The 281,022-nt window shown below is 52.1% G+C and overlaps 7 protein-coding genes, 1 non-coding gene and 1 pseudogene across 23 annotated transcripts; 3 read left to right on the forward strand and 6 right to left on the reverse strand.

Moving 5' to 3' along the window:
- The first annotated feature begins 9,535 nt into the window (after positions 1–9,535).
- Positions 9,536–16,538, forward strand: TARDBP (TAR DNA binding protein). 7 transcript variants are annotated; one of them, XR_009246865.1, is made up of 8 exons: positions 9,539–9,715; positions 10,366–10,621; positions 12,349–12,512; positions 13,381–13,521; positions 14,066–14,236; positions 14,508–14,634; positions 15,561–15,693; positions 16,421–16,538. XR_009246865.1 is itself a non-coding variant. In XM_004596057.4 (7 exons), exons 2-7 carry the CDS (start codon positions 10,384–10,386, stop codon positions 15,614–15,616), a joined length of 897 nt encoding a protein of 298 aa, XP_004596114.1. In that variant the 5' UTR covers positions 9,539–9,715; positions 10,366–10,383; the 3' UTR covers positions 15,617–16,400. The 7 variants fall into 7 exon arrangements, 4 of the variants coding, with proteins under 4 accessions (XP_058531077.1, XP_058531069.1, XP_004596114.1 ...); XR_009246863.1 differs by lacking the exon at positions 16,421–16,538 and adding an exon at positions 16,223–16,400; XR_009246861.1 differs by having other exon boundaries at positions 9,537–9,715; positions 14,508–15,693.
- A 2,442-nt stretch (positions 16,539–18,980) lies between these two features.
- MASP2 (MBL associated serine protease 2) lies at positions 18,981–31,029 on the reverse strand. 8 transcript variants are annotated; one of them, XM_004596118.2, is made up of 10 exons: positions 30,670–31,029; positions 30,387–30,564; positions 29,902–30,033; positions 28,376–28,572; positions 28,048–28,198; positions 26,388–26,506; positions 24,042–24,120; positions 21,892–22,026; positions 21,097–21,171; positions 18,981–19,774 (listed from the first exon to the last, which is right to left on the reverse strand). In XM_004596118.2, the coding sequence occupies exons 1-10, from the start codon at positions 30,979–30,981 to the stop codon at positions 19,011–19,013; spliced, it is 2,142 nt and encodes a 713-aa protein (XP_004596175.2). In that variant the 5' UTR covers positions 30,982–31,029; the 3' UTR covers positions 18,981–19,010. The 8 variants fall into 8 exon arrangements, 5 of the variants coding, with proteins under 5 accessions (XP_004596175.2, XP_058531118.1, XP_058531114.1 ...); XR_009246870.1 differs by lacking the exons at positions 21,097–21,171; positions 24,042–24,120 and having other exon boundaries at positions 19,655–19,774; positions 30,670–31,016; XR_009246871.1 differs by lacking the exons at positions 18,981–19,774; positions 24,042–24,120 and having other exon boundaries at positions 30,670–31,016.
- A 14,339-nt stretch (positions 31,030–45,368) lies between these two features.
- Positions 45,369–48,306, reverse strand: SRM (spermidine synthase). The gene is made up of 8 exons (XM_012930012.2): positions 48,036–48,306; positions 47,473–47,593; positions 47,294–47,386; positions 46,544–46,697; positions 46,193–46,276; positions 45,958–46,103; positions 45,750–45,872; positions 45,369–45,630 (listed from the first exon to the last, which is right to left on the reverse strand). The coding sequence occupies exons 1-8, from the start codon at positions 48,200–48,202 to the stop codon at positions 45,610–45,612; spliced, it is 909 nt and encodes a 302-aa protein (XP_012785466.2). The 5' UTR covers positions 48,203–48,306; the 3' UTR covers positions 45,369–45,609.
- A 2,662-nt stretch (positions 48,307–50,968) lies between these two features.
- Positions 50,969–78,306, reverse strand: EXOSC10 (exosome component 10). The gene is made up of 25 exons (XM_004596052.3): positions 78,154–78,306; positions 76,021–76,157; positions 73,521–73,644; positions 72,680–72,784; positions 69,103–69,268; positions 68,833–68,947; positions 66,612–66,687; positions 66,328–66,438; positions 66,028–66,171; positions 63,729–63,919; positions 62,708–62,864; positions 62,404–62,552; positions 62,191–62,241; positions 61,470–61,581; positions 60,308–60,358; positions 60,097–60,175; positions 59,894–60,000; positions 56,652–56,747; positions 55,910–55,984; positions 54,908–54,992; positions 53,879–53,952; positions 52,971–53,151; positions 52,486–52,547; positions 51,986–52,062; positions 50,969–51,106 (listed from the first exon to the last, which is right to left on the reverse strand). The coding sequence occupies exons 1-25, from the start codon at positions 78,253–78,255 to the stop codon at positions 51,076–51,078; spliced, it is 2,658 nt and encodes an 885-aa protein (XP_004596109.2). The 5' UTR covers positions 78,256–78,306; the 3' UTR covers positions 50,969–51,075.
- Positions 78,307–81,614: 3,308 nt separating this feature from the next.
- On the reverse strand, positions 81,615–218,439 carry MTOR (mechanistic target of rapamycin kinase). 3 transcript variants are annotated; one of them, XM_058675171.1, is made up of 58 exons: positions 218,214–218,439; positions 213,643–213,818; positions 212,656–212,764; positions 211,752–211,984; positions 210,846–211,046; positions 209,997–210,131; positions 202,765–203,040; positions 202,573–202,681; positions 199,072–199,258; positions 198,006–198,134; positions 195,816–196,060; positions 194,667–194,882; positions 194,134–194,339; positions 191,126–191,248; positions 190,139–190,228; positions 189,924–190,016; positions 189,241–189,375; positions 188,915–189,044; positions 187,332–187,582; positions 175,342–175,428; positions 173,438–173,605; positions 172,856–172,968; positions 172,424–172,586; positions 169,654–169,746; positions 168,877–169,023; positions 164,469–164,611; positions 159,918–160,080; positions 159,638–159,783; positions 131,428–131,503; positions 126,844–126,983; positions 122,098–122,198; positions 119,978–120,093; positions 118,966–119,043; positions 118,657–118,764; positions 114,948–115,073; positions 114,734–114,865; positions 109,763–109,878; positions 108,905–109,022; positions 104,565–104,813; positions 103,947–104,047; positions 102,348–102,444; positions 101,973–102,071; positions 101,569–101,691; positions 101,226–101,408; positions 100,720–100,854; positions 100,365–100,539; positions 98,662–98,797; positions 95,502–95,649; positions 94,869–94,991; positions 92,416–92,498; positions 90,569–90,641; positions 89,351–89,425; positions 88,929–89,064; positions 87,336–87,401; positions 86,350–86,430; positions 86,051–86,131; positions 82,434–82,539; positions 81,615–81,843 (listed from the first exon to the last, which is right to left on the reverse strand). In XM_058675171.1, the coding sequence occupies exons 2-58, from the start codon at positions 213,802–213,804 to the stop codon at positions 81,828–81,830; spliced, it is 7,650 nt and encodes a 2,549-aa protein (XP_058531154.1). In that variant the 5' UTR covers positions 213,805–213,818; positions 218,214–218,439; the 3' UTR covers positions 81,615–81,827. The 3 variants fall into 3 exon arrangements, with proteins under 3 accessions (XP_058531154.1, XP_058531143.1, XP_058531148.1); XM_058675160.1 differs by having other exon boundaries at positions 213,643–213,843; positions 218,214–218,318; XM_058675165.1 differs by having other exon boundaries at positions 213,643–213,810; positions 218,214–218,305.
- LOC118758772 (small nucleolar RNA ACA64) lies at positions 92,022–92,157 on the reverse strand (annotated as a pseudogene).
- ANGPTL7 (angiopoietin like 7) lies at positions 147,929–152,792 on the forward strand. Its single transcript, XM_004596051.2, has 5 exons — positions 147,929–148,380; positions 150,640–150,740; positions 151,298–151,492; positions 152,071–152,269; positions 152,494–152,792. The coding sequence occupies exons 1-5, from the start codon at positions 148,011–148,013 to the stop codon at positions 152,661–152,663; spliced, it is 1,035 nt and encodes a 344-aa protein (XP_004596108.1). The 5' UTR covers positions 147,929–148,010; the 3' UTR covers positions 152,664–152,792.
- On the reverse strand, positions 160,978–161,071 carry LOC118758730 (small nucleolar RNA SNORD116). Its single transcript, XR_004995813.1, has one exon. It is a non-coding gene; the product is annotated as a small nucleolar RNA SNORD116 (small nucleolar RNA).
- Positions 218,440–220,801: 2,362 nt separating the features above from the next.
- On the forward strand, positions 220,802–227,834 carry UBIAD1 (UbiA prenyltransferase domain containing 1). The gene is made up of 2 exons (XM_004596050.2): positions 220,802–221,533; positions 227,168–227,834. Exons 1-2 carry the CDS (start codon positions 221,017–221,019, stop codon positions 227,653–227,655), a joined length of 1,005 nt encoding a protein of 334 aa, XP_004596107.2. The 5' UTR covers positions 220,802–221,016; the 3' UTR covers positions 227,656–227,834.
- Positions 227,835–281,022: the final 53,188 nt, after the last annotated feature.

Consider the following 281,022-nt stretch of genomic DNA (forward strand, 5'->3'; position numbering starts at 1 on the left):
ATTCCATAACTAAGTATCAGGGTTCAAGTCTTGGATCTGCTTCCAATGCTAGCTTCCTGCTAATGCACACCCCGGGAGCCAGCAGAGGTTGGGTTCTTGCCATACACACAAGAACCTAGATTGAGTTCCCAGCCGGTAGCCCAGCTTAAATGTTGCAAGCATTTAGGGAATGAATAGAAGAGTTCTAGCTCTGCCTTTGAAATGAGCACTTTCATATTTTATTTTAATGTTTATTACAAAGGTGAGGGAGGGTTCACACCCATAAGAGCCTCTGATTAGGATGGAGGGAGGTGGGAACCACACTGTTCCTTGTTGTCACATTGTATCGTCATAGATGGTGTTTGAGGCTTCCAGTTGGGAGAGAATGCTACAAGAGTGATCTTCATTGTTTTGACAGATTGTTCTTTCTAGGGACTGTTGGCCGTCCTTATCTACCTCAGTGTGCCCACAGACCTAGGAATTTGTTCTATAGCCTGGCCTGGAGTGTTGTTCAACCTGTCCTTCTGTCCATCCTTTGATGAGGTACTTGAAGTCTTCTGTTGGCTTGGATGAGCTGGCTGCCTTGTCTTTCTTTTTTTAATTATATAAATTTTATTTTTTATAATTTTTAGATATTTGATTAGGGTGCGAAGGGTCAAGGGCTAGAGGAAAGAGTGGGTAAGATCATTATTTCCACATTCTTTTTGTTCCTCCCTTCCTATATCTGGGGGAAGGTGAGAGATAAGGGGAGAAGCAACACCCAGCCTCCCAACCATCCGAGGGTCCCCGATATGGGGCATGCTCTGAGGGTCTTGCTTAAGTGGTATTGACAGTTCAACAGTTCTGTATTGCTGCCAATCTTGCCACTCCAAGCACGGTGAAACCTCTCCAGAATCCACTGGCTGACATAGTCCACCTTAGAGACTCTGCCTGACCAGTTATTCACTGCCAAATATGGCTGGGCTAGTTGATCAATTTGTTCTGTCCTCCATCCTCTGTTATGGTATCAGGTGTCCTCCGCAGGCTCCAGTGTACTGTCATATCCTCCATGTGCACCTGGATATTCTGTCTGTGTAAGCCACAGAGGAGGCTCAGCTCTGACACATGCATTCCATAGTCAGACCATGGAACCTGCAATTTTCTCCATGGTTGGAGTTCTAAGTTGAGTGGTTCAGTTGGGAGGATTCCCAAAGAAACTTCATCTGAGACTATCCCAGACCTGATTCTTGTATGTGCCTACCAATACAGGGTCCGGCACAGTCCATCGCCCTTAGTGCACACAGTTAGTTGCAATTGCTGGGTTAGTTGTCTCGAGCCCTGCCTTCTTCACAAACTAATGGGCGTTACAGTCCAGTACAACCCTGCCCATTGCACATTCAGCCCCCATGCAAACCAGTGGGAGCTGCAGCCAAGTCAGAGCGATCTGCAATACCCCCTACCAGAACCTCCCCCTGCCCGAATTCCTGCGCTTGCCAGTATGTACAGCAGACTGGTCCAATCCGTCCCACATCCCATTCAGCTCTCACACATGTCAATGGGAATTGAAGCCTAGTTCAACCCAACCAGCTCCACGATCCAGCCCATGCATGTGCCAGCAGGTGCTACTCTCTGTCTAGCCATGCCTGTCCCAGCCCTGGTTCTCATGTTTATCAGTCAGAGTGGCATCCCAAAAGGGAGGTGCCCATTGTTTCCCTAATGGGCTCACTCCCACTCCTAGATCATGCACTCTCTAGGTGGTACTGCAGTTTAGTTCTACAGAGTTTGCCCCCCATCCCAGTATCTGCTAGCTGATGCTGCAGCAAAGCCCAACGAACCCTCACCCACTCTGACTTATGCATGTACCAGTAGGTACAGTCTGCCCAGCCTGTCTTGTCCCAGATCCAGCTTACATACAGGCCAACAGGTGTTATAACCCTGCCTGGCCTAGTTTGCTCCTAATCCCAGCTCTCACGCTCACCAGTGAGAATAGTGGCCCAGCAGGGGAGCTCCCTGCAGCCCCCATTATCAAGTTTGCCTGCTCTCCCGTGGGTCTTACAGACTGTGGCTCAGTCTGGCCTGGCCCATCTTACCTCGGCATTTGCCAGTGGGTGCTGTAGCCTGGCCTGGCCCGGCCCAACCCCAGTTCCAGCTCACACTGATGGAGACTACAGCCTAGCCAGCCCAGCCAGCCCCCAGTCCTGGCCTTAATGTGAACTAGCTGGTATTACAGCCCGACCTGGCCCGACCCACACTCCATTCTGGTGCTTGGATTTGTCAGAAGGTGATATAAACTGGCCCAGCGTGGCTTGCCACAGACCTGAGCCAAAGGTAAGTCTGTGGGTACCTTTCCCTGGCCTGGTCTGGGCTGCTCCCTATTGTGGTTCTTGTGCTCACCTGCAGGGACTGTGTTCTGACAGAAGAGTTACACAAGCTCCTCCATCAGAACCTCTCCCAATGCCAGATCTTGCACACACTGGGGGGGTCCATGGGGCAGCCCTATTCAGTTCACCTCCTGTCCTAGCAGGTACAGTGGCCTTTCCTGACTGGCCCTCACTCATTCCAGTTCTTATTGTTGGGTGCTACAACCCAATCACAGCTCACACTCAGACACAGCTCACACATGGCTCAGTAGGGTCAGAGACCTAGCCTAGACCATCCTATACCTGCTCTGGTTCTCACGATCACCAGTAGGTGCTGGAATCTAGCCCAGTCTGGCACATCCCAGACCCAGTTCACACTTGTGCTGAGGGACACTGCAGCCATGTCCAGACCAGACCGCAGCCCTCACTCCGGCCCTCACGCTTACCAGTGGGACCCACAACCCAGCCAGGGCATCCCCTTAGCTCCCCAATCAGGCCTGATCCCAACCACAGATCTCATGTGCCAGTGGTTGCTCTGACCCAGCTTGGCATAGCTCCTCCTCTGACTCGGCCTTTGCCTTTGGATGCTGCAACCTGGCCTGGCCCAGTCCTAACTCTTGCTGGCAGGTGCTGCAACCTGATCCTGCTCAGTCTGCTCCCATCCTGGTTCTTGCAAAGCAGCAGGTGTGACAGCATGACCTGCACTCCCTCCCTGTTTCTGCACTTGCCAGTGGACTATGGTTTGCCTGGCCCTGCCCAATCCACCTGTTTCCAAAACCAACCCGCATACTTGTTGACAGATACAGCTCTCCTGCCCAGCCTGCCCAACAACCAGGTCTGGACCACATGCTCATCAGAGGGAGCTCTGACCCACTAGGGGAGTTTTCCAGGTTCCACCATTTGGCCCACCCCCTGAACCAGATCTCACATGCACCAGCAGGTGCTAGGCCCTTACCTGGCATGGCCTGCCCCATCCATCCCAGCCTTTCATTGAGCTGGTGCAGCCCGGTCTGCCCCACACTTGTTTTAGGGTGCTTATATGGGTGCTGCAGCCTGGACCTGCCCCGCTTGTTCCCAGCCCCAGAACCAGTGAGCATTGGTGAATTCCATGGCCATGCCTAGCTCAGCCCATCACCACCCCAACTCTTGAGCTAACTAGTGAGACTTGTGGTTCCATAGGGTTGGGGCCCATTTATCCCCCACAGAATCTACTCCCCGAACCTGGTTCTCTTGTATGCTGGTTGGTGTCATGGCCTAGATTAATGTAACCCGTTTCCTGTTCCAACACTCAGTCAGGTACTTGGATCTAGCCCTGCTAGACAGGCCCCCAATCCTGGCTTTCACATGGGCTGGCGTGTGGTGGTCAGCCATGTTCCATGCTAACAAGCCCTACTCAGGACTCCCATGTAGGCTGGTGTATCAGTCTGATCCATACAGATCTTCCGGTCTCACCCCTCCAAACCACCAGGTCTCAGTCCCCTTGCTTACCTGCAAGTACAGTGGCCCTGTTGTTGGGTGTCCCTCAGGATTCATTCCTCACACATATGTACAGTGGCCTAGAAATTCCATACCCCTAAGATTCCATAGCTTGCTTCCAGGGGGCCAACAGGCAGAGCCCAGGACCAGTTGGCACTCTAGCCTAGCAGCGATGGATGAGGTGCTAGGATCCCTGGCAGGAAGCCTGGCCTGGCACGGATTCTCTCAGCCACAGCCACATGGTCAGGATGGTAAAGTATCCGTGCCGCTGCTGAGACTTACCTGGACTCCCCTGTCTTGTCTTTCATGTTCATCTGGGTATGCACTTTCATGAGCATCAGCAACTGAGGTGGCCCAGTCCTACAACAAATGCTCCAGGATCAGACAACATGTCTATGTGATCTTCCCTGAGGTAAGGGATCGAATGCAGTGGTCTAGCTGGGAAGTCCCCTAAGAAACTTCACCTTGGAAGTCCATGTGTGCCAGGTGGTACAGGGTCAGGCTCAGTCTACCCACCAATGGGAGCAACTGCCTGGTAGGTCCTACCCTGAGACCTGGCTCTTGTGCACACCAGTGGGCTCTGAGGCTTGGTCGGGACAATCCAAAAAAATCCCTGCTATGTCTGCCTGGAAACACAGCTTTGATAACCACCAGCAGGTGCACCCCCGAGCCTGGTCTGGTCTACCCGCAGCCCTGGCTCTTGAGTGTGGCCTGTGCTTTGGCCTGACCCAGGGTGGCCCTTTGGGTTTCCCTTCTTCTGATATACCCCATCACAGCTCCCTCAGTTACCTGTGCATACAGTAGCCTGGTCCATGGACAACCCCAAAAATCATTTTATACATGTCAAGCAAGCTCTCAGTGGCCCTCATTCTGCCCTGTCCTGAGTCCTCCAGCTCCTAGCAATGCACACCTTCCCCCCAACACACACACACATACATGGTGACATAGCAAGGGCAGTGGGGTGTCTCTGGCTGGCACAGTGGGCGATTTGTCCCCTTTCATCCACATCTTTAAAAACAAAAAGTAGGGCCCGGCGGCGTGGCCTAGCGGCTAAAGTCCTCGCCTTGAAAGCCCCGGGATCCCATATGGGCGCCGGTTCTAATCCCAGAAGCTCCACTTCCCATCCAGCTCCCTGCTTGTGGCCTGGGAAAGCAGTCGAGGACGGCCCAATGCATTGGGACCCTGCACCCGCGTGGGAGACCCGGAAGAGGTTCCTGGTTCCCGGCTTCGGATCGGCACGCACCGGACCGTTGTGGCTCACCTGGGGAGTGAAACATTGGATGGAAGATCTTCCTCTCTGTCTCTCCTCCTCTCTGTATATCTGGCTGTAATAAAAATGAATAAATCTTTAAAAAAAAAAAAAAAAGTAAAACAGTAACTATGCCAGCACATACTGGTCTAACAGAGTTGGCACTAAGTGGGCCAGAACGCACACCAGCTACTGACCGCTTTTCTCCCAGCAGTGTAACGCTTCCCTAGGTACAAGGCAACCCAGGCAATTGCCTACAGCTGGGATCAAATAAACTTCTGTAAAAGACTTATTTATTGGTTTGGCCGTGGGGTTGGGGCAAGTGGAGCCCTCTGCAGTATGGTAGCTGTGGTGGTCGGGGGATGCCCCAGCCAGGCCAGACCCAATGCTGGGGACTCAGGCCAAAGTCACTGCCGCCAGGTGGTGACCAAGTCCTTAGCTTTGAGTGGCCAGTGTGCCTATTGAGAGCCAGACTATGCTTGCTGGCCGCCCAGTGGTAAGCTCTGGGGTTTTTAGGGTATGTAATTGCTGCCTAGGGACATCCATGGATAAGGCCAATGTGAGTGTAGGTGAGGGATGAATTCTGCATGATTCTCAGCAACAGGGTCACAGAACTTTCTGGCAAAGGTGGGGTCTGAGGCCTGGTGGTTTGGAGGGGAGAGTCCATAAGATCTGTATGAGTCAGACTGATTTGCCAGCCCGCATGGGAGTCCTGAGCTGGGATGTTAATGTAGAGCATCACTGACGGCTACACACCAGTCCACACAAAAGCTATGGATGGGGGCCTGTCTGGCAGGCCTAGGTCCCAGTACCTGACTGAGTGGTGGAACAGGGGACAGGTCACACTTGGCAGGGTCAAGACACAAACCAGCAGGCGAGAGAACCAGGTCCGGGGGTAGATTCTATGGGGGATGTGTGGGCCCAACCCTATGAAAATACAAGTCCCGTTGGTTAGCTTGCGAGCTGGGGTGGTTGGTAATGAGCTGAGCTAGGTGTGGCCATGGAACCTGCTATTACTTATGGGTAAAGGAACCAACAACAGTCTGGGCAAGTCAAGGCAGCAGCACCCAAATGTGCATCCTAAAGCAGGATGTGGGGTGGGCCAAGATGCAACTGGAAAGGGGTGTGCCGGGCAGGGCCGAGCAAACCTCAACTCACAAGCAAGAACAGAAATCAGGATGGAGCACAGGTCATGCCGAAATAGGCTTGTCCACTGACTGGTCTGCATGAGTCAGGGATGCTAGGCCACAGTATCGAAGGCAAAGGCTGAGACAGGTGAGAGACTAAGCTAACTGGGTCAGAGCAACCATTGGCTCACGCAAAATCTAGGGCTGGGAATAGGCTCAGTTGGGGAGCTGTGAGAGTATACCCTTGCTGGGTTGCAGTTCCCACGGGAGAGTGTGGGGGCCAGAGTGGGGTCTGCATTCTGGTCTGGATATGGCTGCAGAGTACCTTGGCACAAATGTGAACTGGGGCTGGGTATACCTAACCAGGCTAGATGCCAGCACCATCTGGTGCTCTGGAGAACCTGGGTAGATGTAGGATGGACTAGGCTGGTTGTCTGCTCCTCCTGAGCCATGTGTGAGCTGTGTCTGGGTATGGACGAGCACTGGCTGGGCTGAAACATCCTACAGTAAGAACTGGAATGGATTGAAGGCCAGCAAGGAAAGGCCACTGTTTCTGCCAGGACAGGAGGTGGACTAAGTAGGGCTGCCCCAAGGACTCACCAGTACGCGCAAGATCTGGCATTAGGAGAGGTTCTGATGGAGGAGCCTGGGCAACTCTTCTGTCAGGACACAGTCCCTGTAGGTGAGTTCAAGAACCACGATAGGGAGCAACCCAGACCAGGCCAGAGAAAGATACACACTGGCATGCATTTGGTATAGGTCAGGGGCAGACCAGGCTGAATCAGTTCACATCACCTGCTGGAGAATCCAAGCACCAGAACAGAGTGTGGGTCGGTCCAGGTTCGGTCACAACAAAAACCAGTGCACATTACAGAATGCCAAGGTGAGGTGAGCTCTATCAGATGTGGCCATAGCACACAGTACATGTGAGAACCAGGGAGGGACCGGACAAAGCCAGCAGGGGGACTGTGGGCTCCCCTGCTGGACAACCACTCCCACTGGAGAGTGTGAGTTGGGATGGAGCCGACCAGACCAGGCAGGGCTACAATACCTGTGGGCCTTATGTGAGCTAGATAAGGGAAAAGCCAGGCTTGGCTGACTGTTCTGACTGATGCAAGCAAAAATTAGAGTGAGAGTTGGCTGGGCTTTGCTTCAGCATCAGCTGGCAGAGGCTGGCACTGGGGGCTAAATCTGTCAAGTTAAACTCCAGAACCTTCTGGAGAGTGCATAATCAGGGAGTGAGAGTGGCCTAGTAGAGAAATAGTGGGCACCTCCCTCTTGGGTTACCACTCCCACTGGAGAGCATGAAAACCAGGATTGGGGCAGGGGTGGCTAGACAGAAAAGCACCTGCCAGTGTGTGTGTGGGCTGGATAGTACGGCTGGTTGGGTTCAAGGCTTCAAGGTCCATTGACATGCCGAAGAGCTAAACAGGATGTGGGACAGACTGAACAAGTCTGAGAAACATACTGGCATGCATGGGAACCAGGGTAGGGGGCATGTCTGGTGGGGGTTATGGGGAGTCACCCCAACTAGGCTGCAGCTCCCACTGGTTTGCGTGAGGGCTGAGTATGAAGTGGGCAGGATCAGGCTGGACTGCACCCATTGGTTCAAGTGGAAGACAGGGCTGGAAACAGAACTGATCCAGCAATTGCAACCACCAGCATGTGCATAAGCTGATTGGGGCGATGGACTGTGCCGGACCCTGCACTGGCAAACTCACACAACAATCAGGTTTGGGATCACCTCAGATGAAGTTTCTTTGGAGATCCCTCCAACTGAACTGCTGATCTCAGAACCCCAACCATCGATAGACTGTCAGCCAGTGGATTCTGAAGAGATCTCATCGTGCTTGGAAAAGTGAGATTGGCAGCAATTCAGAACTGTTGAACTATCAAAACTGCTTGAGCAGGACCCTTGGAGCGTGCCCCACATTGAAGACCTGGGATGGGTGGGAGGCTGGGTGGGGCTTTTCCTTTTGTTTCTCCCCTGACCCCAGATGCAGGGAGAAAAATGATGATATTAGTGTGGAAACAATGGTATTACCCACTTTCCTGTAGCCCTTGACCCTTTGTATCCTAATCAATTATGTAAGATTATCAAAAGAAAGAAAGAGAATTTAGAAAATATTTTTAAAAAGACTTATTTATTGGAAAGTCAGATACAAAGAGAGGAGGAGAGAGAGGAAGATTTTCTGTCTGCTGAGTCACTCCTCATGTGGCTGCAATGCCCCAAACTGAGCCAATCTGGAGCCAGGAGCCGGGAAGTTCTTCCAGGTCTCACACACAGGTGCAAGGACCCAAAGCCTTGGGCCGTCCCCCACTGCTTTTCCAGACCATAAGCAGAGAGCAGGGTGAGAAGTGGGGTGGCCAGGATACAAACCGTCACCCACGTGGGATCCCAGGGTATGCAAGGCAAGGACTTTAGCCACTAGGCTACCGACTGGACCTCAAATAAACTTTTTAAAAGAAAAGGCCTTAGAAAGATTTATTTTTACTTGAAAGGCAGATTTACAAAGAAAAGGAGACCAGTATTTCATCTGTTGGTTCAATCCCCAAATGGTGGCAATGGCCAGTGTTAGGCTGATGCAACGAAAGGAGCCCCTTCCAGGTCTCCCATGTGGCTGCAAGGTCCCAAGGCCCTGGGTCGGCCTCTGCTGCTTTCCCAGGCCACAAGCAGGGAGCTGAAGGGCAGGTGGACCAGCCGGGACTTGAACCCAGCGCCCATATGGGGATGCTGGGGTGAGCAGCAGGTTTACCCGCTAGGCCACAGGGTCGGTCTGTGCTCTTGGTTTTGCACCCCGCTTTGGCCCCCAGCAAGGTCGAGATGTCACCCCAACACCCCATTAGCGGGTAGGGGTCCTGAAATCACAAACGAAAGAGGTGCCTGAATACAGAAGTTATCAGGAGGCCGGTCCTACTGGAACCTCAGAGCTGGGGTTTGCATCTGCTCCCCTGTAGGACCTCTAGGAACCTGTTCTGTCACTTGTAGAACGGAGCTGTGCTTTTATTTAGAACAAAACCATGGTTTCCGGTTTTAGGGCGCGGGCAGCGGGCCTCCCAGCCCCCTGACCCCACGCACACTCGGGGAATCCGCGGACGCCCGACTCTCCGCCTCACCCTTCCGGGATCGCGCTAAGTCTCGCGAGCTTTCGACGTGCGCGAGCTCCGGCCGAGACCCGCCGCCGACGGTTGGTCGGACGGAACCAACGACGACGTTGCGTGGGGGGGAGTCGGGGGCGTACACTCCCACATTTTTGTCCTCCAGTCTTAAATTTTTCGGGCCCAAGTCGCGGCTGCACTGCGGGCCGGGCGTCGTCTCCAAGCCCTCGGGCTCGTCGCAGGGAGCCGGGGTCCTGGCGGGGGCTGGCCGCGCGTCTGTGTGGCGCCCTCCCCCTCTGGACGCGGAGCCGCTGGGACAGCGCGGCGGCCGGCGCGGGGAGGAGGAGGAGGCGGCCCTGGCGCCATTTTGTGGGGACGAAGCGGCGGGCTCTGCTGGGCTGCTGCTGTCCGTTTCCCCGGCGGGTGTCCTAGCTGCGGCCTAGCCGGTGAGTGGCGCACGCTTCTCCCGGAGGATGGCCCGGGGCGCCTCGGCCCGGCCGGGAGCCGCGGCGGAAGCCCTGCCTGCCCGAGCGGGCTCGTGCGGGAACCTGCTTAGGGCCCGGCCCCCGCTTAGGGCCGCGCGCCTGGGGCGCCTGGGGGGCCTGGGGGGCGTCGCGGCCGGGGACCCCGGGGCCGCGCTGGGTGCTGCTCCTCCCTGGGGAGGCATCGCGGGGGGCAGGGGGTCGCCCCGTGTGCGGCGCTGAGGCCTCGGGGGGTTTGGGGGGCCGTTGTGTCCGCTTTTCGGGGAGATCCCGCAGTGGTCACCCCTACACATACACACACGCCCGCCGCCTCCTGGTCGTCATGAAGTGACCCCTTCACGGGGTTGTGTCTTGTCCCTGCCCCGCGCGCAACTCCCAAGTTAGTTTTCAGCGCCCGGCGTTTAGCACATTGCGAGTGGGCGAACTGACCACGCGTCCCATGTTCTAGAATATAACCCGTTTCCCAGGGTGAGCCAATAACAGGCGAGTCCCGAATAAAAGGAATGTCTTCCTTGGTGGGCGGTCAGGACTAGGCCGTGATTTTGGTGTTCCAGGGGGTGTGGCTGTGAACCCCGCTCACAGGGAGCCATCATCTCTCTCTCTCCCTTTTTAAGACAGACACAGCAGACAAGATGTCCGAGTACATCCGAGTAACTGAAGATGAAAACGAGGAACCCATCGAGATCCCGTCGGAGGACGACGGGACGGTGCTGCTGTCCACGGTCACGGCCCAGTTCCCCGGCGCGTGCGGCCTGCGCTACCGCAACCCCGTGTCTCAGTGCATGCGTGGGGTGCGGCTGGTGGAGGGCATCCTGCACGCCCCCGACAATGGCTGGGGAAACCTGGTATATGTGGTGAACTACCCCAAAGGTGGGTGCAGGGCAGACCGGCCCCCTTTTTCAGTGTTACTTAGAATGAGTGTTTGCCAGCGTCGGGAGCTGGGTCTCCACCCTCAGTGCTCAGCCTCTGGTCCAGCTTCCTGCTAATGCGCCTGGGAAACCAGTGCCAGCTGGCCAAGTGCCCGCGCCCTGCGCCCAGCCGGGGCATGCTCGCGGCTTGGAGCTGTCACAGCCCTTGGAGGGGGTGAACAAGCAGTCTGTGATCTCCCATTTCTGGGTGCACGACTGCCTTTCAAATAAATAGATGGGTAAAAAGCCTAAGATGCCACCTGGCTGTCTGCTCTGACACTGGAGTGCTTGGATCTGAGTCCCGCCCAGCTGTACCAGTACTCCATGGTTTCTGCTCTTGCCCAGCCTGAGAGGCAGCAGGTGGTGGTTCAGAGTTGGCTTCCAAGTTGACACTAGGTGCATCTGATTCAGCTGAGGCCTTGAGGTGGGGCTGTGCCCTCACTGTTCCGGCTCTTCTCCAGCTGCTTGCTGGTGCACTTGGTCCTAGTGCTTGGACTCTGCCAGCCACGTGGGAGGGAGAACCCCGTGGGGTGTCTGGCTTTGACCCTTGCAGGGTGTGGGGGGGGTGAAAGGAGCTGGTAAGATTTGTGTTTGGGGAAGTTAGAGAGCTTCATCCCCTGGTTTACTCACCAAATGTCTGCAAGGGCCAGGGTTAGACCGGTCAAATAGAGGAGTTAGGAGCCCCGTGGGTCTCCCATGTGGGTGGCAGGGATCCAAGCACTTGGGCCATCTTCTGCTGCGTTTTCCAGGCACGATAGTAGGAAGACTGGGGATGGAATGGGCAGGTCCCCTGAGGGATGCGGGTGTCCCAGGCGTGTTACCCCACTGTGCTGCACCTGCTGACCCTGAGCCCTCTCCTCTGTCTTTCCCTGTTTCTCTCTAACTGTACCTTTTAAATAAACCTTTCAAATCAGCCACTCAAGTTGTCTCTGCCACCCGTAGGGAAGGCCCAGATTGAGTTTCCTGTCCTGGCCTTGGCCTGAGCCCACTGCAGCTGTTGTAGGCATTTGGAAATGACCCAGCAGATGTCTGTCCCTCGCTGCCTTCAAGGAGGCCCTTTAGTTCTTGTCACCGTCCAGATAATCTAAGATTAGGAAAAGCTGTCGTGTTTTCTTCTCTGTTTATCGTTAATAGAGAAAACCCCAGCACTGGAAGTGGACGACTGGGATGTGACCTTGATGTAACTGCCAGTCAAGTGCTTCAGCAAATACGTGTACTCTGAAGTTTCTCAGCATGAGCTCCCCTCTGCTGCTTGACTGCCCAGGCGCTCTCAGGGGCCCAGGCCAGAAACAGGAGCTGGGCGCTGCAGGAACCCAGTTCCTTGAGCTGCAGGTCCCACCCAGGCACTCCCCGGGGGCCTGTCCCGAGCACGTGGGCCTCATAGCTGCGAAGGGAGACTCGCCTTGTCTTTACTCTGCTTAAAGTCACAGCCAAGGGGAAGGATTTTTATTTTGATAACCCTTGGGAGAAGAGAATATAGACTTGATATGATCTTGATGTTAGAATCCCTAGGATGAACCCTGAAAGCCCTTCGGTCCCTGGCCAGGCCTCCCTTCCATCTCCTTGCTTGGTTTCCAGGCTCTCTGCTGAATCTTCTTTTTGTGTCTGATTTCTTGGTATGGGGAACAAGATGTTTTAAGGGAAGTGCCATCCGAAGGTTTCTAAAAGGGCTGTGCTTCTTTTGCTTAGATAACAAGAGGAAAATGGATGAGACTGACGCGTCGTCGGCCGTGAAGGTGAAGAGGGCGGTCCAGAAGACGTCTGACCTGATCGTGCTGGGCCTGCCCTGGAAGACGACCGAGCAAGATCTCAAGGACTACTTCAGCACCTTCGGAGAAGTCCTTATGGTGCAGGTAAACTTGAAGTCCTTAAGGTGCATTGGGCGTGGGCACCCACGCACCTCTTGTTTGAATGGCACCTGCGTTGTGAGTGGAGGAGCTTGGTCAGTGTCTTACAGTGTTTATGCTGTAGGCAGAGGACATTTGGCTCGCGCTGCTTCTTCGTGTGCCGTGTGTGTCCTCTGAGACTGAAGATGCTGTGCCATGAAGGCTGTGGAGCCAGTGACGCTGGCTTTTTACTTTGAATTTTACACTGATAAGATACTTTCTGCTTTCCTGAGGGCTGGCTGGTGGCACAGCACTGCAGGGGCTCAGCTGCTGCCGGCATGTTGCGTCCATGTGGAAGAGTCAGAGCTATTCCATTTCTGACCAGGTTTCTTGTTAGCAGGCCTGGAAGGCAGCAGGTGGTGGCCCAGGGACTTGGGTCCTTGTCCGTGTGGGAGATCCAGTCCCCTTTGGGCTGTGAGCCCGTGGAGGGGGTCTCTCTCTCCTTTCTGTTGCTCAGATAAATAAATCTAAAGAAAAAAGAAATGTTAAACCTAAATTATCTTTGCCATCATTGTGCTAAAATTATGTTTTCAATAAGCCAGTGCATTTAGCTAAAGCTTTTCAAATTGTCATCTTGGCTGGGGAGTTGGGGGTTTTTGTTTTGTTTTTAATCCAAAGATTTGTTTATTTTTATTTGAAAGTCCAATTTACAGAGAGAGACGTTTCCTCCACTGGGTCACTCCTCAAAGGGCTGCCACGGCCGGAGCTGAGCCGACCCCAGGCTGAGCAGCCGGAACACAGGTCGGCACCATGTGGGATGCAGGCAGAGCATCAGCCTGTTGAGCCACTCTGCCGACCTCACATGGATATTCTAACAGTAAACTGTCTTTTCTAGGTCAAAAAAGATATTAAAACGGGTCATTCCAAAGGGTTTGGCTTTGTTCGTTTTACGGAGTATGAGACCCAGGTGAAAGTGATGTCACAGCGGCATATGATAGATGGGCGATGGTGTGACTGTAAGCTCCCCAACTCGAAGGTACTGGGCTCCCCTGTGCTGCCTGTCCTAGAAAGTGCTGTGAGACAGAACACTACTACATAGGCCTTTAGAAAGTTTGTGAAAGATGCAGGGTCGTGACAAGATGGATTTTAAAATCTGTTCCCAGGAAAATCTTAATTGAATTTTGCAGGAATTTTTACAAGTGTGTTTAAGTGCTTGGGAAAATTAGCGGCAGGGTGCTGTTTTAGTCCTGGCTGGCCTTTTAGTCTCGGCAGGCCAGTGTGCACTGTTTAAGTCACGTAGGTTATGACTTCGCCTCTGTTGGGCTTCCACTTCTCCTGTTTCCCTGTTGAGTTAATGTTTGTTAGTGGCTCTCTGTTAACAGATTGCTAATCTCCAGGCAAGCGAGCCAGGCCTGCTCCTCTGGAACGTCACTTGGGTGGTTCTCGGCAGGCTTAGTAATTGGGAGTGTTTCTCAAGGGGCTGAGGTGAAAGGCCACTTTGTGCTGCTGATGCGCTGTGGGGCAGGCAGGCTGTGTCAGCCCCCAGAGGCTCTGCTCACTGTTGCTCTCGGCCTGACCAGCAAAGCCCGGATGAGCCGCTGCGGAGCCGGAAGGTGTTTGTCGGGCGCTGCACGGAGGACATGACGGCCGACGAGTTACGGCAGTTCTTCTGCCAGTACGGGGAGGTGGTGGACGTCTTCATTCCCAAGCCTTTCCGAGCTTTTGCCTTTGTCACGTTTGCGGATGATCAGGTATCGTTGTCCTTGGCTAAGCTTTCTGGGCTGGGGCGGGCCGAGGTGTACGGGCTTAACCATTTGTGTGGGGTTTGGGTGTGCTTCAGCCAAGGAAGTGTCACCGCTGCCGTGACCGGAGCCGCGGGCCGTGCTGGGCTGACCCGGCTCAGTGGGCCTGGCGGGGTCCAGGGAGCCGGCTTCTGCGTGCGGCTCAGCACCTGAGGCGTGCTGCTGCAGTGTCGGAGCCAGCACGTTGGTGTTCTTCATCCTGGTATCTTCCCTCCTGCAGGTTGCCCAGTCTCTGTGTGGAGAAGACTTGATCATTAAGGGGATCAGCGTCCACATATCCAACGCCGAGCCTAAGCACAATAGCAATAGACAGTTAGAGAGAAGTGGAAGATTTGGTGGTAATCCAGGTGGCTTTGGGAATCAGGGTGGCTTTGGGAACAGTCGAGGGGGTGGAGCTGGCTTGGGGAACAATCAAGGCAGTAACATGGGCGGGGGGATGAACTTTGGGGCGTTCAGCATCAACCCAGCCATGATGGCCGCGGCGCAGGCCGCCCTGCAGAGCAGCTGGGGAATGATGGGCATGTTGGCCAGTCAGCAGAACCAGTCCGGCCCATCGGGCAATAACCAAAGTCAAGGCAACATGCAAAGGGAACCCAACCAGGCCTTCGGCTCTGGAAACAACTCCTACAGTGGCTCCAACTCGGGGGCAGCAATTGGCTGGGGCTCAGCGTCCAACGCAGGCTCAGGCAGTGGTTTCAATGGCGGCTTTGGTTCCAGCATGGATTCCAAGTCTTCTGGCTGGGGAATGTAGACAGTGGGCTGTGGTATGGAATGGTGGGAATTCAGATTTTTCTAAGCTCATGGTAAGTATATTGTAAAATACATATGTACTAAGAATTTTCAAAATCGGTTTGTTTGGTGTGAAGTATATTCCGCAGTATTTTTGACATTTTTCTTTAGGGGAAAAAAAGGAAGAGCTAAAGGAATTTTATAAGTTTTGTTACAAAAAGGGTTGAAATATTGAGTGGTTGAAAGTGAGCTGCTGTTTGCCTGCTTGGTAAACCAACACACTACAATTCATACCGAAAGGTTCCTCCTGTAATGTTTATCCCTGGACTTGCCGAGTGAATCCTTTGCATGTTCCAAGTGGAAGCCATTGATTTGGAGCTACATTCTTTTCTCTTTGGTTTAATTTGAACCCCACCAGATGGATTTTTTTCCCTTAGGAGATTGATGGTGTCACAGTGTTTGGTCCGTTGGGTTTTGCGTTTTTAACACTTGTCTACCCTCACATACAAAAGTACGATATGAAGCCTTCGTTTAATCTCTGCAGTTCATCTCAGTTCAAATGTTTCTGGAAGAAGCACTTCATTGAAAGTAGTGCTGTAAATAGTCTGCCATAGGAATGCTCTGCACGCTCTCCGCCCAGGAGCACGCCCTCGGCTGCGCAGGCCGTGTCCTTGACGGTGGGTGTCCCATTTCTATCCGCTACTCTTTATTTCATGGAGTCGTATCAACGCTGTGAACGCAAGGCTGTGATATGGAACCAGAAGGCTGTTTGAACTTTTGAAACCTTGTGTGGGATTGATGGTGGTGCCGAGGCATGAGAGGCTAGTATGATCGGGGAAGGAGAGCGCGTGCAGAGACCTGGTGGTGCATAATGGATATTTTTTAACTTGGCGAGATGTGTCTCTCCATCCTGTGGCTTTGGTGCGAGAGTGTGCGGAGAGCAATGATAGGAAATAACGTACGAATGTTCTTGCATTCAAAGGACATCCACCTCTGTTGGAAGACTCGAAGTGAGTTTTGTTCCTAGATAAGCCACCTTAGCTGAATGTGTTAAGTGAAACGACACTTGTATCTCCCTGCCCCTCTGTCAATTGCTGTGAATGCTGTATGGTGTGTGTTCCCGCTGTTCCTGACCTGTACGTGTGGGCATGTGGACTGGAGCTGCTGGGGTGAGCACATGGACTGAGCTTGGGCTGTGCTTTGCAGGAGTCCTTGGAAGCGGAGTTCAGCAGTGAGCTCAGGTGGCTCCGAGAAGGGTGGAAGTTCCAATGTCTGTTAGCTACCCATACGAATGCTGTTTGCTGCAGTTCTGTGTCCTGTGCTTGGATGCTTTTTATAAGAGTTGTCAATGTTGGAAATTCTTAAATAAAACTGATTTAAATAATATGTGTCTTTGTTTTGCAGCCCTGAATGCAAAGAATCCATAGCAGTTAATTCCCCTTTTTGACCCTTTTGATTTGGAACTTTCATAAAGTTTCTTGACGATAGTTTATTTTGCTTCAAATAAACTTAATGAAAAGTTGTCTCAAGTCAGATGGATTCATCACCTGTCAGGCCTGACACCTGACACCCAGACTTAATTGCTATTCGTTCTTGCATTGTCCAAAGTGAAAAGCTTTTTGATTTTTTTCTTTTCCCTCTTTTTGACTCTAGTCTGGGTGCCCACCCCTAACATGGTAAGCAGTGCCTCTGCGTTTGGGTGGTGCTCTCCCAACATGGCCTGTGTCGGTCTCCATTGGGAAAACATGACTTCTAAACATTCTTACTTGGGGGAGTGGGCAGTGCAGTAGTATTATTTCCAGTGCTTTGTAGCCAAACATGTCAGCTGGAAAAGAACTGTATGAATACCTTTCTAGTTGGGGATTTAAAAAGTGGAATTAATTGCAACAGGGATAAAGTGGAAGAAACCACAGATTTTCTTGTGCCTAAAATCCATTAAGAAGCCTGATAGCTTTAAGAACTAGCAGGGTGGGTGGTCTGTCTGGAAGGGTTAAGTGGACCGGGCCCACCAGTTGTGGGGGCGTGCAGTGAGGGGGACAGAACTCAGACCAGACGCAACGTGCGTTGTGAAGTATGTGAAAGCAATAATACATTGGTTCTCAGTTGTACTTTGATGTAATTATTAATTCTGTGAGAGGAGAGCTCCTTTTCTAATTGGAAGAATGACAGTTTTGTGTTGTAGCTTACCTGCTAATGCCCTTACCAAATCAGATTATGGTAAATAGGTTTGTCATTTTGTAAGTTTGATGTTTAAAAACAAAGTCACCCTCAGCTTTGTGATTGCCACCTTGTTCTGTTAGTCAGTTTCCTCTGTAAAAGGATCTTGATTTTGAATTTTTCTGCATCTGAGTCTCATGATTTCCAAACCCTGTACCATCTGAATTTTGCATTTTAGCATTTGCGCTGTTACTCAGCAGCGGTAACATGGTAACACTCCACAGACTAAACTGACAGCCTGCAAGGAGCCCGGGGTAAGTTAACTTGTCAATGGCATGGTTTTACTCCCTTGTTTACACTTGTGTAAATCTAGTCACTGGTCATAGAAGGCTTTCACTGTTGAGTAGCCTTTTATTAACATGTTTCCGCTTCTGCAATAGTGTGGGTGTATATTCTGCCCTAGCAAAAAAATTGAAACTTAGAAGTACTTGAACTATTTGGCAAAGATTTGTTTTTGAAAGTCTATTTGGTCATCTAAATGCGTTTATTCTAAAAAGGATTTTTCTGAACCACATGTTGAATAAAAATTTTTGTTGCCACCAGTTTAGTGTCCAGAGTCTTACTGGAAAAAACATGACTTTTTTATGATACATGACAAGGATGCTGGAATGTGACCTTTTTAAGAGGCAGTCTCCAGAAGCCACACGTGACACGCGCAGGGGTGAAGCCGGAGCTCACCGTGGGTGTTTACCTGGAGTACCTCCTATTCAGCTAAACGGCAGGACTTCTAAGTTAAATCGGTGCTTATTTTGTAAAAAAGGAGTTTACTACATAATTCAGGTCCGTGTGAGGAGAATTGTTGAGCTCCCCCTCCCTGGGCTGGTGTGTGATGCGGTGGGTGGCCCTGTGCGCAAGCAGTGCTGGCTGGTCACTGTGCGAAAAATGCAGATGTCTGCTACGGCCCCACTTCTGCTGAAAGTCCCCACTTCTTCTGAGGAGGTGCCGCCTGGATTCTGGCCTCGGGCGATGGTGCCCGCGCGGTGGCCTTGTTGGAGTGTTTGCCGGGCTGGCCCAGGAGGTCTGTGGACTTGGTGCGGACTGGGTCTGCACTCCACGTTCCCGGTGTCTGGCAACTTACTGAATGAAAAGTCGCAGCTATTTGGTGTTGGGTTTTTTTACGTTTAACCTAAAAGTGGGTGAACTAGGACTAAAGAATGCATGTATGCAGTTATCAAAAGATTGAAGGTGATCTCTGAACCAGCTGTGTACTTGGAGAGGAGAAGGAAGTTGGAAACCAGCTGAGCAATAGAAGATAACATGTAGTTTATAGAAATGCGGACAACCAGTGTGAAAACACTGTGCTTTGTACCTAATTTAGTGCGCCTGACAGCGGTGCGCTTAGCCAGTGTGGGTGGGCGCCTCAGAGGGGCCAGGTCAGGGGTGGTAGGCGCGGATGGTTCATGGCTTGCTTTTTTTTTTTTTTTAAAGATTTATTCATTTCACTACAGCCAGATATACACAGAGGAGGAGAGACAGAGAGGAAGATCTTCCGTCCGATGATTCACTCCCCAAGTGACCGCAATGGCCGGTGCTGTGCTGATCCGAAGCCGGGAACCTGGAACCTCTTCCGGGTCTCCCACGCGGGTGCAGGGTCCCAATGCATTGGGCCGTCCTCGACTGCTTTCCCAGGCCACAAGCAGGGAGCTGGATGGGAAGTGGAGCTGCCGGGATTAGAACCGGCGCCCATATGGGATCCCGGGCCATTCAAGGCGAGGACCTCAGCCGCTAGGCCACGGTGCCCTGGTTCATGGCTTTCTGAACTTGAGGCATTTACTGGTTAGAACTCGTTCATTATCTTCTTGATCCAGGGGATGTAGTTGATAACTTTGGTGTATACTCCATACTGATCAGCTTTCCCACAATGAGAGGCGCCCCAGGACACTATTCCTCCCACAAACCACCTCTGTGTGTGGCCATCAAGGAACACGAGGGCCCCCCCGCTGTCCCCTCTGCAGCTGTCCTTGCCCCCACTCTGCAGGCCGGCACAAAACATGTTGTCGGTTACCCTGACCCCCGGGTAGAGGGTTCTGTCATTGGCCGCGATACATTTTTTCTGGTCAGCAACCGGAATGTCAACAAACATTAGATTTCTAGCAAGGAAACCCCTTTGGGTTAATCCCCACCCGGACACTGTTCCCATGTCATCCGTTCGCATGAAGGATTCGGCCTCTTGGCTGGGCAGACAGATGGGTGTGATGTTGCTGTTGATTCTAACTTTGTCCTTCAGCTTGATCAGTGCTATGTCGTTGTCGAATCCCGCCTCGTGCACATACCCTTCGTGAACAAAGACGGCCTCGGCCCAGGCTTGGGTGTAATCTTTTGAGAGTCTCCTCAGGGCACCCATCCGGATGTCCAGGGCCGACGCCTCCTCTCTCTGCCCGTAGACAGCGTGAGCGGCCGTCAGGATCCAGTTGTCCTGCAGAAGAGCCCCCGCTGCTGTGGTCTGGCCCAGCAGCAGGACTTGCCAAGGGAAGTCACCAGGCCTGGCCGCCTGCCCTCCATAGATCCGGCCTCCTGTGGTGCGGCCCGAGAGCCCACAGACTGGGGGAGGAAGGCAGCACGTGAGAGGTGGCACGGGGCGGGGAGGGTCCCTGGGCTTGGGCCGTTTGAATGTGCCCACCCTCCCTGAAGAGTGGGGCCTGTTCTTAAATAGTGTCAGACCTGATAAAAGCCCCCGTGTCTCTGGGCCCAGGCGTGGTGACTTAACTGTTAAAATCCTCACCTGGAACGCACTGGGATCCCATATGGGCACCAGTTCTAATCCTAACCGCCCGCTTCCCATCCAGCTCCCTGCTTTGTGGCCTGGGAAAGCAGTGGAGGACGGCCCAAAGCCTTGGAACCCTGCATCCGCGTGGGAGACCCAGAACAAGCTCCTGGCTCCTGGCTCCTGGCTTTGGATTGGCTCAGCTCCAGCCATTGAGGCCGCTTGGGGAGTGAACCATCAGATGGAAGATCTTCCTCTGTCTCTCTTCCTCTCTGTATATCTGCCTTTGCAATAAAAATCTTAAAAAAAAAAAAAAAATGTTTCTTACCCCCTCAGAAAATGCTGTGAGTTAAAAATCAAATCGTTTAAAAATTTGGATCTGTGAAGCGGAGGGAGCCACTGAGTAGGGCCAGTAGCCATTGAGGGGACAGGCCTGGCCACTGCTGTTCTCATGGGCGGGATGACAGCTGCCTGATGTGGGAAGGCAGGAGCTGGGGTGCTGTTGGGACACCTGGAGTTTTCACCTTCAGGCTCACAGGCTAGGGGTTGGAATTATGGCCCGGAGCCCTAGGGCTAGCACATTCCTTGCAAACTAAAATTTTCTTTGTGTATTTCCAATGAACTGTGCTCGCTGCAGTACAGGCCTGTGCCTCTTCATTAGTGCTCAAGTGTGTGGCCACCACACACTTGAAACACTCGTTCAAGCCACATAACACAGGGCCATGAGGGTATTATTACCTTTCTTTTTAAGCACTAAAGTGTTCATCTTTAGAGCCAATCCTGGTAAAAATGTTAAGTACTATTAAAGGCAAATTGCATTAATGTTTAAAAACTAGATGTCATTAAAAAACAGTTGCTTAGGGAAATAATGAAGTTAATTAGCTTTGGGTTTTAATAGCATTTTTACAGAGAAGAAAAGTAACAGAAGAACTCATGTTTATAAATGTATAAATTGATAGTTTAAGAAATCACTTAATTTTTATGTTTGCCTAGTTATAAGGTCAAAAATAACCAAATGACTGATGGAGTCAGCATACAGCAGGCCTCCGCACGGGAGGGCCGCTGAGACAGGCTGTGATAATAACTTAGCCAAGTTGCATTCCTGCCTGGCGCAGCTCACGCTGGCACGCTCCTCCCCACCTCTCCCCCCATCAGTTACCAGGCTCGCACGCCGGGGGGGATCTTCCTCCTCTGGAACTGGTCCAGAATCCGTCAGCCTCGCATACATATTTACCTGCAAATCATGGGGAATTCAGAACCGTGTGGCTGCATGCAGAAGGTGGCTGTCACTTGCTTGAATGCCCCGTTGAAAAATGTTAGTTCTTGAGCCTGGGTGGGCGGCAGAGGTGTCTGGGTGCCGTTTCCATGACTTCCTAAACAGGCGGCTTGCAAAGTGGAAACCTTTGAGATGTGTAATGTGAATATGTATCAAGATCTCAAGTGCTTAATGATAAGGTTTTGACTTGTTAAATTAAACCATTTGGAATATATTGTGTGTTGGTAGTAGTCATTTACTAGATAAGATCTGTTTTCAGTCTTGCAAATTGACATCAAAGTCACTTTCCCTGTAATATTTCACTTAGCGGGTAGAAGAAAGCGCCTTTTCCTTTTTTGCTGTGTAGCCTCTGCCAGAAGTGTGTGTTTACTTCAGACCAAGAAGGCTCAAGTTCCAAATGTTGGAGCTGGCATCATGGCATAGCTGGCTAAGTCACTGCCTGGAAGCTGGCATCCCTGGAGACACCACTTCCAGTCGGGCTCCCGGCTGATGATCTGGGTTAACCCTGGAAGAGGCTTCTGGCTCTGGCTTGGCCTGGCCCAGCCCTGGCCCCTGGGGCCATCTGGGGAATGAGGTGGTGGATGGAAAAAACTCATTCCCATCGTCTTCCCTCTCATTCCAGAAAGAATTTTTGGGCTCCAAATATGCCCTCCCGCGTGCCCCCTTGAACTCGCTTACCGTCCCCCACACTCATGGTGTAGAAGGGCCCTTGGCAGCTGTACTGAATCACAGCCTTGAACGTGGTCACATCAGCCTCTGTGAGGTAGCGCACCTGGCCGTTGGCTATGTCCTCCGGAGGGCCGCAGTCAACGACTGAGAAAGAGCACACCCAGAGGGCTTTGGGGCGCGCCTCGCTGTTGCTGACTAAGCAGCGGGGCTGTCCCTGGAGGGAGCCGCAGTGTGAGGCCCTCCCTGAAGGGAATGCTGAGTCACTTGACACTCCTCTACTGTCCCTCCAAGGCTTGGGCTGCAGCAAAGCAACATGGGAGAAAAAGGGCAGCATCTAGGTTCAGGCCAAGTGGCCGCGAAGGCAGAAGAGGGCAAGAGAAGCTGGAAGACAGGCTGCGCTAAGCAGGAGGGTGGGGACACTGCTGGTGTGAACTTGACAGTTCCTAGGGGCTCTCACAGCGGACAGCCGGAAGTGGTTGGGAAGGTGATGCTGGGGTAGGCATGGGCTGCAGGGCTGAGATGCTGCTGGAAATGGCTATGTCCCACCTGAGAGCACCAGCTCCCTGCCACTTGCACACCTTGGGGGCATCAGATGGTGGTCCGTGCGCCCTCACGGGAGACCTCCTGGAGTCCCAGGCTACCGGCACTGACCCAGCTTTAGTAGGTGGAATATCTGTTCCAACCATTTTCAGTGATGTCACAGCTGCGCAGCTGATTCCAAGCCACGTGCGTGACGTGCACTGCTGGCGCTGTGGTGTGGTGCTGCCTTCCGTCTGCAGGGCAGCCATCAGAGCGGGTGGCTTGCCCACAGTGTAGTGGAAAAGGGCAAGCCCAGGAACTGGCATGGTAACCTAGTGGCAAAGTCCTTGCCTTGCATGCGCCGGGATCCATATAGGTGCCAGTTCTAATCCCGGCAGCCCTACTTCCCATCCAGCTCCCTGCTTGTGGCCTGGAAAAGCAGTCCAGGACAGCCCAAAGCCTTGGGACCCTGCACCCATGTGGGAGACATGGAAGAGGCTCCTGTCTCCTGGCTTTGGATCAGCACAGCTCCAGTCATTGCGGCCATTTGGGGAGTGAATCAACGGAGAAAGAGATCTTCCTCTCTGTCTCTCCTGTCTGTATATCTGGTTTTCCAATAAAAATAATTTTAAAAAAAAGGGCAAGCCCAATGTTCCTATGAAGACTTGACCCCCCCCCACCCCACCCCAGCACTGCCAGAACCTGCTTTGGGGCCGTATCTCATGCTTGGAAAAATCTATGGTAAAAAAGAAACACCCCCTGCCAAGCACTTACTTGCTAGGGACTCAACAAAAAATGTGAGAATGTCTGTGTGGAGGTGTGAACCCTGCAGGTGTACGTTTGAATGTCACCTGAAACTTGGTGCCAGGCCTCCCCCTGGAAGGTGGGACTCGTTCATGAAACAGCGCCACTCAGAGGCCTTACCTCGGGAAATGATGCAAGAGCAAAGTTAGTTCCACAAATTCCTTTGCCTAAAAAATTAGATTGTGAAAGGAAGGGACGCGACTAAGCAGGGCTAACAGCCATTGTCCCAAAGGGGGCAGTGTGGAGGAAGTGCAGGGGCCAACCCTGCCACGAGGGACCGCAGCCGCGGGGGACAGACCAGCAGTGTGGGTGCCAAGGCGCGTCCCTCACAGCCAGCAGCTACAATGCTGTATGTACATGACCCCCGGGAATGGAAGGAAGCTGGGAGGAGGACACACTGAGCGGCTAGTGCCGTCTGTTTTGCGAAGTTTCTGTGCAAGTAGCGGGCACTTTGAAAATGGAATAACACAAAGCTGCAGGGTTATTTTCACACCAGCAGTGTACACACCATTGCTGTGTGCGTATGCACACACTGGACGGCCCATGTGTGAACGCTTCCTGCATGCAGCAGCAGGCCGTGTCCACAGGCGGGAGGTCGCACACCCGAGCCTGCCGCGGTGAAGGCTCGCAGCAAGGGCTTCCGCAGGCGATGTCCCGTAGCTCCCACTGCCTGAGCAGACCCTTCTCCCTCCCGCACCTGGTCCTGTCTGAACATGCAGGTGGGCTGCGGCTGGGAGTGGAGCAGATTTGGGGTTCCAGCCCTGATAGACACAGTCAGGAAAAATCAAGGCAGAGAAGCAATGGGAGCAGGTGGTGTCCCCACGCGTGGACCGTACTGCTGCACTGCGGCACGGCGGGCATCCAGGACCCATCTTTCTGGCAGATGGCAGTGAAGGACGTCAGGGGCAGGTGGCCCTGCAGAGGAGGGCAGAGAAGGTCACCTCCTTGGCCCCAGGGTGTGCTTCCCCTCACGCCCCAGGGGGTGGCAGGTGTGCAATGCCATGCCTCATAGACTGATTCCCACTGTAGCAAGCATAAGCAGGGTCTCAGGACTGCTGAGCCACAGACAGAGAGAAGGAGACAGAAAAGCCTTCATCTGCTGGTTCACTCCTCAAATGGCTGCAATGAAACTGAGTCGACCCGAACCAGGAGCCAGGAGCTTCTTCCAGTTCTCCCATGTGGGGCAGGGTCCCAAGGCTTTGGACCATCTTCCTTGGCTTTCCCAGGCCATGAGCAGGAAGCTGGATCAAAAATGAAGCAATTGGGATATGAACTCGCACCAATATGGGGTGCCAGTGCTTGTAAGAAAACACCCCAAGGAAATACCCCAGTTGAGCTTCTGTGCCAGCCCCCAACAGAAGTTTTATGCAATAATGATATCAGGATTTTAAAAAATAAAATTGATGGTAGCCCAGCGCGGTAGCCTAGTGGCAAAAGTCCTTGCCTTGCATGCTGGAAGAAGCTCCTGGCTCCTGACTTCTAATCGGTTCAGCTCCAGCAGTTGCAGCCACTTGGGGAGTGAAATCAGTGGATGGAAGAGCTTCCTCTGTGTTTCCTCTTCTCTGTATATCTGACTTTCCAATAAAAATAAACACATCTTCTTTAAAATAAAAAAGAAAATTCATGGGCCCAGTGCAATGGCTCAGTAGCTAAATCCTCGCCTTTCTTGCACCGGGTCCCATCTGGACACTAGTCATGTCGCGGCTGCTCTGTTTCTATCCAGCTCCCTGCCTGTGGCCTGGGAAAGCAGTGGAGGACGGCCCAAAGCCTTGGGACCCTGCACCCACATGGGCGACCTGGAAAGAAGCTCCTGGCTCCTGGCTTTGGCTTGCCTCTGGCCATTGTGGCCACTTGGGGAGTGAACCAGTGGACAGAAGATCTTTCTCCTTCTCCCTGAATTTGCCTTCCCAATAAAGATGGATAAATCTTTAAAAAATAAAAATAGATAAACTGACTGGTGTTAGGTTAGCTGGTAGAGTTCCTGTGTGCTCTGCTTCCCATCCAGCTCCCTGTTCATGGGCTGGGAAAGCAGCAAAGACTGGCTCAAACACTTGGGCCTCTCCACCCACGTGGGAGACCCAGGGGAGGCTCCCGGCTCCCAGTCCTGGCTATTGCCAGCATTAGGAGAATGGACCATTAGGAGATCTCAGGCTAACCCTCGGCTGGCAGCACCAGAATCCCATATGAGTTCAGGCCACATCCCTGCTGCTCCACTTCTGATCCAAGTCCTTGGGCCCCTCACCCACGTGGGAGACCCAGAAGAAGCTCCTGGCTCTGGCTGGCGCAGCCATGTGGGGAGTGGACTGCAGATGGAAGATCTCTGTCTCTTTAACTCATCCTTCCAAACAAGTCTTTTTAAAAAATCAGACTGAACGTTTGCAGGCCCGGAAGCTATGGAGAGCGCTGGCCCACGGAGTTTGCAAGGTGGGAGAAGTGTGGCATGTCTCTGTGGCCGTGACCATGTGAAGCCAGCCAGCGTTCCAATGTCATCGCTTCTCACCACTGGGATTCCCTGACAATTTTGAAGACCATAAAGAGGGTGCGTTCATCTCTTACCTGTGCCCGTAAAGCGACGTGCTAAGCAGTTTCTAAAGTTCTGCTGCTCTCCCTCAACGGCGATCACTATTTATAACTCTGCAGAGCACGCCTTTTTTCGCGCCCTCTCATTTTGCTGTGGACTCGAACTGGGGAGAGGTCATTGCTGCGTGCCCACCCTCAGGAGGGGAACCTGCGTCTGATACGAAGGCCAGGAGGCGTGAGCACACCGCTGTGCTCACCACCAGCTCTTCCGCATAGTTGTAAATGGGTGGGCGCTTACAAGCACCAGCGTCCCATTTGAGCACCAGTTTGTATCCTGGCTGCTGCACTTCACATCCAGTTCTGCCTGTAACCTGGGAAAGCAGTGGAGGGTGGCCCAAGGCCTTGGGACCTGCACCCACGTGGGAGAACCAGAGGAGCCTGGTTTCAGAAAGGCTCAGTTTCAGCCATTGCAGCCATCTGGGGAGTGAATCAGCAGATGGAAGATCTTTCCTTCTCTGCCTTTCCAATTAAAAAAAAAATCTAAAATTTTATATATATGTATAAGGGGGTACAGAGAAGGAGGATAGCCTAGATTGTCCACCCCCCAGTATCCCCTCCGGGGAGCGCGGCTGCGCGGGGTCCCCAGGTCCCCGTTGACTCACTTGTAGGAGTTCGTGCCCCGGCTCGCAGTGGACGGAGAAACTGTCCGTGAAGACGTACTTGGCTTGCACCGGCGAAATGTGGCCGTTAGGTGGCGCCACTGGATCAGGGCAGGGCTGCGCTGCACAGGGGAGAGGGCGCTGGCCAAGCGGGTCAGGGACAGCAGGCCACGGTGGGAGCAGCCGCCAGGTCTGAGCTCAGGCACCCGGAGCCCTAAGCACGCAGACAGAGCGTGCACCAAGCAAGTAGGGGTCTTACGGTGAACCCCTCAGTGGCTGCTGCAAATGGACACTGGCCCAGGTGGGAAAGAAAGGCGGTGGGGAGGAGGACGGGGGCCCTGCCCCTCACCCCCACAGTGTGCCCCTGGCACCGGGCGGCAAAGCCCAGCTGTGTGGGCTGACGGCATGGCTGTACGCCCTCCGCCCTGAGGGGGCGGCCCTCTGGAGTCTCCGTCCACTCATCCGAGATGGGCGTGGGGTCCGGGCTGCTGTGGTGTCCAAGGAGAGTGCTTGGCTGAAAACTCGGACAAAGCGAGTGGACTTGAGCTCATCATGGCCCCTAGCAGTACCGGGGGGCACAGGGAGAGACCAGGACCCCAGGCCACAGCCGCCAGACCCAGGTCAACCCGGGGAGACCAACCCTGGAGCTCAGGCCACTGGGACGACCCCCTCCCTTCCGGCCCCCAAGTGCTGACCGGCTGCTACCCCGAGGCTGCAGGTCAACCCCAGACCGTCCCCTCTCACGGGTCCCATAAGCCCAGCCTGCGTCCTGGGGTGACAATCCCGTGTAGGTCCCAAAGTTTCCTTTGGGGAGGACAGGGCCCCAGATGGGTCGACCCCGGTGGCCCTGAGGGAGCCCAGGGTTTGCAGGGGGAGGATGTGTGCAGAAGAATTTAGGGGGGCAAAGCTCTGGCACAGCCTCCACTCTGCCCCCTGAGTTGTGGTGGTTCCAGATGTGGACTGGCTCATCCCCAGGGGCACTGCCTGTGCTAGAGACCCCAACACCCTCAGAGTGCAATTGAGGGCGTTACCTGTCCCGGGCACCAGACCCGCCCATGCCAGCTCCCTCCCCTGCCCCACCAACCATACCAGGCCCTTCCCCTGTCCCCATCAACCATGCCAGCCCCTCCCCTGCCCCAGCCATGCCAGGCCCCTCCCCTGCTTCAACCATGCCAGTCCCCTCCTTTACCCCTCCAATGCCCCTGCCCATTCTAGGTTCCTCGTCTGCCCCCACCACCCATGCCAGTCTCTTCCTCTGCCTCCATTTAAGGCTTGGCTTGCCACACGGCTCTGGCCGTGTTGGTCCCACTGGCCTGGGGGCTTCCATCATGGGGACCATGAGGTCTGTATTCTGTATCCATCCTGGCATGGAAGACAGCATGAGTGAACAGGTGGATGGAGCCAGGAGGTGTAGACCCTGTGGTCTTGGGGCAGCCTGCAGGAGAGGGCAGGGCAGCTCCCTCCTTCCCCGGCTCCGCCCCACACATCTCCGTCTGCATCCTTGTGACCTCCGGTACATGAAGGCAGGCAGGAGGGAATGATGGCAGAGTACAGGGAGACTTGGGGTGGGTCCCACTCGCACCTGCCCCAGGACGTCCACACGCAGCTCCTGCATTCTGGGGAGGAACAGCCGCAGCTCTAAGCCGCAGCTCAGGCTGCTCACCTGTGCTTGAGTAGCGGATCTTCCAGCCCGTGTGGTCCCCTGACCCATCAGTGACAAAGGTGACGGTCACAGCACTGCTGTTTGTCACTATTTGGTGGGGCAACGTGTTCCCGCAGAATGGGCCAAATGCCTCCCCATGGTCTGTCTGAATCTGGAAGAGAAGCCCAGGAATCCACCAGGGATCCTGGCTGGGCCAACCCTGTCCCTCACTGTGATGTTACAGCCTGGTATGAACCTGAGTGGAGTTGGGACAGGTGCAGAAGGAGGGTGGCTGAGCTGGACTGACCAGAACTGGCTCGAACAATGCCAGGGTCCCCAAGGACTTTACCTGGAGGGAGTCGTAGGGGCACTGGGTCTCGGGGTGTGCCTCCACCTCGAAGGACTCCACAAAGTCCAGGGTGATTCGGAACCCCTCCTGCAGGTGGACGCGGTAGGTGCAACGGGAGAGCTTGGGGTACGGCTGTGGGAAGGCAGGGCTGCTGAACTCTCCGGAGCGGTTGCTGAACACCAGACCTTGGCATAGAGCTGGCAAGAGGGAAGAGGACGGTGGCATGACCAGCGCTGACAGCTGGGTGTGCTGATCTGGGGAGCACCTGGGACTCCTGCCAGGGCGCAGGACAAGTACAGGAGGCACCACCAGAAGCCTCCGGAGCCGTTTAGAGAGGATCTTCCTCAGTCTTGGGGACTCATGCTCCTGGAAGTTGGAGGCATCCAGCCAGGCTATCAATCCCAGCGCTGAGCAAAGGAAGCTCTGCCAGAGGGAGGAGGATGAGGGACGCCCCTCCTTGTCCCCCACCAGTCAGGCGCTTGCCTGGTCTCTCCGGCATTACCAGCCCACCCTAGCAATTCCCACGGCCGTCCACCAGGGGGCGCCTGTATTGATCAGCAGTTCCCCCGTTGGTCCACCAGGGGGCTCCTCCCGGATCCGGCGGGGAGCAGCCTGGCCTTCCGGGGGTTCTGGTGGGGCAGCCTGGACCGGCCAGCTGGCGCTCTGCCCCTGGGAGCCCGATGACGACTACAGCCAGGTCAGCTGTCCTTCCTGCCCTCGCCCCTGGGCGGGGGCACCACATAAGGGAGTGGGGAAGGTGCATGGATTCAGGATCTGAGAGGTCTGGGGTCCCCCCACCATTCCCTTGCTCGCTCTCGCGCAGGTGGAATAGACCCCAGGTTTAGGGAGACCAGACGAAGCCCTCAGTTATTGCCCCGGCAGCTCCGCCTTGGATGGCTTCCCCCAGACCAAGGAGCTTGATCTCCAGGGATACCGATGGGGCATTGGGGGTGCCCCCTTGAGACTTCGGGGCGCCTTCCGTGTATCAAACGGTTACAGGATCCACGATGTTCCCCAACTCTGAGAGGGGAAGAGGAGAAGACAGGGCCGGCCCTGCCACCCTGCACACTTGGGCCCCAGAGACACGCAGGCGCAGGTCGAGTGGAGCCAGTTTATTGTGGGGTCCACGCATGCATGGGGTGGCAGCGACCGGAGCCTGGGTGGGGCTCCCCGCAGCTTCCAACCCCCTGGGCCGCCCGGAGCCTGAGGGGGGCTAGCGGTCAAGCTCTGGAAGAAACGAGAGACAGGAGGGAGGGCAGCGTGGCAGGGGTCAGGGCCCGTGCGCAGGCGCCTGGTGCAGGTGCGGGGCAGGAGAGGCCTGTGATTCCGTGGTGGGAAGGGGCTGGGGGGTGGGGGAGGCAGGCCCAGGGGTCCCTGCTCTCCCACCCATGAGGCAGCAGCAGAAGCGGCTGCCGTGGGGTCCACCAGCCCAGGTGAACAGTGGGGCCCTGGGCCAAGCGAGCGAGGCGGCGAGGAGATGCGCCCGGCCCAGAAATGGCCGAGCAGCGCCTCCTCGGCAGGCTCACCTGCGCAGGTGCGCCGGTCCTGGTGGAGGACGTAGCCCGCGCGGCAGGAGCAGTAAAAGCCGCCCAGGTGGTTGTGGCAGTGGTGGTCGCAGGCCGGTGCCTCTCCCGGGGGCACCTGGCATTCATCGATGTCTGGGGCGGGGAGGGGCACAGCACGGGGCTCAGAGGGCAGGGCATGGCACCCAACTGGCCGCCCCTCCCCGGCAGGTCGCAGTGACCCCTGTGTGGCCCTGAGTCGGTGCCTGTGAGGGGGAGGGCGATGGTCCAACCCCGGCCAGCAGCCATGCCCGCGGGATTGGGGCTGCCGGGAGGGGCGTGTGAGCAGCACAGAGGTCAGGCCGCTGCCCCCAGGGACTGTTGTCTAAATCAGGGTCCCCCGGCCCATCGGAGGTGGTGGACGACAGCCAGGGCTCCACCCCTCGGTGTGCGCTGTTTGGTGTCAGTTCCCAACCGCCCTGCCCTGCTGTGTAGCCCCTCGCTCTCACCCTCCGCCGTGAAGAAGGCCTCGAAGCCGCCGAAGGGCTTCTCGTTGGAGTAGTCGGAACGGAAGGTGACCTCGAGGCGGGCGCCCGGGGAATAGAAGCTGTCGTTGCCAGGGGCGCGTTCCGTGTCCGTGTTCTCGTGCCCGCACAGCGTGGCCAGCACCTTGTTCCCGGAGCTCAGCTGCGGCATCAGAGTCACGGGAAGGAAAGGTGGTCCCCAAGTCTGCCCATCTTCCTAGCATCACCCCCACCCCTTGCCCTGGCCACCCCTGCCCCTCGCTGGCACCTTCACGTAGTCATACTCGCAGAGGTAGGAGAGCTCGAGGTCGAAGTGGGTGAAGTAGAGGCGCAGGCGGTAGCCGGGGGGTGCGGTGAGGGTCCAGCGCCGCTCCTGGTCGTTGGGGTACTGCCCGGGGAAGCCGGGGGAAGCCAGGCGCCCGAACAGGGGCTCGGGCCACTGCGGCCCCGCGGGGGCGGACCTGGCCGTACACAGGAGGCTCAGGACCACCAGCAGCCTGCAGGCGGGGCAGGGGTGCTGAAGGAGGGCTCTGGCCTGCCCCACCGTACGTGGGGACCCGGGAGCGCCCACGCACCTCATGGTGTCTGTGCGCCTGGACTGGTCCCTGCCGTTCTCACCTTTGATCTGTTTGCCCAGCGCTGTGCCCTGCCCCCACAGAGGGGGAGAGCTGGGCCTGGGATTCCAGTAATGCACTCTGTACTGGGAGGCTTGCTAGGGGCTGGCCCCAGGGGCTGGGAGCTGCAGCACAGCAGGCTGAGCCTTTGGCAGCTGCTTCTGGCCGCAGGGTTTGGTCACCTGCACTGGCAGCACAGCTCCTTGCTAACGTGCACCCTGGGAGCCCACAGGGGCCGCCGGGTGCTGTGGCCCCTGCCCCCCACCTGGTAGACCACGGGGGCTTACAGGCTCCTGCCTTCAGCCTGGGCCAGCCCTTGGCTGTCATGACCTTTTGGGGAGTGAGTCAGTGAGTGAGAAAAGAGCTTTTTTTGGTTTCACCCTGTCTCTGCCATTCTGCCTTTCAAATAAATCTTTTGTTTAAAAGACTTATTTATTTATTTTTTAAGATGTATTTATTTTTATTGAAAAGTCAGATATAGAGAGGAAGGTCTTCCGTCCGATGATTCACTCCCCAAGTGACCGCAACGGCCAGTGTTGCACCGATCCGAAGCCAGGAGCCAGGAACTTCCTCCAGGTCTCCCACACAGGTGCAGGGTCCCAAGGCCCTGGGTGTCCCCGACTGCCTTCCTAAGCCACAAGTGGAGCTGCTGGGATTAGAACTGGCACCCATATGGGATCCCGGCATGTTCAAGGTGAGGACTTTAGCCACAAGGCCCAAAACTTATTTATTTTTATTGGAAAAGAAGATCAGTTTTAGAGAGAGAAGACAGAGAGAAGTTGGGCCTCAGGGCTTGGGTACTGGGAGCTTCCAGCAGCATGGCATCTGCTGGGGTACCTGAGCCAGGTCGGACTCAATGCTTGGGGCTCTAGTCACACCCACTGCTGCCACAAGGTGAGTCCCGGGAGTACCTAGGTGGCCAGCGTGCCAACTGTGTTGGGCTCCACCCATTGGCCACTCAGCAACAAGCTATGGGGTCTCGGGGGTCTGGAATTACTGCCTAGGGACATCCAAGGATAAGGCCACTGTGCGTGTAGGTGAGGGATGAATCCTGAGGGACACCCAACAACAGGGCCACTGTACTTGCAGGTAAGCAAGGGGACTGAGACCTGGTGGTTTGGAGGGGTGAGACCGGAAGATCTGTATGGATCAGACTGATACACCAGCCTACATGGGAGTCCTGAGTAGGGCTTGTTAGCATGGAACATGGCTGACCACCACACACCAGCCCATGTGAAAGCCAGGATTGGGGGCCTGTCTAGCAGGGCTAGATCCAAGTACCTGACTGAGTGTTGGAACAGGAAACGGGTTACATTAATCTAGGCCATGACACCAACCAACACGTGAGAGAATCAGGTCTGAGGGGTAGATTCTGTGGGGGATAAATGGGCCCAACCCTATGGAACCACAAGTCTCGCTGGTTAGCTCAAGAGTTGGGGTGGTGATGGGCTGAGCTAGGCATGATCATGGAATTCACCAATGCTCACTGGTACTGGGGCTGGGAACAAGTGGGGCAGGTCCAGGCTGCAGCACCCATATAAGCACCCTAAAACAAGGTGTGGGGCAGGCCGGGCTGCACCAACTCATACAAAGGCTGGGATGGATGGGGCAGGCCATGCCAGTTAAGGGCCTAGCACCTGCTGGTGCATGTGAGATCTGGTTCAGGGGGTGGGCCAAATGGTGGAACCTGGAAAACTCCCCTAGTGGGTCAGAGCTCCCTCTGCTGAGCATGTGGTCCAGAACTAGGGGTTGGGCAAGCTGGGCAAGGTAGCCTCATCCATTGGCAGTTGTGTGGGCTGGTTTTGGAAGGGAGTGAACCAGGCAGGGCCGAGCAAACCTTAGCCAACTTGGGAGTGCAGAAACCAGGATGAAGTGCCGGTCATGCGAGGCTAGGGTATCACACCTACTGGTTTACATGAGCCAGGGATGGGAGCAGACTGAGCAGGGCCAGGTTGCAGCACCTGCCAGTGAGAACGAGGGCTGGGTCAGGCCAGGTTGCAGCATCTGAAGACAAAGACTAAGACAGATGAGGGGCTATGCCAGGCTGGGTCAGAGCAAACCATGGCATGCATGAAACCTGTGCATGGGAACAGGCCTGGTGGGGAAGCAAAGGGGACGCCCTGGCTGGGGTGTAATTCCCATTGGTGAGTGCGAGGGCCAGGGTGGGGGCTACAGTCTGGTCTGGATATGGCTGCAGGGTCCCTCAGCATGGGTGTGGGCTTGGTCTGGGATGTGCCAGACTGGGCTAGTCTCCAGCACCCACTGTGAGCATGAGAACCAGGGTGGGTGTAGGCTAGGCTAGGCTAGGTCTCTGCCCTTGCTGAGCCATACATGAGCCGTGTCTGGGTGTGGACCAGGCTTGGCTGGGCTGTAGCGCCCAACAATAAGAACTGGAATGAGTGAGGACCAGTCAGGAAAGGCCATTGTACCTGCTAGGACAGGAGGTGGACTAAGTAGGGCTGGCCCATGGACCCACCGGTGTGCGCAAGATCTGGCATTGGGAGAGGTTCTGATGGGGAAGCTTGGGTAACTCCTCTGTCAGGACACACTCCCTGCAGGTGAGTGCAAGAACCAAGACGGGGAGCAGCCCAGACCAGGTCAAAATATGGTACCCACTGGCATACAACTGGCGCAGGTGAACATGAGAGCTGGGATGGGGGAAGACCAGGCTGGGCAGGGCCACAACATCTGATGGCCTACATGTGAGCTGGATCAGGGAAAAGCAAGGCTGGGCTGATTGTACTTCCTGGTACAAGCATAAGCCAGGGTGAGTGTGGGTGGGTTGGGCTTTGTCATAGCATCAGGTGGCAGATGCTGGCATGGGGGGCAAATCCGTTAGGCACTGGCATGGCTAGACAGATGATGGCATTCACTGGTACCAGTGTGGACTGGATAGTGGGACTGGTTGGGATGAACTGGGTTTCAATGTCCATTTATCGACATGTACGAGAGCAGAATGGGATGTGGGACAGACTGGACCAATCAGTTGTTCCTATTGGTAAACATGGGAACCAGGGAAGGGGGCAGGTCTGGTGGGAGTTATTGCAGGTTGCTCTGACCAGGCTGCAGCTCCCACCGGTTTGCATGGATGCCGAGTATGTGGTGGGCAGGATCAGGCTGGACTGCAACACCCATTGGTTTGCATAAAACATGGGGCTGGAGACAGAACTGACCCGCAATTGCAACTACCAGTGTGTGCGTAGACTGATTTGGATAATGGACCGTGCCAGACCCTGTATTGGCAAACACACATAAGAATCATGTCTGGGATGACCTCAGACGAAGTTTCTTACCAACTGAAATGCTGGACTCAGAACGCCGACCATGGAGAGAATTGCAGGTTCCATGGTCTGACTGTGGAGTGCGTGTGTCTGAGCTGGGCCTCCTCAGAGGCTCAGATGGAACACTGGACAGCATATCCAAATGCACACGGAGGACATGGCAGTACATTGCAGCCTCCAGAGGATACCTGGTACCGGGGCAGAGGACAGAGGACAGAGGACAGAGGACAGAACAAATTGATCACCTATCCCAGCCAAGCGTTGGCAGTGAATGTCTGGGCAGATGGAGACTCTAAGGTGGACTACGTCAGCCAGGGGATTCTGGGGGGATTTCATCATGATTGGAGTGGAAGGATCGACAGTAATTCAGGACTATTTAACTATCAAAACCTATTGAGAACTTCATGGCCTTGTAAATTTCTATTTTTCTTCCTGTTATTGATTTTGTATTGTGGCTTTTCATTTCAGGGGATGTATGGTAACTGTGTAATGGAGACGATCATGTCCAGATGTGAGAATACAGTGCAGTGTGCACCTGTACTTCCAGATCAAAGATGGACTCTCAATGAAACAGTTAACTACATTTTGACAATGGGCTGGACTCTCTCCCATTGTCCATGCCCGCAATGATGGACATGACTGTTTATGAAGAACAATACTATAGTAATAATATAGGGGAACTCAGTGGGGGGGAACTTGGGTTCAGGTAGGGGAAATTCGAAGGCCTATGGAACTGTATCATAAAATAATAATAATAATAATAATAATAATAAAAAGATTACAGGAAGAAAGATCTTCCATCTGTTGGTTCACTCCCCAAATGGTCACAATGGCCAGAGCTGAGCCGATCCGAAGCTAGGAGCCAGGAGCTTGTTCTGGGTCTCCCACGTGGGTGCAGGGTCCCAAGGCTTTGGGCCGTCCTCCACTGCTTTCCTAGGCCACAAGCAGGGAGCTGGAAGGGAAGTGGAGCAGCCGGGATATGAACCAGAACCCAGGAAGGTGCCTAAAGCATACAGCTGGGATGATGAGAGTCCCATCCTCCTCCAACTTGACTCTGAGGCCTTGCAGCCTGTGTGTCCACTCTCCTCTCTGCGGGGGGCGTGGGGGACACAGTGCTTGTTTGCTCCAGGCTGCCTGCGTTTCACAGTGAAAGCCAAGTTGCCCAGCTGTACCTGCTGTGGCTTGGTTGCTAGGAGTCCCTAAGGCCTGGTCCCCCTTTCAGTCACTGGGGTGCTGTCCTGAGATGGGATGTTTGTCGTGCTTTCTAGAACACCCCAGAATGCGTACAGGAATTACTTCCTTGTCCCCAGGAACAGGCTGGCTTACGTGATGCCCGTGGCAAGCCAGTGGGTGCCTGCGTGCAGCGTACACAGTGCAGAGACAGTCAGCTGTAGGTGCAGTCCTACACTCCCGGACATCAGGAGGACAGCGTCCTTGCTTGTGGAAATGAAGCAGGGTGTGGGCTACGCCTATGTGGGCCTCTGGCTCATCCCCAGCACTTGGGACCATCTTCTGATGGGTCACATGCTGCAGTCAGCTTGCTGCTGTGTGCTGGGCAGGTGTCTAGAGCAACGGCCACGTGGGACTCTCACATCCCGTGGGAGAGCCTGGTGCTGGGCCTGGCTACTCTGCTTCCAGTCCCACTTCCTGCTCAGGCACACCCAGGGAGGCAAAGGAGAATGGCTCAGGGACTTGAATTCCTGCCACCCACCTGGGAGACCCACTTGGAGTTCTGGGCTCTTGGCCTTGGCTTGGCCCTGGCTATTGTGCGCATCTGTGTAGTGAGCCAGTGGAGGGAGGTCGCTCTCTCTGAGTTTGCCTAGAAAGCAGAGGCAGCTTTGGGGTACACGGTCTGTGTGGGGCTGACTGGGGTGTCCTTGTGCCATCAGAGCCCTAGGAGGTTCTCGGAACTGAGTCTAACACTGAGGAATCGCCCACAGAGGCGACATGGATTCTGCAAATCAGGATTTATTGATTTATTTTAAAATGTATCTATTTGAAAGGCAGCATTACAGAGAGAGAGAGATCTTTCATCTGCTGGTTCACTCCCCAAATGGCCCCAATAACCAGGGCTGGTCCAAGGCAAAATCAGGGCCCTGGATCCCATCCAGGTCTCCCACACAGGTACAAGGACCCAAGCCCTTAGGCCATCCTCTGCTGCTTTCCTGGGTGCAAGGACCTGGATTGGGAGTGGAACTGCCGGGACTTGAACTGGTGCCCAATCACTCCATTCGTTAAGCGAGTTCATTAAGAGGAGCTGACGGGGACACCCTGAGCCAGGTAAAGTCTGCATCAAAGGTGTCAGCGGGGAGCCTCGGTCCTTGTGTGCCCCAAGTGGCCACTGCGAGAGCAAGCTGCGGGGAGATCAAGTCTGTGCCCCGAGCTGCGCCTCCTGCTGGCTCCCATGATCATCTCCTCTCAGGCTTTCCGTGGATGCCACATTTTGCTCTGGAACCTCCCAGTGTTTGTGCTGCATAATCCCCCTTTCTTTGTTAGTTTTCCTTGGATGTTACGGGACAGGAAAGAAAACTGGACTGAGACATCACTGGAGTGCTGGGTGCTTCCAATGTGTTTTCTGGTGCTGTGTGAGAGGCAGACAACCAGGGATCCCTGAGGGACACGAATGCCAAGAGAAATAGTGGTCAGTGTTCATGAACTCGGCAGGTCCCCAGCTGTGGGCAGCTGCCTGGGTTGCCTTGTATCTAGGCGAGTGTTCCACTGCTGGGAGAAAAGCAGCCAGGAGCTGGTGTGCGTTCTAGGCCTGGTTAATGCCAACTCTATTAGCTATACCAATGTGCCAGCATAGTTGCCCATTCTGGTTTTTTTTTTTTTTTTTTTTTTTAGATATGTGGGGAACGCTGCGTGCTGCCATGTGGAGCAGCTGGGACTCCAGGCCAGGACACACCACGCTGGCCCCCAGACATGCCACATGCAGCATGGTGGGCTGCAGATTACCTGAGGAAGGAGGTCTGGGGACGTGTTGGAGTGGGGGCCGCCATGGGCATGTTTGGCAGGTAAGGAATGTCTTCTGGGGGCTTCCACAGACAGGGCCACTACACTAGCAGGCAGGCGAGGGAGCTGAGACAGGGTGGCTTAGAGGGGGTAAAGCTGGGTCAGGCCAAGGCATCTGCCCGTGTGGGAGAGCTGGGCTGGGCAAGTAGCCTTGCCTCTCGTTTTCCGGCACACACAAAAGCTGGGGCTGTGAGGCATGCCTGACTGGGCTAGGACACAGTATCTGCCCACGGGTGTGGGTGTTAGGATGAGGGCCATGTGAGGCTGAGCTGCAGTACGTATCAGAATGTGAGATAACTGGATCTGGGGGAGGATTTTTTTTTTCTGTCCCATTAGTCAGAATTTTTTTTTTTTAATGGTTGAATTCTTTAGCGGGCAGATTTTTTTTTTTAAGATTTATTTATTTTATTGGAAAGGCGGATATACACAGAGGAGGAGAGACAGCGAGGGAGATCTTCCATCTGATGATTCACTCCCCAAGTGGTCACAATGGCCAGTGCTGTGCCGATCCGAAACCAGGAGCCAGGAGCTTCTTCCATGTCTCCCACATGGGGTGCAGGGTCCCAAGGCTTTGGGCCGTCCTCCACTGCTTTCCCAGGTCACAAGTAGGGAGCTGGATGGGAAGTGGAGCTGCTGGGATTAGAACCGGCACCCATATGGGATCCTGGCGTGCTCAAAGAGAGGACCTTAACCAGTACGCTATCGCATCGGGTCCTGGGGGCAGATTCTATAGGGGATTTGAGCATACCTCTGTGGGACTGCCACACTTGCCAACTTACACTACAGCTGGAGGTGGTGATGGGCAGAGCCAGGCTGGACTGTAGAACTCACTGACATTTGTGGAAGCCAGGGCTGGACTCAAACCCCAGCCACATGGAAAATCTTAAGATTTTCCTTGGAGTGCATATGTCAGGACTGGGCCTCCTCAGTTGCTGATGCCTGTGCAGTGGACAGCATGTCCAGGTGCACACGGGGGACATGGCAGCCAGCTCATCTAAGCCAGCAGGGGGGTGTTGACTTCTTCTTCAGAGGATGGAAAGCAGAACAGGTTGGACAATTCCCCTGGCTGAGCTTTGCAGCAGGTGTCTGGGTCTGTGGATGCACTAAGAGGGGCTTGGTCGGCCGGTAGACATTGGAAAGATGTTCCCATTCCTGGAGCAATAAAACCACTCAAGTAACACCCTTGTAATACTTTCCCACGTGGGGGTCTCTAAGGTGTCATCAAATGACTGTCCCCTATCCCTGGTTGCTGATGAAGTGACAAGGCGTGGGCTCCTCTTATCCTCAAGCAGAAACCAGAAAACAAACAAACAAATAAACCTGAAACATGTCCCACCCACCTTCTACCTTGACCTGACCTTCTCCACCCTAACTACAGGCCCACATGGGCATACATCCCTCTCAACTATGTAAATAATATTAAAAATAAGTTACACAGCAGGAAAGGAAAGCAGGGACACGAGGGGCCAGTGTTGCAGCACAGCTGGGGCAGCCACTGCCTGGAATGCCTGCATCCCACAGGAGAGCACTAGTTTGTGGCCTGGCTGCTCCACTCCATTCCAGCCCCCTGCTGATGGTCTTGGAAAGCAGTCGAGGTTGGCCCAAAGCCTTGGGACCCTGCACCCATGAGGGAGAACCGGAAGAAGCTCCTGGCTTCAGATTGCTCAACTCTGGCCACTGTGGCAATTTGTGGAGTGAACCAGCGGATGGGAAGTCTCTTTCTCTGTCTCCTTTTATCTGTAAATCTGCTTTTCAAATAATAAATAAACAAATAAAAAGAAAGAGGGTCTGGCACAATGTCTCAATTTGCTAATCTTCCCCTTGCAGGTGCCAGCATTTCATACGGGCACCAGTTCCTGTCCTGGCTGCTTTACTTTCAGTCCAGCTCCCTGTTCATGGCCTGGGAAAGCAGAGGACGATGGCTCAAGTCCTTGTGCCGCTGCACCCCCGTGGAGACCTGGAAGAAGTTTCTGGCTCCTGGCTTTGGATCAACACTGATCTTTGAGGCCATCTGGGGAGTGATCCGGCAGATGGAGGATCTCTCTGCCTCTTCGTCTGTATAACTGCCTTTTTTTTTTTTTTAACTCTGCTATTTTCCTTTTATTTTTAATATTGTTTACAAAGCTGAGAGGGATGCCCATCCATGTGGCACTTTGCATGTACCAGCTGGTGTTCCGGCTGGTCCTGCTCAGCCTCCACTCAGCCCCAGTTCCCGGGAGTGTTAGGCTCTGCCCGTCACCACCCCTGGTTCGTGCTAACCAGGGGGTGCTGCTGTCCCACAGAGCTGAGCCCCAAGTTCCCTAGAGAATCTGTCCCCACATCCAGTTCTCTCACATTTGGTTGGGTGCTGTGGCCCAGCCTGACGTGGCCCACCCCCTGATCTGACACCTGTGGGTCGGTACTGTGGCCTAGCTAGTCAGGCTTGCCTCCCAACCCCAGCAATTGTGAGTGCCAGCAGGCAGCGGGCGATGGGTGATGCCCAGGCAGGGTGCCTGGCATGCCCGCCAGTTCTCCCCTCCCAACCACTCCATCTCAGCTCCCTTGCCAACCTGCGAGTGTAGTGGCCGGGTCCATGAAAGCTCCATGACGTCATTTCTCCCTGTCAAACATGCCCTGGCTGCTCTCACTCTAGCACATCCCCAGACCCCAGGCAATCTGCAGTGGCCCTGCCTGGCACTGGGCTGGCATGTCCTGACCCAGCATTCTTGCCTTCCCCACTTATCTTTAAAAAAAAAAAAAGATAGGCAACTATGCTGGCACACTGGTATCGTTCTATAAGCAACAGACTTGGCATTAACCAGGCCCAGAATGCCTGCCCAGCAGTGGAACACTTGCCTAGGTACAATGCAACCTAGGCAGCTGCCTATGGCTATGGAATTCTGCTTTTCAAATAAACAAACAACATCTTAAATATAAAACAAGGGCCTGGCACAATGGCTCAACTGGCTAATCCTCCCCCTTCAAGTGCCACGATCCCATATGGAACCAGTTCGTTTCTTGGCTGCTCCACTTCCCATCCAGCTCCCTGTTTGTGGCCTGGGAAAACAATGGAGGATGGCCCAAGGCCTTGGGACCCTGCACCCATGTGGGAGACATGGAAGAAGCTTCTGGCTCCTGGCTTCGAATAGGCTCAGCTCTGGCCTATGTGGCCATTTGGGAAGTGGGCCAGCAGACAGAGGACCTTTCTATGCCTTTCCTTCACTCCATAAATCTGATCTGCTTTTTCAATAAAAATAAGTAAATCTTTTAAAAAAATAATCACGGGTCCAGCGCAATAGCGTAGTGGTTAAGGTCCTCGCCTTTCACACCTAGGATCCCATATGGGCGCCGGTTCTAATCCCAGCAGCCTTGTTTCCCATCCAGCTCCCTCCTTGTGGCCTGGGAAGGCAGTCAAGGACAGCCCAAAGCTTTGGGACCCTGCACACGCGTGGGAGACCTGGAGGAAGCTCCTGGCTCCTGGCTTCGGATTGGCTCAGCTCCAGCCATTGCGGCTGCTTGGGGAGTGAATCTTCGGATGGAAGATCTTCCTCTCTGTCTCTCCTCCTCTCTGTATATCTGACATTGCATAAAAATAATCTTTAAAAAAAAAAAGAAAAAATACTCACTTGGGATGCTGACATCGCACGTGGGAGTGCTGGTTCTAACCCTTGGCTGCTCTGCTTCCAGTCCAGCTTCCTGCTGACGTGCCTGGGAAGCAGGGGCTGATGGTCCATGTGCTCAGGCCCCTGCCACCGTCACGGGAATTCTTGGCATGGCCCAGCCCTAGCTCTTGTGACATTTTGGGAAATGAACCGGTAGATGAAAGATCTCTCCCTCTGTGAGTCACTATTCTTTTTTTAAATTTTATTTATTTTTATTGGAAAGGCAGATCAGATTTATGGAGAGTAGATAAAAATCTTCCATCTGCTGGTCTGCTCCCCAAATAACACGATGGCTGCAGCTGAGCCAATCTGAAGCCAAGAGCAAGAGGCTTCTTCTGGGTCTCGCATGCAGCTTTGAGCTGTTGTCTACAGCTTTCCCAGGCCAAAGCAGGGAGCTGGAAGGGAAGTGGAGCAGCCGGAACATGAACCAGTGTCCATATGGGATCAGCCACTAGGCTACTGCGCCAGGCCTTGTTCCTTTCAAGTAAATTAATAACAATAAAAACAACTGTAGCAGGGATCAGCCTGGCTTGACCGTGGCTGCAAGTGCCATGTGGTCCGCAGAATCATGAAGACGACTAGCTCCTATTGCATGCCTACAAGGCGGCCTCTTAACTGAGGGCTCTTTTCTAGAAGAATCCAGATGCATTCCAACCAGTCCCAGCCTCTGGACATGGAGCCCCCAGGGAGTTCTGGTCCATGTAGCCCTGGATTTCTCCTGTCATCAGTGCTGGTCCTTGTACTGCCAGTTCTTCAGTGTAGCATTTAGGGACAGGCACGAGGGTGAGCAGGTCACAGTCGGCACATGCTCTCCCTCTGGACCTGTGGGCCCCATGCAACACTCTGACGGCGCATGTCATGTTTGCACCCACATCACAAGATGCTCTTCCCCGCTTGATTATGGGAGTTCCTGGGGGGAGCCCAGCTGGCCTGAATGGAATACAGGGGCCCAGTGGGGTTTAATCAGCTGCTGGTAGGGCAGCAGCAGATTAGGGCTAGCCCCTGGGCACCGCCTCACCAAGTGCACAGGCAGGTGCCCCTGAGGACCAAGCGCAGGAAGCGCCAGTGGGCTGGCTCAATTGGCCATAAGGTGGCCACAGAAGCTGAGGCCCCTGCAGTCAGGAGGGAGCTGGCTGTTGGCTCAGAGCCCAAGATGCGTCCATCCCACACTGGAGTCTGATCCCTGGTTCTGGACTCCACTTCCTGCCAACGCAGTCCCTGGGAAGTAGTGGTGACAGCTCCAGGGGCTGGGCTCCTGTCAGCCGTGACACCTAGACTGGGCTGGACTCCTGGTTCCCGGCTTCTCTGCCCATTGTGGGCATGCGGAGTGACACCAGATGGAGCTCTTTCTGTCCTTGCTGGTGAGCATACAGAATCCCTGGGCTTCGTGCAATGGCTCAGTGGCTAAATCCTCGTCCTGCACGCGCCAGGATTCCGTATGGATGCTGCTTCTCCACTTCCCATCCAACTCCTTTAGTCTGAGTAAGCAGCAGAGAATGGCTCAAAGCCTTGGGACCCAGGAATTGTTCCTGGCTTGATTGGCTCAGCTCCGGCCGTAGCGGCCATTTTGGGAGTGAACCAGCCCACAGAGGATGTTCTGTCTCTCTCTTTCCGTAAATTTGCCTTTCCAATACAGTGAATCCCAAGATCTGGTGAACATGAACAGCCAAGGCAGACGAGACCTAGATGCCAGCCAGGGAGGGGTGGTGTATAGCTAGGTGGTTGCATTCCTGCCGGGACACCTGCATCCCACCTTGGAATGCCTGGCCCAGTTGTGGCTCTGCCTGACTCCTGCCAATGTGCGCTCTCGGAGGTAGCAGGTGATGGCTGGGTGGGGGCTGCCATCCACCTGGGGCATCTGCATTGAGTTCCAGATCCCCAGCTTTAGCCTGACCCAGCTCCAGCTCTTCAGTACGGGGCTCCAAGGACTCGGGACATCCTCCACTATTTTCCAGGCCTTAAGTAGGGAGTGGCGTGCAAGTAGAGCAGCAGCGATACAAACTGGCACTCAAATGGGATGCTGGTGTCTAGGTGCAGACTTGGGCTGCTAGGGCCCTCTAAGCATTTTTAGATATTGCAGAAGGTGGCAGGGTGGCACGGTACCCTAGTGGCTAATGTCCTCGCCTTGCACACGCTGGGATCCCATATGGGCACCGGTTCTAATCCCCACAGCCCCACTTCCCAGCTTGTGGTCTGGGAAAGCAGTCAAGGACGGCCCAAAGCCCAAAGCCTTGGGACCCTACAACCCCCATGGGAGACCTAGGAGCTCCTGATTGGCTTAGCCCCAGCACCTGTGGCCACTTGGGGAGTGAATCAACGGACAGATCTTCCTCTGACTTCCCAGTAAAAATAATCTTAAAAAATTGCATGGGAAATAACCACACACGAGCAGGAACAGCACAAAGCAAGGTGTGGGGGTCCCCATGTCCTCCATTTGGGGTACTTCAGTTGGACCCCTCACAAAACTCCTTCCCAGGGGTGCGTGTGTGGGGCAGGGAGAACCAGCTTTGAGAACCCATCCTGCAACCACCTGGGGTGGCACCCCAAGCCCTGTCTTCACATTAACCCAGGTGTCCTCAGGAGGATCTCATGGCAACAAGGCACCTGGGTCAAGAAACCCATTTCCAGCAACTGTGGCAGGCAGATCCTGGGGAGAGCCAAGCTGTGCATTTTGGCACAGGAGGTAAATGACCTGTTAGAGGCAGGCAGCTGCGAGCTTCCTTCTGATAAGTGCATGGAGCTAGCAGTCGTTAAGCTGGGGCCACCGTGGTTAGTTTGGACAAGCCTTTGTAGCGAGGATCAGGCCAGTGTGGTTCTCATGGGCGACTGCCTGGGCCTGCGGTTCTCAGATTTGTGGCACCCGGGCCATGTCCTCACAAGCTGCTACAGCCAAGTGGCTGGGGCTGTGCCCTGCCCGTGTCCCACCCCAATGTGAGGCTCAGGGTTGCCACAGTGCACACACTCAAGGGGGCAGGCAGGTGCAGTGGGCGGCAATGAGAGCTGGGAAATAGTTTACACTGTGCCATGCAGACTTCTGGCGGATGAGTCAGGGCTATGGAGATACAAGCTGATTGGCTCCATGTCTTAACTAGAACTCTGAGGTGGGGCTCTGGGCTCTCAAGCTTCCTTGTAGCTCTCCCTGCCTGGGGCTTGGCTGGTAGAGTGGACATCCCCATTGGGACCTCAGGGATGCAGCTGCTCCAGGTAGGGTGGGGCTGAGTACACAGCTATAGGCAGCCCTGGGTATGCCACCTCCTTTTTGTGTGGGCTGATAGGTGTGGTCCAGCCCCCTCCTGCTTGGGCTTGCATTCCGTCCAGCTCTGGTCAACCTGCCCTTGACTGCCAGAGGTGGGAGCCTGCAGTGGCATGGCTCCCAGCCCCACAGGATCGTTGGAGGTAAGAGTGTGGACTGGAGGGTCCGGCGGCATGGCCTAGCGGCTAAAGTCCTCGCCTTGAAAGCGAGGATCCCATATGGGCGCTGGTTCTAATCCCGGCAGCTCCACTTCCCATCCAGCTCCCTGCTTGTGGCCTGGGAAAGCAGCTGAGGACAGCCCAAAGCTTTGGGACCCTGCACCCGCGTGGGAAACCCAGAGGAGGTTCCAGGTTCCCGGCTTCGGATCGGCGCGCATCGGCCCGTTGCGGCTCACTTGGGGAGTGAATCATCGGATGGAAGATCTTCCTCTCTGTATATCTGACTGTAATAAAATGAATAAATCTTCAAAAAAAAAAAAAAAAGAAAAAAAAAAGTGTGGACTGGAAATTGGTTTAAGGTTAGACCATTCTGGAGCCAGAGAGGTGCGGGCATAGGCTTGAGGGGTGGCAAAGCTGGACTCTGGCTCCCTGTCCAGTCCTTGTTTTCTCAGACGTCCCAGCCAGGGATCTAAGGGTAAGAAGGGGCAGGGGAACAGTGGCAACACCCCTAAGCCGCCAAGGCTGGTCCCTCCTCTGCTCAGGCCAGGGAAGGGACAGGTAGCAGGCACTTCACCCCTGGCCCCTCAAGGCCTCTCCCCTCGGTTCCTGGGCAGGCAGGCTGGCACCAGCGGCCCTGCAGGGAAGTTCAGCACCTTGGAGAGGGGACAGGCCTGGGTGCCCAAAACTCCCTGCTGGGGCCACAGGCAGCGGTAGGATGCACTTCTCAGCACATGGTGGTGGGGCTCCCAGCACTCTGCCTGCAGTGCGTACAGGCAGGATCTGAAGTCCAGGGGTCAGTTGTGTGGCCTGCACCATGCTGAGCTCCTGACGCACTGCACTAAATGCCTGACCAGGCCCTGCCGCCTTGTGCAGGGGTCACGTCTAGTCCCGAGCGGTCCCCATCCCCCTGCAAGCCCTCAGAGCAGCCCCCCAAGAAACGAGGCGCCACCAGATCCCGTCCACCCCTCAGTCTGGATCTCAGGCCATGGGCGTTGGAAGACACAGGACTCGTGGTTTTGCTATAAATACTCGTGCTTGGTGGGGGTACCAGAAGGCAGAGGTGGTGCTGTACACAGCTGGCGAGGCTTGCATGGACACACACCCAGAGCCCACCCACCCAACAGAGCTGGCTGGGCAGCACTTGGTGAGTGGGTGAGACCGGGAAGGGCGAGGCCCAGGGCTGGCGGGCTCAGGCACCCTGAAGGCTCTGGGTCCGAGGTCCTGGGGGTCTGGAGAGAAGCACCTGGGATCAGCTGATGTCATTCAGGGCCTGGTTGGGGAGGGGACATGAGGTCAGGCAGGAGGATGCCACGGGGGGTTGTGTGTGCTGCAGGATACATGGTGGGCAGGGGAACTTGGTATCCCACAGCTGCCCCGTGAGTCACTGACCTTGCGGGCAAACTCGGGCAGCACGAAGGCGGCGCGATGTACGTCCGAGTTGTAGTACTTAAGCTGCATCTGCTCCACCTGCTTCTGCGTTAGCTGCTGCACGGGCTCCGCGAAGTTGGTGCTCTGGGGGTCAGGAAATGGAGCGGGGCATCAGGGGCAGGCTCCTGGGCCCACCTGTGACCGCTTCCCCGCCCACTCTGCTGCTCACCGGGTTCTTGCTGCACAGCATGAAGCCGATCTGCCCGCCAGGGTAGGTGGGGATGGTACAATAGGCGTAACCCACCACAGGGAAGAGTGCCTTGCAGAACTGCCGCATCTGCTTGATTAGGTCCAAGTGCAGCCACTGGCACTCCCCTAGGGGACGACCAGGGTAGAGTAAGTGGCAGGCCAGCCGGCAGGCAGGGGGCCCTACCTCCTTCTGCCCATCCTGTCCCCAGACTCACCCTGGCAACAGAGTACACCATCCTCCTTGAGTGCTGTCTTCATGAGCTGGTAGTAGGACTCTTTGAAGAGGCTCTCAGCAGGGCCTGCAGGGTCACAGAGGGATGAGTTACCCCTGCCCCACCTCGCAGACCCCCACAGCTGTTTCAGTCCCATTCCTGGGACACTCCCATCAGAACAGCAGCACACACAGGCCTCGATCCCACCCCAGTGCTGGTCAGTTAGGGCACAAGAGGGGCTCCAGGGCAGGGGCCAAGGCCACTGTCCCCAGGCACCTTAGCTCAGCTGGGCCAACACCACAGACTGCTCCTGGGCCCCAGTGTGGCACCCCTCCTTCCTCCGCCTCGGCTCACCCATCGGATCCGAAGAGTCGGTGATGATGACATCGAAGGCATCCTGGTTTTGCTTCATGAACTCGAAGCCGTCACCCACGTGGAGGGTCAGCTTTGGGCTGGAGTAGCCAACGGCCATCCCTGGCAGGAATTTCTTAGAGACGTGAATGACATCCTGGATAGGGGGATGGGAGGGACCAGGTTGGGCTGTTGGGTCAGGTGCGGCTCCTTGGCTCAACCTCTCACAGCTGGTCACTGTGAGTCGCCCTGCCCTCGCTCTACATCTGAGAAATGGGGAAAACCTTGGCCCCACACGGGGGTGGGAGGGCTCCTACCTGCTGTTCTGTCTCCCACCATCCCTGTCTCATCTACTCAGACCCACTGGTTTCCCCTGAGCAGGGTCTCCCACATCAGAGGGGACCCCCCTCCTGCACACAGCCAGCTGCTTTTCAGGCCTCAGCTCAGACTTCTGCCTGGCCAGAACTGCCCTCCTGCACTCTCCTTTACGCCCAAACCCTACCTTGCATGATCCCCCATAACCAGAACAGAAGTTCCGGAGGGGCAGGGGCCTCGGCCAGCAGCAGATGCTACCGCACTGGCAGACATGATGGCGGCTAACCGGGCTTGGGCGCTGGCCCAGGGCTGACCCGAAAGCCAGCTCTTACCGGACAGGCACAGCTGCTCACTTCCCGCCCAGCTATCCTAAGGAATTCTGCCCACATCTGCTCTCCAGATGAGGAAACCGGCTTGGGGCAGCCCGCACCCACGCACCTCGTCAATCTCGCACTGGACCACCGACTCCACGGAGGGGTGCTTTACTACCTCGCGCAGGACGCCTCCGTCTCCTCCCCCAATGATCAGCACCTGCAGGAAGGGGGTGGGCGAATCAGGGAGCAGCGTTCCAGGGCCACCTGGCTTGGAGCATCCCCCCTGGGCGAGGCGACCCGTACCTTCCGCGGCCTGGGATGGCTGCAGAGGGGCAGGTTGGCGATCATCTCCTGGTAGGAGAACTCGTCCCTCTCCGTGCACTGGATGACGCCATCCAACACCAGCACATTGCCGTAGGTCTTACTGCAGGCGGTGGAGTGACAGTCTGGGGCTTGGGTTCGGGCCCAAGGCAGAGCACCCTCCAAAGTCCCGCCCGCCCCGCTGGGGACCCCAGAGACGGGCGGTGGAGCGACACGTGGCGAGGACAGATGGGCGGGCGAGCCGGGGGCCGCGGAACCCCTGGGTCGGCCGGGTTCTGACGCGTCCTGGGACTGACACGTGGAGCGCGCGCTCCTGCAGCCCCCGCCCTGCCAGAGACGCCGGGATGAGGGCTGGGGAGGGCGCCGCGGCAGGGGCCGGCCTAGTTGGCGACAACTTCTCTGACAGTTTGGCGGAGCGGGAGGCGGCAGGGCGAGTGGGGCCTGGGGTCCGGCCTGCCGAAGCGGCGGTCTGGGTCGCGCCCCGGCAGCAGCAGGCCTGGAGGGCCGAGGGTTGGAGGGGGTTCCCGGGGCGGCCGGCGAGGTACCTGCGGAAGACAAGGATGTCCTGGTAGCGCGAGCGCTGGTGGTGGAGCAGCTGTTCCACCTGCAGTGACAAGGCCTGGCCCGGCCACAGGCTGCACGTCTCGCGGAACCAGCCCTCGCGGATGGCGTCGGGGCCTGGGGCTGCGGGGCGGTCGGGGCCGGGCTCCATAGCTGGCGGGCGGGCGGCGCGGGGCGGCGGACCCGGGACTACAGGCCGCGCCGAGCCGCTGCACAACGGGACCAGCTCCGCCCGCCGCCCGGCCGCAACCTAACTCGGAGGCGGGACCCGGTCTGCCGGCGGGGTGGAGGCGGACCGGGTCCCGCCAATGGCGAGGCGGGAGCGGCGCGCGGCACGCCGGCGGCGCGCCCTGGCCGGGTGCTCATTGGTCGCTGGTGCGCCGCGCGGCGCCGAGTGGCCAGGGCGCGCTGTCCGTCAGTTGCAGCAGGGTAGTGAGGCCCGCTCCCGGGGCCACGTGGGGCCGGCCCGGTTCCGGGGTCGATTGGGCCGGCGGCTTTGGTTCGGGGTTCCCTCACTTTTCTCCAGCGCCTGACAGTGCGCTCCTGTTTGCTTTTGGGGGGCGGGAGAGGCCGAGCGGGGGAACCGGGCGACCCGGGAGAGGGGAGGAGCTGACGTCTCGGGCTTGGGGCGATGTGGGGCGCCGGGACGTGGGTTCAGCCTCTGGCCACGTTGGAGTGCGCGGCCGTGTCACTGGGGGGTAGAATGTATCCCCCGCCACATCCCCACGTTGCTCCCGGCTGGACCTGAGTGGATTTCCCTATGGATTCTGAGCCACGAGCGTCTGGGTGCTCCTTTTTTTTTTTTTTTTTTCTTGAACGAGTTTCTAAATTTACCAGCGGTGTCCAGGAAGAGGACCAACACATGAATATTCAGTATCAGAAAAGACTGGCATGCCGTTTTTTATTTTTTGACAACCTGGGTCCTGCTCTTTGAAGGGTGGGCGGGAAGGTGCTTTCTGTTTTTAAGAAAATGTCAAGGAACTTCTCAGAATCACATTAAGCATGCTAATTGCCAAATATTAAATGCTAATTGCTATGTACGCAGACTGAATGCCAAGGAAGGCAGATGAACCTGGGCGAAGCTCCTGTGACATGTCAAGGATGTTCTTTTGACGTCTTCCAGTCTCCACCTGGAAGTGGGGGCAAGACCCTGTTTGGCAGCACTCCCTCCCTCCTCCAGAAGTCGCTCCAGGCTGGCCAGCCATGTTGATGGAGAGCTTCGTACAGGTGTTGATAAAAACCCAGCACGCTGCTATGCAGCAGCAGGTCACGGATATCAGGTGGACGGCATGGAGTCAGCCAGGGTCTCAGGTGGACGGCATGCAGTCAGCCAGGCTCCTGCCTGGGTCCTGCCCTACAGTTTGCTCCTGCCTGGGTCCAGGTACAGGCTCCTGCCTGGGTCCTGCCCTGCAGTTTGCTCCTGCCTGGGTCCAGGTACAGGCTCCTGCCTGGGTCCAGCCCTGCAGTTTGCTCCTGCCTGGGTCCAGGTACAGGCTCCTGCCTGGGTCCAGCCCTGCAGTTTGCTCCTGCCTGGGTCCAGGTACAGGCTCCTACCTGGGTCCAGCCCTGCAGTCCGCTCCTGCCCCCCTGCCCTCTCTGCAGGGTGTGTGCCTGGCTCTGGACAGGCACACCTCAGGGTACGTAGGGGCTGGGGTGGAGGATCAAGTTCACTCCATCCCTCCTACGGCTTCTGCTGTTGTCCACACCAAGTGACAAAGAGTGACATCGCTGCCTGCTTCCGGTGGTCCTGTAGGCGAAAATGTGCCCTGGTCTCTAGCAAAGACAGCAGACCTTGAGGCTGGAGTTCACAGGAGGCGCTCAAACAAGGTCCTGAACTAGTTACAGGCCAAGTGCTCCATGCACTGTAGCAGGAGCCCAGGTGCCGTGTGACTGCAAGGATGGTGAATCTGGGTTCAGACTGAACTGTGGAGTCGGCTGTCGGCTGAGCTGACCACCCCATCCTCCTCGAACGGCCGGGAGCTCAGCGGGGGGGGGGCGGGCAGGGGGCCCGACGGGGGCTGCAGTCCTAGATGAGGGGCTGCTACGTGGTGTCTCTGTCACAACCCTGAGCCTTTCTGCTCCCACGTTCTTGGGGTTCTGGCCTCTGGCCATCATCTCCCAGAGCTGGAGTCAGTGGGCAACTGCTGACAGGCACAGATACCCAGAAGTGTCTAGGGGTGTCCAGGGCCCTGTCCTCCGTGGCCCTTTTGCAGCAATGCTGTCGGTGGTCAGAGCTCTGGCTGTACCAAGCTTCCAAAGGTGGCTAAACTTTTGACTTCTGCCAACTTTTTCTTGTGAAAAGTGGAATATCGACAAAGCCCTCAAAATCCTATTGTTTGGTTTCCTCCTAAAATAAAACCTACCACAAGGAAAGAATTATTTTGAGAAACTTGCAGCTAAGGACAGGGGAGAATCGGGGTGCGGAGGAAGTTGGCAGAGCACCACCTGTGCTCAGCAAAAGGCCGGGAAGGAAATCCAATGGCTACGGTCACCTGCACATGAACTACACAGGACCCAGTGTTCCTCCCTTTTTCTGTTTTCTATATTTCTTACAGTGAACATGTCAGTACTTTTACCAACAGGGAAAAACAGACTTTTCTGTAACAGTGGGAGAGATAGGGACACAGGAGGACAGTTTTCCGGAGGCTGCAGGTGGCTCTGCGACGCCACACAGTTCCCTTCCCGACTGGCCTTGCTGTCACCTTATGGCACTGACAGGTATATGATGCTCTGCAGGGACCCAAGGCAGAGTCACACAACCACCTTGCCCTCTTCTAAGTCACAGCAACTTCTCCATTTCCCCAGGACAGTGTTGCTGGGATTCTGCAGAAAGCAGTCACCTCCAAGGGCACACTTACCCCCCATCAACCTGTGTAGGACAGCTGTAAGGGCAGCCAGAGAGCAGTCAGGGACCAGCTTTTCTCACTAAGAACCAGTTTTAATATTTAAAAAATGTATCTGTACAAAATCAGCAGCACCACCTGGTGCTTGGCCGCCGCAGGTGCCCGGGGGTCTCTTCCGGCATTATCTCTTTGGCCAGTTGTGCCTGAAGCCTCTGCAGAGACAGAGGGACACAAGAATCACTCCTGCTGCTGCCCACTGCGCGGAACCTGTGCAGCAGGTGTGCCCAGCGTGGCGCAGCCCAGCACCCCACAGTGAGGGACTCCATGGGTGTGCCCAGCCTAGCACCCCACAGTGAGGGACTCCATGGGTGTGCCCAGCCTAGCACCCCACAGTGAGGGACTCCATGGGTGTGCCCAGCCTAGCACCCCACAGTGAGGGACTCCATGGGTGTGCCCAGCCTAGCACCCCACAGTGAGGGACTCCATGGATGTGCCCAGCCTAGCACCCCACAGTGAGGGACTCCATGGGTGTGCCCAGTGTGGCACAGTGAGGGACTCGATGGGCGTGCCCAGCATGGTAAAGCTAACACCCCGCAGCTAAGGGATAATGTGTCTGACACAGCGTTAGCTGCGCACAGCTGAGGGAAAGGGTTCGCTCAAGAGCCACAGAGCCCGGCAGCGCAGACATTAGCGAAATGGACCCGGCCTGCAGCATGCAGAGCCCCTTTGTAGGGCCTCAGAGTCGGCCCCAAATCTTAGGATTTCGTGCTTTTCACTAAACATTCCTGAATTACAACCCACATTCACTTATTTTTTTCCTCATTCCTGAGAAACAGGCTGGCCTAGGAGACTGTTCTTCAGTGCTTCTGGGGAATGGAAAACAGGAAACAGAGTGATGGAGGTGTGGGGGCCCCGGGGGCAGTGACAGGCCATGGGACAGGTGGCCTGGAGCAAACCACTTCCCCTTCTCTCTCCCCTCGTGCTGAGTGACAGGCAGGGCTGCAGCCAGGAGAGGTGCTCTGAGCTTGGGGATGGCGGGGCTGGGGAGTACTTTCCCACCAGGCTCCCTGGGCCCCGCTGCTGCCACGTACCTGTCAGACTTCCCGGTTGCAAAGGACATGCTTTTGTTTCCCACGGCCTGCTTGAGCTTTTTGGCTGCGATGCTTTTCTGTAGAGGTAAGGAGCACTTGGCTAGCTGGGAAGGCATGGCTGTGGCAGCCAGCCAGGCATGGGCCTCGGCTCCACAGGCGGCTCTGGCTTCCTGGGCTGTATGTGCCTGTCCCTCTAAAGGGCAGAACTGTCCGGATGAGCTCTGCCAGGACCAGGAGAGCCACCCCACCTTCCCCTACACACCTGCAGCCTGGTGCCACACCAAGGGAACACCTCTGGCCTGTGGCTGGAGTTCCAAAGCAGCAAGTATGGCCCGTGAAAGCCATACACCAGCTTTTACAGACTTTTTAAAAAGCTACTAGGACAATCGGTGGGTCCCATCTATCCCCAGGAAGAGGGCGGCGGTTTCTGGGGTGGTAAGCAGGGGGAGTGGTGGAAGCCATGCCCTGGGTGCCCGCAGCTCTGCAGCAGGCATTCTTACCTTGCCTGATGAGCTCTGCTTATTTGGATCAAACTGCGAGGAAGGCTTGGGTTTGCTGTTTCCTGAAGGGTAAGAGAGGAGAGACCAGTGGTCAGAATGACTATCAGTGGGCAAGGCGGACAGCCCCCCACAGATGTGTTCTCGGGATGCTGGCAGTGGGCGATCCAGGTGCTGGTCCTTTCTCCCCATGTAGCTCCACCTGGGGCCACATGTGGCCACCGGAGGGCCTGGGCTCCCAGGCAGCGTCCAGCCTTGAGGACCTTTAGGGAGATGATGCTGTTCTGCCTCCTCCACTGGAGCTGGGGGCTATTGGCTGCCCCTTCAAAGTAGATGGACTTGCTCAGGCTGAAGGGCCAGAATGTGCAGCTTGTGTCTGGTCTCAGCCCGTGTCCCCATGGCAGCCCGGGCTGCTCTGACTCCCAGGTTGGCCCGGGGCTTTCCTCACCCATGCTCCCCCTCCCACAGGGCCCCGGTTCTGTTCTCACCGGCAAAAGCCTTGAAGTCAGACTGGCTGTAGTCATAAGGGGTGAACTCTTTCTCTGAGGGTACCGAGGGTTCTGTGGCCTTCAGCTTCTGGGAAGTTTTGAGTCTCTTCTTTTCTTGCTTTTGTTCTGTGGTCTTGGTGTCACTTGCTGATCGTTCTCTCTTCCTGGCGGCGTTTTCTAGCTGCACATGGAACATACCCAGGGGAAGAAGCATGAAGTACAGGGGCTGCGCGGACACGCTGAGCACCCCTTGGGACCAGATGTCCGTATTCTGCACTGTGGCACACCTGTATATGCAGGTGTGTATAATCCATCTTGGGGAAGGTACCCAAGCATTAACACAAGTTCATTTATAGTTGCATCGCAAACATTTTGAGTGTTTGTGCATGACACAGTTTCATGGTGTGGAATTTTCCACTTGGAGTACCACCATCAGTACTCCAAAAAGTTTTGGATTTTCTAGAATGTTCCTTTGTTCCAATATGGGTGCTCAACTTGCGTTAGCTAGGAACATGGCTACCTGTGTGCCAGCGGTGGGAAGGGACATGGGGCTGGAGTCTGAGCAGGCTGGGGAAGAGGACAAGCACTGACAGGTGGTGCCAGCTGGGACCATGACACAAGGACATTTTGGACAGGCGAGGATGAAGAGAGGTCTCCCAGTGCCCCAGGCTGGGTGGGGATGTACAGCAGGGCTCAGGTCCAGGTGGCTGGCACATGCACCTCAATGTGGGGGAAAACTGTCTCAGGGGACTCTCAACATTCGTGATCTGAGGGACCCATGGCAGCCCCAGCGGTGACCAGCCCAGGAGAGCTGGGAAGGCGGTGGCACGGGGTGGGGCACACAGGTCAGACCTCTTAGTGCACCCGAGGGGAATTCTGCCCGGGACCAGGGCAACATCAGCACCTACCGCTGCCTGCTGCCGCACGGGCATCGCCTGCACTGCCGGGCCTCTGCTCTCCTCTGGGGCCACTTCCCGGGCAGCTGCAAGAGAGGTGTGTCAGTGGAACTGCAGGGCTGCCCCGCCCCCAGCAGTCAGCACAGCTGCTCCCCCTCCCAAAGCTCAGCCTGGGCATGGCTCACTTGACAGCCCCATCCAGTATAATGCTATGCTCGCCCCAGAACCAGTATGGCACATCTATGCCCATCGGACCTTGGAGGAAGCTTAATAGGGTCGGCAACCAACAATGTCAAGGATCAAAGGTTCCTTCCTTCCATTACCAGCCCTTTCTGCCTCCTCCTGCCTTGGTGGCAACTTCACCCTGACCAGCTTCTCCCCTCTCCCCATGACATCTGACTCATCACCACACACTGTCGGCTGTCCTGTGGGTCAGCTCAGGGCTCTGACAAGCCCACCAGCTCCTGTGTTGTCACACAGCCACCTGCAGCACTGGCCCATCTCCTCTCTGGGCTCCCACCCTTTGCCTGCAATCTGCTCTCCACGCACAGAGGCAGGAGTGATTCCTGCCCTTCCCCCACTCAGGGCCCCCAAGGATTCCCAGCACACGTGGACTAAAAGGTATTGCATTTAAACCCAGCCCACTGCTCTCCTCCATCTCCGTTTCCCATCTCTCCCCTGCTGGTAGCCCCACGGGCCCCCTGGCTCCCCCTAGAGCAGGTCCAGCAAGGTCTCCACTCCAGGTCTGAGGGCTTACTCTGTCACTAGTCTCAACACTGCCTTGACTGCTGCGGTTTCCGGTGAGCACCCTGGTGTGAGGCCATCTTCCCAGACCTTTGCCAGCAAGGACCTGCCCCCTCAGCAGCCCAGGCACTATGCTGGTCCCTCTGTGGTTGACCTAGTCATGTGTACTGGTAGAGGTGAGCTCCCAGGGCAGGGCTGGCTCTGTCGTGCTCCCTGCTGGGGAATGACTGAATGAACAGACCAACGTGCCCAGCTGTTCTTTCACAAACAACGACGGAACGAGGAAGGCAGTGCTACCTGTTTGCTCAGCTGCCTTCTTCTTGGCAGTTTGAGAGTCTTTCTGTACCTGTACCTGGCTCACCAGCTTCCAACGATTGCTAATCTGTAATGAAAACAAATATAATAACAAAAGCTCCATAATGCAGACACCTAAGACTGTCTTTTAAAAAATGAGGTGATGCAGGGATGCTGTGAATGACACGGAAATCAAACCTTCATAGTGGCTTCATTCATAAAAACTTTATAAGTAGGACATAGTATAACTGGCTTTTGCAGCCATCATCTCCCTCTCTCCCCTTGGGGACAACACCTCTCATGCCACCGGGGAAGTGGGCATGGGGAGGCCAAGCCGCTTGCTGTCCAGGGGGTCCGGTAAGTAAGGCGGAGCTGGGGCTTGAGGCAGGACTTCTGCAGGGCTGCTGTGTATCTGCAGATACAGCACATCCAGCTGACTTGAGATAAGCACGATCAAGTATGTCCGGTGGCACAGCCAGTGGGGGAAGGACTAAACCTCTACCTGACTTCCCACTTGTAAAAGCAACAGGTGAACCCTTGTCAGGCTGCGGGCATAGAGCCACAGCTGCGGGCACCCTGAGTGTGGGTCCTTCCCTGCAGGGGAGCGGGCATTCACTGACAATCACAGGGTCGGGGCAGGCTGCTCTTACGGTAATGTATAATGCTGGTGACACTAAACAGGTAGACCTGAGAAACTGTAAGCCATCGCCTTCTGGGGCCTTTAACACAACAGCTATGAAACGTATCACTGTGTGTTCTACCACATGCAAGCTAAACCCCAACTAGAAAGCAAGAACACTGAATTGCTTCTTGGGTTTTGCCAATGCAGTAGAGAATTACTGATGACCTGGTCTCCCTGGAAAGTAGAGAGCGTCCCTGTTCACCGTCCAGGGCTCTAGAGAAGCAGGCTTCCATCTACGGGCATGTCTAAAACAGAAACCTGAACCTGTCACCAAGTCTCCTTTTCTTAGCACACATTTCAGAAAACGTGCCCAATTGACTTACTTCATAGATCTTCGATGATGGATCCAGCTTGGCTGCCTGAGAGACGTGAGCCCGGTGCTCCCGCACAGGAAGGAACTGGAGAAGTGAAGAACCACGGAAACCTCTGAGCAGAGTCTAGACCCACAGCCAGAGGCACTGGGATGTTCACTCGGAAGGACTCGGCTCAGGGACTGGTGTTGTAGGGCAACAGGTTCCAGCACCACCTGTTTAGCTGGCATTGTATCCTGGGGTGCCAGTTTACATCCTGGCTATTCTGCTCCTGCTCCCTGCTAATGCATCTGGGAAGGTGACAGATTAAGGTCCCTGCCTCCTGGCTTCAGCCTAGCATTGGCCTGGCTGTTGCAGTCGTTTGGAGAGTGAACTGGTACATGGAAAATCTTTCTCTGTCACTCTGCCTTTCAAGTGAATAAACAAATATTTGTTGTCAGGGGCTGAAGTACTTAGGGCATGTTTCTTTGTTTTTTTTCCAGGTGCATCAGCAGGGAGTTGAAGAAGTGGAAGAGCTGGGACAGGGGACCCTAGTGCTGCAGGCAGCAGCTTGACTCATTGCATCACAACACCTGTGCCAATAAACGGATCTTTAGAAGCCCCAGCCCAGGGCCCTGACCTGGACTGCGGACACACACGCAGTCCCCACAGGCTTCCTCTCTCTGCAGGCAACTGGTTCCCCAGGTTGAAAGGCACCTACTGGTGCAGAGATCTCTGCTTCTACCATCATCCCTGAGCACAAACCTTGGCTTACCATCCTAAACGGGTTTTCAAAGGACTCCATGATGTTCTGGGCTTTTTTCTGAGCGATGGTTAATGGACCCTTCCCATTTTCTTCAGCACTAGGTTCCTGTAGGGACAGACCAAAAACGACCTCTTGAAACCATGCTAATTTTGTGACATTAGGAGGCAAGTAGGAGAGTAAGACTAACATTAATGACCAATGGCTAGGGTTTGGAGTTGTGTTCAGACACCAGCATCCCACATAGGAGTGCTGGTTCAAATCCCTGCTGCTCCACCCTTGCCCCCAGAGGCTTGCTAATATGCCTGGGCAAGAAGATGGCTCAAATAAGTGGGCCTCTGCCATCCATGTGGGAGACCCAGACGGGGAGGTCCAGGCGTCTAGTCTGGCCTGTTCCAGCCATCTGGAGAGTGAACAGTTGATAGTAGATCCGTGTTTCTCTGTCACTCTTTCAAATAAATAAAATAGGTTAATTTTTCTTAAGCTCATCTTGTTGTAAGGCACTGGGCCTGCAACAGCACACAGTATTTGCTGAATCAGTGAACTCTTATGTCCCTATGACCTACTACGTACAAGCACATCATCACCTGAGGACAGGGAAATATTTGGGGGTGGGGGGCAGGTAAACCTGTCCCTGTATGAACATCTGGAGTGCACTTGCACGAATTCTGACAACTGTGCCACCCCTGGATGACAATCTGACAGGACCACACTGTACATGAAGTCTGAGGCACCATCACGGAGTGCTTGGCCTTATGTTAATGTGCAGCTAATCTCAAAATTATTTTGCACCAAAATAAACATCTTTTAATTCAACCTTTCCACAGATATCTTGAGGCACTCTTGTACATGACATCTCTCTCACTGCCTCAGAGAGGACACTGTGGCTTGGCAAGGAGAACCTCCTAGAGTCTTCCAGCAGTACAGACAGAACGAGTTCTGGGTGTAGGTCCGGCTGGCCCTAGAGCTTGAGGGCTTAACCAACATCTGACAGTCTTACCTGACTATAAATCTTAATGAGGGGCAATAAATTGTGCAACAGTCTGCTGCTCCCACCTGGAGGCATATAAACAGTGGAGTCATGTTGTTTAATTCGTAGTACATGCCCCTGCTACACAGTACGGGAAAAGCACAGCTGAAGGCAGCCTCAAGCTTATGCTGACATGTTCAGACAAATCACCCTGCACCTCATGACGCCTCGACTTCTTTCTCATGATTTCTTGAAATAAGAGTCGATCCAAACTCAAGCTAAAGAAAAAAGGGGCAGGGCCTGGCGCCATGGCCTAGCGGCTAAAGTTCTTGCCTTGAACGTGTCGGGATCTCATATGCGTGCCGGTTCTAATCCCGGCAGCTCCACTTCCCATCCAGCTCCTTGCTGGTGGCCTGGGAAAGCAGTCGAGGACGGCCCAAAGCCTTTGGACCCTGCACCTGCGTGGGAGACCCGGAGAGAGGTTCCTGGCTCCTGGCTTCGGATCAGCACAGCACCGGCCATTGCAGTCACTTGGGGAGTGAATCATCGGACGGAAGATTTTCCTCTCTGTCTCTCCTCCTCTCTGTATATCTGACTTTGTAATAAAAAAAAAAAATAATAAATCTTAAAAAAAAAAAAAAGAAAGAGAAAAAAAGAAAAAAGGGGCAGACATTTGGTACAGCAGCTAAGAGCGCTACCTGAGATCCTCAGACTGTCCTGGAGTGCCTGCCCAGGTACTGTGAGGGCCAGGTACTGTGCACAGCTAAGCTAGTTTCCTGCTAATTCACAATGTGGTAGCTGGGGAAGGTTCCAGTCCTTAAATCCTTGCCACCCACGCGGGAGACTGGAATGGAATTCTTGGCTGGCTTCAGTCAGGCTTGCCTGTGGTGGGCATGCTAGGAGTGAACTGGCACATGGAAGATCTCTCTCTCTGCCTTTCAAGTTGAGTGAAAAGAAAGTTTTTATAAAAGACAAAAGCTGGAGCTAGTGTTGCAGAGGGTTGAGCCGCTGTCTGCAACGTTGGCGTCCTGTATGAGTGACCAAGTCCTTGCTGCTTCACTTCAGATCCAGCGTCCTGCTCACGCACCTGGGAGTGCAGTGCAGTGAGCCCGTCACTCACGAGGGAGACTCAAATGGAGTGCCAGGCTCTTTCTGGCTTTGGCCTGGCCCAGACTCAATCACCGTGGCCATCTGCTGACTGAAACAGTGGACAGAGCTTTCTTTCTCTCTCTTAACTCTGCCCTTCAGATAAATAAAGAAATCTTTTTTAAAAAACAATAGCTAATTTTTAAAAATAAAGAAGAGAGTCAAGTCCCAGGAAAGGTTTCCTGCAGGTGCCTCTTGGGCTTCCTGGGCTCGGGCCTGCCTCTGGCGCAGGGAATGGCCGGAGCCTGAGTCCGTGACGTGTCCCACCTGCTTCTCCGGGCTCTGTCTGAGCACCGGCTGTGCTTGCCACCTTTTCTATGCAAGGCCCAGAGGACTCCTGCCTCTCTCAGTTCTGAAAACTACGCATTTTTTTCTCTCTGATTGGCTGCTTGCAGTGTTCAGCTTTCTCTGTGTATTCCTTCATCTGTTTATTTCAGTGTTCAACCATTCTAGCCTACAAAGGCACTCTGGTCTTCTGTGAAGAACCTCAAGTTCCAACTGCTGGTAGACCCCAAAGCCCAGGCAAGCAGGCTGTCACAGTCACACACGTGTTCCAGAAGCATGGTCCAGCCCAGGCCAATCCCGGGGATCTGCAGAATGGCAGTTGCGACCACAGCCTCTCCCTTGTCCCATGTCTGTCAGGGACAGGAAACACGAATCTGCCCACCCGAGGGTGCTCGGTGTCTTCGCTGTCTGCGAGCCACAGCACCGAAGCTTCCAGAGTGTCTTCCTTGTCACCAGGCCATGGAGAGAGGGGGCAGAGATCAGCAGGAAGGCGCCCGCAGCACCCGCTCGCCAACTCGTCAGCAAGCGCTCACTCTGCCCTGCTGTGGCTGTGTCCTGACAGGCTGCTGCCACTGGCTCAGTCCGTGCCCTTCCCCTGCCAGGCACTGGTCAGTCCCAAGGCCTCCAGTTTTCTTTGCTTCACACATGGAGCTCCTGAGGGTCCTCCAGTCGCCTCCCACAGCCCACTCCCCCAGAGCGTGGGTGCAGGTCTCCACCCCTTCCTCCCTCAGGCTGGGTTTTACTTTTTTATTAGTTTCAAAAGTGCACGCAACCCTCCGGCCAGACACCCTGCTGGAAAATCCCGTCAGGCCCCAAGTCCACATCACCTCAGTGACGCTGCCACACTACTCACACTGAATAATGTGATGACAGCAGCGGCGATGAGGCATTTGGTATCCAAGGAAGTCTCTTCAGTTTGGTCGGGGAAGAGGCTTGCCTCTTTCTCAACTGGCACAGATCCTAGAGGCATGGAAGTCATCAAGGTCAAGGCCTGGGGGGGCTTCCCACCAGGCAGCTGGCCCAGTCCCTCGGGAGAGTCCGGGGCCTCGCTGTTACCATTGGTTGGGATGATCGGCTGGCCATCTGGAGGGGCATGGGAGCAGTCATGAGGTCCAAACAGAACATTCTCCAATGTCTGCATCAAAGAGAAACCAGCAGGTGGGGTGTGAAAGCTGCAGGTGCACCAGGAGCTTCTGGTCAGCCTCCCTCAGAGTTTGTGTGACCTGGCGCGGACACCTTCCTCACGGGGGAGGACGGGCAACTCTACCTCGGCAGCAGGCAGCGGTCCGCTCTTCCTTACTCCGGCCGTGGTTTCAGACTAGGGAGTAGAAACAGGCATGAGCAGGGCTGACATGCACACCCCCAGCACAGGGCCCGGAGAGGTCCTTTCACCTCCTCACCCTGCCCTGTGCCTGGCACCCTAAGGCTGCTAGTGGAACGATGAGGCAGAGCTCTCTATTGTGACATGGCTCAACATGAGGGACCCGAAAGAGCTTGACAAAGACCCTTCTCTAGCAGCTGGGGCTCCTTTCTCTACTGGAACAAAGTGCTTGCTCAGCTACGAAGGAAATGTTAACACCAGCACTATAAAGGCATTTATTCTCAGATTCTTTTCTTTTTCAACTTAAGCCAATTTTGAATGTTTCTAGGTCAACAATCTCTCAAAATATCACAAATATGATTTACCATGTATTGCTGAGTTGCATATGTTAAACTGCCCCAGTAAAATGCAAATCAAAAGATGCAAATCTATTTTAACACACGACATGAGCTACATGCAGACACACGCACCCCTGAACACACACGCATGCCACACCTGTGCTTTGAGCTGCACAGCCGGCTTCCAGCTAAGCTTGTCTGAACTGAAAACCCTCTCCTTCAGCTTTCTCAATCCCCATTTCCGTCCATGGTTCTGCCTCCTTCCACCCAGGTTTTAAATTCAGAGGTCCTTCACACCATCTCTATCACCCCAAATCCAGCTGCCACTCGAATGACTTCCTCTGGCACTTAAGCTCATTACAAAGGCCCATCAAACGTCTCCTCGGGCACCCTGTCCCCTCACCCTGGAAAGGGCACACCTCATTAGGTGCTCACTCTCCCCATGGGCACTGCCCACCAGCCTCTCAGAACAAGTGTCACAAGCAGGGCCCCTCCAGCTCATTCTGTCACATTAAGCACTTCTGAACCACAGTTACTTGGTGCAGCCATTGCAGGTTACTCATTATTGGGCCAGCAGAGACAAGACTGAAGAATAAGTGGTTGAGTTTTAACACTAGACTATTGCAAAGAGAAAACAGCTAAATTCAAAGAGATACCCCACTAGATTTCTGAGACCCATTCCTTCTTAGGATCGTTCAGAAGCGAGCTCCCATGCACAGACGGGGGGAAGCTGCCAGCAGGAGCAGCCAGGCAGCGGGCTGGCATCTCACCTTCAGCAGGGGCATCTCGCGAGCCTGCTGGATCAGAAGGTGCATCTCGTTGATCTGCTGCCGGACAAGAGGCGGCACTGGGTTACAGCAGGCTGTGATGCCCTGGGGCTCCCTGAGGACAAACAAACACACAGGGTCAGAGCCGGGACACAGTCCCAGCGGGCGTTCGGGACGAGCCAGGGAGTTCTGCACAGCTAACCACAGACTGAAGAGCACACCCATGGCCTGGGTCAGCCCTGTTTCAGGGGGCTCTGCCACACCACCAGGCTCTCACAGGCCAACTTTTGCATTCCAGGAAAAAACAAGAGGCAAGTCTCACAGCTCCGCTAGTTCTCAAATATGTGAATTTTGACTCTTGTTAATTCTTCACAACCACCACCAAATGTTTAAAATCAGAAAAGAGATGCTCTGATCGGCAAGAAAGAAAAGAGCAGACAACGTGAGACTTCTCCCCTGGTAGGTGGATGCCACAGGCTCACAGACTTGCCCTGAGCTCAGGTAGGCCTAGTGACTGAAGCTGTTCCAGTTCAGAAGTTTCAGTTCTTACACGGCAGCCCTGGGCAGCAGCTTTGGGTTCCTCGCACTCCCTACCCGCCAGGCTTACAACAGTCAATCTCCCTGAGCAAAGCAGCCGTGGGTCACAGCAATCAAGCAAGCCTGCTTTGAAGGACCCAGGGTCTACTGAGAAAGCCACGGTGCACTGGCTGGTGTTCAGACTCACTTCGGCAATTCTTCAGCTATCTTGAGCATCATATGGTTTGGCAGTACATATCTGCAATAAAACACACCACGGGGTCCTGTTAAACTCCGCCAGATGTTCTCGTCAATGCTGCAGCACAGGAAAGCAAGCGGCTTTCAAAGGCAAAAAAGTCCGTCATTTCCTTGTTATGGGACTTGCTCAGTTGAGGCAGTAAAAGAATCTCTGATCCCTTACCCGTAGCTTTCATCTTCCCGGCGAGCTGTTTTGTCCCTCCAGGCAAACAGCAGCTGAAAGGCAGTCAGCTGCTGCGTGTTGAGATGTTTCTTTTGCTTCCTGTACAGCTCAAGGTAGGACTCATCGGTGAAAATAGGCTTGATGAATTTCTGCAAAGTGGTATAGAACAGATCAATGGATCAATAGAGATGAAGACGAGGCCCAGGCACTTCAAACACTTGCTTGTCATCTACTCGCAGGGTGCAGCTCAGAGCCCCAACCCAGTCAGAAACATCAGGTGGCAGCATGCTCAGCTGAGCCATACCTTGAGGCAGATGTCCCTGCTCCGCTGCCACACCACCTGCAGCTGCACGGGCTGCTCGTTGCCGCGCTCCCACAGCTCCAGCCTCATTCGGTCATAGATGTAGAGCAGGTAGTGGGTATCATTCCGGGCGTAGGCGAGCATTTCCTCAGGCAAGGGACTGTGTTGGTAATAGAGAACATGGGTTCACGGTCTGCCAGGACTTTATTAGCTCAAAGACTCCTGCGTAGCCAATACTCAAGTTGGTAATATTACCACATCTGGCACTTGTTGTTAAGACGAGCCAGTACTTTCACTGTGGTTAGAGACGAGGGCATTGCTGGGTTTGAAGCTCAGCTCTGCGTGCCTGTTCCTGGACGAGTTTCCTAACTTTTCTGAGCCTTTTTGTGTCACCAGGGAAATGGGCCCAAGGACCCACAGGTGCTGTGAAGGCATGGGATGACAACTCTGGGGCACCCAGTGCTTGGCAGGAGTAAAGTGCTTAATAACAGGAAGTGGTTTCAACACTGTTCAATTTTCATCACACTTGACTTTGCTAGTTCAAATACACGTCTGTCTCGGAATTCACAAACGATGGGAGGTGGAACTGCGGAGCACAAAGGAGGCAGTGAGCCATCCAAACATGCCTGCCAAGAACAAGTCTGCCACGACATGCAGCAAAATCCAGTTGCAACCGGATACGACAGCCAACAAAGCACCTTGGCCTCGTCTTGTCCCAAGGGGATGCCCTCACACGTGTGTACAACCAGCCCGCGTGGGAGACCTCCAGGTAGCCAGATCCTGGCAGTGCACCTTCCTCCGTGTTCCCTGAAAGCACCGTATGCCACAATGGCTCAACCTGAGGCCACATGAGCACCCCGAAATGTCCTGCTGCCTTCACACTGCTGAAAATACCTGAAGACAAGCCTGAAGTGTTCATCTCAGGATGAGAGAGGTGCAACCTGAACACAGGTCTCCACGGCTGAGGTTACCCAACAACGACAGCCTCCTCCGTACCCACACATGTCAGCAAGCCTGCACTGACCGTATCCTCCAGTCGGCCAGCTGGTACTGCTTGTCCGATTCCACGCTGCAGTACAGTTTCAACAGGTGGTCCAGGGAGTGCCTGCCCAGGTTCAGAAGGCGCGCTGCTTGGTGAGTGTCAAACATATTCACCACGTACAACCCGAAGTCTTTCTGGAGCCATTCTATGTCTGAGTCAGCACCATGGAAGACCTGAAAACAAAACCAGAGTCCTGGGATCAGCACACTTTGGACTTGAAATTCACTGCTCCTTCAGGTTACCAGAACATTGAAATCAGACACCAACATGAAGAATAAAATGTGTAGTTTTAAAAATATATGTATATTTTTAAAGAAAGGTAGAGTTACAGAGAGAGAAGGGAGGAGAGAAGCAGAGATTTCCCATCTGCTGACACAGTCTCCAAATGGTCCCGACAGCCAGGGCTGGGCCAGGCTGATGTCAGCTGTGGGTGTGGGGCTCAAGCAGTTAGGGCATCTTTCCCTGCCCATGTTTCTGGGCACTTGGGCAGGGACCTGGATCAGAAGTGCAGCAGCTAGGACTCACATCAGTGCCTGCATGAGACACCAGTGTTGCAGGTAGGTTAAGCTGCTGGTTATCATGCTGGCATCCCACACTGCTGCTGTTTCCATTCTAGCTCCTTGCTAATTCTCCTGAGACCACGAAGTCCTGCCACCCATGTGGGTGGGAGACCAGGACGGAGTTCATGGCTCCTGGGTTTGGCCTGGCCCAAACCTGGCTGTAGCAGCCGTTTGAGGAGTAAAACAGAGAGGGAAGATCTATTTTTCTGTCTTTCCCTAATTCTCTAAAAACTCCATTGCTCAATAATTCTTGCTTTCAAATAAATGAACTAAATAATTTTTAAAATTCACTTTAAAAGGAGAGAGAGAATGAGAGAAAAGGAGACAGGACAGAGATCTGCCACGCACTAGTTCTCTCCCTGTGTGCCCTCAAAGCTTGGGCTGGGCTAGACCAAAGCCAGAAGCTGTAGGTTCAGTCAAGGTGTCCTGTGTGGGTGGCAGCGACCCAAGCACTCTTGCTGCCTCCCAGGGTATAGGCTGCCACACGGCTGCGACTCAGGTGGAGCTGGGACTCGGAAACAGGAACTCTGATATGGGACGTGACATCCTAAGCAGCATTTTAGCAACTGCCAAATGCCCATCTTAAATGCTTCTTTTAATTTGGGCATGGGGCCAAGGGCAGGCTTAACCTCTGCCTACAGCGCCAGCATTCTGTGTGGGTGCCAGTGTGAGTCCTGGAGGTATCACTTTCTATCCAGCTCCCTGCTAAGGGCCTGGGAAGGCAGTGGAGGATGGCCCCAAGCCTTGACGCCTGACTCCCACACTACGGACCTGAAGGAAGCTCTTGGCTTCAGCCCAGCCCAGCTCAGGCTGTTGTGTTTATTGGGGAATGAACCAGCAGATAAAAGATACATGTCTCTGTACTCCTCTGTCTCTAATTCTTTCAAATAAAAATAAAATATATCTTTAAAAAAACATTTAAAAATAATCTGGGTCCTAGTCTTCTACATTCCTAACAGTATGAAAGTGCTATCAGCCAATGACACAGACGGCAGTCCTATTAGTTTCAAGCAAATTAAGTCCAAACAGCCTTGGTGGCTTCAGCTTGTTGCAGAAATCATCACAATAACTTCCTATTTATTTTGTATGGTAACAAGCTGTTCAAACAGAAACAAAAACATTTTGGTATGTGCTACACTGGGAAATAAGTAAAATGACAGAATTTATCTCAGCTTTACTAATTTCTGGTTGAAAGAACCAAGGAGGTCACTGAGGTGTTGGTGTGGTGGTACACTTGGCAAAGCCCTCCTTGCCTGTGACAACCACACCTCCTAGGAGCACCGATGTAAGTCTGGTTGCTCCAATTCTGATCCAGCTTCCTGCTCATGCACCTGGGAAAGCAGCAGAGGATGGCGCACGTGCTTGGAAAGTCACATATACAGAGAGGAGAGACAGAGAGGAAGATCTTCTGTCTGATGATTCGCTCCCCAAGTGACTGCAATGACCAGAGCTAAGCCAATCCGAAGCCAGGAGCCCGGATCTTCTTCCAGGCCTCCCATGCCGGTGCAGGGTCCAAGGCTTTGGGCCGTCCTCGACTACTTTCCCAGGCCACAAGTAGGGAGCTGGATGGGCAGTGGGGCTGCCAGGATTAGAACCGGCGCCCATATGGGATCCCAGGGCGTTCAAGGTGAAGACTTTAGCCACTAGGCCACCACATTGAGTCCCAAAAAAGTCCTCTTGAAGTCTGCATCCCAGGCATGGGTTGGGCAAGGCTGGCTGACCTTCACAATGGCAGGGTCAGTGAGGCTCTCATTGAGAATGTACATTTCGCTCCGAAGCTCGAGGGTGTCGATGATGAAGTCTTCCGTCCGTGTGGAGATTTGCATCAGGCATGTGAGTCCCAGGAAGCTCCTGTAAGAGTGGTGCTGGGACACACAAAGGGACAGTTGGCAAAGACAATCATTTCACGCTGAACAGCAAACTTACAGGATTAGTCATCACTTAGCAAACCATGGGTGGAAATGATTACTGAACTCAGAAAACTAAAAAGAAAAATTCCTCTCAAGGTCATTGCAAGATACCTCTAAGTCCACAGCAAACTCTTGACAGTTCGCGAGCTTTTCATTGAGCTCCACAAGCTTCTCCAGTGAGGTTATGAACTGGCAAGGGGTCTCGTCCAGCGGCCTGGACATCTAGGTCAGGAAAGCACAGCAGACACAGGGAAGAGTACTGAGGAACTTTCCCACCCAAGCACAAAGCCAATCACACGGTCAAGATGTCTGCGACCCACGGTCTATACTAAGGAAAGTCACACCTGATTCTGTCGGGGCTACCAAGACAGTCCCTAAGTAAGGCTGGCACCAACCTGGGGTTGTGGCTTTTGAAGCACTGACTCTGGTGGAGTAAAGTGATCCAATTCATACTGGTAAGGATGTGCAAACCTGGACAAATAAACCAAAATGAAAAACCTTACTGATAAATGGCATGATCGAAAAGAAAAATGGCTTTGGGCCCATCATGGTAGCCTAGTGGCTAAAGTCCTTGCCTTGTATCTGCCAGGATCCCACATGGGCTCTAGTTCATATCCCAGCTGCCCCACTTTCCATCCAGCTCCCTGCTTGTGGCCTGGGAAAGTAGTAGAGGATGGCCCAAAGCCTTGGGACCCTGCACCCACGTGGGAGATCCAGAAGAAGCTTCTGATCCAGGCTCTGGATTGGCTCAGCTCGGGTCATTGTGGCCACCTGAGGAGTGAATCAGCAAATGGAAGATCTCTCCTCTCTGTCTCTCCTTCTCCCTGTAAATCTGCCTTTCCAAAAACAAAACAAAACAAAACAAAACTGGTTTTGATGCAATTTATAAAAGCAAGAGAATAAGACCATAATGCAAATACCTTCCCTTTATAAAGTGTACCAAATAAACCAGATGATACCTGTTCACATTAAAGAAAAAAAAAAAAGATTTTCCTTCTGCTTTACTTTCCGAATGGCTGCCAAGGCCACAGCTGAATCAGGATGAAGCCAGGAGACCATCTGGGTGTGCCATGTGGGTAGCAGGGGCCTAAGCGTGTGGGTCATCTTGCACTGCTTTCCCAGGCAGAGGACCAGTCAGGACAAGAACAGGCCCCATGGGCCCGGCACCGTGGCCTAGCGGCTAAAGTCCTCACCTTGAATGCCCCGGGATCCCATATGGGCACCGGTTCTAACCCTGGCAGCTCCACTTCCTATCCAGCTCCCTGCTTGTGGCCTGGGAAAGCAGTTGAGGACGGCCCAATGCATTGGGACCCTGCACCCTCATGGGAGACCCGGAAGAGGTTCCAGGTTCCCAGCTTCGGATCGGCGCGCATTGGCCCGTTGCGGCTCACTTGGGGAGTGAATCATCGGACAGAATATCTTCCTCTCTGTCTCTCCTCCTCTGTGTATATCTGGCTGTAATAAAATGAATAAATCTTTAAAAAAAAAAAAAAAAGAACAGGCCGCATACGGGACACTGGTGCTACAGTTGAGGATTTAGCCCACTATACCACAATATGGGCCCTTTGCTCACACTGAAGTTCAGTCAACTACATTATTTCTTCAGAAGAGCTGGATACTCAGGCAGTTTTTTAATTTTTATTGAAAAAAATTATTTCAGGGCCCAGCGCTGTGGCCTATCGGTGGCTAAAGTCCTCGCCTTGAACGTGTTGGGATCTCATATGCATGCCGGTTTTAATCCTGGCTGCTCCACTTCCCATCCAGCTCCCTGCTTGTGGCCTGGGAAAGCAGTCGAAGACGGCCCCAAAATTTGGGACCCTGCACCTGCGTGGGAGACCTGGAGGAGGTTTCTGTCTCCTGGCTTCGGATAGGCACAGCACCGGCCGTTGTGGTCCCTTGGAGAGTTAATCATCGGACGGAAGATCTTTCTTTCTTTCTGTCTCTCCTCCTCTCTGTATATCTGACTTTGAAATAAAAATAATAAATAAATCTTGAAAAAAAGTTATTTGAAAGCCCTGCACCATGGCAAACAGCTAAAGTCTTCACCTTGCAAACACCGGGACCCATGTGAGCGCCGGTTCTAATCCTGGCAGCCCCACTAACTCCCTAACTGTCGGAGCTGAGCCCAGGTCTTTCCCATGGGCAGCAGGGATCCAGGCACTCAAGCCTTCCCAAGGCTGTGCGAGCAGGCACCTGGAGTCCAGAATGCACCTGCCACTTGACCCAGGCACTTGCATCTTAACTGTGCGAGCACCTGCACCTCTATTGTGCTCCTTCTGTAAAATGGGACTGAGAGCAGCTGTCCCCTTGGCCTGCGGGCCCAGGAGCACATGGGAGCTGCTAGCACTCAGACTTATGAGCAGCTGTCCCCTTGGCCTGCGGGCCCAGGAGCACTTGGGAGCTGCTAGCACTCAGACTTATGAGCAGCTGTTCCCTTGGCCTGCGGGCCCAGGAGCACAAAGGAGTGGCTAGCATTCAAACTCATAAGCAGGTCAGGTGAAAGCCACCTACTCCTCAGATTCCTTTCCATCTTGTACACAGTCTACAAAGGGGAAACAAGGAAGATGCAGCAAAAAAGCAAGCACTCACGAGACAAAGCTCAGGAGAAACACTTACATGTCCTGCTCAACCTGCTGGGTTCTCTGTTGATGGATGAAGTCGGCCAGGGCAGGAGGGACGTCCAAGTCCTCAGGACGATCCTGCGGGCGCTCTCGCCTCTCCTTAGAGAGGGCTGGAGACCCAAGCAGTGACAGACACAGCATCACCGCAGGGAAACACCCTCACTCCCTTCTGGCTAGGAAGTCCCTGTCCGGCTCCATCACCACCCTCCTCACAGGGGAAGGCCCCCCCCTTCCCCACACCCCAGCAAAGCTTGGAGCTACCTACCCTGTGGAAGAGGTTTCTGGGCGTTGGGCTTGATGAAAATTTTAGGGAGAAACGGGGTGTTGGAATTGTCGATCTTCTCTCGAAACTTGAGCTGAGGTCGGATAATATTTTTTGCGTGAAGCAGCCTGAAAGTCTCTGATTTTGCTTTTTTGCCATACTCTGCTGCCTAGGATCAACACATGCAGACACTCTGTAGCCCACAACGTCATGGACCGGACAATTTCATTCCAATTGGTTTGTTCCAAGGAGGTAAAACATTGCAAAAACCATTCACAGAAGCATGTTTGGGGACCCCTTTAGTTGTAACGAGCTGCCTAGGTTGCCTTATACCTCTTATACCTAGACAAGTGCTACACAGCTGGGAGAAAAGCAGCCAACAGCTGGCAGGCACTCTGGGTCTGGCTAATGTCTAATCTGTGTTAACTATAGCATGTGCCAGCACAGTAGCCCATTTTTTTTTTTAAAGATATGTGGGAAAGGTTGGGAGTGCAAGGCTGGGACATGTTACCCTAGCCACTCAGGCAGGGATGGAGGGGAGAGGGTGCATCTGTTTGCACTGGAGCAGCTGGGAGCATATCTGACGGGGAGGAATGACTTCTGGGGGTTCCACAGACCCAGCGATTGCATTCACAGGTAAGCAAGAGAGCTGAAATGAGTTAGCAAAGAGGAGGAGCTGAAGGGCATGTCTGGGTCAGATCAAAGCACCCATTCATGTGGGAGACCTGGGCTGCGTTACATATCACTGCCCGTTGCCTGCCGGTGCATGCAAAAACAGGGGCTGGAGAACATGCCTGGCTGGGCTAGGCTGTAGTACTTGTCCATGAGTGCTGGAGTAGGGGATGGGTCATGTCAGGCTGGGATGTAGGACCCACTAGAACACAAGAACTGGATCAAGGAGCATATTCTGTGCAGGACTTGCTTGTTTGCCTTTGTAGGACTACAGCTCCCAGATGTTTGCGTGACAGCTGGGAGTAGTGACCAACTGAGCCATGCTGGACTGTGGAATTTGCCTGACAATCGCCGGAGATGCAAAGGCTAGGGCTGAGGGCAGAACATGCAAGGCTGGGCCAGGCTGTAGTACTCACTGGCATACACAAAGGCTAGGACTGAGGGCAGACTGTGCCAGGCAGGGCTGTGACATCTACTGGCATATGTGAGATCCGGGGCTGGGAGTGGGACTGTTAGGGGAACTCCCCTGCTAGGCTAGGCTGTATCTCCCACTGAAGAGTGCAACAGCTGGGGCTGTGGGCAGTTGGTGCAGGGCAGGGTCAGTCCATGGCACACACTGGCACAAATAAGAGTTATGACAAGGTATAGGACAGGTCTGGTTGCACCACAACACCAGCCAGTTCACGTGAGGGCTGGGGGTAAGCCAGACTGGGCTAGGCTGTTTCATCCACCAGCGACAACTGGCCATTTGACCCCTTGCCACCCCAACTAGTCTTGCCAGAGTGTGCAAGACCTGGAACTGTAAGCAGGCCTGGAAGGGAGTTTTGGGAAACTCCTTTGCTGGCTCATTGCTTCCCCACTGAATGTGAGAGCTGGAACTGGGTGCGCACACATCTTGGCAAGGCTGCAGCACCTGTCAGCTGGCTTGTGGGTCGGGACTGAGGGCAGGCCAGGCTGGGCTAGGTTACAACACCTGCTGGCAAGTGCTGGGACTGGGTGTGAGCCATGTCAGGCTGGACTGCCATACCTCCCTGGCAGGTGCAAGATAAGGGGCTGGGGAACAGGCCTGGTAAGGAAAGTGTGGACACACTCCTGCTGGTAAGCATGAGAACCAGGGCTGGGGGTGGGCTACACTGGCCATGGTGGTAGCACCCATCCACACATAATTGGGACAGGTCATGGGTTGAGCTAAGTTGCAGCACCCATGGATGTAGTACCCATGAGAACCAGATGGGATGCGGGTCTTGCCATACTACGGTGCAGCACATGCCAGTCCTGGGGCAGGCTTGTTGGGGGTTATTTAAAGTTACCCCGACTAAGCCTTGGCACCTGCTGGTATGCAAGAAGACCAGGAGGCTGTGGCAGGCTGGGCTGGGCTGGGCTAGGTTGTAGCACTCAATTCACATCAGTGATGGGGCTGGAGACAGAAATGATGAGGCAGCTGCGCCCACTGTTATGTGCACTGGCTGGTACAGGTGATAGACCAAACCTGTCCTGCAGTGGCTGAGGCACACAAGAGTCAAGTCGGAGGTTACCCCAGGAGTGGTTTCTTGGGGGACTCCCCAGTTAGACTGCTGAACTTAAACCACTGGAAAAATCACAGGATACGTGCAGTGCATGTGTTAGGACTGGGCCTCCTCAGTTGCTGACACCTGTGTAGTGGACAGCATGCTCACTTGCCCACAGAAGACATGACAGTCAGCTCAGCTAGGCAGACAGGGAATGTCGACTCTCTTGTTAGAGGATAGAAAGCAGAACAGGTTGGACCACTCTCATGGCCAAGCTTTGCAGTAAGTGTCTGGGTCTGTGGATGTACTAACGTGGACCTGGTCAGCTAATCGGAAAGATTTTCTCAACCCTGGTGCAATGAAGCCGACAATGTCTCAGAACTATTAAAACCACTCAAAGAAACACATTTGGAACACTCTTTCCACACTGGACCTTCTAAGGCCTCATCAAATGACTGTCCCCCATTCCTGGGTGCAGATATAGTTTGACAGCAAGCAGCAGTGCCCTCCCTTTCCCCTACTGCAGATATAGAAAAAACAAAAACAAAAAAAAGCTGAAACATTTGTCTCAGCCACTTTACTCCATGCCTTGACCTCCCCCACCCGAATCAGAGACCAACATGGGTATGAATCTCTTTCAACTATGTATATAATACTAAAAATTAAAAAAATAATAATAAAATAAATAAAATAAATCTTAAAAAGGGACTGATCAATGTTGGCATACATTTGGGTGCCAGTTCAAGTCCTGGCTGTTCCATTTAGAATCCTGTTCCCTATAAATACACTTGGGAAAGTAGTGGAAGATGGCCCAAGAGCTTGGGCCCCTGAACCCATGCAAAACCCAAATGAAGTCCCTCGTTTGGCCTGGCCCAGCCCTGGCTGCTGTGACCATTTGGGAAGAAAACCAGCAGATGGAAGATTCTCTTTCTCCTGTTCTCTATAATTTCACCTCACAATAAAATAAATCTTGGAAAGAAAGAGGGTACAACTGGGTTGTGTGTGTTTATGAGACCTTGAGTGGCAGGGGCAGTCCAATGGCCAGTAACTGGAACAGAAATACAAATACAGCTGCCCCCTCAGTATCTGGCTTGAAAACATGCAGTGTGCTGGTGCCCATCATCTGCTGTCTTGCCGCCAGTGCTGCGGACACCCAGGCCCACTCATGCCCACCACGGTCTCGACCACCGAGGAACCGGCCTCTAGTTGCCCTGCTCATCCACCCTCAAGTGCTGTGTTTGATGATGAATTGCAGTTGTCATTTCTCTCTACTGGATATTATTTATAAAGATTTGGCCTGTTCAAAAACAAAACAAAATGAAATACAAACATGAATGGGCAAAAGCCCAACTGCAGAGCTGACATGAAGAGCCTCAGGTAATCCTGAAATGGGGCCTTACCTTCCGGTTCCAGCTGGACACGATGGTTTTGGGGACCTGCAGGCCAGCAGGAAGGACAGGCTGCTGATTCTTATTCACACCTGACGCTTCATCCAGTAAAATTCCCTAAGAGTAGACAAGGCATGAATTCAACAAGGTATGAATTATTCCCAAGGATAATACAGTTTACTCCCTAACCATTTAAAGAAACAGAATTATCCATCAGAATGGATTATTCAATAAGCTTATCAAACTATCATGTGTTGTCTCTTTTCTCCACTGTCTTTTAAAGTAGATGAAAATAAGTAAATAAACACGAACTTTCAAAGGGAGGGACATTTGAAAGAAAATAGTTGTGGGGCCGGTGTGATGGCCTAGCGGTGGCTAGAGCCCTCGCCTTGAACACGCCGGGATCCCATATTGGTGCCGGTTCTAATCCCAGCTGCCCCGCTTCCCATCCAGCTCCCTGCTTGTGGCCCGGGAAAGCAGCCGAGGACGGCCCAAAGCCTTGGACCCTGCACCCGCATGGGAGACCTGGAAGAGCTCCTGGCTCCCAGTTTCAGATTGGCCATTGCAGTCACTTGGGGAGTGAATCATCGGACGGATAATCTTCCTCTCTGTCTCTCCTCCTCTCTGTATATCTGACTTTGCAATAAAAATAAATAAATCTTAAAAAAAAAAAAAATAAAAAAGAAAATAGCTGTTCCTTCAGAGACCACACCCAGGATCAGCAGGGAATGGCACCTGGTGACTGTCACACTCTGTTTGCATTTTCCATGGTGCTAGAGCTGCTGCTTCTATTTTAACAATACAGAAGTCTCTTCATTTGTCAGTTACCTTGAAATCAAGAGGAGCAACTCACCACTCTCTCCAGAATGACATCATTGGTATCGACTAGTAAGTCAAACTTATCTTCCAGCTCAGTCACTTTGCTCCGATCCTTGATGTTGCTGCGACACCCATGGTACTGCATTATTCTACTCATGCTGCGGGAAAGGACACAAAGTTAGCCCGCTTACTTCTATTTATTTACAATCTAGGAGAATGCTCAAGTGGCTTGGTCTAGTATTTTTTTAAAAATTTGATTTATTTTTATTGGAAAGGCAGATTTTAGAGAAAGAAGGAGAGACAGACAGATCTTCCATCCACTGGCTCACTCCCCAAGTGGCCGCAACAGCCAGAGCTGGAATTATCCAAATCCAGAAGGCCGAAGCCTCTTCCAGGTCTCCTACGCGGGTGCAGGGTCCCAAAGCATTGGGCCGTCCTCGGCTGCTTTCCTAGGCCATAAGCAGGGAGCTGGATGGGAAGTGGAGCATCTGGGAAATGAACTGGAACATGAAAGGTGAGGATTTTAGCCACTAGGTGCCAGGTACACATCAGATTATTCTTAACTTTTTGATCAAACTAGCAGAATATGTATACTTTAGAACGGGCTTTAAAAAAATACTGTGACATGTGTAGCTGTGGGCAATTCACTAATTCTTGTTAAGACTCACTTCTCTCAGCTATTAACTGAAAGGTAGGTGAAATTGCTTGAAAGCTTCTTTAAATTCTAAAAACATGACACTATGTAAATAATGTATACTGCATTAATTATTTTACTTGATAAATTTAATAGTTCTCTAACTCTGTCGGGAAAAATCAACCTTTACTTCTTATGTTGCCCAATATGTTCATTAGAAAGTATTTGGGGCCAGTGTGGCGGTACAGCCACCAATCCTCTCTCGATAGCACCAGCACCTCTTATGAGCACAGGTTCTAGTCCCGGCTGCTCCATTCCTGATCCAGCTCCCTGCTTGTGGCCTGGGAAAGCAGTTGAGGACGGCCCAATGCATTAGGACACTGCACCTGCGTGGGAGACCCGGAAGAGGTTCCGGGTTCCCGGCTTCAGATTGGCGTGCATCGGCCCGCTGCGGCTCACTTGGGGAGTGAATCATCGGACAGAAGATCTTCCTCTCTGTCTCTCCTCCTCTGTGTATATCTGGCTGTAATAAAATGAATAAATAAAAAATAATAATAATAAAAAAAAATTTAGTGTTGGGCCCGGCATGGTAGCCTAGTGGCTAAAGTCCTCACCTTGCAGGTGCCAGGATTCCCATATGGGCGTCGGTTCATGTCCCAGAAGCCACACTTCCCATCTAGCTCCCTGCTTATGGCCTGGGAAAGCAATCGATGATGGCCCAAAACCTTGGGACCCTGCACCCTCGTGGGGGACCGCGTAGAGGCTCCTGGCTCCTGGTTTTGGATTGGCTCAGTTGCAACCATTACAGCCACCTGGGCAGTGAATCAGCAGATGGAAGATCTTTCTGTCTCTCCTCCTTCTCTGTGTATATCTGACTTTCCAATAAAAATAAATAAATCTTTAAAAAAAAATTTAGTGTTTATGGGATCAGCCCAGCTCTGGCCATTGTTACCATTTGGGGTATGAACCAGTGGATGGAAGTTTTCTATCTCTCTCACTGATAACTCTTTCAAGTAAAGTAATAAATATTTAAACTGAAAAAAAGAATATGTATAGTCTTATATATACATTCTGCATATATCTTTTTTTCCAAAAAAATATTTATTTGAAAGGCAGAGTGACAGAGAGAGAGAGATACAGATCTTACATTCATTGTTCACTTATCAAATGGCTTCAATGGCCAGGGAAGCGTCAAGATGAAATCAAGAGCCTGGAACTCCATCTTGGTCTCCCACAGGCGTGGCAGGGGCCCCAGCACTTGGTCTGGCTTCTCTAGCCTTTCCAGACATGTCAGCAGGGAGCCAGATTAGAAGCATAGCAGCTGGGCCTGGTACAGTAGCCTAGTGGCTGAATCCTTGCCTTCATCCGCCAGGATCCCATATGGGTGCTGGTTCGTGTCCTGGCTGCTCCACTTTCCATCCAGCTCCCTGCTGATGGCCTGGGAAAACAGTCGAGGATGATCAAAGCCTTGGGAACCTGCACCCGCATGGGAAACCCAGCAGAAGCTCCTGGCTCCTGGCTGTGGATCAGCTCAGCTCTCGTCATTGTGGCTGCTTAGATAGTAAGTCAGCAGACGGCAGATCTTTCTTTCTGTTTCTCCTTCTCTCTATAAATCTGCTTTAAAAAAAAAAAAAATGCAGAGCAGCTGGGAGTTGAACCAGCACTCCATACGGGATGCTAGAATAGAAAACGGCACCTTAATCCATTCTGCCATAATGCCAGCCCTACTCAATAATTTAAAATAAATAAATAAAGTAGAAATTTACCAAGTAATATCTCCCAAAGCAAAATCCATTGCCTTATTATATCTCTTTATAGCAAAACAACTATAGTTAAAGAAAATTTTCTGAACAATATCTCCCTCTTTCATTTCTTATGTTAACATGCACACAGTACGTACCACTGAAGTAAGCGGTCTCCCTGCATCTCACAGAAGGCCTGGAAGCCAGGAAAACTTCGGTAAAAGTCGTACTCATCGCCGGACTGTGGGAGGCCCCCAGATGCCTTGGTGACGGCCACCACCGATGCGAGCGCAAACTGTCCAACCCAGAAGAGACCACCGTTAAGCACGGATGTCCATTCACTCAGCAAATCGTTTTCAAAGCATCTTCTCTAACCACGCACCCAGCTGACATTCAGCGTAACTTTACCCAAGCTGTATTTGAGACCCCAAAAATAAAATGAACACAGAACCAAGTTCACTCTTACTTGTTTGACAGGCAGTTAGAGGGAGGGAGTGACAAACCTTTACCTGCTGGTTCTCTCTTCAGATGGCTGTAGTGGCTGGGACCAGGCCAGGCCAAAGCCAGGGACCAGGCACAGAGGCCCAAGCACAGGAGCCATTTTCACTGCTTTCCCAGGTGCATTAGCAGGGAGCTGGACAGCAAGTGGAGCAGCAGGGATGTGAACTGGTGCTCCTAAGGGATGGCTGTGTCACAGGTGGCAGCTTAACGTGCTATGCCACAACGCCAACCCCAAAGCTTACATTCTTGGGAGACAGGCCAAAAGGAACAAATGTGTCACTATAACTAGGATCAAGAGTCTGGGTTTGAATCTTGGTTCTGCTACTGACTGTGATCTTGAGCAAGGTACTTATGCTGACCTTGTCCTGCTGGTAAACTGACATAATAAAACACGACTATGCCACAGAGTTGTGAGCACTGACCCAGTACCTGGCACTAACGTACTACTGCTATTACCACTCAGGTGCAGCATGGCGAGCTTTCTACAGGAGTTTATCATTTTGTTGTTGTTGTTTAAATCTCGATACGCACCTGAAAACAATATATAGGTTGAGTAGTACCACAACCGAATGGTGTTTATGGTTGTTGGTGCCAAGTAGGTTATTACCATAATTCGAGAAGGGGGTGGAGCATATGGCATTCCCACTTGTGGGTTCATTCCCCAAACGCTCTTCAACGGTAAGAAACCCGGTCCAGGACTCCCATGCCGACGGGAGGAGCCCAGCTACCTGAGCCGTCACCACTGCGGCCAGCCCTGCACTGGCTGGAGGCTGGACTCAGGAGCTCGGACTTGTGGGGGACCCAGTTACCTAATGTGCCCACCTAACAAGTATCTCAACTGCTAGGCTTGGCACCTGCCCCTGGTTCTCTATTTCACTATCTTTTTCAATGTTTGCATGTTCATTTACTTGTTTTCATTCCCTTGGAAGGTAGAGCAACAGAGGGAGAGAGAGGTATTCCCCCAAATGCCTGCAACAGTCAGAGCTGGGTGAGGTCACAGCCAGGCTCCATCGGGGCTCCAACGGGGTCCACCCATGTCTCACACATGGGTGACAGGGACCCAAGCACTCGAGCCACCAGCTGCCGCGCCCCAGGAGGCAGGAGCAGAGAACTGGATGGGCAGTGGTGGTGCCAGGACTCCTAGTAGCCTGTAACATAGGACCCGGGCCATCCAGGCAGCCCATCTAACTGCTGCAGTGACAAACACCTGTCCTAAATAGATGACGCTCCCCCACGACAGCCAAAACAACACTATCGTGAACTGTGTGAATAAACAGTTCGCAAGAGAAAAAACAAGAAGAAAGAGATTGAAAATCCAGTCCTGGCAGGGGACAGGCAGCTTGAAAGCACGCAGGCCACCTGTCAGGACTGCAGCTCACGGGGCAGGAAGTAGCGAGGACCAAAACAAACAGCATGAGGACTACAGGGAGCGGGACCTGAGGTTAGGGAACGCGTTACTGCAACGTAAGGTCTTGGTGAGAGCTGGGCCGAGCTGGAACCCGGTTTCCCGTTCGTGCTCCAGTGAGATCCTTCCAACGCTCTGCCGCCTCGAGGGGAACAGGGCCATCTACCCCAGATCCTGGGGAGAAGCGGACTCGGGCACGGGAGCCTTCCCGGGCTCGGGGATCGGCGGCTCTGCCCGAGACGAGGGCGCGAGCCCGGGACCGTCTGCCAGGACCGAATCCAGGAAGCCGGGCGTCTCCTCAGAGAGTTGGCGTCGGGCCCCCTCGGAGCACCCATGCCCGGGCTGTGCGGCGCCGAGCGGCGGTCCTAAGCTCTCGCGCACTCACCTTCACGAAGCTGTCTGCATCCGGGAAGCCGGGCAGCACCATCTCCTCAATCGCGCTGGTAGCCGACGGCACCTTGGGCTCCCGGGGACTGGGAGGCGCCATGTTGCTACCCGCGAGGCTCTTCTCGCGAGAGTGTCTCTGACGACGTGACGCGCGCGCACGACGCATGTGCGGAGGCCGTGTTCCCGACGGAGGCGGTAGTGCTGGCGGGAGCTCCCTCGTGTCGCATCGGGGCGCCTGGGAAAGGCCTCTTACTAATTACCGTGAGCTGGGGTCGGACCCAGAACCCCTTGCAGTGCTACTCTGCCCAAATTTGGGTTCCACGTGCCTTCGCCTGCTTCGTCTCTTTTGGGGTTCGTTCCTAGCAGCTTACTCGTTCACGGACATCATTCCCAAAACTGAAGTGCGGGGAGACCCCACTCACCCTCAGGCTCGCCTTGCGCTCCGCAGGGGAACTGGACACGGCCTCCATGCTTTCTGCACTCCTTCCATCTGGTGGGCAGGCTGCCCCACCCCACATCCAGAATGCCTGCTACAGCGGGAAGCCGGGTGGACTTAGGGGAGGATTGCTAGGTGCAGCCTGTCCCCAGAATCTGACGTGGTACAACTCGCTAAACTTAAGTGTTATGTTGGGATCTGAATGTTGGCTATTACCCTGTGCATAACAGGATACTTGGCTGGTTTATTTAGATTTGTTTATTTATTTGACAGGCAGAATTAGAGGTAAGAAGAGAGCTTCCATCTGCTTCTTCCCTCTGTAAATGGGTGTGCTGTGCCGGATTTTGGTATCCCCCCAAAAATCATTGAGTCTGAAGTCGGTGCTAAGGCATAAAGGGCAGTTTATTCAGGTTAACCTAGGTCTCCCAGCCACCCCTACCCCAGCCCAGCAGGGCTGGAGGGGGAGGGGCCACTGCAAGCAAGAGAGCGAGCCCAGGTTGAACAGCATAGGGTTCTTACACATTCCAGGCTATTAACTATACAGTCATGATTTAGCAGGCTTCTGTTGGTGGGTCTGAAGCAAGCAACTTTCAAAAAGTACAAATTGATGAGCTACAGGGTAGTGGATCTTATCAAACACCAGGTACTTCCTTCCTGAGGAGTGGTCTGCCAACGTGACCTGCCAGGTGATGGCAGGTGTCACGGGGTTTCACATTAACTGTCAGGCCTGGAGTTCACACAGCCCCCAGCCAAGCAATTAAGGCAAAAATCACAAAAGGCAGAAAACACCTAGGTTCTTCAGTTGCGAGGACTGGAACTGGACCCTCTGAAGCCAGAAGCCAGGAGCCTGCTCTGGGTCTCCCATGTGGGTGCAGGGGTCTAAGGATTTGGTCCATCTCCTGCTGCTTTCCCAGGCACATCAGCAGGGAGCTGGATGGGAAGTAGAACAGCTGGGACTGGTGCCCACAGAACATGCCACCGTCTCCCTGCTATCCCACGGCCTCAGGATATGTGGCTTTTTTTTTTCAAGATTTATTTATTTTTATTGGAAAGGCAGATATACAGAGAGGAGAGGCAGAGGGGAAGATCTTCCGTCCGATGAGTCACTCCCCAAGTGATTGCAACGGCCAGTACTCGCCGATTCGAAGCCAGGAGACAGGAACCTCCTCCAGGTCTCCCACGAGGGTGCAGGGTTCCAATGCTTTGGGCCATCCTCAACTGCTTTCCCAGGCCACAAGCAGGGAGCTGGATGGGAAGCAGGGCCGCTGGGATTAGAACTGGCGTCCATATGGGATCGTGGCTTGTGCAAGGCGAGGACTTTAACTACTACGCTATCGTGCTGGGCCCCAATACTCAGCTTTTTACCTTTTCTTCTTGGTTGTGTACTTGGACACACAGGTACCTAGGTAGGGCCTACTTTTCTGTTTTCAAGATTGACTGATTTATTTGAAAGGTCAAGCGACAGGGAGAAATACAGAGAGAAAGGGAGAGAGAGGGTATGTATCTTCCATGTGCTGATTGACTCCAAGTGCCCACAGTGGCTACTTTGGGCCAGATCAAAGCCAGGGGGAACTCCTGCACATGGGCAGCAGGACCCCAGACGTCTGGCTGAGGTGCATTAGCAGGGCTCGAGCCAGCGCTCTGAGGGCGACACGGGCAGTCCAGAACTACGCCTGCCGTCAGACATGCTGTCATCCGAGGGCACTGTGCCTGCATACTTACCACCCCTCACTTCAGCCCCTGTCCTGCTCAGTGTCCCTGCTGCTCCCTGAAGACCTTTCCAACCTTCTTGCCAGGCGGCCTTCCCGGCACCTCTCTGGTTCCTGCGGGGCTCTCCTGGCTCCTGCGGGGCAGGGCCTCAGCTGAGTGTACACTGTCAGCACTTGGCTGGCCTGGCAAGTCCTTGTGTCCCCAAGTACTGACTGCTAATAAAAGGGGAATGTGGAAGGAACAAATGTACCCTTTGCACACTAATTATGAGTAAAAAGTCACTCAGATACTTTTTAAAATCCTGATGTCATTTATTGGCACAAAAATTATTCAGATACACATAGTGTCTAGACATGGCTACACTGTATAGTTTGTGCATTTAGTTGAATATTTATTTTGCTCATAATTCCCAATATATGCTTGACCTCTCCTCTTTGTGACAGCAATTTTCCCAAGCCCTTTCTTGGAGCCAGAGCAGTCGGATCACTGTATGCACTCTAGCCCAGTGCTGGGAAGGCCATCCTGCCATGCCATGGTTGCCTCTGTGTGTCTGCTTAGCCCTGGCCGCCCATGGGCGGCTCCCAGCTCAGATTGCAGTGTGTGAGCTGCAGCATCACTGGGCCGGGCAGGACACAGATCTTGCACACCCAACTTGCCCATCTTGTGAATGCCACCTTTGCTGTCCCCACACCAGTGAGGTAATGGAGAGTGGAGGGGACGAAGTCGGTGTTGTCCACTTCCTTACAGTCTGGGGCCCTAGTCCATGTCCTCCTCGACCTGAGGGGGCTAGAGGAGGGCGAGGCCACGTGCCCATCAGCAGGGGTGTGTGCTCCGTGCCTGTGCTGGAGGAGGGCGAGGCTGCGCACCTGTCAGCAGGGGCGTGTGACCCGTGCCCATGCTGGAGGAGGGCCAGGCCGCACCTATCAGCAAGGGTGTGTGATCCATGCCCATGTTGGGTGCTGGAGGAGGGCCAGGCCATGTGCCCGTCAGCAGAGGAGTGTGATCCATGCCTGTGCTGGAGGAGGGTGAGGTCGCGCCCATCGGCGTGTGGTCCGTGCCTGTGCTGGAGGAGGGCAAGACTGCACACCTGTCAGCAGGGGTGTGTGATCCGTGCCTGTGCTGAGTGCTGGAGGAGGGCGAGGCTGTGCCCGTCGGCAGGGGCGTGTGATCTGTACCTGTGCTGGGTGATGGAGGAGGCGAGGCCGTGCCTGTCAGCAGGTACATGTGATGAGACCTCTTGCGAGTGAAGTAGAACCCGTATCTAATGTTAAGGATCTTGTGTTCCCCCAGATTAATGGCTCGCTTCACGTCCTGGGGACCAAAGCAAGCCTGTGTTTCTGACAATTATTCTTCAACAGCAGCTAGAAAGTCGGTTCAGACCAACTTGGAATATACAGTAGTCTTTTCATTTACACTTGAATATTTAACAAAGTTGAGCTTTCTGACTGGAGTTTCGGTATAGTGGACGCATACACCAAACCATGAAAGCCTTGGAGGAAATGCTGCAGGCAGGTCTGGGCCTTCGCTTACCAGAAAGGACACCTAGGAAGGCAGGCAGAAAAGGAATATTTTAATAATGTGAGTTTCTTCAAAGCTTTACGCAGTCACCTTGACAAGGGCAAGACCGAGCTCTGACAGCCCAGGCACTCAGGGGGCTCATTCACAACTAATTGCATGGGACACACTTGTCATCTCTGGCTCAGGTTGACACCTGCCTGTGCCCCACACACCCCACAAGGGACACCTGCTGCTGCCTCTGGGCGTGCCTCCGGCAGCTGATCAAAGCATACCCAGCTGGTCCTTGAGGCTAGGCTCTTAGGTCATAAATCTGTCTTTTCATCTCTCTGTCACTGCTCTGGCTTCTCTCACCTTGCCTCAATCTCAGAACTGGAGTGACAGCAAAAATGCAAAAAGGACCCCTTTCAGCCAGCCAAGCCCAGCCTCTCCCTCAAGCCATTCCTCTTGGCGTGATTTTCATTTCTTTTGGTGTTTGTCTTCCAAATACGCATTCCTAGACATCTTCCAACAGTGAGCACTCACAGTGAAGACAAATTTTTCTTGGCCACCTGGGCTGGGGCCTAGGGTGGGCCCTGCCTGTCTGAGGCTGCACAGCTGCTGAGACGCCCACTTACCAGCCAATGTAGCACTGGCAGAGGTTTTCATGGGACGTGGCTTGCTTGATGAGCAGCTCAACTTGTGTTGGGACATCCAGAGTGTCGTCGTGTGAGAAGTCCCGACCTGGTGGGAGAGGCAGAAACCTTTGGCTCTGTGCCTGGTTGCCAGTGCATCCCTTGTCCTGTGGCAAAGCGCTCCCTGCAGCCCACAGCTCATCCTCCCACCCAGGGATGAAAGGCGCGAAACAGTTGGACGGAATAAGCAACAGACTGCTTCTCCCAACCCGGACGTGCTCAAGGGGATGTTCAGGCATGCACCGACAGCCAGGCATTCCCTGAGCTCCTCCACGGCTAACTGCAGGGACACACCCGTCCCCTCCATCAAGGGGCTGAGCTCAGGCTTTACAAGGATTCAGTCTATTGCAAAATCCTCTTTGAGATGGCTGAGAATTCCCGCTCTTTTGTTCCTGCGAGTCTCCATTTGTAAATTCACAGCTCCCACTGCTTATGTGGCAAGATCACTTCCAGTCCACCTTCTGTCTCTCCCCCTCAGCAGACGCTCTGTTAGGGGGTCATCACACAGTGTCGGGACGCTGAGGGTCGTGCCTCCGTCTCACCTCCTCCTCCCCCCTGTCCCTGTCCCCTGCACGCTCGCTCTGGATATGGTTCCTTCTGCTTACTCAGATGGCTCCTAGTGCTGACCATGCCTCCTGAGTCATCTTTCAAGAACTCCCTCTTGACACACTATGTCTTTTTTTTTTTAAAGATTTATTCATTTTATTACAGCCAGATATACACAGAGGAGGAGAGACAGAGAGGAAGATCTTCCGTCTGATGATTCACTCCCCAAGTGAGCCACAACAGGCCGATGAGTGCCGATCCGAAGCCGGGAACCTGGAACCTCTTCTGGGTCTCCCACGCGGGTGCAGTGTCCCAATGCATTGGGCCGTCCTCCACTGCTTTCCCAGGCCACAAGCAGGGAGCTGGATGGGAAGTGGAGCTGCTGGGATTAGAACCGGCGCCCATAGGGATCCCGGGGCGTTCAAGGTGAGGACTTTTAGCTGCTAGGCCACGCCGCCAGGCCCGACACACTATGTCTTTCCCACTGCTCAGTAAACATGCTCTTCTAACCCATTAAAGAAAAGTTTCTAATGTCACCCACTCCCATCTCCTGTTCCACTCTGGCCTCCTATCTCACGTCCCCCGTCTCTCCGTGCACACCCATCTCAGGCCTCCTGCCCCGCACCCCTGTCTCTCCATGCACACCCTGCTCTGGCGTTTCTGAACTGCTCTGCTGACTTCTCACTTCGTGCTCTCTTCAGGCAGGCGGGCAGCTCACCACAGCTCTCAGGCATCACCATCGGCCTATAGCCACCCTTGATCTACATCTGCCGCCCTGCCCCATCCTCTTTCTTACTTTGCCTCTAGAAAATTTTTTGAATTTGTGGCCACCCCAAATCTAACGAGGAGTCATGGCTTTCCTCTGCCCTGTCCTCCACCTGCCACAGTGGCATGAGGCAGTTTCCCAATGTCAGTCTAGACCCTAGATCTCTCTCCCTGCTCCACTGAGAACCCTTCTTGACTTCCTCCTGTCCTTAGGATGAGATATAGAATACATATATAGGTCCTAAGTGATGGGGCCATGGCCTAGCCAGCCATTCTCAGGTGCTCCCCTTATTCTTAGGGCAGCAGTGCTGGCCTGCTTTGGGACCGTTTTTCTTGCCATTGCTGTCCGATACCATAGGTCCCTTCCCTGTATGTTCAGTCTGCTTTCAAGAACATCCTTTTCACACATTCTACTTGCACAGTTTGGCACCCAGGCTGCTTCCTTAGGGAAGCATTTTAGGCATCACGGCCTTGAACCCCTCTCACTACACGCAGGGCTCGACCTGGGAGAGTCCACGGCCACCATGATTTCCTGAGCATGCAGCATGTGAGTGCCTAACCGACACATGCTGGCTACAAAGCTAAGCTGCCAGGCATGACGTCAGGTCGCAGCACCCTGTGTCGCCTCTGACCCTCGTTGCTTCAGAGGGAGGCACTATCGTCACTGCCAGACAAAGAACCGGGGGCTCCTAGGACAGGCTGTACTCGGGGGTGTGGGGTGTGGGATGGAGTCTCTGACCTTTCCAGCTCCTACCCGTTCTATCACTTTCTGGTCAGAAAACAGATGACTGACATATGATGTCTCCTTTTAAAAAGTATGTGTCTTGGGCCCTGGTGCAATAGCCTACTGGCCTTGCACACACTGGGATCCCATGTGGGTGCCAGCCCCACTTCCCACCCAGCTCCCTGCTTGAGGCTTGGGAAAGCAGTGGAGGATGGCCCAAAGTCTTGAGACCCTGCAATCGCGTGGGAGACCCAGAAGAAGCTCCCGGCTCCTGGCTTCAGATCAGCTCAGCTCCAGCTGTTGTGGTGCCTGGTGAGTGAATCAGTGGACAGAAGGTCTTCCTCTGTGTATATCTGACTTTCCAATGAAAATAGATAAATCTTTAAAAAGAAAAAGCATGTGCCTCTCCCTTTCCTATCTCTCCAAAGCACAGAGAACTCACTAGCTGAGAAAGTGTACACAGATGCAATGGAACTAGCGTTCCACAAAAAAGGATGAAATCCTGGTGTTTGCAACAAAATGGACGCAACTGGAGACCCTCACATGTAGTGAAAATAAGACAAATGTCGGGACTTCTCTGTGCTTCTCTTCTGTACTCAGAGAGGACAAAGATGACTTAATGCGTTTGAGTGAAACTGACATCTGTGGACTTGACTATTGTGTATAGCCCTTGCCCATATTCCTGCTGGACAGTAGTCTTTCTACTTTTTTACTAGCGGAGCATTAAGCCTGTGACTAAAGTAAATTAAAAATGTTACTACAAAAAAAAAGGGCGGGGGAGGAAGAAGCGGGGACTGAGGCATCACTACCCCCGGAATTGTATCTTTGTGATACCTGACACCCGTCTGTTCTCTTTAATAGTAACGAGTTACTTCCAAAAAAAAACAAAAAACAAAAAACCAAAAACCAAAACCAAAAGTCCAGAGAGGTGAAATCAGAGTGGACAGACTGACTCTAGCATCAAGTCAGGGTGACGAACACTCCTTTGGATGACTTTGGGCTCAACATAATTTCACTCAGCTCCTGAGTGAAAAGAGATTCTACAAACACTGCCTCATTGTTACTTGTGATCAGCTAGGAGACAATGAGGGTGCTTAGCTGACACCTCAGAGCTATGAGCTGCGCGTGGCTGAGGCGCAGGATCAGGACCCAGGTAGGACAGCCACATAGGCCCGAGGCGCAGCATCAGGACCCTGGTAGGACAGCCGCACAGGGCCGAGGCGCAGCATCAGGACCCTGGTAGGACAGCCGCACAGGGCCAAGGCGCAGCATCAGGACCCGGGCAGGACATCTACACAGGGCCGAGGCACAGCATCAGGACCCGGGCAGGACAGCCGCACAGGCCCGAGGCGCAGCATCAGGGTCCCGGACAGGACAGCCACACAGGGCTGAGGCGCAGCATCAGGACCCTGGCAGGACAGCCGCACAGGGCCGAGGCGCAGCATCAGGACCCTGGCAGGACAGCCGCACAGGGCCGAGGCAGGACAGTCTCCTGCTTTATGATCAGGTCAACACACACACTCACCTGTGAGCTTATCGCGGACCCTGTTAATGATCTGAATAGCTTTCTTATTCAGGGCTTCTGGTTTCACCAAACCATCTCCAACTAGAAGACACAAAAGTCAAAATAACTAAAGAATTGGACTGCAGCAGACACAGTGGGGGCCACTGCTTTCTCACTTGTGTAAATGTTGAGCAGTTCTTCCTCTGGGTCCAGCTTTGCCCTCGGGGTAGAACAAGGAATTCACGGAACCTGTGCTCAGAGGCTGGCTTGCTGCTCTCTCAACCAGCTACTCCCTGGTGCAACTCCACAGGGGAACTTACTGAAAGAGTGAATGGATTCTGGCACTGTGGTCCCCGTTTTCTTATGGGCTGGTTCTCCAAGTTCTACACCATCCAAAATTTCTAGGGGGAAAAAATCAATTAATAGAAAATTTGAACACAAACAAGCCATAGCTGGTGCTAGCTTTCATTTTTTCTTTTTAAGATTATTTATTGTGACTGGCATTTATTGTGACTGTGCCATCCCAGTGGGTCAAGCCACTGCCTATGAAGTCAGCATCCTATATGAGTGCTAGTTCAAATCCTGGTTGCTCTATTTCCAGTCTTGCTCCTTGCTAATGTGCCTGGGAAAGAAGCAGATGATGACCCAAGACCTTGGGCCCCTGCCATCCAAGTGGGAGACCCAGAAGCAGCTCCTGGTCCTGGCTTCAGCCTGGCCCAACAGCCACTTGGAGCGTGAATCACCAGACAGATTTCTTTCCGCTTCTAGAACTGTGTTTTACAAACAAATTAAACCTTTTGAAAAAACTGTATTTTTTTTAGTTTTTTTTTTAAGATTTATTCATTTTTATTGGATAGAGTTATAGAGTAGAAACAAAGAGAGATATTTTCCATCTTCTGGTTCACTCTCCAAATGAACCTCAATGGCCAGAGATGAACCGATCCTAAGTCAGGAGCCAGGAGTTTCTTCAGAGTCCCTGGGTTCTAGTCCCTGCTCTGCTCTCAGTACCAGCTTCCTGCCAATGTGCCCCTGGGGAGGCAGCAGATGATAGCTCAAGGATTTTTGGTGCCTGCCACGCACGTGGAGAGCTGGCCTGGTGACTGTAGGTACTTGGCATGAAAAAGATGGGTGGTATTTGTCTGATGTAAAATGAAACAATACAACAAGAAGCCTCAAGGAAAACAGGTTTGCTTCCTGCATATGGCAGCCATGGGAAGTCACAGCTCTTCAGGGCTGTGCTAAAGCTCCTCCCACCCTAGAAACACTCTGGGCAAAGGGGCTGTGATTGGCCCTGGGATGCACCTACCTACTGATTGGCCTGCCGAGTAGGAATCTGTTCGTGTCCGGGATCTTTTGTTGCCTTTGGTATTTGCTGGGGAAAGAAAAGGAGCGTTAAAGAGTTCTTCAGTGGCAGGCTCTATAGGCCTGGCATGGTCAACAACCACTTGGGACACCTGCATCTCATTCTGAAATGCCTGCTTCAAATACTGGCTACTCTACTGAGCAACTCTCTGCTAATGTTCCTGAAAGCAGAGGATGACTTCAGCACTTGACTTCCTGCCACCCTTGGAGAACGCCAGAGTTCCTGCTTCCTGTGGTTCCTGGTCTTGGTCTGGCCTAGCCTTGCCCTGTCTGTCACAGTATTTTGAGGAGAGAATCAGCAGGTAGAAGGTCTTTCTCTCATCTCTCTCTCTCTCTTTTTTTAAAGACTTATTTATTGTTAGTTGAAAGGCAGATTTACAAAGAGGTTAGGCCAGAGAGATCTTTTCTATCCGCTGGTTCACTCCCACATGGAGGGTGGGACCCAAAGACTTGGGTCATATTTCACACTTTCCAAGGCCATACGCAGAGAGCTGGGTCAACAGTGGGGCAGTTGGACTTGAGCCAGTGCCCATATGAGAACTGTCAGCACCGTAGGTGGAGGTTTAACTTAATATGCCATGGTGCTAGCCCTGGCAGGTCTAAAAATTAGGGTGCTAGTGTTGTGGCATAATGGGAAAACGGTTACTTGTGGTGATGGAATACCATATGGATATTGATTCAAGTCCCAGCTGCTCCATCACTGATTAAGATCCCTGCTGATGTGCCTGAGCAACCAGCAGAACATGGACCAAGCTGGTGGGTCCCTGGACCCACATGGGAGATCCAGAACAAGCACCTGGCTCCTGGCTTTGTACCACTCCAGCTCTGGCTGTTGTGGCCATGCGAGGAGTGAACCAGTGGATGGACGATTTCTCCCTCTCTCTCCGCTTCCTCTCTTCAAAACTCTGCCTTTTACATAAATAAACATGTCTTTGGGAAAAGAATTACTTCCAACTTTGACTTGAAGAGATTTGTTGATAAAATTTCTTATGATAGTGAAAATGTAAGTTTTCCAAAAGCTGTAACTCTGCAGTGAGAACAAAGACATATTTCTTCAGAGGAAGAAGGTGGGTGTAAGCATATGACGTAACACTCAGGGGGACGTTCCAGCTACGGATTTAGATCCAGACAACATAATGTAAGGTCAAGTAAGAATTTGCTGCAGCAGATCAGAGGCCTCTAAGGAGGCAGAAGCAAGGGGTCCATAAAGACATTGCTGTCTTGAATCTCAACTGTGCATTTTTAATTGAAATTTCAACTTACTACTCTTTATGAAGCTCAAATAAACAAACCCACTGGGGCATGCAGCTAATCCTGCAAAATATTTTAATTAGCATCTAGATTGGTGATAGGAGTTTTCTGTTCTAGTTAATAAACATGCATGCTTGGAATTCCTATCCAGCCACTAGAGCTGCAGCAGAATGTAATGTAAGGGCTCCAGGCACGCAGGGCAAGAGGTCACTGGGATGTAACCTGTTGGATATTCTTCATCTGGGAGGGTGTCAAACCCAGCTCCCACGTACTCGGTGATACTCACTGTCCATCAGCCTCCAGTTCAGCAAGGGGTCATAGACGAAGGCCTCCAGCACGGCCATGACACTGTCCTTGTGCTCCCGCAGCACCTCCAGCACCGTGTGGCAGGTGATTCTGTAGTTGCCATCCAGACCTGTAACCTAGCGGAAGCACAGGGCCGCTCACCATGAGGAGCACAAGCCCCGGCTCTCTGGGCAGTCTCTGGCTAGGAGAGGGCCAGTGAGGGCCGTGGGGCCAGGAAGCCAGGTGAGATCCTGTGAACTGTGGATCCCACTCTGACACAATGGGCAGCCACAGGACACTGCTACAGATGGCACATAGGCATGTCGTGGGGCAGCTCAGCTCCACCAGCCAAGTCTGCCCTCCAAGATGACCGTAACTGTGTGGACCCCACTTCAAAGCAGCTTGTTTGCAATGTCCACTCACCTCCATAGCATTGGTCAGCATTCTTGTTAGTCTAAATGGAATCTTCTCAGGAAATTTCTCTCTGGTCATAGCAACCTGGAGGATAATAAAGAAAAAAAACAACCCACAACCTGCAGTTAGATTGATTTCTTTAGTGAAAGCCAGGTAAAGGCACATGGTTTTATCTTGGATCAGTTACACTGACTTTTTTTTTTTTAAAGATTGATTTATTTTGGGCCCAGCACAATAGAGTAGTGGTTAAAGTCCTCACCTTGAACGCGCCGGGATCCCATATGGGTGCTGGTTCTAATCCCAGCAGCTCCACTTCCCATCCAACTCCCTGCTTGTGGCCTGGGAAAGCAGTCGAGGATGGCCCAAAGGCTTGGGACCCTGCACCCACACAGGAAACCTGGGGGAGGTTCCTGGCTCCTGGCTTCGGATCGGCACAGCACCAGCTGTTGCGGTCACTTGGGCAGTGATTCATTGGATGGAAGCTCTTCCTCTCTGTCTTTCCTCCTCTCTGTATATCTGACTTTGTAATGAAAATAAAAATTAATGTTAAGAAAAAAGATTTATTTATTTTTATTGCAAAGTCAGATATATATATAAAGGAGGAGAGACAGAGAGGAAGATCTTCCATCATCGATTCACCCCTCAAGTGGTTGTAAAGGCCGGAGCGAGCTGATCCAAAGCCAGGAGCCAGGAGCTCCTTCTCGATTTCCCACATGGGTGCAGGGTCCCAAGGCTTTGGGCTATTCTCCAATGCTTTCCCAGGCCATAAGCAGGGAGCTGAATGGGAAACAGGGCCATGGGGATTAGAACCAGTGTCCATATGGAATCCTGGGGTATTCAAGGAGAGGAATTTAGCCACTAGGGTACCATGCTGAGCCCAGCACTGATTTTAATTATAGCACAGAAATCAAGTATCTCAAGTTTAACAAAGGGGCTCACCACTGAGTTCTGAACAACAATAACAACAACAAACCAGCCGAGACATCAAGGAAGCAGAGGACCGGTGGGCTGCCTGGGAGCTGCGGTCCTCCTGAGCTGGAGGGCAGTGTGTGCATGGCCACAGCCCTGAGAAAGCTGAGTTCAACGGAGGGCACAGATTCATGTTTTAGACTAGCTTTCTATTGTGTCTGTAGCAGTCAAGTGTGAGACAAGGGCATGTGGGAACTAAATCTGCCTTCGCTGTCAGAGAAAGTGAGTTCTATGCAATGTTCTACAACATGTGCTCACCTCAAAGCAGTCCCCAAAGTCTATGTGCAGTATCTTTCCACTCAGCCGGTCCAGCATCAGGTTAGATGGGTGTCTGAAAAGCAGAGGGACCAGGTAGGGGTCACAGAGCAGCACCAAAGGAGGAAGCACCCCAAAATGTAGATGCCAGCCAGAGCTGGCCACCCACAAGCCACAGCATCCCCGGCTCCTGCTGTTCACAGCCAGGCTCCCTCTCGAGGGATGGCTGCGCCTATTTTGTGCTGCACTAGCAGAACTGGGTAACTGGGACAGAGACCTGACAAAGAGAACATCTACTGGCTGGTGCGGCTCAGCAGAGCCTGCCAACTCCTGCTCTGAGGCTGAGTGGAGATGCATCTGCGTGAGTCACAGGTTGGCCCACTGCACCAGGGTGATCTCTTTCCCAGGGCTGTGGCTGCCTGACAAGCGGTTTCTGGCAGTGCTGGCTCTCGGCATGGCAAGGCTCTACCACGATGCTGAGGACCTGTTTCCTTGAGCCGTGAGCCAAGCCAGAATGGATCACCTGGCTTTCAAACATGTGTTCCATTGATTTTTTAAAAAAATGATGTATTTGAAAGAATGACAGAAGAGAGAAGAGAGACAGAGAGAGAGAGAGAGGTAGAGATCTTTTACCTGCTGGTTCACTTCCTAAATGTTCCCAATAGCCACTGAAGCCAGGAACCAGGAAGTCCAACTGGGTCCCTGGTAGACGGGTTTATCAGCTGCTGTCTTCCTAGGTCTGTCAGCAGGAAGCGGGAAGGGGAGTATCTGGGATTCGAACCAGCACTCCAGTACAGAATGTGGGTATCCTATGCAGTAGGTTAACTGGCTGCACCACAATCCTCACCCCTCTGCTAGTCTTTTTTAAAAACAACAATTTATGATTTTTGTGGGAATGCAATTATTTTTAATGTCAAATGGCTATCTGGCATACGATACTAAGAAAAAACTACCCAGATAAACAGTTTTCTTTACCTAATTGTATGTCAGTTTCTGAATATTTGTAAATGACTTCCTCTGTCAGTACATTTGGACAAAAACAGATCATACTAAAAAATCAGCAAATTATACTTTGGTTGATTCAAACCATGGGAATAGGATTACTTCTCTTAGCAGAGTGGTAACTGACAAATGCTGACACAGTCACTACCATCACTGTGCTCATGCAGGTGTTCAGCCCAGGTTAAGAGACCTACACCCCGCTTCCAAGTGCACAGCGTCTGCCGGTCACGTCCAACGGCAGCCTCCTCTAAGGCAGCCCCTGAGGCAGCGGGGTGGCTTCGCCCTGGGAGAGCTGGTCCAGTCCTGGCTCCTGGCCCAGCCCTGGTCACTGTGGGCTCTGGAGAGGTGGACCATGGCAGGCAGTCTCTGTTTATGTGTCTGTCCACCTCCAAAATGAACAAACAAGAATCTGCATGATTAAAACCCGTTTTTTTAAACTTTCTCTTTTTTTTTCACCTTTCAGGGCCTGGGATTCACTCCCTCACTCCCAGGCAGTGGGGGTGAGCTAAGACCGCCTGGTGGCCACGGGTGCCGAATCTCACCAGTGGCTGTGACCACAGCTACGGTCAGGGCCGTAAAAAATAGCTACTTTAATATGGCTTTTAGTACACTACACCACACTGTACAGAGAGTAACATCCTGGAACTATGGGTTTTCTTCCTTCCCATCTCCCCTGCTGATCGCTGAGCTTGTTCAACAAACGGAGATGAAGGCTGATGCCATAAGACAAGTCAGGAGTACAAACACAATGCTGATTCGTCAAATGGACATAAATCTCACTAGGAAATAAGATGAAACTACTCAACAAAACTACAGTGGAGAAAGAGCAACAAATTAAATGCACTCACCTATCTCCTAGGCCCAAAATATAGCCCACCATGGACATGACAGCTAAAGAGCGGGTGTAATTGGTCCTTCGGTCAAACCACACCTAGGAACAAGGGAACACGCGACACATGTGGACCACTCTTCAGAAACCTGAACAGATTCAACCTAACTCTATCTCAGTCAACTGTCTGTTTATATCCCATCCAAGACGAGATAGAACAAGTGATGGGATGAAGGCTTCATTCACAACTGGGAAATAACACACTGCACTCCAAAGTCAACTTCATTAGAAATGTAAAGAACACAGATGAATACGGAGACTTTTTGTAGGTACAGGCGTGAATAAATGAAAATAAAGGATAGGCACACATCATTCTCAACTATGTAAACATCATCAAAAATAAAATTAAAAAATCTTTAAAAAGACTGTAAATTTGCTAAATCCTTCAGAATTATTAGAAATATTTAATAAGACTCCAATAAAAATGCAGTGGCAGCTTTTTGTCAAGTTTCATTGATAACACTACCCCAAAATTTATCTGCAGGAAAGAAAAAAAACAGCTGATAAGAGGAGTCTTGTATTAATACTAGTAGTATGGGATTCCAGCAGAAAGAGCAATGCACACAGAACAGACTCCCTAGAAAGAAATCCCGAGCACAAAAGAAGTGAGTGCAATAAAAATTAAGTTTCAGAGCTTGGTGCGATCGCTCAGCGGCTAAATCCTTGCCTTGCATGCACTGGGATCCTATAGAAGCAGTTTGTGCCCTGGCTGCTCTGCTTCCCATCTAGCACTATGTGGCCTGGGAAATCAGTGGAGGATGGCCCAGAGACTTGGGGTCCTGCACTGCGTGGGAAACTCACAAGAAGCTCCTGGCTCCTGGCTTCTGATTGGCTCAGCTCTGGCTGTTGTGGCCATTTGGGCAGTGAACCAGCAGATGGGTGATCTTTTTCTCCTTCTCTCTGTAAATCTGCCGTTCCAATAAAGCTAAATAAGTGTTTTATTTTATTTTTAAAGATTTATTTATTTTTTTATTACAAAGTCAGATATAAAGAGAGGAGAGACACAGAGAGGAAGATCTTCCATCCGATGATTCACTCCCCAAGTGAGCACAACGGCCAGTGCTGCGCCGATCCGAAGCCGGGAACCAGGAACCTCTTCCGGGTCTCCCACGCGGGTGCAGGGTCCCAAAGCCTTGGGCCGTCCTTGGCTGCTTTCCCAGGCCACAAGCAGGGAGCTGGATGGGAAGTGGAGCTGCCGGGATTAGAACCGGTGCCCGGCGAGGACTTTTAGCCGCTAGGCCACGGCATCGGGCCCTTAAATAAGTATTTTAAAAAAACTAAATTTCAGTAACAGTGGTGAAGGGATGGCCTTTCTCTCTCTCTGATTTACTTTTTTGGGATGGCAGATTTTACAGAGGAGAGATGAAGCGAAAGATCTTCTATCTACTGGTTCACTCCCAAAATCACAACAATGGTTGCACTTAAGCTCAATCCAAAGCCAGGAGCCAGGAGTTCCTTCTCGGTCTCCCACATGGGCGCAGGCTTCCAAGGCTTTGGGCTATTCTCCAATGCTTTCCCACGTCACAAGCAGGGAGTCGGACAGAACAGCCGGGATACAAATCAGCACCCATCTGGGGTCCTGGGATAGAGTTTTTTAAAAGTTGATTTAGTTTTATTCATTTGAGAGGCAGAGGGTACAGCGATATCATTCCCGTCACTGTTCACTTTGGAAATCCTCTCAATGGGTCAGACTGGCAATGAAATCTGGGAACTGAACTCCAGTAGGGGCAGGCACTTGAGGCTGAGCCATCACCTCTGCTTCCCAGGGTCTGCAACAGCAGAAGCTGCGTCAAAAGCCAGCGCTGGCCCTCAAACCAGGTACGCTGGCAATGGGAAGCAGGCATCTTAACCGCTTGGTGAAGCGCTGGTCCCAGGATATGATCTTATTTGACTGCTAGTGTGGTGGTGGCTAATCATTAAAAAAAAAAAAGGCTATATGTTTATCTTAAATAAACTCCAAATTAGGTTAGGCTTTAAATGTAAAAAAATCCCAAAGAACCTCCTAATTAGGACAAGAAAATATAAGCAAAAAGGTGCATAATCTTGAAGAGAAGAATGTCTCTTAAAATATAAAGCTGAAAGAAAAAATTAAAAAAAAATTAAGTTCTAACTTGAAAAAATGGCTATATATATCAACAAAAATAAACTCAATTCAAAAGACATACCATTAACAAAACTACAAAACCAAACACACAGAATTGGTAACATATGTAAAAAAAAGAAAACAAACAAACCCTATCCTTAACTTACAAAGATCTCCAATGTTGTTAATTGTAAGATGCAGGAGTAACGGAACTGCCGCGTCTCAGTCTGCCAGCCTGCCTGGCATTACCGCCTGCTCTTTTAAAGCTGCTACCCTTCATGTACAGTGGAAGGTCTGCCCAGCCGGGCTCGGGTGCAGGGAGGGCCTACCTCGGAGCTGGGGCTCTTGAGCCACAGCAGCTTGGCCAGGTCGTCCCCCGCTGTATTGTTGACAGCGTGTTCAAACACCTCCACCTTCTGCATCAGGGTCAGGTGGTCGTAGTCTGGGGCCATCTGCAGCAGAACACAGGCACAGACATGAGTCCAGGCAGCTCAGGTCCAGGGGGGAGACGAGGCTTGGGTCCAGACCTCCGCCAAAAGGAGAAAGGACAGAGGAATACTGCGCAGGTACACACGGGACCACGTGTCCTCCCAGGGCAGCAGGGGAAAGGCCAGGATTGCCCTCAGCAAGCCTGCTGTCTGTACGACAGCCCCAGAGCTTGCTCCCAGCAGACACAGCTCTGACTGCGCGCACCTCTACTGTCCGTGACTTGCCGCATGGGGCTTCCTGCATGTCAGGTGATTCTGAGTTCCTCTAGGATGATGGGGCCCGTGTTTAGGATTTTAGGGGCCCGTGTTTCTTATCTGTTTAGGACTCTATTTCATGAAACTTTCAAGTAACTTTCCTTGAACAGACTTTCTAGTGATGGACACACAGAGCTGGAGAAATCATGCCAATTTCCCAGAGCGGGAGCTCTGCCTGCAGCGCATCACGGCCCTTGGGTCCGGCGGCCCGTTACATACCCTCAACATGATCCGGTGTTCAATATTGAGCAGGATCTTCTTCTTCTCCCTGTAGTCCCGGATGAGCGCGTGCAGCGTGTCACAGTGAGGGACCCAGCCAATGAGGCCCGAGTTGGTCGATAAAGGAATGACGGCATATCGCTGGATGCTGGTGCGCCGACGGGAATGCAGGGTTAGTACAGGGCAGAGCTTTTTAAAGGAATCTCTCTCTATACATATACTGACATTTTTATGGATTCCCATGAAATGTTTCTACAGATGTTTACACAATGTAATGTCTAACTAAATATATCTTAAAATCTCATTTAACATTTCTTTATAATAAAAACATTCAAAATCCTTTCTTCTACTTCTTTTTTTAAAAATTTATTTTATTTTTATTGGAAAGTCAGATATACAGAGATGAGGAGAGACAGAGAGGAAGATCTTCCGTCCGATGATTCACTCCCCAAGTGGCCACAACAGCCAGAGCTGCGCCAATTCCAAATCAGGAGCCCAGAGCTTCTTACAGGTCTCACACACAGGTGCAGAAACCCAAGACTTTGGGTCATCCTCAGCTGCTTTCCCAGGCCACAAGCAGGGAGCTGGATGGGAAGCAGGGCCACTGGGATTAGAACTGCGCCGATATGGGGATCCCAGCACATGCAAGGTGAGGACTTTAGCTGGTAGACTACCTCACCGGGTTCAACTTTTTCTTTTAAAAGTTTATTATTTTTATTGGAAAGGCAGATCATATTTACAGAGAGAAGGCGAGATAGAGAGAAAGATCTTCCATTTGCTGGTTCACTCCCCAAATGGCCATGATGGCCATAGTTGAGCTTGAACTGAAGCCAGGAGCCAGTAGCTTCCTTTGGCACAATTACATAAGTCCAGGGTCCCAAGGCTTTGGGCCGTCCTCCACTGCTTTTCCAGGTCATAAGCAGGGAACTGGATGGGAAGTGGAACAGCTGGGATACAAACTGGTGCCCGTATGGGATCCCAGCACTTGCAAGGTGAGGATTTAGCCATTGAGCCATTATGCCCTTGATCTTTTTTTTTTTGAAAAAGAAAAATCCACAGTACATTGTCATTATCTACTGTGCTCCTACATTGTAATAATTTTTTCTTTTAGATTAAAAATTGCAAGTTAACTGATGAAAATTTGAAAATATAAAGGTACAAAGAAGAAAACTAAAACCTATAAAGCAGAAATAGCAGCTATGAATCCTTGAAAGTTTCCTTTCGGTTGGCTTTCTGTATTCACACAGCCTGCTTTTTATTAATTTTTTAAAAAATAAATGGGATATCAAACATGCTCTTTTATATCTTATTGTCATCCAATGATGTTTCCATCTCCCTGACAGGTTTTCAAAGAACTCTAAACGATATAGAAAAATGTTTGTAAGTGAAAAGCACAGTATACAAAACTGTGTTTTATATATTTATATCAAATATATAAATTAGTTCAACTCCAAACACGAAAGACAAAAAAAAAATATCAAAAAGATAACAGCTAATAACTGCTAAATAGATTACCAATTACTTTCTTTTTTTTTTTTTTTTTTTAAAGATTTATTCGTTTTATTACAGCCAGATATACACAGAGGAGGAGAGACAGAGAGGAAGATCTTCCGTCCGATGATTCACTCCCCAAGTGAGCCGCAACGGGCCGATGCACGCCGATCCGAAGCCGGGAACCTGGAACTCTTCCGGGTCTCCCACGCGGGTGCAGGATCCCAATGCATTGGGCCGTCCTCAACTGCTTTCCCAGGCCACAAGCAGGGAGCTGGATAGGAAGTGGAGCTGCCGGGATTAGAACCGGCGCCCATATGGGATCCCGGGGCTTTCAAGGCAAGGACTTTAGCCGCTAGGCCACGGCCGCCGGGCCCTACCAATTACTTTCTTTAGGACACTACTATATTTTCAGCTTTCTACATTAACAATGAAACCCACTGAAACTTTTACTAACCCCTGAAACTAACTTTTTAAAGTACTAACAATTAGGTGTCTTTCTGTTGAAAAGCCCTGTTGTGATTCTTAGATTTTGTTTCATTTCTCAAATAAGTTTAAAAATGTATGCCATTGTTAATGTAGAAAGCTGAAAATATAGTAGTGTCCTAAAGAAAGTAATTGGTAGGGCCCGGCGGCATGGCCTAGCGGCTAAAGTCCTTGCCTTGAAAGCCCCGGGATCCCATATGGGCGCCGGTTCTAATCCCGGCAGCTCCACTTCCTATCCAGCTCCCTGTTTGTGGCCTGGGAAAGCAGTTGAGGACGGCCCAATGCATTGGGATCCTGCACCCGCGTGGGAGACCCGGAAGAGTTCCAGGTTCCCGGCTTCGGATCGGCGTGCATCGGCCCGTTGCGGCTCACTTGGGGAGTGAATCATCGGACGGAAGATCTTCCTCTCTGTCTCTCCTCCTCTGTGTATATCTGACTTTGTAATAAAGTGAATAAATCTTTAAAAAAAAAAAGTTTCAGTGGGTAAAGTTGCCATCTGAGATACTGGTATCCCACTTAGGCAATTCCTGTTCCGGCTCCTCCACACCTGACCCAGCTCCCTGCCAAAGGTGTGGAAAACACAATGGAAGATGGCCCAAATGCCTGAGCTCCTGCCACCCACAGAGGATACCCTGAGGAAGTTCCTGGCTCCTGGCTTAGCCCAGCCCAGCCCCAGCTGCTGTAGTAATCTAGGCAGACTAAACTCTGGATCAATGCAGGATGCATGTGCTATTTCTAATGGACCCCATTTGCTAAACTTGTTGCTATGTCAGGAGCTGGGGAGGGTCAAGCCTCAGAGAAGACAGTGCACTAATGATGCGAGCTCGCTGTTCTGGGGAACAAGTAGGTGACTATCTCGAAGTAACCTCTCAGGGAACCATTCACGCCCTCGCTAGCAAGAGAAGCAGCAACAGTGGCAGGGACAGCAAAGGTCAGGGCCACACATCACCTTCGCAACTCCTCCAGATGAACTGTCCCAAAGCACTCCATTCCAGATGCTCTGGAAGTAGTGCAAGCCACTCCTAAACGCACACTCCCTAGACGCTGCACAATACATCCTTTACCAGGTCAGAATGACTTGGCAGCTTGTTTTGTCCAGGTCTGAGACTACATGGATAGACAGAGGGAAAAATGAGCAGAACTGCCACTCGAGGCTTTGGCATTTTCCCTGCGCTCTCCATACCTGAGATTCTTCCGAAGAGACGTGGGGTCATTGGCTAGGAGGGTGTTAACCAGGCCGAAGAGCTGCATCACCCGCTCGTCCTGCCGCAGGTCTTCATGTCCCTTCAGGAGGAAAACAAACTCATGCCCGTTGCTGCCTGTGAGGTTTAGGGAAGACAGGGTGGGACAGTGAGTTTCCAAAACCTCCAAAGACTACTGCATCTTATCTCATCACTTTCCCTAGAGGAGGAGATCAAACACTGTAGAACTGATGAGAAAAATAGTTCTGTTTGTCATTGGTCCCCAAAGGCCAATGTGACCAAATGAAAACAAAAGAAAATATGTTATGCAGATCATCACTCCACGTAATGGTTCCATCCTGACTCACTGTATCATCGCTGTCCAGAGAAGCCTGACACCCCGACACGTCAGCTCACCTGGGGTCCCTGCAGGATGCGGCTAACAGGGGGCACTGGAAGGAGGTAGAGATCTTAAAGAGGGGTCAGTGATTTGCCCCCCACAGTTCTGGGACAGTCCATTCCCTCCCCCCCCCCCCCAGGTGGCAGCTGCTGTTGGATGGCCTTTGTCAAAGGCTATAATGCCTGCAGGACTGAGTGCCGTTTCGGGGCTGAGGCTTGGTGTGAGTGGGAGTAATCTCACCGGGGCCTGTCCCTTAGTGCTCCCTACTCAGTCTCTGACCTTTGCTTGCAGATATAGCTCTTCCATGAACTTCCTTGAATTAAGCATCCTGAGCAACTGACTAGCACAGGCTAAGCACCAGAACACAGGAGCCCACGGAGGTCTACAAGTAAGGACTGCTGATAAGTAATCACGGTATTTAAGGAACCAGAGTGTCATCAAGGGAGAGCAGGCTCAATGGGCCAACAGAGAGTTTCGACCCCTGAACCATCCCCGGCAGGTGGGGGCGCTACCCACAGGCAAACTCCAGAGGGCTGCTATTTAACAGCCTTTAGTATGAGAATTAACTTAAGAAAAAAAAGCTTTATTTATTTGAAATGCTGAGCAAGACAGGGAGAGAGAGAGAGAGAAAGAGAAAGAGAGATTTTCTATCCATTGTTCATTACCCAAATTGCTGAATGGGGCTGGTTCAGGCCAAAGCCAGGAGCCTAAAACTCCATCTGGGTCTCCCACCTAGGCAGCAGAGACCCAAGCACTTGGACTATTTTCCACCACCTTCCCGGGAACATTAGCAGAGAGGCTGATCAGAAACGGAGCAGATGGGATGCAAAACTGGCACTCCAGTGTGGATGGCTTCCCAGGGGACAGTTTAACTCAGTGTCACAGCACTGGCCCCTGAGAAGTTATTTTATGTAATCATTTTCCCCGATACAGACTATGATGGTAAAAAAGGGGCCACACGTTCTTCCTTTCAGAGTGGCTGGTTGCCATCCACATTTGCACGCATCTAGATGCTCTTTGCTGGCCTCCCCTCTTCCCAGCACCTGCCTTGTCCAGTCTGATCTCTATGTGTGCCAAGGCAACCCTTTGTGTGTGACCACTCCACTGCTCCTGAACCAGCACGGCTCCGTGAGGAGCTCAGAGTCCTGGCGAGGAGCTAATGGGGGAATCCACTGTGCTCTACACCTCCACTCTCAGAAGGCACAGGAGAGACGCTGCATCCAAAAGGTGACCAGTGGGATAGCAAATGGTCATTTCGGAAGACAGGAGGAGAGGCAGGTGGCAGAGGTCCATAACGGTTCTTACCCATGAGTGTCAGCTTCCGGGGCCTCTGCTTAGACGTGATGACTTGCAAGGACGGGGCTATGGACTGAATGCGAATGATTGGCTGGTTGGGGTCATATGTTCCTGGCACAGCCAGTTCAAGGTCCCGGCACATCAGAAGCTTTGGGGAGACATACTGCAGCTCTAAGGATGTGAGCTGTGAACAAATACCAAAGGATTTAGCCTCCTACCTCCAGGGAAAGGAAAAGCAATGTTCAACAGTGTGCTAAGAGCAATGACTTGTTCCAGAGTCTGCAGGTGAAGTACGACCAGCTGCTGTGAAATGCTGCTCGGACCTTCACACAGAACAGAAGGACTACGCAACAGAAGATTCTACCTGGGGCAGCTGCTTTGAGATTCGTCTGAACACATGATAGTACAGGTCCCAGGCTTGGGTGAGGTCTTTGACGTTCCCTGACTTCATGTACTTCCTGCACCATTCTTGGGCCTCCATTAAATCTCGCCCGTATGCCTGCAGGGGAAAGATGACAAGGAAAATGGGAGATTTTAAGGTGCCCACTAAGCAAGGGGGCTAAATACCAAAGCAGACCATCCACATCCCTTAGGTGACAGCAACAGAAGCCGGCAACAGAAGTCTCTGGCCGAAGGTCTCAGCTCACTCTAAGGTTTATTAGGTAGGGGAAGGATCCGGGAGAGACAGAATGATCTCCGGAGGAACCTGGAATTTCCCAGTTACAGTTTCAGGAGGGTTCTGACACTTGGTGACAAAATGCATCGCTGATGTTTCTTTATCCTGTAACCTACATGGGTGAGCATTTTATTGTGGTTAAGGAGTCACACAGAAACCCTGAGTAATGTCCTTTCATGCTTTTTATTCCATACCTGATTAAAGGATGTTTCCTTCAGAGTCTGCGGGCCCCGTTCCATCATGGCATGTAGGGGTTCCAGGACTTCAAACATGCCTTTTACGTTCCTCTCCCCAAAGTACAAACGAGACGCCTCTTCCAGGCCTTCGTGCCACATCTCATGCCAGAGGATGGCCACTCTGATCAGCTCCTCACTCACCTGTTGAGGAAGAGGTGGAGGAGAGAAGGTCGAGGATAAGCTATGCTCTGCAAGGTCTGCTGGCAAAGAAGGATGGTGGGCCCGAGAGCATGCACCGCCATCCTGGGGACCTGTGGCAGGTGGCTGTGCCCAGTGAAAGCCCATGCTGCTCCGGACTCACCATCATGGCCTGCTGGACCAAGGTGTTGCTATGTTCACACATGTTCTTGAGAATCTTGTTGGCGGCATTGTGTCGGGCTGTTGTAGTGGACTTGGAAGCCACAGTCAGTGGGTAGATGAGGGCCTGCGGCCAAAAGGGAAACACATGCAAAGGGTGACGCAGGAAGGGTGATACTTACAGACACCAGGGTCCACCATAGAAGGGTCTACCACCAGAGTCTACCACTACATGGTGGAGAGGACTCTCTTTTTAGGAAGGCTTTGGGCCAGTGGGGCTACTCGAACTACCCAGGGGCAGGTCAGAGCACGGGCCTCCCCTCCCTGCTCTTGTGTTGACTGCAGATTTAGCAAGGGTAAGCCTCAAATCAGGGATTCGAAGAGAAAGCGTGCGGGGTCTCCACGTACCTGGGGGTGGTACCGACCGATGTCCGTGAGGAGCTGGTGAATGAGCCGGCCCACCAAGGGCCTGGGCGTGTCAATCCTCGCAATGAGCTGAGGGATTACCTGGTGTGCAGAGAGACACAGCAGGCAGAGTGTGAGATGGAAACCACCCCAGTTATTCTTCTGGGCAAAGATGGACTTCCATAAACTATTTTGATAGATACTGTCATCATTCCTGTCGGTTCTCTCAAAAAATCTGAAGGACATAGGGAGTCTAAGATGGTGGAGCCAGCCCTACTTCCTTCCTCATCTCCGACACATACTGCCTTGCATGAGTCAAGAGAAGACACACAGGAAAGAGAAATCAGGCCCAGTCACCTCCTCAGCCAGCACCCTCACCTGCAGCCAGGTGTCAATCTGGATCGCTTTGACTCCTTCCACTAAGGCTTCGTTGACATCTGGCCAGTGGCCATAATCAAACCACAGGGTCAGGACTCTGGAAAAGAAAAATGAGCAAGTCACAGAATATCTGCTGTCCCGAACATCCACACATTTTTATAATTTTTTAAAAGATTTATTTATTTTCATTGCAAAGTTAGGTATACAAAGAAGAGGCAAGATAGAGGGAAGATCTTCCATCCAGTAAATCACTCCCCAAGTGACCACAATGGCTGTAGCTGAGCCGATCCGAAGCCAGGAGCCAGGAGCTTCTTCCACGTCTCCCAAGCAGGTGCAGGGTCCCAAGGCTTTGGGCCATCCTCAACTGCTTTCCCAGGCTACAAGCAGGGAGTTGGATGGGAAGCGGAGCTGCTGGGATTAGAACCAGAGCCCATATGGGATCCCGGCGCGTTCAAGGCGAGGACTTTAGCCACTAGACCACTGTACCGGGCCCACATTTTTTTATAATCTTAAGATTTACAGGAAGATGGGCCTGGCACAGTGGCCTAGCGGCTAAAGTCCTTGCCGTTGCGGCCACTTAGTGAATCAGTGGACAGGAGGTCTTCCTCTCTCTCTCTTCCTCTCTCTCTCTTCCTCTCTGTATTTCTGACTTTCCAATAAAAATAAATAAATATTTGGGTCCGCAGTGATAGTGTCATGGTTAAGGTCCTTGCCTTGAACATGCTGGGATCCCTTATGGGAGCTGGTTCTAATCCTGGCAGCTCTACTTCCCATCCAGCTCCCTGCTTGTGGCCTGGGAAAGCAGTTGAGGATGGCCCAAAGCCTTGGGACCCTGAACCCACATGGGAAACCCAGAAAGAAGTTCCTGTCTCCTGGCTTTGGATCGGCACAGCACCAGCCGGTGTGGTCACTTGGGGAGTAAATCATCGGATGGAAGATCTTCCTCTCTGTCTCCCTCCTCTCAGTATATCTGACTTTGTAGTAAAAATAAATAAATCTTTTAAAAAAATCTTTAAAAAAAGATTTGCAGAAAGAGAACTGATGGGGACTCTGATCAGGGCATCTCAAGTGCCCTTGCTCTCGGCACTCCTTAGGCTCAGCAGGTGGCTGGGCAGCAGCAGAACACGAGGCATGTGAGTGAATGAGGACCTTGGCCTCTATCAGGTAGAGGGGTCACTGTGGCATACATCCTGACACTGAATGTACGCGACAGGAGAGCCTTTAGAGAATGCCTGATTTGCAGACCTACAGAAGCAGCTGCTGCCGAACAGGGTGACCTGGCACCCAACTGGTCAGAGAGCCCCAGATGAACAGATTGCCTCTGGTCCTGCTGCGCTCTGGACTGACTAGTAGGTCACTCAGTGGCTAAAACCTCCGCTGAAGTCAGGGGACTTTACAATACTGTGGTCAACAGATGGGTTGATTTTTCCCTCCATTTTGAACCACACATTAGAGTTCTCACGCTAGCTCTTCTCAGTCACTCTAGGTTTCACCCAAGGTGGGGCTGTCATCTGTGACTCTCCAAGCTGCAGCAGAGGGCTGCCTGCCATGCCCTCCCTTTAACCCAGCAACTGGGTTCTTGTTCCCCTTCACTGATACCTGAGTGTGTCCTGGAGGTTGTTGCCTCGTGACAAGGAGATGGAACGGAAGAAGCCCTGGACAGCAGGGACAGTGTACATCAAGAGGGTTTTGGACAAATCCTGTTGGAACACGCATATGTTAGTGACACTCCAGCCTCAGCATCTCTGTGAAATGGGTCCTGTGTGTGGGAAGAGCCTACCTCACAGGGTGGCTGTGAATGCTGGGAAAGCTGCTCACCAGCCCTGGCACTCAGCAAGCACTGAACAACCAGCAGCGGGACCCCAAGTGCCCCCTGGGCTAGCTAATGAGGTCTCCTGCCCAAGGAGCTCTGAACACACCATTCTGACTCAGGGTCCCAGGGGATCCCCCAGGGCCTGCCCTGAGCAGACCCATAGATCGGGCATGCCCACACATGTAGAGAACGGCTCAGGCATGTGAACGCACTACAAGGGCCGCACTGTTCAGCTGTGGGGCTGTGGGAGCTGCACAGACACGAACATGCACGGCACGCCCCGCAGGGCAGGTGGGCAGTACGTTTTTGCTCTAGTCAGGACTCTGGACAAACCCTCAGTTCTTTCTGCAATCTCAGAGAGCTGGTGCTCTGGCTGGCCCCTGGCGAGGGAGGGGGCGAGGTACCTCAGTGACCTTCTTCTGCAGAGGGGAGGGTGTGGGGCTGTTCTCCGTGCTCTCGGCCTCACTCTCACTGTTGCTGCCCTCAGTGCTGGTGGCCGCGGTGGCAGTGCCAGCTGTGGTGGCGGTTGTTGTGGCATTGGTGATGTTGGCCCCGCTGGCATGGCGTAACTTCTTCTTCTCATCACGGGCTTGGTTTTGATGCTTGTAGTGCAGCACAGCTTCGAAGTTCATCACTGCCCATGCATGCCAGGCCTGGAGGGCGTGGGCAGCAAGAATCAAGGCCAGACCCCAGGGCTGTGCTGAGAGCAGCCAAGGCGGGGGAAGAGCTGGGACTGCCTCTTCTCTGTGGTCAGCAGAGCCAGGCTCTGCCTCTGTGACAGTCAGGGAAGCGCAAGAGTGCACTGAGTTCAAGGTGCCCGAGGCACTGGTGCAGCACTTCCAGGTCCGGGGTGACTGCTATGGGGAAGAGGCACAGCAACAGCGGCAGGTTTGGGGCCTGGATTTGTAAAACCTTCACACCCTTGCAGGAGAGCTTGTACTCTGTACTCTGCATGGCAGAGGGCAGTGGAGGCCATGAAGAAATGGACAGTGTGAGTCCCGAGGAGTTGAGAGCCTCACGGGAAGGGGGAACTTGGAATGGGCCTTCAAGGGCAGCTATAGATGGGAACAGGCTGCAGGAGGGAACAAGAGTGGGCAGCAGGAAGGACTGACTGGGTGGGGAAGAAACTGATGACATATGCGTGCCCTGATGACAGGGGAAGAACACGCAGGGCGAGCAGACAGTGTCCACAGGAATCAAGCCAATGGACCTGACTAGCATGGGGCACACACAGCAGAGCAGAGAGGGGGAAGCTTGCAAAATGCCTGCAGATGACAGGAGTGCAGGAAGGCTGTGCCAAGCAGGTCCATGTCTGCTCTCAGGGAAATGGATCCGCACTGGGTTTTAAATGCTTGGAACACAGGGACAGCCGTGGTACAGCTGGTTAAGCTGGTGTCTATTATGCAGGCATCCCATATGGGTGCCAGTTCAAGTCCTAGCTGCTCTACTTCTGATCCAGTTATAGTTAATGTGCCTGGGAAAGCAGAAAACGATGACCCAAGTGCTTGAAATCCTGCATCCATGTGGAAGACCGGATTAAGCACCTGGCTTTAGCCTGGCGCAGCTCTGGCCTTTGTGGCTATTTAGGGAATGAACCAGTGGACAGAAGATCTCTGTCTCTCCCTCTCTCTGTAATGCTGACTTTCAAATAAATAAACGTTTAAAAACGCGATTGGAAGAGACTGTGTAAGAGTAGAGGTGTGGGCAGGCAGCCAGTGATTCCCGTCCTTCGCAGAAGTCACGGGGAAGGTCAGTCATACGACAGCGGACAAGGAAAGATACAGAGAGCCTCATCTGCCTGCCTGGCCCCACATGGGGACCATGGCCTGTGAAGAAGCAGGCCCAGCAGCAGATGGCGGCAGGCAGTTTCTTTGTTTATTTGGACAATGGAGAACTCCTCCTGTCTCTAAGGTTTGGAGCTATGGTTACTTTTGAGCATACCTTTACCTGGGAGACAGAACTGGATTTGGGACTTGGTCACTTTGCCACGCTAGCAGGATATCAAGCAATCTACTACTAATTGGACTTTCTGGAGAGTTGGGAAATTCCTGTGTCCCTTGCTAAAAGCCTTTAACCTCGAGGTGCCCATTTTCCCACTGGGGCAGCTCTGACTAACCCTAACTGACCCTTACTTGGTGAGTAAAAGTTCTGTGGTGACCCACGGTGTTTTCTTACACCTTGACTTATCTAACAGACACCTGCTCCATGTCCACCATGCAGCGGGCACCAATCTGGGGTTATGGTGAAGAAGACAGGGAGTCTTGGCAGGCACACAGGGCTAAAAGATTGCCAGCAGAAGGCACAGGACAAAACAAAATACAAGGAACCCACATTATGGTAGGAAATGCTTTAAAAAAAAAAAATTCTTCACTTTTTACTTCAAAGTCAGCAATAGAGAGGGAAAGACAAAGATCTTCCATCTGCTGGTTCAGTTCCCAAATGGATGCAATGGCCAGCACTGGGCCCATCTGGGAGTCAGCAGCTACTTCTGGGTCTCCCACAAGGGTGCAGAGGTCGAAGGCCTTGGGCAGAAAGCTGGATTAGAAATGGAACAACTGGGGCTGGCACAGTAGCCTAGCAGCTAAACTCCTCGCCTTGAGCACGCCAGGATCCCATATGGGTGCCAGTTCTAGTTCCAGAAACCCCGCTTCCCATCCAGCTCCCTGCTTGTGGCCTGGGAAAGCAGTCAAGGACAGCCCAAAGCCTTGGGACCCTGCACCTGCGTGGGAGACCCGGAAGAGGCTTTGGGCTCCTGACTTCGGATTGGCACAGCTATAGCCATTGCGGCCTCTTAGGGAGTGATGACTGGATGGAAGAGCCTTCCTCTCTGTCTCTCTTCTCTGGATATCTGACTTTCTGATAATAAAAATAAATCTTAAAAAAAAAAAAGAAATGGAGCGACTGGGATTAGAATAGGTTCCCATACAGAATGCCAGTGCTGCAGGAGGGGGATTAGCTTGCTACACCACTGTGCTGGCCTCCAGAAAATGCTTTTTAAAAATGAAAACTAGGGCCTGGCACAGTAGTCTAGTGGCTAAAGTCCTCGCCTTGCATGCCTGGGATCCCACATGGGTGCCGGTTCATATGGGCTGCTCCATTTCTCTTGCAGTTCCGTGCTTATGGTCTGGGAAAACAGTCGAGGACGGCCCAAAGCCTTGAGATCCTGTATCTGTGAGGGAGACCTGAAAGAAGCTCCTGGCTCCTGGCTTTGGACTGGCTTAGCTTCGGCTGATGTGGCTACTTGGGGAGTGAACCAGTGGGTGGAAGACCTTTCTGTTTCTCCTTCACTCTGTGAATCTGACTTTCCAAATAAATAAATAAATCTTTTTTTTTTTTTTTAATGAAAACTAGAAGTAGTAGGTTGAGCTGATGCCTGCGACGCTGACATGCTATATGGATTCCTAGTTGTATCCCAGGTGCTCCACCTCCGACTCAGCTCCCTGCTAACGGCCTGGGAATGGCAGCACAGAGGGATTCAGTGCCTACGCTGCTGCCACCACATGGGCGGGCCAGACGTTGGCCTCCTGGCAGCCACTGGCAGAGTCAATTAACAGATGGAACATTTGTTCCTTCTTCTAACACTTCCTCGCAAATAAATAAACCTGTTAAATAAAACAAAACAAAACCCTCTAAAACTAGTTTCAGGACCCCGTTTGTGACTAAAGCTGACTTAAGTAACTCTGAAAGCGAACAGTTCTGCCTCGTCAGGGTTCAGCTAATCAAGGCTTGACTGGACAGTTATCACCTTTGGCCAGGCGGTGGGCCTTTTCTGCATCAGATGCAGCGTGCTTACTAAATGAAGATAGAGTTGATTGTGAATGTGCCTGTGGTTTTCAGAGGGATTAATTCACCAAGCACTAGCCAGTGTAGAAGGTACTGGAAAAGAAACCGATGATACATGCTACATCAAGCAGCTGCCACCAGACGCCACTCAGCAAATATACTAACAGAGGAGAATGTGTGTGCTCACTGAAGACACATGCCTGCCAGAGCCAGCCTTGCACCAACCAAGTCTGTTCTACATGACCTGTTTATCTTTTTGAAAAGATGTTACCCAAACACTTACAACAAAAAACAAAGAAAATTAAATTCCTAGCTGAGGGCCTGGCACAGTAGCCCAGTGGCTGAAGTCCTTGCTTTGCACGTGCCAGGATCCCATCTGGGGGCTGGTTCTAATCCCAGCAGCCCTGCTTCCCATCTAGATCCCTGTTTGTGGCCTGGGAAAGCAGTCAAGGTAGTCCAAAGCCTTGGGACCCTGCATCTGTGTGGAAGACCTGGAGGAAGCTCCTGACTCCTGGCTTCGAATTGGTGCAGCTCTGGCTGTAGTGACCACCTGGGGAGTGAAGATCTTCCTCTCTGTCCCTCCTCCTCTCTGTATAGCTGACTTTCCAATAAAAATAAATAAATCTTGAAAGAAAAATTCCTAGTTGAGAAGCAAGCAGGGATGGAACTCAGAGAGAAGCCGGGCAGGGCCTGGTGGCCCAAGGAAAGACAGCAGTGCAGAGAGGAACCGTGTGTTCAGACGCTGCTGGAGGCTGGCACTGAGGCTCAGCAACAGGTCAGCCCTCCATGTCCCCTACGGCAGCGGCGCAGCACGCACTCTGCCAATCAAGGTTTTTCCAACACTGACATTCTCCGAGGGACACAGGAAGGCCGCAGCTGTGTGCGGCTGGTGCCTCACCTTGTACCGGCTGTGTGCGGCTGGTGCCTCACCTTGTACCGGCTGTGTGCGGCTGGTGCCTACCTTGTACCAGCTGCGGTCGTGCTCCGTGGCGGCACTGTAGTACTGCAGCACCTTGGGGATGGTGCTCTCGTTGATGCCCTGCAGGTTCAGCTGCCACTCTCCAAGCTTCAGGAAACAGCTGCAAAGAAAGAACCCAAGCCTGTGTCGCTGTGGAATCCAAAGGCCTTCCTGGTGTCTCCTGCTCCAGGCAGCCACAGGAGGGAACCAGCACAACTGTCAGTGGCACAGCAGCAAGGCGACAGGCTTCTGGGAAAACCTTCTAAGGTATCATCTTTTCTTCTCGACCCTTCAAGGTCAGGTACACCACTCCAGGCCAAATCCATTTTGGTGGGTCACAGTCACTGTGAACTGTTTTTCTTGTTGATTGCTGTATGGCTTCTCCTTTCCCGTCCCCTCCATCCTTTCTGTACTGTTTACTGACCACTGTTGTATTGCAGGCTGCTTGGAATGCCTGACACTGTTCTCTGCACCATCCTCACATCCTCACTCCATGTTACACCACCTTTGGAGAAGGAACCCTAACTATCTCTTCTAGAGGATAAGGAAATGGAGGCACAGAGAGGTTCAGCAAGTTCTTTAGAGTCACACATCTAATTACCAGCTTCTTTGGGGTTTGGAAACAAGATCAAGAAGAACACGTGGGTGTGCTCATGCTGCTGAGCTTTGGGGAAAGGAGGGATGAGTCTCTGGGCAGCATCATATCCATGGCTGCCTGGGGTTCCCAGGAGGGAGGTGAGAGAGATGCCAGCCACCAGCTGTCCGGGCAGCCTGGCCTGGCCCCCTCCGCCCTGCCCATGCAGGGGCCTCTGGGAGGGTTGGGATGCAGCTGGCCCAGGGCGGGGGTCATGGGGACCTCACCGGGCCATGAGCTTGTGCAGCTCTTGCTTGTGCTGCTGGTCCTCCGTGGCAATGGCGTGCTGGGCCTGCTGCTGCACAGTCTGCACAAAGTGCTGCATGTGCTGGAAGGCGTCGATCTGCGGCAAAGACACACAGAGCCACTTGGCATGCGGCCCAACCTCACGAGAAAGGAACTGCTACCCGTTGGATAGGCTGCTCAGTCAACCCACCCCCAAATGAAAAGACCCAGCACTCAGCTAAGGACCCCACAAGACAGGGGTCCGGGGCACAGTGCTGCCAGGGGACTGTGCTTCTCATGAAGATTCCCGGTTCACTCAAACCTTAGTTCTCCTTTGCCAACTACAGTTCCCAGCTTAAGTAAGCCTTGGGAATGTTCCATGTCTTGTTACCCTGAAAAACAACTTTTTCCTTCACTATTAACACACTGCCCTGGGGGAAATCGTGCTTATGGGGAATCGTTTCAGGCTAATGAGACTCCAATATCTGTTTACAACACCACAGCACCTTGGACACCACAGCGTAATGAAAAACCACAGATTTAAACACAGATAAAACCCTCAGTAAGAATGCAGGGCAGGGGGTGAGGGAACCTCTTGAACCCTGAGCTGAGGGAGTACACCCCGGTGAACTCAGCAGTTTGGGAGCCATGTGCTTGGCACATCCCTGGGGAGACAGATCCACTTGCACTTTGGGAGTCTATGGCAAGCAAGCCGAGGATAGCTGTTAGGATCAGAGAAGTGAACTAGGAACTAGGAAAGGGCAGACACAGGGGCACACTGCACTCCTCCGTGTTTTCCTGACTGGCATGCATGTTGTTTGCAAAGGGTTTCCAGGAAGGAGATGGGGAGAGCTTAGAGGCATCAAAGCTCAAACGGGAAATGAAACAACCAAAATCTACTAACACAAGGAGGAAAAAACCTGTAAGAGAATCTACAAAGACACTATGTGTTCTGTGCCGCAGAAAAGGAGGAAGAAAAATCCACACTTCAAATAAATTACAGGCCTTTGTACAGCGCATTATACCTGAGGCTTTTGTTTGTTTTGTTTTTAGATGAAAGCAAATTAGTGATGATGACCTTGAAGAAAAATAGAACCCTCCCAGCTTTGGGTCCGTGCTCAACCTCAGATACTTTTCAATATGAGGAATTAATTAACATCAACAGATAGGGTTAAATCCAGAGCCAGGATAACAATGAGGAACAAGTGATTTGGCAGCCAAACCATGCATGAAGGCTGGGAAGACACACAGACGTCCCCACAGTGAACCAGACACCTGTCTCTCTTAGACACCTGCCTTCCCAGAGCACCACAACTCACTGATGACTTTGACAAATGAATTCCATTAGTATCTCACTCCTGGGAAGTGATAAATGTTTCTTCAGCTTTTCCACCTACATTGGCCAGACTTAAATCTGATGTTTTGCAAATGAATTGGGAGACAGTACTGAAGAGATCAAACACTGGGAAGGTGATGGATCACTCAGCACAATCTGTGTGTGTGTCACACAGGCAGGAGCATGGCTAGGGAGGAGCATGGCTAGGGACACTGACGCCTGGTCCTGCGCAGAGCTGCTTAGTGTCCCTGACAATGCAGGTGCAGAGTTCAAGCTCTTTCTGGTGCACTTCCAGGGCTGAATGCAAAAAACAAACAAACAAAACACCTTAAACCAGGGAGCTTTGGTATTTGGATTTGAAGCCAAACATGCAGTTCACCCAGTATGAGAGACTCTATCCAATAGCAAAGGTAATTCATTTTCTAGGAACAGAAAAAGGAAAAAACTTTCCTGCACTCTCAATAATCAAGCGGGAAAAAGCGATTGATTTGTTCTCTCAGCCCAACACAGGCCAGGCCAACAGAGTGCAGGCTGGGCGCAGTTCCCAGTCCTGCCTGTCTGGGTGATCTGTAGTCCAGAATGTCATCCCTGGCCCAGGGAAATCTCATGGAAGGCCGAGTCCGGCTCTGGATGACTGGAGCGTCTCCCATTCGACAGGCTCCTAGTCCCGATGCCTTCCCTCACATGGGCACTGTCCTTTGTCATAGATTCTTGTGTGTAGCAGGTGAAATCAGTGTACCATCCTGTCTGTCAGAGCAACTGGTTCTGGCCGCTACTGGGCCACAGCGGATGAAGCCACTGTCTGCGGGACTGGTGTCCCATATGGGTGTTGTTTTGAGTCCTGGCTGCTCCACTTCCAGTCTGGCTCTGTGCTGATGGGCCTGGGAAAGCAGGAGAGAATGGCTCAAGTGCTTTGGCTCCTGCACCCATGTGGGAGACTAAGAAGAAACTCCTGGCTCCTGGCATCAGAATGGACCAGCTCCAGCTGCTGCAGCCATCTGCAGAGTGAACCAGTGAATGGAAGATTTTGCTCTCTCCCTCTCTCTTATTTCTACCTTCCAAATAAATGAATAAATAAAAGAAAAAAAAAAAAAGGAGTCAGTGTGGTGTCGTAAGTGAAGCCTCATCGCAGTGCTGGCATCGACACGGCTGCTGGTTTGAGTCCTGGCTGCTTCCAAGTCATCGGGCCCAGCACCCATGTGATAGACCTGGCTTCAGATCACCCCAGCTCTGGCCACTGCGGTCATTTGGAGAGTCCTCTCTGTCTCTCTCTCTGCCCTCTTTGTAAAGATTAATTTTTTTTTAATTTGAAAAGCAGATTTTCAGAGAGAAGGACAAAGATAGGGAAAGAGACAGACAGAGAATCTTCTGTCCACTCGTTCATTCTTCAAATGGCTGCAATGGCCAGCGCTGGGCTGATCTTAAGTCAGGAACTAGGAGCTTCTTCTGGGTCTTCCACCTGGGTGCAGGGGCCAAGGACTTGAGCTGTCCTCTGTTGCCTTCCCATGCCATAAGCAGGGACTTGGGTGGGAATTGGATCAGCTAGAAGACAAATCAGCATCCACGTGGAATGCTGGTGCTGTAGGGTGAGTATTAGCTTGCTGCTAAGCCACCATGCCAGCAGCCCTCATCACCCCACCCATTAACAGCCTTTCAAATAAACAAACAAATAAAGAAATCTTCAAAAAGAGAGAGGGTCCAGTACTGTTGAGCAGTAGCTTAAGCTTCTGCCTGCAGAGCCAGGATCCCATACTGGTAGCGTTCAAGTCCCAGCTATTCCCTTCAATCCATCTGCCTGCTGCTGTGCCTGGGTAAGCAGTGGCAGATGGCCCGAGTGCTTGGACCCCTACGCCAGGTGGGAGACTTGAAAGAAGTTCTAGGCTCCTAGCTTCCGACTGGCCCAGTTCTGGCCTTTGAGGCTATTGTGGGAGTGAAGCAGTAAATGGGAACTCGCTCTCTCTGTACTTTCTCTGCAGCTTTGCCACTCAAATAAAAATAAATAAATCAAAAAAAAAAAAAAAAAAAAAAGAAAGAAAGAAAAAGAAAAAGTGACTGGCTCAGCAGCACGCACTGTGCAGCTATGAAGCCCCAGCTCTGGGCTTCAAATCCAAGCACCTAACTTGAAATGGATTTCTAAGTATTTAATCCCAGCAGAATGTGGGCCAGTACTCTGCGGAGAAGCTGGGCTGTGATCAGATGCTGAAAGAAATCACTTTTGGCTGGAATATTACCAAAAGGCTTCCTTCTGCTTGCCTATGGCAGGATATTAAAAGTCTGGAGACCTCGCTGAGGAAGGAAACCAGACTGTATTCGGATCCAGCACCTTCTGGTTTTCTCATTTGCCTCGAAGAGGTCAGGTTTTGAATCAGAAAGGCCGTGGTCTGGGAGCCTACCACAGATCAAAAGACAAAGCAAAACAACAAACGCAAATTCACCAAATCACATGTTGGGAGAAAGAAGCTTGAGTGCTCTGCATCAAGGTCGAATTCCGCAGGAGGCAGTGCCCGCCTGCGTGCAGAGCAGACCCCGCTCCCGGGGCCACGCACCGTCACCTGGCAGCAGAAGGCAGTGCCCGCCTGCGTGCAGAGCAGACCCCGCTCCCGGGGCCACGCACCGTCACCTGGCAGCAGAAGGCAGTGCCCGCCTGCGTGCAGAGCAGATCCCGCTCCCGGGGCCACGCACCATCACCTGGCAGCAGAAGGCAGTATCCGCCTGCGTGCAGAGCAGACCCCGCTCCCGGGGCCACGCACTGTCACCTGGCAGCAGAAGGCAGTGCCCGCCTGCGTGCAGAGCAGACCCCGCTCTCAGGGCCACGCACCGTCACCTGGCAGCAGAAGGCAGCTTCCAGGTGAAGCCCAAGGCCTTCTCGCACCCCTTCATCAGACACAAGCCTTTTTTTTTTTTTTTTTTTTTTTTTTAAATCAGAACTTTACAACCAGGGCTCCAGGTACTGGCATTCACTCCTTTCTCAATTCGGGATCCACTGTGGGAGCCCCAGTACAGAGGGAGAGAAGCCTTGGTCATCCTTTTTGGTAAGGAGAAAAAGCAGAGAGCCAAAGGAGGTGCTGATTTTGCCTCTGGGGTCTACTTTTTGTTAGTCACCATCATCACACAAGCAGATTATTTAAAAAATAAAAAAACTGCAATCCTAGCAGTCACATCTATTGCTTAACAGCTTGTCTGTGAAGACAGAGGAATTTCCACTGGCCTCAAGATTCCAGCATCACACCCTGTGGGGTTGCTTCTGAGTCCAAACTGATGATGGCAAAGGAGACTAGAAGTCTGTCGAAACCAAACTGCTCTTGGCTGAAACACACGTGTTGTCACAAACACGCAGTTCTTGTATAGGACAGCCAGCCCATCTTCTGGTAGTCAGAAATTGTGCTTTTCATATCTTAGCACTTCGTGGATTAACTGATCTGTCTCACTGCTCTGACCAATGGCGTACATGCAGCTCAGCTAGGATTCTCTGTGTGGATGTAAGCCTCGGAGCTTTGGAATGCGAAGGAACTCCCCACCCCCGAGGGATTCTAGATGGTTAGACACCACTGTGTCCAGTCTGGGCTTTAAGCAAGCCGCAAGAAACAGGTCAGGTGAGCATTCTGAGGTGACCCCCTGGAGGATGGACACAGCTCACCTTACGGGAGCTCTTCCACATGTTCTTCATGTAGGCATAGGTCACCTGCGGGTGAACGGTTGGCAAAGGATGGTCAAGCTGGCGAGACGGATCAACTCCCAGAAGCAACACTAGGGTTTTATGCGCAAGAGCCTTGAAAACAAGAGAAATTAGGTTACAAAGGGAACCAGAGCAGCAGCACCAGGCCTCCTGCCTCAGTGGTGGGGCTACTCACCAGCCTGCCGCTCTTGCCACACAGGCTTGCGTACTTGAGCCACGTTCTCATGTCTTCGTGAGGGTTGACCACAAGGGACCGCACCATGAGGATTTTCTGCCAGTCCTCTACGATACGCTGGCAGCCCTAGAATTGCCAGCAACGAAGTTAGACACATCCTCTGCTGTATCTTCATTTCCTCAAGCAACAGAGAAACCCACCCTACAGCAAAAGAGGAGATTCAAAGATACAACCTAAACTTTTCCACACTAGGGATACCATTCAAGAGAGCGGGGGTGGGGGGGTGGGGCTGGAGTTGAAGCCCTGGCTCTGCCATTTACTGTTTATGTGACATTGGGCAATCTACATAACATTTTTTCTAGGGCCCAGCAGCGTGGTCTAGTGGCTAAGGTCCTCTCCTTGAACACGCCACGGGATCCCATATGGGCGCTGGTTCTAATCCCGGCAGCTCCACTTCCCATCCAGCTCCCTGCTTGTGGCCTGGGAAAGCAGTCGAGGACGGTCCAAAGCCTTGGGATCCTGCACCCGCGTGGGAGACCCAGAAGAGGCTCCAGGTTCCTGGCTTTGGATCAGTGCAGCACCAGCTGTTGCGGTCACTTGGGGAGTGACTCATCGGACGGAAGATCTTCCTCTCTGTCTCTCCTGCTCTCTGTATATCTGACTTTGTAATAAAAAATATATTTATTTTTTAAAAAATATATTTATCTTTAAAAAAAAAGAAAAAAACCCATTTTTCTTAAAATGCTTTAAAATTTATTTTTTTCCTGGAAAGACAGAGTTAAGAAAGAAGGAGAGACAGAGAGAGAGATCCTCCATCCACTGGTTCACTCCTCAAACGGCCACAACAGCCAGATCTGGGCTGAAACTGGAAACAAGGAGTTTCTACCTGGTCTCTCACAAGAGTGAGATGGCCCTGGACACCCTCCACTGCTTTCCCAGGTCATTAGCAGAGAGCTGGATGGGAAGCAAAGCAGTTGAGACTTGAACCAGTACCCTCATAAGATCACAGGACTGTAGCAGAGGATTAACTTGCTATGCCACAGCGCTGGCCCCCAGTTATTTCAATTTCTTTTCTGGATTATAAGTCAGTCATTTCTAAATCTTTAGTGTTAGGCTTCAGCCTCTCTGGTTGAAGATGACCATCACTGACAAAAGAAATTATACCAACATCATTCAAAACTCAAAAAACTAAAAGCAGCTTATATATTTAATACTTCGAAATGCTGTGGAGCATAAGTTGGGAGCAATTATGTTCCTGAGTTGTTAAGCCTGAACCTGACTTCCAGGGGCATGTGAACTGGCCGCCTTTGACGCCTTCTTATTTTCCACATTTCTGATCAAAAACTACGGATGGAAAGGGGAAAAGCTTCATTAGTTTACACATACGAGCTCCTTGTAATTAAACAAAGGAGCAAATTAATCGCTATGAAAGGGGCTGAGCTAATTTTATATCAAATGACTGAATTTCTTTCCCATCCTCCTTGGCAAGGAGTCAGACTGCAGGAGTGGTGAGGCTCCTGCCATCTGGTCTTCACGGGTGATTTCTGCAAACCCACGGAGCCGCCCTCTGTGCAGATTCACTTAGAAACTGAGCAGCCGTGAGCTTGGGCTTCCGGCCATGATGGGCTGCAGTATGAGCCTGCCCACAGGACTCAAGGTCAGAGAAGAGCCAGCGCGGGCCAGGCTGACCTCTCCACCCCATCCTGCTGGAGGTTCCTGGGTGGGGATTTCAATTGAGATGACTTGACCACAAATGGCCCTGGGCCAGCCCAGGCAGTTCATTGAGTGCGTGGGCAGGGAGCCATCCACATAGAGCCAAATTTCCACCACAATGTAGTGCTTTATTTGCAGGCCCTGGACAATATTTTTCCATCCCGTTAAGTGTGACAATAATGACTTGGAAAGTTAGAAAAATAGAAAAAAGTACACTGAGTAACTGTTTTAGAAAGAACACTGAGTGATTGTTTTGCTTATTTCTCATCAATGGGTAGTTTTTAGTTTTTCCCAGATGCTGAAACAATCTAGGCCACAGCCATCTTGGCTCCCCAACACAGGTAAGTCTCTCAGGCTGAAAGTGATGGTGGGGTGCTGGGGAATCCAGACATGCGCCTGCCCTCCTGAGCACTAACTCAACCCATTATTACCCGTCCCAGTCTCTACTTGGATTAAGTCCCACTTGTCAGACTGTCAGAAGAGTCATCAGGTCTCTGATTGGTTGGGAAACTCTTCAGCCTGTAACAGCCACTCAAAAAATCCAGGGTGTGCTCAAGGCAGGAGAAAGGCTCAGTGTTTGAAATTCTTTCTGTGCCCAGTAGACAATTTTCCATCAAAACACAGACTGGGCATTTCATGATTACTAATAAAACATGGAGAAGAACTGTATGTGCTCACTCCAGAGCCACGAACGAATGCATTCACAGACGCTCCTTTGCTATGACCTTTCCAACCCGGGGAATGTGGCCCGAGCCTGCTAGGCAGGAATGGAGCTGGGAGTCAGAGTTCTCTTCCAGCCTTATGAAAGTCTGGTAGCACAGCTCTCAAGTGGTCTGCTAGAGAACTGAAATAGGCACAAAGCTGGCCAAGAGGAAACGGATCATAATTGCAAGGCCAAGTGTGAAGAGCATGGAGACGAGCGATTCTCCCTCCTGCCCATTCACAGAAGAAGGGAGCCAGCTGCCCTCTCCAAGAACACTAAAGACGGCTAACTGCCACTTTTAGAACTGACATCTGCTTGGGCTACGGTGACCAGAAGGCTACAATGAAAATGATGGAACACTTGCAAAGGGTTCTGTTTAAATGCAAACTGCAGTGAGAAGTGTTCAACTCTACCCCAGGGAACAGTAGACAGCAGGAGGCGGTGAATGAGAACACCTGGCAACATGTTTAAAAATAGCTGGATGTGGGGCCAGTGCAATGGTTTAACGGCTAGTGCTCCGCTTGCAAGTGTAAGCATCCCATATGGGTGCTGGTTCAAGTCCAGGCTGCTCCGCTTCTGATCCAGCTCCCTGCTGTGGCCCAGGAAGGCAGCAGAGGATGGCTCTAAACCTTGGGGCACTGCACATGCATGGGAGACCTGGAGGAAGCTCCTGGCTTCAGATCAGCTCATCTCTAGTCACTGTGGTCATTTGGGGAGTGAACCAGCAGGTGGATGCTCTTTTCTCTGTCTTTTCTTGTCCTGTAAATCTGTTTTTCCAATAAAGATAAATAAATAAAAAAAAAATAGTTGGACGTGGGGTGGGTGGGTGCATGAAAGTGTTTGAAGCAGGGATTCTGTGTTGGCTGCCCATGGAATCATGCAGGGAGCCTGAAAGACGGATTCTGAGTCTACCCCAAATATTTTCACTGGTCCGGAAATGGCCTCGGCACCAGCCTTCCAGGAGAGCCTCTTGTGCCACTAACCCAAGGCTGAGAATCACCGACTGGGAGGTTAATGATTTTAATTGGCTGGTCATAAGTGCTAATTTCTTTCATCCCTCTTTTCTTTCCTTCCTTCCTTCCTTAATCATAAAAAATTATATTTTATCTTATCCTAGAGAAGAGAAAAGCTGGAAAATCAGCTGTTCTCCCTCCACTGGAGCTCAGGCCAAGGGCAAGTGTTGGGTCTGGTCGGCCAGGTCCGAGCACCGCGGAGGACACAGGCACAGCATGCCGAGAGCAGTGGGGGAGCAGTGGGGATGCCGGGCTCAGCGCGGCCCTCGACCAGCCTCACCTGCAGTCGCTCCCACCAGATCTGGCGGATGATCTCCCGTCGCTCGGGCACAAGTTTGTACTGGATAACCTCCTCCAGCTCAGACAGCATGTGGCAAGAAACCATGGCCTGATGGAAGCAAAACACATTCCAACCCAATTACCGCATGAACAATCCAGAAGACAGGATTAACTTCAATCATTCCTTCCGGTGTCAAGGTCTCTGCTGACCCGAGAAAACGGGCACATTCCCAACAGCATGTGAGTCTCACTCTGAGAAAAAGAACTGAAAGACGCTTCAAACCCAACAAGGCCAGAGTATGACACTCACCCCGTACGCTCGGCTGTAGCTTTCCCCTGCCATGGCGGTCAGTTCTGCGTCCAGCAGGTCCCTGGCCTTGTCAATGCACTAGGAGAGAAACACAGAACGCCTGGACCCGAGCTCCGGACTTGCCAAAGACTTGCAAATGTTATTTGTCTCCCAAACTTCAGAAAACTTCACAGGAGATAAACAAGCAAGCTATTCCCAGACCTGAACAGTGAGTGAAAAGTATTACCCAATTTCTCACTAACAGAAACATTTGGCAGCTAAAAGCCTGACACCTAAGGCTACGGTCACAGCCTAGGATGGCCACAGGGAACTCCACTGCGACAGGCACAGTGCAGCAGCAGGCTGTGGGCCAAAGCTCAGGACACCCTTGGGGGTCTGCCTTCCTTCACTTGCCCTTTCTGGGCTTGCACACACATACAGAAGCTCTCTGAAATCTGCAGGGATCTCCGAGCCTTGGTGTTTGACAGGGATGGCCTTGTCATGCAAATCAGAGCCCAGGGGATGCCAGACGATAGCAATATGAGCCTTGTAGGGCCATCAATTAAAAATCTCTCCTGTGCTCTTGTGCATACTTCGGGTTAATTACTGTGACCCCATCTCTGCGGGGGGGGGGGGGGAGGGGGAAGACCCACCCCCCAAGCACCTCCTCCAAGAGGTGCTTGCATTCTGCAGCACAGCACCTGCCCCTGCGGACAGTAAACAATGTGGCCACTCTGCCTTGGCCTGGAGAGCCTTGTGGCACCAAGATTACTGAATCCTCCCTTGGTGAAACTCTTTGCTTCTCTTTGCAACAAGAAACCTTGCTAAGGCAAGGTGACAAAAAAGAAGCAACAATGATCCAAGAAGCAAATTCCTAAAGCAAGCACAATGAGAGCTGTTACTGAGTACGGCATGAGCTCACGGAATTATGTCAATACAGTCCCAGAGCTGAAGGGCAACTGCTTACTGACCCAAGCTCCTATGTAGGCTACCTTTTCCTTCCCGGAAGGTCTAGGGACATGGAGGTTTTTACCTGTTGGGCCAATGAGAAGAGGTCCTGATGCAACGCCAGCACGGCTCTGTAGAATGCGCCATCGTGGGTGTCCCGGGGGATCATGCAGGTGTACTCCTCCATGCTGTCCCACTGGCCTAGGGGCACACAGAGACAGGCAACACGGGGTCGGGGACAGCTGCCTGTGACAGTGGCAGTGACTCCCACAGGCTTCGCCGCTATCCCTCTCCTTAGCTTAGGGTGCCCGTTGCACCTTCCGACACATGTGGGAGTTGACCTTACAAAGTCCCACCTGTCTTCCTAACAGAGGACTCTGCTGCTACCGGGTACCCCACGAGAGATGTGGGGAACACACGAGTGCAAACATAGTCAGCTTGCAGGTGGCACATGACCTAGGTGGCTCTCCGACTGCCGGCAGTGAGACACGGGGCTTTCTTCCTCAGCAGGGAAGCACCTTAGGGTTCAGTGGTACATAGGCAAATCAGATTTTCCTGAAACAACTGGAAATGGCCATTACACAGGCAGAGGACAGGAGCAGACAAATAGCCTGTCCACATTATTGGCAGTATCTCTGCCTCAGGAGGCAGATCAATATTTTAAAGGGTTCTGTTATAACAGAGAGATGGGCTAGGTCACAGTGTGGTGGTCTCAATCACGCCAGCTGGGGGAACCAGCTGCATCCAGGAAGACACATGCGCTTCCCCTGGTGGAAGGGTGTGCTCCGTATGCCAGGATTTCTGAGACCATCTGCAGAAAAGATATCCGCTTCATTAGCTGCAAACCGCAGGGCTGCCCGTTTTACAAGGCGCTTTCCTGCCTTCCACTGCAGATCATCAGTTCAACCATTCTCTATGCCTCTGGGCGAAAGCAAACAGCACAGGATGACTCCTCAGGAAGCAATTTGTTTTTAAAAAATGTTCCGGATCCAGCCCAGAGCTCATGAAAGGGAAGGATATAAGCTCAGTGACTCAGGAGGGATGGAACGAGGCAGGTTATGTAACCTTTCTCCGCCTCGGGGGTGAAGCTTGCCCCTCGCTCCCCTGTGTCCTCACTGTCCTCCCCATGGAGATCACTTCCTAGCACATGCACTGCTCAGGCTGAGCCTGCAGGGTTTCAAAGCAAGTCTCTGCTTTTGAAATCCTCTGCAAGTAGGGGTGAAATGAGTATCAGACAGCAAGGGCAAGAACGTGCAAGGTGGTCAGAGGCTTCTAACCACTGGGGAAGTGCAAGGCGGACAGGCTTCTGGCTACCCTTGTCTGTGTGTCAGCCAAGTTCCAGGATGCACATTTAGATAATAAAGGATGGGCCCGGCACCGCAGCACAGCGGACAAAATCGTCACCTTGCATGCGCCACAATCCCATATGAGTGCTGGTTCTAATCCCAGCATCCCCACTTCCCATCCAGCTCCCTGCTTGTGGCCTGGGAAAGCAGTTGAGGATGGCCCAAAGCCTTGGGATCCTGCACCCGCGTGGGAGACCTGGAAGAGGCTCCTGGCTTCGGATCGGTGCAACTCTGGCCATTGAAGCCACTTGGGGAGTAAACCAACAGACCAAATGTGGTGACAGGAGTGTCCCATGTGTGTTGCCCTCACCTACTGCATTCCATGTTTGAAGCTTGCACACTGTTTTTCTTGGCTTCTCTCAATGTTCATCTTTTTTGTTTGTTTGTTTTTAATTGGAAAGGCAGATACAGAGAGAGGAGGAGAGTGAAAGAGGAAGTTCTTTTGTCTGATAATTCATTCCCCAAGCAGCTGCAACAGCTGCAGCTGCACAGATCCAAAACCAGAAGTCTGGATCCTCTTCAGGTTCTCCCACGCGGGTACAGGGTCCCAAGGCTTTGGGCCATCCTCGACTGCTTTCCCAGGCCACAGGCAGGGAGCTGGATGGGAAGCTCCCTGGTGTGTGAAAGGAGAGGACTTTAGCTGCTAGGCCACCGGCCAGGTCCCTCAGTGTTCATCTTTAGCCACATCTAGCAAGTCAAGGGAACGCATGAGACGGGAATGAGGGTGGCAGAAGTAGAAGTTGTTGGACATGTCCTGCATGCTGGTGTAAGCCCAACACCTCTCTGAAGCTCCAGTGTCTTTCTCTGCAGCCCCAGGCTTCTCTCCCTACCTGACCAGTGTCCGGGTGAGTAGCCTTACCCAAGCCCCATGCTGCTGCTGCAGCCATCCGGGCCATTTTGGCTTGAGTCTCGTCATTTACCAAGGTCCACTTTTCACAGCACTGTTGGTGGAGCTGCCCCCTATAGGAAGAGAAGTACCAGTCAGTTTAACTGTAACCTACCAGTCCTCCTCCCGCCCCTGGAGTGAGCCAAGAGCCACAGGGCTCTTAGGCTTGCCCTCCAGCTGGAAGCCTTCATGTAGAGAATGTATTCTCGTGGTGTCATAATAAAAAAGCAACGGGACTACTGGTGGTTTCTGTGGCTGGTGCTCACGGTTTATCTGAGAGTGAGGCTATCATGAGTAAGGATTGTGTCTAACTTTACGTGGATGTGAGGTGTCCTGAACATTTGCACCCTTCATAAATATTAAGTAACTTCTACCCTATGCCAATGACCTCTGAGCTGTTTCCTGCTGGCAGGTGTACTGAGAAAGCAATCTGAGGAGACACATCTGGACATTAGTTGGTGCTCAAACTATAAGAGAAGTGGCTGTGAAAGTGCTACACAGATGGCTTCAGTCGAAAGTGAAGCCAGACTGTACCGGAACAAGGCCCTACAGTGGCCACATTTACTTGAGGACTCATGTAACTGCAGTTACTGTGCATGTGGGTGGGGCTATGAGATGAGGTGCTCTGGGGACCCAGAACAGACAGCAGAGTCCTGTTCATATAGGGAGCTCCTACTCCACGGCTCAGACTGCTGCCTTCCCATGTGCCATTTCTTCATGAAAGCAAATAGAATAAAAAGCACAGGAGATGCTTTTGCCTGGAAGTAGGACAGAAAGTGATGTTCTTCTAATATAAAACCCAAATGTTTCTAGCTAGTGGCCACAGGCAAGTAATGCTTTCGGGTTCTGTCTTCCCTTTGCAGGTGCAGGCAGAGCAAGCTCAGAGATTACAGCCAACAACCTGTTCCTTGGGGACAGAGCAGGGGACAGTCAGGAGCTCCTGGGAAGGTGGCCAAGCCGGTGACACAGACACTGCCTTCACCACGGCAGTGTGAGAACACTTCCCATCCTGCTGCCTAATTGTGTTGGAGAACAATGCAGGTCTAGTCCTTGGGCACCTGCACCTGTGGGGGAGACTGGAATGAAGCTCCTGGCTTCAGATTGGCTCAGCTCTGGCCACTTGGCCACTTGGCCACTTGGAGAGTGAACCAATGACTGGAAGATCTTTCTCTCTGTCTCTTCTTCTCCCTGTAAATCTGCTTTCCAATAAAAATAAATAAATATTAAAAAGAAAAAGCCAACAACTTAGTTAGAAAGTCTGTGATCTCCTCCCAAGGATCTGTCTTCAAAGCCCCAGAGGCTCTTTGGCACAGTGTGAGCAGGGGTTCACCTGGCTGCAGGTGCAGTTTGTGCTGTGGGGCTTGGGGGGGGGGCGGTTTAGGGGCTGTCTCTGTAGTTAGCCTCCCTGAGGCAGAGGATCATGGGAAAAGGGAGTGAGGGTCTCAGTTTACTGGTAACCCAAGATGGCCCATGATCCCACCTCGGGCATGTCCTGGATACATGTTCAAAACAAAAGAAACACAGACAATGCACCCTAAACCTAAAAGTATCTCCTAAAATCTCTTAGACTTGCCCTACATTCTTAAATCCCTCAGGCAGCATTCCAGGCCACTTGCACTTTCTAGGTAATTACAGAACTGGAAACAACCCAAGGGACTGAAGGGACATGGGACCAAGCAGTGCAGCCTGTATCAATCATTCTGCTCTGGAGAGACCTCGGACGTGGCGTCTCAACTGTCACGAGCACATCTCCAAACTCCTTCAACACTCTAGCTGTCCCTTCTCACCTAGCTAAATGGAGTAGCCTTCTACCGGCTCTGACTCTCAAATAAGCCAGCGGGCAAAGAGAAACAAGTGGAAGGGGTCAGGACTAGGACAGGTTTCAAGGAAGAAGAAACAGTAGAAGAGTTTCAAGAAAGCAAAGAGGGAAGTAGAGAAACGAACAGAGGGCAAGTGAGTAACACGGCCAGAGCTCAGGTTGTGAGACAGGCCGTACTGAGAAATGGGCTGGAGAAGCGGACTGCAACAAGCCGAACATTTATATACAAATTCAAAGGAAACAGGCAGACATCACAGCACCGTAGGACTGATTAGAGTTGAATTTTTTTTTTTTTGGTGAGATACACTTTTAAAAAATATATGCAATAGGCAATAATGCTCTGAGTGATGACAATGGGACAAATCCTGTGATGTGAAAAAAACAAGGCACAAAATGGTACAAACACCCATTGTGGTTAATATGTTTGTCATGGGAGCTCAAGACACATCATCCCCAAAATGGCACTTTGGGCACTGAATATTTTAAGAAAACCACAGCAGGGTCAGTCTGCCCTTCGCTGCCCTTCTCCCTGAGGCAGGTCTCAACACGCAGGAAGGGCTCTCGGCCCACCCCTTCCCCCAAAGCAGGCCTCGTGCCAAAGGAGCTCCCCCTAGACCTGCCACCCACACGCGCCAGGGAAGTCTGACCACACTGGCCTTGCTCACTGGCCGCCACGAGCCCCACGCCTTCTGCCCTGCCACACTCCTCCATGACTACAGGTTCTTCATGAAGTCCACCACAGGAAAACAATTTTTTAGGTCCTCATTTCCTTAAGAAGCTTCTTAAATCACATACAGCTTTCATTAAATAATTGCACGTTTTTTCTCCTATTGATCCATCTTTTGTTACGAGGCCACAGCTATGAACCTGGGTCAAGGAGAGGAATTGATCCTTTCGGCCCCTCTGCTTGGGTCACCCCGGAGGGCTCCACAGGGGCCTGGTCACAGAGCCTGGGTGATGGCAGGGACAGGACAGGGCTTGGAGTCCACAGTCCCATCACTGTGCTCGGGAATTTTCTACCAGTGTACATTACTTTTAAGAAAAGAATGCTTTAAGAATAAGGAATTTTTTTCTCATCAGGTAGACTTGGCGGACAGAGGTGCCTCCCCGCCCACACTCCTACAGGACTCTTTAAAAAAATTCCCTCCACGTTGCTCAGGAGGCCTGGCTTCAGGGATCTCAGGCGTGGCTTGGTCTGACCCCTGAGCAACTCTGGAAGCTCCTGCCTCACTGCAATTTGAAAGCTCAGTTGTACCCTGCCTCTCTGTAGCCATTTCACGGCTGGATCTCCACAAGCCCTGGGGCAGCCTCCTCAGCCCCTCCGGACCCGCCTGCTTCTTGCCAGATCCTTCGGTGGCCTCCAGCAGCTTGGGGCGGAAGTCTGAACTCCGGACAAGGTCTGCAAGCTCCTGCCCACTCACCCGGCCTCTGGTGACCACTTTCCAAACTCCACCCAGCCCTCAGCTACCCTGAAAATACTGTGTTGCTCATGGTACAGTACCAACTACATGTCACTTCCTACAGGAAGTCTTCCAAGCCTGGATCAGGGAGCTTCCATCAGTCATGGCCCCATGCTGCCCCTTTATGACTGTTGAGGGCCCCGCTGCCAACAGCCTGCTGCCCGTCCTGCAAGGGCAGGGACTGTGTCTGTCTCTCTCACTGCTGTGTCCCCAAAGTCTGCTACAGATATTAGTTAGCAAACAAGAACATGCTAACTGCTCACCCACTGACTGGACAGGGGACCTAAAACCACAGTTTTAGGTTCAAGAGAGAATTAGGATAATTCTCTGGTAGGAAGGTAATACAGCACTTTGTCTGAATCATTAAAACTATCTAACAGTGGGAGCTGGTGCCATGGCCAGGCTGATCCTCTGCCTGTAGTGCTGGCATTCCAGGTGGGTGGTGGTTCGAGTCCTGGCTGCTCTACTTCACATCCAGCTCCATGCTGATGTGCCTGGGAGGACAGCAGAGGATGGTCCAAAGGCTTGAGCCCCTGCACCGAAGTGGGAGCTCCAGAAAAAGCTCCTGGCTCCTGGCACTGGACTGGCCTGGCTCGGGCTGTAGGATCCTAAGAATGCAGTATCTCTCTCTCCTGCTCTCCGTAACCCTGCCTTTCAAGTAATAAATAAATAAATACATATTTAAAAATTTTTTCTAACAATGGTGGTATAGAACTTTGTTCCAAGTACTTTTTAAAAATTGCACTTGGTGCTGGAAGCAGAATGAACATCATTTCTCTTCAACATTCCCCAAACTCTGCAAACACAAACCAAGCCCAGCTTGTTCTCAGCAAAGTGTTGCTTCGCTTACCTGGCTACCTCCTCTCCTCTTTCTCCAGCACCTAACACTCAGCCTTTCCTTTAGGAAGCACTGCACTGTCACTCCACTCCCCTCTCAGTGCCCCCAAAGAAGCCCATGCACCCCGTTGTCAATGACCCTCCAGCTCTGTATGTGTGTGTGTGTGCTTGTTGTCCCAGGAGCCTCAAGGCAGGGCCTGTTCTGGGGCCCTCTGTATCCCTGCAGTCGGGCTGGGTGCTGAGCACACAGTAAGCATCCAACAAGGTGAGTCACCCCAAGGGGGCATTCACTGCCCCTTTTTAGTAGCAGCAGGGGCCAGAGCTAAAAGGCGACCAGGCAACAGTGTGAAAACGTGAGGTCTGCACCACATCGGCTGAGGTGGAGAGACAAGTGGAAGGAATGGGTGTATATCTGCATGGCGCTGAGCTGAAGCACTAATAGTCAAAAAAAAAAAAAAAAAAAAAAAAAAAAGTGCCATTTAGCAGGTAAGATAGAAGAGAGAGAAGAGAGATTAAACCACCAAAGCGACTGAGGATTTCAGAGAAACATCCAGTGAAACCCACTAAGAGTGAGAAGTGGGAACTCTACTGGGGGACGCTCACCATTCCCCGAGGGCCTCAAGGCAGCGCATGCGGCCCAGCATCAGCTCTGGGTCATCCTTGTTGGTGTCCATCTTCTTGTCATAGGCTACGAGGGCGTCCTCCCACTCGTGTAGCTTCTCATACCACGTGGCCTGGATCTCCTGCCCGGGCGTTGGGGGAGAGAAAGGAATGTAATGAGGCCCAGAGAACGAGACACGCCCTATAAACCCACGTGCTTCTTCCTCAGGTGCTGAGCTGTCTGCAGGATGCTGCACCTGTCACAGCAGGTGGTGAGGATGGCAAGGATGTGCAGTCTATCAAAGGACTGTGGGCTGCTGCAGGCGGCGTGCTGGCTCCTGGGTACACTGACACAGGACCTGGGGCAATCTGAACAGACGGCTGGGCTGTGCTTGGCCCCTCCTCTTCTTGCCCAGGCCCAGGGACCACCAGGTACCAGCCCATGGGGAGGTAGATGGGAAACCATTCAGGTACAGCGAGTAGCAGATTCTAGACTAAGGTGCCAAGGCCCTGGCCTGCTGAGTGCCAGTGCTAGTGCCGGGTTATGTGGCAGGGAAGCTCGCTGCTTTCCTGATGGGACAGGAGGAGACACCAAGCCACACCTGCATCTTTGTTGGGGGAAAACAACTTACTCTTTAAAGCTCTTGATCCTCTGCATTTCTTAACGTACTTTTACACTTTCAGAAAAGAATGTAAAATATGCTGCCACTTAAAATAGAAAACCCTCTCCACACTTCTTTTACAGTCCCCTGTCCAACATTCCCTCCTGCTTGGCGCCTGGCAGCTTTGCCCGTGTCAGGGGCCAAAGGAGGGATTCCATCACCCCGCGCAGCTGGAGGCTGGGGTGCCACGCTGAGACTGAGTGTCGCCCACGTGAGCCAGAGAGTCACTCTTGAGATGACTGGGAAGCTGTCTGATGTGTCTCCTGTCTGCCCCCCCATCTCACTTTGACTTCTGGGCGTCTTCACCATCAGCTCAGTATCTGATTGATTCTCTGGCAGGCCAGGGTCCAGCTCTCCGGGGCTTTCTTTAATAATACTATTCCCCAGTGGGATTTGTAGGGTACAGTGCGGAGTCTGCACCCCCTTTTCTTTCATTGTCCTCCTTTTTCTTAAACGGATGTTGGCCTAGAACACACGCTAACATTGACTCTGCTGCCCCTGGAACCTGTCAGGAAGGTAACTGTATTTTTAACTGTCAACTTGTACCTGCAGCCCCAGTTTGTTCTGGGAGTGACATGCCCTCTGCTGGCCCTGCTCTGGCTGTGGAGTTGTTCACATAGGTACTTTTATCTGGTTCTGTGGAAGGGATACTCTCTGAGCTTAATCTTCCAAGCCTCTCCAGAATAATGCCTCTTTATCATGCCTTAATGGGAAAGAACTAAGAGAAGAGACTACAGACAGTGGAAAATTAAAATCTCTCGGGGCCAGTGCAGCAGCAAATACAGCATGTTAATCCTCCACCTGTTAGTGCTGGTATCCTATTTGGGCGCCAGTTCGTGTCCCGGCAGCTCCACTTCCTTTCTAGCTCCCTGCTTGTGGCCTGGGAAAGCAGTTGAGGACGGCCCAAAGCCTTGGGACCCTGCACCTGCTTGGGAGACCCAGAAGGAGCTCCTGGCTGTTGGCATCAGATTGGCTCAGCTCCAACCACTGTGGCCACTTGGGAAGTGAACCAGTGGACAGAAGATCTTTTCTTTTAATTTTTTCTTTTTTTTTTACAGATTTATTTTTATTGGAAAGTTAGATATACAGAGAGCAGGCGAGATAGAGAGGAAGATTTTCTGTCCATCGATTTACTCCCAAGTGGCCGCAATGGCTGGAGCTGCTCCAATCCGAAGCCAAGAGCCAGAAGCTTCTTCTGTGTCTCCCAAGTGGGTGCAGGGTCCCAAGGCTTCAGGCCGTCATCGACTTCTTTCCCAGCCACAAGCAGAGAGCTAGATGAAAAGCAGGGCTGCTGGGATTAGAACCGGGGTCCATATGGGATCCCAGCATGTGTAAGGTGAGGACTTAAGCCTCTAGGCTACTGTGGAAGGAGGATCTTTCTCTCTGCCCTTTTCTTTATGTAAAATGTGCCTTTCAAATAATTTTTTTTAAAAAGGAAATTAAAATCTCTTTCATGAAAATAGCACTGGTAAATTTCTCACTTGGAATTACTGTGTCAGTGGAAAAGAAAACAACGAGTGACGAAGTTTCAATGTGCAGAAGCAGAAAGCAGAGGGCAGCACGCAGTGCAGGTCAAGCAGAGGACATGGTGCTTTGAATTGCACAGACTGCAGAAACTATAAGGTTTAAGGAATGAATCACACAGAATTCTAATGAGATTGCTGTTACATAAATCATGCTGAGAAAGCGCAGGCTCTGCCAAGATAAAAGCAAACCATTGTCAAGCTTAATATGATTCAGCTATCTAAATATAACAGAAAATCCACCCTGGGCTTAGCAGTAATCCTGGCGCCATGGCCACCTTCAGGAGCTGAAGATGGAGACACTTTCATCAGAGGCTGGCACTCAGAGTACAAGCCACCTGCTGGCAGCTCACCTGAGCGCCAGATGTCGACACAGTCCCTTGTTTCAATCAACACTTTCTGTGGGCTACGCTCTGAGGACATCAAAGAAGAGTACAGCACAGTCTACATGGAGAACACTGCTGGGGTCTGTGCCGTAGGTGTGGATAACACGAAGGTGTGAAGAGAACAGCTCCCCTATTTGGCAGGGCCCAGGGGAGCTTCCCGCTGCACGGCAGGGCCTGGCGGATGTCTCTGCAAACACCTGAATGCAGTTCCACCTCCCTTTGCAAGGACACTCGACCAACCCGCTAAGAATTCCGTAATCTATTGAGGCATTGTTGTTTGCCCCTGTGAGATGGCTTTTACAACCATCTTGAGCTTGGGAGTTAATGCTGCTGATAACGTCTTGGTGAACGGGCCTTCAACAATGTATGTTGTCTTGGTTGCTCTCATGGCCCTTTGGCTGCAAGAGCTCAAGAATGTCTGTACTAACATCATAATACATACTTTCAAACTAACTTAGGGTTATTGAGTCCATAATAGTAGTGGGAATTTATGTTTGTAGCTTTTCTGTTTCTGATCTTTTATCTTTTCCCCTCTGTGATATATTTCTTCCTCTAACTGGTAAGTTGTAGAATGAGAATTGTAGTAGAAGTGTGTTACTGATTAATATTTGTTTACTGATGAATTCCTGGCTGCAACGTCAGAATGGATAATGCCCTGTCTTAAGGTGAAACAATTTGCAGAATTATCTTTGGAAGCATCCACTTGTACATTGTAGAGTTGAAATCAAAATGCAGTAAACATGGCTCGTTGCAATTCTTTTTTGCTTTTATAACTCCTGCTTTACTTGCTTAGCTAACATAATTGTGTGAGCTTGTAGGCAACTAATGCCAATGGCCCCAGTCCCCATAAACCAAGGCCCTAGCCTTATTAACCCATGTATAATTCAAGATTGGGGTCTGATTGTCACAGGTGGTGCCAAAGTTGAAGCCCAGACCTGGGGAGAGCAGGCAGGGGCTGGCAAGCCGAGATTAGCAAGGAATGCCTAATCCTTCCTCACTCACCTGTTATAATTGTGCCCCCCTTGAAGCTATGTTACACTGCCCACAAAGAAAACTTTGTAATTGTACTGCTCGGGGCTGCACTCTGCAGTCGAGTGGATGCAGCACCATGACGTAAAAGGTCTGTGCCAGAGCTTGTGACTGCTTCTGTATAAATTAAGGGGACAGCTTTCTCGTACTGTCCACTATGATCCTGGAATTGGAGTGGCCTGTTTTTTCTCTCTCTACCCCTATTTCACGCACCCTTCTTGAGTTCTGAACTCGGCTGAAGCTGGCCTCCAGCAGAACACTACATGCCTGTTGGCCTAGTTTCTTCCCTTTTGCCAAGGAGGACTGTGGCAAAGATTGATGAGGTGAGACTCAGTTCCCTCTTGGCACCATCTGGACAGGTGCTATTTCAGTCTGGTTACAGACAGCATGTGCCAAAGAGGGTCACAGATCCCCTTGAAAGTGTCAGTCCAATTTGCTAGTACTTGTCTGAGGCAAAATGCCAGACAATCAGACAACAACCTGTGCAGCAGCCATGGCTTTCTTCAAGCTCACATCCTGGCTTGTGATCAGGGCAATACAGAGTGGGCGCCATGCCTCATCAAGGACTCCCCGACAGATACACGGACGCAAGGCCTAACCTTCTGGAATTCAACGTGGAGTTCACGAAGTCAGGTCTTACACACTTTGATCACTAAGAATAATACAATAGTAACTGCTTCACAGTACTGCTGTAGGGACTCGATTCAATGAAGTATGCATAGTACTTGGCAGAGGGCTTGGCACCTGCTCAGAGTCTCTGGGATGGCTGATAATGAGATTCCAGCTCCACCTTCATGGTCTGTGCAAATGGAGTCCCTACGGCCGTTTTCAGTTCCAGCTCAGATACAACAGGGACGTCAGTAACAGACCGACTTGGGGGGTAGGGGCGGGAACAGAACAGGAAAAGGAGCTCTCTCAAGCTTGTGGCTGAGTGCTTCTCTAACCAGGTCTCTACTGCCTGTTTGCTAGAAGGAATGAGGCACTTACCAGTTCTCCAAAGTGTTTCATGGCGTATTCTAACACCCCGGCAGCTGCCTCAGGCTGTTGGAGCTTGTTATTAATGCTGCGGACACAACAGAAGGACATGGTTACAGTCAACAGGTCTGAGGGTGGTTCCTGGTCACGTGCAGGTGTTAGGAGCACGCTGGGGACAAGATCCTGCAGACACAGAGGGCAGCACGCCCTACAGCCTGCAGGAAGCTCAGCTCCACTGATGGCGCTGGAGGAGGGGTTCCTGACCCCTTCCCTGCAGCTGATGGTGGCAGGGGAGAGGCACAAACTGGTTTGCTCCCAGCTTCCTCCAGGCAGGCAGCACCTGTTTATTTCCTGGACCCAGAACTGCTCCTGCTATGGTGTGCAACTGGGAGTCCCTTCTCATGTCCGAACCCTTCCCTCTTCTCACAGGTTGCCTTCAGGAACAGGAATAGCCAAAGTTCATCAAAATCACTGAACTCCATGCAGAACAGAGGTGGCCCTGCGGCTGGTCCATCGACGTGCCTGGGGCCCCCGGATGTGCAGTCCTGGTGGCTGCTCCCTTCCAACTCAGATGCTTACCCCTTGCCCTACAACAGGCTGCAAAAGGACCACGGGAGTGTTACTCTGGCTGGCCTCCAGTGATGCCTGCTTTGCTGATGTCAGTTCTGGGCAGTACATGGACCGTGTGCTAGAGGACCAAAACTGTATGAGCAGCAGAGTAGCATCACTGCTGTGATGCAGGTGGACATGGGGTAATGCTACCCAAAGGCCTGCTGCCAGCCTTACTTAGCCAGACATATTGCAAGGAGGCCCTACAAGCTGGAGACCTTTGTTGCAACAGGGAATCGTGCAACTAAATTCAACACCAAATGCAAGCATTGGGCCTGGCGCAGTAGCCTAGTGGCTAAAGTCCACACCTTGCACATACTGGGATCCCATATGGGTGCCTGTTTGTGTCCTAGCCGCCACTTCCCTTCTAGCTCCCTGCTTAGGGCCTGGGAAAGCAGCAGAGGATGGCCAAAAGCCTTGGGATCCTGCACCCATGTGGGAGACCTGGAAGAAGCTCCTGACTTCGGATTGGCTCAGCTACGTTGTGGACACTTGGGGAATGAATTAGCAGACAGAAGATGTTTCTGTCTCTCCTTCTCTCAGTTTATCTGACTTTCCAAAAAAAAAAACAAAAACAAAAACAAAACCAAAACCAAAAACAAAAACCAATAAATCTTAGAAATCCCGCAAGTTTTGAGGCTGGTACCATGGCTTATACACTAAGTCTCTGCCGGCAGTGCTGGAATCCCATATGTGTGTCAGTTCATATCCCGGCTGCTCCACCTCTGCTCCAGCTCCCTGCTTGTGGCCTAGTAAAAGCAGCAGAGGATGGCTCAAGTCTTTAGGCCCCTGCACACATGTGGGAGACCCGGGAGCTCCTGGCTTCAGATTTTCCCAGCTGTGGCCATTGTAGCCATTTGGGGAGTGAACCAATGGATGGAAGATCTTCCCTGTCTCTTCTCTGTGTAAATCTGACTTTCCAATAAAAATAAATAAAATCTTAAAAAATTAACAAAACACAAGTCTGAATTATAGAAAGAAGGGAAAAGGGGAGGGGGAAGGAGCTTGAGGAAGTCACAGAGGATGTCCACAGTCACCCTGCTCACTGCAAAGGGAAGAATGGAACACATCAACTTGGAAACCTATCCAGGTTTAATGAGCAAGGATCCAGTCTGTGGTGCTTAGTACGTACTGTCTATTTGCCCAGAATTAATGTTCAAGTGGTAGCGGGAAATTCCAGGACTTGGGTTCCATGTGGTAAAATGGCAAAAGATTGCTATTACAAATATTACTTTAAAAAATTCAAATTCCAACACACCTCTTCCAAGAAAACACAGCATTGCCCAGAAATAAGATGAAGCAGAAGTTAACATGTGCGAAAGTAATAATCTAACAGCTTATGTTTACAAAGCATATTTGCAATGATCTTTCCAATGTATCACTCCTTCGACTTCCTGTCATTTCTAGCAGGAACAGAACGGTACTGTGAGCCCTGGCTTAGTCACGGGAAAATGAAGGCCGGGAAAGGGGAAGGCGAGGTGGGGGATGCTGAAGGCTAAGGTTTGAGCAATGTCCCAAAAGGGGAAGGCGAGGTGGGGGATGCTGAAGGCTAAGGTTTGAGCAATGTCCCAAGTTTCACCTGTTGTAAACTCTATTCCTAAAGGCACACCTCAGTGGGGCTTCCTGTGGTAGCGAGAGGCTTGGTCCTAAGAGCAAGCTCTCTGGCTTGCGTGCTCAGCAGCCCCACAGGAGGCCCTCCTCAGGAGCCAGACACGTGGGTGCCTTCTTCTGAGGTCCCCGGCCTCCAGAGATCCTGCTCCTTAGAAACCACCCCATCAGAGGCACTCAAGAACAGCAACAGAACACTAACCGTGACCAGAAGCTGTCCTGAGCAGCGGGCCTGTAGCCAACAACACACCACTGAATGCACAGAAGTGGCTGTGCCACGCGGCCATGGCCAGAGGCTGGAAGAGTCTGAGGGAGGTTCAGGAGAAGACAGGAAGACTAGGGACAGTCTGGAACGCCTCAGAGATTATGCAAGTGGTTGGGACCAGAATCTGATGGGAATGGAGGCAGCAAGCTTGGCCTTACGGGGCCTCAGATGGTATTGAGGACAGACAGGAATCCACAGCAACAGCCATCCTTGCCCTAAACTGGCAAAGAAGCTGGTCAGACTGTGTCCGTGCCTGAAGGCTTCACGGAAGGCCAAGGGAAGAACAATGAGTTAGGGCATGTGGTGGAGGAGACAGCCAAACAGCAAGGGGTCCAGGCTATTTCTAACCACATGAAGATGCAAGAGGGAAAAAAATGACTCAAAGATAGAATTCGTCATCAAAAGGAAAGCAGGGCGGGAAAAACTGGAAAACTCAGCCCAGCCCTGAGGTACAGAATCAAAGAACATTCTCTGGAGAGGACACCAAGGGTATGGCTCAGCCAGGGAGATCAGTCTGAAGGAAGAGACCAACACACCAGTGGGAAGCATGCTGAAGGCGTCTCAGAGGCCTCCAGGCTGTCCTGCACCAAGGCCTGGGAAGGAAGAGGGCTTGGGCAAAGGCCCCCTCCGTAAGATTCCTGCCCTGAGCTGCCATGGCCTCTGCTCCCAGAATTCCTGACAGCACTCTGTGGCCACTCCCACTGTGGCTCAAGCGGCCCTGTGTACGGTTCCAAAGAATACAAGGCACAAACCCGGGAGGTGCCTATGTGAGCATCTCTGATACCCTTTCAGCATACCTCCCACTCGAATGCACGTGCAGGCAGGCAGGCTGCAGAAGGCAAGGCATCCTCCAGCTGGGCACTTTAAGGGTGCCCTGAGGTTCAGGATAAGCTCTTGTCCATCAGCAGTCACTGAACCATCACAACTTTGACTGGACTAGAATACACTCATGAAAAATGAGCAAGCTTAGTCTGAGAAATGAAATTCTTATGCCAACCCATTCCCATAATGCTTCAGAGGAAAGAGAGTCTAACTGCACCAGCTATTGTTGCCCTGTTTATTCCTTCTTCCTCACATCCATCTTTTCTCTTTTTAAGTTTGTTTATTTATTGAAAAGACAGAGTTAGAGAGAGAGGGAAAGAAAGAGAGAGAGGGACACCAAGTACTATCTATCTGCTGGTTCACTCCTTAAATAAATGGATGCAATGGCCAGGGTTGGGTCAGTCCAAAGCTGGGAGTCCGGAATTCCCATCTAGGTGGCAAGGACCCAAACACTTGGGTCATCTTCCCTTGCTTTTCAAGGAAAATAAGGGGGAGTTGAACTGGAAGTGGAATAGTCAGAACTTGAACTGGCACTCATACAGGATCCTGGCATCACAGCAGGTCGCTTAACCAGCTGTACCACTTTCATTTTCTTAAGAACTTCCTTCTGGAGCTCCTTTTATCTTCTCTCCTCCAGGACGTGTGCACTGAAAGCCTCCCAGGCTGTTGATGGAGGCATTCCAGGGAGATGAGTGAGTACAGCCCAGTGAATAAGGGTGCTGGTCGGATTGTCAGGGACCTTCATTTTTCCTTCTTTCCCCAGGACTGTGGCACTCTATCCGGCAGGCAATGTCTTGCAACAGCAACAAAAACAAAGCCACCCCGGGAGCCTACTGGATGTTTGAGGCACTGTGTTCACTGCTTATGTGGACACCAAGTCTCAACCTTATGAAGACAATTCCAGCACTAATATTCCCACTTGACATAAAGAAACGTGGCCAGCAGGTCACAGGTTGTTGGCAATCGTCCTGGGAAAGCCTTGCCATCTAAACGTGTTCTAAGTAATAATCAAGGATGTGCCATAAACTCTCAGAGTTCCAAACTTGGCCTCATCAGGCCCCTTCCCACCCCAGTCCCTGTACCTTCATTGTGACAGCTTCATTGACACCATGGCCATCATTTCCCTCAGATTCCCAGGCTCACCCCACACTTCGATTTCCTTTCCGAAGCGACTACTATGCAGCACAGCCTTCCTTGGGAGTCGGCACGCACAGCGGCAGGCTTTCCCCAGGCAGCGTGCCCAAGGCTGCCAGGCTTGAGTTCAGCTAACAGTGTGCAGGTGAAACACACTTTGATGGAATCAGCAGTTGCCAGCTATGAACTCCCACTCATCTGCTCCTTGGGTGACACATGGTTGTCCTTTGAAATGTTCCCCTTTTAAAAATGGGCTTTTATGAGATGCTAGGGACAGTGTGTTCGGCACGTGGAAAGAAGCCACCTTCGCTCATCAGCCCACTTTAGGATCAAGTCTGATTTTATGAGCAGCTGGGAGTTTTATCAAAGTCCACTCCATAAACACTCTCAAGTGTGCCCCTTGGGAATTCCCTATTAACATGGTAGGCTTACAAAGTCATGCTGCTCGGGCCCGGCGGCGTGGCCTAGCGGCTAAAGTCCTTGCCTTGAAAGCCCCGGGATCCCATATGGGCGCCGGTTCTAATCCCAGCAGTCCCACTTCCCATCCAGCTCCCTGCTTGTGGCCTGGGAAAGCAGTCGAGGACGGCCCAAAGCTTTGGGACCCTGCACCTGTGTGGGAGACCCGGAAGAGGTTCCAGGTTCCCGGCATCGGATTGGCGCGCACCGGCCCGTTGCGGCTCACTTGGGGAGTGAATCATCGGACGGAAGATCTTCCTCTGTCTCTCCTCCTCTCTGTATATCCGGCTTTCCAAAAATAATAAAATCTTAAAAAAAAAAAACAAAAAAAAAAAACACAAAGTCATGCTGCTCAAAGTCTCTGCAGAGACACTTAATGACAAAAGCCAGACCCCTCTGTTGCCAGTCCAGTGAAAACACCTGATAAAAAGAGGACTAAAGGACCCAAAGCCTGGCCAAGCCACAGTCAACACAGCCATCACAACTACGTGCAAAAAATGATGGTTGAGCCACCTCTCAACCAAATGGCACTGAGGCCAGGAGAAAAGATAATGGCATCACAGCATCTTCTAAACTCCCGGATATTGATTCCATTATTGTCTGAACTCAGCAGTAGGGGCAATTTGCACCCATTTTCCAGTGAGCACACCTGGGTGTCGTCTTACACAGCTGTGACTCTATAAACTGTCCATTGGTATAATAAACCCAGAGCCCACAGCAGAACCTGGTGGCAAAAGGATGAGAGACATACTCAGTAGAACGGAATCAGCAGTGGATGAGGCAATTCTACTGACAGGTCCAGCCTCACCCACACCTCCTCCATACCCCAGTCTCAATGCTTAGATTTTATTAGAGGATGAATTCTTCTCCTTAGTCACTTTTCCTACAGGCTCCTCACGGAGGTCAAATCCGTAGCACTAGGGCTTGGCTGTCCTTCCTATCTGGTCTGCTTGGTTTCGGGCCCGCATCTCTCAGCCTTGGCACCCTGGGCATTCGCAACATGGTGCGGGACTCTTTTGCACACAGCTCCAGCTGCTAGAATGTTCTTGGGCAGCTGAGGAGTATGGGCAGCCACATCTGGGGGAACACTCAGACTCCCGAGTGCTCCCATCAGGAATTCATGAGGACAAACAGCTCCAGGCCTTCTTTCTCCTGTCTATTTCTAGTGCAGACTCTCGTCTACGTTTCATTTGGTTCCCTGTCAAATAAGAATTCTCTGGACTCTCCTGGCACTGGGCTGGCGACACATGTGTGGCAGCTGCCAGGGCTGTGCCAGGGGCCTGAGGAGGCCACACTGGACAGCACTCTGGGTCTCCACCCTGCATCAAGCAACGTTTCTCATTTTCCACAGTGGAAACCATTTCAAATCCACTCAGCTCACTTCTCTCAGAGCCTCTCCCTAGGGGCAGCTCTGTGCATAATGTGGGACTAAAAAGAAAACAGGCTGACTTGCTCACTGCGCCACTAAGATGCAAGGTTGGCTGGACTCTGATGCCTGGGTCAGAAAGCTAAGCAAAGCTCTGACCCATGAAGTCAAGCATTTAAGAGTCGGTTTTTTGAGTAGAGTAATTTAAAAAGGAAAGGACAGGGCCGGCACGGTAGCTTAGTACCCTTGCATGTGCTGGAATCCCATATGGGCACCTGTTCGCGTCGTGGAGGCCCCGTTTCCTTTCCATCCAGCTCCCTGCTTGTGGCCTGGGAAAGCAGTCCAGGATGGCCCATGTGGGAGACCCAGAAGGAGGAAGTTCCTGGATCCTGGCTTCAGATGGGCACAGCACCGGCTGTTGTGGCCACTTGGGGAGTGAATCATCAGACAGAAGATCTTCCTCTCTGTATATCTGACTTTGCAATAAAAAGAAATAAATCTTAAAAGGGGGGGGGGATAATATTAGCCATCTAAATTAAAAAGAAAGTAGAAAAAATCCTATTTTTGTAAGAATGGTTTGGGGGAAGCATCTATTTTTTTGTTTAAGAAAACGTTGAGGGAGGGAAGCTCTGTACAACAGAACGAAGTATTTTTACCTGTGTGTATTTATATTATTTTATACACAGTGAAAACTCAATCAAACATACAATTGACATCCTGCTTTTTCACCTGCCATAGGTATTTTCCACATTGAGTTTGTGCAATAACTTGGAGTGGCTGCATTATCGTTGCATCTAGTGGCAGCCTGGGGTGCTTGAACAGCACCCCGAGTGCCAAGTCACCAGCAGGGTGCTCACAGTCATGTCCCTCTGCCTGTCAGTGACTGTTCCCGTATCCCTTACGGGAGCTGACCAAGGGTCTCAGTGCCCATGCCCAAGGGTGTACACTGCCTAGTAGCAAGTCAGGCGGCTGCACTTCCAGGCATCTCCTGGCTGGACATGGTGCCTGGGTGCCCTAGCACAAACCAGGATGAGCCCCAGAGAGGCACACACAGCGCCAGGGTGTCAGAGCATGGGAGTGGTGCTGCCCAGGTTTCCAACCGAGGGGGCTGTCGGAGGTATGCGTAAAAATGAGGGATGGCTGTCACACTCCCAAGGCTCTGGCTGATTTAGGGAGCTATTGGCAGGCTCATGCTCCCAGCATGTCAGCCAGTTAATTACTTCCAACTTTATCTCTCTTGTCAACACTTCTTGACAAATTGGCCATTATCTTTGTATGCTACAACAATGAGCACTGCTCCTTTGCTGCTGTTGCCTGGGGGTTTTCTCTCCCCCTTTCTGCTTCTTAGATCCAGAGTGAAATGAAGAGCTCCTAGAGGGACCATTAAAAAGAAAGGACTGTCAGGGACAGGACAGGGGAAAGGACCACATGAGCCCGGGAAACAAAGCCACTCTTACCATCTACCCTGACTCACAGCAGAGTGGAGTTTTTGGGTACAATCCTAACTTCTTGGCTTCTGTATGCCCAAGAGCTCTGACTCAATCTATCAAGTGGATGAAATCGGGAAACAAAAATTAAATGAGCTGGCACCTAGTGACCTGGCAGCTCCAAACTCCCCATATTTAATTGAATAAGCAGATGCAACAAGCCTCTCTTCCACTAAGAAGATGGCCTATACTGCAGGAATACCAATGCTCATTCTGGGGCCAGCGAGAAGAAATATGCCAATAAGCCTGGAGGAGAAAAGATGCAAATGAGAACGGCGACACCCTGTAATTGAATTACCAAGATTCACAGCCAGTGAAACACCCAACAGAATTTGGAGAGGCCAATGGTGCCATTATTGATACACTGTGTTGTCACTGGGACGGCCATCAGGTGGCCAGGAGGGAGATGTCAGCCCAGCGGCACCTCTTCAGGTTTCAGATGCACCTTAATGTGCGCATTTAGGAGGCAGCACACACAGAGCTTCAGAGCACTGAGACCATTAAACTGCCGGTGGTACGTCCTCTCCCCACCTGTCGAGTGGCACATCAAAGTCAGAAGCAAGTGCTCTAACTCCCCTAACAGTGGTCCTGTCTCACGATCAGCTGGGTGTCCTGGAAGAGAGAGGTTTCCAATGAATGACAGCGAGCCTCCCGCTGTGGAACAGCTGCCAAAAGACCCTCGGTTATCTGGGCCAGCTTTAGCAAAAACCCCAGAGCTCTCCTCGTTGTCGGCCTACTTTCTGCAAGAAAACAGTGTCTTTGGGGTTTCTAAGAAGCTCCGTGAAGGAAAGGTACTATACAGTGAATCTATGAAAAGTCTGCAGGGTAATTATATCCACAGGGTTCCGGGCAATGTTGACCTCTTGGGTAGAGCAGAATCTACCAGGGCATTAAGGAAGCCATGGGGCCGTCACCTGAACTCATGCTTGGGCTTCCCCCTGCCACAGGGAGCTTCTCTGTAAGGGTACAAATTTCTAGAGACACGTGGGCATTTCTGAGGGCCACGGGAATCCAGGGGCTGTCCGTGTGTTTGGCTGGGAGCAAGCCTTCCCGCCTCTGGCCCGAGGGCTTTTGCTTCCAGTTGAGATACAGGAAAAGAACAGGACTGTGTACCTTTGCGGGAAGCCAGGAAAGCTCAGACTTCCACGCAGCACAGAGTGACACCACGTGCTTACAGTCTGCACAGAGTGGGCTCTGTCTGTCCAACTCACCCCTCACTTGTGGACTGTAAAACCCAGCCACCCTTGCCATTAATTGATGGCTCATGCACAACTGGCACAAACCTCCAAGCATTCTTCAAGAATGACATGTCTGTTTTCCAGTGCGTGGTGCCCAAATCACAGTGGCAAGTCAGCCTCAAGAAGTCCTGCAGCTCCTGGGGTGGCGTCGGGTGTGGGGCGTGGAGCTAGGATTTGGCCTGCAACCCCTGGCAGGGGTTTGGCTCTGGCTAATGGTGGTTATTAGGGTCCTGAATTAAATGTGGGGAACATAACTGCCCAGAGGTAACACTTTTCTTGTAGGGATTTATTATTTTCTTTATTCTGTCTTCAACCTTCGCTGCTACGTGTGACCCGAGAGGTCATCACCACAGTGGCATCCACACAGGCCTCTGGAGTAAACAAGCGGGGGATAAGACACTGCAGGCTGCCTGCTAGCCTCTCTAACTGGTGGCCTTCCAGGGACAGGAAGTCATGATACAGCAGGGATGTCCTGGATAAGACCTCAAACTATTGATTAAAAGTAAGAGGGTTGAATCAGATGATTTAAACTTTCCTAGTCTTTACTTTCTTTTATTCTAAGATTAAAACTTCAAGAATGAAAAAACAGAAATAGACACAAAGCAGAAGAGAATGTATGGCCTACGACCAATACCTTTCTATGACAAAACACTGGAAATGACTGTGGAGAGAGGCGCCCGTGGATACTCAGGAGGTCAGAGTCTCCCGTATGGAACCTGTTTTCCCTTCACTAGGTGCCAGTTAAGTACTGTTTCATCTTATCATCAACTGGCAGTATTTGCTGGGCACTGATGACATGTCACACATACATGCATAGTCGTACAACTTAAAGTATCACACATACGTCAGGAAGCTTTTGAGGTATCTCTAGAAAGTTTATTGAAAATAAAATGTGTCAATGCAAAGAAATTTAGTAATCCATGCACAGTTTTTTCATTAAAGTTTATGCAAATTATACATTAAGACATTATTATGCATGGATTTCAACTTGTTTTATAACAAAACAACTTATATTTCATTCTTACAAAAAATTTGCCTATTTTAAAAGTCAGAGCTGCAAAGAGAGAGGCTCTTCCATCCACCAGTCTAGTCCTCAGATGCCCACAATGGCCAAAGCGAACCAGGGTGAGCCAGGAGTCTGTGAAACCCACTCCAGACTGCCCATGCAGGTGGCAAGGACCCGGATACACAGGCCAGTACCTGCTGCCTCCCAGGGCACGCGCTGACGGGAAGCTGAGTCAGAAGCGGGGCAGCCGTCAAACACGGGCACTCAGAAAAGCACTCAGCATTACGTCTGTGTGACACATCCGTGCTGCTGTACGCCACTTTCCTCCCTCTGCTGAGGAATGGCATTCTGCTGAACGGATACACCGACATGCACCTGTCACATCTGGCTGTTACGAATGCTGCTCCTACAAATGTTCCTGTGCCTGTCTTTCGGAGCCTGTGTGCTCATAGTTCTGTTATGGAAATACCTTCTAGTTCTCTAGGAGAACTGCAGGGTTTAGGGTTACGGGCACCTTCATAAGAAAAATATTTCTCCGGCGTGGTTTTCCCCATTTGTGTTTCTGCCAACTGCTTCAGAAAGCTGTCAGCATCGAGCATCTGCAGGCTTTTCCACATCAGCCCTCCAGCTGCTCAGCAGCTTCTTCCTGGGATTGTAATCTGAATACCCACAACAGACAACGAGACAGAGCAGCCTTTCAGCCTCTGTAGGACTTTCCAGAGATCTTCCGTGGACTCCTGTCTAGTTCCTGTTCCTTACTGTATGACAGGAGTTTACCGTGGATACATGATTCACAAGAGTATATACTGAATATATTTCTTGTTTCATTCTCTTCGTGTCTTCCAGTGAAAAAAATCATCAGCTTTACTTTTTTTCCTATTTTAAAACCATATTTCTTACATTCAGTTACTATCATATTTATTATTTCCTTTGTGGCTGGTATTTTTGGCATTGTATGTAAATCTGCTTATAACGGCACACTGACAATGCCTGAGTCCCCCATGTTATCCTCTGGAAGCTTTATTGCTTTGCCTTCACCATGAGGAACTGAAATCCCCGGACTTGGGTGGGTGTAAAGTAAGGATCAAGGGCCTTTCTTCCCCGTCTTGAGGCTACTCAGTTAGCCCAGCGGCAACGGCAGACTGTCCGTCTCGCTGTCCCAAGCTGCGATGCGGTCATTAGCCAAGCCTCCAGGAGCATGGGATCTGCTTCTGGACAAATGATTCTGTCCCATTTGTACAACTGTCTGTGCTTGTGCTGAAGACACTGCCTTAAGCATTACTGCAGCTTGATATCCAGCAGTATTCATTTCTCTAAATTTATTTCTCATTAAAAAAAGGTCAAAGCCCGGCACAGTAGCCTATAGGCTAAAGTCCTTGCCTTGCACACACCGGGATCCCATAGTGGGCACCTGTTCTAACCCCAGCGGCTCCTCTTCCCATCCAGCTCCCTACTTGTGGCCTGGGAAAGTAACTGAGGATGGTGCAAGGTCTTGGGACCCTATACCTATGTGGGAGAACAGGGAGCTCCTGGATCCTGACTTCAGATCGGCACAGCTCCGGCCATTGTGGACACTTGGGAGTGATCAGCAGATGGAGGATCTTCCTCTCTGTCTCTCCTCCTCTCTGTATATCTGAATTTCTAATAAAAATTTATTTCCAATAAAAATGAAACAAATCTTTAAAACAAACTGTCAGGGCAGGCACTATGGCATAGTGGGTTAAGCTACTGCCTGTAACAATATCCTATATGGAACTGGTTTGAGTCCTAGCTGTCGCACTTCCAATCTATCTCCCTGCTAATGCTCCTGGGAAAGCAGTGGCAAATGGTTCAAGTGCTTGGGCTCCTGCCATCCATATGCAAGACCCAGATGAAGTCCCAGGCTATTGGCCTTGGTCTTGTCCAGCCCCAGCAATTACTGCCATATGGGGTGTGAAACAATGGATGAAAGATCTCTCTTTCTGTAACTTTCAAATAAATAAATCTTAAAAAAATCTTACATTTATAACATGGATAAAACTAAACCTGGAGAACATGGAAGGTAAATGAAATACATCAGACAAAGACAAATACTGCATAGTCTCATTCATGTGAGAATGGAGAGTAGAGGTTACTGGGGCTGGGGAGATGCTGATGAAAGGACACACAAAGCCAGCTAGAGGGGAGAAGGAAGCCGCAGGAATGTACTGCATGGCAGTGAGGATAGTTAGCATACTGCATTCTTGGAAATAAACTAAAAATAAAAACACACAAAAAAGTTTTAGTTATTTTCAACCCTTCACTACACTTAATGTTGCCAAACTCTGTAGTGAGGAATCTCTGATTTTATCTCCTTTTCACAGCCTGGTAAAGTTAGCAAAGTAACTTGTCCATCGCCACATCCAGGGAAGGGACGAGGTGAGATTTTCCGATTCTAGACCCAAGCACTCAAGGGGTACTTTACACACTGCCTCCTTAATCCTAAAGCCACATGATGGTCAGTCCATTTAACATGAATGCATTACAATTTAAGAGCTTCTAACGCTTCAAATTCCCCACTTCCAGTTAATTTCCAAACGTTTAGCAACTTCAAAGGGGTATCTCCTGGTAGGTCTCAGGGGAGTAAAGCAATCAGGGGTCAGGGTTCTTGGGTTCCTCCCACAGCCCGCTCACAGAGGGACAATCACACGTCTCCCTTTACTCTGCCTACTCCCTCTCTCTCTGATCCTTGGGCCAGGCTCCGCTATTTCCCCTTTACCTAGTAAGGTCTGACACACACACACACACACACACACACACACACACACACACACACACACACACACACACACACACACACGAAGCCTTCCCCACTGTCATCTATCCTTCCCTCCAGAGGCCATGCAGGGCATCCTCTGGGGTGACCACCCTTCCTTTGTGTCCTCCCGGCTATCTTATCACACTGTCCTGAAGTTCAGCTGTCTGTTTTTCCAAGTGGACCGTGAGGCATCGGAGGTTGGGCCAGGACGGTAGCAGGTGCAGGACGTGGGCCTTGGCAGAAGTGAACAATTAGAAAGCTCAGGAAGGACATGGAAAAGCCCTTGGTTTGGGCTTTCAGCTGAGTGATGGAGAGGTCAGAGGTCAGTGGCTGAGTACAGCGCAGTGGGCTGTGACTCACTCAAGGCTTCAGGAGAAGTAAGACGGCCAGATGAAGCACACAATGAAACTACAGCAGGGCAGCCTCTTCTGAAACGGGTTTCTTCCACAGCCGAGCCTGGTGTCAGGCACCGCTTTCCCTAATCAAGTGCACAAGTGACGCCTGAAGCATTGGCGGGGACACATCAAAGGAGGAGTCATCTCTCCATCAGGGACATTTTCAATTTGGGTAACAGAAGCTCTCTCTTTGTCTCTCCAACTCGAAGACTCTCAGCTGCTCTGAATGGTTCCAGTTTTTGGTGCCAACAGGCTGGACACTGGCAAATGTGACATGAACCTAAGCTTTATTTTCATCAGCATCTTTCCCAGGAGTGCCACACTGATCCTCTTCCACCAGCAGCCAGAAATGCGGCATACATGGTAACCAGGCCAGGCTGCTCAGGCTTCTGTAGCGACTCCTGGCCTTACCGGCCCTTTGCTCACCAAAAGGCAGAGCAGGCACTGCAGGTTTTTCTGGGCAGGGGTCCTTAAGTCTCGCTCTCTCTTCATGGTTTTCTCCACTGGCTTAGCTGTGCTCACAAGGGCTGACCCTCCCTTCTTCAAGAAATTCACAATTTAGGGATATGATAATGTTGTGGATAATCTTCTAGCATAGAAATGATCCTTAATTAACAATTGTTTTTCAACATTTAAGAAATTGTTGACATGCGGGCAGCTGAGGCAATTTAGGGAAATCTTCAAGTGAGAAAAGCTTGTGTCTCCAAGATATGCCTTATGTTAGAAATCAGTTTCCAGAAAATAAATGTCAGAGACAATCCAAATTTATAATCCCCCTCATATCGCCTCTAAAACAGGATTACTACATGGGTTATAAATACGAATGGATGATGGCTTCATTATCTTCCCAAATATGGAAACTGACAACATTTTCTTGTTTGGCCAGGAGAAGCAGCTTCCTGGAAGATTAAACACGCAGTTGCCTTGGGCTCGTCAAGTTTCCCTGTTCCTCTACGCTGAGACACAGCTCTGCATCTTCTACCTGCCGGTTCCCCAAACACCTGCAACAGCCAGGCCGGGACAGGCCAGAGCCAGGAGCCAGGAACTCCACATGGATGACAGGGGTCCAAGCATCTGGGCCATCTTCTGCTGCCTTCCCAGGAGCATTGGCAGGAAGCTGAGTCAGAAGAGCAGCTGGGACTTGAAGCAGTACTCTGATACAGAAGGCAGGCATTCCACGCGGTGGCTCAACCCGCTGAGCCCCACTGTGGGCCCCTCCCTGTTTTCTCTACCGCATCACCATCCTTCCTAGGTGGCAGGAGCAAGTGGGGTGCCGTTCGTGACTTCATGGCACATGTGGCACAGAGTGAAGCTCACAGTCATTTAACTGCCAGGAAAACCTTGAAGGTCATCATGGAGTTCCGTATCTGTGGGATGCTAACAATTATAGCCCAAGCTCTCCCTAGTGAAGCGAACTCTATACATAGTTCAGGCTGTGGTGTCCTGCTGGGCTAACCAAAGGAAAGCAGAAAGTGACAGCCCTAAACAGAATCTTCTGGGTAGCAGGGTAAGTGTCTGTGGTGCCAGCAACACCATTGGCCCTTAGCTCCCCAGCAGACCGGGGAAGGGAGACAGCACTCTGACCCCCTGGGCCCCTGCGCCTTTCAGGTTTGGGTGACTCCAGCCGAGTGGCAAGGTGGGAGGGTTACGGAAAGCGCAGCTGGCAGGTAACAGGCTAGTGTGGGCAGGGCTCCGCCTGGACTCCTGCAGGATAAATAGCCACTCCAGAGGCTCCAGAACACGGAAGCAGCAGTCCTGTGTCCAGAAGACTGTTGCTGCTTCAAGGATGAAAGGATCTCTGTATGCAATTTCAGTGAAAGGCTTATTCTAAGGTTGTTTGTGGAAATGTCTGGTTATTATTATTTTTAAAGATTTTATTTATTTATATCTGAGAATTAGACATGCAGAGAGATCTTTCATTTTTTTGGTTCACTCCCCAAATGGCTGCCACATCTAGAGCTGAGCCAATCCAAAGCCAGGAACTTCTTCCATGTCTCTCATGTGGGTTCTGGGCCCCATGGACTCGGGCCGTATGCTGCTTTCCCAAAGCACAAACAGGGAGCTGGATGAGAAGTGGAACCAATGCCCATGTGGGATGCTGGCGCTGCAAGGTGCAGGATTAGTTTGCTACATCACTGTACCAGTCCCTAGGTTTAATTTTGTTTTGTTTTTACTACTATTTTTTTAAGACATAAAAAAAAAACACCAGTGCTCTTGAAACTTAGTACATGGATTAATTATAGTATCTTTTTTGGGTACAAAGTCTTACATGGAGAGAAGGAAAATATTTTCAAATTGCAAACCATCCTGTACAGATTTTCCAGGTGACAGCAATTCTTGTTTCTATACTTCACGTGTTTCTGAGTTCTGAACCCTGCGACAAGACGGGCCTGTTCCCTGTCTGGCCTAATGACGGACACACATATTGAGTCACCAGTCCCAGAATCGCGCATGGCCTCCTGCCTTTTCACCTCTGCTGTAACCTCCTGACACCTCACTGCAAAAGGTCAAGCATGACAGCTGACACTGGCTTACTCTTTCTAAAGGAGAAAGTATATTCTTTCTTTAGAAAGATTTTTTTTTTTTTGCTTTGCTTTCTATGAGATTTATTCTATCCATGTATCTCTAGAACTTTTCTAAGTTGGAAATTCCCAAACGTGAGAGCTACTTCCAGGTGGGACAAAGAATTGGTGGAGCACGGAATGGTGATGAGGCAAAGGAACGACCAGCCCCACTGAAAGCACATTCAGCATGGTGCCACACGCTGGCCAGGCAGCAGCCTCCACAAACAGCATGAGCTACATTAACAGTCCCTTTCGGGGAGGACAGTGTCTTAACTCCACTCTCCCTTGTCCACCTCACCCTCAGCCTGTGGTTATGCAACCTTTAGACAGGAATTTGGAAATTCCTCCAACCTGCCCTGCTGCTGATAGAGCTGAGCCAGTGGCTGGCAGGGGCAGAATCTAATATGCCAAACTAGAGCCACACAAATTCACAGCCCTCTGGTCTCAGCCCCAGAGACTGCAGGCAAGGAAAGAAAGACTCGCCCTGTCTTCCTCCTCCCCTCCTCTGGCCTAAGTTTGCGCTGACTTCACCCAGCAGGCACCTGACCCTCCCAGATGAGCTGGGAGGGGCTAAAGCCCCAAGCATGGCCATGGTCGGGTGGAGGTGCAGGCAGCAAATGATATTTAAGATGTGGACTTTTGGGCCATTCAGACTTCAGAAGGAAAGCCATAGGCTACCCACAAAGCTCCACGTTCAGAAACTCAAGCTTTGAGAAAGGTGAAGACCAAGAAGAGAAGAAAAGAAAACTACCAAGTGGAGAGGCCGGGCCAGAGAAGGAGCATTGGGTCTGCTGCAAACCCTGCAGACCTCAGCTGGGACCCCCAGGTTCTCCCGCAGGGAGAGCCCTTCTCATCCAGGCCCAGGAAAGATGCTGCCAAAGACTCTTTCAGCCCTCACATGGTTCTGCGTTTTCATCGTGGCCTTCGTGAGCCATCCGGTGTGGCTGCAGAAGCCCCCTAAGCCCAAGACGCCTGCACAGCCCAAGGCGGCTGCCTGCTGCAAGGAGGTGAAGGAGCTCAAGGCCCAGGTGGCCAACTTGAGCAGCCTGCTGGGCAAGCTGAGCGAGAAGCAGGAGCGTGACTGGGTGAGCGTGGTCATGCAAGTGATGGAGCTGGAAAGCAACGGCAAGCGCATGGAGTCTCGGCTCACAGACGCCGAGAGCAAGTACTCTGAGATGAACAACCAGATGGACATCATGCAACTGCAGGCGGCGCAGACCCTCACTCAGACCTCGGCAGGTAAGGTCCACCTGCCACTCAGTGCCTTTCCGTCAAACAGCCCAGAGCCTCCTGTTTGCTGCTGCTTCCGGACCAGTTGGTCGGCAAGATGGGGGTGGGGTGTGATGGGGGGGTACATCTTCTCTTTAGTTAAGGCACTGGACCACTTTGCTTGTTTCTGAAAGTTTACCCAACGTCTTCATGTTTTCTGTTTAGGCATGCAATGTTTTAGCAACTTAGCCATCTTAGAGCACTGGGCAATGATAAAGTTTTCCCAAACCCACAGACTGAGTCTTAGATGCAGGGTTCAAGTCCTCCTGGCGGGTGCAGCTATGTCAATTCCTTATGAGCAGGTGGCAGGCTGCCCCCCAGCTCCCATGACCACGTTGGTGGCTCCAGGAGACAAACCCCACCAAGCAGACTTCCTGGTGCCCCCGGGATGTAGCAGGATTGGGCACCAGGGAAACCCTTGTCCTCTCTGTGCATCCCTCTCTCCTGCTGGCTTGGAACTCAGTGCACAGGCATTTCCACAGCCGTTTAATGAGTCCTTTGTGTTCACGTAAGGACAGGCTCCTCAAAGTTCCTCAGTACTTTTTCACCCCGTACACTCAAACTCTAAATAATATAGGTAATAAGGAAATGTGATACTGAGTGATAGGTTTTGACAGGCCAAAAATAAAATCCATTTAACGTTTTCTTTTTCAGAAATAGCTTTCAGTTACTTGTTAGCATGGCTTGGATGAGCTAATGTGAATTCATCTTTCAGAGACCATTTTTAATTTCTGAAGTTACCAAGAAAATATTCATTATAAGGCATATACCTTATAGATAGGTAATTTCCTGGTGACATAAAAATGACTAGTCACATAATCAGCGACGTTAAGAACAAAGACATTATCTTCTAATGAGGAAGTCATTGTTTATATCCTCAGTTCAAATTAAAGTTTTAACATAAATTAAGTTTCAAAATTCTGTTTTCTGAACTGTGTATAAATCACTTTTGAAGTATAGACTTCTCACCTTGCGAAGGTATTCTTGGGCTATTTTCCAGACAAGGGAGTATTGGTTTGGTCTGTGAGATGAAATCAGACATGTGGAAAGCCAGCTCAGATCTATCTGCTGCTCCCCCAACCAGCAGGAAGCCACCTGCAGGCCACTTACAGCCCCACGGCAGGCCTTGGCTTGGCTTAGCTAGGCCTGCCATCCTTATTCTCTTCTCTGTGGCTGGGGCTGGGTCACCTCTATACTCCAAGGAGGTTGTCCCTGGAGAAAGCAGTAAGTGGATGTGTTCATCAGCGACGGGAAGGGAAGAAATCTGAGGGTCATGACAAGTGTACCCTGTCTCCTCTTTTACCTGCTCCAAGGAACCAAACACCTCAGACATCCGCCATCCTTGCTGTCTTTTCTAAGGCCCCAGAGCAGTGGTCTCCAGGGAGAAAAAAAAAAAAATCCTCAAACACAGAAGGCAAGAACGCACCTGGCTTGGAGGGCCCCGACTTTCCGAATCCGCTCAGGAACGTCTCTTTCACAAGCCCTGCTGTCCACAACAGCGAGACAAAACCTGCCCTGGAGCACAGGTGCACGGCAGCCAGGGCAGCACGTGACTCACCCCCAGTGACAGGCAGCCCCAGGCTTTCATTTCTGTGTGCCTACAAAGCTTCTAAAGGCAGGCCTCAAAGTACTCCTCAGAACGACTTCACCTGCATCTGAGGATGGCCCCGTTAGGTTGAGCAGGGAAAGGTGAGATTGCAAAATCGATCTCCCTTAATTAGGATCCCAGTCACCAGGAGCCAGCACTTGTGGAAAACAACAAAATCCTAACAATCAAGGAAATATAAACCCTGACTCTGAGGTACTTGTGATTTCTCTTGTAACAGAGGTGGCAAGAAATCCGAATGATACTACAGGGATATCTCTTAGGTGGGTTCCCAGACACTGTCTCATTTCTGCAGCCCATGGCCTAGAAGCATGCAGGATCACCCATCTCAGTGGTAGCCTGAGGCCACCTGTTTGGTGGTCCCACACTCTCCTGGGAAAGGGCTCCCAGCCCTACCATCCCATCAGTGTTTGGGGAAAGCCCAAACATGGTCCCTCTTGATCTCCAAAGGCCTCTTTCTCCAAACACCACACTTCCTGGGGGTAAGGCCCATGGGAACCCTGTAGAGGAAATGAGGGTTCAGTTTGTCACCAAGTTCAGCTGCAGCAGGAACACAGCAGGGACACTCCGCCGCCACCAAGTCTGGGCCTGGCTCCTCATTTTGTGCCCTCTGCCTTTTACAGACGCCATCTATGACTGCTCATCTCTCTATCAGAAGAACTACCGCATCTCCGGGGTGTACAGGCTGCCCCCCAATGACTTCCTGGGCAGCCCAGAACTGGAGGTGAGTCATTGCTGCTCACTGCCCGCCTTGACCCTCCACCACCCAGCCCTCAAAAGTGAGCAGCCACAGAGGCTAGTCATGGCCTATAAAAGGGTTACTCCAAACAGAGAAGATCTATGTCACATTTAATCTTTGGGTTCCTTCTCTCCCCAAAATATTAAGTATCTGTTTCGTTCCCTCAATTCTTATCAAACACTAAACTTTCACACACAGATGAGCTACTTCTTCTAACTAACTCATAACTAACTCAAACCTCTTGCCATGTCCTAAAGCAACTCTTCTTTGGGGACAAGAAAGAACATGAAGGCAACACATGGACAGGACCCAAAGTTCCAGCTCTAAGCTGTAAACTCACTAACTCCAGCCTTCATTAGCCTTACTAATTGTCTCTGTGGCCTGGCCACCAATACTGAAGCAGCAGAGTAAGCCAGGGTGACCATGGAAGCGTGTGTGTCCCCTTGCTCTGTGGGGACAAGGTAAAGGGTGGCGAAGGCTGTTCTCATGCACCTGCTGGCCATGCCTGTTAGTCCCTGGCCAGAACACCCTTTCTGCTCTAGGTGTTCTGTGACATGGACACCACAGGTGGAGGCTGGACCCTCATCCAGAGGCGCAAGAGTGGCCTGGTCTCCTTCTACCGGGACTGGAAGCAGTATAAACAAGGTTTTGGCAGCATCCGTGGGGACTTCTGGCTGGGGAATGAACATATCCACCGGCTCTCTAGACAGCCAACCCGGCTTCGTGTGGAAATGGAGGTGAGTTTGAGGCTGGAGACCCTGGGCCTGGTCCAGAGCTGCCACACACCAGTGTGCACTGCTGCAGGTGCCACCCAGGGTCTCAGTCATTGCAGATGGGAGGTTACTAGGATTCTCCTGCACAGCTTATCAATAGCAATTCTTGTCCTATTTTTTCACCAAAGTGGACTGTAGATGGCGCGGAGATGGACAGGCCCAGGCCAGAGCAGAGCAGGTCCATCAGAGAGCTGGGCTGAAACACCAGTGCCTCCACTCTGGCCTGGGGCATGGGGTCCTTGAGGTACCAGTCTATAGGTACTGACTGGCAAGAAATCTTCAAGTAGTCTCTGTGCCTCTACATCTCTGAACAAAATTGAGCAGAAACACACCTACCTCCCCTCCTTTCAGACAAGAGAGACCAATGAGAATGAGAATCAATTAAGGCCAAATGGTGTCTAGAAGCAGCTTTGACCTAGACCTGGGTTAGCCTGGTAAACTAGAGGTAAACAAGGAATGAAATCCTACTTTTAGGGCAAGAGAAAGACGACAGGGAATGCAGCAGTGCCTGCTGCCGCAGCCTGACTCTGCTCCTCCAACAGGACTGGGAGGGCACTGTGCGTTACGCAGAGTACAGCCACTTCGCCCTGAGCAATGAGCTCAACAGCTACCGCCTCTTCCTGGGCAACTACAGTGGCAACGCAGGCAATGATGCCCTCTACTACCATAACAACACAGCCTTCAGCACCAAGGACAAGGACAATGACAACTGCCTGGACAAGTGTGCACAGCTGCGCAAAGGTGAGCTCTGGGGAGACGGGGAGGGTCAGGACAAGCCCACGGTCCCATCTGAGAAGGTGAATATGTAACTGTGCCATGCTCTGCTATGGCTATTCTTTTTGATACTGGCTCTAGATTTTCTTTCTTCCTGCTTAAAAACATGACCGGATGTATACTCTGTTGCCTGTCTTTGCGGGGAGAGTGCTGTGTTCTGCTGCTGAACCTTGCTCTGTCTCTTGCGCCAGGTGGATACTGGTACAACTGCTGCACAGACTCCAACCTCAACGGGGTCTACTACCGCCAGGGAGAGCACGACAAGCACCTGGATGGCATCACCTGGTACGGCTGGCATGGAGCCAGTTACTCCCTCAAGCGGGTGGAGATGAAAATTCGCCCAGAAGACTTCAAGCCTTGAATGGAAACTGCCGTGGAGCAGGGCTTCAGAACCCTAGACACAAGGAGAGGCGCGAAGGTGGAGGAGGACAGGAAAGGAGCGTGGGAGGGCACGGCTTAGAATCTCCAATGACAGAGTCAGTCAACACAGTTCTACGCACATGCATGTGGTGGTCCACACATGCAGTGCTTCCCCCATGGGTCCTGCTCAGTGCTTCTTAAGAGGCTGACCCGAGTGGGATCTCTCGGCCTGTGACCCCTAACCTAACTTTTCCACGTTTGTCTGGAGGAAAAAGCTGTGAGACTGCTTAGGCTATGTAAGGGCAAAACCCAAATTCCTTCACTAACAAAATGACATTATTTTGATTTTCATAGGAGAGGTCTGAGCGTCAGGGAAAGGAGTGGAAGAGGGTGGTGGAGGCGGCCACGTTCCTTCTTTTAAATCACTCCACACAGCTTTGTAAAACACAGTGAGTTCAATGGAACGCAGTGGTCCAGGCTGGACTCACTGGGAGACTCTACAGTCCTGGGCCTGACAATCAGACCCCTGGCTCCGCCTCTGCTCCCCCTCCTCCGCCACTGAGGAAGAGGACTGAGAGGACCTAGGACAACAGTGGGAGTTAAGGACAGTCCCTCCCGGTCACCTGCCCCAAACTGCCTTCAAATACTCGTGGTCCATTTAGATACATGCATTGTTATTTACTTTGTAAGAAATGTTGTCCATAAAAAATAACTGAAAAACACAGGTATCAAAAGTACCACGGTTATAAATTCATGCTGTATATAAGCATCATGTTTTGTAAAAATAAAATATTCTAGTTTGGGTTTTAAACAAAATTTCTTTTCTATCTTTTAAAAGATTTATGTATTTATGCATTTTCATTGCAAAGTCAGATTTTCAGAGAAGGAGAGACAGAGAGAAAGATCTTCCACCTCCTGGTTCACTTCCCAAGTGATAGCAACGGCCAGAGCTGAGCCAAGCCAAGCCAAAGCCGGGAGCTAGGAACTTCCTCCGGGTCTCCCGTGTGGGTGCAGGGTCCCATGGCTTTGGCCCATCCTCCACTGCTTTCCCAGGCCACAAGCAGGGAGGTGGAAGGGGAAGTGGAGTAGACGGGACACAAATCAGCACCTATATGGGATTCTGGCGCTTGCAAGGTGAGGATTTTAGCTACTAGGCTACTGCACCAGGCACCCTTTTCATCCTTTAAACCCCTTCAAAACCTGTGTATCTCCTTCTCATTTCTTACGCTACCACTTTGAACAAGGTGCAAGTCCAAGCTAGAAAACAGAGGCTAAGCAGTGACAGAGCCAGGGCGGAGGAGCAGGGATTCAGAGATAAACGGCAACGGTGAAAGAGGGCAGGACCCCCAGAGTGGGGCTGGATCCTGGGCCACCTCACCTACTCCTGGAGCCCACGGACACCATCTGGTTTCAAAATATTTCCCAAACAATCACTCCTGTTATTGATAGGAACACAGCTAGGAAAACGCCCCCCAAGCCAGTCAGGTCAGGTGAGCCAGTCTTCTCGGTCAATATTCTCCGTGCACCTAATATCACCCTCCACTGATGGGAAACCATCTCATCTTTAAAGCAAGAACCTGGGGAACTTTCAAAGAAACCAAGTTGGTACAGAAGAACTACCTGGCATGGGGCTCCCCATGGACGGACATTCAAACAAACTTCTCCAGGAGGGAGGAGAGCGGAGGCACTCAGATCATACTAGTAGGAAGAACGAATCAAACCCAGAGGCTGAAGCTGAATGCAGTCACTAATATTCTCTCTCATTTCCTATCTACTTTGCAACCAGAACAATCCAAGGTTTGAAGTCAGCCTCTGGTTTCCTTACTGCTTGAGGAAAAACTTCTAGAGAGAGGCAGAGGGCCAAGGGAGAGCGGCTGTACAGAACACCCCACACCCACTTCCCGGCAGCTGTGTGGGCGGAGCCTGCGCCTACAGATGAACCAGCCACAAAATGAGAATTCTGTGTGGAGGGAAGAAACTGCCTCTGTATTGAAAAAACTTTTATTTCCCTCGTCCATCAACGATAGAGTATAACTAGTGTTGCCATAGCATTTGCTCTGATTTAGGTATTCTAAGTCATCGAGAGATGACACATTTCCATAGCACCTGTTCAGGGCCACTGGATGTGGACAGCAAGGACTGAGAGATGACAGCAGTGCGTGGTCTCTGCCTGGAAGCAGACAGGATAATCAGGAACCGAGAGGAGAGCTTGGTGTGGCTCCTGAAGGTAACGAAACTACACTAAGAAGGTAGATTCCTTCAAGAAGACTTGGAGGAATCAGCCTGACCAAAATACCCACCTAGTGAGCACTGGTGGATACTTTAATTGTTTCTAAAGTTCATTTGAAAGGCAGATTCAGACAGAGACATGCCCTCCACGATGCACTCCCCAAATCCCGCAACAGTCAACGCTGGGCCAGGCTGGAGCTACGAGCTCGGCTCAGGTCTCATTTGTGGGTGGCAGGGACCCAAGGACGTGTGCCATCATCTGCTGCTTCCTGAATATACAATTAGGAAGCTGAAACGGAAACCAGGAAGTGAAATGATCTTGAACTAAGGGCCTAAGTTCATGAGATAAAAATGGATCCCTAAACATGGCCTAACTGATGTGCCAAATACCTACTCCCTCCCACCTCTGGTTTTCTTTTAGATTTTGCAGATGTCACAATCAGAAAAAGTTTTCAAAAGGGGATTTAAGGCTGGGCACTGAAGGCCATCTAGCTCTGAGTAGCTCCTCAGTAGGAGACGGGAAGGCCAGCAGACCTTGTCCTCACGTTCTGGGTAACCAAGCAAAAAAAAAAAAACACAAGTTGTCTTCGTGTGTGTGTGTTTTCTATAACCAACTGCCTTTTCAATCTTACTGACAAATGTGTGGAGCTCTGTGGAGCTGGGAGTCATTTACACCGACTCCATGGGACGCCCTCCTTTGGGGCTCACACACAGGATTGTCTGTGCTGGGTAGAGGTAGCAAGTCCACACACAGCCACACTTAGAGGCTGAGCCAGCAGCAAGAGAACCATAGTGTTAGCAGAGCGCAGCTTTCCATGACAAAACATAAGGAACAGCCGTGTGTGATCACCCTGATTGCCCCAGAAAGCCTTTAAGGCAGTTGGCTCCATACTGGGATCTGCAAGCATGTGCAAATTCTTCTTTTAATATAATTATTGTCTAAACATGACAGTACAGGAACTGTTTACACAGCACTTACAACCTGGAGATGATGTCAAATGTACAGGAGGCTGTGTACAGATTCTACACAAACCCTGTGCCGTTCTACTCCAGGGCCCTGAGCACAGTGTCTGGTGGGACTGACTCAGAGCAGACACAAAAGGCAACTGTATGTATATTACCACAATTTCTTAAAAAAAAAAAAAGACAAAAAGGTGAACAAATTGGTGAAGGGTAACAAAAGAATAAAAAAACTAAGGGGTGGGGCTTCTAACTCACCATAGGTGAGGCACCTGAAATTTGAGAGCGGGGCCAGGAGTTTAGCCTCAAGATCCCCAGCTGCTGATACTGAGGAAGAGAATTCCATCTGTTACTGATTGGCAACTTCAAAACCGGACCGAAGTGGTGACCTAGGGACATGACCACCAGTACTCTGGCTCCTGGAAGGAGTTTCCAGGGGGTTCCCACAGGACAGTCCTGGGAATTGACTCCTTAAAAGTACATTTGTTGGAGCTGATCTTTTTAAAACTTCCTCTGAGGGCCAGTACTGCCACAGTACATTAGGCAGCTGTGTGTATGACACCGATATCCCAAGTCAGAGTGCCAGTTCAAGTCTGGCTGCTCCATGGAAGACCAGGATGGAGTTCCAAGCACCTGGCTTTGATCTGGCCCAGCCCCAGCCAACGTGAACATTTAGGGAGTAAACAGCTTAATGGGGGATTTCTCTCCGTGTCTTTCCCTTCCTCGATCTCTGTTGTTCTGCCTTTCAAATAAATAGTAAACAAATCTTAAGCCACCACCACTACCTTTCTGCAGTAAAGACGATAGGATATCACAACGGTACTTAGGACAAGCAGCCCTAGAAAATCATGAGGCGGGCCCGGCACTGTGGCCTAGCGGCTGAAGTCCTCGCCTTGAACGCGCCGGGATCCCATATGGGCACTGGTTCTAATCCCAGCAGCTCCACTTCCCATCCAGCTCCCTGCTTGTGGCCTGGGAAAGCAGTCGAGGACGGCCCAAAGCCTTGGGACCCTGTACCCGCGTGGGAGACCCGGAAGAGGTTCCTGTCTCCCGGCTTCAGAACGATGTAGCACCGGCCGTTGCGCTCACTTGGGGAGTAAATCATCAGATGGAAGATCTTCTTCTCTGTCTCTCCTCTGTATATCTGACTTTGTAATAAAAATAAATAAATCTTAAAAAAAAAAAGAAAATCATGAGGCAAAAGCTGCCACAGGTGTGGGAAGCCACAAAAGTGAAGAGGGCACAAGGGCACTCTGAGCTCAGCCGCTGACAGCACGCAAGGCTTAGAGCGTGGGGCCCCGGAACGCAGCTAAGGGGGGAAAGTCAAGATCAACCTGCAGGAGTTCTGAGGCTCTACTGTCAATTATAACAGGCTCAAGAAGCTTAATGATGACCTTCCTGAACACTTTCTAGACCCCTGGTTCTACTATAAATCTGCAGTAACTAGAACACTCTCAAATACAGGAGGAAAAAAAATCAGGAGTTACAAAAGGTAGGACTCAAATGGAAAAGGTTACCAGGGAAATGATGTGTAAACGCTATTTACACTGACTGCCAGACCCACCACTGGACAGCCAATGAGACTGCGGCACCAAAGCCAGACAGGGGAGGACAGGCACGTTTGCACGGATGTACCCTGTTCCTAATTTGAAACAGGACCAAGTTTCAGACGATGGCATGTTTATAACTGCCCCCAACTGGTATTTTTCATCTTATGTGAAAGGTAGATAGAAAGATGGAAAGTTCCTCACTGTTCACTCCCTGTTGCTCACAGTAGCTGCAGCCAGGAGTCAGGCACTCAGCCCTGGTCTCCGACACGTGCGGCAGGGAGTCAACCACCCGAGCCACCGTGTGCTGCTTCCCAAGGTATGCATGGGCAGGAAGCTGGAATTAGGGGCACAGGACTCAAGCCCTGGCTCTCCAATTTAGGATGTGAGGGTCACAAGCAGGGTCAAACACCCTCTATCACAATATTTTAGAAATTAACAATTTCTCTCAAAGTCCAATTTATTCAAGCTATAATATGATTCTGTTTCTACCCTTTGGTTCACTTTTTTTTTAAAAAAGATTTATTTATTTTTATTGGCAAGGCAGACAGGTGTACAGAGGAGGAGAGACAGAGAGAAACATCTTCCATCTGCTGATTTACTCCCCAAGTGGCTGCAATGGCCAAAGCTGAGAAGATCCGAAGCCAGGAGCCAGGAGCTTTCTCCCGCATGGGTGCAGGGTCCCGAGGCTTGGGCCATCCTTGACTGCCTTCCTAGGCCACAAGCAGGGAGCTGGATGGGAAGCAGGGATGCTGGGACACGAACCAGTGTTCATATGGGATCCTGGCGCGTGCAAGGTGAGGACTTCAGCCACTAGGCTACCACGCTGGGTACATGGTTCACTTTTTTTAAAAGATGTATTTATTTTTCTTGGAAAGGCAGATTTATAGAGAGAAGGAGACACAGAAAAAAGATCTACCATCCACCGATTCACTCCCCAAATCACTGCAAAAGCCGGGGCTAAGCTAATCCGGAGCCAGGAGCTTCCTCCAAGTCTCCCATGCGGGTGCTGGGTCCCAAGGCTCTGGGCTATCCTCTAATGTTTTCCCAGGTCACAAGCAAGGAGCTGGAAGAAAAACAGTGTGGCTGGGATATGAACTGGCTCCCATATGGGATCCTGGCATACACAAGGCAAGGATTTAGCTACTGAGCCATAGTGCTGTGCCCAGTGAGATGGATCAATTGGTTAATCCTCCCATTGTAAGCTTCAGGATCCCATGTGGTCATTGCTCCACTTCCTATATAGCTCCCTGATTATGGCCTGAAAAAGCAGTGGAGGATGGTTTTCCCTTCATGGGAGACCCAGAAGAAGCTCCAGGCTCCTGACTTTGGATCAGCTCAGCTCTGGCTGTTGGTTCATTTGGGGAGTAAACCAGTGGATAGAAGATCTTTGTCTCTCTTTCTCTCTATAAATCTGGCTTTCCAAGGAAAATAAACAAATCTTTTTTTTTTTTTTAAGTGTTTAAAGGAATGCTTTTAGCATTTGCTCAAAGGCAGAGCGAGTGGAAACATGGCTATTGGATTACCCTCTCAAATGAAGGCATTTCCATACACAGCAGGCTGCAGCAAATCCAGCAGAGCAATTTATCAGCTCGGTAATTTTTCCTGTATTATCCATAGTGAAACCAACCGTGTTAGCATTTTCATGAAGATAATTAAATCTCAGAGTTAATAATCTCTGATAATCATTAGAGCAAGTGAACAGTTTTTGAGGCATTAAGGCTAACATGTTGGATTGCTTGTAATTTCCTAACAGAAAATTCTATTAAACAACTGATTTCTTCCATTTTCAGAAGACTGTAAACCATCTCGAGAGAATATTCATAGAATCCCGAAGGAGGAGGACTCCCACACCAGCAGACTCGCTGATAAACCCTACCTGCCTTGGAAGCCCAGGACCTCGTGTATTGTACCGGGCCCCAGGGAGCACAATCTCCCCCGCCCCTCTCTTAGGCTGCCTGGGCTCTAAAACTGCTCCTAGACTGATTCCAGCATGACAAGAAAACAGAGCTTGGAAGACCACAGAAACCCAAGTGGTAAGAGTCAGCAGAAACGACAATGAGAGCGGGACCACAGGAGAGAACCACCTGCGAGCCCATGGCATTTCAACACGCTGCCCAGCACCAGGGGCAGATTTCACATTGCCAAAGTCTTCAAGTAACTCGGGTCAGAGTAGCACCAGGCAGCGGGAGAAGAGAACTCATCTTGGAAGAAGAGCAGTTAAGGGTTTATGGTTTACCTGATAAGAGACTCCAGAATGGCAGGGGTGGGGCCCTTCTGGAATTCCAGCTCCTTGTAGTGCAGTGCTTTGGCGTAGGCGCGGCACTTGGCAGCTCTCTCTCCCAGCAGGACAATGCCATTGTCGTCTCTCAGAGGCAGCGGGCCCTAGGGGAGAGCAAAGCATGTGACGCAGGAAAGTGGCAGAGGGGCACAGGCAAGACAGCGCCGCATGGACACTCCTCTCCTCATGCCAGCTGCTTCTTGCCAACTTCCATCTGAACAACGGGGGAGAGTGTTACCTTGTCACTATGTTCCATGAACTCCGCCAAGTTTAAGAGCGTCTGTGTGACCTCAGCGATGTCCTGTGAGGTAAGGGCCAGCTCGATGCTTCTAATGAGCTCGTCCTGCTGGTCTTCATTCAGTTCAGACCAGCAGGACACAAACGCAGCATTGAAGAGGTCCCTGAGGGTACAGAGGGGTTGAGAAGACATTAGAAACCGCTGGTATACCTCTGCCTGCTGTCGCAGTCACAGGTATTCATTCAGCTGAACTTGCTACAAATGGTCTCAGTCTTATTGGAATAACAGGGCAGGCAGTGCTCATTTAGCATTTGAACTGAGGCCAATATAACTGAGTAAGTGAATTTCACACTTCATTTTTTTAAGGTTTATTTTGTTTTTATTGTCAAGATATTGTCAGATATACGGAGAGAAGGAGAGAGAGAGATGATCTTCCGTCCACTGATTCACTCCCCAAGTGGCCACAATGGCTGGAGCTGAGCTGATCCGAAGCCAGGAGCCCAGCACCTCTTCCAGGTCTCCCAGGCAGATTCAGGATTTCAAGGATGCTGAATGCCAGATTCCCATAACCCTCGACTGCTTTCCCAGGCCACAAGCAGGGAGCTGGACGGGAAGCGGGGCCACTGGGGTTAGAACCAGCATCCATATGGGATCCTGGCACACACAAGGCGAGAACTTTAGCTGCAAGGCTACCACGCTGGGTCCCTTAACTTCATTTTAATGAAACTAAAATAACTAACTAGGTAGTAACCACTATATCTTACAGGAATGGTAAAAAGGAGGGAGAGACAGAGATCTTCATTCTGCTGCTTCACTCCCCAAATGGCCACAAGGGTCAGAGCTCAGGATCAGTGGAGGGCGGGTCTGAAGCTGGGAACTTCCAAGGCTGACATGGTGCAGGGACTTTGGGACTTAGCCCATCCTTCACTGCTTTCCCAGGCAATTAGCAGGAGCTGGAATCAAAGTTGGATGACTTGAACTGGCACTCACATGGGATGCTGGTGCTGCGGATGTAGGCCCTGGCCTGTATGGCACCGCACCAGCCCCTTGCTTTTGTTTTTTATCTCAGTCACAATGAAAATGACAGTTATGAGTTTTCATATGTTTTGTTCAACTTTTCCGAGAAATGTATATGAGGCAGTCATCATCGATCTGCTATTGCTTTCTAACTATAATCAGAATCCTGAGCTGGGGGCCAGCACTGTGGCAGAGCAGGTAAAGCTGCCGCCTGCAATGCCAGCATCCCATCAGGGCACTGTTTTTTTGTTGTCCCTTTTCCACTTTCTATCCAGCTCCCTGTTAATCACCTGGGAAAAGCAGCAGAGGATGGTCCAAGCACTTGGTCCCCTGCTATTCAGGTCGGAGACCCAGATGAAGCTCCTGGCTCCTGGCTTCAGTCTGGTTCACTCCGGGCCATTGTGGCCATCCAGGAAGTGAACCAGCTGATGGAAGATCTCTCTCTCTCTCTCCCCCTCTTTCTTTGTAACTCCTTCAAATAAGCAAATCTTTTTTTTTTTTTAAAATTACGAGCTGATAGCATAAACTAACAGTATTGGCAAATAGAACCCAAACCTACAACTCTGAAAGATCCTCTAAGCCAAACGACGGGACCAGAGGTGACAACACCACCGCAGCATCACGCAGGTGGACGCATCTTCCGTTTCTGGCATCTAATTTTAGTCCCACCCTCACTTTTGCAGGGAATGTGGAAAGAGAAGTGTTGGAAACTATGGGATTTGCTAAAAGTGGGTTTAGCATTTGATGCAATGCCTACACATTAAAAGGCAAAATTAAGACAAATGTGAATAATGTTGTAACTGACAGAATAAAACTTGGAATTCAAAGGATAATATGAAGACTAAGAAGTCCTATGTGAATAAAGAAGTAAGTCCTCCTACTACAGGCCAAAGGTCCACTGGACTCCCACACACTTATCTAGGACTTACTGGGTAGACACCAGTACATCTGCTACACGGGCACCACGGCACTGTGCCTGGAGGTGACTCGGGCACAAGAGAGGTGCCATATGAAATCTGCACATTATGAAACAGGGAAACTATCTTTTAAAAATATTCATTTTATTTGATAGGCAGATTTAAGACAGGGAAGGAGAGAGATATTCCATCCACTGGCTCACTCCCCCAAGTAGCTGTAATGGCTGGAACTGAACCAGCTCAAAGCCAGGAGCCTGGAGCTTCTCCCAGGTCTCCCATGTGGGTGTGGGGGCCCAGGGACTTGAGCCATCTTCCACTGTTTTCCCAGGCCATAAGCAGGGAACTGAACAGGAAGTGGAGCAGTTGGAACATGAACTGTTCCATTACAGGATGTTGGTACCATACGCAGAGGCTTAGCCTACTTAGCACCGCGGTGTCAGACCCAGGGAAAGTATTCTGAGGGCATTAAAAAAAGCTTGGCCTCACTATAACAATGTTGGTTGAGACATCAAGTTTTACATCTGGGTTCCCAGGTTTTATCTGCAGCTTCCTGCCAGCGTGGCCCCTGGGAGTCAACAGGTGCTGGCTCAAGAGGCTAGCTCCCCCCACCCGCAGGAGGTTCCTAGATTGAGTGCCGTCTCAGATCCTAGCCACATCTCAGCTGCTGTGGGCATTTGGGGAGCGAACCAGAAGATGGAAGCTTTGTATACAGCTCTTGCATTAAAAAAAAAAAATCCCTACAATTTAAAAAGAAAGAAATAGGAATAAAAAAATGGCAATGAAGCAAGAATCTTATTAGAGACCAACTCTACTCCTGTTCACTCTACAAAGTAAACCAGCTGTGCTGGTCAAAATAAAATAAAAGCCTTGATTTAAAAAAAATATTTTGCTAATGAATAGTTACTTGTTAATTAAACCATTATTTTATGCCTCATTGCAAATAATAAATACCTATTTTAGAAAAATATGAAAAGGATAAAGAAACTAATCAGTTAAAAATAGCCACTGTTGCATTACTTTCTTGTCTTTATAAACATAATTTTCAATAGTTGAAACCATGCATTCATTTTGCCTTCCATTTTGTTTACTTATATTTTAGTCTTTCACATGCATTAAGCATCTTTATTAAACAAATCTTCAATGGCTTTTAAGAGAGATTTACTCCTTAGAATGCTATTTTTAGGACAGATTCTAATTTCAAAAAATGGCTGCCACAGCATCACCTGTTCCACTTGCTCTCCCAGAGCTTGCCTCCCTTGCTCCTGAGCGGGCCTGAGCAGGCCTGAGAGGGCCGGAGCGGGCCTGAGTGGGCCTGAGCGGGCCTGAGCGGGCTTTTGGGAGAGCATACGGCAGAAGGGACATGATGCGCCCTCCAGGGTTAGGTCAGAGAAACACCACATACTTGCACCTCATGCTCTTGAAGCGCTGTCTTGTACCCAGCCACCTCTGCAAGGAAGTCTGAAATCCAGGGCGCAATGGGGCCTCTGAAGGGGGTCCAGGCTCCAGCCAAAGGTCAGCTGCTAGCTGATGGTCAGCCCTAGCGTGCCAGGCAAGGTGGTGAGCCACCTCAGATGTGCACCCTCTGGTCTCAACATGTCTGGCAAGCTGGTGAGCCACCTCAGAAGTGTACTCTCTGTTTGGGCACAGTGTGGTAGCCTAGTGGCTAAATGCCTTGCTTTGCATGCCCGGATCCCATATGGGCACCGGTTTATGTCCCAGTGGCCCCACTTCCCATCCAGCTCCCTGCCTGTGACCTGGGAAGGCAGTCTAGGATGGCCCAAAGCCTTCGCACCCTGGCACCTCTGTGGGAGATTCAGAAGGGGATCCACACTCCTGGCAATGGATCAGTTCAGCTCTGGCTGTTGCGGCTGCTTGGGGAGTGAATGGTCAGACGGAAGATCTTCCTGTCTCTCCTCCTCTGTATATCCAACTTTCCAATTAAAATAATAATAATTTAAAAAGTGCATCCTCTGGCCACCAACACCATCCTTTCTGAGTGAAGCATGTTGTCCAAACCCAAAGTGTAGACTGCTGAACAAAGCAAAGAACTGCTTCTTGGCCACTATTTCTGTGGAATTTATCAGCACAGCAATAGACAGAATATCATTAGTATTGGAAATAGGTTACTTTGTTACAGGTTGTATATTCCTTATCTGAAATGCTTGTGACCAAAAGGGTTTCAGAATTCGGATTCTTTTAATTTGCAAATAAATGGATCATACACACTCAGATAGCTTAGGCATAGGATACAAGTCTATCCCCTAACCCAAGTTACTGTATACGCTCCTACCCTACAACCAGCCTGGAGACTACGCAGCACTTTTAGTATAACTGCAACTTGACTGTGACCTGAGATCACAATTGGAGCTTTCCACTAGTAGTATCAAGTGAAGGAATTTATCTGTAGTGTACTACAGTGCAAAGTTATGACATATGCACTTCCTTCAACATGACCTTGCTTGCCTTTTTCTTTTGTCTCATGAGTTAGCAAAACCAAAAAGGCCAACCCTTTTACTATTATCTTTACTGAAAATCAATTCCCATGCATCCTTTCCTCGGTACTGACCCTCGCCATCCTTATCAAAAGCCAGCTGGGAGGGGCCCTGGCACGCCATACCTGGCCATAGGGTTGTAGGCCTGCGCCAGCGCCCAGCACGAGCGCAGGGAGGGGGATGAGGAGTCCTTCAGCAGCTCCAGGCTCAGCCGTCTCAGCCACTCCAGCCAGTCATCCTTGGAGACCCTCCTGGCAGCTCCCCAGGCCTGGAATCCCACAGGGAACAGTGGAATGTTGTTAGCTTCCTGCACCAGTTGTCAAGAGTTCTTCTCTATTTAGTGATTATTTTTCAGATTTATAAAATTATATCTCTCATGATAAAAATTCCTCTGAGCATAAACACAAAACAATATTTAACTAAAACATACAAAGCAAAAATAGCTTTGTATACACCGCAGCAGGACAAAGTCCATTACAGGCCTGTGTGGCAAAGTGGGTAAGGCTGTCAGATTCAAAACAGAGCTAGCACAAGAGACAAACTCGAAGATGCTCACTGGCCACACAGTGAGAACCCTGCATTTCAAACAGTGAGCATCCAAGACCAGACTGTGAGCCTCACACGGCAGCAGAACGGGAACACTCAGACTGTTCCCGGGCACTGCACACGTCTGCACTCAGGAACACTGTGACTGAAAGCACTTTGAAAGTTGACATAACTTTTGACGCAAGTATTCCTCATCTCTTCCTCCTCCTAATGAGAAGAGGTTGGGCCTAGGTGAAACAGACGACTCAACACAGTAGTTAAGGAAGTGGACTCTAGAGTCAGACTGTGTCAAATCTGGGTAATAATAATTGACATTGGGCAAATTATTATCACTAATATTTAAAAGATTTATTTATTTGAAAGGCAGAATTACAGAGAGAGAAACAGAGACAGTGAAATATTTTCCAACAGTTGATTCACTTGCCAAATGGCCACAATGGCTGTCCCAAGTCAGGAGCCAGGAGCTTTTTCTGGGTCTCGCAAGCATTTGGGCCATTTTCTGTGGCTTGCTCAGGCACATTAGCAGTCAGCTAAACCAGAAGTGGAATAGCACCTGATGTGGTGACACAGATGGCTGATCCGCCACCTGCAGCACTGGCCTCCCATGAGCCAAAGTTCAATTCCCAGTTGCTCCAATTCCAATCCAGCTCCTTGTTTATGGCTTGGGAAGGCATAAGAACTGACAATGGAGGCAGTGGAGGATAGCTCAAGTGCTTGGGCCCCTGAATCCATGTGGGAAACCCATGCGAAGTCTCTGGCTCCCAGCTTCAGACCAGCCAGGCTCTGGATGTTGTGACCATCCAGTGAATAGAGGCTCTCTCTTTAATTCTACCTTTCAAATAAAAATAAAAGACAAAAAAAAAAAATTTTTTAAGTGCAGTAGTGGAGACATAAACCAGCAGCCACATTGGATGCTGGTGCAGCAGGTGGAGGCTTTACTCACTATGCCACAGCACCAACCCCTAGGCAAATTATTTAATTCTTCAATGTCCTGTATTCACATCTATAAAATGGTTTTGAGAGGGGAGGGTACTGTGTTACAGTGGATTAAGCCTCTGCCTGCAGGGTTAGCATCCTATGTGGGTGCTGATGCAATTCCCAGCTTCCTATCCAGCTCTCTGCTAATACGCTTGGGGAAGCAGCAAAGGATGTTCCAAATACAGGCTCTTGGCTTTGTTCTGGTCCAGCCCTGGCTGCTGCAGCCATTTGGAGAATGAACCAGTGGGTGCTGTTCAACTTCCAGCTGCTCCACTTCTGATCCAGCTCTCTGCTAATGCACCTGGGAAAGCGGCAGAGGATGGCCCAGGGCTTGGGTCCTGCACCCACGCGGAAGACCCAGAGGACGTGCTAACTCCTAGCATCAGCTTGGCCCAGCCCTGGCCGACATGGCCATTTGGCAGTTAACAAGTGGACAGTAGATCTCTCTGTGTCTCTTCCTTTTCTCTCTGTAACTCTGAATTTCAAATAAATAAATACATACATATATCTAAAACAAAACAAAACAAACCTATGCATGAATTCATAGCATTTTTGCATGAATATCAGCTTAACTTTAGAGAGAGAACAGAAACTGCTCCCACCTACTGGTTCATTGCAAACGTCCTCTGTTGAGGCTGAAACTGCCAACCAGAAACACAGCTCCAGCCCTCCCACGTGAGTGGCGCAAACCCAATCACTTAGCCATTGCTGCTGCCTCCCAGGGTCCGCACAGGCAGGAGCTGCAGCTGGAGTGGGAACCGAACTCAGTCCCTCTGCTCTGGGACACGGTAGACTAACCAGCACCCTGTAACTGCAAGGTCAAACTCCCACCTCCAACTCATCTCTTAATTGTTTTTCCCACAAACGTCTTCAAGTTCCCTTTTTTCTGGATCATGTCAATCCTCTATTAGCCAAGCTGCCAGAACAATGACTATGTGGAAAACTTTCTGCAAGCTGGTTAAAATCAATAAACACACCAATTCTTGCTGCTTGATTCTAGAAAAGCACACTTTACTTTTTGACAAAACAGACCCAAGAGTCAGCTGTGGAGAATTTTGCTTGGGAGTTTTAAACTTGACCTATTCTCTCAGATGAGATGTCTGTTTGCTGAAGTTTTGCTTATTTTTCCAAGTACTGGATGCAAACTAGATCACTGGGAAATTTCCTCAAATTAGAGGACAAAGCTCCCAAGCAGGGCGGCCAGCTGCCAGGCTGGAAGGACATTCTGAGCCCAAGCTGGATGGAAACATCTGGCTGGAAATCTGCCTCTGACCTCCTCCCCAGGCCCTCCCTCCAGTGTAAGGTGTCAGCAGGGTGGCCACCACAGCTGCCCGGAAGTGCTAGGCACAGAGACCTTGCTCTTCCTCCTGAAGTCTCAGGCCAGCAGTCAGGGAATCCCCAGAGAGACAGCCAGCTCCTTCCTGACCCAAGGGCTTCCAGCCCTTCCGCCTCAGTGAACATCTGTGAGCAGTGGTCGCCAGCACACGGCTCCTCCAGGGAAAGACCCTGACGGAACAGATAGTGACAGATCCCTCCTGTTCTGGCAGTGGGTGTGAGCGTGCACACGTGTGCATGCGCACACACACACACACACACACACACGGCTGTGCTCAGACTATTACAGGCCTGCATGAAAGAACACAACAGCTCAGCTAGGACAGTGCTGCCCACTTCTCTACCTCAGCCATCGTGTGACCCAGGACGTGCAGCTGTCATGAGTCAGCTATGAATAAATGAAGGCTAACCCCACGTTGGGACCCAAACTAGAAACTGCTTCATGGAAAATAAGAAACCTGATAAACTTATTTATTAATCAGTGAGGCAACTATGGTTATTCTATTTAGGTTCACCAGCTAACTGCGCTGTTTCAGGTGAATGGCTAGTGGCATTTACATGAAAAGGCCAGGCTTCGTCAGCAGAGAAAATTCCCCGCTTGCTTGAAAACATCTAAAACCCCGCTACTCATGTTGTGGGCCCTGAACCTGCAATGCCACAGCAGCTGAGAACTGGTTAGAAATGCACAGTCATTGGGACTGGCCAAGTAGCATACTAGGTTAAACTGCTGTCTTTGATGCCGACATCTCATGTGAGTGCCGGTTCAAGTCCTGGCTGCTCCACTTCTGACCCTGCTCCTGTTTTAAGCACCTGGAAAGCAGAGGGAGATGGCCCAAGTGCTTGGTCCCTGGCCGCCCGCATGGGAGACCTAGATGGAATTCTTGACTCCTAGCTTCAGCTTACCTGGCCAGTTGTGGCCATTAGTGAAGTGAACCAAACAATGGAAGATCATTTTTTTTTTTTTTTTGGTTTTTTTGCTTTTCAAATAAATAAATTTTTTTGAAAATGCAGAGTACCAGGCCTGCATCAGAATGTGCATTTTAGCTGTCACTATTGTGATGCGGCTGTTTAAGCCACTGCCTGCCACCCCAGCATCCCACGCTGGAGTGCCAGTTCTACTCCAGCTTTCTGCTAATGTGCCTGGGAAAGCAATGGATGATGACCCCACGTGCTTGGGCCACTGCCATCCACATGGGAGACCAGGGCAGAGTTCCTGGTCCCGGCTTTGACCTGGCCCAGCCCCGACTCCTGTGCTCACTAACAGATGGAGGATCCAACATCTTAACCAGATCTCCAGCAACTGGCAGGCCAAACGAGTCTGAGAAGTTTGGAAGGCACTGCTCTTAGGATCCCAGGTCAGTGTGAGTGCTCACCAGGGAGTGCACCAGCTCTGTTCTGTACGTGTGAAAACTGAAAATGGCACCTGCAACAGAAGGTTCTATTATCAATGTTTCAAAAACATACCTTGTTCTCATCCTTTCCTCCATTAAAAAAAAAAAAAATCACAATTCAGAGGAATCCAGCATCATCACATTCTCGTGTATCCAGATTTCCGGAGCGATGCTCAGGCTAGTTTCCGTTGGGTTTAAATTGAACATGGTAAAGGCTGACATTTTTTTGATGAGAGACAAGAGCAGCATTCTGCTTCCCAAGCCCTGGTAACCCTGGACTTGCCTTTTGGAGGTTGATGGTGCTAACATGTAGTTTCTTCATGGGTCCTGTTTCTACTGGTCCACTAGTCAACGCATCCCCTTGGCCACTCCTCAGCATTCGATGTTGATAAATCAAGGGGTCTTCTTCTTCATCGGCAAGGGTGTATCCCTGTGTGCAGAAAACACCTGTAACCACCAGCTGCTTCCACTTTGGGAACTATTCCATAAACATGGGGAAAGCCAGACCTTCTGGAATAGTTAAAACTTCAACAAGTACTAAAAAGCTGCAAGCCTAAGCCTCAGGTGGGTAAATTCCCACTACAGATCAGTCCCTGGTGTTCACTCCAGGAAGGGGACAAGCACTGCCTGAGGAGGGGAAACATGCAACTGGGCAACGGCGAAGGTGACTGAACTGTGATCCTCGCTAAAAATGATGAAGCTTTGTTTCAGAGCAAAGGAGGCAAACAGTCCACCACTTGTTTCCGTGTATTTTGCAATCTAAAATGATTGGGAAACAAAAATCAAATGCTAATGAAGATTTCACAGCACACGAAGGCTGCAGGAGAATGCCAGCTTCGGGTCCACGGATGAGTGGTATGGCACACAGCCAGGTACACTTGTTCAGTCTTCTGTGTAGCTGCCTTCGGGTAGCAACAGAGACCACAAGCCTACAACGCCCAAATACAAAACAAAACTCTCCTGCCCGTCCCCACTCCAAGCCAAGAGCTATGTACACTCCACGGATGTGACAAGAACGCCGGTGGGAGACAGCGTGGCACTTGCAGGAAGGGCATCTCACCTTGAGGATTCTGCAGATGAGCACATCGTAGCGCTGGTGGTTGATTCGGTGTCGCACCAGAACTTTGTTCACCATTGGAATGAAAATCTGGTACTGGAACAGAAGGGGAAGAGATCAGAAACCACTGTTCTAGAGTGGAGAGTGGAGACGAGGGTATCACCACAGCGACGTTACAGGCGCTTCTTCTGGGTTTTTGGTTTGTGGTGGCATTCTGAAGAATTCTATTTTATCCCCCTCTGCTACAATCCTCGTTCAAGTCCCCATTAGGTTCTGCGTGTTGGCTGCCTTGTAAAAGTCTCTCTTTCCACTCTTGCCCTCATAGCTTATATCTTGTCACAGCACAGAGAGTCATCACTTTAAAAGATAAAGTCTGATCATTTTTCCTGAGCTCCATACATCTGAAGTCTTCCAGTCCTGCTCAGAGTAAAAGCCAAAGTACTCACAATGGCCCCAAACGGGCCACTGTACATTTTAGCATGAGAATCATCTAGAGGCTTGGGAAGTGGGCCAAGCTCCAGCTGCTGACTCAGCAGGCTTGAGGTGAGGCCTGCGATCTTGCTTTGTGAGAATCAGAGTTTTCCCTTCTGCTTTAAAAGGGTTTTTTGGTTTGTTTGCTTTTTGCTTGAAAGTCAAAGTTACAGAGGGAGACAAAAAGGCATACACCAAGAGATCTTTCATGTACTGGTTCATATCCCACATGGCCACAATGGCAGGGGCTGGACCAAGCCAAAGTAAGGAGCCAGGAACTCCAGGTCTCCCTTAGGCTGTCAGAAGCCCAAGCACTTGGGCTATCTTCCACTGCCTTCCCAGGCACATTAAGGGAGTTGAAGCAGAAGTGGCGCAGTTGGGACTCAAACTGGCGCTCATTTGGGAAACTGTCATTGTGGGATCACATTCTGAGATCCACTGACCTCCCAGAGCTAGCTTCCCCCTAACTCATTTGAAGACCTTAGCTCTAAGAATTTTTCCCTTTGCTCATCTGAGGCCTCTGCTCTGCCCTCCTGCTGGGCCTGAAATTCCTCCCACGCGCTGCCACCTATGGCTTTGCATTCGCTCTGCCTTCTGTCTGCATCCACTCTCTGGGACAGCAGCATGTAGATTTTTGTTTAAACATCAGTTAATCAAAAAGTCTTTCTGGTTCATTCTAAAAACAACATTGTTCCCCACATCCACTCATCATTCCTTCTTTTCTCTTGGAAGGTTTATATATTCATCTCTTTAAAAAGCAAAGTGATGTAAGAGAGGTCAAGAAAAAGCATGGAGGTAAATAACCCAGAAGAGGCTTTGGAATGTGACCCACTGGAATACACTTGGCTCGGGTTGGGGCAGACCAGGCTGAGTCGGTTCACGTCATCCACTGGCAAGCCCAAGTGCTGAAACTGTGTGGGGGCCTGGCCGGGTTTGGTTGCGATAAAAAAAAAAAAAAACAGTACAAAACACAAAATGCCAAGGTGAAATGGCCTGTGCTAGTAGGGAATGCAACACCCGACCAGCACTCCTCCCACTGGTTTAGGTGAGGGACGAGAGTGTGATGGGCAGAGCCGGGGAGAGATGCGATACTCATTGGTTCCAATAGAGGTCGGGGCTCAGAAGAGAACCAACCCAGGGGTTAAAACCATCAGCTGATCGGAGTGATGGACGGTGGCAGGCACTGTGCTTACTAGTAGTACATGTAGGAGCCTGGACTGGGAATGCCTCAAAGTTTTTTTAGGGGGATTCCCCTGAACAAAATGGAGGAACCAAAGCATTAATCAAAAAAAGATGGAAAATGGAGTAGATGAATCAACCACCTCAGCTTTATGCTTGCAGCAGAAAACTGGACAAGGGGAAACCCTAAGATGGACTATGTCAATCAGTGGACTCTGCACCAGCCTCATCATACCTGGACTGTTGCTGATGATATGTTGGAGCTTCTAATTGATCGAGGTGACGCTCTGCTGGCTCTGCCTACAAACCTGAGAGGGCCTCCCTAAGAGGCCGTTGAACTTGAACTGGACAAGTGGGATGCTGGACTCTGCATGGTGTAAACTTTTAATTAGGGAATCTCAACGGAACTTGAGCTGTGGTTATGCATCAAGGTGAAGGAATTCATGATGGGGGAAGGGTTTGGGGTGAAGGGGGGGGAATCCCAGTACCTATGAAATTGTGTCATGTAATGCAATGTAATTAATGAATAAATGAATATTAAAGAAAAAAAAAAAAGAAAAAAAAAAAGAAATACAGAGCTGGCTCCCACCTGTTGGCTCTCTCTCCAAATGCCCCTGCAACAGTCTAGGCTGGGCCAAGTCAAAGCCAGGAGGCCAGAACTCTATCTGGGTCTTCCAAATGGGGGGCAGAAATCCCAAGTATATGGGCCATCATTTGCTGCCTTTCCAGGCCAATTAGCTAGAAGATGAATTGGAAGTGGGGGAGCCAGGACTCAAATCGGGACTCAAGCGTGCACTGCGATATGGAGTACAGGCACCCCGAGCTCCAGCTTACCCGCTGCGCCATGCTATGCACCCCCAACACCCATCATTCTTGCGAGACAAAGTGTCTCTGTGCTTTGCTTCACTGGAGCGTAAGGACTTTATTCAGCTGATTGTGGTATCCCCAGGACAGCACTTACCCAGAGATCCATAACTATTTGCTGAACAAATGAAGGGGTTGGGGAGGCAAGTAATTGTTCTAATGGTAGTTGAGGCCTACTGACCAACACATGGAGAAGCTCACACAGTCGTCTTCCCACACAAAGCAGAAAAGCATCTGTTGTTCGGGACTCATGTATTACCTTCTTCCCCAGCTGAAAGACAAGCGAGGACAGCGTGTCCATGGCCGTGGAACGCAGATCTGGGCTCTGGTCCAGCGTGCGGACAATCGGGTGAATAATCCGGGAGGCATAGTCAGTGAAATCCAGGGACTCCGTCAGGCGGTCCACTGTTTCTAAGGCTGCCCTACAACGATTGGTGATATACAGGCAAGGCAAACATACCACCTCTAAGGGACAGACCCTGAAGGAATGATTTCAGAGGTATTTTGCGGGATATGGGTCCAAAATATTTTCCAGTAGAAGAGAGACAGTTAAGATTTCCATAAACCTGGCATAATTCTAGACTAAAACAACAGGAGTGGGAATAAAAAAAAAAAAAATAGCAAGACAGCTTAAGAACTTAAGGACATTTTTAAAGCAAAATTATTTTTAATTTCAAAGGCAAGTGCTTACTTCCGAGATGCTAGTGGAACTTCTGGAGCATCAAAGAGCTTCACAATAGGCGGTAACAACAAATGCAGATAATCATCTAGGTTGGCTCCGAACAACTGGATTGCAGCCAACAGCTGCAAAAGAGTAGAAGCATGGTCAGGATCACGTGCCACCGGCTATCAGGACTCCAAGGACACAGAGGCGGCAGCGGATGGGTAAGTCAAATCCCGTAGGGATTCTGGAAACTCCCTATCAAGTGACTCTCAACGACATTCCTTTGGAAGCCCCCTTTCCTCTTTTCCTTTGTTTATATACATTGTCTTTTCTGTTCTTGTCTCCACAGATACAGGAGCAGTTATTGGCTAATAGAGAAAATTTGCCTGGGATTAACCATCTGCCAAGAACAGTCCACTAACTGAGACCAGGAGAGCATCACAAGCACTGCCAACTGTAGATCAGAAGCACAAGTTCTTAGTACCCTTGGGATTCGGTTTCACACTGCAGGCATTAACAGGTCACAACAGAGTGCCACATCTTCGCAGTGGGGTGGGTGGGTGGGTGGGGGAAGCTGGCAATCTCTGGAAACTGCCCCAGGGTACTCACCTTGATGGAGACGATGCGGCCTTGGCTGTTGTCATGCATGAAGACACGCAACATGTGTGGGATCAGCTGGGGCAGGTAGAGCTTAAATTCGCCCCCGAGAGCGACCACGATCTGCTCAATGAGCAGGATGATGGTGCTCTGGATCGGAGTGTTCATGACCCAGAACTCCTGCAGAGAAGGGCCGACAGACACACATCTGCTGACGGGGAGCAAAGCAACGGGGAAGGCCAAAAGAAAGAAACACAGTGGGCGCCCTCTGCCCTCGAACTCCACCCGCGCCCCCCCACTGCTCTCTAGGCATCCTCTGTCCTGGCCACACTGAACCCATCAGCCCAAGCTTCCCCAGACACACCGGGCGCCCTCATTTTCCCGGGTCTGCTCATGTTATCTTTTTGCAGAGTCCCATTAGTTGTTCGGTTAAATTCCATCATTTCTTCTCACTTCCACGCAGGTGTCTTTACATCTGGAATACTTTGTCAACCTTCTAAGTTATATGCTGTTTCAAAGCTGTTTGAAGAAACCTCACCAACCCATTTGTCTTTGCACAATCTACCACAGCACCTGGAATATTCTAGCCATTCAAGTAAGAGTTTTCAAAGAGTTACAGGTCAGAAAGTAAACCATAGTAGAAGATCCAGGGAAAACTTGGCCTCTCTGTGCATGAAGAGAAGCGTTCTCTCTGGTCTGCTGAATGAAAAGCGTGGGTAAGAGACCCCAGGGATCTGATGGTGCCCCAAACCTATCTCAGATCCACTCATTTTTATCTACTCTGCCTTCCTGAGAGAAATTTCAGCTACCTCCCAACTGTCTGCCCATCAAGACTTGCCTGCCCCACATGGCACGGGACCACCATTCACAAAGACTCCCCTCTACCCAGGCTCGGGGGAGCTCCTTAAAATGCCCAGGGCCAGTACCCGAAGCAGGGGCCCCTGCCACACTGGCTCTGTGTGGGATGAGGCAGGAGCTGTGGTTTGCGGGTTTGGGGCTCCCTGTGCTTTGGGCACATATGTCTTTTGGCGAGTAAGTCAGATTCCCTCCTTTTCCTACTGCAAGTGTGCTGCTTCCCCTCACCCCTTCCCCGGAGGCCAACCACCTGAGTCCAGCAGGCTGTTCAGCTCTGCCCGGAACAGACATCCCCGTGGAAGGAGTAGCAACAGTACAGTCTTCAGTGATTCACACAGGCCAGAGTTCTCTGCTCTAGGCCCAGGTGTCACAACACTTTATCGGGGAGACAGACATTTTAACTTGGGTCAGCTGTGACCTGCAAAGGTCTGGAACAGGAGCACTGAGTCCATCTTCCAAGTCCCTGAGGACACAGTTGTCTACAAAGCAATCTTCCCAACACTGTTAGTTAAGTGATTTTGGGGAGCAGGAAAAACAACGCCATGAACAGGGCAGCTCCTGGCACCTGCCGGCTGCGGGTGGTAAAACCCGGGGGTCTGTGCCTTTTCCCCAGTGCTACTGCAATCTCAAGGGGACAGTTATGCTTGCAGAGTGAACACACCTTGTTCCTCAGCCCCATCTAACAGCTCCTGACAGCACAAGCCCCAGGCTCCTCTGAGGCCATGCTGTTAGGCGGACTAAGGAAGAGGACTTTGTATGCAAACAGAAAAGCACTGTTGTGACATCTAAGTTGGTTCTGTATGAGGCAAATCGCTAGCAAGTCTATTTCTGTCAGAACAATTACTTCAGACTTCACAGGTTGTGCTCGGCACTAGCAGCCAAGAGCAACATCTCTTCTACTTCCTCAAAATCCGGTGTGCTGCCACAGGTCACCTTCTATCCCTGTGCTGTAACAGCTCTAGAATGACCTGCGGGAGCATGTCTGCATTACCCAAACCTGTTTCGGGGCTTCCTTCGGTCCCCCCAAGGAGCAGCAGGCAGGGGCACCTGCATGTACTCACCCTCATGAGGGTGACGATTTCGTCCATGTACGGTCTGATGTGACTCTTCACAAAGGACACCAACATCCCCAGCTGCTGGAATAGAAACTGAGAGCAGAGGGCAGCAAGTTGTGCCATCAGGGCAGCAAACATCCTGGGGTAACCCTAAGTCCACACACAGCAGTAAAGACAGCCATGGAACTGGTTCCCACATTACCCACCTACTGAGAGCAGGTGCCAAAGACAGACTGTCAACCAGCCAGTTCCCACACAGCAGGCGTGCAGGGACAGACCAGTCGCCCTGAGCCACTCTCCCTACTACCAGCTCTGTAACCGTCACCAACCTTCCTTGGCCTAGGTTCTTCAGTGGGAAAGACAAAACAAGAGCAGGACGTGTGTCCTGAGCTTGTCACAAGGGTTAAATGCAACACCAAGTGTAAATCGCTAGAGCAGGACAGGAATATTGTTCAGTGAAGGCTCATTGCCATTGGAAGGTTGTCGGTCACTAAAGATCTTTAAATGGACGTGAACGCTTTAATCGACTATAGGCACACCTTTTGTTTATTTGTTGCTGTCTCATTACTATTCACTGTTTTTAAAAAAAAAGGAACGTCAGAGGTGCACAGAGAAAAGGAGAAGCAGAGATCGTCCATCTGCCGGTTCACTCCCCAGATGGGCACAATGGCCAGAGGCTCAGCAAGGCCAAAGCCAGATGTTCCACGGGGGTAGCCACATGGGTGGCAGGGGCCCAAACACTTGGATGCCTTCTTCTGCTGCTTCTCCCAGGCCATCAGCAGGGAGTAGCGTCAGGTCACCAGAGGGCATGGGCTTCACTCAGTAGTACCCTCCCACCTGTCTCCCAGTCCAATCACTGAATCACTGACTTAGAGGCTTTTTTGTAAGTAACACAATGGTTTTAGACTACTGAGACTTGTGCTGTAAGACAATACAACAGCATTACTTCAAGCCACTAGATGTGTAACAACTTGTAAAAGTAGCCACAGGAAGTAATACAGGCAGAAGGCCTAGGATGAGGACAGAGCTATACCTTGTACACTATTGCCCAATTTTAACCATGGAACTATTTTAATGTTTTACTTAGCAGAAATACAAACCAAACTCAAAAACACTCAAGTAATATGCCAAATATTAAAAATAAACCAGAATAAATGAATTTAACTATAAACCAAACTGGCTGAACCCTCAGGGAAGAGATTTCAAATGACTTCAATCAAAACATGTGTTCTGTACATCTCTTATTGGATACGTCGAAAAACAACAAAAGCTGGAGGGGAAAAAGTCTTAAACCGGAGTAAATAATGCTATTGCTGATACTAACAATGGCCATTGTCTATTTATAACACACAAAGTGTACAGCTGTGCACCATACAATAATGCAATAATCATCATATACTACTATATTACAGTGGCCCCTTGGACTACATCCTCTCAGTAACGCAACCCCTCAATTTGAAAGTGTACTCCATGATGTTACTGTAACAATACATCCCGATGACATTAAGTGACAACTGTCTGTGTTGTATGCATTCTCACTGAATGTCACGGCTCCCTGGAAGTGGCCATGCCCAAGCTTGAGAAAAATGTATTTGACAAGCTTAGAATATCATGTTTTCCACTAGAAAGAAAGCAAGCCCCAACTGAGACTACTGGGCTACGTAAACAGCACAAAACAGTGAAGTCCACTGGGACAGTGTGACTGGAAAAGAGCAGTGCCTGCTCGTGTGCGTGTGTGTAAAAGTCTATGACTTTATTAATTAAAAAAAAATCCTGGGCCCGGCGGCATGGCCTAGCAGCTAAAGTCCTCGCCTTGAACGCCCTGGGATCCATATGGGCGCCGGTTCTAATCCCAGCGCTCCACTTCCCATCCAGCTCCCTGCTTGTGGCCTGGGAAAGCAGTCGAGGACGGCCCAATGCATTGGGACCCTGCACCCGCGTGGGAGACCTGGAAGAGGTTCCAGGTTCCCGGCTTTGGATCGGTGCGTATCGGCCGTTGTGGCTCACTTGGGGAGTGAATCATCGGATGGAAGATCTTCCTCTCTGTCTCTCCTCCTCTGTGTATATCTGGCTGTAATAAAAATAAATAAATCTTTAAAAAAAAAAAATCCTACGAGTTCACAGGCAGATGGGGAGTGATGCTGTCCGGAACACCTTTAAAAGGGTGGCAGTGATGTGGCCCATTATTTTGAAACACACATGAACTGAGAAATAAAGGCAAAGGATTATGCATTTGTTCTGATTTTCCTACATAATCTACATTTGAAGTTTAACAAGTCCAGAAAGAACGATGGCATTAGAAAATCAGCACTTCACCATGCCTGGACAGATAATGTAGCTGGACAGCAGCCAGCGATGGACGCAAGCACAGTGGGCTCCAGTGGGGACTCCACGGACGGGTCTGGGTTCTACGCCCGAGCCATGGAGCAGCCGCCCAATCGCGAGCAGGGCATCATCTGCTAACCACCTGCTTGCTCCGGGCGGAACCGGGGTGCACGCAATGCCACCCACTGAGAGAGCTCTGCCACAAGAAAAAGCCTCCTCAAAACAGGAAGTAAAGACACTGCGAGGAAAGAAATACAGCCAGCCAAATTCAGAATGGAATATCTGACAGAACAAGCGACCTCAATTTTTACATAAATATAAGACAAGAAAACAAACAATAAAAGAGAAAGGAAAATATATCAAGATTATTAGCTCTATCAATCAAATGCCGGGTATAAACGAGGATGCTGTTTTGCATAACCAAATGTTAAAAAAAAAAAAAAAATGACTTGCTGTTAATGTTGCAGGTATCAAGTGATATTGTAGCTGTAGGGGGTAGAAGTTTTATTGTGGTTATATGGGGTAAAAATTAGAACTGGTGCCCTCATGGGATCCTGGTGCATGCAAGGCGAGGACCTCAGCCACTAGGCTACCCCGGCGGGCCCTATGGGAACCACTTGGAGAGTAAACCAGAGGATGGCATTCCTCCGTCTCTCCCTCTCTCTCTTCAAGTAAATTTAAAAAACCTTATAAAAACAAAACAAGTTACAAGGAGAAAAAGAGCATCTAAGGAAAAAATATAACTGGCTATTTACATTTATTATTGCAACAATTTCATGATAAAATAGTTTTAAAAAATTAAAGCTGGGGGCCCAGCACCGTGCCTAGCGGCTAAGGTCCTCGCCTTGAACGCTCCGGGATCCCACATGGGCGCCGGTTCTAGTCCAAGCAGCTCCACTTCCCATCCAGCTCCCTGCTTGTGGCCTGGGAAAGCAGTCGAGGACGGCCCAAAGTTTTGGGACCCTGTACCCGTGTGGGAGACCTGGAAGAGGTTCCTGGTTCCCAGCTTCGGATCGGCGCGCACTGGCCATTGCACTCACTTGGGGAGTGAATCATCGGACGGAAGCTCTTCCTTTCTGTCTCTCCTCTCTGTATGTCTGACTTTGTAATAAAAATAAATAAATCTTTAAAAAAAAATTTAAAGCTGGGCAATGAGTAAAAGGCAAAAGATAATAAAGATAAAAGTCAAATGAAGCCAAAAAATGTTCAAAAGAAAGATAAACATGGGCCCAGCACGGTGGCCTGGCGGCTAAAGTCCTCACCTTGAATGTGCCAGGATCCCATATGGATGCTGTTTCATATCACAGCTACTCCACTTCCCATCCAGCTCCCTGCTTGTGGCCTGGAGAAGCAGACAACGACAGCCCAAAGCCTTAGGATCCTGCACCTGCATGGGAGATCTGGAAGAGGTTCTGGGCTCCTGGTTTGGGACTGGCTCAGCTCTGGCTGTTGCAGCCACTTGGGGAGTAAACCAACGGACGGAATATCTTCTCTGTCTCCCTTCTCTCTGTAAATCTGACTTTCCAATAAAAATAAATAAAATCCTAAAAAGAAGATTTAGGGTCTGGCATGGTAGCCAAGTGGCTGAAGCCCTCGCCTTGTATGCACCAGGATCCCATATGGGCTCTGGTTCTACTCCCAGCAGCCTTGCTTCCCATCCAGCTCCCTGCTTGTGGCCTGGGAAAGCAGCGGAGGATGGCCCAAGCCTTGGGGCCCTGCACCCACGTGGGAGACCTGGGGGAGTCAGCTCAGGTCTGGTCATTGTGGCCACTTGGGGAGAAGGAAAATCTTTCTCTCTGTCTCTCCTCCTCTCTGTATATCTGAGTTTGCAATAAAAAATAATCTTCTTAAAAAAGATTTAACTTTGATATGATTTGAAATTTGTATGCATCTAATTCATAACTTGAAAAATATGTAAAATGGGAATGGCTACTGTATGAGAATACACCACACTTCTCTGGTGATTGATATATGAAGCAAATAAAAAATTAACAAGGACACAGAAGAAGTGAACACACTAAGGAATGAGGTCGACGTAATGACGTAGCAGAAACCTGTGCATGATATTAACAAACCCATGCTGTTCTCAAGCACACAGGGAGCACTGATGAAAACCAACCAAGCGCCACACCACTAACGCATCTGCAGCAAACAGCAAGCAATCATGGAGGGTAATTACGACAGAAACGAATGTTGGGCCCAGCGCAGGGGCCTAGCGGCTAAAATCCTCGCCTTGAATGCACCAGGATCTCATATGGGCGCTGGTTCTAATCCCGGCAGCTCCACTTCCCATCCAGCTCCCTGCTTGTGGCCTGGGAAAGCAGTCAAGGATGGCCCAAAGCCTTGGGATTCTGCATCCACACGGGAGACCTGGAGGAAATTCCTGGCTCCTGGCTTCGGGACAACTCAGCACCGGCCGTTGCACTCACTTGGGGAGTGAGTCAATAGACGGAAGGTGTTCCTCACTGTCTCTCCTCCTCTCTGTATATCTGACTTTGCAATAAAAATAAATAAATCCTTAAAAAGAAAAAAGAAAACCAATATGTCAAAGACAGACATCTAAAAGCCCGTGAATCTGCAAATACAGTATCCTAGGAGAAGTAACTTAAGGATAAAAGAAATCCTAACATGCATCAGAGAATACTTCTGTCTGAACAGTAATGAAATACTGTGCTTCTCCAAACAATAAAGAGCATGAGTTACTGGTGCGTGCTCCAACACGGAGAAATGTCAAACTATTAAGTCCAAGAAAGACATAACCAACTGCACTTTCTATGATCACAATTTTAAAATCACAATTAAAGGAAATGTGTAGGAAAAGTAAATCTAAAAAGGCAAGAAGTAGATTTCTGGTTGCCTAGGGAAGGGGAATACTGGAAAATGCCTGCAATTGAACAGGAGGTTTCCTGCAGGTATAAAGGAAATTGTCTAAAATTTGGACTGCTAAGTGATTGCACAACTCTTCAATTATATTGAAAATCAATGAATTTTAAATTCAACAGAGTGGGTTTTATGTCATGTAAATTGCATCTGAAGAAGTTTAACATATTTTGGTATGCAGCTAAGTGACACTTTGAGTGAAATTCAGCAGCCTTAAAAATTAGACAGGGAAAGAGCAAAGATGACAATTAATGACCGCCTAATTCCAACTAACAAACTGCTTTTAAGAAGCAGAATAAAGAGGAGGAAAGCAGTGAGAGAGTAGATCAATGAAATAGAAAATAAAGTCACATAAGAGAAGAACAAAGGCAAACACTGGTTGAAAAAAAAATGTGCTATAGGGCCCAGCACAATAGCCTAGTGGCTGAAGTCCTCATCTTACATACACTGGGATCCCAGGTAGGTGTTGGTTCGGCTTGGTTCGATTTCCAGCTGTTCCACTTCCCTTCCAGCTCCCTGCCTGAGGCTTGGAGAAGTAGACTAGGATGGCCCAAAGCCTTGGAACCTTGCATTCATGTGGGAGACCCAAAAGAAGCTCTTGGCTCCTGGCTTCGGATCGGCTCAGCTTTGGCCAATGCGGCTACTTGGTAGTGAACCAGCAGACAGAAGATCTTTCTCTCTGTCTCTCCTTCTTTCTGTAAATCTGACTTTCTAATACAAATAAATCTTTTTGAAAAATATATGCTCAGGGCCCGGCGGCGTGGCCTAGTGGCTAAAGTCCTCACCTTGAACGCTCCGGGATCCCATATGGGCGCTGGTTCTAATCCCGGCAGCTCCACTTCCCATCCAGCTCCCTGCTTGTGGCCTGGGAAAGCAGTCGAGAACGGCCCAAAGCTTTGGGATCCTGCACCTGCGTGGGAGACCCAGAAGAGGCTCCAGGTTCCCGGCATCGGATCGGCGCGCATCGGCCCGTTGCGGCTCACTTGGGGAGTGAATCATCGGATGGAAGATCTTCCTCTCTGTCTCTCCTGCTCTCTGTATATCTGACTTTGTAATAAAATAAATAAATCTTTAAAAAAAAAAAAAGAAAAATATATGCTCTAAAAATTTCCAGGGCCTGGCACAATGAGTCAGTGGCTAAATCCTCGCCTTATAGGCACTGGGATCCCCTAACTGACTTTCCAATAAAAAATAAATCAATAAATCTTAAAAAAAAAGAAAAAGAAATCTCCAGCAAGAAATTAAGATTAGAGCCAGTGCTATGATGTGGCAGGATAGGCATCCCATATCAAAGTGCTAGTTCAAATCCCAGCTGCTCCACTTTGGACCCAGCTTCCTACTAATGGCTGGGAAGGCAGGTGATGAAAAGGCCCTTGCTACACAGGGGGGAGCCAAGTGGAGGCTCCTGGACTCGGCCTGGCCCAGAGCTGACTGGAACGGCCATCTGGTGAGTGCATCCCTAGACACAAACTTCTGATTCGCCCCCTCTCTCTGTTATTCTGTCTTTCAAATAAATGAATAAATGAATCTTCTTGAAAAATAAACTAAGGTGGAATTATAAACAACTTAATAAATGTTATCATTTAGATAATGCAAGAGTTTGTTTAAAAGAGAAAAGTAACCAAAACTATCTCAAGAATTTCTAAAAGGGTCAGCATTATGAGACAACTGGTGAAACTGCAGAATATGGCCACTGGCTCATACGCCTGCAGCTCCACTTCCCACCCAGGAGTGGAAGATGGGTCCAAGTGTTTGACTGCCTGCCAACAAGTGGGAGACCCAGAAGGCTTGGGCCTGGCCCAGCACTGTCCACTGCAGCCAGCTGGGGAGTAACCGATGAACTATCTCTGTCTCGCCCTCTTATTCTGTAACTTAAACTTTCAAATAAATCTTAAAAACAAACAAAAGCCCTGTGAATTTCAATGGGCTAAGCTGCTGCCTGTGACACCAGCATTCCTTCAGAATGTTGGTTCGAGTCCTGGTTGCTCCACTTGGGATCCAAGTGGCGATGTCCCTGGCGACGCAGCAGCAGCTGGGCCCTGCCAGCCCCTGGGAGATCTGCACGGAGGTCAGGCTCCTGCCTTCAGCCTCTCCCAGCCCTGGCCGTTGTGGCCATTTGCAGAGTGAAGCAGCAAAACAAACATCTCTCTCTCCTTCCCCTTTTCTAACTCTGTCTTTCAAATAAAATAAATAAATCCATTTGCTAAAAAACATCATTTCATCTTTTTCAAATAAAATGAAAATAATATAAAGATGTTTCTACTCCAGAACACAGATCAATGTAAGTTAATGCATGGACACAATGAAGAAGAAAAACCATATGATCATCACAGAAGATGATAAAATACTATTTATGATAAAAGCTGCTCGGTAGGGCCCGGCGGCGTGGCCTAGTGGCTAAAGTCCTCACTCTGAACGAGCCAGGATCCCATATGGGCGCTGGTTCTAATCCCGGCACCTCCACTTCCCATCCAGCTCCCTGCTTGTGGCCTGGGAAAGCAGTCGAGGATGGCCCAATGCATTGGGATCCTGCACCCGTGTGGGAGACCTGGAGGAAGTTCCTGGCTCCTGGCTCTGGATCGGCACAGCACCGCCCGTTGCACTCACTTGGGGAGTGAATCATAGGATGGAAGATCTTCCTCTCTGTCTCTCCTCCTCTGTGTATATCTGGCTGTAATAAAATAAATAAATCTTTAAAAAAAAATAGTGCTCATCATTTTAAAAAAAGCTGCTTGGTAAGCTAAGAGTATAAAGAAAAATTCTAACTTTAAAAAGCTATCTACCCTAAATCTACAGCAAAGCTAAAACTCGGTGGTGAAGTTTAAAAATAATATTTGCTTGAAAGGCAGAGTTTCACTCCCCAGATGGCCGCCATGGTCAAGGCTGGCCAGGCTGAAAGCAGCAGCCAGGAACTGTACCTAGGCGTCCCACTTGGGTAGCAAAGGCCCAAGCTCCTGGCCTATCTTCCTTGGCTTCTTCCAGGCCATGAGGAGGAAACTGGATCAGAAGCAGAAATCCGGGATCTAAACTGGTGCTCATATGGGTTACTGGCATTAACTTGCTGTACCACAATGCCAGCCTCATGAAATGTATCCTTTTTAATGGAGCTGACAATGTCTCTGAATTATCAAAACCACTTAAGTAACAATCTCAGAACATTTCTTCCCTACACTGAGGCCTCTCAGGCATTACTGAGTAACCATCCCCCATCGCTGGGTGCTGACGCAGTCTGACAGCAAGGAGCAACCCCCAGCCCTCCTCCCTCTGTGGACACAGGAGAAAAACAAGACAAAAAAAGGAAAAAAAAAGAACATTGGTCCTAGCACGTTCCTCTGTACCCTGCCCTTAATCAGAGGCCTGCACAGGCATGTATCCCTCAACTATGTAAACAGAAAAAATAAAATAAAATTGCTTTTAAATACACTATTTTTCAAGTTTCTTATTTGTGACCAGATAGGTAGACAGATATTTCATGCACTGGTTCCTCCCTAAATGTCTACAACATAGGGGTTACTCCAAGAGCCAAGAACTCAATCCACGACTGCTGTGTAGGCGGCAGGAACCCACCACCTCCCAGAGCCCGCACGGCGGGAGGCTGGAGTCAGACCCGGGCCCAGGCACTGCGACAGGGCACACAGGTGTTTGACCACTGGGCTAAACGCCCTCTCTTCCAGGTGAAACTATAACATCAGTTCCACTAAAAAAGACTGAAGATTCCCACTGTCATTTTATCTAATCAACTCTGAGGTGAAAGTCTTAAGAATGAAATATGGAAAACAAATGGCTTAAATATTAAAACAAATCAAAACAAAAAAATTAAGTGTCTTAAATTTTTTCAGACTACATAATTATCTACAGTGAAAATTTGAAAAAATTATACGTAAATAATTCGAATTACTAAGACTCCAATAAGGGTGATAGTTACAAAGTATAACGTGTAAAAATAAAGCTTGTTCAACATTCCAGACAGAAAGTTAGAAAATAGAATTTCTAAAAAAACACTGTCGCCTTTAAAGGTACATGAAGTAGGTAATATGATCACAGAGGAAAAAGGAATGAATTAAAATCTCCTAAGAGTGTAAACCTTCGTAGTGTATTTCAGGAAGAGCAGAAATGCTGAACTTGATGCAGCGGGTGTGCTGAAGAAAGTGTAATGTGTAGTCTGTATGCTCTGTGTTTTAGAGAAAGAAAAGAAAAAAGAACGTACATGAGACAGGAGGCAATGGGGAATTCCTTTCCACAGAAAAATGTCCACGTGGGCAGGTGCAGTGGCCTAGCAGGCTACTCCTCTTTGTGGCACCAGGATCCCATACGGGTGTCATTTCATGTCCTGGGTGCTCCACTTCCCATCCAGCTCCCTGCTTATGGTCTAGGAAAGCAGTGGAAGATGACTTCAGATCTTGGGCCCCTGCTCCCATGGGGAGACCCAGAGGAAGCTCCTGGATCTTGGCTTTGGATCAGCTCAGTTCTGTCCATTGTGGCTATTTGGGGAGTGGAAGGATTTCTCTATCTCTCCTTCTTTGTATAAATATGTCTTTTAAATAAAAAAAATCTTTAAAAAAAGAAAGAACAAACTCTTCTGGCAGGACACAGACCCAGCAGGTAAGCGCAAGAAACATGATAGGAAACAGCCCAGAACAGGCCATGGAAGGTTACCCACTGGCATACATTTGGTATGGGTCGGGGGAAGACCAGGCTGAATCAGTCCATGTCATCCATCGGCAAATCCAAGCACAAGAACAGTGTGGGTCGAGCCAGGTTTGGTCGCAACAAAAACTAGTGCACAATATGGAATGCCAAGGTGAGGTTGCCTGTACCGGATATGATCACAGCGCCCAACCAGCATGTGTGAGAACCAGGAAGGGAGGGGGCGGAACCGGCAGGGAATAAGGGGTGGTTCCCTTGCTGGACAGCTACTCCCACTGGACAGCGTGAGCTGGGATGGGGCCAGACCAGACTAAGCAGGGCTACAACACCTATGCGCCTCATGCGGAGCAGATTAGGGAAAAGCCAGGCTGGGCTGATTATTCCTACTGGTGCAAACAAAATTCAAGTGGGTGAGGGTTGTTTGGGCTTAGCCACAGCATCAGCTGGCAGAAGCTGGCACTGGGGTCTAATTCTGTCAAGTCAAACCACAGAACCACCTGGAGAGTGCATAATCCAGGAGTGGGAGAGGCCTGGGAGGGAAATAGTGGGCTCCTTCCTCTTGAGTTACCACTTCCACGGGAGGGCATGAAAACTAGGACGGGGCTGAGGTGGCTAGACAGATACCCAACAGCATCTGTGTGGGCTGCATAGTGGAACTGGTTAGATGGAACAAAGCTTTAATACCCACTGACATATACGAGAGCCGAATGGGGTGTGGGACAGACTGGGCTACTGCTACACATACTGGCAAACCAGGGTAGGGGGTGAGCCTGGTGGGGGTTATTGTGGGTCGCTCCAACTAGGCTGCAGCTTCCACTGGTTTATGCGAGGGCCAAGTATGTGCTGGGCAGAACCAGGCTGGACTTAACACCCACTGGTTCTAGTGGAAGTTGGGGCTGAAAACAGAACCAACCCAGCAATTGCAATCACCAGCTGATGGGGCGATGGACTGTGCCGGGCCCTGTACTTGCTAGTACATACAAGAATCTGGTCTGGGAACACCTCAGACAAAGTTTCTTTGGAGATCTCCCCAATTGAAATGCTGGACTCAGAACCCTAACCAAGAAAAGACAGAAGACAGAACAGGTCAATCAACCACCTCAGCTATATGTTGGCAGCTAAATACTGGCTAAACAGACTCTATGATGGACTATGTCAACCAGTGGATTCTTCAAAGACCTCATCGAGCTTGGAGTGGCAAGATTGGCAGCGATTCATAATTGGTGAACCATCAGAACCACTTGAGCAAGAACCTTGGAGCATGCCCTACATCCAGGACCTGGGGAGGGTGGGAAATTGGGTGGGCCTTCTCCCTTAATACCCCCTTTAAACATGAAGGAAACAATATGGAAATAATAGTCTTATCCACTTCCCTATAGCCCTTGAATCTTTTTTACCCTAATTAACTATGTAAAGATTGTCAAAAATATAATAAAAGAAAATGAAATAAAGAACATTAGAGGTAACCAAAGGGGGAAAAAAAGGACAATTGGTAAAAAAAAAAAATGTCCACTAACAAAATAGAAGTAATAGAACCATAAGTTATCATTCTGCAAGCAATAGTGTGATAAGTGACTCAGGCAAGGATCAACAGTAAGTGCTAAAGTCGCTGGGTGAAAGCCAGTTGGGAAACAGCACTGTCATAGTCTCCCATGTGTCACCTTACAGATCAGATTAGTGACATAAGAAAAAGGAGAGCTCTACTAGATATGGTACAATCCACTACATGCTCAAATGTAGGCTGGCCAATGATGGGACAAGCTGGTATTATGAGATACAGTAAGAAATATGCAACTTACACTGTGTAGAGTTTTCTCTCAAAATATATGAGCAAAATCTAGTCATAAAGAAATGAAAAATTCACACTGTGGGACATGCACAACTGGACTGAACTCTGTATCATGAAGAACCACAGTTCTGTGCTTTCCCCAGGCCATCCATCTGAGCTGCCTGGAGGGGACAACCAGAACTTGGACCGAACTGACTGTGCACCTGGCTGGTGGGCAGAAGCAAAGGCAGGGCACTGGGCTCACGAGCCAGCCAAGTGCCGCATCAGGAAGCTGAGGTGTGCATGGATCTCTGTTCTAGCTATGTGCCTGTGACACAGAGCAGAGAGCAGCGAGGGCTGAGGGCACAATACTCACTTCCCGGATGGCCCCGTCACAGACGCGAATGACATTCAGGAAGGTGGGCATGACCTGGGGTAGGAACTGCACACACTTGAGCCCCAGGGACTTGAAGATGAAGGTGATGGCCTGGACCACCATGGTGTGATGGTGCGAGAGGGACTGGTCTCGGAAGATCCGCATCAAGGCCACCATGGACACGGCTGGGTAGAACTCATCCAGAGGCAGGTTTCCCATGTTGACCAGCATTTCGCTGGTGCTGTAGTCAGCTAGGACGGAACCACAGAGGCAGTCACCAGCCGCATGTGACAGGACTCTGCCACCAAGCAGCCCAAGGCAAACAGCAAAGGAGAGCCTTCTGAAGGACATTAGCATTCACACCTCTCCCCCTGTTCTAACACACTGGGAATGCAGTCTGTTAGGAGCCAACGAACAGACTTTCACCATCCAAGACTAAACAGTTGTTGGCCTTTCCATTACCTTCATCACCAACATCTAAACCAGCACATGATGAATTTCCTTTAAATTGCTCTGTTTAACTTAGCTTCTTACCATTCCAGCTGAAACCATCAATAAAAAGAATTACTCCCTCAAATGAAAGTAAAGGGAATTAAAGTAAGCAAACTCGCCCAGCAGGTGCTTCGTGCCTTAGGGTATTCAGGCAAAGAACAAGCCCACGTGACCTGGCATGAACAACAAGGACCTCCTGCGCAGGAGGTGGGGCTGGTGGCTAACAAGCAGTGATGCAGTGTGGATGGTGACTAGCACCACCAAGGACACGAGAAGCTCTGGAGCTGCGCCTTGCCCTTGAGAGCCCTGAGCCTGACAGCCACACTTCTGAAACACGCAGAAGCAGCTCCAATCCGTATCATCCCATGCAGAGAGTTTAGAAACAAATTATTTAGTTTTGGGGAAAATAGTGTATTGTTGGAATAGCTGGGAGAGCCACAGTTAACTTTAGGTTTCAACAGCAGGCCTGCCTGTACGAGCAATGAGCTAAGTCTAGAAAATGCCTCTTGCATTCCCATCCTCTATCCCACACTTGGGCTACCTGTCAGAAGGCAAGGGGCTCAGTGTGAGAGCACCTGCCGGGAAAAGAGCCCCAGACTTCTGACTGCTACCTGCTTCCCCAGAGCCCTGAGTTTTGCCTTAGATTTTTTTTTTCTCTTATAAATTACAACAGGAAGAATAAATTTTATCCTATCTTTCCTGGATGCCTCAGAAATACATGGCATCAAAGCACTAACAAAGGAGTGATGGGCAGAGGTGACAGGTGACAACTCCTGTCTCCTTCTGCCATTGGGAGAGCAGACTTAGCCTGTTACTCCTTGACAAGAAATACGGTCAGACTTATGAATTCCAGCCACACTAGTAGCAGCATTCCCCTGGGACTTCAACAGAAACTATTCTTAATTCAAAAGTTGCAAAACAAGCTGATATCCTCTAAGTGTACAGTCATCCAGCCTGACACCCTGTGTGAACACAGCACTGACGGCTCTGTGAGCTGGGGAGCTGGCAGCCTGACACCCTGTGGGAACACAGCACCGAGGGCTCTGTGAGCTGGGGAGCTGGCAGGTCTTTGCTGATTGCCTTCCACTTACAGGAATCCTGACTGGACTTGGATTCGGACAAGCTGACGGCAGACGCATCCCGGGACTGGTCAATCATGCCGATGTTCACTTTGTGCTTGTAGGGGTCCAGAGCCCCTAGAAGGCCCAGCACACGGATGGCCTAGGCAGGAACGGGAGGACACAAGGAACTTACCACAACATCTGGCTGCAGCAGCTTGCATGGAGATTTTTCTGTTCTACAATCCCCAGTTCACACACAACTCAACAGCTACACGAACCAAACTGAGACAGAGCATGATGGCTACATGCCACCAGCTTCTCGTCCTCTGTTCTCCCAAATTGACCCCATTCCCTACCTCTCTCCGTGTCCCCTGGTTCTGCTCAGTCTTCAGAAAATTCAGCAGCACCTCAAGCAAAGTGGGGTACTTCCTATAGGGCTCTACCACATAGCCCGTGCTGGCTACCAACTGGCCCAGGGTCCACAGCGCCACCTGGAAGGGCAAAAGATCACCGGTTCCTCAAGCCAGGATAACACAAAAGCAAGTACAGCTATAATTTCCGTATAATGGTCCCAACAAAGTGTCAGAGGTTATCTTGAGAAGTACCCAACAAAGATACTAACCAAGTGTACAATAATTACAGGATGAAGATAAGGAATCCTCCCACCTTGCTCCGAGGAAACACACAGTTCTTTTCCTCTGTATCCTGAAGATCAATGGGATTCCCAAGGTAATTACGACTCTTCCTAACCTTAGCCTAGCAACCCTCCACGACAGAAGTGGAACCAGGGCCAGCTGAGAGTGAGCTGGAGCTCTGTCGTCCCCCCAGGCAGTGGCCAAGGCTTTCTTTTCCCTCTTGGAGCTGGGAGGAGGCTCTATCTGCCTCTCCTTTGCACAGAGGAAGAAGACACAGGTCAAACATCTCTAGGTCAGGTGACAGCCAGTTTTGGTTCCATGTGTTACTGCTTCTGGGCACCGGCAGAGGATTCTCAGGTGACTCAGGAGAAACAAGAGCTGCGCTCAGCCAGTGCGGCCCTCACCTGCCTCTTGGCCAGCAGAGAGGAGTCCTGCAGCATGTCCATGATGATGATGAAAAGCTCATCGACCCACTTCCTCATTTCCAGGCCACTAACCTGCAAGAGGAAGAGGATGCTGGCATTTAGCATTAAGAGATTTGGACCTTAAGAACTGCCTGACATATTCAGAGCTTACACAATTTATTTTCATCCTATGAGAAAAGTATTTGTCCTCTTACTTGCGCCAATTCTCCTATTGTAGCCAAGACATTATTGATCACACCTGGGTTTGGATCAGGATCCGGGTCTTTCAATTTCAAAATTAGAGCCTATGGAAAGAAGGTACAAAAAAACACGTGCAGATTAGGATCTACTACAAATATTTTATCTAAACAAATTTACCCAAGGGACCATCTCCATGATAATTAAAACACTGCTAGAATTTATGCATCGAGGGCTTCTCCGGAATGCGCATCCTCATTCTCTTACCTACAGTAAGTACAAGTGAGACATGTGAGAGCTGCGGAGCACAAGTTTCCCACATCACCTCTGACCTGTATCCCGTGATCATCTGTCCAGGTGCACATGTTACCAAAGACTTTACATAACTCTTCCGTAAACAGATTTGAAGAGTGTTTCAGATTTCTGAAAATTAACTTTTATTTATTTGCAAAACAGAGAGAGACACCCAACTGCTGGTCCACTTCCCAAATGCCCACCACAGCCAGGGCTAGGTCCGGCCAGAGTCGGAACCAAGAACTCCATCTGGATTTCCCATGTTGGCGACGGGGACACAGCCACTTACGCCGTTCCCGATGCGACCAGGGTAAGCATTTCCAGGACGCTGAACAGCCCTCGGTATGAGCTGCAGGTGTCCCAAGTGGCATCCTAACTGCCACACCCAATGCTGGTCCCTATTTCAGATTTTGCATGTCATTTCTCTTAGTTTTGGGGTGGCAATTTGCTGCTGTTAACTCGTCTGCTTCTCTTTCCCTAGCACATCTGAGGACATACCTGAAGCAGCATATCTTATCTCTTTTAAGGACAGCACTTTCCTGCAAGTGTTGAGCCCTGGTATTTCCTAAGTGAATGTGCTGGATACGGCCTTTACCCCAGCGTGGGATCAAAGGAACAATCCCTCTGTTTAGTGCCCACTGAAATACTCCTGCCTCTCAAACAACCAATCCAGGAAGTAAGTGCTGGTCTCTCAGTCTGTTATGCGGTACCTTTAAAATAGGCTCCATGTAGGGGCGGATGAGGCGGGGGGCATTGGAGACCAGGTGCCCCAGCATGCGGGCACTCTGCTCTTTGATTCTTCCAATGCCGCTGTGCTCCAGCTCTGTCAAAATCTATAGAGAAGAAAGGCTCATTATGGCAGGGAACAGGCTAAACAGGAACTATGTGCCGAATAGAAAAATGTGGCCGGGAGACATAATTAAGAGACAGAAGCAAACTTCCATGATGGGTAAAATAGCTGTTAGCTAATGAATAAGCAAGTGACACCTCTGCGGATGATGGAACAGCCAGGAATAAAGCTATAATCGGAGAGGATCCCTCGGCCTCCAACACAGCACTCACAGTCCTTCCAAAGCACAACTTTTCACAGTGCAGCACTGTCATAGAAAATTTAAAGAACCAACGAGCAGAGCTGTGAGTAGGTTTTTGTAGAAATGAGTAATGAAGGGAGGACTCATTGGGAGAAAAATCTTTGCCCAGACAGCAAATCAATAAGAGGGTCAATCAATGATGATAAAGGAATCGATGATCAGTGAGAAAAGCTGGGATTTTGAGAAATGCTGATACTCTACAGCTGTTTGGGATCTACCTCAATAAAGCCATGGAGGCAGGGGTCACAGCAATTGGATCCTCTGATCTTACATAACAGAGACGATGTCCTGTTCTTACCGACATCCTTAAAACACCAGCAGATCAACCTACTGTGTTCAGGGGACACACAGACCTCTTCATACAGACTCCTGGATAGCTAAACGTGCCAGAAGGAAATCTTAGAGCAGTTGAGGACAGTGAACGTCACAAAACCCAGGTGGTAGCAGAGAAGTCTTCAATGTAATGACAGACACATGCTGGGTTGACACGATTTCGTAAGAGTTTAACGGGAGCAACCCCATTGTAAGTAGAGGAGCGTTGGCTTTATACTTGGTCTTGGATTTCTCTGATTTTCTCGATCCTGCTGCCAGCGTTTTTCCCAGCCAGAGCAGAGAGTCATCAAAGAAGGAGAAACGACCGTCAAGACCAGGCCACGACTCAGGGTGGACCAAGGTCAAGCCAAAGACTCCAAGTTCACTCCAGAGCCAGAGCCTCTCAGCCCCCAGTGAACACTAACCAAGGCCTCAAGGAAAGGCCAAACCTTCATCCAAGCAGGGAACTGTACAAGTCAGTCTTCAGAGATCCACGCCCAAGTGTGAAAAAAAAACAAACCAAAACAGTATTTAGAACATTGACGTTTCAAGGACGATTCAGTGCTGAATCAATTCCGCCTTCCGTGAGCTCAGAAATGCCTGGCAGCTTCACATGAGCTTTAAGAACACATCTGTTTACTCACTGCTGCCCCTCAGTACCCAGCAGCAGCTGATGCCCACATGAAACACCTGCTGGTGGGATGAATACACTAATGTTTCTCACTAGGAGATGTTTCTGTATCACACGTAACACACTTTGAGCTGGCATGTTCCATAAGGATTTCTTTACCTTCCCAAAGCCTTACGTACTTCAGAAAGACTTTAAATGATAGGTGCTCCTTAGGCAGACCAGTATTTCAGACATAACTCATTAGGCTAAAACCAGGAGTGCTAACACAAGCATAATCTTCTAATTTGAACCTCTATGATGAAAATTACAAAAACATTTTAAAAAGAAATAGAAGACATTAAAAGATGAAGAAATTTACATGCTCCTGGATCAGGGGAGTCAGCATCATCAAGGTGTCCATGTTGCCAGAATATTCAACACGATGCCAAGCAGAATTAACAACATTCTTTTCAGAAATAGAAAAGATGGTGCAAAAATTAATCTGGAAACACAAGAACCCATGAATAGCCAAAGCTATCCTGAAGAATAAAAATAAAGCAGGAGGAATCACAATTCCAGACCTCAAGACATGCTACAGGGGAGTCGTACTGGTACAGAAACAGAGATAAGTGGAGCAGAATAGAAACCCCGGAAGGGAGCCCACACATGTGCAGCCAACTAATCTTTGACAAGAGAACTGAAAATAAGCCAGGAAAAAAAGTTTTGTATCTTCAGCAAATGCCGCTGGAACAACTGGACATCATCCTGCAGAAACATGAAGCAAGACGCCACTGTGACCTTACACAAACATTAACTCTTACTGGATTAACAACGTAAATCTACACACAGAAACCAGCAAACAGAGAAAAACAGGAAGCACTCTACAACACAAGCATTGGCTTTTCTCTAGGGTGAGTTATATACAGTAACGGGTTCCTAAATTCAAGTTCCTCACAAAGCATGAGAAGTGTGTATTTCAGAAGAAATCATGGCGAGGGTGAGGAAGTAGTGGTGAGGCAGGGAGGGGCAGAGATGAGGGACAGAAGATGACAGGGTGAGCCGTATAAAGCAGGAGAGCTTGGCAGGAACTTACAGCCGAGAGAGCTTATTGGGGGTGTAGGTGAAGAAGAAACCTGAGAAGCCAGCTTTCGGGAGAAACTGAAAATCCGACTAGACCTAGCAGCAGCACCAACCTGAAATGGCTTTCAGCTAAGCCTGGCATCTCGCAGCACTTACGAATGAAGCAAGGCACCACATACCGGGGCGAGGCAGGGGGAAGGGGGCTGCAACCACGCTCACACTTCCTGCTTGTGTTCACAACAGTGGCCTAGCAGCCACATGGAAGGCTAGAAGATGCCACGAGGACTTGGACCAACCACAGGAACCAGGCCATGGAAGTATGTGAAGAAAGCCAAAAATCAGAACTGCTGGTGAGTTGCCAAGAATGAGACACAGCTGAGGGAGAGGCTGATGTGGGATAGGGAAGCACCCAGGAATGACACGGACAAGAGGCTTAGAAGGGGATGAACTCTATACTGCCATTAGAAAGCCTGGAAAACACCTGGGCGCTTGAAGCCAAATGTGGCTTTCACCTTGCAGTTCAGTCTTTCTCCCCCACTCCTTGTCCTTAACTCTCCTTCTTCCAGCAGTTCTCACAAGAAGACTCCTTTCCCACTGCCTGCAGGCTTGACTGTCACCCCCGTACCTGGATCAGCATCTTGCGCAGGAAAGGCATCACGAACGCTGGGTTCATGCTGCTGAGTCGGCCCACAGTGCAGATGGCCAGTTCCCGGATCTCGAACACCTGGTCATTCAGGGCTACAAACAGGGCCTGCAGATTCTCAGCCTGGGCCAGGTGTGCATCAAAGCGCTCGTCCAGGGATGCCAGGACACAGTAGCGGATGTCGGGGTCTGTGAAAGCAATGGAGCCTTCGAAAACATCTTCCTGATCTTTCACTGTGTCAGCCCTTTCCCACTGTACCCCTCCACTGCCATCACCCTGCTTGGAAGGTACCAGATACCTTTCTCCATCTCACTGTCATTCTTTTCTCTGCTTGTAGGAATAAAAGATTTAACAACAGATTGTCTGGTGCTGATGGGCTGCAGTAGCCAAGCCTTGACAGAACCAACCCAGCACCAGTAGAGGCCGGGATCTTAGAGGCCATGTAGCCAAACTAGCTACTTCCGGTTGCCCGAGCTCCCGAACACCCCAGGCTGCCTCTGTCCCACACGCTTTACCAGGATCTGTTATCCCGACCACGAGCAGTTTGCTGAGCACGTCCGCCACCACCTGCACCGCAGTCTGGCTGACCACGTGTGCGTGGCCGCTGATGAGGTGGATGGAGGGTGTGAGCAGCCGGGAGCAGGTGCGGGCAGCTTCCATGCGGATCTCCTTGTGCTCACTGTTCAGGAAGTGATCCGCGCAGTGGCGTACGAACTGCGTCAGAGAGTGGCCTGAGCACAAAGGCAGAGGAAACAGAATGAAGGTTACTGCTCTAGACAGGTGGGTCTACAACTTGCAGCGGCAGCGTGCTAGCTGCACTTTCCATCTGTGGCTTCTAACAGGCAGAGGCAGAAGGGGGCAGAAAGGAGGAGGGAGTGGCAAAAAGGTAGCCCTGACTCTGAGCTTCTCTAGACTCCCTTCACGGAAGGAACGACTGCCTTTTACTGGGACCCAACCCATTATATTCCCAGAGGGGAAAACAATTCCTAATCAAATTAACCTTGCTCATTTTAGTTGTCGGGTTGAAATATCACAGTGTTTGATGTAAGCTTGGTTTAAACAAGCTACTTGCCATTCATTAGAAAAGAATTATGGTTCCTATTAATCACTCCAAGTGGAAAAATGTTAAAGGGAAGGCATGGCGGGCTAAGCCTCTGACTGCACACTGGGCCTTCTTGTCCTTGTTAGCTCCCCTGCAGGCTTAGCCAGTATTAGCCACATAACTCCAAAATTCAGAAGCATTCACTTTTTGTCCTGACATCCCTCACTGAGGTATTAATGTGGCTTTATTTGCACCCTGGAACTCCAGACCGAAGCCCACAGCACAGCACTCTGGCACGGAAACACCAAGGCTCTGCTTGCGTGTTCTGAAGCCTCAAAGGTCACCTCAGCCACAGCAGGTGTGAGATGAGCAGCAGGCAACTCCGATTTCTCCATCTCTGAACCGAGACTGTCTCGGGTTAGCGCGTACCTTCCCTAACCAAGAGCTGCTGACAGGTACGGGACAAGGGACGAGCAGTACATGCACAGAGCTGAGAAGGAGTCAGTGACCAGGAGCCTGTCTGCAGCACATGGGAAGACCCAGGAACTCTAGGCAGGTGCATCCTTTCATCAAGGTGGCAGCATCACTCGCTATCTTGACAGGAGAAAGGCTAAGTCCTTACCTTCAAATTCAAAGCTGCCAAGGGTCCGGAGAGCAAGTGTGATGCTGCCCACGTCACTGGCCTCAGGCAGGGTGTTGAGCCCAGGGGATGCCAGCTGATGGGCCAGGCCCTTGGGCATGCCCGGGTGCCGGAGAGGTTTATGCATAAGGACCAAGGACAGCATCTTCAACAGCCCATCTTGGATGTCCTTCTTCAGCTGCGGAATCTGACGGCTCAGGTCGTAGAGTACAGCAGTGAGTGCGGGGCTGCGGGGAGGGAGACCAGTCACGCTCAGGCCAGGCCACGCGGCCGTTAATCTGTTCTCGGGAACAAACAGCCCTTCTTGCTCACCAAGGAGACTAGGCTCATCACTGCTGGGGCGTCAAGGATACCAATAAACACTGAACTCTCTTGGCCTGGTCTAAAATTCCAGAACAATCCAGGAGCTTCTGGTTTTTACCACAGAACTTGTTTAATATAATTCAACCTCTACAGAAGACCACATCTCAACACTCTGGGAAGAACATCTTCCTATTTTACAGATGACTGCAACTAAGGTTTAGAGTGGCTAAGCAACTTCCTCAGGAATAATAACATCAACAATACCTACAAAAATCTATCGAGTACTTGCTATATACCAAGCACTGGGTTTAGTCAAGATCATGTCTTGTGGGGCCAACACTGTGGTGGCTAAGTTTCTATTGATTTTTAAATTATTTTCATTTATTTACTTTTAAATATTTATTTATTTTTATTGCAAAGTCAGATATCCAGAGAGGAGGAGAGACAGAGGAACACCTTCTGTCCGACAATTCACTCCCCAAGTGACCGTAACGGCTGGTGCTGTGCTGATCCAAAGCCAGGAGCCAGCAACTTCCTCCAGGTCTCCCACACAGGAGCAGGGTCCCAAGGCATTGGGCCATCCTCGATTGCTTTCCCAGGCCACAAGCAGAGAGGTGGATGGGAAGTGGAGCTGCCAGGATTAGAATCGGCGCCCATATGGGATCCTGGCTTGTTCAAGGGGAGGACTTTAGCCACTAGGCCACCGCGCTAGACCTGGTGATTAAGTTTCAATGTGCAATGCTGGCATCCCATATCAGAATGCTGGTTTGAGAATTCATTGCTATGTTCCTGATCCAGTTTCCTACTTATGTGCCTAGGAAGGTAGCGAAAATGGCTGTAGGTGCCACCCATATGGGAGGCCCAGATGAAGTTCTTGGCTTCAAATGGGTCCACCCCTGACCGCTGCAGCCATTTGGGGAATAAACTAGTGGCTAGATAAGCTCTACCCCCACCACATTCTGTTGCTTTTTCAAATAAATAAATCTTTTATTTAAAAAGTTAGAGATCACACAGCTAGCAACGCAACCAGGATTCAAAAGTAACTAAGGGTGGGTGGGTGGGGAGGGGCTGGTATGACTCAGTTGGCTAATCCTCTGTCAGCAAGTGCTGGCATTTCACATGAGCAGCAGTTCATGGCCCGGCTGCTCCACTTTCCTTCCAGCTCTCTGCCTATGGCCTGGGAGTGCAGTGGAGGATGGCCCAAGTCCTTGGGACTCTGCATCTCCGTGGGGGACCTGGAGGGACTCCTGCCTTCATATCAGCTCAACTCCACCTGCTGTGGCCACTTGGGGAGTGAACCAGAAGGTGGAAGGTATTTTTCCTACTCTTTGTAAATCTGCCTACCCCCCCAACAACAAAAACAATAAATATATACATATATATACACACACACACAAAAGTTACTTGTGGGACTGGCATTGTGCTATAATGGGTAAAGCCATTGCCTGCAGTGCCAGTTTTGCCGAGGGGTGCCAATTGGAGTCACAGTTGCTCCACTTCTGACCTAGCTCCCTGCAAATGCTCCTAGAAAAAGTAGCAGAAGATGGCCCAAGTGTGTGGTCCCTGCCACCCACAAAAGAGGCCTAGGTAAAGCTCCTGGCATTGTCCTGGCTCAGCTGTGCGGATGCAGCCATCCAGGGAGTGAACCAATGAATGAAAGATCTTCCTCTCTGTCTCTCTCCGTCTCTTTAACTCTTTCAAAGTAAATACATAAATCTTAAAAAAAAAAGCTCATGTGTATTATAAGAATTATCCTATACTGTCTATGCAATTTAACAATCATATCTTGTCCTTTTAATCAAGTGCCAATACTGCTGGTCAAGCCTCCCATTAACTCGGACAGGGACCGCCCCTGCTCCTGACACCCACCTCAGTCCCACAGCCAGCATGGGCTCCAGCAGCTCCTTGATGTCCTGCTGGATGCCTGGCCCCATGGCACGCGCCAGCATGCTGATACACGTGAACACGGTGGCATCCACCTGCATTGCCTTCTGCCTCCTACAGAAAACACAGAGCAACTGCTTCAGACATCGTAATAAGGCGATGCACAAGGACCAGGGAGAGCACCAAAGTCACCTTGGGGCAGAGAACAGGTCACTGAGGCAGAGCCATCAGGGATGAATATACACGTATCTACTGTATGATCCGCGTGGGGAGGGGCCCCTCGTCATTTCATAGTCACTATGATTCGTCACTGATGTCAGCAATCCAGCTGGTTAGAGTGAAGTACCTGAAGTGAAGGGTCCCTTTCCTGAATTCACACACGGCACCTTACGGGTTTAGTGTGGTGCTGACCAAGCAATCTCGTGCGGAAGGCAGCTGAGCTGCGAGCCTCAGGCAGCAGAGGGACCACAGGAGATGTCCACGCTTAAGAACAGGTAGGGTTTACTAACTCAGCAGAGCAATCTTCTAATGAAACAGGGAATCATGAAGACACAACTGTGAGAAGAAAAAACTAATGCTGTGCCCCTGGACTCTGCAAGTGGCATGACATGGAGCTCTTGCATGTCAGTGATGGGGAAGTTGAAAGAGCTGGGGCATCTCCTCCAGCTTTACTGCTAAGGAAAAAGATGGCTTTCGGGCTCCTTTCAGCGCCAGTCAAGAATTCCTTTCTTTAGGTCTTCTATCAAAATAAGACCTCTGAAATCCAAAGAAAAGAGAGCAACATGGAATTCCCCATAAACAGGGTACCTGAGAACAGTGGCAGCCCCTGACATAGTCTCAGGGCATTCAACCTCAGGAAGTACTTACAGGAACGTCATCTCATCGGGAAAAGGGCAGGGCTTACCTGAGGGAAGGTTGTTCTGCTTTCTATTTTCTCAACCCCAGAGCTCAGTGGAGCATGGAAAGGCCTGACCCGCGTGCCAGTGGCAGGTGGCATCCTTCCTCTCTAATCACAGAGCGTGGAAGGTGAAACCCTAATAGAGGTACTCACTTATGGGCAAAGTCCTTGGGGGGCAGGGCCGCCCGGATGATGTCCAGCACGCGAGGCAAGTAGACCTTGAACTCCGACCTCACAGCCACAGAAAGCAGCCCCAGGGCTTGGAAGGCTGCGGTCCGTTCCTTCTCCTTCTTGACACAGCTTAGGACATGGTTCATGGTGTCCTGGAGGTACTGGGTATCTGAGCGCAAAAAAAGACAAAGTGGATGCCTCAACATCAAGAGCTGGTCTACACACTGAAGGTTCAAGTTCCTATAAAGCACTGAAGTGAAGAAAGCCTCCTGGAACAACATCACAAATCGAGAGGAACTGTTACCTGACATCTTGGTCATCAATTCTCAGATAACTTTTTTACAAATACTGTATCCTCCTTAATTCAAAAACCCTAGATCAACCTTCAAAATTATATTACAAAATTGTCCTTCCAAAATATATGCTATATCTTATTTAAAAACAAAGATAATCTACAGTATTTCATATTACAATGAAACTTAATGTACAATTCAGTATGATTTATAAGAAACAGGCTTTTCGGGCCCAGAGCGGTGGCCAGTGGCTAAAGTCCTCGCCTTGAATGCACCGGTTCTAATCCCGGCAGCTCCACTTCCCATCCAGCTCCCTGCTTGTGGAGGCAGTCAAGGACGGCCCAAAGCCTTGGGACCCTGCACCTGCATGGGAGACCCAGAAGAGCTTCTGGCTTCGGATCGGTGCAGCACCGGCCATTGCAGTCACTTGGGGAGTGAATCATCGGATGGAAGATCTTCCTCTCTGTCTCTTTTCTTCTCTGTATATCTGACTTTGCAATAATATAAACAAATCTTAAAAAAAGAAAGAAACAGGCTTTTCTATCCAGCCTGGGCCTAGAGGCACTCTGATTGCTTAGCAATATTTGTTAGTGTTAGATCTATACATTTTCATTTATCTCAAAGGAAGAGCAATAAAGAGAAAGAAATCGATTGTCCATCTGTTGATTCAGCCCTCAAATGCCCACCACAGCCAGGGCTGGGCAGGCCAAAGCCAGGAGCCAGGAACTCCATGTGGGTCTCTGCACAGGTGGTAGGGATGCAAGCACTTAAGGCATCATCTGCTCTCTCCAAGGGTGTGCCTTAGCAGGAAGCTTGATTGGAAGGAGGGGTGAGACTCAATCCTAGACCCTTCAACAGAGCAGGTATCCCAAGTGGCACCCAAACCCGCTGAGTCACAGGACTGTCCCTTATAGCTGACATGTGATAGAACAAGATCTAGTAATTAGGCCCACATTTGTATGTTCATTTATGGTGACAGAAGCCCATGAGCATGGAGTAGCAATTCTTGAGCAACTTAAGATAGAGTGTTGCTGGGCCCAGCATGGTGGCCTAGTGGCTAAAGTCTTCACCATGCACGTGCTGATATCCCATATGGGCACCTGTTCTAATCCCGGAGGCCCAGCTTCCCATCCAGCTCCCTGCCTGTGGCCTGGAAAGCAGTTGAGGACGGCGCAAAGCACTGGGACCCTGCACCCGTGTGGGAGACCTGGAGAAGCTCCTAGTTCCTGGCTTCGGATCAGCTCAGCTCCAGCCATTGCGGCTGCCTGGGGAGTGAATCAATGGACAGAAGGTGTTCCTCTCTGTCTCTCCTCCTATCTGCATATTTGACTTTCAAATAAAAATAAATAAATCTTAAAAAAAAAAAAAGAGCGCTACTTCTCTGAAAGCTGAGATTCCTGCCTTCCTTTTATTTCCCTTCTTCTCAGGGCATACCCCAAGTCTGTGTGCCATAAGCACACCTAAGATCACATATGCAAGACAAAGTTGGGGTGTTGAGGGCTACCAGAACCACATTTAGACAGTCCACTACACTCTCAACAGACACACACACATGACAGTATTACTTTAATGAGAAAGGTCTTCTACGGCAGTTTATTTGGTCAACTTAGCAGGCATACTGGGGACTGAAAACAGGCAGAGCAAAATGATACAGTCCTAAAAGTAGAGTGACTCAACAAGGACAGCTAGGCCTCCCCTAGGGGGACAGCACTTCAGCAGGACACTAGCCTCACTCTTAAGATTCAACACCCCAAGATATTAGAAATTTTGCACTGTAGATTCCAGCCCCACCTCAGGTGAGTGCTTCCGGTTCCCCAAGCTTACATTAATGGGAAGTTCACAGTGACTTCCAAATAAGTTTTAAACAAGTGTAACTTAAGCAATGAGGCACATGCTTAGGAGAGGTGTGCACACGGACTTGTACCAACATATTTCAGTAAACTGTTGAATAAAACAGCAAATCCACATCAAACCAATAACCCTAGCAGCCTGAGTCTCTACAGCCTGCTGCAGGGCAGCCTTTTGAACATCCCAAGACAGCTGCTTCTACAACCTGGCCTGCTCATTCATTTCTTCTGAACCACAGACTTTCAATCCAAGATCACTTAAAGCTCTACTAAGCTTTAAGCAAGAGAGTACCAGCTGAGTGCCAGCCGGAACAGGGAAAAACCACGAATGACTTCTGTTGTATCACTTCCTTCTGGTTCAGGAGTTTCACGTGACTGTCTCATCCTTACCACCATGTACCGCTCACAGCATACCTAACACCTTACTAGCTAACCTCATCCGGCTGGGTGGTGCGGAAAGAATGTGTGCTATGAACGGAAGCTCTGAGGGTTGGCATGGCATCCCATGCATGCTCTTGGATCTCGCTGGATCCTGAACGTGTAAGGAGCTCAGGCCATGTGTGCACAGGGAAGGATGTTCAAGACGGTGTCTCGTGCTCTCCAGGTAGGAGGTTAAGAGCAGCACGTTAGGATAAACAGGCAACTGGGGCATTTCTATGACTATTACCTATACCTACTTCAAAAGGGATTTTAAGTAGCTTGAAGTAACAGTAGTACTAAAATAATTGGTGCTTGGGCATTAATGCCCTTCATTTAATTTTGTAAGTCAGAAGTGGAGGATCAGGAAGGTCAGCTGCCCAGCTGTCACAGTTAAGGATCAAGAGAGCATTCACCCAGGTCTGATGCCAAAGCCTTTCTACGGCTGAGATCAACAAGCAAGGAGGAAACATCTCCATTTTCATGTGGAACAATGCAAGAAGGGCTTCATGGAAGATACCAGTACCTGAGCTGGGCAGTGACTCACACTGCCCACTGTAGACAGGGCCTGGGCAGCAGTCATTCCCTTCTGCCTACATGTACCAAGGTGGGATGGCCACTTCAAGGGCACAGGCAGGATGGTGACCGAATCCTTACCCAAAGGCTGCCTGCCACAGGATCAACACTGAAACCACCTATCTCTTTTTAGTTCATTCACGAATTTGCTGGCTTCCATACATAGCAACTTGCTGGGTCCAGAATGTTCTACAAATGGATTGTTCCCATGCCCAGACACCACTGAAACTGGACAGAAGCCCAAGAAATCAGAGACAAGCCCCTAATCTGGTGTGGCTTCAAATGAGCAGCAGATCCAGCTTCCCAGCATCACCTCTTCCCTGCCTGCTGCCTTCCACCAACTTGCTCACCTGTGAAGGCGGAAGGTCGGAATGCAGCCAGGCGGGGCAGCAAACTGAGGATTGTCGTTTGGATCAGCGAGTTCTTGCTGTTCCTGCACTTCAGCACCCACTGGCATACCTGAGAGGGGAAGGAGAAAGGGTTGGCAGAAGAAAGGGAAGCACAGAGCTGGGAAAATGGGGGAGAGGAAACCCCCTACTTACCTGATCGAATTTTTCCTCCATTAAGTCTCGGCAACACCGGCTTTCCACCAGGGTGGACTTGGCTGGGCTGGGGGAAGCCCCAAATCCCATGAGGCCTTGGTGAGAGCTGTACCCCAGCAGCCCCACCAAGGCATTCGACTGCTGGGGTTGTACGGCCTGGAAGCTGGTGAAGGGCGTGATATGACGAGGTTTTGTTCCAAAGCCCATGAGATCTTTGCAGTATTTGTCATGGACCAGCTGCTGCTGTGTGATCTCTTCCATCTCTTCTCTCAGACGCTACACACAGGAGAGAAGACAGATCACCCTCACTTACAAATGGTCTTCACTGCGAGCACCGTGCAGTCCGCAGAACCATGCGTCTGCCTGGCCCAGAAACAAAGAACGCTTTCCAAGGGGAGCATTGTAATTTCTCCAGAGCAGGGGACCTACCTTCACCCTGATCTAGGAGGAAGAGCACCCTCTACTGATCACTGGGGAGGGAGTAGAGCCTGGCTGCCCACGGTTCTCACCTCCTTGTATGGCCTGGGCAGGCCACCTTGCAAACACATCAGGGAAGTCTCCTGCAAACATGGAGGGCAGCCCCAGGCCAGCAACCCAGTCAGAATACTGGTCTCTTTCTAGAATCCTAGGCAGGTGCACAGGCAAGTAACCATCTCAGAATTCTAGGCCTGCAGAGGCGGCAGGGATCAGCCAGTAGACTGAGTACTCACACCTATTCCCTTTCTGGAGGGCTGAGTAATAACTCATTCTCCAAACAATGCACAGTAATCACGCTAGGAGGGGGTCAGCATTGTGACATAGTGGGTAATGCTGCTGCTTGCAATGTTAGCATCCCATATGGGCACCACCTGGCTGCTCTACTTCCAATCTAGTTCCCTGTTAAAGGCCTGCAAAGAGCAGTAGAAGATGGCCCAAACACTTGGGCCCCTGCAACCCACGTGGAAGACCTGCAGCAAGCTGCTGGCTTCGGCTTGGCCCAGCCCTGAGCACTGCAGCCATCTGGGGACTGAATCAGCAGATGGAAGATCTCTCTCTGTCTTTCTCTCTCTCTCTCATATCTCAAGTAAATAAATCTCGCTCTAAAAAAAAGAAAAGAAAGAGGCTATAAAACAGCTTTCAAAATTTCCAGTCTGTTCCTAACATATGTGTTTTCATTTTTCAGAAAGTCTCACCCACAACTCTTGTCAGGATCACAAAGGATTCACAAGCTGCTGAATCCAACGGCCAAGCTTCCATCCTTACATCAACTGGGGAGTCGAATTCAACTCACCTTCCTGCTCCGCAAGCACCTTCCTCCCCGGGCTTCTTGGACACCGACTCCACGAGGCACCCTCCCCTCCCTTACTGTCCCCGTCAGGTCCTCTCCCGCTCCTGACCGTGGGCTACAGACCTCAGCTCCTCCCCAGCCACAAGAACTTCCTTGGGATCCTCACCTGGCCTTGGGACTTGAAGTAACCCCTAGATGCAGATGACCCCAAATCTGTCCCTCTCATCCACAGCTTTCCTCAGAACTGCCCAACAGTTTTATGTTCCAAACTAAACTCCTGGCCAGCTCCTCCCACCATGATCAATGTATCATGTCCATGGGCTGTCAGGCAAACACACTGCCATCTTTCCAACCCAGCTCCACTCTCAATGAACCCCAAACCCAGAACTCAGACCCCAGCCACTCTGTGTACTCCATGATTGCCCCACTGTAGTGTAAGCTGCTAAGATCCCTTGTGAAGACTGCCTAGTTCCCTCCAAGCTGGGTTCCCAGTTTCAACCATAAACCCTTCAGCGACCCATTCTCAATACGTAGCTAAGTCAGGCTGTTGGAAACATGAGTCAAATGTATGCTAGCGCTCAAAACCTACCCACAGCTTCCCACCACACAGTGTGCCCCGGCCCCATGTGCTGTGCTCTCCCCACCCCATGCAGTTCTCTGACTGCATCCCTCACCAACTCTTGTGCCCACTCACTTAGGCACAGTGGCATTCTTGCTGTACCTGTGCCAGGGCCTTTGTAGCCACTGAACCAGCTGTCTGAACGGCTTTTTCTTACCTCCTTCTCAGCTGTGTTTCCATGGCCCAGAACGTTTAAAATACAGTCCTTATCCTGTGCTACAGTTCTCTCTTCCCCTCCCCGGCCCTACTTATCTCTGCAGCATGTATCACCACACGATTTATTTTTACTTATACATTCATTGGCTGTTAGATTACTCTAGTTCTTAAAAGGCACCTACTAGGGGCTCAATTAATGTTTGATGAACAAGTGAACAAACCAAGAAATGATACCTTATATTTAAATAGATCCTCATTAATTCACAAAGCATGTCAATAAGAACCACTTCATTTGAATCTGACAAGAACCTTCCATGTTAACCAATATTGTTCTGTTTCACTAGGAGGAAACAGACATCAGAGCTACCTGGGCTTCAGCAGAAGCACCATTCAAACGTGGATAGGGAAGGGAAGCAAACAGACCACCAGCCCTGAGTGGCTGGGCCCAAAAAGGTAGCACCATCCATAGCCTTGGAAGCCACCACATGGCTTTTACTGAGTGACTCAGCCACCAAAGCCTCTTGGGGAGCCTCCAGGCAGCTCCGTCCATCCACCTGTAATCTCAAGAAGCAGCTGAGCAGCTGGCTCTCAGACTCAGTCCCGGGGTCCTGGGGGACAGATGTTCAGGCCAACTCAGCTGATCCAGGGAGCCGCCAGCAGAGCTCCCAGAGCAGCTGGCTCCCGGGGGCCTCCCAAACGCTGACAGACACCCCTCTGGGCACACTGCTGGGGCCAAGTGCTTCCCTGTTCCTGGGCATGCTGTGCCACATCCTCTTGGGTAAGCAAAGGTGGCTCCGCAGAAACCAGCAGGAACCCCACATCCGTAACCAGGTTAGTGTGCACAGCACTCCCAGCACATTCCAGCCTGAGGGAACTGCACCCCCACTGGTAAGGCAGCCCTGTAACCCCGAAACCCAGGCCGCTGAGACCCACAAACACACAGACAGCAGCAGCGAGGATCACAGCTGAAGAAGCATGGTCCACAGCACCAGCAGGAACAAACCCAAGACAGCACACAACCATTAGCCTAGGACTGGTCACCAACAGGAAGCCCTCTACTAGAAAAGCCACCTGTCAAAACAGCCAACAGGACTGATGCACGGATGCACAAAAGCCAACCTAGGGCCAGGAAGCACGAAGTGTAACAGGATGTCCCCAAACCAACACAGCAACCCTCTAACAACAGAGCCAGAGAAGGGAAGCCAGTGAACTGTCTGACAAAGAATTCAAAATCATGATTTTAAGAAAACTAAATGACATATGAGAATACAATACTCAACAACATTAGGAAGATAATTCCTGAGCAACCTGGTGGGGTCTGTGTTGTTAAATGGCTGCCTGCAATGCCAATAGCCCACACGGGCTGGTTTGAGTCCTGGCTACTTCATTTCTGATCCAGCTACGTCAACCATCAAGCCCATGCCATGATCTGCATGTGCGGGCAGCTGCAATCAGGAGCTGAACCTGGGTACTCCGATGTGGGGTGTGGGCTTCGTAACTGCCAGGACAAACACCCAGCCCGGTCCGCAACAACAGAAAGGAAAACAAACGTTAAAAAGAACAAAAAAAGCCTTAGAGGCTTATGGGACAAACACCTACAAACATGCCCATTATAGGTGCTTCGTGAAGAGTTGAGGGCAAAAGCACAGACAGGTCCTTAATGGAATGAACGCAGATCACGCCCCGGTCTTGGGAGACACATGGAGACATTCACAAAGTCCATGAAGCTGAAAAAGGCTCCTAACAGACGTGACCGGAAGAACTCCCCTCCAAGTGACCTCACAGCTACACCGTCAAAAACAAGGAAAAACTGACAGAGAAGCCCCAAGGGCATTCCCACAAGATTGACAGCAGGCTTCTTGGCTTAAGCCTGACACGGTAGGACAGAATAGGAAAAATATTCAAGGTCCAGAGAGGGGGGAAATATAAGCCAGCCAAGAACTCTATATCCAGCAGTTACTTTTTTTTTTTAAGATTTATTTATTTTTACTGGAAAGTCAGATTCACAAGCTGACACAGATACAGAAAGATCTTCCATCCACTGATTCACTCCCCAAGTGGCCATAACAGATAGAGCTGAGCCAGTCTAAAGCCAGGAGCCAGGAGCTTCCTCCAGGTCTCCCACAAGGGTGCAGGGTCCCAAAGTGTTAGCCACCCTCTATTACTTTCCCAGGTCACAAGCAGGGAGCTAGACGGGAAGCGGGTCCACCAGGATTATCGCTGCTCCACTTCCCATCCCGCTCCCTACTTACGGCCTGGGAAAGCAGTGGACAATGGCTCAAGTTCTTGGGCCCCTGCAGCCACATGGGGCACCTGCAGGAAGCTCCCGGCTCCTGGCTTCAGATTGGCTCAGCACTGGCTGCTGCAGCCATTTGGGGAGTGAACCAGTGGATGGAAGACTTTTTTCTCTGCTACTCCCTTCTCTCTATAAATCTGCCTTTCAACAAATAAATCTTGAAAATAAAATATATGACAATGATCATTATAAAAACAAATGCAAGTATCATCTCAGAAGAGATACAGAAGGGAAGAAAAAGGATTCATATGTTTAAAAATGTTTTTCTGGATTTGATTTCTTATATATTTAGTTTTTTTTTTACTCTGAATTTGATTTTGGTGTTAATATTATGTTGGTTTCCTAAAATGAGTTAAAATCACTTGGATCCATCTCTCTTTTCTGAAAGAACACATTGTTGAGCTCTTATTTCTTCCTCAAATGTCTGGTTTAAAATTAATTTAATTTCCTAAATACATATGGAGCAAGTTAAAAATCTGAGTTTTCTAAATTGTTGTTTCTGAGAAATATGTGCATTTAACTCAAGCTGCCAAAGCAATTGGCACAAAACTGTTTAATATCCTTAAAAAGAGAATTAAAAGCAGAGCTGCTCTGTAATGCAGCAATCCCACCACTGGGTATGATTTTGCAGCACTATTCATGGTAGCCAAGATGTGGGGTCCTCCAAGTATTCATCCACAGATGAACAGATAATGCAAACGTGGCATATGGGACACCCAATGCGGGGCTTAAGTTGCCTCCTGGGATGCCCGCATCCCACCTTCCAGGTCTGAGTGCCAGCCTAGTTTGGGTACGGGCGATTCCACTAGGATCCAGCTGACTGCCAGTGCACGCCACAGCAGGGGGCAGTAGATGTGGCTGGACTGAGTTCCTGGTTCCTGGCATCCCTAGCCCAGTCCGAGAGGATACTGGGAATGAATTAGGGGATAGAAGATCTCTTTCCATACATGTCTCAGACATTTCAAATAAGATCATTTAAATGCTTTTAAGAAGAAAAAAAAAATACATTACATGGATATAATGGAATACTATTCAGCCATAAACCCAATCCTGTCATCTGAAACCCTAGAGAATCCGTAAGGCATTATGCTGGATGAAATAAGCCAGACACAATGTTTATGACCTCAGGTGGGAACTCTACCAGCAAGGTGGATCTCAGAGAAGCCATTAGTGGGTACAATGTTACAATTAAGAGGAACAGCTCTGGCACCAATGGCACAGTAGGGTGGCTACAGTTAGCAATAATGCAGCTTATATTTCCAACTAGCTAGTGGAGAACTTCTAACGTTCTCACCTCAAAGAAATGATAAACGCAAATTACTCAAACTTGATCATTACACAATGTATACAATAGTAAAACATAACAGTGTCTTGCGAATATATATATATATATATATACACATATCAATCATCAATCAAAAAAAACAACTCCAGTATCTGGTGCTGGGCTCCGCACTCCTACATTCACCCCTCCCAGGGGCCGAGGTGCTTACAAGGATCTCACAGGAAGTGAACACACCGCACTACAGGGCACACGGGCCTGAGCCCCACAGTGCACAGGGCAGCTGGGACTGGAATTCAGTCCAATATGACCCCTGTGAGTGCTACACTAGAAAGTCCAGGGACGACGAAATTCCACCAACATTCCCCATAGAAAGTATCACAGACGGAGCTCTGCTTCCCAAATTGATCCCAAATCCAGCTACTTGTCAGTATCTGCGCTGCCACAGCTGTGGCTCACCCAGACCACCTTCACGGCTCCCCGAGACCTTCAAGTCCAAGCAGCCTAAAGCACCAAGGGCCAGGCTGCTGCTCTGGAATATACCAACAGACCTGTGCCAAGGCCAAGTTCTCATGGGCTACACCCCTTGACGACAGAACAGAACAGGCAGGCCTATTCCTGGGAGACACTGGCCTTTCACAGCAGCCACTGGCTTGAGGAGCCCACGCTGGCCCTCCGGGATGGACTTCTACACAGCTCGTCTTCCCCCTCTTGTCCAGTCAGTCAGTAGGGGAAGGCAGCCTGACTGCTCTCCAGCCTCGCCCTGCACCAGCTAGCTCCCCAATAAAACCTCTGTCCACTCCCCACCTTGTACCTTCACACCTGTCTTCCCAAGCTGATACCCCTCCTAACTGGTCTCCCTTTCATTCCCACCTCCCCATACCTTGCTCCCCGACAACCAGGGTTACCAGAAAAGGCACAGCATCAATCACTGCCCTGCGTACCCGCGGCCACTGTCTACCCCTGCAACCGGAACAAAGGCCACACTCCTTCCTTTAACTTCCATTCATTCTTCTTTCTTTTTTGGGGGGGAGGGGTTTATTTTATTTTTATTGCAAAGACAGATACACAGAGAGGAGGAGAGACAGAGAGGAAGCTCTTCCATACTCCGCAAGTGACTGCAATGGCCGATTCTGAGCCAATCAAAAGCCAGGAGCCAAGAGCCTCTTTCGGGTCTCCCTCACGGGTGCAGGGTTCCAAGGCCTTGGGCCATCCTCGACTGCTTTCCTAGGCCACAAGGAGGGAGCTAGATGGGAAGCGCGGCCTCTGGGATGTGAACCAGCACCCACATGGGATCTCAGCACACGCAAGGCTAAAACTTTAGCCACTAGGCTACAATGCCAGGCCCCCCATCCATTTTTCAAATTTGACCAACTGTTCCCTCCTCCTTGAAAGCCACTGCCTGGCACACAGCCCCACGGCTGCTCCAAGGGGCTCCTCCACAGCATGCAGGCAGCCCTCCACGCGCCTTCCTGCACCTTCCCCTCACTCCTGTTTGCTATTTCGCTTTCTTCACAGGGGCTGCTGTCTACTGACTTGGCCTGGCTCCTCCCGGGGTGCCAGCTCCCCGAGGACATGCTTTTGTCCCGCTGGCTCAGTCGCCACATCTCACCTCTCCCTCCATGCTGCTGATGCGGACCAGCTCGTTGAGGATCAGCAGGGCTCCGTGGATCCGATCATCTCGATTCATCCCCTTCTCTTTGGCCAAGGTCTCATCAAATCCTTTCTCTGCCTCTTCAAATGTGTGCTGTGGAGACAGGATGCTGTGCTCACCCAGTGTCCACTCCACGCACCTCTGGAGTTCAGGGGTCAACCTATGTGCTCGGTGCCTTGTATCATCACCGACAATACTGACTTACCAGGCTATTATTTCATTTAGCTTCAACTCTTCGACTTGGACACCATGCCACCGAAGCCAGGGCCTTTAGCACCCATAGTTTGTACCAAACAAAAAACCCCACCAGGCTCAAAGAAACTGAGTGACTTATCCAACTCCACCCTCCCCAGCAAGCCAGAGGCCAGGTCTCCCAGGCCACGTGTCTGGCTCTTTCCGGAGCTCCAGGCTCATCGGTGTTCCTGTCACAGCAGCAGTGGGCACACAGCTGTGAGCCCTTTCTGAATCAGCTACAACAGCTGATGAACGAGCCTGCAAGAGGCATTTCTATTACTCTGCATTTAAATATCTCTGAAGAGATGTCTTAGCACTAAAAACACCGAGTCATAGCTTAGCTGGCATGCTTTCTTGCTCAGTGACACACCAAGGACTCTGTGTCTATCACTGGACTTCTGCTTTCATGGAATGCAGTAGGGTAACCACTGATTCCTACTGAGGGTACTGCAGATGTCTGACAGCACAACAGATGTGATACAGGCTCTGCACCGCGGGAGAGGCGCTATGCCTGAGGCTGGGCGCACTGAGCCTGCCCCTCACCGGGCCGCCCCCACCTGGCCTGCTCCTCACCCGGTACCACTGCGGCTTCTGCATCTCCTTCGGCTCTCGTTGAGTGGTGAGAATGAGACAGGCGCGAAGGGCGGCCACAGCACCTTCACGAATGGCCTGTTTGGGGTCCCACACAGCCACGAAAATGTTGTCAAAGAAGGGCTGCACTTGCTGGAAGAAGAAGGTGGGGACGCTGATGGCCAGCTCACGGAGAACCAGGACCTGGGAGGAAAGGACTGACTGAGAACTGCCACTCGAACCAGATTGTTCAAGACAACACCCGCTGGGAAGAGAAGCCAGGCAATTCCGGCCAGCGCAAAGCAAGGACAGGACATGGATCACGCGTCTCCCAGCTCGTTATGGCCAGGCCACTTACAAAGACAGAGACCTTGGGATGATTGAAAACAAGATCTGGAAGGGCTCACTTTCTTTTTTTTTTTTTTTCCAGTGCTGAAACCCAGGATCAGGGCTCACTTTCCTGCTTGTTACATCATTATTGCGACAGCCCAGAGGAATATGTACTCCTAAAGGTTGACTGAATAAATACACTTGCTTAATGTTTAACTTTGTTATTATTTTCATTTGTTAGGAAGAAACTGAGGGTCAGCGGTCGTGCCAAACTCCAGGGAATTCGGACATGACAAAGCCAAGACCTGAGCCAGGTCTTCACGCGATTCTCTGGCCTGGTCCCCACTCCCTCCTCACTCCCTCCTGGTAAGTCTGTCCCCTAAAGAGGGAGCTGAGCAGAAAGCCACTGATCCCCAAACTCAGACCCAGAACCTCCCTCCTATGGACAGCCGCTGCCCACCCCCCCAAGCCCAGAAGCCCAGCCCAGAGCATCCTTTTTGGGGGGTGAACCTTAGAAGGAAGCAAGGGACCCCAGCACGGTGTCACGGCCCCTAGGCCTTGTTCCTGGCAGGCACTTACAGCTGCGTGTCTCCGGCCCTCGTTGCGGTCAGGACCCAGCCACTCCAGGGCTCGCTTCACCTCAAACTCCACATACTCAGCAGTGAAAGTGTCTCCAGCCATGGCAAGGCGGCCAATGGCCTTGGACGTCATCTCCATGACAACTGGGTCATTGGAGGGGAGGAGGTTCCGAAGATAATTGGCAAACCTGCCGATTCGGGTGGCATTCCCACCTTCCACCCCGATGAGGCTAGCTGTAAGAGAAGACAGGGAAAGGTGACAAGGAGGAGCATGCTGGCCAGGACACTCAGGAGCTGTGACCGGAGCTGGTGAGGGACACCTTCACTCCACCCTGGGCAGACCGCTATGCCATGAGTCTTCATCTTCATGACACAATGACTTGATCAGTAAAATGATGTCATTTTAGTATATATATAAAATGTGTCACCTCAAGAAATAAGGGAAAAAACCCACAAACCCAGTACTCCATAATTGTTTCCAGGATTGCCGACCAGTCCTGGGGAGCTGAAAATGATCTGTCATGTACGAACAGCACCACAGCCTCACTTCATCCTTCATGAGCCCCACTATGTCAAGCCCAGCCCTGCAGAGAAACCAGAGCCTGCTAAGGCAATGTGGAACAGTAGAAAGTTGGCTTCCAGTTCCACTTTTGACAAACTGGCCCCACAGAAGTTGCTAATGGTTCCAAGATTCAGCTGCCACATGTAAACATATCTGCTCTGCCTACATCCTAGGACTGGTCCTAGAATTGATGTAAGGACACCGCAGAATCCCATGGTCCTGCAAATTCACTAAACAAACAGGAACTAAGCCTGTAATATGTGGTGGGCATGAGCGCAGCAGACACGGAGGGGACCAGTCCTTGAGTTCTGCTTGTTACTCTTCCCAGAGACTCAGTCCTTACCTATGGCCAAGATGCCCCCTTTCCTCTCATTGGCATCGGAGCTGGAAACCAATTCAAAAATGTGATGGTTCAGCTGGTCATAGAATCGAGTAGACTCTTCTTGACTCATCTGCAAAGGAAGACGTACCCAGAACAATTTCTAAGGTTTTCTTGAAGAGGGCGGGGGTTGGGTGGGACAGCTGGGGCCTGAAGGTTAGGGCCAGAGAGGCAGCGGCTATGGCTCAAACCACAGAAGACAAAGTGCAGTCCATGTCCATAGTTTGCAACCAGAGAGCAACTGAACTCACACTCCATCCCTACTGAACAACTACTTCCGGAGTATCCACTCCAGCAGGGCTCAGGATGCACAAGCTGCAGGTCTCTACCAACTCTCCAAACCACTTTGATCACAGAAATAATGGGAGGGGCCTGTACGGGGTGGGGTAAAAAATGAAAAAACAAACAGCTGAACCTATGTGAGCCCTAAATGTGAGCATACACATGACAAGGGCCAAGGGAATGAGCTACCACAGCAGAGACCTGCCCGTCCTAGGACAGGGGCGCTGGGGGATTCTCCAGAACAGAACCCACATTCTCCAAAGCTTCACTGAGCTGTCAAAGGGATTGACACCAGCAGTGCTGGGGCAGATGTGTGGCGTGGCAGCCTGGGTCACTGCATGGGACATCCACACTACACATGTGAGTGACTGGTTCAAGCTCCAGCTTCTCTGTTTTGGATCTGGTTTCTTGCTCATGTCCACCCTGGGAGGCAGCAGGCTCAGGTCCTAGGGTCCCTGTGACCCTGATGGGAGAGCTGGACAGATTTCCTGTCTCCTGGTTTTGGCCTGGCCCAGCCCTGGCTACTGTAGCCTTATGGAGAATGAGTCAGAGGCTAAAAGATCTCCCTCTCTCCATCTTTCAAAATGAAGACCAGATAAATAGAATTTTTCAAAATAAAAAAACAACCCGGTGCTGGCCCAAGCATGCCACGGATCCCTGCAGGCTGACCTCGCGGAGCTCCATGGTGACGTAGTGCTGGAGCTCCTTGGCGGCCTTGGCCCTGGTCTCCTCATTGCGGCTCTTGAGGCCGCTGGCGAACTGCTGCAGGACACTCACGTTGCTCGAGGTGGTGGCAGCTGAGGTGGCAGCGGTAGGCCCGGTCCCAAGCATCTTGCCCTGAGGTTCTTCGGAGAGAAGTCCTTTTAATATCTTAAATAACAAACCACGGCAGTAATTTACAGCACTCATTCTTCTGCCAGCTCCAGGCAGCTAGTAGGCTTTATACAGGGTGGCAGACCACACTGAGGCACACGCATAAAGCCTACATTCAGAGTGGGCATTGTGGAGTGCCAGGGAAAGCCTCCACCTGCAATGCCAGCATCCCATGAACGCCACTTTCGATGCAGGTCCATGTTAGTGGCCTGTGCTGAGCCCTTGCCACCCACGAGGGAGACCTAAAAGAAGCTCCTGGCTGCAGCTGTTGCACAGCTGTTAGCATGGAGCTGAATCTGCAATAGGTTAAGCCTCCATTTGCAATGCTGGCATACCATTTGGGTGTTGGTTAGAGTCCTGGCTGCTCCACTTCTGATCCAGCTCCCTGCTAACGTGTCTGAGAGAGCAGTGAAAGTTGACTCAAGTCCTTGGGCCCCTTGTACCCACGTGGGAGACCTGCAAGAAGCTGGTCCGGTTTTGGCTACTGTGACCACTTGGTGAGTAAACCAGTGGATGGGGAATCTTTCTGTCTCTCTTTAACTCTTTCAAATAAATAAACAAATATATGTTTTCTAAAACCTAGACTTAATCAAAATAGCTGATGTCTAGCGTGAAAGGCCAAAGTATGGGCTATGGAACCAGACTACCTGGGTTTCAATCCTGTTCCAGACTTACTTACCTTGAAGAAAACATTTAAATCTTCTGTTTTCTCAACAATACAAACAAAATAATACTTAATGCACGTGAGGGTGATGTGAAGATTAACTGAGTTAATGTCTGTTTACAACAGTTTAAAAACACAACTAGGGGAGGAAGCTGTGGCACAGCAGGATAAGCTGTGGCTCGCGGCGTGTGCATCCCACGTCAGAGGGCCGGGAACTTAGTCCCAGTTCCTTTGCTTCTAATCCAGCTTCCTGCTCAAGCTGCTGGAAGGCAGCAGATCAGAACAAGTAACCTGTGTCCCCGGCAACCACAGGGAAGACCCAGACGGAGCTCCTGGCTCCTGGCTCCAGGCTTTGGCCCGCCCACTCCCTGTTGTCGTGGGCATTTAGGAAGTGAATCAATAGAGGGAAGATCTCCCTTTCTCTCCCTCTGTCACTCTGCCCTTTGTTTTTTTTTTTTTTTAAACCTTTTTCGGGGGAAGTGTAAATGCAGTCCCCTACTACCACTAGCCACGCAGTCAAATTTCCCACATTTGGGAAAACCGCAGCTGTCAGGGTACGTGCAGTGTAAGGGCTGAGCTGCCCTGCGAGATCGCGGTACCTCGCTACCAGGTGAGCACCGCCACTCCACCTTCTGAATCGGTAAATCTTTAAAACCAGGACAAACAACAATGCTAGGCAGGTAGCAACGCCTCGGTCGCTAGTATTCCCATGGCTGCTGTGCAGACAGCACAGAACCTGGCTGAGAGGCAGGGAAAAAAGTACAAATAACTAAGACTGTCCCTTTAGTCATGAGGTTCAATCTAATGAAAGAGACTGCAATTTTAAAGCAGCAATAGCCAATATATATTTTTTTTAATTTGCTAGGAGTCATATTAGAAAAAGAAACAAACAGAAGAGGGCCAGCACTGTGGCACAGTGGGTTAACCTGCTGCTTGCTATGCCAGCACCCCATACTGGAATAAGTTTGAGTCCCAGCTGTTCCACTTTCCATCTAGCTCCCTGCTAAAGCAACCGGGAAAGCAGCGCATGACGGGTTCTCTGCTCCTGGTTCCACCAAGGCCAATCACAAGCTGCCACAATTATCCAGGTAGTGAACCAATGCAGGCAAGAGCTCCTTCTCCATCTCCCTCTGAACTCTGACTTTCAAATAAATGAGTGCTAAAAACAAAAAAACTGGGCCCAGCACTAAGGCCTAATGCTAAATCCTCATCTTGCATGTGCTAGGATCCCATGTGGTCTCCAGTTCATGACTTGGCAGCTCCACTTCCCATCCAGCTCCTTGCTGTGGCCTGGGAAACCAGAAGAGGACAGCCCAAGGCCTTGGAACCCTGCACCTGCACAGGAGACCCGGAAGAAGCTCCTGGCTCCTGGCTTCGGATCAGCTCAGCTCTGGCCGTTGCAGCCACTTGGGGAGTGAACAACAGATGGAAGATCTTTGTATATTTATTTCTCTCTGTAAACCTTTCTCAATAAAATCGATCAATAAATAAATCTAAAAAACAAGTGCCTGGATTTAAAGATAAGCTTATTTATTTTTAAAGATCTACCTATTTATTTGAAAGCAGAGTTAGAGAGCAGAGACAAAGGGAGAGATCTTCCTTCCGCTGGCTGTCCCCAGTTGACTACAACAGTCAGCGCTGTAACAGGGCAAAGCCAGGAGCCCAGGGCTCCTTCCAGGTCTCCCCCAAGCTGCAAGGCCCCAAGCACTTGGGCCATCCTTTGCTGCTGCTGCTGTTGCTTTAACAGCTGCATCCCCAAGGGGCTGGACTTGAACCTGTTTACATAGGGGATGCCAGCACTGCAGGCGGCAGCTTAACTACCTACACCACAGTGCTGGCCCCAAGTTTATTAAAAAAAAAGAGACAGAGAGAGAGGTGAAATTAAAGTATTCTATGTAATTCAATATCTTTCCACAAGATTATTGGAACATATAATAGATACAAAATCTTCTAGGGTTTTTGTGTGTGTGTGTGTGTGTAGTATCTAATGTTCTGGCAAACGTTCACAGAGGCATCTGTGTGCAGCTGCCACAGTTCAGCCTCCCCTGGTGGGTTCCTGCAGTGGACGGTGCAGGTCCACACTACAGAACACAGACGTGGGTCCACACTACAGAACACAGACGTGGTCCACACTACAGAACACAGACGTGGGTCCACACTACAGAACACAGACGTGGGTCCACACTACAGAACACAGACGTGGGTCCACACTACAGAACACAGACGTGGTCCACACTACAGAACACAGACGTGGGTCCACACTACAGAACACAGACGTGGGTCCACACTACAGAACACAGACGTGGGTCCACACTACAGAACACAGACGTGGGTCCACACTACAGAACACAGACGTGGGTCTACACTACAGAACACAGACGTGGTCCACACTACAGAACACAGACGTGGGTCCACACTACAGAACACAGACGTGGGTCCACACTACAGAACACAGACGTGGGTCCACACTACAGAACACAGACGTGGTCCACACTACAGAACACAGACTTGGGTCTACACTACAGAACACAGACGTGGGTCCACACTACAGAACACAGACTTGGGTCTACACTACAGAACACAGACGTGGTCCCACACTGTGCAGCCAACCATCTGCAGCCAGGAGTCAAGTGTGCACGAATACATCCAGACTCTGCTCTTGTTATGGGGACTCTTCTAGACGTGACTAAAGGCCCAAGGGAAGAGTGTGCAGGGACCAACGCAAACACTATCATTTTCCACAAGTGACTGGAGCATCCTTATGCACTGGGAGTGTCCTGAGACAGGTCCCCCCGCAAATATCAAGCACGGCTGCACTTCCAGCAGCAGCTCAGGCACTGTTAGCCCTGGCCACTAGCCCCTCCATAGCACTGCCCCTTCTCCCTGACAGCCCACAGGAAAACACAAGCAGGCGGGTGACAAAGTGACCAGAACAGGGCTCAGGCCCCCACTGCATCAGAAGTAACACACACCCAAGTGTGTCCAGATCAGTCTAGAAAAACAATCTCCCACAATTCTTCTTGAACAAATTTGTGACATGAGGAAGAAAAAAGGTGGCAATAACTGGTTCTGAAAAGTCCTCAAAGACTCCAGGGCAAGGGTTATTAACCAGGAGGGGAAAGAGGGAAATCAAAATCCAGCATAAGAAGAAGAAATCACTGCGCTCGGTGTGTGCGTGTAAGGAGCAGGGGAGGAGGCTGCCAGCGCACTGCCCCTCGCTGGAAAAGGCGTGCACTTGGACAGGGTCTAAGCAGGAGCCCCACCTGCAAGCCAAACATCCCCGAGGTGCCAGCAAGGCTTCAGGCAGAGTTGGACGGCCAGACAGCAGGAATCCCAGAGACGGGATCGGCTCCCGGGACTGACACTGACCCGTAACAGGGCACCCCAATTCGGAAGCGGTCCTGGGACGGGTAAAGGTGCCACCACAGGACCAGAGCGGATGGGCCGGCCTTCCAGCCCGGGACCCACGGCGGCCCACGGACCTGGGCGTCCCCATGGTGGAGGTCGAGGTGTCCCTGGGAGGTAGACATAGCCTCGTGGGGTGCAGCGGGGAGTCAAGGGCTCGGGTGGCGTCCCAATCGTGGGTCCCACGTCCTGGCCAGGCAGCTTTCCGGGGCACCCCCACCACCACCCCGAACTGGCCTGGCCGTGCGTCTGGACATACTGCCGCCTTCCAAGGATCGGTGCCCGGCCCAAGACTCACCGCGCGGCTTCGGCCAAGGCCTCACCTGCCACCGCCAGCACCAGTACCGCTGCCTCAGGCCCCCAAGTCCCACCGCCCGCCTTCCCCGCTGTCCTCTAAGCCGGGCGGGAGGATGGGCGGGCTCACAGCCCTGAAGACCAATCGATAGGCCTAAAACGAAAATAGACTGGCATATGGACCAATAGAAATGAAGGAGAAGTGAAGCTTCGGGACCGGCTTCTCCGGAGGGCGGGGACTGTTCAAATAGACAAACCAGGCGGCCAGTGGCAGGCGAAAGGAGTCTTAGGTCGGCTCGGAAGAACCAATGGTTCGTGAGTTGATGTCAGTCACTTCCACACACACATCCGGTGCATCGCTGCTAGGATTCCCCTGTGCATCGTGCCTGTGGCCGTGCTCGGTGACCCCGCTGAGTGGGAGCGACGTGATCGCCTCAGCCGGAGCGGGTGTTCGCGACTTCTCTTTTGTGAACATCGTAGTAAAAACTTTGGAAAATACTAGTAGCAGAAGTGGAATGTGATAGCGCAGTTTTTTGTTTAAACTCGGGTCGTTTGTTTTAATACACGTGAGAAATTCTCTCAAGATAGGAATCTGGTGAAATAAATCGGGCGTTTTCATTCCGGAACTCTTAGGTAGTCATTAGTAATGATCATGTAAGCGGATCGTTGCTAGGAAAAGAAAAGTTTGTGATTTGTCTAACAGTGTTATTGTAGCATAACCCTTTAGATATTTATACATATCATGTGTGTTTTCCTGGGTGAAAGACGCAACCCAAATATAATCACCAGGGTGTGTGTAATAAAAACAGGCATTTCTGAAAGTGAAACGGCCGTAGTAAGATGTGTTCATACGTTCTGTGGCTGACTGTTTTGTTCATGTGTGGTCATGACTCTAGTGAGATCATCACTCTTTTACATTTCTTTCTCTTTATTTTTTAAAGATTTATTTTTATTGGAAAGGCAAATTTACAGAGAAGGAGATACAAAGAGCCTCTTTTTTGCTGGTTCACTGCCCAAGTGGCCACAGCAGCCAGTGCTGAGCCGATCCAGAGCCAGGAGCCAGGAGCTTCCTCCAGGTCTCCCACACAGGTGGAGCGTCCCAAGGCTTTGGGCTGTCCTCCACTACTGTCCCAGACCACAAGCAGGGAGCTGGATGGGAAGTGGGGCTGCCAGGATTAGAACTGGCACCCAAATGGGATCCTGGCTCTTTCAAGGTGAGGACTTCAGCCGCTAGGCACTGTGCTGCTCCCCCCCCTTTTTTTCTTATTGCAAAATCAGATATACACAGAGGAGGAGAGACAGAGAGGAAGATACTGCATCGTTTAAAGTACCTGATTTTGTGGTGCTATGAGCAGAGCTGCTGCCTGCGACACCAGCATCCCGTATCAGAATCCCGAATGCTCGGCATCTGATCCAGTTTCCTGCTGATGTGCCTGGGAAGGCAAGAGGGTGCTGCCCACCCAGAAGACCCAGATGGAGTTTCTGGCTAACGACCCACCTACCTGGTCCCAGGGAGTATACCAGATCTGCCACTCGGCCTCTCAAACAAAATCTATCTTAAAGACAAAAATAAGTTTAATTTAAAAATAAGTTTACTGGTTTTTACATGTGCAAAAGGCACAGAGAGAAGTCTCTTCCATCCACTGGTTCACTCCCAAATACCAATAACAGCCAGATGCCAGAGCTTCACCCTGGTCTCCCATGTGGAAGGCAGAGATCTACAAACCTACGTGCCACATCCCAGGATGCATATTGGTAGGAAAGTGGGCCCGGAGGCGTGGCCTAGCAGCTAAAAGTCCTCGCCTTGAAAGCCCCGGGATCCCATATGGGTGCCGGTTCTAATCCCGGCACCTCCACTTCCCATCCAGCTCCCTGCTTGTGGCCTGGGAAAGCAGTCGAGGACGGCCCAATGGATTGGGACCCTGCGCCCGCGTGGGAGACCTGGAAGAGGTTCCTGGTTCCCAGCTTCGGATCGGCGCGCATCGGCCCGTTGCGGCTCACTTGGGGAGTGAATCATCGGACGGAAGATCTTCCTCTCTGTCTCTCCTCCTCTGTGTATATCTGGCTGTAATAAAATGAATAAATCTTTAAAAAAAAAAAAAAAGAAAGTGGATAGAAAGTGGACTCCTACAAGCGACTGACATGTGTCAGTTTAATGACAGAACCGCAACATAAATGCATTTTTGCCTAATCATTTCAACTTAGGATGGGTTTATGGAGACACAGAAGCATTTTAACCATGCAGACACCACCTACCAAAAAAACCCCAAAACTCCGGGGGTGTAGGCGCTCACTAAATGCTCTCGCTTGAGTAAACTGATTAAAGTAACTCGGGTCAGTTAAAGTCTCCGGTTAGTCATAAAGCGACAGGTATCGGAGTCGTTCTGACGACACGAAGTGAGATTTGGCAGCGAGGCTGCCGGTAGCTTCGGAGTCACCGAGCCGGGCTAGGGTGCGCCGCCGATTCCGCCCCGGCCCCCGCTCCCAGTCCCGCCCTCCGGCCCTTCCCACGCCATCGGCTGCTGTTTCCGTGCGGACCTCCGGAGGTTAGTGCACAACATGGCGGCCCCCGCGGCCCGCAGGAGGAGGAGGAGGAGGAGGAGGAGGAGGTGGCCGCGGCTCGACTTGGGTGCTACCACGGGGGCCCGAGACGGACACAGGGTTGTCTAAGGGGTCCGAGCGGGCCTCGAGGGGTGCGAAGCACGTTGGTTACTGCCCGCAGACCTCAGATCCCTGCTCCGGGGGGGTTCAGGGGGGTGTGGATCCGAAGGAAGGTCAGGCCGGCCGCCCCACCTCGTGGGACTTCCATGGCGGCCCTGCCGATCGTCGGGGAGAAGATAAGCATCCAGGCAGGAGAGACATCCGCGGCCCCACTGGGCCAGGACTGTGCCGAAGCGGACAGCGCTGCCCCGCGCTCCTGGAGGCACAAGTGCGCGTCCTACGTGCTGGCCCTGAGGCCCTGGAGTTTCAGCGCCTCGCTCACCCCGGTGGCCCTGGGCAGTGCCCTGGCTTACCGCTCGCAAGGCTCCCTGGACCCCAGGCTCCTGGTGGGCTGTGCGGTGGCCGTCCTAGCCGTGCACGGGGCCGGCAACTTGGTGAACACCTACTATGACTTCTCCAAGGGCATCGATCACAAGAAGAGCGATGACAGGACCCTGGTGGACCGCATCTTGGAGCCCCAGGACGTGGTCCGCTTCGGCGTCTGCCTCTACACGCTGGGCTGCGTCTGTGCCGCTGGCCTCTACTGCCTGTCCCCCCTGAGGCTGGAGCACCTGGCTCTCATCTACTTTGGAGGCCTGTCGGGCTCCTTTCTCTACACGGGAGGTAAGAGCTGGGTCTCAGTGGCTTGGGACGTCGTGGGAGTGAAGATGGCTGGTGTGTGGGAACGAGGAAGCCAGCCTTGGAGGGAGGCAGACCAGCAGTGACATGTTCTGGAACTTGGTTGGGTGGGTCTCTCGGGGGAGACAGGATAGTTTTAGGGGCATCTGTTCCACCCTACACCGAGGGGGCTGTTCTGATATTCTGGAAGGAATTTGAGAAACTCCAGGAACAGGAGGCCTTCCACCCAGCAAGGAATGTCACAGATCCACGCTGATTGCAGACTGATCTCTGTCATTCCATCGTCCATCCGCTGGTTCACTCCCCAGATGGCGACAATGGCCAGGCCTGGTTCAGTCTCAAGCCAGGAGTTTCATGCGGGTTTCCTGTGGGGGGGACAGGGTTCCCTCACTTGGGCCGTCTTTCACTGCTTTTCCCAGGCCATGAGCAGGGAGCTGGATGGAAAGTGAAGTGGCCTGGACATCAACTTGCACCCCTATGGGATGTCTGTGTCCTGGGCAACAGATTTACCTGCTGTGCCACCACAAGGGCCCTGACTGGGAAATTCTTGCAGCAATCTGCTGAAGGTAGTGGTGGGCCAGTGGTTATAGACTGAGCCTGGATCGTGTGTCAGGCACCACTCGCAGTGAACGTAACAGGCACAGGTCCCTGCCCTTGTGGGACTCGGCAGGTACTGCCGTGAGGAGAAATAAAGTGAAGACAGTGCTCTTCCACCACACTGGCACTCCTGGTTTGGCCTTTCTCAGGAACCTCCCTCCAGGAGAACGTCCCCGCTGCGGCCCTTCCCACTTCGCCCAGAGGCCACCTTGTCCTTCTAGTTCTTCAGGCCAAGAGTCACAGCCACTGTCCTGGACTCTTCCTTCTTTGTTTCGCACCCTGTTTGTTAGCAAATCCTATTGACTCTTCCTTTCACATACATCCGGCCAACAGTACAGTCGTCTCCCCAACAGCAGGCTCCCTGCACTCAGGGTTTCTGTCGTTGGCAGAACTCCAAGAGCTCTGCGCAATGCCTGGCCCAGTGCCTGGTGTGAAGCCATCAAAGGGGCCCAGCTCAGTAGCCTAGTGGATAGTCCTGATCCCATATGGGTGCCAGTTGTAATCCTGGCTGCTCCACTTCCCATCCAGCTCCCTGCTTGTGGCCTGGGAAAGCAGTGGAGGACAGCCCAAAGCCTTGGGACCCTGCACCCGTGTGGGAGACCTGAAAGAAGATCTGGGATCCTGGCTTCAGATTGGCTCAGCACCGGCCATTGCAGCCACTTGGGAGTGAATCAGTGGACAGAAGATCTTTCTGTATCTCCTTCTCTCTGTATATCTGCCTTTCCCTTTTTTTTTCCTTTTTAAAAAAAAAAAGTTATTTATTTTTATTTGAAAGTCAGATATACAGAGAGGAGGAGAGACAGAGAGGAAGATCTTCCGTCTGATGATTCACTCCCCAAGTGAGCGCAACGGCCGGTGCTGCGCCATCCCAAAGCTGGGAACCTGGAGCCTCTTCCGGGTCTCCCTCGCGGGCGCAGGATCCCAAAGCTTTGGGCCGTCCTCAGCTGCTTTCCCAGGCCACAAGCAGGGAGCTGGGTAGCTGGATGGGAAGTGGAGGTGCCGGGATTAGAACCGGCACCCATATGGGATCCCAGCGGGTTCAAGGTGAGGACTTCAGCCACTAGGCCACGCCGCTGGGCCCTGCCTTTCCCTTTTTTTTTTTTTTTTTTTTAAGATTTTATTATTATTGGAAAGCCGGATATACAGAGAGGAGGAGAGACAGAGAGGAAGATCTTCCACCCGATGTTTCACTCCCCAAGTGAGCCGATCCGATGCAGGGAACCGGGAACCTCTTCCAGGTCTCCCACGTGGGTGCAGGGTCCCAAAGCTTTGGGCCGTCCTCGACTGCTTTCCCAGGCCACAAGCAGGGAGCTGGATGGGAAGTGGAGGTGCCGGGATTAGAACCGGTACCCATATGGGATCCCGGGGCGTTCAAGGTGAGAACTTCAGCCACTAGGCCACACCGCTGGGCCCTGCCTTTCCCTTTTTAAAAAAGAAAAAATCATCAAGGGGGCTGGTGCTTTGACTTACCAAGCTAAGCTTCTGCCTGTGGTGCCAGCATCTGTGAGGGTACTGGTTTAAGTCCCACTGCTCCGCTTCCAGTCCAGCTCCCTGCCAATGACCTGGGAAAGCAGCAGAAGATGCCTCCATGCCTGGAAGAAGCTCCTGGCTCCTGGCTTCGGACTGGCCGAGCTCCCACCCTTGCCGCCATTTGCCGAGTGAACCAGCAGATGAAAGATCTCTCTGTGTGTCTCTCCTTCTCTCTCTCTAAATCTGCCTTTCCAGTGCAAATAAATCAATCAATCAGAGAGCTAGCTCTGTCCTCTGGTTCAGCCCCCAAGCGGCTGCAGCAGCCGGAGCTGAGCTGAGCTGAAGCAGAATCCAGCTCCCTCCAATCTCCCACGTGAGCACAAGGTCTTTGGGCCGTCCTCTGCTGCTGTCCCAGGCCACAGCAGAGCACTGGATGGGAAGCGGAGCAGCCAGGACATGAACCAGCACCCCTTTGGGATCCCAGCACATGCAAGACGAGGATTTAGCCACTAGGCTACCATGCCGGGTCCAAAAATATAAATAAATCTTTAAAAAAAAATTGAGTGAACTAATGTTGAGCAGAGTAATGACATAATCTTTTTTTTTTTTTAATTTTTCATATTGTTTGCATAGTTGAGAAAGTTGCATGCTCATGTTAGCCTCCCATCGGGGTGGGGAAGGTCAAGGTGTGGAAGGAAGTGGATGTGACACATGTTTCCATTCTGTCCTTTTTATTCTGATGGTGTGCTGGCCTGCTCCTTGCTGTCACACTCCATCTGCACCCAGGGATGGAGGACAGTCACTTGGTGAGGCCTTAGAAGCCTGACATGGGGAAGAATGTTCTGAGGGAGTTATTTGAGTAGTTTGATATTCTGAGACATCAGCTTTTTTTGCATCAGGGTTGGGAACATCCTCTCAAGGTCTGATGGCTGACCGCATTCGCCTCGGGGTGCTCACATGGACCCAGACACTTGCTGCACAGCTTGGCCAAACTGCTCTGCTGTCCATCCTCCGATGAGGCGTGCAGTATCCCTGCTGGCCTGGATGAGCTGGCTGCCATGTCCCCCATATGCATCCAGGCGTGCTGTCCACCGCACAGGCTTCAGCAACTGAGAAAGCCCAGTCCCGATACATGCACTCCAAGGTCAGACCTCATATCTTGCAGTTCTCCTTGTGGCTGGGGTTTGAGTCCAGTCATCTAGTTTGAGAGTCCCCCAAGAAACCTTGCCTGGGATGACCTCAGACTTGACTCTTATGTGTGTCACCTAGTTTAGGGTCAGGTTTGGTCTGTTACCTGCACCAGCCAGTGCAAATACAAATATGGGTGGATGCTGCTGCCTGCTCAGTTCTGCGCCCAGCCCCGCTAGCCCAACCCAGCCCAGCCTGCCGCAGTCCCGGTCTTCCCCCACACTGGCAGGTGCCACAGTCTAGTCAAGGTGACCCCCAATAATTCCCACCAGGCTCTCCCCCCGTGAGAGTTTTGCAGTTTTTACATGTGCCAGCTGGCATGTATTATGGTCCAGCCCAGTGCATCCGTATCCCATCTTGCTCTCCTGTACACACTTGGGTCTTTCAGCTTAGCTCAGCTCCCCAACCGGCCCACGTGTATGCCAGCGGGTACTGCCACCTTGATTAGCCTGATGCACCCCCAGCCCTGGCTCTGGTGCTCACCAGTAGGAGCTAGAGCCCAGCAGGGCAATGCTGCAGCTCCCTCACCAGGCTTCCTTCCAGCACCAGAGCTTGCGCCTGCATCACTCCCGAGTGCTTCCCTACCGATCTCGTTCTTACTGTCCCCGTCTCCAGGCAGCCACTGCCCTGATTTCTTTCACATACAATGTTCTCATGAAGAACGTTGTATCCATGGAGCCATCCAGTGTGAACCATTCCTTTACTTATATTTGTGTCTTTACGTATTTCGGTATACACTTGAACGCCTGGTATATTTTACTCTTCTTGGAAGGCAGAGTGATAGAGAGCTCTTTCACCTACTAGTTCACTTCCCAAATGTCCCCCCGACTGGAAGCGGAGAACTCCCCCGGGTCTCCCACGCACTTGGGCTGTCGTCTGCTGCCTCCCAGATGCATTAGCAGGCAGCAGGGATGGGAGCAGGGTGTCCTGATCCTGAGGCTGCAGCGTGTGTGTAGCTTGGTGAGATCCGGAGGTTCCCCAGGCATGTGGACCCACTCCCTTAGGGACCATCTTCAACTCCTTCAGACTACTCTTCCAGGCTCAGAGTGGGAGGTTTCCTGACCCTGCTCCAAGGGGCTTGTTACTGGTGCGGTGTGTTCAGTGCCGCTGTGTCCTAGGCTTGGGGGCCAGGCAGCAGGCTGCACCCCCACGGGGCTTCCCAGGAAAGACAGCTGTCATCGGAAGTGAGACGCAGTGTGCCTCAGAGGAAAGCTCTTTGAATGGGCTTGAAGAGGGAGTCAGACAGGTGGAGCGGGGTGTCTGAAAGTCCCCCAGGAACTGAGAGATGTGACTGGAGACAGCAAAGGAGCTCAGGATGAGGCACAGAGAAGTGGGGCCCGAGGTGGCCAGGTTGGAGAGCGGGGACTTTTTTCCCCCGAAGATTTACTTATATTTGAAAGTCAGATACAGAGAAAGAGAGAGAGAGAGAGAGAGATCTTCCTTCTGGTGATTCACTCCCCACATGGATGCAGGGTTCAGAAGGCTTGGCTCATCTGCTGCTGCTTTCCCAGGCCATTAGCAGAGAGCTGGATTGGGAGTGGAGCAGCTGGGACTCGAACCAGCACCCATATGGGATGCCAACACCACAGGCAGAAGCTTAGCCTATGGTACCATGGTGCTGGCCCAGTATCACTCTGACTACAAGGGCAGGGGAGGCTGTGAAAAGACTGGAAGTTGCTAGAATGGTGTTGCAATAATCCAGGCCCGACTGGGGAGGGAAGAGGGGAGGATGAGATGTGCTGTGGAGGGAGAGGACAAGCGGGTTCGGGAGAAGCGGGTAGACGGGCCTTCAGTCACCAGCAGACGGGAGCAGGAGCTAGCGTGGTGGGACTACCATTTTCATTTCCTCCTTGTTTCACTTGTGTGGGCTGAGGTTTCTTTACGCAGACTACTGGGGCTCCTGCAGTTTCACTGATTCACTGCAGGTTTTAGAAACTGGACTAGGCCTGCATGTACTTAGGGAACAGAGACCCTGGGCAGGCGCTCCAGTGTGGTCTTGCTGGGAGGTGGTGAAGGGTGAATGGTACCTGGCAACCTGGTGGTGAGACCTATTCAGCCCTTCCCCAGCCCCTCCACTGAGCTCTGGGCAGCGGGAGTGCAGTGAGTGGTCTTGCTGCAGACCTGTCCTGGGGTATGGACGAGGGCAGACTTGCACTTGAACCTGAACAGGTAAACCCAGCACTTCCCTGGGTGCTCTCCAGCTGTGCATGGAAGACAACACCAGATTTTGCTCTGGGGCGGAGGGAGCCACAGGAACACCCACCCTCCCTGTCCGACTCGCTGTGCCCAACATCTTGGCTGATCGCAACCCCTCCGTCCCTGGCCCCTGATCTCATGCCCGCTCTCTGGGTTTTCTGGCCATAGGAATTGGATTCAAGTACGTGGCTCTGGGAGACCTCGTCATCCTCATCACCTTTGGCCCGCTGGCCGTGGTGTTCGCCTACGCTGTCCAGGTGGGGTCCTTGGCCATCTTCCCGCTGGTCTATGCCATCCCCTTGGCCCTCAGCACCGAGGCCATCCTCCATTCCAACAACACCAGGGACATGGAGTCCGACCGGGCTGCCGGCATCGTCACGCTGGCCATCCTCATCGGCCCCACCCTCTCCTACGTGCTCTACACGGCGCTGCTCTTCCTGCCTTACCTGGTCTTCAGCCTGCTGGCCACGCGCTACAGCATCAGCCTGGCGCTGCCCCTGCTCACCATTCCGCTGGCCTTTTCCCTCGAGAGGCAGTTCCGCAGCCAGGCCTTCAACAAGTTGCCCCAGCGGACAGCCAAGCTCAACCTCCTGCTGGGGCTCTTCTATGTCTTTGGGATCATCCTGGCACCAGCGGGCAGTCTGCCCAAGCTCTGAAGGGACCAGCAGCTCCCCCCGCCACGACGCATTCACCTTCCTTAATACTGAAGTCCAGTAATCACAAGAGGAGTGTGATTTGGCAGTGAGAACGTTTTTAAACTGTTATTATGTTGTTAAACATAATGCGCTGGGCTTTGGTCTGCTTTTGTGTTTCCATTTTTTTAGGCAGTCTTGAAGCCACCCTTGAAATCAGACTGCGGTCCTTGTTTTATTTGTCATATCCACTAGAGGGTGCTGTCGTGTCGCTTTACAGTAAAGCCCATGGAGTTCCCCTTTGCTCCAGACAGCGCACCCCGCACCCCGAGACTCTGCGAAGGCACTGCTGTCCTGAGGTCTCGGTCACTCCACCTGGTCTCGCGGGCATGGTCGTGATTGGCACGAGCCCTCATGACGGCCTCTGGGGCTCCCGGCTCTTTGAGTCAGTTGTGATCACCCCCTGTGTGTCGTCATCCCCGTCCCCGCTCCCCGTTTGTCCTTTGTCTCGTCTTTCGTGCATCCACCGTCAGGGTGGAGGAGCTGTGACTGATCGCCCTGCAGCGTGACACTCTAGTGAGGACAGGGAGGAAAGACACCCACCTGGGAGGCAGCCCCAGAGGTCACTCCACTTCTGGACAGCAGGCTAGCTGCAAGCACCAGCAGCGTTCTCAATACCTGTCAGGAGCCCCAGATGTGAAACACCCCACCAAGGGCTCGGCCCTCCCCTTCTGCTCCCTGGGCCCGGGTTATCACTTGGGTTTTCTGTCCATAGAGCCAGGCTGCCCAGGCAGCAGGTGACAGGCAGGGGCACAGTGATGCCCGAGCCAGTGGACACAGTGAATGGAGTCCGGGCCACAGGCAGCCTGAGCACCGAGCCCTGCCAGGAAAGGGGCTGAAGACAGATGTGAAGTCCTGACCCCCCCAACCCACCAGCCCCGTCTTCCTCAGCTGCCATTGCCTCATGCAGAAGTAGCTGAGGGCCTTCCAGGGGTCACGCCCAGCATGGGTGTCCCGTGGACGTGGAGCTGCCTGTCGCTGCCCTGCCTGCAAAGTGTCCGCTCTGCTCGCACAGGCCAGTGGCTTCTGGTCAAGCCCAGGATGGGGCGGAGCCATCATCGGGGAGCTTTTCTAACGTGCTGCTGCTGGTTTTTTTTTTTTAGATGTATTTATTTTTATTGGAAAGTCAGATTAGATTTACACAGACAAGGAGAGGCAGAGAAAAAGATCTCCCATCTGCTGGTTCATTTCCCAGGAGGCTGCAACGGCTGGGGCTGAACTGAAGCCAAAAGCTTTATCCAGGTCTCCCACGTGGGTACAGGGTCCCAAGGCTTTGGACCATCCTCTCCTGCTTTCCCAGGCCACGAGCAGGGAGCTGGATGGGAAGTGGAGCTGCCAGGACACTAACCGGTGCCCTCGCGGGAACCCAGCGGACGCAAGGCGAGAGTTTAGCTATTGAGCCATTGTGCCAGACCCTGATGTGCTTCTAGCCATCCGGTCTGCAAAAGCTGAGTAAGGAATGTATTCCCTCAGATGTAGCTCCTTGAGCTGCAGCATCCTTAGCAAAGCGTGGTTGGAAGTCACAGAAGCCGCTCTGCAGTCTGCCAGAGCCCAGCTCCTGCAGCAGAAGAGCCTGCCCTGCCTACCGGCACCGCGTGTGCTCACTGGGTCCTGCTCTAAGCGCTGTTCTCATGGGGCCTCTCCAGACGAGAAGACCCAGGGCTGGGCATCCACAGACCTGGCCGCTCTTGTCAGGGGGCAGCACGCACGGGGGCAGATTGTAACTGTGTTTTAATATATTAGATGTTCCCAGAACGCCAAATTTGGTTCCAGGTTTTATAGACAAATCACCATAATTTGTATTATGTTTTCTGATTCCATGAAGGTTCTCTTTAGATTTATGAATAAAAAAAAAAATGTGGCTAAACTGTCCATCATTGGTCTGGTTCCTAGTTCTTTGTTGTCCTGTTTCTCTTGTTGGATTGTGAGCTTTGACTCATGCCTGTCAATCAGCTCAGTGTAGGACGCTGGCACAATTGGGGTGGTGGGGACAGCCAATTCTTGTGGTGAGTTTGGGCAGATTTAATGAGCTTTTATTTTTTCTTTAAGTTTTCTTCTCCCAAACTGAGCGACAAAGCGAACTTCCATCCACTGGTTCACTCCCCAAGTGACCTCCCAGGAACTAGAACTTCATCCTGGTCTTGTCACATGATTGTCAGGGCCCCAGGACTTGGCCCATCTTCAGCTGCTTTCCCAGGTGCATTAGCAGGGAGCTGGGTGGGAAGCAGGGCTGCCAGCTGGGCCAGTGCTGCTGCTTGAGATGCTGGCATTGCAGGCTGCAGCCACCTGCTGTGTCACGCAAATCCCTCTGATGGCCTTTCGGAAAAAGCAGTGGGGACCGCTCAGGTTTGCCAAGAGCAGGCAGGCCAGCTTAGCCCCATCTCCGGTCCTTGCCTGTTCCCATTTTGCTTTGTTCTTGATGGGCTCACCGTGCTGACGGATGGAGAACGTGTGATATGTGGAGCACGTTCAGGTTTCAGCGAGACATTCGACAATGTGTCCTCATGAACAGGGCAGTTAGGTGGCAGGGAAGTTCCCGGGAGGCTGAGCGAGCTGTGGGAGACAGCGACAGTGGCAAGGGGCCTTCAGGGACCCATGCCAGCCCTGCCCTCTGCCCAACTGGGTTCGGCACCTGTGATTAGTGGCTGGAACACAGCAGCACCTGAATCTTGGAGGAGAAAGAGCTTATAACACGTCTGGCAACTGAGATGCTTATAAATCAGGAGCGTGCTTTGACGTGATTAGCATGAGTGAGTATCAAGCAGGGTCCTTGGGAGCCCCGAATCAGCAGCTTGATGCTGGGAAGGGGAGGTCCCTGGTGAGGGAGCTCTCCCTGGGTGTGAATTTTATCAGTCTGAGCACACACCACATGCCTTTATTTCTTTGAGTAAAACATTGGGCTCCGCAGTGAGAGAAGTGGAGATTGAGCCTTCCTCACCTGGGGGCCCCTCCCACATTTCGGTGATCTCCCAGTCCCCTTCTGTGGGCCCAGAGGCCTGGGAATTTGGCTGGGCTCTTTTTGTGGTTGGCTGTAAGGTCATTTCTTTCTGTGGAGGTTTGGGTTGGACTCTGGAGGCTGCACTTGCCTTGGCACTGCTGCGTGCAGAGCGTTCAGAAACCTGCCAACAGGAACCATGGGCCTGTGGGGCACCACTCCGGCTTCCCAGTCTCAGTGAACTAGTCGCCCCTTGATCTTCCTCCCTGCCGTGCCACCCCACCCGCTTGCCACTTACCCTGCTCAGAGCAGTGGGAGTCCCACCTGGTACGGGCCTCTTCTGGGGTCGGGCGTTACACCATGCGCCTCTCACACCCATGTTAAACCCAAAGCTCGGCTGAGCCAGTGAGGAATGAGCCCCCTCGTCCCTGAATGTCACTGCGATCTAGGTGGAAGGCGTGGGAGTGAGTTGTCCAGAAACCTGCCAACTGATACACAAAGCCACGGCAGGAGGGAAAACAGACTTAGCAGAGAACTAACTCAGGAGAGAGGAATGTGACATCAACAGGCAGGAAGAGAACAAGCGGATTGGCGTCCAGGGCCTCATGTTTAACATCCTTGGTCATCAGGAAGACGTCGGAGGAGTCAGGAGGTGGGATGTTCAGAAGTCCCAGCAGGTGGTGAGTTCCCTGTGGCTAGAGGTATACAAGTGAAAGGACGATCTTTATTCAAGTGAGGAGAGGAACTGGATGAGGAGGCTCCTGGTTCTGGGAGGGTTGTGAGGACGGAGTTCAAGGCTCAGGTTGCTGTTCCTTCTGTCTGGTGTCAGAGGCTTGCCTGTCTGCTGCTGTGGTAGGCACTGCTGTGACTGCCCTCCCTGTTCTAATATATGCACATATACACACACGGGCACCCCACAGAGTGGATTTCACCCTTGAGCCAGCTTGAAGGGAGCTGGATGACAGCTGCCTTCCTTCAAGCCCCAAACCCACTCTGCTGCTAATGGACTGCCTGCCTCTCATTACAGGCTCCAGACTGTGCAGGCGCGTGTAAAAGCAGCGCCTCTGGCAAGAACCGCACTTGGGTCTCAGCCGGTTGACATTTGTGATTTGCCCTTCTTCAAACTGGGACAGCCCTCCCTCTGCGAACTGAGCTGGGAAAGTCACACGGCAACAGTGTAAGCCCAAACCAGCTGTCAGGAGACTTGCCGGGGTTTTCCTGGGGTGGGTGTGGGGGAGATTGTGACTGTGGCCACAGACCCACCTGGGAGGGGCTGTGAGGGTCCTGCCTGCCCAGGAGAGGGGTTCCCACAGTGGTGTGCAGGCTGCTGCCTGACTGGAAGAAACGAGCCTGTGTCTGGGGAAGCTCTCTTTCTCTTTCTCTTTCTCTTTCTCTTTCTCTTTCTCTTTCTCTTTCTCTTTCTCTTTTGATGTTTACATAGTTGACAGGGATGCATGCCCAGAAGGACCACTGGTTAGGGTGGGGCGGCGTGGGGAGGTGCGTGGGCCAAATGCTTCCAATTCTCCTTCCCTTTTCTCCTGTATCTGATGGGGGTGGGGCGAGAGGATACTCCCATCTTCCCATCTGCCAGATACATCAGCACCTGGAGATAGGATGTCCTCTTGATGTCACCTTAGAAACCCTGAAATAGAGAAGAATGTCCTGAAGGTATTCTCGAGTGGTTTTGATGGTTCTGAGGCACCAAGGTTGAGAGAATCCTTCTGAGGTCGGTGGGTTGACGGAGCCCGCTACAGTGCATCAACTCCCCCAGACGCTTCTGCCCGGAGAGTTGTCCAACCTCGGCTGCTGTCCGTCTTCTGCCTGGCACCCGGCGTCCTCTGCAGGCCCAGGTGAGCTGGCCATCTTGTCCCCATGTGCACCTGGGCATGCTGTGCCGGAGCCTGGCATCTGCCTGCTGAGCAGCAAACGGGAGGGAAGGGTTTGGGACGTTTCTTCAGCCAGGGCTGCCAACACCTGATGAATGGCCCTAAGAAGGGAAAGGATGTGGAGACAGTGCCCAGTAGGGTCGTGGGCACGGAGCCCGTGAGCTGGAGGCATCTGTCAGCCCAGAGACTGCCAGGCAAGGAGGCATCCAGACTCAGGGGAGATGCCAAGGGAGGCTGAGACCAGCAGTGGCGTCAGCTATCACCAGCCTTCCCCCAGCCACGTACCTGCCGTGTCTGAGGAGGCGTGTCTCTGCCCTGAAAGCCTCCCCTGGAGCCAGTGCTCAGAGCACATTGTCGGTGAGTCTGTCCCACGCTGGAGCCCAGGGTGCAGCGTCAGTGAGCCTGTCCCACGCTGGAGCCCAGGGCGCAGCGTCGGTGAGCCTGTCCTGTCTGGAGCCCAGGGCGCAGCGTCGGTGAGCCTGTCCTGTCTGGAGCCCAGGGCGCAGCGTCGGTGAGCCTGTCCCGAGCCAGAGCCCAGGGCGCAGCGTCAGTGAGCCTGTCTGGAGCCAGAGCCCAGGTCACAGCACTGGTGAGCCTGTCCTGAGCCAGAGCCCAGGACACAGCACTGGTGAGCCTGTCCTGTCTGGAGCCCAGGGCACAGTGTCGGTGAGCCTGTCCTGTCTGTAGCCCAGGGCGCAGCGTCGGTGAGCCTGTCCCGAGCCAGAGCCCAGGGCGCAGCGTCGGTGAGCCTGTCCCATGCTGGAGCCCAGGACACAGCACTGGTGAGCCTGTCCCGAGCCAGAGCCCAGGGCACAGCACTGGTGAGCCTGTCCTGTCTGGAGCCCAGGGCACAGCGTCGGTGAGCCTGTCCCACGCTGGAGCCCAGGGCGCAGCGTCGGTGAGCCTGTCTGGAGCCAGAGCCCAGGTCACAGCACTGGTGAGCCTGTCTGGAGCCAGAGCCCAGGACACAGCACTGGTGAGCCTGTCCCACGCTGAAGCCCAGGTCACAGCACTGGTGAGCCTGTCCCACGCTGGAGCCCAGGGCGCAGCATCAGTGAACCTGTCCCACGCTGGAGCCCAGGGCACAGCACTGGTGAGCCTGTCTGGAGCAAGAGCCCAGGTCACAGCACTGGTGAGCCCGTCCTCTCTGGAGCCCGGGGCGCAGCGTCGGTGAGCCTGTCCCACGCTGGAGCCCAGGGCACAGCACTGGTGAGCCTGTCTGGAGCCAGAGCCCAGGTCACAGCACTGGTGAGCCTGTCCTGTCTGGAGCCCAGGGCGCAGTGTCGGTGAGCCTGTCCCACGCTGGAGCCCAGGGCGCAGCGTCGGTGAGCCTGTCCCGAGCCAGAGCCCAGGGCACAGCACTGGTGATGCTGCTCTGAGCATCCAGGTGCAGAGGGGTGGGAAGGATTGTCTTCTCCCTGTCCCGCTGTTTCTACTGGAGTCTGGTCAATTAACTCCACTATCTGCTGCTTTCTGCTTTTCCTCCGGCACCGTCTGCAGGTGGCTGCCAGACAAGTCAATTTATTGAGCAAATACTACATTCCAGACTCTTCATTGTATCTGGGGGTGAGGGGAATGTGATGATGACTAAGACCTGGCTCCTATCCTCAGAAAACACACAGTCTGATAGGACAGACCAACAGGCATTGCTTGTCTCTATCATGGAGCTCGACTGGCAAAGTACAGAGAGCTAGAGCCTTGCAACAGACAGCCTTGGGTTTAAGCACCAGCCCTATTCCTCGCCCCTGGGTGCTCTCAGTCAAGCCCTGCAGCCTCTGTGGGTGTCCAGCTCCTCGTGTGCAAAGGAGGGTGGTTGTTCAATGCAAGTGGTTGGGCCTGGTGCCTGGTATGGAGTGGGCATTATTCCCCCCGTTTCCTGATGCATATTTCACATGCTTTTGCGCCATTTCATTTCTGCCAAAGGGCAGAAGACCCGCAGCTGGCTGGACTGTGCTCTGTAATTCCTGGGGCGTTTGCTCTTCACCGGGTAAATGCTTATCACCTATCTGACAAGACCTAGGCATTGCATTAGAAACTCAAGCTAAAAGAGGAGAAAGATCAGGCCCTTGTCCTCAGAGAACTCCTAAGAGAGACAGAAAGAAAAATGACTGCTCAGTGGGAAACTGGGAGCCATGGTTTCAATGTTTACATCCTCCCCAAATTCCTATCTTAAAACCAAACCCTCAGTGGATGGTGATGGCAGGAGGTGATTGGGCCCCCAAAAGCAGAGGCCTCGTCAATGGGATTATTTCTTTCCAAAATTATTTCATTTCTTTCTTTCTTTTTTTTTTTTTTTTTTTTTTTTGACTGAGAAAGACACAAAGACACAAATGAGAGATCTTCCTTTCTGGTGGTTCACTCCCCAAATGCCTGCATCAGCCAGGGCTGGGCCAGCCAAAGCTAGGAGCCGGGAACTCCACCTGGCTCTCCCACGTGGGTAGCAGGCGCCATGTACTTGTCGGCTGCTGCCTCCTGGGGTACACAGCAGCAGGAAGCTGGATTGGAAACAGAGGAGCAGGGACCGTGTCAGGCCCTCTGACGTAGAGTGTGACCAGCCCACGTGGCTTCTTCACCTCCCTTCCAGACGCCCATTCCTGGAGGGCTGCCTGCCCCCTTTGCCATGTGACTGTACAACTGGAAGGTGCCATCCGTGAGCTGGAGAGTGGGCCTCCCCCTTGGGCTTCTCAGCCTGCAGAGCTGCGAGAAGCAAGTTGCTGTTGCTTGGGAGCCATGCAGTCTGCAGTATTTTGTGAACGTAACTTGATCGGGGTCAGGGAGAGGGGGTCCCTCCTGTGGGTCTCTGAGGGGCTGGGCTCTGGCACCGGCACAGGACTCTGCAGCCTGGGTATGGCTGTTCTCCACAGGACAGTGGCCTTGGTTTGGATATGGCTCGTCTCCTTGAAACCTCATGCTGAGATCTGGTCTCCAAAGTAATTGTGGAGCGAGAGATGGCGGCACCTGTGAGAGATGTCTGGAAGGGATCTGAGCCATATGCGGGGAGTGAAGTTCCTGTGGGAAGGGCTTCATCCTCATGTGCAGCCAGGCTGGCACAGGGCGGGGCTGGGCTGCTGAGAAGACCAGGGAAAGTCTGCAGAGTGTGATGGGTCCTGTGGGGCAGAGCGCACTGTGACCAGGGCCCCAGGTACAAGTGACTGCTGGCTGACAGGCTCTTTCTAAGCCTGGGAGCCGCATCTGCTTCCCTCACCCCAGAAACTCCATGGCCTGCAGGGAAAATTCCCTTGTGGCCCTTGGCTGTGGAAGTGATGGCAGCGTGCAGGCCACCTGGCTACACTCCCTCTGCAGGATCCAGGTGGCTGCTCGGGGTTCACCACACCCCTGCTCATGCATCTCTGGCCACTCCATGGCCAGCTTGTGGCCCAGTCTGAGGGCGACTGGTTCCAGGGACAGACTCTGAAGGCAGCCCTTCTTGGGTTAAAACCTGTTAGCATTTTAGCTCTTTCTTTTCTTGGGCAGGGGAGTTTTTGTTGTTGTCCTTGTTAATATACATCTCATTTTCAATTGAAATCTCTCCTACAGTGTTGACAGAGCCTTGCTGCCTCTCTGTCTTCCTCTCCCATTCTCTTGCCTGCCTGCCTTGCCGTTCCCTCCTTTAACCCTTTCCGCACTTCCCTCATGCGCGGCTGGCTTTTCGGGCCATTTTTCCTGGGCGTTGGAGGGCCCTCACCAGAGGGAGCGTCCCCACTGATTGAGAAGGGGGTGGTCTGCCTAGGCAGTCTGGCCATCAGAAGCCATTTCAACACCCTCCCCTGCCCCGGCGTCTAGGGTCTGGCTGCAGGGGCTTGCAGGCAGCAGCAGCCCCCGCCAGCATCACCTACAGCAAGGCATTGAGGTAGCACCTTCTTCACTTGCGGTTCTCTGTGTGGAGATCATGATGCTATGGCCGACTTACACTGACTCTTGTTTTGTAGATGAAGAGACTGAGGAGCCTTCAGCAAGTTATACAGTTTGCCTTCAAGCTTCCCAGACATGGGGGTGGGAGCAGCCCAGGGTGGCACATCTGGGTCAGAAGCCAAGTTCTGGGTCTTCCACCCCAGTGCCACTGCGTCTTGGGGCTTCCACCTTTGGTCTCATCCTCTGACAGTGCAGGGCTGAGGTGGGCCGGCAGGCAGCCACAGCTCTCCTCCCACCCGGGAGGCCAGGAGGGGTCCATGTGGCAGGTGGGAGCTGCGGCAGCAGTGTTGGGGGGAGAAACCGCCCCCCCACCGCCAGTCGCTTCCGCAGCTGCAGGATTGCAGTGGAGCCTGGGCGCTGACACACGCTTTGTGCAGGAGTGGGAAGGTGAAACTCTCCGGTTCCTTGTGGACTGGTCATGGAGATGTACGCTTACACTGAACTTGGGGTGTGGACAGAGTGGGCACAGGGAAGGGCCTTCTGCCCCGAGCATTTCTGGGGCAGCTCTGGGAGAAAATGGCCATCCCCAGGTAAGGGGGTGCTAAGGCTTAGTCTTTGGGGAGGCACCTGTCACCTCTCTGTGATCTGCGGTCTGCGACCCAGACAGTACCCTACCCTGCGGCTAGAGGGAGGGGCTGCAGGAACTGCTGGCCTCCTGACTGGCCTCCCTGGCTTTGGACAAGGTCAGGGGCTGATGGAATCAAGGTCATCTGTTCCCCTCTTGTTTGGTGTGCACACATTCATTCATTCGCTCCTTGTCTGAGCATTCTCCAAAGCTTCGCCTCCTGACCCCCATGGCCGGCAGCTGGCCGACCTGCAGGAAGGTTAGCCCCTGCTGTCTGCCCCGCCAGCGTGGCTCTGATCTAATGGGCACTCCAAAGCTCTCCCTCCCCGGAAAACAGCTCTGCGACAACCTGTGCAGCGCCTCTGGTTCCACCATTTGTCAGCCCTGAGAGTGCCCAGCAGGTTGCATTTCCCAAAGGTTTTTGCTCAGATTTCTGCGTGCTGCAGAAAGGTTCTCGTGGTGGGGAAAAATAGCTGCCAGTCGGCAGGGGAGCAGAGGATGAGGTCTGGGGCTGAATGTGGGGTGCTCGGTTCTCACTGGCTGAAGAGCAGAGAGGGGTCCTGCCCAGGGAGCGCGGGAGAATTAGAAAGTCAGCGGGAGAGGCACCGGGCTTCCCCCAGCCCTGGCTGCTTGCTCTGCTTTGAGACCAGCAGAGAAAGCAGGGAGGGACCTGCTAGGCACCTCCAGATCTGCCTGGTGGACGCACAGGATGCGCTTTTTTATCCTCAAAACCCAGGGAGCCCAGCCACTGAGCCAAGTGCGCCCCTTAAGGACATTCCAGCACATCTCAGAGCAGAGATGGGGACCCCCACATCCCAGCCCTTGCAACCCCAGCTGCCTCACTTTGTCTTTGGCTGGAGCTGAGGGCTGGATGCAGGTGAGCCCACCTGCATGAGTAAGAGGAGAGTGGGAGGCTGGGAAGGCCCTGTCGCTGCACCCTCTCCCACCTGGGAGCTAGTGACGAGGCAGGAGGTGCCCTCTGTAACCTCTGCCTATTTAATATTCACCATCTATTTCACCTGCCTGTAGCGGAGCTTCTGAAAAAGTCACATAATAAAGCCTGTTAAAATTCATTGTAAGCATTTCCATAAAGACAATTATTATTACCATCCAACGATGACTTGTGGTGGGGGTGTGAACTGGAGGGGTGGGGGCAAGGCAGGTCCTCCCCTCCCCTCCAAAGGCCTCCAGTCCTTGAGGTGCACACGCTTGTCGGGGAAGGATCTCCTCACCGCACCCCACGGTCCTCTCTGCCAGCTGTCCCACCTCCACAGGAACCCCATGTTCAGCAACTGGGCCCACATTCCCAGGGGCCGGAAGACTGAACCAGGGGCTGGAAGGCTGAACCTTCCTGGAATGCAGTCCAGGAAGGGATGGAAGGAAGCTATCCTGAGGCCTCAGCGACATGCTAACCTCTGGTAACCCTGCCCCTTCTGCCTGCTTGTCCTACCCCCACGCCCAGGCTAGGCTGTGGCCACACACCAGGGGCTCTCTGCAGCAGGGGGCCTGCCCTATGGCAGACACACAGCTCAGGAGAGGGGGCCCTGATAAACTGAAAGCCAGACTCTGGATCCAACAGCCCTGAAAAAAAAAAAAGATTTATTTATTTCTGTTTGAAAGGCAGAGTGTGAAAGGTAGAGAGACAGGTCTGTTTGCTGGTTCACTTCCCAAATGACCGCAATAGCTGGAACTGGGTCAGTCCAAAACTGGGAGCCAGGAGCTTCTTCTGGGTCTCCCACGTGGGTGCAGGGACCCAAACACTTGGGCCATCCTCTACTGCTTTCCCAAGCACATTAGCAGGGGGCTGGATCAGAAGTGGAGAGCCAGGTCATAAACCAATGCCCATATGAGATACTGGCACCACAGGCAGAGGCCTAGCATGCAATGCTGTGGTGCTGGCTCCAAGTGACTGGGTCTCTTTTGAGAAGGATGTATACTTCTGTGGACCACTGATTAGGGTGGGGAAGGCTGAGGCATGGTAGGTGAGACAATTGCTTCCACTTTTTTTTCTTCCTGTATCTGGGGGCAGGGAACAGAGCAGGGGAGAGGGCTGCTCCCAACCGCATCAGTATCCGGGGATGGGGGAGTCACTTAATGTGTTAGGGTCCCCAGTGTGAAGCCTGTTCCAAGGGTACCACTTAAGTGGTTTTGATACTTCTGAGATGCTGATTTCACTGCTCCAAGGTTGAGAAAATCTTTCCAAGGTCCATTAACTAACACCTTAAGTTTCCCTTGCACAGATACTTGTCAAAGCCTGACCAGGAGGGTTATCAGATTTGTTCTGCCCCACCAGGCCTGCCCCCAGGCCCATTTTCTGTGTGTGTCTGGTATGCGTAGCAGACTGGTCCGGTCTGTCCCTCATTCCATTCGGTTTTTGCACACATCAATGGGTAATAGTTCATCCCAACCGATCCCATTATGCTGGTGAGTGCTGCTGCCTGTCTAGCCAGGCTTGCCCCCAGCTCTGGTTCAAATGTTCGTCAGCGGGAGCTACAGCCCATCAGAGAGGTGCCCACAGTTTTCCTACTAGGCCCAGTCCCAGCCCTGGATCTTGGACTTTCCAGGTGGTACTGTGGTCTAGTCTGAGAGGACATGGCCCCAGTCTCGGCACTTACCAGCTAATGCTGCAGCAAAGCTCAACTAGCCTGCACCTACTGTGGTTCATGCGTGCATGTACCAGCGGATATGCTTGCTTCGCTAGTCTGGCTCTTCCCCTAATTCAGCTTTCATGCACACCAGTGAGTGTTATAGCTCTGCCCAGCCTGGTGTGCCCCAAGTCCCAGTTCCCAAGTTCCCCAGGGGAGCAGTGCTCTAGCAGTGAGCCCACACTGCCTGCCTACTGGGCTACCTCCTGCCCCCAGACTTACATGTGCTGGTGTGTGCTGCAGCCCAGTTTGCGGCCCAGTTACTTCGGCATTGGCCGACGGGTGCTACAGCTTGGCTTGGCCCAGTCTGCCCCCAGTTCTAGCTCATTCTTGTGGGTGATTCAGCCTAGCGTAGCCTGGACAGCCTTCAGTCCTGGCCCTAATGTGAACTGGTTGGCATTGTGGCACAACCCGGGCCTGTCCCACATTCTATCATGGTTCCCACATATGCCAGTGTTACTGTGAACTGGCCCACCCCCAGACCTGAGCCATGCATATGCAAGTGTGTACTGCAATCTGGCCTGGTCCGGGCTGCTCCCCTCTTGGTTCCTACACTCACCTTCCGGGACTGCGTCCTGACAGGAGTGCCTCAAGCTCCTCTGTCATGCCGCCTCCCAGCTGCAGATCCTGTACACACCGGTGGGTGTTTGGCCCAGCCCGCCTTGACCCATCTCCTGTCCTGGCAGGTACTTACCTAACTGTTGTTCCACACCCATCATGGCTCTTGCCATTGGGTGCTGCAGCCTGCCAGCCTTGCTGGTCCACCCCCAGACCCAGGTGCCAGGACCTAACTCTGGCACTCACAAGGACTAGCCCAGCCCAGTCTGGCACACCCCAGACCCAGTCCACACCCATGCCAAGGGAGGCTGCAGCCATGTCCAGCCCAGTTTGCCACCCCCATTCCACCTCTCACATTCACCAGTGGGAATCACAGCTCCCACTGGGGCAACCCCTTAGCTCCCTAACCAGGTCCACTCCTGGTGGTTACTCCAACCTAACCTGGCATAACCCATCACCCAGCTTGGTCTTTGCCATCGGATGTTCTCTCTTATGTTGGTTAGTGTCATGGCCCAGTCTAACGTGACCCATCCCCTGTCCCCACACTCACTAGCAGGTACTGTGGTTAAGCCCTGCCAGGTAGGTCCCCCCAGCCCTAGCTTTCTTGTATGCCAGTAGGTGGTGGTCAACAGTGGGTGGTGCTAACTACTCTTTAATATGGGTAGGTGCATTGATCTGACCCAGAAATGTCCTCCAGCTTCCCTCCTTTAAGTGACTTGGTCTTAGCCCCCTTGCTTATCTGCAAGGACAGTGGCTTTGTTGGTGGAAATCTCCCAGAAGTCATCCCTTACCTGCAACATATTCCCTCAGTATCTCCCCTCCTCATATCCCATACTTCCTTCGTTGAGTCTTCCACCCCTGGTCCTGGAGCACATGGCTTCCTCAACCCAGTCTTCCAGCTGAGTAACGTGCTGGCTTGGAGCCCTGCCTGCCCAACCAGGGTCCAAGTACATGCCTGGTTGCCTAGACCCAGTTCTTCAGCATGTGTGCTGGCCCAGTACTCTACCCCATCCACCCACCTGAGACCTAAGCACATTCATGATTCCCCAAGCCTGTTCCACTAGCATACCATGCCAGCATGCCAGTGTAGGGCCTTCCTCCCACCCCCTACCTGCTCACCTGCCTGGGATCAAGCACTTGTGTGACTTCACAGGCCCACTCTGCCAGCCTGGGTGCAACTCCTAGGCCCTTCATGCTCACACTGGTGCCAACCCCCAGGCCCCCATGAGCCTGCTCACACTGGTGCGAAAGCAAGGCACTCATGCCCAGTGACTGTGTTCTTAATCACCTTCTTCCTCTGGGAGCTGAATCCGTGGTTCCTAAAAGCATGTTTGTCCCTGCCCCCTCCAAAACCAGGTAGGTACACCACTGCCGAGCTCATCTGTCATCAGAGGTCAGGAGCACAGCGGCCCCGGTTAGGGGTACATTGCAAGCGTTAGACAGGTGCAGTCGCTCAGCTCCGACTCACTGAGCAATGCTCTTAACATGTACCCTCTCCCGGAGGCCAGCCAGAATCCAGCCAGCAGTGTTCCCAGGGAGACCTTTGTGAAGCCGAGATTGTTAGGACATGCATAGTGGTGATCTCCGTTAGGAAGGGACAGCACAGACAGGGGATGACGTGGCTCAGCCCAGCTGCTCTCTACGTGGCCTGGCAGCATGTGAGGGACACACAGCAGGTGCTTGTCTGAACGTTCTGTTTGGATGGATGTGTGCTTCTGTTTGCATGAAGTTGGCAGCTTCTGCATGCCCACCGTTCACCTCTAGGGGGTGCTGGTCCAGGTGCTCAGCAGGTGGAAAGGAAATCCAACGAGGCAGGATTAGGAGTCTCCTTTTCTTTTTAAAAATTATTAATTATTTTTAGTTTTGATGATTTTTACATGGTTGATTAGGGTGAACAGGGTCAAGGGCTACAGGAGGGTGGGTGAGATCACCATTTCCACATTCTCTTTTTTTCTTTCCTGTATGTAGGTGAAGGGGGGACACAAGGAGAGAAGCCACACCCAGCCTCCCAAACGCCTCTGTACTCTGGGATGGAGGACAGCCACCCCACCCCACCCCAGGGTCCCCAGTGTGGGGCATGCTCTGAGGGTCCTGCTCATGGTGTTTTGTTAGTTCAACAGTTCCAAATTACTGCCAATCTCACCACTCCAAGCACAATGAAATCTCTCCAGAATCCACTGGCTGACATGGTCCGCTTTAGACTGCCAACACTTGGCTGGGGTAGTTGATCCAATTTGTTCTGTCTTCCATCCTCTGTTGTGGTACCAGGTGTCCTCTGCAGAAACCAATATACTGCCATGTCCTCCATGTGCCCCTGGATGTGCTGTCCACTGCTCCATCTAAGCCACTGAGGAGGCCCAGCTCTGACACACGCACTCCAGTCAGACCATGGAACCTGCAACTCTTTCCATGTTTGGGGTTCTGAGTCCAGCAATTCAGTTGGGGGGATCCCCATAGAAACTTCATCTGAGGTGATCCCAGACCTGATTCTTGTGTGTGCTTGCCAATACAGGGTCTGGCAGAGTCTGTCGCCCCAATCAGCTTATGCATATGCTGGTGTTTGCAATTGCTGGGTCAGTCCTGTCTTCTGTGCAAACTAATGGGTGTTGCAGTCCAGTCCAATCCTGCCCACCACATATTCAGCCCTCACGTAAACCTGTGGGAGTTGCAGCCTAGTCAGAGTGACCCGCAATGACCCCCACCAGGCCTACCCCCCCGCCCTGTTTCTCGTGCTTGCCAGTATGAACAGCAGACTGGTCCAGTCTGTCCCCCATCTCATTCCACCCTCATACATGTTGATGGGCATTGAAGCCTAGTTCAACCCAGCCAGCCCCACTATCCAGACCACACATATGCCAGCGGATGCCACTCTCTGTCTAGCCATGCCTGCCCCAGTCCTGGTTCTCATGCCCATCAGAGTGGCAACCCATGAGGGAGATGCCCACTACTTCCCTCCTGGGCCCACTCCTACTCCTGGATCATGCACTCTCCAGGTAGTTTTGGAGTTCAACTTGACAGGATTTGGCCCCCGTGCCAGCATCTGCCAGCTGATGCCGTGGCAAAGCCCAACCAACCCACACTCCCTCTGACTTATGCATGCACCAATACAAAGAGTTAGCCCAGCCTGGCTTTTCCCTGATCCAGCCCACATGCAGGCCAACAGGAGTTGTGGCACTGCCCAGCCTGATCTGTCCCCATCCCAACTCATGCTTTCCAGTGGGAGTGGTGGTCTAGCATGGGAGCCTTCCACAGCCCCCCAGCCAGCTTCGCCCCCTCCCTGGGTCTCCTGGGTCTCACGTGTGCTCGTTGGGTGCCGCGGCCCAGTCTGGCATGGCCCGCCTTGCCTTGAAATTTGCCAGTGGGTACTGTAGCCTAACTGAGCTCAGCCCATCCCCAATTCCATCTCATGCTGGTGGGGGCTATAGCCTAGCCCAGCCCATCCGACCCCCAGTCCTGACCTTCAAATGAACTAGCTTGTGCTGTGGTCTGACCTACACTCCATTCTGGTGCTTGGATTCACCAGCGGATGATATGAACTGGTCCAGCCTGGTTCGCCCCCCACCTGTGCCAAATGTATGCCAGTATGTAAAGTTCCCTGGCCTGGTCTGGGCTGCTCCCTATCGTGGTTCTTGCACTCACCTACAGGGACTGTGTCATGACAGAGGAGTTTTCCAAGCTCCTCCATCAGAGCCTCTCTCAACGCCAGATCTTGCACATACTGGTGGGTCCAATGGCCAGCCCTACTTAGTCTACCTCCTGTCCTAGCAGGAACAGTGGCCTTTCCTAACTGGCCTTCACCCATTCCATTTTTTACTATTGGGTGTTACAGCCCAGCCAAGGCTGGTCCACACCCAGATAGAGCTCACACATGGCTCAGCAGGGGCAGAGACCTAACCCAGCCCGTCCTACACCTACCCTGGTTCTCACAAGTACCAGTGGGTACTGGAGTCTAGCCCAGTCTGGCACATCCTGGACCCAGTCCACACCCATGCAGAGGGAGATTGCAGCCATGTCCAGCCCAGACTGCAGCCCCTACTCCGGACTTTGCACTCACCAGTGGGAACCACAACCCAGCCAGGGCACCCCCTTTGCTCCCCAGCCATAGAGCTTGTGTGTGCCAGTGGTTGCTGTGACCTAGCTTGGCATAGCCCCTCACCTGTCTTGGTCTTTGCCGTTGGATGCTGTAGCTTGACCTGACCCTCTTTTTCTTTTCTTTCTTTCTTTTTAAAATTTAAATTTATTGGAATGACCAAGTTACAGAGAGGAGAGACAGAGAGAAAGCTATTCCATCCACTGGGTCACTCCCCAAATGGCCACAACAACCGGAGTTGAGCTGATCCAAAGCCAGGAGCCAGGAATTTCTTCCAGGTTTCCCAATGGGTGCAGGGTCCCAAGGCTTTGGACCATCCTCGACTGCTTTCCCAGGCCACAAGCAGGGAGCTGGATGGAAAGTGGAGCAGCTGAGACATGAACTAGCACCCATGTGGGCTCCTGGTGCTTGCAAGGTGGGTGTGGTGGAGGATTAGCCTGTGGAGCCATTGTGCCAGCTGCAACGACAAAGGCTGGATCTGGCTGAAGCCAGGAGGCAGGAGCATCTTCCTGAGAGTGTAGTGGCTCAGGCTCTTGGGCCATCTTCTGCTGCATTCCCAGGCACATTAGCAGGGAGTAAATTAGAAGTGGAGCAGCCTGGACCTGAACAAGCACCTGTTTGGCTTAATCTGCTGTGCTGCAGTGCCAGCCCCTGCAAATACATTTTTGTTAAAGGACCTTGCACAAACTCTCCCAAGGCTCTGAAACTCCCAGGTCACTTCCTTTCAGCAGCTTGTTCCTGCCGAGGAGAACCCCTCCTCCACCAAGCTGTGTTCCTGGGAACTTTGCCTCTGCTCTTTATTCACCTTCTCGGTTTGCTCATACACCTGATACTTCATCAAGAACAAAGCAGTTCGTGGGCTTCCCATCAGCAGCAACACCACGCTGGCCAGCCACAAGAAGCCTTTGCCCATTTGGGACTCCTGGGTCAGCCTGCAGGTGAGAAGCCACTTGCAGCCGGGAGGAGCCTGCTCAGCCAGCCGCGTGCCAGCACTGCACCAGACATGGGCACGCGGCTGGGTTCAAGCCTCCAGCCATGCATCCACCTGCTTGATCGTAGCACACTGGGGAGCTCAGGAGAGCCCAGCCCACAGGACCGTGAGCAGGTTCACGTGTGCTCTCAGCCACCCCATCCTGGCTGCTGTATCACTCAGCAGTCCATGGCTGATGGAGCCACCAGCATCCTGGTGGACTGTGCCCTCACATGTTCTGTCCAGTCTTCCCATCCCAAAGCTCAGAGCTATTTTCCCCTAAGACCTTCTGTTTTCAGATTTATTGTATTTATTTAAAATACCCATACACACATACACACTCACAGAGAAAGCTCTTCCATTCACTGATTCACTCCCCAAATGACCACAGTAGCTGGGACGGGGCCAGACTGAAGCCAGGAGTGCAGGAGCCGAAGCACTTAGGTCCTCCTCAGGTGCTTTCCCAGAAGCGTAAGTGGGGAGCTGAACTGGAAGCTGAGCAGCTGGGACAAGCTTTGCAGACAGCAGCTTAGTGCACTATACCACCAGTCCCTCCCTGCAAGATTTGTTTCTTCGCTTGTCCCCACCAGTCTGTGGGCTGCCACGGCAGTACCCGTTGCTCTTCATTAGTCGAATCTGTGTTGAAGGCTCCACCTAGATGCTGGGGCCCAGGTGGAACAGATGAAATGTGACTAAGTTCCAGGTTGTGTGTGTGGGGGGATGATTGATAATGAGTAGGGACTGGAAAATCAATTGTGTTAATTCCTGGTCTGTCACCCAGACTGAGAATTAATGAGAAAATCTGTCTAACTTAATGGTATTTACACATTATACAGAGTGTGATAAAATTGTCGGCAGGTGCTGCCTGGCATTCCAATTACACAAGGTCGGCACAGCCCAGAGGCAGGCAGGGCTGAGTGCCCAGGCCCTGGGCTGGGCATGTGCAGACCAGCTGACTCTCCGAGCAGGGTCCAGGTCTTGCTGGGGTCTGTGCGTTGGCTCAGCTGGTCAGTGTTGAGTGTCTGAGGGTGCATTTGGGGCTGGCTTTATAGATGCTTATTCCAGGGCCAAGTGGGCTTTTGAACAACGGCCAGAGAAGGGCTAAATCTTATGCCTCGCAGAGCCCATGTTTGGCCAGATAGTCAGGCTTCAGGCCCCCTGGGGCCGCAGCTCTGCCTGACAGCGCCCCCAGCCGGCTGGTCACCACTGGGAGCTTGCCATGGGGAGCAACATCATGAGGACGGATGCCAGCACCTGCCACAGGCTTGGAGAACTGCTTCCTGGGTCCTGGGTCCTGGCTGTGGCCGGCCGTTCAGGGAGGCAGCGTGGCAGACAGCTCCCACATTCCCAACCTCTGATGTCATATCTCATGCTGCAGAGGATGGATCTGAACCCTCCCCTCCCCCCCTCCCCCCTCCCTGCCCCCAGAAGATACTGCAGCTTTGACCTACGCGTGGCTATGTGAGACCCCCGTGGCTACATCATCAGATCTGTGGCTGCTCCACCTCTTTCCACCTTGTATCCCTCACCTTGGGAGGCTGCCACCGCGAGGGGAGGGCCCAAGGCTGGTGCCAGTAGCCAGGACCCTGTGGATGAGGGGCCTGGGAAGCAGTTCCTCCAGCCCCTCGCCATCCTCCAGCTGCCAGTAGCCCCCTGGGACGTCCTGAGTAAGCTTGCTGCCAGTTCCTGCCTCCACAGGCACTTGAAGCTACCAAACTGTTCGGTAATTGGTTAATTGGTTAGCTGATGTGGGCCATAGGTGGGCAGGCCAAGGTGAACTCTGTGAAGGGGGTTGCATGTGTGTGTGTGTGTTAAGATTTATTTATTTTTATTGGAAAGTCAGAAAACAGAGAGGAGGAGAGTCAGAGAGGAAGATCTTCCATCCATTGATTTACTCCCCAAGTGACCACAATGGCTGGAGCTGAGCCAATCTGAAACCAGGAGCCCAGAGCTTCTTCTGGGTCTCCTACGAGGGTGCAGGGTCCCAAGGCTTTGGGCCGCCCTCGACTGCTTCCCTAGGCCACAAGCAGGGCCGCCGGGACAAGAAGTGGCACCCATATGAGATCCTGGCGCGTGCAAGGTGAAGACTTTAGCCACTAGGCTAGCACACCAGATCCATGTTCGTGGGTTTTTAAACAATTGTTTATTGCTAAGATAGAGGGGGACACACACAGATATTTCCCATTGTTGGCTCACTCCCCAAATGCATGCACCGGATCAAATCTGGGAACACAGAACTCAAGTTAGGGATCAGGGACTCGGACCATCAGCTACTTCTTCCAGGTGTGCATTAACAGGAAGCTGGGATTGGAAGTGGAGCCAGGACTTGAACCAGGCACTCCAAGAGTGGCTGTGGCTGCACCAACTGCCCTCTGTCTAGTGATTGCTAACCAAGCGAAATGCGCTTCTGTGTTTTGCCAATTCCCAGTCATACCTGTCCTGACTGCTGGTTTCTCTGCTAGGATGGCCTTGCCTGCCTTCCCTCCTCCTCTTCTTCCTGAGATGAACTCCTACACAGCCTTTAAGACCCACTTCAAATGTACCCTCTACTCTGCAGGCTCTCCCCAAATATTCCCCCACCATGTGTCTCCCTCATGGATGCCCAAGGCAGGTGAGCTTGGAGCCTGTTCAGTGGCATGAAGGCATCAGAAGAATCAGCGAATGTACAAGCAGCCTCGGGGAGGGGCAGGGCGTGGACCGCAGGGTCACTGGTATCCGTGAGCTTCACCCCAGCCCAGCTCCCTGTCCTCCTGCCCTGAGCTTCCCGGGGTCGGGGTTGATGATGAGGCCTTACAGGGAGGAACCATGTCAATGTGTCCCTGTCATGTCCTCTTCCTGGGCCCTGCTCTCACGGCCCATTGGTTTCTCTGTCTGACAGCTGTCCCTCCAGGGGCCCTTTCCTTGAATCTGAACCTGGAGGGCGGACAAGGAGTGGGTTGGACACGTCAGATCGCAGAACCCGGTTGAAAGGGCTTTTCCCGGAGACTCTGAGCTCACTGTGGGAGGGAGCGCTCCGGGCCCCCAGTGCCCCAGGCACGGGGCAGCCTTGGTGCAGAGTCCTGTCTTGCTCTGTGCGATTCTTTGGCTCCAGGGCCAGCAGCATGCCTCAGCACTGCCTGGCATCCCAGCACTGCCGGGATGTGCCGCCGGGGTCCTGGAGCCACACTGCCTGCCTGTTTCCTTAAAGGAAGCTGGGGAAGAACCCCTGGGAGCAGGGAGAGACCATGGGCACACCCGGTCCTTCATCTCTGTAACTCTGTTTGCTGGGGATTTTGCAGGTGCAGAGAGATCAAGTGTCATCTGCTATCCAAGGCTGCTCCTGATGGCCTGAGCCTCATGAGCCCTTGGGCCCGGCCACTTTGGGAGTGACAAGGTCCCCAGCTCTCCACCCACCTAGGGACCTCGTGGTCTTGTGGCAGGACTGAGCCAGAAGCCAAAGGCTGGGAGTCTGGACCTGAGGTTGCTGGGTCCCTACCAGTCATGGCTCCTCCGGCCCCTGAAAGTTGACCAGATTCCAGAGTGGTGCCCCATGTAGAAATGTCTGTGCATGGAGGTGTCCTGCACGGGCCTTATGAGACCTGGCCAGGGTGGTTTGCTGCCTCTGGGTGCAGGTTCATCTCAGAGCCCGGCAGGACCTAAGGAAATGGGAGAAGCGAAAGAGAAGGAGAGATGACAGAGGGAAGGCTCAGTCCAGGCTTCTCACACCCTAACCTGAGACTACCAGCACCAGCAGCCAACAGGGCCAGACCCAGCATTCCTCCAGCCAGGAGCTGCCCACCAGCGTGGCCAGCCCTCCAAGGCCATGACAGCAGAGTCCCTGGACCCTCCTTCTGAAATCGCAGTGTGATCCACTTCAGCCGGGAAGGCGGCCCCTGACTCTCCCACTTTCCCCAGCTCCCACCTCCACCTCCTGCCAGGCCAGCCCTCCGTCCCCTGCATCCTGTCCTTGCTGTGCCGTGTCCTGACCCTTCATGCCAGAGGAGATGCCCCTGGCAGGGACTGGAGCATAGCAGGAGTGGGGTGCTTGCTAGGTGTTAAGGTAGTACCAACCAAGCCCAGTCCAACTACCAACTCCCAACAGCTCGTCCATGGGGCAGCCGCCCATGATAGAGATAAGGCTGCGCTCAGCTGAAGCCACACGGAGCGGGAGCTGCTCTCAGCGGTCCTCTCACAGAGCCTGGGAGGCTGGTATTTGTTGTATCTGCAATGAGAAATTACATCCCCTGTCTGAGTGGAGGGCATAGCTCAGCAGGCAGAGACAGGGTTCAAAGCACTGCTGGGAGATGCTCCAGTGGCCATGTCGTCCGAGGGGGTTCAGGAACCAAGCGGCGTCTCCCCAAGCTGCAGGGAGTCAGGTGTTTCTTTCATTGCAGTCAATTGTGCGTCTATACAAGAAACTCACCTTGTCGTCTTCCTGCAGCGTGCAGCCCAGAGATGTCAAACACCCTCACCATCCGCTCCAGAACTCTCCTTTGGTCTCCTCTGGAAGTGTCTACCTACTTCAAGGACACCTCCACCCCTCATGACTCCCTGAGTGGGGAAAAGCTCGTGGCAGGGGCTGAGGAGGGGGCAGGAGGGACTGCCCGCTGCCTCCGCCTCCCATCTCGCCTGTGCCCTGCAGAGATGACCCACTACGGAGGTTCCCTCCCCACCTGCAAGCCCTGCTGCTGCCCTGCAGGGAACAGGGGCCGAGAGCATGTTTAGCATGGCACCTGCAGCTCAGGAACTCATAAGCCTTCCATTAGTTTTACATCGACAATGGCTCAAGTCCCAGGAAGTAGATTTAGCCTGGAAGACGGATGACTCCATAAATCACCATCTCTGAAAATTATGAGGACGCAGGGAGCCTTTTGATGGGATGAGCCAGAAGCTCACACATGGGGCCCGAGCACGCGGCCTTGACTGAAGCCGAGACGGCCTCGGAGGCTCCCGAAAGGCCTCCCTTCAAGCCTCCGGGGACCACAGAGGTACCGGACACTCTCCCTGCCCTGGGCAATTCCAGACCTGCAGGCTGCTTCTTAGAGTTTTTTTTTTAATTTAAAGATTTATTAATTTTTATTGGAAAGGCAGATATACAGAGAGGAGAGACGGAGAGGAAGATCTTCCATCCATTGATTTACTCCCCAACTGGCTGCAATGGATGGAGCTGAGTCAATCCAAAGCCAGGAGCCTGGAGCCTCTACCAGGTTTCCCATGTGGGTGCAGGGTCCTAAGACTCCGGGCCATCCTCCATTGTTTTCCCACATCACAAGCAGGGAGCTGGATGGGAAGTGGAGCAACCAGAGCATCAACTGGAGCCCATATGGGATTCCAGCATGTGTAAGGTGAGGAATTTAGTCACTAGGCTACCACACTGGGCCCTGCAGGTTGCTTCTACAGTGGGAGCAGGAGAGAGCTTTCTGGAAGGTGTTTTCCTGAGAGAAAGAAGCCGTAGCAGGTGCATAGGCAAAGCAGAGTTGAAAGCCCAGCTGTCTCCAGAAATGAGAGACTACCAGGGGAGACTTGGCTTGCTAACGAGACAGTTAACAGCCATCCCGACAGTTCTCTTTGTGGCTTAGCTCTTGTGCTGCTCTGCTGTGCACTTTGCCAATGACTTATCTTACTATACTATTGTTCAGCATGAATCCTTCCATTTTACAGAGAGGGAAAACTGAGGCCAAAGAAGTTTCAGTTACAAAGCTGACTTCCCAGCGCAGGAGCAGCCTCACTTGGACTACACCTGCTTGTTTTGTCACCCTTGCTGAGTGTCAGTTTCTTCATCTCTGCAGCAGAATCAATCTCTTCCTCTCACATACACATTTTTTAAAACAAAGGCTCGCAGTTGCTGATAGCACAGTCTGCCTTTACTCCCACGTGTTGGGGGTGACTCCAGCTGTCGGCTCCCTGCAGTCTTCTGATTATCCTACGTGGCACACACTGCAGTTACCTTCATGTAGCAAAGGATGACGCCAAGGCCTGAGGGGCCGAGTCCCTGCCCCTCAGTAGGCAGGTGAGGCAGATGCCAACCGACTGAGCAGGTGACCTGCTGGCAGGGGCGAGGCTGTGACCCCGGCCACAGTGATGTTGGGGGCCAGCAGGTTGGCTGACCCCAGAGACTGTGGGCATACCTAGAACGCAGGTCTGGTTCTTCTGGTGCATGTCCAGTTCATAGCAACCACACAGCCGTTCTGGTTTGGACATGCTTCATACACATGCAAAAAGGGGCATTGGAGGGACCAGATCCAGTAAGCAAAGGATCACGAAATTGTCAGGCAGCAACCTGGCCGTGTGTCTCAATCAGGTCATTTAAGGAGCAGGCAACAGCCACTTAAACACAAACGGGACCTCAGGGTCTCCACATTACAGGGGAGGCCAGGGTGGATTTGGGGATGTGACAATGTTTCTTGGGAAGGCAGTAGCTACTTAGTGTGACAGTGTGAGCCACCATCCAAGGGTCCCAGTGGGGCTGAAATGCACACCACGCTCTGCCAGCTCTGTCCTGGCACCAGGCAGTAACTGACCCACAGGGCACCCAATTAAGTGAGAGAAGGAGGCACCTGTTCTCACCGTGGAAGGTGCAACCCTGAGCCAGCCCCATACCAGCACCCCAGCAGCAGCAGCAAGGGCCTCACTGAGCAGTGCCTGCAGATTACATGGTGGCTTTACCTGGGTCCCACGCCCACACCGGATCCTGTGGCCATCGCCAGAGGAGTGAGTGGATTCTGGGATTGGCCTACCTGAGCCAGATGCCCACTCCTTTGGGGAGGCAGGCCTCTTGATGGACAGCTTTCCCAGGAGTATCCGGTATGTGTGGGGAGTGGGCTGGGCCCAGAAGTAAGTGACTTGTGGGAACCTTGAATAACCACGGTCATCTCTTTTGCTGACCAGTGACTCTGCCACCTGCGCTGAGTGAGGTGACAGGTGAAAACCCCCCTTTCCATCCTGTGAGATGTGAGTCAAAGGTCAAGGCTGGCTACTCAGTGCCATGTGACTTTCAGTCTGGGCAGGAAGGACACAATGGAGCATGGTCAGCCCACATTGGAGGGCAGGGACTGTTGGGTTGGGGATGAGAAATTTTGTGAAGTACCAGTTCTGCACCAGGAGCTTGGCCTATCTTGTCCTATTTGGGCCCCACGACTGCCAGGTGGGTGTTGTTGTCCTCTTGGTTGGTAAACAAGCGGAGGCTTATGGGGTAAAGTAGCAGAAATGTACTCCCCTGGATGTGCTGACGTCACAGCACCTTCGAGTCCTGAGCTGCAGAGGCTGCCCCAAGCAGACGCCCGCCCCATGCTCCTCACTCCCCTACCAAGTGCATCACATGGACCTGGATTCCGCATCCTGGTCCCTGACCCCTCCTCAGAGACTCCACAAGTCCTTCTGAAGCCCCACCTGCACCATTTCACTTGCTCCCACTTGCGAGTGGGTGATAACTCTTCCTTGATGGACAGATATCCTGGGAGCTGGCCTGGGCTTGAGGCTGACCCTCAGTGAAGCTGCAGGGCCTGTTGACCGCTAGAGGGAGCTCCAAGCATGAGTGTGTGCCTTTCTGGGGTTGGGTGGGATGGGGCTGGCAGAGGGACCAGCCCTGAGGATGCTGTGCCCAAATGCTTCCAGAGACAGAGATGTTCCCTGGCAGGTTGAACCCCAGAAGGCTCTGGTATATGAGATCAGCATCTTTATTGTGGAAATACAAGTCCCAACTCATATAGGGTGCCTGCCAGACAGCCTTGTCTCCAGGGACATGCGGTCAGGCTCTGTCTTCCCTCAGTCCATTCTCAACACCCAAACCGCCTGAGTATAGGACAGAGAAGAGCAGGATGGGACGCATTAGGCCAGCTGCTGGCTGCCCACTCCTCCTTCATTCGTTCACAGATTCAGTCTTTCGACTGATATTCATGCTGTACGCCAAGTGTTGGGCCAAGCCTTGGGGAATGCCATGATGACCTCATAGCCCCTGCTGTCTCGTGAGGCTCAGAGAGATGCATAGACAAGCAATTGGATGTTGTGAGTTAAGCTCTGCAACAGAGGTAAGTGCAGGAGACTCTGGGTGCAAGACAGGGTTACGTAACCTCTGCGTGCAGGGACAGGAAGGCTACGCAGGGGGAGAGGACTCGGGACCCATGGGGTCTGAGGAATTAGCCAGGGAAAGTGAGAAGTGCACTGGACAGAGGGGTCCACTTCTACGAATGCTCAGAGGTGACCGTAACAGAGCATCCCTCTTTCGCCCTGCTCCTTCCCTCCCTCTTAGCCAGCCTTCTTCGCTCCCCTTCCCTGCCCTCCCTCCCTCCCTCCCTGTACTCTTCCTCTCCCTGCCCTCCCTCCCTCCCTCCTTTCTTCCCTCCCTCCTTCCGTTCCATTCCCTTCCTTTCCACAAATGCTTTGCTACCACCTCCAACATGCGAAGTGCTGTGGATTCCAGGGCTGATCAGCAAGCCAGGTGAACAAGGTCTCTGTCTCATGGCGCTTACTGCGTTATGGAATGTGGCCCTTTGGGAATGTTGAAGCCCCGCCCCTGACCCCAAGCTGTGGGCAGCTGCCTATGTTGCCTGGTACCTAGGCAAATGTTACACGGCTGGGAGAAAAGCAGCTAATAGCTGGCAGGCGTTGTGAGTCTGGTTAATGCCAATTTTGTGCTAACTGTACCAGGGTGCCAGCACAGTTGCCTGTTCTATTTTTTAAAAAATATATGGGGAAGGTAGGGAGCACCAGGCCAGGCCAGGTCACCCCAGCCCCCAGGCTTGGGGCGGGGAGGGCTGCAGATTGCTGAAGGAAGGGAGTCCAGGGCATGTTTGACTGGGAGACATTACTTCTGGGGGCTTCCGCTGACCAGCCACTGCACTCACAGTTAGGCGAGGGAGCTTAGACAGAGTGGTTTAAAGGGTGGAAGCTGGAAGCCATGTCTGGGTCAGGCCAAGGCATCTGCCCGCATGGGAGACCTGCGCTTGGCTAAGTAGCATCGCCTGCTGCCCACAGGTGCACGCATCGCCAGGACTAGGGGGCTTGCCTGGTTGGGATAGGCTGTAGTAACACAAGTATGAGGGCAGGGGGTGGGCCACAGCACCCAGCAGAACACCAGAGAACCAGATCTGGGGGAAGATTCTGTAGGGGAGTTGTGGGTTCACCTCTATGGCATTGCAGCACCCTCATGTTTGCTGAAGGACTGGGAGTTACGACGGGCTCAGCCAGACTGGACTGCCGAACTTACCTGCGCACAACCCACCTGCCACTCACTGCAGCTGGGGCTGGGAGGAGGCTGGGCCAGGCACTGAGGGCAGACCACGCCAAGCAGGGTCACAGCACCTGTCACACATGTGAGACCTCCCAGGTGTCGGGGGCAGCTGTTGCCCCCTGGTGCTGCAGAAGATCCCCTCTCCCCTGCCCTCACTGCCCCGAGTCCCCGGCTCCCCTAGTCCCCTAGTCTACCACACTTACCTGTAGCAGAAGCCGCTATGTAGTGGTCGCTTCCATGGCCCCCTTCTCATGCTCATCTGGGATAGGAACCGCCTCCCCTCAGTTGGCTGAAGGAATGAAGGAGAGGCCAGCCCCTCCCCACGTGCCCCAGGGAGGATGTTGGGAACTGCCTCTCTCCCCCAGCCCTGGTGTGTGTCTTCAGGTCACAGGTGGCCAGCGGCTTCATTCCCCACCCTGAGAGGTGCAAAGCCACAGGGCACAGATCCGGAAGAGGAGCTGAGAGCATACCGTGAAAACAATGTGAACGGATTTAAAAAATTTCCCACCAAAATAAAGTTATATTTTAATTCCATTTCCTTGAATTAAAAAAAAATATTTAAAAGGCAGATTTATAGAGAAGCAGATACAAAAATTTTCCATGTGCTGATTCACTTTCTAAATGGCTGGCATGGCCAGATCTGAGCTGATCAAAAGTCAGGAGCTAGGAGCTCCTTCTGGGTCTCCCACATGGGTGCAGGGAGCCAAGCATGTGGGCCATCCTCTACTGCTTTCCCAGGTGTGTAACAGGAAGCTGGATCAGAAATGAAACAGCTGGGACTCGAACCCTTGTCCATATGAGATGCTGGCATCTCAGACAGAGCCTTTACCGCTACACCACAATGCTGGCTCCATCCTTGAACTTCCTGAAGTGCTCCCATGAACTTTAGCAAGAGGAACTCCAGACAGCCAGCCAGAAGGGGTAAGGCGTGGGTTCGAGAACAGGGGTGCCACCTGATGGTAGCAGCCACCAGCGGTCAGTGACCAAGGCTCACCTCATCCTGCTCAGTCCCAGTTCCTCCAGTGTGAGAGTACAAGGCCAGAAAGAGCTGGAAACAGAGCCTCCTTTGGGGTCTGGGATTCAGTATCTGCAATTGCTGCCCCAAGACACAGCTAAGAGCGGAGCGGATGCAGGCACGCCTGCCTCCCTGTGCCCCAGCTCCTCAGGGGGTGCCAACCCTTGCCCGAGGAGCTGGGACCTGCTGACCAGCATTCCCCTCCCTGCACACTTTCCCCCATGCTGGGCACTGGGAGGGGTGGTAGTGGGCAAGCGGCTGAAGGGGTCCTAGCCTACCGCCATGGGGGTACCAGCCTGGCCCTATCAGTATTCAGGGCCCGAGCCAAGAACTTAAGAAAAACTGATTAATTTCCTCTCCACAGTATCGAGTTGTAATAATAACAACCAAAAAAAGTCCCTCCATGGAACATAGCCCCGGGGCCCAGGAGAGTTCAACAGAAGATGGCATTAAGATAAAGGAGATTATCACAGGGCGACCGCCAGCTCCCCACGAGGAGCCCAGGGCAAACCAGCACCATCTGCCTCCATGAGGTAATTCACCTCCCTTCTGCCCAGCAGACTGGGGCGGAGGGGGCAGCTGAGACTGGCCTGGGCCCCTTGGCAGGGTGGCAGGTGCCACCTGTGTGGAGGGCACTAATCCTTGCTGGAACACAGTGGCCATCAGAGGATTTAGCCAGCAGGGGAGAGGCTGGTGGGGCAGGGCTGATGTTTTTGGATCTCCTTGCCAGTTGGCATCCTCCTGGTGAGGATGGGAGTGCTAGGGCCTGGGTGCCCTGACACTGCCTGATCTGATTCAGAGGGAACCCCCAGTCCCATGAAGAAGGCCAAGGAATTCAGCAGAATTATCAAATCAAACGAAGCCCCATGTGCTCCAGTGCCAATGATCCTTGCCCCAGGACTAAGGGGCAGAGGGTGTGGGTCAAGGGCGTGGGTCCTCACTGGTTGTCTTCTTCAAGGGGGCCCCAGGAGAGGTTGTGCCGGCTCTAAAGCTGCAGCAGATGGGGAAGTCAGCCGGACTGATTGGAAGGCCACAAGGGAAGGGTGGAATTGGCAGTGAGCTTCCCTGGCATTGCGGAAGCAAGTTGAGAGGACAGATTCCATGGCTGTGCTGGCTGCTGGCTGGACGTCATTGGGCAAGTTACTGAACCTCTCTGGGCATGGGTTCCTTGTCCACAGAATGGTGGTGACAGCATCCACCTCACAGGGTTGGGACGATGCATGAAGAGCTATAAACAATAAAGGTCCCTTCCTATCTCCTAATTAATCTAGCCCAAGGTCACATACTTGATAGGTAATCACATCCCATCATAGGATTCCCCTCCTGCCCGCCCCCTGGCAAGTGCCATGTGGCCATCAAGGGCTTGGACCTGGTACCCAGGATGCCTCAGGTTCAGACTCCAGCTTCAACTCGCGCGTGTGATTTCACATCTCATTCACAGCTGCTTCACCTGTGAGATGAGGAAGTCATGGTCAAGGAGAAGCTGCGTGGCTCAGACGGGAGAGTAGAGGCAGGCAGCTTACCCTGGGCTCCGCAAGCAGCCACAAGCCCTCACTTCCATCGAGCCCAGCAGGACCTATTCCCTTCCCCAGGCCCTCTGGGTGGCATCTGGGCCTCAGCAGGTACAAGCTGAGAGCGTCAGGCACCATCTGTGGCTGCCCCAAGGCTGGGATGCAGGTGCCTGGTGGGCCTGCTCAGAATTCAGCCCGGCAGGAGGGTGTGAAAGCTCCCCAGGGCCCCCGTGCACCCACTTGGCTCCTCCAGGAGCACAGGTGTGAAACTGGGGAGAAAAGGGTCACATCAGTGCAGGTTTGGACCCAGCACGGCCAGAGTCTTTGGGCAATGGGCAAGGTCTTTGCTTGCAGGAAGTGGAGGGAGTGTGGCCGCTGGGGACCTTGGGGAAGAGGTGGTGCATGATCTGAGGTTAGGAGGAGGGACGAAACCTTGTAGACATTCCACCAGGGGAGCTGGGGGAGAACCAAGAGGCCTGGGGCACAGGAGGGGGATCCTTGGGCTCCATCCCGCCCACTTCCAGGCTCTGCTGAGTCCCCTGTAGCAAGGAGGACTGAGAGAGAGCAGCCTATACGAAGAGGGAGGCACTCGCTGCCCTGGACCCTCTGGATGGGACAGAGAGGCACATTCCAACTCGGGCTTGGTCACACGCACCCTGAACACATCCTGAGTGTCCCCTGCAATTCCTCCTAGCCCCGGAAGGTGTGTGTCCCCCAGCGTCCTAGAGACCAGTGCTCCATCTTCTTCTCCTGCCTGAGAGTGGGATGGGCCGGTACCCTAGCTTGCTGGGCCCTTCCCGCACCCACCCGCTGAAGGAGGAGCGTCCACTGAGTTCGTGGACCTGTCAAGCCTTCTTCTCAGCTGCTCAGCGGGGTTATCAGTAACGGAGCTCGCTCCAAATGCCTCTTTAATTTCTTTGCTTAAACCACTCCAGAATCTATAGCACTTGCCCCTTCGCCTCTGGCTACTCCACTCCCTTAATGGCCTTTTACAGAGGGACCGACTGAAAGCTTTTCCCAGCCCGAGTAAATCATGTCCTCTGGGTCATCCTGCCCTGAGAGTTTATTAACTTTTTACAGGAAGTCAGAATGACCGGAGGGAGCCTCGTCTCCGCTCTGTGCTCTGTCCGGCCCAATCCCCGCCTGTCCCGCACCTGGTGGGCATCTCAGAGTATGAGCTGGCCCAAACTTGGACAGCAAGAACCTCTGGTCTGTGCCAATGCAGTGGCTCTCATATACCACTGTGTCCAACATCTTTGTTGCTGCCACGGGCCATTGAGCTATTGATAACATTATTTGAGAGTCCTGCAAAAATGATCAACCTAAAATTTTTTTTTAAAGATTTATTCATTTTATTACAGCCAAATATACACAGAGGAAGAGAGACAGAGAGGAAGATCTTCCGTCTGATGATTCACTCCCCAAGTGAGCCGCAACAGGCCGATGCGCCAATCCAAAGCTGGGAACCTGGAACCTCTTCTGGGTCTCCCACGCGGGTGCAGGGTCCCAATGCATTGGGCCGTCCTCAACTGCCTTCCCAGGCCACAAGCAGAGAGCTGTATGGGAAGTGGAGCAGCCGGGATTAGAACCGGCACCCATATGGGATCCCGGGGCTTTCAAGGCGAGGACTTTAGTCGCTAGGCCATGCCGCTGGGCCCGATCAACCTAAAAATTTACTGGCTCTGTAGCTTAGTAGATTAAGCCTCTACCTGTGGTGCTGGCATCCCATTTGGGTGCCAGTTTGTGTCCTGGGTGCGCTCCATTTCCAATCCAGCCCCCTGCTAATGTGCCTAGGAAAGCAGCAGAGGATGGGCCAAGTCCTGGGGCCCCTGCACTCCTGTGGGAGACCCAGAAGATGCTTCTGACTCCTGATTTCTGCCTGGCCATTGTGGCCACTTAGGGAGTGAAACAGTGGATGCAAAATCTCTCTGCCTCTCCTCAGTAACCATGCCTTTCAAATGAAAAGCTTTTAAAATAAAATCTTAAAATAGCCTGATATAGATTATTTGCTGGATTTTGAATCTTGCCTGCGGTTGCCTGGGCAAGGACAGACCAAATAGCTTCCCAGGCCGATGGCCCGAGGGTTGGAAGGCAGGGACCAGGAACTGTGAGCTGGGCACAGCGGGAGCGGCAGGAGGGCCTCTCTCCTTGGTTACCCACGTACTGGCTGCCTGGTGAACCAGTTACCAGGTGCGGCCATCGCGTGCCAGTTGCTGGGTGTGTATGTGTGATGAGAGGCACTGGCTGGCTGCCTGGTGCCTCAGGGATGTGGCCGCCACCAGGCTCGGCAGCAAGGAGTGGAGGACAGAATCGGAGCAAGTCCCCGGGCCCAGCTGGAGCTGGAGAGGCAGAGGACGGGGCGGGGCAGTGTGCGTGGAAACTCTCCACCCTGCCCCTCTTTTTTTTTTTTTTTTTTCCCTCTAGTAACTTATGCTGCTGTAAGAAAGCCGGTGCTGTGGCATGGTAGGCTAAACCTCTGCCTCTGGTGCCTGCATTCCAAGTGGGCCCCTGTCCCAGCTGCTCTACTTCCCATCTACTCCCTGCTTATGGCCTGGGAAAGCAGTGGGAATGCTCAGGTGCTTGGGCCCCTGCACTCACATGGAGCCCTCCGAGAGGGCTCCTGGCTCCTGGCCTTGGATTGGCTAGCTCTGACCATGGTGGCCATGTGGGGCGTGAACCAGAAGATGAGAGCTCTTTCTGTCTTGTTTTCTTTATGACTCTGCATTTCAAATAAAGAATAAAAACAAAAAAAAATTTTAAAGAAATGAACTTTGTGGTTTTAAAGAGGCAGGCAGGTGTGTGGCTCCACACCACAGAGGATGTCTGTATTTCCTAGCGTTTGGATTCATGCCGGCTCTGCTTCTGACACCAGCTTCCTGCCAGGGCACACCCTGGGAGGCAGCAGTGATGGCTCACGCCGTCGGGTCCTGCCATCTGTGGGAGACCCGGATGGAGCTCCTGGCTCCTGGCTCTGGCCTGGCTCAGCCCTGGCTCCTGTGGGCATTTGGGAGCAACCCAGCAGATTGCTCAGAGATTACGTCTGAGTCTCTATCTACACCCAAAGCACTCCCTGCCATGTGCCCCTGCTGACTGCTTCCACTTCACCCCACAATCTCTCCACCCTCAGCCAGAGGGATTCTCTAAGAATACCACAGTGTGTCCTTGCCTAACTCTGTCCCCACTCATAGTCTAGAAGAGCCCAGCCTCCCCTCCGTGTCCCCTGCCTCCTCCAGCCATTGCCCACCGCCCTCACCAAGCTTTTCTCATCTATGTGCCCCCTGCCCTGTGCTGCCAGGGCTGGGTCCCTCTGCCTGACTTGGTCTTCCCATCCTGCTGGCCTCAGCCTGATGCCCTGCCCTCGTCACATGTAACTCTGTGAGGGTGACGTTGGATGACCTCACGGGTGAGCTTACCAATGACAGCGCGGTCTTCCTGTCTGTCCCCCAGCAGCACATTGGTCAGCCCCATAAGGGCAGGGACTGGTCACTGCCTCGGCCAAGGCCCAGAACACTGTAGGCCTCGCAGGAGATGCTTGGTGGGTGAATAAATGGGCTCTTCTCCTGGGGCAGAGGCTTAGCTGGGGCATCCAAGTAAGGCAGCCTGGCCTCCCACTGCCCCATAGGATCTTACTATGTCTGTGTTGGGAGCAGGGAGGAAGTGGGATCCACCAAGAGCTCCCCACCTGGGTGCTCCCCCTTGGGCCGAGCTGTGAGGGGAGGTGAGAACCACCCCAGGGGAACTGGATGCACCTGCATGTGGCCCTGGGAGAAGCGGCAGGGCCGGCCAGGAGTGCCTGGGAAGGCAGGCAGTCCATGGCAGTAGCCCTCCCCCCTGCTGGCTCCCTCATACCAATGAAATGACATGTTTTGTTAGTGGCTCTGTGGCCCAACCAGCCCTGTCCCCGCGTCCAGACCTTTCAGAGCTCTGTCTCAGGGCGTGGACCCTGCAAGTCAGCGAGGGTGGCCCAGTGAGCCGTTCTCCTGTCACTGTGGCCCCGGCTGCCGGGCCTCTGTTGGGAGGAGCCAAGTCTGCACCCAAGGACTGGGGAGGGGAAACTGTCCAAACTTCTCTGACTTCTGCCCCTGCTCCCCAGGGTTGACTGTTGGGAGGAACAGAAGGAAATGGAGAAAGAGGCAGCTGACAGCTAGAGCCCCTGTGGCCTGGCTCCGTGGCCATACTGGAGAGAGCCGGGGCTCTGGAGCAGCTGGCAGGTGGAGCAGGGCCGTGAAAGATCCCAGCAGGGCACTCTCTCACTCCTGGGATGCAGCATGTGGAAGCTTCTGGTCCTGCCAGGCAAGGTTGCTGCAGCAGCTCTGCTTCCAACCCGAATCCTGTCTCTTCTGGGAAGCTCTGGCTTTCTTCCCCCCCCTCCCTGCTATGCCCCTGTGTGCACATACAGTGTATGTGTGATGTGCTCGTAGTGGACATGCGTGTGTCTGTAGTGCACATACACGTCCTCTGTGGCGTGTGCGAGTGTGCCGTCAGCATGACAGTTAACAACCACTGCACTTCAGGCTGATGTGCCCGCCTCGGTCCCTGGCGGACACTGCCATCTCCGCTCTGGCCCCTAGGGGGCGCACAGCCCCGCCTGCAGCAAGCCTTCCGGGAGCAGCCGCTCTCCAGAGGCGGCACAAGCAGGTTGGAAAATGCTTTCCTCAGACTGATTTATTATCCGAGCAACTTGCTTCGGCTTTAGAGGAAGTCGAATGAGGAGAGATCTTTACCTCTTGTCTCCTATATCAAGGGCGTACGGAGGAAGGGGGAGACAAAACAAGCACAGAAGTCTGGCAGCAGAGGGACTCGCGTGGTCCTGGCCACCTTCTGTCCAGGAACGCAGCTTTCCCTACGGGGTCTGAGTGGGGTCTGCTCCCCGTTCACTGTCCCCAGAGCCCGGGATGGCAGAGCGAGGTGGCCCCTCTGGTACTTCTCCCAGAGGCACATCCCCTAGCCCCAGGATTTGGGTGTGGGCACTGGGGAATGGGCTCAGGTCCCTGGATGCCCATGGAGGGAGAGGAATTGACAGATCTGTCTGGGCGGCTGCGTGAGGCTGGTTGGTGTGCGTCTGTCGTGCTAGGTGTGTCTGGGTGTGTGCATGCCCATATACGCATGTGTGTGCCTGGGCATTCACTGCGAATGGGAGAGAGCTGTGTGCTGTCTGTTCTGCTCCCTCTAACTCCGGGCTGCCCACAGCAAAGAGAGACACGGCGTCTCCACCTCCCCCAGCACATCCCAGCTGAGAGTCTGCACGCACCACCTGGACCCCACACGCAGATCCAGGTGGGGACCCTGCAGCGGCTGAACTGCATACCGAGGTCCAAGATCAGAGACCGGTGGAGAGAGGGCACCAAGTGAGAGCCTGGGGATCTGCAAGTCCCCCAGAAGACAGCAAGTGCCAGAGGCAGCGAGACGTGGGACCCAGGGACACACAGAGCTTGCAACAGCGGCTCCCCAAGCCAGGAGGCAGCCCCCCTCCACCCTGCTGAAGGTCAAACAGGAAAAATCCACAGCGGTGGTGGGGATGGGGGGAAACAGAGAACCAAAGAGAAGTGGGGTAGGCAGCAGGTGCAGAGAGGGGATGCCAACCTGGGCCAGGCAGAGAGGGATGGGAGAAGGAGGAGGAGGAAGGAGGCCTCAGCTGCACTGGGTGGGACAGGCTCCCCCCCGCACTCCCACCCCAGAACCCCTGGCATTCAGGAGTCTGCAGGGAAGCGCCTAATTGGTGATTTCAGCCTGGTTGCCCAACACGGCTACAGCAAAACAAACCCTGCTAAGTGTCTTTCTCTGCCTGTCATCTTCATTTCGCTTTTGTCTTCAGAATAAAGAGAATCAGAAACTCCTCAGGCGCGTTCGGCTCTGTGGCGCGAGTCGGTTGTGCTTGGCTCTGGCTGTCCCTGGCTGCTCCCGGTGGCCCCCTGACCCGGCCTGGCGGCCTTTCTGTCACAGTGTCCATCTGGCCTGCCCGGAGCTCATGCCCCTCCCTCTCTGCACCCCTTGGCCTGGCGGACGGCCCTGCTCTGACCCCGCCACTTCCAGCTGTCTCGGTGGTTCAGCCGGCAGATTGACAGACCCATAAATCACCATGGCAAGGCGGCCCCGGGAGGGGACATGGGCCGAAGTGCTGACGCGGCGAGCGCCAGCCGGGGAGTGTGTGTTCTCCAGTTTATGGGAAATTGCTGTGGCGTGGAGCCCTGGCCATCTCTCCCTTCCCCAGCCTGTGAACCTTGTGGTTGCAGCGTTCATGTGTCGGAAGCTCCCAAGTTAGCTTTGCTAAACTCCATAGGAAGGTGGGACAAGAAGAAAGAGGTCAAATGCAAAGCAAGTGGGATTGGGGTTAGACTAAAAGAAGGACTTACTATGCAGAGGGCTAACACTAGACAGGAGAGATGTGGGAAGTGGTGGGATCCCTAGGCAGGGAGTTGGTGACGCCTGGAGGATTCTTTTGGTGGGAGTGGACAGGGTGTTGCCCTGAGACCAAGCTGGACTAAGTGATGCGCTCTGTACAGGGAGCCTTGCGGGGGTGGGGTGGGGTGGGGAGAGCAGCGGGGCCTTCAGGGACAGGCGCCAGCCTCCGCCGAGCTGCTGTGTGAATCAAGGAAGCTACTCGGGCCGGCTGGTTTCTCTCTGTGAAGTGGGCATGGAGCCTTGGGGAGGTTCAAGGTCAGGGTCTGTTACGTCAGGGGCTCTGCCCAGAGGCCCCAGTAGATGTTACTGGACAGGACGCAAGCCTTTTCTGCTTTAGATTCATCCGTTGGTTTGAAAGGCAGAGGGACAGAAGAGGGGTGGGGCAGAAGGGAACTCTTCCATCTGCTGATTCACCCTGCAAATGGCTGCAATATCTGGGCCAGCCTGAAACCAGGAGCCTGGGTCTCCGTCAGGTCTCCCACTTGGGTGGTGGGGGCCCAAGCACGGGGGCTGCCATCCGCCTCCCGAGTGCAGTGGTGGAAAGGTCCGTCAGACATGCCGAGCAGTCTGGACTCATATGTGTCAGACTCTCCGAAACGGGACATGAGCATCCTGAGCGCTGGTGCAATCTACCTGGCCATGACGGCTGTCCCAAGATGCTCAACTCGTCCAAAGCTCCGTGTCTCCATCCATAAAGCAGAGTGCCCAGTCCCACCCACTCACGGAGCCCCTACCCAGGCCTGTTAGCTCCCACATCCAGGACCCACTGGGCTTCCTGCAGCTTCTACGTGTTAAGGACCTGGAGAGCAGCATGGCCGAGGCCCTGTTGCTGCACACTGCTGTGCGCCTCAGCCCCATGTCTGCGCCATGCCACGCAGCTACCACTGTTTCATTCTGAGACGTGATACAGAGAGGGATTCAGGGCACGCAGCCTTGACCCAACCTGGCGGCTGCATGTTTGTTTTGGAAATGTGGCCACAGGGTGGGTGAGGTCTGTGCCTGCCGGGAGCAAACAAGTCAGATGGTGCAAAGCGAAGGGGCTGAGCTGACCCTTGCCTTACAAGCAGCTATGAAACTCTCTCTCCATAGGCTGGCATGGTGGCATAGCGGGTGAAGCCTCTGCCTGCAACATCAGTATGCCATATCGGCACTGCTTCAAATCCCGGCTGTGCCACTTCTGATCCAGCTCCCTACTGGTGTGTCTGGGAGAGCAGTGGAGCATGGGAGGGTGTGGGAGACCTGGAGGAAGCCGCTGCCTTCTGGTTACAGCCCTGCCCAGCCCTGTCTGCTGCAGTAAGGAGTAGACCTATGGACGGAAGAGCTCTCCCCCCCTCTATAGCTCTGCCTTTCGAAAAAGAAACCACACACAGAGACACCCTTCAACCCCAGAGTGACACAATCACAGTGTTTTCCCCAAAAGGCCATCACCCAGAGGACAGAGAATGCCTGCGAAGTGGCCGCATGGTCGCCTTCTCTGAGGCTGCAGCCAGCAGACATCTCTAATCGATCACTGTCGCATCCATGCTGAGCTCAGAGTTAACCTTAGGGCTCTGGAAAACCCCCCTCAGATCGGTCTGCAAACGGAGTTATCAGCCACGTCCTCTACAGGAGTGCACTTCCTAGGGGGCCCTTTTCCAGAGCAGGTGGGGGCAGAGCTAATCTCTGCAGTGGCAACTCCGTCCTTGAACCCATGGCTTTCTCCTCCACCCTTCCACCTGCTGCACAAGCTGGTACATGACACAGAACTGATACCATCTTGGAGGGTGGTATGGTCTCCTGCCCTCTCTGCAGCTGCCCAGAGCAGCTGGGCCCTCTGGAATCCCTGCTAAGATTCGCTCCAGCATCAGGCATAGATCAGGCTTGTGGCTGGAGGAGGCAGACCAGGGGACCGGCCTTGCAGTGAGCTGGTGATGAAGGTGGCTCTTGCCCTGGGCTCGGCTGCATGGAGGATCAGAGATGGAGCCGGGAAAGCAGCCTCTCCTAATGCTAGGCCCAGAGGGGAAGCTGGGGTGGAGAGCTGACAGCTAAATGGGCGGGTGTGGGAAACATGGCACAGCCTTCGGCCACACCCAGGACTCTAAACCAGGCTCCCCGACCCCTAGCATCCTTTCCTGTCAGACCCTGTTTCTGGGGTCCCTGGTGGTCTTGGGGTACAGAGATGCTGCAGGCACACACCTGTCAGGGCTGTGAATCCACACGATGCCAATCTGGGCACTGTCAAACTACAGGAAGGCAGAGTGATGGAGTAGAGACAGAGAAGTCCGCATTGAAGTCCCTGCGGTCCCCTCAGCTAGGAGATGTAATTCCCATTTCCATGAGAAAGAAGGGCGGCATTAGCCACCTCACTGTCAGCCGCAGTCGGGCTCCTGGCAAGTGCTGAGCTTGGCCGCTCCTACCTGGCCTGTGAGCCACAGGGCCTCACGCTCCAGGCTCGGCCTCGGGCAGGCAGGACGGTGGGGAGTTCACTCATCAGCACCCACCTCTAGTTTGGCATAAGGATCAGGCAGGGGGTGTCAGCCTGCTGCACAGAGGCCTGCATTGTGTGTGTCTGGGTCTGGGTAGGGTCCCTTCCCTCACCACCTGTGCCCCCCAGGAGCCAGCACAATCAATCAACACTCAAGCCCAATCTCCTTGAGGGCGGGGGCTTCTTGCAGAGGCTCTTCTGCAGGGCAAGGGGCGGGGAGAGCCTGAGCACATCCTGCTGGCTTTCTGGAGGAAGGGCTCTGCATCCCAGGCGCTACCTTCTCCAGGCTGCGATAGCGAAAGCAGAATTCACTCCCTGGGCCGAACCTGGGGGAGTGGGGTGGGCTGCAGCGGACAAGTCCACTCCAGTGTCTCCACCAGCAGTGAGGGCGGACCCAGGGGCCTGGACTGGAGCCTGGGAGTGGGTGAGGGGCAGGGCATTGCCCTCCTAAGTCAGGGGTCATAGAAACCTTTGTCATTGAATATATCTTCAGCGCCATGTTCCCTGTAAGGACACATGATCCTGCCACCACACTGGGATTTTCTTGGTGAAAACAGATTCAACAAGTGGGGTAAAGGCATGAGCGCTCCTGAGGCCAGTCTGTGGCGGCTTTGCTGCCAGCCTTGTGGCTTCCAGGGCTTTGGGGAACTACTGGAATCGTGCAGGAAGAGCAAGGCTGTCGACTGACTGAGCAGGCCTGGGCCCTGGCACCCTGGATGCATAACTTCAGTTTTGCTTTTGTGGTTCTAACTGTATGGAAGCTCAGAGAGGGTGAGCAACTCACCCAAGGACACACAGTGAGCATGCAACTGAGCTCAGACTCCAACCCCTCACAGGGCTTGAAAGCCAAGCTGGGCATCTTGGACAATCCTGTGGTCAGGGCTGGCACAGGCGGGTGTGAGAAGTGGCACCTCACTGAAGACCCGAGGGGCAAGGTGGAAGGAAGGAACTGGGCACCAGCAGGGAAGGGTGCGGCCGAATGTGAAGGAGGGAGAGGGCAAGACAGAGTATGTGGCAGGGCAGGCATGGAGAGCCCAGAGGCTGGGGAGGGGCAGGGCCTGCGCGTGCCCGGGAGGGCAGGAGGCCACGCCCCATTGTTCTCTTGATTGGGGAGAGAGGAAACTGAGGAACACGACTTTTCCCAACGCGCAGGACTCTGAGGTTGTGTCTTTTTGGGAGAAAGTCAGGCGGGGGTCCGGGAGGCACAGGGAGGGAAAACCGGTAGGTCTGTGCCTGGAGTACCCGATGGCCACCCCTACCAAGATCCAGGCCTACCACCTGCTTATCCTTGCTGGCTGGGGCTGGTCCGCAGGCACTCCCGGGCCCCCGAGCCCCCTGCCAAGAACATAGACGCTGCCTCTCTCTTGGAGACCTGACAGATGAAATCTCTATTACAATGAGTTTTATTTGGGGGCGTGTATGTGTGTGTGTGTGTGTGTGCATGTACATCTGGAGCCCAGGCGGCAGCCGAAATCCCCACAAATGTGGCTCATGAATATTCCACAGCAGCGCCTGCCACACTTTGCAGTCATCGATTATTCATACGTGAAATAAGGAACACTTCATAAATAATGGAAGTGCCTGTGTCCCAGCCACATCCGCTGCCTCGCTCGCGCCCAGCCCAGGTGAGGACCCAGGCTCCGTAAGGCAACATGGGCTTTTGCGTGGGAGTGGTCTTGCCATTCAAAATGTCCCCACCTGGGGCTGGTATGGTGATGCAGTCAGTTAAGCGGCTGTCTGCAGGGCCAGCCTCATGTCTCGAGGTGCTGGTTTTTGAGTCCTGCTACTCTGCGTGTCCAATCTTCTTCCTGCTACCAAGTACCTGGACCTGCCCTCCCCAGGGAAGCCCAGATACAGTTCCTGGTTCCCGACTTAGGCCTGGCCCAACCCTGTTGTTGTTCGGGGAGTGAATCTGTGTGGAACAGACTTCTCAATCTCATGATCTCCTTACTTTTCAAATAACCACCACAACAAAGTCTAACCTTTATTTTTGATGATGTTGACACAGTTGGTTAGGATAGAAAGGGTTGAGGATTAGGGGAAAGTGGATGAGACCATTGTTTCAAAATTTTTTCCTTCCTGTTTCTGACCACAGATCCTGCCACTCTCCCCATGGCTGGAGTTCTGAGTCCAGTGATTCAGTTGGGGAGATCCCCAAAAAAACCTTGTTCGAGGTGATCCCAGACCTGACTCGTGTGTGTGCTTGCCAGTACAGGGTCTGGCTCAGTTCTTCATCCACATCAGCCTACGCACACACTGGTAGTTGCAATTGCTGGGTCAGTTTTATTTCCAGCCCTGTCTCTTATGTTAACCACTGGATGCCATGGCCCAGCTCAACCCTGCCCACCACACACTCGACCCTTACTCACACCAGCAGGAGCTGCAGCCTAGTTGAAATGACACCCAATAACCCCCACCAGGCCTGCTCCCAGTCCTGGTTCCTATGCTTGCCAGTGTGTGCTGCAGACAAGCCCAATCTGTCCCACATCCCATTCAGCTCTCATATATGTCAATGGCTGTTGAAGCCTAGCTCAACCCAACCAATTCCAGCTCTTCCTGGCAGGTGCTGCAGCCTAGCCCTACCCAGTCTGTTCCCATTCCTGGCTTATGCAAACCAGTAGGTGTGCTAGCCAAGTCTGGCATGACCTGCACTCCAGCCTGGCTCCTACATATGCCAGTGGGCCCTGGTTTGGCTGAGTCCTGGCCAGTCCATCCCCCTCTAGAACCAAACACACTTGCCTTGCCTGGCCTGACCAACACCCAGGCCTGAATCACATGCTCATCAGTGGGAGCTCCGCCCCACCAGGGGAGCTTCCCAAGTTCCCCCACCAGGCCCACTCCCAGACCCAGATCTCACATGTGCCAGCGGGTGCTAGGCCCTTAACCTGGCATAGTCTTCCCCTCTGTATCAGCTTTTGTATGAGCTGTTGGATGTTACAGTCTGACCTGCCCCACACCCTATTCTTGGGTGCGCCTGCAGATGCTGTAGCCTGGAACAGCCAGGCTTGTTCCCAACCCCAGTACCCATGAATGTCAAAGGATTCTATGGTTATGTCTAGCTCAGCCCATCATTACTCCCAGCTGTTCAGTAAACTAGCAGATATTGCAAGTCTACAGGGGTGGGCCCACATACCCCCACAGAATCTGCCCCCAAACCCAGTTCTCTCTCATGTTAGTTAGTGTTATAGCACAACCTAACATTACCCATCCCCTGTTCCAACCCTCACTGGCAGATACTGTGATCCAGCCCTGCCAGGCAGGCCCCCAGCTCTAGCCTTAGTGTGCACTGGTGAGTGGCAGTTGGCGGTGATCCATCTAACTAGCCCAGCTCAGGCCTTCCACGTGGGCTGGTGAATCTGTCTGACCCATAAGCTTCCCTCCAGCTTCCCTCCGTCCAAACTGCTCAGTGTCTTCTCTCTTGCTTACCTGCAAGTAGAGTAGCCTTGCCGATGGAAATCCCTCAGAAGTCATTCTTTGCAACTCCCTCAGCGGTCCTCCCTCCTGTACACCCCATTTCCGCTTTCTGACCATTTCACACTCTCTGCTCCTGGGAGCGCATGAGTTCCCAGCCCAGCCTTCTGCAGCCCAGTCTTCTGGTGAAGGGGTGGTGTGCTGGCCTGGAGCTCTGTCTGTCCACTAGGGTCCCAAGCTTCTGGCACGTGTGCTGGCCTGGAACCATACCCCAGTGCACTCCCAAGTTCCAGGCCCATTTAAAGTTCCTCAAGTCTGATCCACCAACACACCAAGCCAAAAAGCTAACCTAGGGGCCTCCCCTCCCCTCCCTGACATTGCCCGGACTGAGAACATGGGGAAATCTCCATGCTGGCTCTGCCTGCCTGAATGGGAGCCCCAGGTCCTTACATGTTGCTGCTGACGTCATCTCTTAGGCTCTCTGCAAGCCTGGGTGCTGTGTTGCCGCAACGTGCAAAAAACTAAATCTTTTTTTTTTTTAAGTATTCTTTTTACTTGAGAATCCAAGGCAGATGTGTGTGGCATGTGAGTATGTGTGAATGTGTGTTGTGTGAGTGTGAGCATGAGTGTGTGAGAGCTTGAGTGTGTGTAAGCATGCAAGTGTGTGTGACTGCGCTTGAACATTCGTGTGCGTGCCCACTTGCCCACTCACGGAGGGGTTGGCACGCACAGGGCTGCACATCTGGGCTGTCTACACTGTGAACTCAGCAGGGCACCTCTAGTGCAGACAGCCACAGGCCTTGGGTTGTGCGACTTTGATTTTGCTGCTGGTGCAGGGGGAGTTTCCAAGACACCTCCCTGTGCTGCACAGACACGTGAAGCCCCCGTCCACCCCCAGGGACCAGCCTTGTCCACCTGAATCCTGCACTACCCAGGCTGCTGCCGACTGCCTAGAGGGGCTGCTGGAGCAGGGCCCGGGCATGGCAGGTGAGCTGGAGAGGGCCTTGGGTTGGAGGTGAAGCCTGTGCCTAGCTGCTCACCTCTCACCAAGCACGGGGACACTGCCACCCCTGAGCAACTGCTCCTTCCTGGGGTTCTGCCTGCCACCCCTGCTTGTGCCAGCCCCAGCAGCACCTGTAAGGCAGGTGCGTGCCTCTGCCTGTGGGCATGCTGGATGAGGTCACTAACAGGCCCAGAGTGGCAGGGCTGAGTCAGTGCCCTCTCTCCCAGAGCTTCATCTTGCGGGGGAGGGACGTGCTGGGCAGGTGCGGGCAGCTGTGTGACAGAGTACGGCGCAGTATTGCCAGGGCCCTTGGAAGATGGAAGTGTGTGAACTGCATTGATCTGGGCTGTGATTTATTCATGCCAAGTTCAAGTTGAGCAAAACAAAACAAAAAAATATCTGAAGTGGTGGATGGTGTCGTCCCTGGCTGAACAGTCACTAGGCAGCTTCTCACATACACAAAGTTTAGATGAATATTTTGATCTTGAGTGAATCATGGATTTGTCTGCAAGTATAAGAAGCGGGACGGGCACTGTGCACTTTGCCCTCAATGTCACCCATGTCAGCACCCTGCCAAGTGCAGGACGACAGTGTGCCAGGAGATGGATACGATGAAGTCCCTCGATCTCCTGCCCACTTCAGCAGTTTTCCGTGGGCTCATTTGTAACTTTGCATCCTCATCATGTGAGTGCATTGGCACCTCTGCAGATGGAACAGCTCTGTCAGTGCCAGGTTCCCTTGTCTTCTGTGGCCCATCCACCTGACCCTCATCCCACCCTGGCCCCATGCCTGAAACCATAACTGTGTTCTCCATCTCCACCCATGCCATCATTTTATTTATTTTTTTTTAAAGATTCATTTTATTTGTTTGAAATGCAGAGTGAGAGAGAGAGAGAGAGAGAGAGAGACAGAGAGAGAGAGAGCGAGCGCAAGATTCCCATCCATTGTTTTGTGCCCTAGATGGCCACAAAGGGCTGGGGCTCGGTCAGGTCAAAGCCAGGAGCTTGGGACTCTATCCAAGTTTCCCACACGGGTAGCAAGGGCCCAGGCACTTGGGCCATCTTCCACTGCTTTCTCAGGTGCATTAGCAGGAAGCTGGATCAGAAGTGGAGCAGCTGGGACTTGAACCTGTGCCCTTACAGGTTGCTGGCATTACAGGCGGCAGCTCAATTCTGCATTACAAACAGCCCCATGTTGTATTCATGAGTATAAACTGGGCATGCAGTGGCCGCAGCAGCCTTTGGGAGCTGGCTGATTCCCTTCACTCAGTAGAATTCTGTCTCCGTGGTCATGTGCACCCACACTTGCTCTGTTCAGCTGCCACAGGTGTTTGGGTGCCCTGCAGATGAGGCTGTTATGGGGGCATTTTCAGACAGCTTCATGGTTCAGATCTTTCCCTTGGAGTTTCCCACTCAAATGAGGGTCTGTGCAGAGTAACACTAGGGGACATGTAGAGAGGTGTGTGCGTCATGGACACGGGTAGGTCATGAGGACAGAGCTGGGGGCAAGGGGCTGGGATGTGGTACTCCCCAGGCCAGAGTTGTCCCCGGGTGTTCCTTGGTGGCTGCCATCTACTCTGGGCGTGGGACTGGGAGAAAGCTGTGGCCTGGCCTTGGGCGGTGCTGTGCTTGGTGCCACTCCTCTTCCCCCAACTCCCCACCTCCTCTTCACCTCCCCCTGACTCCGGCTTGTCCACCTGCACCCTGGGCACTGGCCTTCACTCCTGGAGGGCTTCACAGGAGGAAAAGACCCTTGGGGCGTGAAGCCCTTGCAACTGCTCCCATGTAAAGAGCTGGTCCATCCGAAGGTGGGTGAGGCGCTGATGGCTTCGTAGTCACTGGGGAGCCTGGCTGGGGTTCCTGAGAACAGCCGGCCCTTGCTGTGTGTTTCTGTAGCCCAGGAGGCCGAAATCACTCAGACACAAGCCTGTCCCTCATTGTTCAGAGTGCAGGCTCTCGGGTCCCAGGGTCAGACCATACACCTACATCTCTCTCCCTCCTGTCCTCTTCCCTACCTGGCTAAAGTCCCTGGCCCTCCTCCCCTGCCTCCAGGAGCATACTACCTGGGAGGGCTCCTGGTCCCAGGCCAGGCACCCGGCACATCCTGCTCAGCATCAGGGCCCACCCTGCAAGCAATGAGCCAGAGGAAAAATAACAGCAGGTGCCTTCAATAACACATATAATCAGGTGGCAAGGCAGACTCCACTTGTCTTGAAGTTATTTACAATGAATTATTCATCTGGTTGGAAAAAGCCTTCAGCTGGAGGGGGAAATGACTCCCAGCCTCCTGGCCCTGGGTTGTCCTCTCTAAGGCTTGGGAGGGACTCCCAGCAACCCACTAACCCCCGCTTTGTGAGCGACCCCAGTGTGTGAGTGAGGGAACTACAAGAAGACCCCAGTGTGTGAGTGAGGGACTACAGGAACTCACTTACCCAGCCTGCTGCAGGAGGCTGCTGCCGGGTCCTGGAGTCTCTGCCCTTCCCACAGATCCAAGGGCATGTCAGGAGACCCCTCCTCTGCCTGTTTCATCTCTCCCTTCTTCATTTTCTTCTGGAAACATCCTGTGAAGGAAATGCCCGGCTCACAGTAGCTCAACTTGAGAGTTTCGACTCTGTGATGATGCAAAAGCCATCCATGCAGTTGTTCTCTTGTGTTCAGGACAGAATCCAGCAGATCCCAGGTATCACACCACACGCGGTTACAAAGCAGGCTTTCTGTGAGGCTAATGCAAGCGTTCGGAGCAGATTTGAGGTTGCCAGGCTAACTTGTCATATGGGAGAGGTCAAGTGTATCAGATGCAACTTCTTTTTTTAAAAACACTTATTTTTATTCGAAAGGTAGTATTACAGGGAGGGAGAGGCAGAGAGAGAAGAGAGAGAGAGAGAATGATCTTTCATCCACTGGTTCACTTCCCAAATAGCCACAATAGCCTGCGCTGCAACAGCCCAAAACCATGAGTCAGTAGCATCATCAGGGTCTCCCACTTGGATGCAGGAGCCCAAAGCGTTCAGGCCATCCTCTGATACGTTCCCATGCACATTAGCAGCTAGGACATGAATCTGTGCCCATATGGGATGCTGGCAGTGCAGATAGCAGCTTAACCCAATATGCCACAGTGCTGGCCCCACTAAACACGTTTTTGACTTCAATGTAATTTCAACTTGCAATGGGTCCATCAGGGCTTCGCACTGTTGCAAGTAGATAAGGGTGTATGTGTGAATGTGTCTATCAGGACGTGAGGGACTACAAAGTGATAGCAACGTGCCCTAAGCTCAGCCGTCTAAGCATCCACGGAATGTTCTTCCTGCAGGTGTCACCATCACAGAACAATGTCATCCTCAATCGGGACAGCAGCCACACTGCAGGCCGTTGCCATCACACGTACCTGCTCCTAATGTGTCCCTTCTGAAACCACACATTGGCAGCCCAGCACGTCAAGCCGCCACTGGAGGAGCCCACATCCCATCGTGGAATGCCTAGTTGAAGCCTTAGCTGCTGTTCTTCCAGTTCAGCTTCCTGCTGTCATGCTCAGGGGCCAGCAGGTGATGGCTCAAGCGCTGGGCCACCCGCCACCCGTGTGGGAGACCCAGATGGTCGTCACCAGTGCCAAGCTCCAGCCTCAGCTGTTGCAGGCATGTGTTGAGTGAACCAGCAGGTGGAAGATCTCTGTCTCTTTCTCTTCCTTTTGTCACTCTTTCTTTCACATGAATGCTTTTTTTAAAAAAAAAAAGAAATGACACACTTCTTTTTTTTTTTTTAAGATGTATTTGTTTTCATTGGAAAGGCAAATTTACAGAGAGAAGGAGATACAGAAATGTCTTCCATCCGCTGGTTCACTCCTCAAGTGGCTACAGCAGTCAGAGTTTAGCCGATCTGAAGCTAGGAGAGCCAGGAGCAAGGAGTTTCTTCCAGCTCCCTGTGGGTACAGGGTCCCAAGACTTTGGGTCAGCCTCTGCTGCTTTCTAGGCCACAAACAAACTGGCGCCAGCAAGGTGAGAATTTAGCCACTGAGCCATTATGTTGGGTGACATGTCATTTCTGCTTCATGGGCCAAAGCAAGTCACAGGGCCACTCCCACCTTCAGATAGGTTGGGAAATGGCGGCATCCAGGCGCTCACCATCCGAGAGAGGGACGCCATGTGTGGCTGGAAGCAGTGGGCAAAGGAAGCAGTCTTTTCTCGCTGAGCTCAGGGCCTAGTGCGGGGGCAGGTAGGGGAGGCATGCACCTGCCCCCTTGCAGCTCGGAGATCCCGGGAAGAAAAGGTTGGGGGAAGTTCATTGCTGTGGGCCTCAGCTGGGGGAGTGGCTGGGGAGGCTGCCCCTGCAGAAGCCGGCAGAAAGTGAAGCACGGGGTTAGCAATGAATTCATTGACACGTGTTTTTCCCACCTGACTCTACCGAGCTGTTTCTCCAGGGTACACGCAGTTCTCAGGGCCTGAAAACAAGGCAGTTGTCCTGGAAAACCCAAAGTGGGTTAGGAGGGGGCTACCTCCAGGCCAGAGGGCTTTGGGGTGGGGAGAATGAGGACGGTGACTCATTGCACGTTCTTTCCTCAGCTTAGTATAGAAATAAGAAAAGCTGGGGATTGTTTGCAGATAGAAGTTTTATTTGTGGAGTGACCAGGTGAATGTGAAAAGAAGGAAGCGGAGAGCAGCTTCTGGGAGCGGGCTGGGAGGCGGGGTGCCTCTTGCAAGGAGAGAGGGAGAGACGCCAAACATTTGAGGAAGGATTTTGGGATCTGAAGTGTTCCCTGACCCCTCCTTGTCTGGGCGGGAACCTGTGGGGAAGGCATTTCCCACTGGTTGTCTCTCAACCAGTTAGGAAATGGCTGGGCAATTCTTGTGCCACCCATTTGAAGGTGTGGCCAAGATTTTAGCTGGCTTGAAAGGGCTCAAACACCGGTTGGTCTGACCGCACGGGTTCACGGAGCCCTGGCCTAGGCTGGCAGGGAGCAAGTGACCCAGATGGGTCCTGTTCTGTGAAATTACTTCTGACCAAGCTATTTTGGGACACATTTCATGGTTTTAGGTGGAGACACATTGCAGTGTCAGAGGGGCCTTTCAGGTCGCTGTTCAGCCAGGTGGGTCCTCCAGGGTTTCTGGAGATAAACTGCACACTACTCCACGGCGTGGGCTGAGGGTTGAGAAAGCTAACCAGGCAGAGCCAGCAAACAAAACCACCTGGAGGTGCGGGGTCAGGTCTGAGTGGAAAGATTTCTCCACGGGAAATGCATCCTCATTGTTTTCCTCATAGGCGGGTGTCCCCAGAATCATCATCTCCCCACCCCTTTGTCCTTATGGACTCTGTAAATCTTGTTTTCTTCATTGCTGTGGCCATCAGGAAGTTCTGAGTTAGATTTGCAGCCCTTCTCACTGTGGTACCTCAGTGTGCGTGTGTTTGTGTGTGTACGCACACTGCCCCTCAAGCCTGGCATTGTCTGGCTTTCCCTCTGTCCTGGAGATCCTCACCCATCTATTTCCATTCTGTTGGGGTCTGTACACTTGTTTCTGTAACTTCTTCCAGTTATTCCTTGGAGGGAAGCAAGATGTATCTCGACCGGTCCACCCACCCCCTGAAACTGTGCTGGAAACCAAGGGTAGCTCCACTCCGCTCCGTGGGAAGTGACACCGGCTGCCTCGCTGTGGGGTTTCTGCCATCTCCAACACGCCTGGACTTAGTGTTTCTCTTTGCTAGGCTAAGAGGAGAGTGATGGTGCCACCCTAATCTCCCAGATGCCAGGTCCGGGCAAGGGAGTGGAAAATCCTTTGAAATTCCCAATAAATAAATAAAAATAACTTTGAGAGCTCGTTGTCATGGAGACCAAAGGCTTGGCTGGTTGTCATGGCGACCCTTGGGTAGCTGCTGCCTGCAGTGATCGGCATCATTGAGAGAGAGGGGCCACAGGGTGGAGAGACAGGGCCCAGTGCCACAGGGTGAAAGCTGTTTCCAGCCAATTCTCCAGGCAGATTGAGAGCAAGGACAGGGGGAGGTGGTGGTGGGGCAGAACAGAAAAGCCAAGGGGAGAGCACAATATCTTCTGGAACTTTCTTTCCCAGTAGGCTGCCACTCTTTCATCTGTATTATCCAGAGAGGCGCCTGTGCCCCATGCCCCAGGGCTGGGAGGGGAGCCAGGCCTCCTCCCTCCACAGCAGCCAAGGAGTTTCCATGACAACACCAGCCCCGCCCCCTGTGGGAGCCAGCCCTTGCCTGGGACCTCAGGGAGTTGCCTGGGTAACCGGGCTCCATTGCCCCACTTCCCCACCAACCAGACCTCCTCAGCCCTTCCCCCTCTTCTGAATGGGAGTGGAGTGGAAGGGGTCACCATGGAGATCTGGCTTCCCTCCTGCTCCCTCACCCCTTCAGCGCACCTGTCTCAAGACAGCTGTGGTGGCGGGAGGGCTCTGCGGACGAGGGGTCAGCCAAGAGAGGAGCAAATGGCTGAGACCACCTTCCCTGTTCCACAGGAAGCATCCCTCGGATTGGCTGGAGGATTCCAGCCTGGTCCTCCGTGTGCTACAGCCACTGGAGCAGGTGCTGGGGGGCCTGGTCCTCCGTGTGCTACAGCCGCTGGAGCAGGTGCTGGGGGGCCTGGGCCTGGGGAGGCATCTCTGCCTGGAGTCTGAAGGCCGAGTGTGGCCTGGCTGGGACCTCCCCTTCTCACCCAGCCACATGGCTGTGAGAGAACACTCAGGTGGTTAACGAGCATTCATTCCCCAAACGACACAGCTACATGATTAGCTGTTATTTTATCTTGCTAATGAAAATACATAAAAAACTGAAATGGCCAATTAGCAAGACCATTCATTCCTGGGTTGCAGCTCAGGGCCGTTTTCTGTGGGCTGGGGTTGCCTCTCCTCCTCTCCCCTGCAACCTCAGCCCTGGGTGAGGGGTGGGGTGCTGCCTTCCTTGCTTCTGCTTCCTGTCAGCAGCCTGAGCACTGGTGAGAGAGTGGCCACGGACCTCTGTCCTGGGTCAGCTTGTCCTGTGCTCAGAAAGTCAATTAGTGGCCTGGGATGCTGGGAGACAGCAGTGTTTATTGCAAAGCTTGGAGCAGGGAGCCCGGCTGCCACCGCTTCCTTCCCAGGCTGCCGGAAGGGTTTTGGGGGGTGGGGGAGGTTGTCATGGGCTCAAGTCAGGGCTGAGAGGCACGTGTTCAGCTCATGTCCGCTAAGAAGGCACAGTGGGCTGTGGGCAGTGTGGGGCTGTGTGCAGGGGATGGGGACTCAGGAGTTCAAGGATTTGGGACTTTGCAAGGGTCACGGGACCATTTCAAGTGAGAGGTTGATTGCAACCATAAAAGTTGGACAAGGAAACCAAGCTAAGGGAGGGAGACTGGGGGAGAGTGGGGTGGGAGGGAGACTGGGGGAGGGTGGGGTGGGGGGGAGAAGCGGACAGGTCTGCCCCGCCCCCCGCCAGCCTCTGGGTAGGAACTCCACCTCAGTGCCCCCTCCCCTGCTGCCCTGTGGCTCTTCCCTTCCTTGGCGCCTGCTCCGATGTATAAGAAAACCTCATTTTCTCCACTCTACCCTCATGCAGACTCCTTACCTCCCTCGCCTCATTTCATTATCAGTTTGAATCCCCTCCTTTTCCAAGAAGCCCACCCTGATAGAAAGGGCTCAGCCAGCTGAGAATTTTCACCTCAACCTGGATAAAACCTGATTTGTAAGACACTTCAGCCTTAACTCCTCAGAGCCTGGAAAAGCCTCAAAGAATGCTCACACTTTCCTCCATAGTCAGAACACGGAGCTGGGGCGTCTGACAGCCCCAGGCTGAGGTCTAGGCCTGGGGGCGGGTCTCCTGCGCTTGCAGGTCGATAATGATGCCATATTCTGTATTGAGGACAAGTTACCGGGAGGCAGGCGGGAGGGGGCTTGGAAAGGGGATCCCCTACCCCGCAGCTGTCCCTGGCGAGCTTGGCACTGCAGAACTCTATACTGGTCAGGCAGGTTCCCTACAAACACAAGGAAGCCCCATCCTTGGGGGTGGGTGGGGAAGGGGTGATCCCGGCTGCAGAGGAAAACAGGTGCCAGGGACCTGGAGGAGTCACTGTTGGGGGGCAGTCGGGGATGTGGCTTCGTGGGCAGGGTCCTCTGTGGGCTTCACCTGTTAGAGAACCCACAAATACATGCCCCCAGGAACCTGAGAGCCATGGCAGGGCCCGTTTTGCAGATGAATAAACCAGGGCTTAGAGAACAGGAAGCACGGACCACTAGGAGGCGTAAGCCAGAGTGGTGGACAGACTGCAGCTGGAGTTTTTGCGTGGGGAGTTTCAGCCGTGATGGTGGCCAGCACACAGTGGCCACACCAGGCTCCTTGTCTTCTCAGACTCAGAGGGCTGCGTGAGAACTCGGCAAGTTGGCCACTGTTATCCTGTTGTTATCCCACGGTGTGCTCCGAGCAGCTCTCAAGCCCCCAGACCCTGATGGCTGAGTACCTGGAATGGTGGTGACGGAGCCTAAGTCCCTGCAACAAAGGCCTTGCAAGCTGGCATGGAAACTGCACACAGACACATGGCCTAATTTGTCAGCATGGCCTATGGCAAGGATGGTGGTGGCCAAGGACGGGACAGCTTGTTCTTGCAGAGGCAGGGCTGTGGGGCTGATGCTCAAAAGGTGAGGCCTGGGCTGGGAAGTCTGTGGCTGAGCCTGCCTCATGTCCTTGGCTTCTCCATCTGTTCCCAGCAGCCCCTGGGGTAATGGAAGTGGTCAGCTTGGGTGGGGGCTGCCAATTTCCCCATGCACGGTCACCAGGCAGTCACCAGGGGCAGGGTCCCCCAAACATTGGTCTCTCCTCTGCTGCCCCTGCCTTAAGTGGTGACTTCCACATTGCTTTGAGTGTTCTGGTCCATTGCCACAAGCAGCTCAATTAGCTACAAGTAAAGGGGTACAGTTTATGACCCCTGAACCAGAACACATGGTCAGGTGCAATTTGGCAATAGAACAGAGTGTTAAGGCGGTCATGAAATTGCGAACAGATGGGAGGGGGCTGCACCTGTATGGTGAGGTTGTCCCCAGCACACACACACACACACACACACACACACACACACACACACTCCCCAATTAGCTCCAGACGGCTGGGACTTCCCGATCATTCCTTTATCCACTGATTGTGCCTTCAGCAGTCTTCCCTGCAGGTGAAGGAACTTAGAAAGTTCGACAAGAGTGCAGATTATGGAAAAAGCCACATGTGGATTCCAATACCAGTTTGCACCAAAATAAACTTATCTTTCAATTCTATTTTTCCATGATCATTTTCAAGATGCTACCTTTCAGGGCAGGCATTTCAGTGGTTCCAAGAGTTAAGCTGCCCCCCTGGGAAGGCCCATTCATCTTTTTTTTTTTTTTAAAGATTTTATTATTATTGGATAGCCGGATACACAGAGGAGGAGAGACAGAGAGGAAGATCTTCCATCCGATGTTTCACTCCCCAAGTGAGCTGCAACGGGCCGGTGCGCGCCGATCTGAAGCCGGGAACCAGGAACCTCTTCCGGGTCTCCCATGCGGGTGCAGGGTCCCAAAGCTTTGGGCCATCCTCGACTGCTTTCCCAGGCCACAAGCAGGGAGCTGGATGGGAAGTGGAGGTGCTGGGATTAGAACCGGCACCCATATGGGATCCCGGGGCTTTCAAGGCGAGGACTTTTAGCCGCTAGGCCACGCCACCGGGCCCAAGGCCCATCCATCTTACAGTCCTGGATGCTCCACTTCTAGCTAGTATGGTGGCCCAAGGACAGGGGTCCCTGAGACCTGGGGCGGTGGGGGGTTCTAGGACCCTGTCCTTGGCCTGGCTTAGCCCTGGGCATCTGGGGAATGCACTAGCAGATGGAAGATCTCTCCCTCTCTCTCTGTGTCATCCTGTGTTTTAAGCAGATGGAAATCAATAAATAAACATTGTCTTTAAAATGAATCAGTTATGACTTTCTATGAAAAGGGAACAGTTAGCACAAGCAGTGACTTCGGGCTGTGTGCTTATGTAATCCTCCTGCCCCTTCCTATGAAATGAGCCTTTTTGCTTTTGTCTTTCCCTGAGAGTGGAGACTGTGGCTCAGCCTGAGCTGAAGACAGAAGTTCAGACACAACAGGTGCTCCGTGAAGGCAACTTGGCCGGAGTGGAGGGCTCTAGCTGGGGTCCCACGCATCCTCTCTCTCTTGGGGGTGGGAGGAAGTCTGAAGAACTCCAGCCCCACATGATGCCTTGAGGCACGTGCAATCAGGGTGACTGGGAAGTCCTCTGGCCCCGAGCATCCTCCTCTGAGTCCAGGGGGCTTCCGAGGCTCCCTGAAGTGGGGGCCCTGTGGCCGGCCTCACCCTGCCCTCAGGATGGCAGCCCCTGTGATGCTGTGTCCTTAGCTGCCAGCGCTGCTGTAGGAAGTGAGTTCTCCTTGGGGACAGCCAGCAGGTGCTGGAGCAGCCAGTCGGCTGCTGACTTGTGGGGTCAGCTCCTGCCTTCTGTTGCTCCATGTCTTTTGTCAGTTCTGCAGAAGCCATTAGCAGCCAGCAGCCTGATGTGGCCCTCTGGGGAAGGAGTCAGGGCTGTCACACACCCAGCCAGGCCTCCAGTGCAGGGGAGGGAGGGAAGGCTGGGGATCAGGGAACAGGAAGCAGGTGGTTAGCCAGTCCTTTCCCCCTGCACCACCCCAACCGAGGCCATGCTGTTCACAATCAGGCCCCACACCGTGACTTTGCCGGCTGACAAACACGCAGCCCTCTCCTGGCCTGTTCAGCGTGGTTATGATGGGTTGGGGGGCTTTCCCAGCA

The sequence above is a fragment of the Ochotona princeps genome, chromosome 2 (assembly GCF_030435755.1).
Source record: "Ochotona princeps isolate mOchPri1 chromosome 2, mOchPri1.hap1, whole genome shotgun sequence".
Classification (NCBI taxonomy): domain Eukaryota; kingdom Metazoa; phylum Chordata; class Mammalia; order Lagomorpha; family Ochotonidae; genus Ochotona; species Ochotona princeps.

Excerpts from the sequence above, each read along its gene's own strand:
- TARDBP (XM_058675094.1), top strand. The coding sequence starts at position 10,384 with ATGTCCGAGTACATCCGAGTAACTGAAGATGAAAACGAGGAACCCATC. Across the intron at positions 10,622-12,348 it reads TGTGGTGAACTACCCCAAAG|ATAACAAGAGGAAAATGGAT; the intron begins GTGGGTGCAGGG and ends TCTTTTGCTTAG. Across the intron at positions 14,237-14,507 it reads TCACGTTTGCGGATGATCAG|GTTGCCCAGTCTCTGTGTGG; the intron begins GTATCGTTGTCC and ends TCCCTCCTGCAG.
- MASP2 (XM_004596118.2), bottom strand. The coding sequence starts at position 30,981 with ATGAGGTGCGTGGGCGCTCCCGGGTCCCCACGTACGGTGGGGCAGGCC. Across the intron at positions 28,573-29,901 it reads GGACCGGCGCACCTGCGCAG|CTCTATGCCAAGGTCTGGTG; the intron begins GTGAGCCTGCCG and ends CCCTCTTGCCAG. Across the intron at positions 28,199-28,375 it reads GCCCCTACGACTCCCTCCAG|ATTCAGACAGACCATGGGGA; the intron begins GTAAAGTCCTTG and ends CTTCTCTTCCAG.
- SRM (XM_012930012.2), bottom strand. The coding sequence starts at position 48,202 with ATGGAGCCCGGCCCCGACCGCCCCGCAGCCCCAGGCCCCGACGCCATC. Across the intron at positions 45,873-45,957 it reads TGCTGTGCAGCAAGAACCCG|AGCACCAACTTCGCGGAGCC; the intron begins GTGAGCAGCAGA and ends CCTGACCCCCAG. Across the intron at positions 45,631-45,749 it reads TGCCCGAGTTTGCCCGCAAG|GCCCTGAATGACATCAGCTG; the intron begins GTCAGTGACTCA and ends CTCCCCAACCAG.
- EXOSC10 (XM_004596052.3), bottom strand. The coding sequence starts at position 78,255 with ATGGCGCCTCCCAGTCCCCGGGAGCCCAAGGTGCCGTCGGCTACCAGC. Across the intron at positions 68,948-69,102 it reads CCAGAAACCTCTTCCACAGG|CCCTCTCTAAGGAGAGGCGA; the intron begins GTAGGTAGCTCC and ends TTGGGTCTCCAG. Across the intron at positions 56,748-59,893 it reads CTGTCATCACATTATTCAGT|GAACCTAGTGCTGAAGAAAA; the intron begins GTGAGTAGTGTG and ends CTGTCCCTACAG.
- ANGPTL7 (XM_004596051.2), top strand. The coding sequence starts at position 148,011 with ATGCTGCCAAAGACTCTTTCAGCCCTCACATGGTTCTGCGTTTTCATC. Across the intron at positions 148,381-150,639 it reads CCTCACTCAGACCTCGGCAG|ACGCCATCTATGACTGCTCA; the intron begins GTAAGGTCCACC and ends TGCCTTTTACAG. Across the intron at positions 150,741-151,297 it reads TGGGCAGCCCAGAACTGGAG|GTGTTCTGTGACATGGACAC; the intron begins GTGAGTCATTGC and ends TTTCTGCTCTAG.
- MTOR (XM_058675171.1), bottom strand. The coding sequence starts at position 213,804 with ATGCTTGGGACCGGGCCTACCGCTGCCACCTCAGCTGCCACCACCTCG. Across the intron at positions 114,866-114,947 it reads GTGGCAAGAGCGGCAGGCTG|GCTCTTGCGCATAAAACCCT; the intron begins GTGAGTAGCCCC and ends CTTGTTTTCAAG. Across the intron at positions 104,048-104,564 it reads TGCAGAAGAAGGTCACTGAG|GATTTGTCCAAAACCCTCTT; the intron begins GTACCTCGCCCC and ends GTGTTCCAACAG.
- UBIAD1 (XM_004596050.2), top strand. The coding sequence starts at position 221,017 with ATGGCGGCCCTGCCGATCGTCGGGGAGAAGATAAGCATCCAGGCAGGA. Across the intron at positions 221,534-227,167 it reads CTCCTTTCTCTACACGGGAG|GAATTGGATTCAAGTACGTG; the intron begins GTAAGAGCTGGG and ends TTCTGGCCATAG.